Below are 280799 nucleotides of genomic sequence, written 5' to 3'. Positions count from 1 at the left end.
AAGGAGAGCAGGAGGAGGGGCAGATACATTTCGCCCGTGAAGAGGGAGCGCCGCGGAGCGTGGGGCTCCTGCAGCGGGCGTGCAGCATGGGAGCGTTGGCAGAGCGAAAGGGCGGAGGAAGAGAGGAGGTGGCAGTGATTGGGACTGAGAGTGAAAGGGGGGGTGATCCTATCGAGGGTGATCCTATAGAGAGTGGATGGAAAGGAAGAGAGCAGCGGCGTGCCAGTGAACCGGGGCGTTGGAAGGCGGGGGAGGCAACTGGTTTAAGCCTGTCCCGGCTGCCTTTGCCCCCGCTGACGCTGAAGAGTGAACGGGCAGAAGGTGAGCGGTTGGAGCGGCTGGTGTGGCAGGAGCGGCTAGGAAAAACAGCGGCGGCGATGGAGAAGGAGACGGAGCGCAGAGCGGTGTGTGAGAAGGCGATGGAGGAACCAGCGGAGGCGTGGATGGTGAAAGAAGCAGCTGGATCTAAGGAGAGAGGAGAGCAGCCAGCACGGACTGGGAAAACAGGGGGAAAGGGGGTGACAGGGAAGCATCTCTCGGACACTGATTTTCTGGCTTCCAGGGGAGGAGCAGAAGTGTCGAGGGGGGGGCTTTGGCCCCCATTGGAGCAGCGAGGGAGAGGTCTAAAACCCCCCTCTCCCCAGCGTTTGTCCCGGAGGAGACAGCAAGGACTGGGAAAACAGGGGGAAAGGGGGTGACAGGGAAGCATCTCTCGGACACTGATTTTCTGGCTTCCAGGGGAGGAGCAGAAGTGTCGAAGGGGGGGGGGCTTTGGCCACCATTGGAGCAGCGAGGGAGAGGTCTAACCCCCCCCTCCCCCCAGCGTTTGTCCCGCAGGAGACAGCAAGGACTGGGAAAACAGGGGGGAAAGGGGTGATTGGGATTTTGCGAGGGCAGGCAAGAGGAGCAGAAGAGCAAGCACAGGATTTGGTTTTGCCTGCCCCAAAAGCCCCGCCCCTGGCCATGGGCAGGGGTGCGATGGAAGGGGAAGGGGCACTCCAGAGGGGTGTGCGAAAGGAGGGAGATTCCTCCCCGTTGGCGGGGCAACCTGTAAGCAAGCGGCTGTGCCGTGCGCAGGAGCAGGCAGAGGGAGCAGGGTGGGGTGGAGGGGGCTCGGCTCAGCTCGGCTCAGCTCAGCCCAGCCCAGCCCAGCAGGAACAGTCCGGCCAAGGGTTTGGTTTAGGTCCGCCTCTTGTTTCTCTTCAGGCTACAGAGATTCCAGACATGGAGATGCTGGAATGGGAGGGGATAAGAGTTGGAGAAGGGGGAAAGGAGGGAGGGAATGGATTGGTAGAGGATTTGGGTACGGACTCAGAGATGCCCTTTGAGTGGACGGAGACCTCAGACAAGGGGGGCCAGTTGCCCCAGGCAGTTCAGGGGAATGTATCATCGGATATGTCAGCTATGGAGACAACAGAGACTGATACAGATGTGATCCCGGATACGGCAGTAGAGCCGAGGAGGGTGGGGCTAGAGGGGCCAGTGCGGGCGTTTGAAGTAGGTGCAAAAATAACAAGAGCAGCTGCAGCATCTCTGGGGGGGGGGAAACAGGGGGGAGGGGGCAGAGGATAGTCCCCTTGATTTGTCTAAGTCCTCCTTTGACCCAGTTGCTGGTAGCGTGATGGAGATGGAGGAAGAAGGAACCGCAGGGGGAGGTAATCCTGAACAGGGCGCTTCTTTTGCGCAAGGGGTGGGTCAAAGAGGGGAAACTTCACTTCCAACTCCATCGCCAACCCCAATAGAACCTGGTTTAGGTTTTACTCCCGAGTCTGACTTGGCTGAGGGTCTGCAGGTTGATCTGTATCCGATGGTGGTGTCAGAGTCTCAGGGGATGCAGGTCGGTCAGGGCCCCTTCTCGCAAGGAGGGCAGGAGCCTTCTTCTTCTCTTTCTTCTTCTTTTGCGGGGGCCGTGGTCGCTTCCCCTCTAGTGTTTCGTTCATCGGAGGAAAGGGAGATTGTGGAGGTGTGCCTTTGGGCAGAGCAGGAGACGCTCCTGTCGCTACAAGAGGAACAGCAAGAGGGAGGAGAAGGGGAGGTGGCAGGGGAACACAGCGGCACCCCAAGGAGAGGAGAGAGGGGTGGGGAAAGCACCCCGGAGCGGGCCCAGCATACAGAAGGAGCAAAGGGGGCGACTGCCAGTGCCACCCCCAGTAGAGAGGCTCGAATAAGGCGTGAATGGGAACGGCTGAGGGAGGAGTCATTGGATAGAGGATTGGAGTTGCTGGTGCCGGACAGTGGGGACTTGAGTGACCTCGATCTGGTCCGCTTCTGGGCCTTTTTACTGGTACACCTCCACCTGCCAGAAGTGGAGGTGACCCAAGCTCTTGCAAAGAGAGGTAAGGATGCCTTCATGATGCTCCTGGAGAGGGAGGGGGAGCGTTTGCGGGACTTCCTGCTGGGGGAAGTGGTTCTCCAGGGGAATTGGGAAGATACCGGGCAGGTTGGAGAGGAGGAGGCAGCGGCTGGGGGTGACAGTGACAGTGATAGAGACCGAGTAGCATGGAGGGAGGTGGGTGCAGCTCGAGCCATGTCGGTGGCGGTGGCTGAATGTTTGATGCGGGGAAGGAGGGCCAGATCGGCGACGCGGTCTCTGCCTCAGATGCTGCAGGAGCGGGGGCTGATGGCACTCTTGAGTGCAATCAGTCGCTCTTGGGAGGAGGAGGGAAGGCAGGGCATGGCAACGAGGAGACGGCGAGAGCGTACGGCTGTCTTGGACCGGCCACGCCAGCCACAGACGGAGCTGCAGGTGGAGGACTGGAGGCGATGGTGTGAGGAGGCACGTGCCAGATTGCGGGTGCGTTGGGAGAGGCGAAAGGCGGAGACTGAAGAGGGAGAACGGATGGAGCGGGGGCGTTCCAGCGAAGGGGTGAGGACGGAGCCCAGGAGATCTGTGACACCGCAGCAGAGTCAGCGGCGGGACTGGGAAGCCTTGGAGCAGAGGACGCCACCCCCACCTCAGGGGCGGAGAGAGAGGCGCCAGCAGGCACGGCTGGAGCAACAGCAGAGAGAGAGACAACAACAACTCCTGCAGCGACCTCCGCAGCAGGTAGAGAGGGTGGAGGCTTCAGAGGGTGACGCAGTGGTGGTCTTGGTCCCTGTGGCGGCGGCAGCAGCGGCAGCGGCGGAGGAAGTAGCAGCGATAACATCAACAGTGGTAATGACAACAACAACAACAGGGGCCTCACAGGGAGAACGAGAAGGGGTGGCCCAGGGACTGACAGGACTAACAGGTCAGAAGGGTCAGAAAAGGAAGAAGAGTGAACAGAGCGACCAAGGGTCGAGAGGGTCGGATGAGGGAGGAGATGGTGATGGCGGTGGCGGCAGCGGAGGCAGCGGAGGTGATAGTAGCGTGGAAGTCTTGGAAGGTTTGGAAGGGGCCCAGAGTTTGGGACGAGTTGAGATGGAATGGGGGCCGCAGCCTGTGTCCTTAGCGAGGGGAGAGCGACAGGAGCAACAGGAGCAACAGGAAGGAGTGCCGCAAGAGGCGGTGCCGACGACGCCGACGCCGACGACAACAACAACAACAACAGCGGGGGGAGCGGCGGCGGTGGCAGAGGTGGCAAGGACGGAGGATTCTGACCCTCGTGCTCCTTCGGTAAGGCCGAAGGATCAAGGGAACAAAAGGGACAGAGATGGTGAGAAAGAGAAAGAAAGAGTAAGAAAAAGGGGCCAAGGCAGAGAAAGGGGCCAAGACAGAGACAGAGACGGAGAGGACAACAGAAACAGAGACAGAGAACGGAATAAGGAGCGAGTCGAGGTCCCCCGGAGGGAAGGTACGTGGGCAGAGAAAGTGCGGGCAGGAGGCGGTGGCGGAGGAGCAGGAGCAGGAGCAGGCGTTGGGCAAAGAGGGGTGCTGGTGGCAAGGTGAAGAGTGGATGAGGAGCAACAGCGGCGGGAGGATGATGAGTTCCTGCAGGCATTCTATCGGGAGAGTGCACCGCCGGAGGAGGCAGCAGCAGCAGGAGGAGAGCCCGGAGTGGGGGAACCAGAGTTCGATCCTAGGCAACGGTACGTGGTGCGGTTCAGGTACAAAGGCGCAGACCCGTATCGCCTCACCCCAGACTTTATGGTGGGCAAGCTTCTCCTCAGCCATCTGAGGCTTCGCACCAGTGACCTCCTAGCAGTGATTTGCCCACCAGGGCTCGTGGAGACGGATGTCTGCCTACGGTCGGAGCCGGCTTATCAGCGGTTTTGGCTCGCCATGCGAGCGGCAGCGCGGCGAACCACGGACGGGGAGACCAATATGCTGGCAGAGTTCGATGTCGTGCCGCTCTTCCGGGGGGAGACGCGGGTCATTACTGTGGCTCTACGGACCACAGCTGTCCCACCAGAGGATGTCGACTTTTGGCTGGCGAAGTTCTGTAGGGTCCTCTATCCATCCAGAAAGGTGTACAACGAGTGGGGCATCTGGACAGGGGAGTATAAGGCGGTGGTGGCCCTGAATCGAGATCAGCGGGGCGGGATTCTCCACCTGCCCAAATACTTTTTCGTGGGAGCTGACAGAGGCACTACTCGTTACAGCGGACAGCCCGGGGCCTGTTATTCATGTGGGTCGTACCAACATTTCAGGGCCCATTGTCATACGGAGCTCTGCGCGGCCTGTGGAGGACGTGGACACATCTCGGTGCGGTGTAAGGTGGGCCTCTGTTGCAACCTGTGTGGCAAGAAAGGCCATGTGTATCTCTTGTGCCCGGAAGCATTTTATAATCGATGCTACGGTGAAGTCTATGCCAGACTGAAAGGTCTGCATCCGCATCTTTGGAGGCAGCAGACTTGTCCGACAGGCGAGGATAGATGGAGCAGTGGTGCACAGAGGGCGACAACACCGATGACACCGACAGCGGCGGCCACGCAGCAGCAGCAGCAGCAGCGGCAGCAGCGGCAGCAGCGGCAGCAGTGGCAGCAGCGGGATCACCAGGAGATGGTGAATGGAGCGGGGGGGTGGCAGCTTGTGGAGAAGAGGCATAAGGGAAAGGTGACACCCGTGAATCGGCGCCTTGGTGAAGGCATGAGTGAAGAGGCGGCGGCGGCGGTGGAAACTGGGGCTCCTGAGAGTATGGTGGTAAGAGAGGCCTGGGGCTGTCATGCCGTGGGGTCGTTTCCTGGACAAAAAGAGGGGATGGGACCCCAGTCAGGAGAAGGGGGAAAACACATGGAGGAGGAGGAGAAGAAGAAGAAGAAGAAGAGGCGGAAGAGCAGGCATCTCCAACAGGAGGAGGAGGTGGAGGGACAAGAGATGGTGCATTGGAGCACGGCTGAAGGTGAGAGTGAGGCTCCGGGAAGTAAAGGCGCCTTTTCGCGTGGATGTTGGGAGTGGAGCCTGCAGGGAAACCGCTTCCAAGTGTTGGCAGAGAGGCGCGAAGAAAAGGACGGGGAGGAAGGAGAGGATGAAGAGTTGGAGCTGGAGCGGAGGTGAGGAAAGGAGCGACGGGAGCAAGTCGAAGAGGGGACGGCCTCTGTGATTACTATCTTGTCGGCGGAGGAGGAGGAGGAGGAGAAGGAGAAAGAGGACATGGACATAGACAAGGGGCAAGGAGACTCGAGTGGAGAGAGCCGGAGTAGCAGTAGCAGCCGCAGCCGCAGTAGTAGCAGCAGTAGCAGCGGTAGCAGCAGCAGTGACAGCAGTGACGGCGGCAATAGGAGTCAGCAGCAGAAGGAGAAGAAGAGGAAAAAGAAGAAGAGGAAGAAGGAAAAGAGACAGAGGGTAGCAGAACAGAGGCGGAGAGAGGAGCGGAGGAGGACCTATAGGGTCCAATTGTGCGGCATGGATCCTGAGACTCTCCAGAAAGTGGCCGAGGTGGCGGTTTGGGAAGTGGAAGTTATCCAGCGGAGCCTCGACGAAAGTGTGGTGGGAGCAGAGGATTGGCCCTCCGAGGAGCGACGGCAGAGTTTGCTGAGTAGATTGGCGGAACTGCACTGTGAACTGGCGGACATCACGGCAGAGTTCGAGCGCCGGCGAGTAGAAGAGAAGGAGAAGAAGATGGAGGAGGAAGTGGAGGTGGAGGAAGAAGAACAACAACAACAACAAGACCCAGGTGGGGAAGAACTGGAGTATGGGCCGGAAGTTTGGGACCGGATGATACGAGAGTATGGGCAGCAGTTGAGGGAGACCAGAGCCCGGGCTCGGGCGGAAGAGAGGGCAGGAGAAGCCCTTCCAGCCAAGGGGCCGGACAAAAGTGGGAGTCTCCAGGAGGGGGTGGCAGCAGCGGCGGCGGTGGCAGCAGCAGCAGCAGCAGCAGCAGCAGTGCCGCCGGAGACTGGTTGTAGTGCCACACTTGTCCCTGACTCGTCAGAGGAGGGGCAAGGGGTGGGAAAAACAGTGCCAACGGTTGTTCCATTACCTCCACCGCAAGGGGAAGGGGCCAGCCCGGCGAGGTCGGAGGTTGGTAGCAGTGCAATTGCTGAAACTACAGTGTCGGAGAAGGCAAGGGAGGAGCTGCCGGGTGAAAAGCCGCAGACTGCAGATGCCAAAGTGGTGTAAAGAAGGAAGAAAGACCGGAGGGAATGGATCGCTTATCCACAAATGTATCATCATGGCATTGCATCTGGTAGCGTGGAACTGTGGGGAGGCGGTGGCAGAGGCGAGAAGGCGGGAAGATGCCTACTATCATATAAGTAGGCTAGAAGTGGATTTGATTGTGCTGCAACAGACTGGGGTGCAGACGCCGAGGCAGCGCAGTGCAGCGCAGCGAGATTGGACGTGGGGGCCATCGATGTGGTCAGTAGGTATAGATCACATGGACACCAGGGATGAAGAGGCGACAGGCGTGGCAGTGCTGGTTTCCAGGGCGGCAGAGCACGTGCGCATTAGGAAGGTGTGGGAGGCATGGCCCGGGCGGCTGTTGGTGGTCGATTTCGATCTCGACGAGAGACAGCAGATGACACCGCAGCCACAGCTGCATGTGGGAGCAGCAGCGGAGGTAGCGGAGGAGGAGGAGGTGGCGGCAGCAGCAGCAGCAGCAGCAAGGAGGAGGAGGAGAAAGTGTCGTCTGTGCGCGTTGCTGGCGCCAAGGAGTGGCCCCAGGAGGAGGAGGTTTTGGCGAGTTATGGAAGGCTGCCTGAAGACGTTTCGGCACGTGGTCCTGGCCGGTGATTTTGCGAGAGTACGAGCGGAGGAGGAGGAAGGGCGGCAGCAGCTGTCGGAGGAGGAGAGGGAGCTGCAGGACTTGCTAGAGAGGAGGACAGGATTGGTGGATGTGATGTGGCTGGGTCCGGCTGATATGGCGTACCTGCCCATTCATTGCTGGACAGCTTTCAGCGAACAGTGGCTTCCATGCAGATGGTGCCCGAATGTCGATCCCTTGGACAGAGAAGTGAAGAGAGAAGGGAGAAGGGAGGTGCCGCCGCACACTTTCGCGGTGGATTCGTTAGGAAGGGCGGCCCGTCCGGGCAGAATTTGGACGTCAGCAAGGCATGTCGGAGGGCCGTCGCGGGTCCTGGGAAACCCCTGGTCAGAACACGCAATCGTGGAGGTCGTGGTGGCCTTCCAAGAGGCCAAGCATCGACCGTGGCCTCCGACAACGACACCGGCGGCGACAACAACAACAGCAGCGGCAAGAACAACAGCGACCTCCGCTGCGGCGGTCGCTGCTGCCGCCGACAACAACACCACCACCACCACCACCACCACCACAGGAGGTCAAAGGCGTCGGTGGCGACTTTCAGACAGGGATCTGGTAGCCTACCGGATGTTGCCAGAGGTGGAGAAGGCAGTGGCTTTTGCGCTACGGCGTCGGCCGGAGGCAGAGCGGCAGGAAGGAGCTGGAGGCCTACTCACCTGGTGGGAAGGGACAAAGGGGAGCATTCGTGATGCCTGTACAGCCGCAAGGCGTGTCAATGAGGAGCGGCGGCGGGCGGCCTATCACCGGGCTATTCAGGCAATCTTAGCCGCACGGTGGAGAGCTGCGCAAGGACTGCCGACCACGGTAACAGAGGAGCGGCTACGCCAGTGCCGACAGACAGTGGCGGCTTATCAGTGTCGGCTTATTCAGGCTCGGGAACGGCGACAAGAGTTGCGCTCGTCTGGCCCGCTGCTGCAGCATGGCGAGTGGCAAAGAGACCGTCTGAGGAAAAGGAAGGCACCGGGCGCCGGTGATGGGAAGGGAGATTGAAGGCAGTGGACGGAGGGAGGTCTCCTGGTTGAGGGGCTAAGAACGGAAGAGGACGATGGACCGCCGGCAAAAGACGTGCGGACGGTGCAGAGGATAGTGCGCGCTTTCTTTGGGGACCTTTTGGGCGGGCCCACGACGGCACAGGAGGCGGCAGAGGCAGAGCATCGAGCAGAAACCTACCTGGAGGAGTTGGCGTGCCGAGGATGGCTGAGACCAGCGGCCTTATCCAAGGAGCAAAGAGAGGCATTGGAGGGGCCCATTTGGAGGGAAGAAGTGGAGGCAGCGTTGCGGGTGGGCCGCAGGAGGTCGGCGCCAGGCCCGGATGGGTTCCCGTACGGAATCTACCGTATGTTACGACCGCTCCTGGTGCCCATTCTGACAGATTTGTATAATAACATCTGGAGGGAGCGGCGGGTCAGCCCGGGCTTTTTGGAGGCAAGGGTCACGCTCCTGCCCAAAGACGGAGACAGGACGAGAATCAAGAATTGGAGGCCCATAACAGTGGCAAATGTAGACTACCGGCTCCTGGCCCGGGTGCTGAACGACCGACTGAAGAGCGTGGCCCACCTCCTGGTCGGAGAGGGACAAATGAGCGCGGTGCCGGGGCGGAGCATGCTGCACTCCACTCGGCTGCTCAGGAATAATTTTCACCTGGTCAGTGAGTGGGGGAAGGAGAAGAGCAGGCGTGCTGAGGGGAGTGCTGAGGGGAGCGCTGATAGTGGCAGCAGCAGCAGCAGCAACAAGGAGGAGGAAGACGACGAGGCGACAGTATATTTGCTGCAACTCGATCAGTTGAAAGCTTTTGACCGGGTGGGCCACGCCTATCTGTGGCGAACGATGGAGAAGATGGGCGTGCCACCTCAGCTGCTGGAGACAATTCGGGCTTTGTATCAAGGGGCATCGGTCACGTTGGATGTGGCGGCAGGAACTGGGAACGGCGACACAACGATGGAGATGCCCGTAGGGGGCGGAGTGCGACAGGGCTGCCCACTGAGCCCGCTGCTGTATGTGCTGGCCCTTGAGCCCTGCCTAATTGCCATCAGGAGTGATAGGGAGGTGAGAGGCCTGCGATGCCGACAGCGGCGACAACAACAACAACAACAACAGCAGCAGCAGCAGCAGCAGAAGCTGATGTCCTCAAAGGAAGCGGTGTGCAAAGTCATCGCGCACGCAGATGATGTGAGTCTGTGGCTCCGGGGAGAGGCGGATCGGGAGCGGGTGAAGAGCCATCTGCAACGCTACAGTCAGGCCTCAGGCGCCCGCGTCAATCAAGAGAAGAGCCGCCTCTTCCTGTTAGATGGACAGCGGCAGAAAATTGTGCGATGCTCAGCTCAGACGGCGCAGCAGGAGGAGGAGGTGGAGCGTATTCGCATCCTGGGCATTTTTTACGCCCTTGAGGATCTAGCGTGGCGTTTTAACTGGGAGAGATGGGGACAGCGAGTGCAGGACAACCTGAAGACCTGGAAGAACTGGCCTCTGGGACTGGCTCAGAAAGTTCAGTATGCCGTCACCTATTGTGTGGCGGCAGGCAACTTTATTGCAGAAGTCTATCCCCCGCCGAGGGATGTGATGGCCCAGGTGACCAGGGGTCTGTGGCGCTGGATTTTTCGGTCAGCGGCCTTTCCAGTAGATCGTGTGGCTGTGCAGCGGCGGCGCATGGAGGGCGGCCTGGCCCTGATGGATGTAGGAATGTGGTTCTTGGCCAGGTTCCTCCTGAGTAACCTCCTGAGCAATCGCCAGAGTGATCTGACGGATAGCTCACAAACCCAGGAGGGCACAGAGGAAAAGAGCAGAGGTTATCTCACCCATGGCGATGAGTGGGCTGCCACAGCACCCTGGGGGTCAGAGGGCTGGTGGGCCCAGCTGATGCATCAGTTACAGTTGCAGGTGGAGGAGGCCACGGACACAGCCACGGACATGGACACAGCCACAGCTAGAGACACAGCCAGAGACAGAGCAGCGCAGGGAGTGGGAGCCGGAGCCGGAGCTACAATCGGAGCTACAACCGGGCTGGGATCGGAAGACGGAGGAGGAGGAGGGGGAAGGTTGAACACCATTGCCAGCAGCCCTGTCATCAGTAAGCGGCCATATTTGCGGAGGGCGGACAAGAGGTGGCTGCCAGATTTTGTGATTGAGCTGGCGCGAGGGATTCAGCGCTACCGAGTGCCACCAGAGGAGGTCGCGAGGGCATGGTGGAGAGAACAGCAGCGGTTGCAGTCAGTCACCAGCAGTAGCAGGAGAAGGAGGAAGGGGCCAAGCCCGGCGGCGGCTCTCTATTGGCGGCTGTTCTGGGTGTCCAGGGCCAAACCCCATGATGAGGCGAGGCGAACAGAGGCGGAAGGCTTGCGTTCAGCCTATTTGCAGCAACAGGCCTTTCCACTGGAGCCCTTCCGCGATGGGACCATCCCTTATTTCTTGAGGGATCTCCAGTGGGAGGCCTATCAGCAGGTGCTGCCAGTGGCTACGGTACGACGGGAGAGCGGGAAAGACCCGTGGCAGAGACAGAGACAGAGACAGAGACGAAGAGAAAGGTGAGACAGGGAGAAGGTGAAGCAGGAATCGGAAGAGGAATCGGAAGAGAAACAACCCCGAAGACAACCCCGAAGGCAGCAGCAGCAAGATCCGCACCTGCATCCGCACCCGTACCCGCAGCACCTGCCGCAGCAGCAGCAGGAGCAGCAGAGGCCAGAGGGTCTGTGTCGACGGGTGATCTGTGCACGCTGCTTTGCTACAATGCCGCTGCAAGATCGCCCGGAGGAAACGGTGGCCCATGCCGTGAAACTGTGTCCGGCAGCAAGGAGGGAGTGGGCGGGGCTGGCTCGGGCTTTGCAGTGGCCCTACCTGGTGCACCAGGCCTGGGAGACCATTGTATCGGGGTTCGAGCCGCCAGGAGGAGCCGGGCGGCTGAGGAAGGTGGAAGGGGGGAGGCGATTGCGATCTGCTGCAAACAGTTGTAAACCGCCCTGGAGTGTGGTACGCCTGCTTAATCTGTTGATGATACAGGCGCTGATGAATAACAGGGAAGCAGAGGCAAAGACGGGGCGCCCGGTACCCCTTGCGACAACGCTCAGGACCGTGTTAAATGGCTTGGGGCGGGTGCGGGATTGGGAGCAGGACACCATGGCGAGGGGGCGTTGGATGACCCGCTGGCAGTGGTTCCAAGAGGCGAACCCGCCTATCCCGTGAGAGGTTTGGGTATACGTGGGGCCTCGACAGTTGGTATGGGTCCCAGGGGCTCCAACCCAATAGCTCTCCCCTATGGTTTTTCCATTATTATAAGTTTTTCCCATAGGGTTATCTAGGGGTTTCCTAGGGTTGTCTCATTTCATTTCATTCGAACTTCTGGATATATATGTACGGCTGTATCATGTCATCATGGTGTTTGTGTATTTTTAGTGTCTTTTTGGTTTCAATCTTGGGGTGAGTAGTTGATATGTAGAATGGTTTGCACAATAAAAATCTATATCAAATCTATATCAAATCTATATCAAATCTATATCAAATCTATATCAAATCTATATCAAATCAAATCTATATCAAATCTATATCAAATCTATATCAAATCTATATCAAATCTATATCAACCCTAACCCTAACCCGAACCCGAACCCTAACCCGAACCCGAACCCGAACCCGAACCCGAACCCGAACCCGAACCCGAACCCGAACCCTAACCCTAACCCCCTAACCCTAACCCCCTAACCCTAACCCCCTAACCCTAACCCTAACCCTAACCACCCTAACCCTAACCACCCTAACCCCCTAACCCTAACCCCTAACCCTAACCCTAACCCTAACCCTAACCCTAACCCTAACCCCTAACCCTAACCCTAACCCCCTAACCCTAACCCTAACCCCCTAACCCTAACCCCCTAACCCTAACCCCCTAACCCTAACCCTAACCCTAACCCCAACCCCTAACCCTAACCCCTAACCCTAACCCCTAACCCCTAACCCCTAACCCTAACCCCTAACCCCTAACCCCTAACCCCTAATCCCAACCCCTAACCCCAACCCCTAACCCCTAAACCTTACCCTGACCCTGACCCCTGACCCCTGACCCTAACCCTGACCCTGACCCTGACCCTCCCCCTCCCCCTAACCCTAACCTACTGTGATTGGTGGCTGCGTCCACCAGGTTTATATAATGGAGTGAATCTAAAGTTCTATGCGGGATCCTATGAGCGAGAGTGTGAACGAAATATCTGTATTATATCTTTGCACTGTAAAATAAACTACACTTTTCTAAGTAGCAGAGGACTTTCTGATGGTGTTATCCTGGACAGACTGCCAATCCGCTTGGCTTCCGCGTCAGGACTCTGGGCCCAGCTCCAGTGTTTCTGCTACACTGCGCAGGTTACGTGTGGTGGTAGATAAGCAGAGTCCAGGATTTTTCAAGAGCTACTGAAGAAAAGGAAGGCTGTGTGAGTTATGGCTCAATCATATGGCTCATTTATCCCTGTGGATAAGCTCACCTCTGGGAATTACCATGTTTGGTCTGTGAGGCTGGAGCAGTATCTGAAAACGGAGGATTTATGGGACACTGTGGAGAGGCTGCCTACCACAGCAGCCGAGATTGCCAAGGACATAAAAGCCCTTGCCAATATCACCTTGTCGGTGGGAGACGACCAGCTCATATATGTGGCGGGCAAAGAGCATGCAAAGACAGCATGGGATTGTTTACGAACAGTGTATCTCCGGGACTCGGCGGGCACTGTGCTAGCACTAATGAGACAGCTTTATAAGTGCAATAAATCACTGCACACGCCAGCAGCGGCCCACTTGAAAACTCTGGCAGAGTTGTTTAGACAGCTGGAGTTAAGAGGGAAGGATATAGCTGCAGAAGACAGGGTGTATTTGCTCTTGAGTTCTCTGGATGCAAGCTTTGATATTTTAGTAACCTCGCTGGAGACTTTGGCAGCAGGGCAATTAACTTATGAATACGTGACGGGGCGGATTCTTCAGGGCGAGGAACGACGGGAGGAAGGATGTTAGCAGATGACTGCAGCCCAGGAATTCAGAGGAGAGTCAGAGTCGCCGTGGGAGTCAAGTGCCGTGCAGTTCGGTGTAAATCATCCTAGGCAGAGAGCTCATTTACAGTCAACGCCGATGCCAGCAGCCCAGCAGGGAGTAAACCCAGGAAGAGGGGTAGCGTTCTACCCTGCGCAGATGGCTCAGACGCAAGCACGTGAGGGAGACCGGAAGAGTAGGAGCTACAAGCAAGAGGAGGAATGCGTGATGTTTGTCAGGAAGTGTTTTGCCTATGGGTCCGCGCAACACCTGAAACGAAACTGTCCGCAGTTGGCCAGGAGAAAGCAACCTAAGAGACAGTCAGTGAATGGAACTTACACTGCTGTTGTGCTGGCAAAAGCTGGAGGCAAAGAGGACGTTTGGCTCTTGGACAGTGGGGCAAGTAAATGTTTTGTTAAAAAGGCTTCCATGTTGGTTAACCAAAAGCAGTCTGCTAAGTCTAATGTAAGTCTAGCAGATGGGAAACACTTAAAGGTACACTCTGAGGGGGAGGTGTTTTTCCCAGAGTTAAACTACAAGTTTCAAGATGTACTTTGTGTGCCTGAGTTGCAGAATAATTTGCTAAGTGTTTCTGTGCTGGCTAAGGCTGGTTTTAAGGTACAGTTTGAAGGAAACACCTGCCAGATAAGCCAGGGAGGGGTTGTAATGTTAGAAGGGCACTTGCAAAAGGATGTTTATGTGGTACATTGAAGGACAGGAGAAACTTCTATGGTTGTGGAGTCTTTAAATAAAAATCCACATAATGAGTGCATACACCTTCTAAATAGGCGTTTTGGCCACGCCTCCTATTCCATCCTAAAGAAGACCCTGAGTGTGTTAGGGAAGGATGACGAGTCCCAGGAGACATCTGTTCCTCATGGTCTCCGTGCTCCCTGGGCAGCTTCCTTGATGTTCCTGGGTCGGCCGTCGTCTGGTCTTCTTTAGGCTGCTCTGTGGCCGGTGACTTTAAGGTATGTCTTGGCAATACATTGTCATCAGCTATTTTCTCTGTCAGTGTGGGTGGGGAAGGAGGACTGTGTCCCTGGATCTGGTCTCCGTCAGAGTCTGAATCTGTTGTCAGGCAGCCTCTGACACAGTCTCTTAATTTCCATCTCATCTTCCCTCTAGGGGTCGCTTCACTAGTTGCTAGTTCCAGAGATAGTATCCCATGATCTGACCATGGAGTGAGGATTACTGTACATTTTTGGACTTTCAGATCTTTAGGAGCCCATATTCTATCTATCCTGCTGGCCACCAGGGGATGGTAATATGTAAATTTGACTCCTTGCATTTGAGGGTAATTTGTCACATGTGTTTTCCTGTGCCTTACCTGCGCAGATGGCTCAGGCGCAAGCACATGAGGGAGACCGGAAGAGTAGGAGCTACAAGCAAGAGGAGGAATGCGTGATGTTTGTCAGGAAGTGTTTTGCCTGTGGGTCCGCGCAACACCTGAAACAAAAGATCCTTTCCTACTGCAAAACTGGAGACCCATTATGTTGACAAATGTCGACTATAGGCTCTTTGCGAAGATACTGAACAAAAGGCTGAGCGAGCTAGCTCAACATATGATCTTTCCCACTCAAACAAGCGCTGTACCAAAAAGAATGCTTACAGATACGGTATGTCTTTTTCGGCAAGCTTTTGAAGAGATTCGGAAAGTAGGAGATATCAAAGGCTTTATCCAATTAGATGAGAAGAAAGCTTTTGATCGGGTAGACCATTCATTCCTTTGGCAAGTTTTAAAGTAAAAAAGGTTCCAACAGCAATTGTAAGCCTTCTCCAAATGTTGTATAAAGAAGTGAAAGTTTTTCCACAAGTGAATGGTTGAAGGGGAAAGCTGATAGGTCTGAGCCGAGGTCTGAGTCAGGGGTGTCCTTTAAGCCCATTTCTGTATGCGATATCTCTGGACCCTTTGCTTAAAAGAATAGATCAAGATAACAATATAAAAGGAATTAAAGTGCAGTATCCAGGCAAAGGTGATAAGGAAAGACCAACGGAACAATACGTGGTAAAGACCGTAGCCCATGCGGATGATATGTATATTTGGGCTACTGGACAGGAGGAGATAAGACATGTACAGGAACATCTGGAATTTTATAGTAAAATTTCTGGAGCTAAGATCAATACAACCAAAAGCAAACTGTATCAATTAGAGGGTAGGGAAGCAAAAATAACAGTGCAAAATTCGGCAAACAACTATCAGTGTCAAGAGAAAGAAAATACGGAAAATGTCAAAGAAGTTAAAATATTGGGAGTTATTTTTTCACTAGAGCCAGAGGGTTGGAAAGAAAATTGGAGGAAATGGAAAGAAAAGGTTGAACAAAAATTTCAAATGTGGCAAAACTGGAAATTAACCAGGTTCCAAAAAGTAAGGTTTTTTACCATGTATTGCGTCCCTGCAGCGAACTATTTCACTGCAGTGTACCCCCCAATAGACAAAATTATTAAACCTGTCTGTGCTATGGTTTTTAAGTGGGTGTTGGGGACAGAGATATTCCCCTGGGCCAGACTGGTAGCGTATAGATCTTTGGTGGAAGGAGGTCTGGCTTTACCTCACTTGGAATTATGGTTCACAACATGCTTTTTGTACTATAACTGCACATGCTGGTCAAAAGTAGAAAAAGGAACGATCCAAAATCAAGTAAACTTCTATCCATGGTTAAGCTTTGGTTCAGAATGGTACAATACAGAATGGGGTAAGATCTGGTGGAAAGATCAAAAAACAGATTATAAATTTACAACAGCCCTAAAAGGTCACCTCTCTTCATATATGAAGGAAGCAGCGGGATATATTCGTAGCTTAAAATTAAAAGCAGAAAAGTTTAAGAGCTTTTTAAAACATATATTATATTTTAATAAAATATTAAAACAAGGAACCCCATCTCAAGTAAAATCAGGTGCAGCCTTCTATTGGGAAATATTAAAGGAACATGTACTAGATGATTATAACCAGAAAAGAGCACCAACAGAGATGGTGTCGACATATCTGAAAGAACAGCATTTTCCTATTCCTACATCTGAAGACAGGACCATCCCTTATAGTTTATGGGATCTGAGGTGGAGAGCATACCATCAAGTACTGGCGGTAGCTCAGAAACATCCTTGGCTACCAGAAAGCGAAAAATGGTGTAAGAGGCCAAAGTGTGGTAACATTGAGGCACCAAGAATAACAAGAGAACCAAATGTAGAGATGATAGAACATGCAGTCTCTCACTGCTGGGCTGTGAAAAGGGAATGGGCGGCTGTAGCAAGAGCCTTGAAATGGCCATACTTACAAGCTCAAGAGTGGGGAAAAACACAGTTGCACTTACCTGTAACTGTTGTTCATTGAGTGGTCCTCTGTGCAGGCACACATGGGATCTGTGCATGCGCAGGCCAGCCACGGGAAATTTTGACTATCAAGCTTATCTGCCTAGAGATAGGGATGCTCCCCCCTCCCCTCTGTCAACGGCTCTTCCCGCCATTTGGTGACGTGACAAAGGGGGGAGGGAGCGGCCATCCCTCAGTTCTCTGCCGTGGAACCACCACAGAGAGCTGTAGCAGGCCACAGAGGGGAAGGAGGGAGGGATGTGTGCCTGCACAGAGGACCACTCAATGAACAACAGTTACAGGTAAGTGCAACTGTGTTTCACATTGTCGTGGCCTCTGTGCAGTCCCACATGGGAGAATAGCAAGCTAATAAACACAAGGAGGCGGGAGTGAGGCTGCAAAGCTCAAACTTTATTTAAGAGCAGACATGAGAACAGCCTTACCCACTGCTGCTTCCGCAGATGCGTCCACATCCATTGCAGAATGCTTAATGAATGTCGACACCGATGACCAAGTGGCAGCTCTGCAGATGTCCCTCAAATCCACCGAGGAAGAAAAGGCTGCAGAGGATGCCTGGGCCCTGATAGAGTGGGCCGTCACCCGCAGAGGGCATACTTCGGAAGCAAGGTCATAAGCTCGCCTGATGGCCTGTGTCACCCACCTCGAGATGGATTGAAAAGAGGCCGCTTTGCCCTTTTTTGGCCCCACAAAACAGATGAACAGATTGGAATGAATCCTGAAATGTTGGGTGCGGTTTAAATAAATCAATAAAGCCCTTCTAACATCCAAAGTGTGAAGTGTCTCCTCCCCGACAGTAGAAGGGTGTGGGAAAAACTCAGGTAAGGTTACCTCTTAGGATGTGTGAAAGATGGAAACCACTTTGGGAAGGTGTTCTAAAGTAGTGCGTAGCACCACTCAGTCAGCATGGATTTGAAAGAACGGGGGGTCGTGATGGAGAGCTCGCATGTTGCCGACCCTCCTAGCTGAGGTGATGGCTACCAGGAAGGCCACCTTGTACGATAGGTAGTCCAAACCACACGAAGATAGGGTCTCAAAAGGTTCTTTAGTTAACTAAGAACCAAAGACAGACTCCACTGAGGAATCACCTGCTTAACAGGAGGAAAAACATTATTTAAACCCTTCAAGAACCGCTTACATAAGGGATGTGAAAAAAGGGAGTTGCCCTCTAGCCCTTCATGGAAGGCTGAGACGGCTGCCAGGTGTAGTTTAACTGACGAATTGGCTAAACCACTCTCTTTCAGAGAGAGCAAACAGTTGAGAATCTTGGGCAGGGGGCAAACGAAAGGATCTAATTCAGCTGCCAGTGCCCACCTAACAAACCTGCTCCATTTAAGCCTGTAGGCTTTCCTGGTGGAAACCTTGCGGGATGATAAAAGAATCTCCGCCACCCCATGTGAGAAAGATGAAACTACTGAATCAGCCAAGCTGTTAGGTGCAGGGAGGGAACATCGTGGTGCCTCACCTGACCTATTGAAATCAGGTCCGGCACCGTTGGGAGGGGAATGAGTCTGCCCCTGGCCAAGTTCCACAGAATTGGGAACCAGGGTCTCTTTGGCCTGTATGGGGCTATTAGAATGATGGAGGCTCTGTCCGACACAATTTTGCTCACCACTCTGTTGAGCAGTGGAATTGGGGGGAAGGCATACATTAGACTGCCATGCCATCTCAATTGAAAAGCGTCCCCTAGGGACAGAGGATCCAGAGATGCGCGTGAGCAATATCGAGGACACTGGGCACTGCTGCCCGTGGCAAAAAGGTCTAGGGTTGGCATGCCCCACCTGCTGAATATGGGTTGTATGTAGCGGGGATGCAAAGACCACTCGTGAAGGTCTGATGTGTCCCTGCTGAGAGCATCTGCAGTGATGTTGTCTGTGCCAGCTACGTAGATGGCAGAAATAGACACGTAGCAGCATCTGGTAACGAACCATCAGAGCCGAGTGGGAGGCCACTCTTAGACCCAAGGAGCCTGCCGAATAAAAAAGCCTCCCTAGCACATCAAGTTTGAGCCCTTCCTTATCTAGGTTTAGATGAGGATGTGGCAGGAGTTTGGGTGACCCCTAACGATTTAGCCATTGCCCTATCAGCTGCATGCCGAGCTGCATAGAGCTGATGGCAACCCAGTTTATACCCCTCAGCCTGGATGGCTCTACCTATGGGCACCTTATCCTCAGGGAGGAAATCCATCAGGGGCCCCACCTTTTCCCAGAGCAGCATCTGGTAACAAACCATCAGAGCCGAGTGGGAGGCCACTCTTAAACCCAAGGAGCCTGCTGAATAAAAAAGCCTCCCTAGCACTTCAAGTTTGCGCCCCTCCTTATCAAGGGGGGCTGCATGGGGGCCAGGTTTTCCTTTATTAGGGAGGGTCTCCACTATAAGGGAGTTGTTGGGAGGATGTTGATATAAGAAGGAGGAATTCTCATCCTCCACCCTGTACAGATTCTCTACCTTCCTAGGAATGGGAGGATAGGAAGCAGGCTTTGCCCAATTTTTAAGGGCCACTTTCCTGATCCCTTTAACCATAGGGACTTTAACCGGTCGAAAAGGGGAGTCTTGGAGGACATCCATGATCGGGTCGGACTCTTCTTGTTCAACAGGAGCCGCCACAACCCCCAACGCATTGGCCATTCTGGTCAACTGTTTGTTGTAGGAGTGGGTATCCTCAGTAGGGGAAACTGGGTAAGGGTTCCCTACAACATCATCCGGAGACGTGGTCAAAGCAGACTCGGAATCCCTTTCAGAGTCATAAGATTGGTCGTCTGAGGTATAGCGAAGAACTTGCCTTGGGGAGGCGACATTGTGAGGCCGACTTGAAGGCTCCCGTGGAGTTGGGGTGCCTGACCCCGAAGAGTGCTGGTTACGAGATGGCTCCCTGTGACGGGGGTGGTAACAGTGGCCCTGACGGGAGGAAGCAGATTCAGATTCGGAGCAATCAATTACCAGCATGTCCCTACTGTCCAAGACAGGTGAGAGGCTGCGATGAGAGAGACGTTGGTATGATGAGGACCGCTGGCGTCGCTGGGAAACATGAGCCGGCTCATCCATTTCACGGTGCCAAGGCGAGCGTGCTGTGCCCTGGGGATCTCGCTCGAACCGGAGAGGAGCGGTGGCGGGACGGCTCCAAGTCACGGTGCCGATGGAGCGCCTCCGTGCGGCTTCCATGCCCTGTGCGGTGCCGCGGAGAGGGCGGTGTACGGTGGCGAGGAGACGCATGCGCCTGGTGCCGGGTTAGTGTGCGGTGCCGGGGAGAAGGTGGTGTGCAGCGCCGAGGAGAGGAGCGGGCTTGGTGCTGGGAAGACTGGGAGCTCAGCGCCGAGTTGGGGGAATCATCCCCAGTGCGTCGTCTGGGATCCGGAAGTGGTTGGGAGGTGGACCTCTGCGCCGAGCCCGGCGTGCGGCTTCTGCGCCAGCGGCAGGGCAAGTCCGGGGCCGAGCAAGACGTTGTGCGCGAGCCCCTGGAGGCGGACCTTCCGGAGCTGGAGCCCTTGGAGGCGGGACTTCCGGTGCGTGGGCTCCGATGTTGAGCACCCTGCTCCTGGCGCCGAGGCTCAGAGTCGCAGCCACGGCGCGGCTCAGTGCCTTGGGGAGGACCTTGCTCCCAACTCAGGTTGCTGGCGCCAGAAGATTCCCCGCTCCTGGAGGACCTCCGACGACGGGGCAACAAATGAGGATCCGAGGCCCTAGAGGCGATGCGGAGCTGGGAACCAGAGCGGCCGGAGACCACAGAGCGGGGGGGGGGCCTGTGCCGCTGAGCGGTAATGGAACCTCCCGCCAGACGAGATGCCTCAGAAGAAAGAGTTGGGGGGAAGGCGACCTCTTTGAGTGCCCGGATTGCCCCTTTACGTGGCTGTCAGGCCTTGAAGACATATGGGAGCGAGGTGATCCAGAAGAATGGGACTTGATACCCGCAGCCGCGGGTTGCTCGGAGACCGAAGATCTCGCTCTAGCCCTTGAGGTAAGCGTTGGGGAGACGGGGGCGCTAGAAGCCGACGGACCATTCCCCCCCCCCACTGGATTGGGCCACAGAGGGGATTGCGGGGCTTTGTTTGTCATAGAGTGCTCCTTTAAGGCGCCTCGCCCGATCCTTGCGGGCCCTCTTGGTCAAAAGGGAGCAAGCCCGACAAGCGGAGGGTATATGGGATTCCCCGAAACAAAGAACGCACCTGTCATGATCGTCCTGCCATGACATGTTGGTGCCACAGGCTGAGCACTTTTTGAAAGGTGCCATAGTAGAAGCAAAAGAGTAGAAATGCAGTAATGAAGCTCTAATAAGTCCTCTTCCCACGGCGGCAAAAAGAGAACTGGGGGATGGCTGCTCCCTCCCCCCTCTGTCACGTCACCAAATGGCGGGAAGAGCCGTTGACAGAGGGGAGGGGGGAGCGTCCCTATCTCTAGGCAGATAAGCTTGATAGTCAAAATTTCCCGCGGCTGGCCTGCGCATGTGCAGATCCCATGTGGGACTGCACAGAGGCCACGACAATGTACAATAGTATCAGGCTTGGAACCAGAAAGAGGATACGGAAACTCAGGTGAGATATGGAGACCTGTTGAGGAAGATAATGAGGAAAACAATAAGGAAATAAATAGCAGTGACAAAAGGACAGGGGCACAGCTGGTGGAAGGAGGGGAGCTACCGATTAGAGAACAAAAAGGGAAATAAAGGAAGGTACCATGGTCGGTAATAAGACTTATAAACTTATTGTTTATTTCATGTGTGATGTTTAATATAATAAAAGAACAACAGTCAGGAAAGCCCATGGAAATTTCCAAAACAGTGTATTATATTTGGAACAGATTAAAACAGATGAAAAATTGGGGGGGAAAGACAACAAAACCCAAACAGTGGTTAAAGCGTTGGTTCTGGTTTCAGGAGGATAATCCTCCAGTGACCTGAAAGAAAGTATTAAAAAGAACTAAAAATGTATGAAAATGTAAACTTTTCATTTTACATGTCATGTAATCATTTTTGCTAACGGTAAACTATTGTACATAAATGTAAACTTATGTATCATGCCTAAAAATATATTATAGTTAATCGTTAACAGTTTTCTTCAACTGCACTTTTAAATGTTGAAGTGTTTAAATGTTTAAATGTTGAAACTGATTAAATGATATACTATGTAAAAAGATTTTATAAAAAAAATATTTCCCTAAAAAATAATTTTCCTAACCCTAACCCTAATTCTAGCCCTAACCCCTAACCCTAACCCTAAACCCTAACCCTAGAACCGGAGAGGGTCTGCTGCCAGCCGTAACTGAGGGGCCGGCCGCCCACGGGCGGAGGGAGGAGGAAGGTGCCGTGAGGGTGCGGCTCATCAACCTGCTGGTCCTACAGGCCATCTTCTCCAACAGGAAACGGGAGGAGGTCACGTGCCAGGCCGTGCCTTTGGTGGGCACCTTGAGAGCAGTGCTGAACAGCTTGGGCTGCATCCGGGAGTGGGAGAAGGGTCGCTTCCGCCCAGAGTGCTGGCCCACCAGGTGGCAGTGGTTCGTGGAGGTGAACCCCCCCAGCCCCTGAGGGGGTGGCTAGTTGTCCAGCCACCCATACACAATACAGCCAGCTAAAATAAGCACTTAAATAAGCACTTAAAATAAGTAAACGGCACTTAATAAAGATTCTGTAAATTTTCTGTCACCACTCTATCAGTGCTCTCAACAAGTATTCTGGGAGCACTCTGGGAACAGTTGGGACCCAGTAGTGAATGGGTAGTCTGTGAATTGTATATGTCAACTGGCACCTAAAGTGCAATGTGTGTGTAAGATGGTTAAGAACACCATTGGGGCATGTGTGGAGAACTGAGAAGTGCTCTTTTACCTGGAATCTGGTACTGTGACTGTTGGACAGTTCCAGTTTCACTACTAGTCTGTGAGCAGTCTGTAAGGCCTCTGAGACCGCTTCACAATCAGTTTGTAGTAGTAGTTAGTATGTAAACTGCACAGACGTATCATTGCAGCAGTGGGGAGTCATTCTGGGAGCACAATCACTGTCATCTGTTCTCTGTGTAATCTGGGTAATCTCTGTGTATTCTGGGGGTCATTTGGGTGGAATCTGTATGTCACATGTAACATGTATTCAAGATGTAAGTCCATAAGGGCATCTCAGCATGGCATCACATACTGTCATATTACTGTCATATCAGTGTAGAATGGGATACAAATAAAATCTATCAAAATCTATCAAAAACCCGAACCAGAACCCAGACCCGGACCCTGAACCCTGACCCAAACCCTGACCCAGACCCTTAACCCTTAACTCTAACACACTGATCCTGACCCTGACCCTGACCCTGACCCAGACCAAGACCCTGACCCCAACCCCGACCCTCAATCCCAACCCTGACCCTAACCCCAACCCCTGGTGGCCAACCTCCCCTGGAGAAGAATTTCCTGGTTGCCAACCTCCAGTGCTCTCCTGGAGAAGAATTTCCTGGTTGGCACTCTCTAGGGTTCACCTAGAGATGAAGTTCCTGGTTGCCATCCTCCAGGGCTCTCCTCGAGCATTTCCTGGATGCCAACCTCCCCTGGAGAAGAATTTCCTGGTTGCCAACTTCTGCAGAAGAATTTCCTGGTTGCTAACCTCCCCTGGAGAAGTATTTCCTGGTTACCATCTCCCAGGACTCCCCTGGAGAAGATCTTCCTGGTTGTCAACCTTTCCTGGAGATTTTCCTGGTTGCCAACCTCCCCTGGAGAAGAATTTCCAGGTTGCTAACCTCCCCTGGAGAAGAGTTTCCTGGTTGCCAACCTCCCCTAGAGAAGAAATTCCTGGATGCCGACCTCCCCTGGAGAAGATTTTCCTGGTTGCCAACCTCTCCTCAAGAAGAATTTCCAGGTTGCCAACTTCCAGTGCTCCCCTGGAGAAGAATTTCTGGTTGCCACTCTCTACGGGGTCACCTAGAGAAGAATTTCCTGGTTGCCATCCTTCAGGGCTCTCCTCAAGTATTTCCTGAATGCCAACCTCCCCTGGAGAAGAATTTCCTGGTTGCCAACCACTTCTGGAGAAGAATTTCTTGGTGGCCAACTTCCCCTGGAGAAGTATTTCCTGGTTACCAACTCCCAGGACTCGCCTGGAGAAGATCTTCCTGGTTGTCAACCTTCCCTGGAGAATTCCCTTGGAGCCATCCTCCAGGACTCCCCTGGAGAATTTCCGGGTTGCCAACCTCCCCTGGAGAAGAATTTCTGGGTTGCCAACCTTCCCTGGAGAATAATTTCCTGGTTGCCGACCTTCCCTGGAGAAGATTTTACTGGTTGCCAACCTCCCCTGGAGAAGAATTCCTGGTTGCCATCCTCCAGGACTCCCCTGGAGAAGATTTTCCTTCTTACCAAATTCCAGGGCTCCCCTGGAGAAGAGTTTCCTGGTTGCCAACCTCCCCTGGAGAAGAATTCCCTGGTTGCCATCCTCCAGGACTCCCTTGGAGAAGATTTTCCTTCTTACCAAATTCCAGGGCTCCCCTGGAGAAGAGTTTCCTGGTTGCCAACCTACACAGCTCTGCTGGAGGAGAATTTGTTGGTTGCAAACCTCCAGGAAACCCCTGAAGCATTTCCAGGTAGTGAACCTGCAGAGCACCCCTGGAGAAGTATGCCCTGGTTGCCAACCTCCAGGGCTTGCCTGGAGAAGAATTCCCTGGTTGCCAACCTACATGGCTACGCTATAGAATAATTTCTTGGTTGCAAACCTCCAGCGATCCCCTGGAGAAGAATTTCCTGGTTGCCAGTCTCTAGGGCTCACCTAGAGAAAAATTTCCTCATTGACAACCTCCAGGGCTCCCCTCGAGAATAATTTCCCGGATGCCAACCTCCCCTGGAGAAGAATTTCCTGGTAGCAAACCTCCCATCGAGAATAATTTCCTGGTTGCCAGCCTCTAGGGCTTACCTAGAGAAGAATTTCCTGGTTGCCATCCTCCAGGGTCTTGGCAACCTGAAAATTCTTCTCCAGGCTAGCCAAAGGGACTGGCAACCAGGAAACTCTAGTCCAGGGGAGTCCTGGAAGTTGGCAACCAGGAAAGTCCTATCCAGGGGAGCCCTTGAGGTTTGGAACCACAAAATTCTCTTCCAGTGGAGCCATGTAGGTTGGTACCCCAGAGAAGAATTCCCTGGTTGCCAACTTCCAGGGTTACCCTGGAGAATTCCCTGGTTGCGAACCCCCAGGGCTCCACTGGAGAAGATTTCCCTATTTGCCAACCTCCAGCGCCCCTGGGGAAGAATTTCCTGGTTGCCAATGTCCAGGGCTTCGCAGAGAAGAATTCCCTGGTTGCCGACCTCCAGGACTCCCCTGAAGAAGAATTTCCTGTTTGCCAATCTTCAGGGTTCCCCTGGATCAGAATTCACTGGTTGACAACCTCTAGGGCTCCCCTGGAGATGAAATCCCTGGTTGCCAACCTCCAGGAGTTACTTGGAGGAGAATTTCCTGGTTGCCTACCTCTAGGGCCCTGCAGGTTGGCAAACACTTAATTTTTCTATAGGCAAATCTTAGAGACTGGCAACCACCGCATTTTTCTCCAGGCAAGCCCTGGTGGTTGGCAACCAGGAAATTCTTCTCTAGGGGAGCCCTGGAGGCTGGCAACCAGGGGAATTTTCTCCAGGCAATCTCTGAAGGTTGATAACCCTGGAACTTTTTTCCAGGTGAGCCCTGGAGACTGGCAACCCCCATATTTTTCTCCAGGCAAGTACTAGAAGTTGGCAACCACCTTATTTTTCTCCAGGGGATTCCTGGAGCTTGGCAAGTAGGGAAATTTTCTCCAGGCAAGCCCTGGAGTTTGGCAACTTATATTTAACTTATGGTCCACCCATACCCCAAGATCTTGTTCACACACACTGCTACCCAGAAGTGTATTCCCCATCCAGGATGAACACATGAAGCTGCCTTAAACTGAATCAGACCCTTCGTCCATCAAAGTCAGTATTGTCTACTCACACCGGCAGTGGCTCTCCAGGGTCTCAGGCAGAGGTCTTTCACATCACCTACTTGCCTAGTCCCTTTAACTGGAGATGCCGGGGATTGATCCTGGGACCTTCTGCATGCCAAGCAGATGCTCTACCACTCAGCCACAGCCCCTCCCATGCATTTCCCTCCTTTCTGTTACCCAGATGTAGAACTCAGCACTTATCCTTGTTGAATTGCATCCTGTTCACTTTTCCAGTGTGTTCAGATCCCATTTAATTCTCTGTCTTCTGGTGTTTTCACCTCTCTGCCCAATTTGGTGTCATCTACAGATTTAATGAGTAGCCCCTATACACCCTCATCCAGATCATTTATAAAAATATTGAAAATTACCAGGCCCAGAATTGAACCCTGTGGTACCCCACTGGACAGCTCTCTCCATTCAGATAAAATGGTTTGGTTCTGCAACCAGTTTTCTATCTACCTAACCATCCTGAGGCCAGTCCACAGTCCTCTAGTTTACCCATCAGAACATCATGGGAAACCTTCTCAAAAGCCTTACTGAAATCCATGTAAACAACATCAACTGCATTCCTTTGATCCAGTAAGCTGGTCCCTCGATCAAAGAAGGAAACAAGTTTGGTCTGGCAGGACCTGTTGGGGACAAATCCATGCTGGCTTCCCTGGATCACCAAATTCTCCTTCAGATGCTTGCAGATTGATCTCTTTAATATCTGCTACAGTATCTTCCCTGAGATAGGGGTCAAACTGACTGGCCTGTAGTTTCCTGGGTCATCCTCCCTTTTTTGAAAATTGGGATAACGTTCACCCTCCTCCAATCTTATGGCACATCCCCAGCCCTCCAAGAGGTCTGGAAGATGATGGACAAAGGCTCTGCAAGCTCTCTAGAGAGTTCTTTGAATAGTCTCGGGTGCATACCTTCTGGCATGGGGGATTTGTTTTCATCCAGTGCAGCCAGGTGCTTCTCAACTATCTCTCTGTTCATGTCAACCAGCAGCCCGGATGCTGTGGTTTGCCTACTATCATCTCCCTTTTTCAGGGAGAAAACTGAGGCAATGTAGGCACTGAGCCTTTGTGCTTCATCATGTTTCTCCATTTTCACCCAACAGAGGGCCTAGGGCCTTTCCCCCCTTGCGTTTGCGCCTCACATATCTGAATAAGTTTTTTTGTTGTAGCCAGCCTCCCTGGCTAGCATCAGCTCATTTTGAGTTTTGGTCTCTCTGATGGCTGATCTACAGTGCCCAGCAACCCTCAGATACCCTTCTTTAGAAGTATGTCCTTGCCTCCATTTCTTAAACATTTCCTTTTTCTCCCATGGAGTTCACTGGCTTCTTGGATCCTCTACCATGTTTCCTTCTTGTTGAAATAGTGAGGGCTTGAGCTTGCAAGAGCTCTTGTTTTAGGAGAGCCCACCCTCCACTTGCTCTTTTCCCTTCCAGCAGCCTTGCCCATGGAATGATTCTCATCATGCCTCTGAGTTAGTTAAAATTTGCCCTACCAAAATCTAACAGACATGTTTGGCTATGAACTTCTTTGGTCCCCCACAGCAAAAGGAATTCTAGGAGGACATGGTCTCTTCCCCCTAAGGTCCCCACCACCTTCACCTCATCTATCATCTCTTGCCTGTTGGTTAATATTAAGTTGAGTATGGCTGAGCCCCTCATAGCTACCTCCACCATTTGATGAAGGCAGTTGTCAGCCAGGCAGGTGAGGAAATTGCATGACTGTGGTCGCTTCGCAGAGTTTGTCTCCCAGCACACAACAGGGAAGTTGACATCACCATAACTACAAGGTCATGTTGCTTGGAAGCCATGTCAAGCTGCTCAAGGAGGACAGCATCCACCTCCCCACCCTGGTCAGGAGGTCTGTTTCAGACTCCAACCCCAATATTGTTTGTCCTTCCTTCCCTTATCCTCACCCAGATATTTTCCACCCATGTCCTCCAGTGTGTCTTGACAAGGAAACCCTCTCCTCACATACAGTGCCAGTCCGCCTCCCCTACAACCCTTTTGGTTTTTCTTGAACAACTCGTCTCTGCCCCCTTGTGGTGTTACTTCATTCCAGTCATGGCAATCATCCCAAATCTCTGTAATGCCTACTACATCATATCCCTCTGACTGTATTAGAAGCTCAAGCTCTTCCTTCTTATTGCCCAACTTTGGGCATTGGTATATGGACACCTGAAGCCCCGCACTTTTGGCACCTTTAGACCCGGCCCTCCTAGGTGGGCCTCTGCTGTTTGATCTTCATTTAAACCCCTACTTAGGTCGTCTCCTTCCCCTTGCGATGTTAGTTTAAAGCCCTCCTGATTAATATCTCCAGGTTTCTTCCAAAAACATTCTTCCCCGCCTCTGAAAGGTGACTCCCATTGTGTGCTAGTAGGTCATCATCCAGAAAACCTAGCCCATGGTCCCAGAATCCAAATCGCTCCTGCTGGCACCACCAACGCAACCAGTGGTTCACCTCCATTATCTTTTGTTCCTGCCCCATTCCCCTTCCTCTGACAGGAACGTTTGAAGAGAACACCACCTGTGCTCCCATTCCCTTCAGCTTCCTCCCGAGCGCTTCATAGTCAAATTTAATGTTTTCAATGGTGTTCACGGCTGTATCATTGGTTCCCACATGGACCTTGTACAAATTGGTTCACACATGCCCTTGTACAAATCTATGGTGAGACCACACTTGGAATACTGTGTACAGTTCTGGTCACCACACCTAAAAAAGGATATTACAGAGCATGAGAAAGTGCAGAAAAGAGCAACCAAAATGATTAGGGGACTAGAGCAACTGCCCTATGAGGAGAGGTTAAAGCGCTTGGGGCTGTTTAGCTTGGAAAGAAGGTGGCTGAGGGGAGACATGATAGAGGTCTATAAAATTGTGCATGGTTTGGAGAGAGTGGACAGGGAGAAGTTTTTCTCCCTCTCCCATAATACTAGAACGCGGGATCATCTGCTGAAGCTGGAGGGTGAGATAAGTTTTTCTCCCTCTCCCATAATACTAGAACATGGGGTCATCTGCTAAAGCTGAAGGGCGAGAGATTCAAAACAGATAAAAGGAAGTATTTTTTCACACAACGCATAGTTAAATTGTGGAACTCCCTGCCCCAGGATGTGGTGATGGCTGCCAGCTTGGAGGGCTTTAAGTGGGGAGTGGACATTTTAAAAAGAGACCCCCCAAGTTTTGTAAAGATGGGTTCAGTGGGGGCAGAAATATGGGCTCCCCCTTTTCTCTTTCCGTGGCTGCAGGGGGCGCATTTTTGGGGGGACAGCCCCCAAACATTCAGCATAGGTTCAGACCAGCCTTCTTAAGAGACCCCCCAAGTTTTGTAAACATTGGGTCAGGGGATCCCGAGATACGGGCTTTCCCCTTTTCCCTATTGGGATGAATGGATCACCCAATCCTGTATGCATCTCCAGAGTGGCAAATCCAAGGCAAAACCTCCCATGCTTAAATAGAATCATATTGGATTACCCAGTCCTCCCAGCCCCTCCTGATGGAACAGAAGACAGCCACAGTAAGACCCCTTTGGGGGCTTTAATCTATCATTTTTCTCCTGTGTGTGTGTGTGTGTGGGGGAAAGCAGAGTCTGTGTGTGTGTGGAGAGGGAACAGTTTCTGTGGGTGGGGGGGAGCCAAAGGGGGCTTTCGCCCGTTCTGCCTGGGGTGTGTGTGCCCCCTCGAGTCTCTCTCTCCCTGGTTTGAGGTAGGGCTTTAGTTGTGTGTCCTCAGGTTTTCCCTCATTCATAAGATCGGTTAGGTCTATTTTGATGCTTGCTCAAAACTGGTTTTCAAATGGTGACTTAAAGAATGCATTTGCCTGGTCCCGAGTCCAATGCAAAAGGGGAAATTCCACCCCCTCCTGCTCATTATGCATAGCTAGCTGCCTCTGTCCCTTTCCATGGTTTGCAAACTCCCAGGTGTTGCTTTGCATGGTTGCAAACGTGTTGCTTTGCATGGTTGTGTTGCTTTGCAGTTGTGTTGCTTTGCAGTTGTGTTGCTTTGCAAACTTCTTCACACCTGCCCCGCCCTTGCTCCCTGCAGCTCAGCTGTTTGTCGGGGCTGGGAGCTTTGTGCATGGGCGGCAAGCTCTGCTCAGAGATGCACATTAAGGGTGGGGGGACCCCTTTCGGGGCCCATATCTCAGCCCCCCGACCCAATCTTTACAAAACTTGGGGGGTCTTGCAAGAAGGGTCCTTTGAAGCTCCGCTGAAAGTTTGGGGCCTCTACCCCCAAAAATGCCCCCCGGAGCCGCGGAAAGGCAAGGTTGTGTTTTTAATGGCTTTATTCGGCCGAATTTTTTCCCCGAACTTTGAATTCGTGCCAAATTGTATGGACCCGAAGCGGGGGAGTTCAGACTTCAGCATAACCTGAATCCAGATGGGCCGAATCCGAACTATACCAAAAATTTTTTATTTCAACAGCCCTAATGATAACCGCTGTTGGAAATGCAAAGACGCAGATGGAACATATTTTCATATGTGGTGGACATGCAAGAAAGTTAAGAAATTTTAGATACAAATCCATCAAGAAATGCAGAAAGTTTTAAAAATTAGATTTCCGCTGAACCCAGAGACTATGTTACTAGACTTGAACCTGACAATCTGGATAGAAATGCTGGAGAAATTTTCGGTTACATGACAACGGTGGCCAGATTGGTATTAGCATCACTGTGGAAACAGGAAGATGTGCCAGATGTGGAAAGATGGTAACAGAAAATGGATGAATTTGTGGTGATGGCCAAGCTGACCAGTTTGAGGAAAGAGTAGACAAAAACAGAGTTTCACTTACCTGTAACTGTTGTTCATCTGATGGTTCTTCTATGCAGTAACACATTGGGACTGCGCAGGCGCAGGCCAGCCACGGTTAAGATTTGTCAGCTTCTAGCAAAATCTAAGAGAGTGCTCCCCTCCCCTTGGGGTATGCAATCTCCCCGCCCCTCAGTCACATGACCCAAGGAGGAGGGGGCACTCTTCCCTCCAGTTCTCCAACCTGCCACCACAGAACCAATCACCTAGACCAGTGGTTCCCAACCTTTTTTTTGACCAGGGACCACCAGGACTTTTTTGTTTGGTGCAGGGACCCCAAGGTTCAAAATAAAAATTCAGAGAATTTGAAAATAAACTTTAATCATAACTGTTAGTTAAATATTAAACTTAGAATAATATTTGAATTTTTTTTATATAATAGAGAACTTTTAATGGAAAAGATTAATTTATTATGGGTTTATAACTTTGTTTTGCGGACCTTAATTTAGTTCTTGCGGACCCCTGGGGGTCCATGGACCCCCGGTTGGGAACCAGTGACCTAGACAAAGGAACGGTCTCGCAGCGGGGAAGGAGGGAGGGAATGTGTTACTGCATAGAAGAACCATCAGATGAACAACAGTTACAGGTAAGTGAAACTCTGTTTTTCATCTGAATGGCTTCTATTGTCAGACTGCTATCTCGGTTTCTGTATTGCCTCTGTATCTGTGCTGAACTGTCTAGACTCAAGGTCGACCTCACATACCAAAGCCTGGGAGTGCTACCCCTGGGAAAGTGTATTCTGCTTGTGCGTTATTGATGCTTTGTAATCTCCCGCCATTTACTGCCTTATATTATCCTCCAGCAAGTGAGACTCTCATAGCTGCCATACTTTCCTGTTTGCACTGTATTGCCTTTTTGACCAGTAAAAGCCATCTGCTTGGATTCTATATGACTCTGTGGTGATTTCTGGTTCTAAGGGTCAGGAGCTGACATTATGGCAGCTATCACACCTTCTTCATTGTACTACTAGCCAGGCTGGAGCCCGAGGGGGGTTCGCCTGCCACTTGGATGGGAGCTGGGAGGCTCTCCGAGTGACCTACTACCCTGGATTCCTCTCTGGAGGATCCCACCTTGTTACAGGACATAGTCACTGAACTTTTTCGAACTACCCGAGAGGTTTGCCGCTTGAGGGGTTCTCTGGATGTTGACGTCTGAGGATACTAATACTCGTTTAGATCTTCAGGATTTGGATCAATTACTGGACGATGCCCGGTTGGCAACTGAGGACTTACAAGTACTAACTGGACTTTTGGACAACCTTATTTCTCGGGGGACTTTTCCCTCTGTTACCCTGGGAAACGCTGCCATGGCAGGTGCCCCGCAGGAGGGTTTTTCCCTAATACCTGATGCGGCCAGCTGTCAAGCTGAAGCCAAGCGGGTCGCTATTCGCACCGCTCTTCTCCTTGTGGAATGTACAAAGGACACCCCGGTGGCCACCTTGGCTCAATGTTTGACCTCGACATTTGGAGCCGAGGCACCCGCGCTGGCAGTTCGAATACAACCATTGCTCGGCGGGGAATCCGACCCCATACTCACACTCCTGGAAACGGAGCTTTTACCGCGTGTTACGGCAGAGGCTGCCTTGAGACTTGAGAACGCCAAAGTTCTTGCGGATAGGGAAGCCGCTGAAGCAGCTAAGGTGTCAGCCGAGGCTCTGGCCGCAAAGGATAGGGATCGGGCGAAAATGGATACTCGCCCCAAGGACACTGTACAGGGACTGCTAGGTCTCTCTTTTTCCCCGACATTTGTCCCGTCGCGCACGACCCAACGCGCACGCCGCCTTGCTGACCGACGCCGAGACTCCGAAGAGTCTGAGGACGAGGATCTCTATGGAGACAGCTCTCAATGGGCCACGAGTTTCCGAACTGGCAAGCCTCATCTTACCGGGGGCCCAAGCGAGGATGTTCACCTCTTACGAGCCCAGAATCGAGAGCTCACCGGCCGTGTTGATCAACTCCAAGAGCTAATGGAGTGTATGCTTCAGGATAACAGGCAATTACAACAAGCCCTGCTAGCCCAAGTACCGCACGCTCCAATACTGGGTCAGGGGGTGCCCGTCCAACCACCCGCTAATGTACCTGCTCCACTCCTGCCTCCCGGAGCTCCCGTTGTTCATCCACCCGGACCACCCGTGCAACCGGGTCAGCCTGCACCCGGTCCTTGGAAGCAACTCAAATTGAGAACTACGTACGACGGATCTCTTGAGACTCTGCCTTGTTTCTTGCATCAAGTGGACAGCTATATGCGAGAACAAGGGCAACTTTTCCCCACGGAGGACAGCCGGGTGCGCTATGTGGCTTCCCTTCTGACAGGTAAAGCAGCTGACTGGATGGTCCTCCAGTTAATTACCCGCTCCCGCTCTATACGTTCCCTCAACAACTTCATGACTGCTCTGAGAAGGAGGTTTGAAGACCCCTTTCTGGGGGAACGAGCCAAAGCAGAACTCTTACAACTAAGACAGGGCTCTGCTCCAGTTCGAGAATTTGCCGATGAATTTCAACGACTGGGAGTAAAATTGTGGGTTGGCCCGAGGCCACCCTAATTCACCATTTCAGGGAAGCCCTGCACCCTGATATTCTGAACTGGTCATACATGTGGGGTGATCCCGATACCCTTGAAGAGTGGATTCTATTGGCCGAGGAAGTGGAAAGCCGCCGACGCTTTATTTCTCTTGTCCGTCAAAAGCATAAGGACAAAAGCACCCAAAAACCCAAGGCGCCACCGCCCATTGCACGAAATCCTACACGTCCACCCCAAGAACGTGAAGCCCGATTTCAGAGAGGTGCCTGTCTTACTTGCGGAGAAATGGGCCACTTTGCAGCTGTTTGCCCACACCGCCCTGAATTATTTCGTCCCAGCACGATAACCCGAGCCAGAGGTCGTCCACCACGCAGAGGCACCGCGGCCTCCCGCAGCGCAGCGCCGGGAAGACCCACACCCTCTGCACTCCATGCTGGAGACCTAACCTCCCTGCCTACTACGAACGACCCCGCCGGGTCTCGGATTACAAGTGCCCCATTGGGGGACAAGTTTCCCTCCTCGGATGAAGAAAACCCATGGAATTCTCCAGCATTAAACTTGGAATCTCCCCTTGACTTGTCAAAAAACGGCTCCGGTCTGTGGTGAGTGGAGCGTCTCCACAGACCTCGGCAGATCCTCCTGCTAAACCAAATGCTCCCACTAAAATCAAAGTAGACTCCACCGTCTACGTAGATGCAGTTTTACAACACCATAACGGTGGCCCCCAACTACCCGTCAAAGCACTCATTGACTCCGGCTGCTGTCGTACTCTCATAAGCGAAGCCACTTTTGCTGCACTCAAAGCCGAATCTGAGGCTTTACCAGCCCCCGTCCAATTTGCCCAAATGGACGGGAGCCATTTCCAGGGGGGTCCAGTTGATCACCGCACCATAGGGATAGCGATGAGAATTGGCTCCCACTGGGAGCAAATAGACTTCACTATAGCCCCTATCCGATTTGAAGTGGTCTTGGGAATTAACTGGATTAAAGGACATAGTCCCAGTATTGACTGGGAAACAAACACTATCTCCTTCGCTAGTCCCACTTGCGACCAGCATCGGCAACGCTTTGCGCTGTTATATCCGCCCGTCCCAGCATTAACCTCCGATGTCCCAGCACCTCCAACCCTACCCAACGTATACCGGGACTTTGCGGATGTTTTCGACCTTAAAGAATGTGATGCCTTGCCCCCCCACCGGGCCTCGGACTGTGCAATTGAAGTGGTCAAGGATTGCACATTAACCAAAAGTAAGATTTACCCCATGAGCGCTTCCGAGCGCACTGTTCTCCGGGACTTCCTAGACAAAAACCTCGCCAGAGGGTTCATTCGCCCATCGAATGCCCCGAACTCGGCCCCCGCGTTTTTCGTCCGAAAGAAGGAAGGCGACCTTCGCCTTTGCATTGACTTCAGAAAACTCAATGCAATTACCCAAACCAACGCCTATCCTATCCCATTAATATCTGATATTTTGGGAAAGTTACAGGAGGGCCGGGTATTCTCCAAATTGGACTTGGTGGAAGCCTACTACCGAGTCCGTATCCGTGAAGGGGATGAGCACCTCACTGCCTTCTCTAGCTGTTTCGGAATGTATGAATTCCTCGTGATGCCATTCGGATTAAAAGGGGCCCCGGGGGTCTTCATGCAACTTATCAACGAAATCCTTCATGACTTGCTATATCGTGGGGTGGTGGTTTATTTGGATGATATTCTTATTTATTCGAAAAACATGGAAGAGCATGTAGCTCTAGTCCGAGAAGTTCTGCAGCGCCTGCGCGACCACCAACTTTTTGCAAAACTGGCTAAATGCAAGTTTCATCAAAGCAAACTCACGTTTTTAGGATACATAATCTCCCACCAAGGTCTTCGCATGGATCCTGTCAAAGTCCAGTCCGTTCTCGATTGGACTCCCCCCACCAACCGCAAGCAAGTACAACAGTTTCTGGGATTTGCAAACTTCTATCGAGGGTTCATCCCTAACTTCGCCCAAGTGGCTCTACCCATCACTGACCTGCTAAAAACCAAAGGAAAAGCAAACTCGGCTACCTTACCCTCCGCGAAAATCCTGTGGACTGATCAATGCCAAGCCGCTTTTGTGGCCCTCAAACGCCTCTTCACTTCGGAACCTGTGCTACAGCACCCGGACCCAAATCAAATGTTTATCGTGCAAGTCGATGCCTCCGATGTAGCTATGGGAGGGGCTCTCCTCCAGAAAGGTCCGGATGGTCTCCTTCACCCTTGCGCTTACTTTTCGAGGAAATTTGCGCACGCACAATTGAACTGGCCCATTTGGGAGAAAGAAGCAGCGGCCGTTCACCATGCACTAACTCTATGGAGACAATTCTTAGAGGGGTCCAAAGTCCCCTTTGAGGTTTGGACCGATCACAAAAATCTAGCTGCCCTCACAGGGTCCCATAAACTATCGGCAAAACAACAACGTTGGGCGGAATTCTTTGCTCAGTTTCGTTTCGTCCTAAAGCATGTCCCTGGGAAACAAAACGTTCTCGCAGATGCCCTCTCCCGGTTACCTCAATACCCGGCAAAACTCGAGAGGCCAACCAACTCTCTGTTCACCCCTACGCAAAGAGGAGCCCTTCCTGTACTGGCCGTGCAAACTCGATCCCAGCAGCAGCACACCTTACCCAGCACACAAGCTCCGCCAACCCCACCGGCTACCCAGCCACCCCCACAACGGCAACGAACCGGCGATTCCACCCCTCCAACCCCACCGGCTGCCCTGCCGCCTGCAGACTGCGCACCACCGCACGTAAGCGCTACCCCCATAACTATTCCTAAAACCACTATTGCCGGGGGGGAGGTACCCGCCAAAGTTCCCATTTCCGAATCCTTTTTAAATTCCCTTTGGGACCATTGCCTTTTAGAACGCTCCAATCACACCCTGCCTCCTGATGTAATAGAACAAGGAGGTTCTTGGTACAAAGACTCAAAATTATACGTGCCCAAAGCGCTCCGAAAAGACGTTTTACACTTGGCTCATGGAGTAAAAACAGCTGGACACTTTGGGTTTCTGAAGACTCTTCACTTATTGAGCAGACAATTTTGGTGGGGGGGGATGCGTTCCGACATTGACTCTTTCATTCGCAGCTGTCCTGTTTGCGCCACAATGAAACGATCGCAGGGCAAACCCCCGGGGCTACTGCAACCTCTGGAAATACCCAGCAAACCATGGGAAGTGATTGCTATGGACTTTATGACTGATCTCCCTCTCAGTGGGGGAAAAACTGTGTTGTGGGTTGTTACTGATTTATTTTCTAAGCAAATCCATTTAATTCCATGCGCAGGGATCCCCTCTGCTCAAAAGTTGGCCCGCCTTTTCGTGACACATATCTTCCGATTACATTTGTTTCCGCGCAAAATAACCTGTGACCGCGGCAGTGGTTTAGTTTCTAAATTTTGGAAGGCATTCCTCAAGTTGATGGGGGTGGAGCAAGGATTGTCTAGTGCATACCATCCCCAAACAGATGGTCAAACTGAACGTGTTAATGCTGTACTTGAATGTTATTTGCACTGTTATGTCAACTACCACCAAGATAACTGGGTAGAACTGTTACCTTTTGCAGAATATGCCTACAATAATGCTGTGCATCAATCTACAGGTTTTAGCCCATTTTATGCTGTGTATGGACAAGACTTTGGTCCTGTTACTCCAAGAAATGATGTGGAGGGAGAGGGGGACCCCGACATTGCCTCCTGGGCGCACACCCTCCGTACCACTTGGCCCTGGCTCATTAGCAATCTCGACCGAGCCAAGCGCAAGTACAAAGCGCAGGCCGACAAACATCGTTCCCCCGGGGGTGATCTGCGAGTGGGTAACTTGGTCTACCTTTCCACCAAAAATCTACTTGGAGCGGGAAATGCGCTTTGATGAGCTGTGGCCACGGCCATCTTGTGAGCCCGGAGCGATAAATTTTGCTGGCCGAAGGACGACTGAGGCCGGCTTCTTAGAAGTAGCGCTTTGATGAGCTGTGGCCACGGCCATCTTGTGAGCCCGGAGCGATAAATTTGGCTGGCCGAAGGACGACTGAGGCCGGCTTCTTAGAAGTAGATCTTTTGGTCTGGGAACCCACCACAGATTTAGCCTTACCGGTCAGACGGGCAGGCTCGACAGGATTATCTTGCGGGCGGAGGGACTCCTTGTAGAGATGGGAGGTGAGACAAATGGTGCGGTCTCTCAAGGCCTTGGCAGTAAGTTTTCCACAACTTTTACAAGTTGCAGCAACATGGCCTTCCCCCAGACAAAGGATGCATTCCTTGTGAGGGTCGGTCTTCGCTACCTTCGCACCACAAGAGGAGCATTTCTTGAAAGGTGGAGCCTTCTTGGACTCCATTGCTAGAGACGAAGCTAGACACGTTCTCTCTCCGTGGAGGCAGAAAGAGAACTGGAGGGAAGAGTGCCCCCTCCTCCTTGGGTCATGTGACCGAGGGGCAGGGAGATTGCATGCCCCAAGGGGAGGGGAGCACTCTCTTAGATTTTGCTAGAAGCTGACAAATCTTATCCGTGGCTGGCCTGCGCAGTCCCAATGTGGGACTGCATAGAAACCATTCAGATGAACTGATGATTTTCAGCGAAAATGGGAAGGTTATTTAGATTATGTACAACAAAAGGGAAAGATTGCTAAAAGTAAAACTAAGATTACATAAAATTTATTAATTTAAATAGATGGAATTTATTATACAAATCATAAAGATAATGTAGAAGAATTTTGAGATGTAAGATGAAGAGAAAAAAAACTCCCAGAAGGAGTATAAACTGTGTGAATGTATGTGTGATTGTATGTTTGTCTGTTTGTATATATTGAAAATCTTAATAAAAAAATTTTTTTTAAAAGAGGGGTGGACATATTCATGGAGGAGAGGGGTATTCATGGCTATTAGTTAGAATGGATACTAGTCATGCTGCATACTTATTCTCTCTAGTATCAGAGGAGCATGCCTATTATTTTGGGTGCGGTGGAACACAGGCAGGATGGTGCTGCTGCAGTCGTTTTGTTTGTGGCTTCCTAGAGGCACCTGGTTGGCCACTGTGTGAACAGACTGCTGGACTTGATGGGCCTTGGTCTGATCCAGCAGGGCCTTTCTTGTGTTCTTATGAGATTCAAAACAGATAAAAGTATTTTTTCATAAAACACATAGTTAAATTGTGGAACTCCCTGCCCCAGGATGTGGTGATGGCTGCCAACTTGGAAGGCTTTAAGAGGGGAGTGGACTTGTTCATGGAGGAAAGAGGTATTCATGGCTACTAGTTAAAGTGGATACTAGTCTTGATGCATGCCTATTATCTCCGGGATCAGAGGAGCATGCCTATTATATTCGGTGCTGTGGAACACAGGCAGGACAATGCTGCTGCAGTTGTCTTGTTTGTGGGATTCCTAGAGGCACCTGGTTGGCCCCTGTGTGAGCAGACTTCTGGACTTGATGGGCCTTGGTCTGATCCAGCAGGGCTTTTCTTATGTTCTTATGACCGTCACAAATGGGTAATGATCTTTAGGTTTGACCAGTTTGGTATCTGGTCTACAATATCTTTAATTTTCGCCCCTGGCAAGCAGCACAGATTGGCTGGGTGGGGGCAGTTTAGGGGCATGACAGAGAGTTATGGAACCTACAAGTTAATCTGGACAGAGGTGAAAGGGGTTTTCTAGAATGTTGTAATAAAAGGAAAAGGATGCTAAGCTTGTGGGGCTGGAAAATTGTGGGTCAGGTAGCAATTTTCCTCCAGGCCAGATTGGCCAGGGATCCTGGAGGGTTTCCCCATCTTCTGGGCATGGAGTAGAGGTCACTGGGGTGTGGGAGTGTGGAGTTGTGCATTCCTTGCAGGGGGTTGGACTAGATGACCCTGGTGGTCCCTTCCAACTCTGTGATTCTAAGAGCAGTTCTAAGAGCGGTCACCCTCCCATCTTGCCCCGTCTTTCCCGCGCATACCCACCCAACTACCTACCTCACCCCGTCTGCCTTTCTGCCTCTGCTGCCTGTGAATACAGCTCGGCACTGCTTGCAGGCTTCCAAGTGCACGTGCACTAATGCTGCCAAGAAGCCCCTAGCTGCGTTCTCAAGCAACGAAGGGGCAGCAGAGGAAGAAAGGCAGCCTGTCTTTCTGCCTCCGTTGCTCCTGAACGCAGCTTGATGCTGCTTGGAGGAAAACCGCTTCCTGATCCCAAAGTGGCAATTGGCACCACCCTGGGCATGCAAGAAGGGCCAGGAGACTTGCCCCCAGACTTGCAGTAGTCCACCCTTTTTGGTGAGTGTGCAGGTGGGTATGTTTGCTGATGACAAAGGGGGGGTATAAAAAGGGGGAGCTTTTTGCTGCAAACTGGGTGGAGGGGAAGTAGGCAGAAGAATGTAGGGAGGACATTTACAGTGGGGGTTATGTTGTGCTCCATGTGAACCTGATGCTATCCTGGGAGCAGTGGACTACGCCTACAAAAAGAGGAGTTGTATCAGTGCATTTATCTTTGGCATCATACTTCTGCTGAATGTGGCATAATGGTCAAAGAAATCTGTAGCAAAGGCAGGAAAGACATTTTCACTTCAACTGCTTCTACTTAAGAAAGAGTAAACAATGGGAGCAAGTAGTTTCAAATTGGCCTAGGGCACACCAGTGCCTTAACATGGGCCTGAATGTAACAAGTTGAAAGACAATACTAGTCCAGTGCTTCTCAGCATGGCAGCCGTGCATGTCATGGTATCTTACAATTTGTTTCCTGGTGACAATTTTATTCTTCCTCAAAGCCACAAGCCATTCCTGTCAGAGGTGGCCTTTCGATTGCCTTTTGGTTCTTCAATGAATGTCTTCTGAGTCCTTGCCTAGCCATGCTTGGGCTGACCCGTATAAGCGGTCAGGCTCCTGACATGAGTTAGGCCAGTGTTCGCATGTTTACTTTGATGTTCATTAGCTCTGTTCTTCCCACTCCCTGTCCATTCCCCCTCCCTTGCCTTGACCTTGAGTGGCTAATGAGCAGCGCCGTGTTTAGGCTCCTTCCTGCCAAGCACCGTTATCTAGTCATTTCCCAGGCTGTTTGAAACTGCACCTGTGATGTAATCATGCTTTTATGTTATGCCTAGTAGCCTGGCTCCTCATTAGCAGCTTTGAATCTGCAAGTTACCTTAGCTTTGCCTGTTGCTTCTATAATAAAGTTTACCTGCTTCTGACTTGACCATATGAGCGAGTGGCTTTTTGGGAATTGCCCAGGTTGGCTGGAGAACCTGACAATTCCTGGTTTTCCTCCACAACACATTATTGCCATCTGAGGTTATTAAGAATAAATTTTCTAGTCTTGGAGAACTTTCATTACTCTTTCCCGAATGTTCACTACCTTGGGAGCAGGATGATGAGAGGTACCCCCACAATGTTGAAATAAAAGTGCTTTTATTTATTTATTTGTTTATATGTTTATTTGATTGGATATACATGGCCCAATCCGACCAAGTGACATTTTTTTAAAAAAAGGTTTATTTTTATGATTAAGGGGATACAGAAGGGAAAAGAAGGGAAGGGTAAAAACTGTTTGATATACAAAAACAATATAGCAGATTCAATAGAAAAATAAACTTAGTCGAATACAATACCATATAACAAGCATAAATATTAATTAAGTAAAATAAAATATATCTAAATATGTAATTGTAAAAATATAAAAATCAGTCAGATTATCTACCTATTACATAATAAAAGTGTATTATACCGTTTGAAAACCCAGGAGTTACACGACGAATGGTTGGAACATAATGGATAAAACATTGCCTATTACTCATTCTAGTACTATTCAGTATATATCAATCATTTGACTAACTGGAAGTCATGTAAATGTTAAATGATTCTCACTTTTCGTCAAATTGTTCTGTAGGTTTGTTATGATTGGGGTTCAGCATAAAAGTCATTTTGGCCATACTGGCGTAATCTAGCAGTTTTTCTTTCCAGTCTTCTATTTCGGGTATTTGCATTTGCTTCCAGGTTCTTGCCAGAACCACTCTGGCTGTCGTTGTAGCATACTTAAAAACACCATGAAATCTCGAAGGCAAATTTGAGGGGACCATACTGAGCAGGAAATATTTAGGGTCTAGTGTTATCTTCGTTTTTGTTATTGTCTGTAATTCTCGTTGGATCTTTTTCCAGAACGTTTGTAGTTTAGAACAAGTCCACCAAACATGAAAGTAAGAACCATCCGTTTCTTGACATTTCCAACAAGCGCCTTTCTTTCCGGAAGAAGTCATCTGTGAAATCATATTTGGAGTCATGTACCATCTGTAGAATGTTTTATACCAATTTTCTTTCACTTCTTGGCACACAGTATATTTCAATTCAGACGTACAGAGTTTTTCCCATGATTCCATTGTAACCATTTCACCAAAGTTTTGCATCCACTTGATCATATTGATTTTCTTCTGTGTCATATTTCAAGAGGAGTTTGTAGATTTTTCCTAATAAGTGAACATCGTTCTTGGTTATTGTCAATTCGAATTCAGTCAATTCTCGAAATGGGCAAGGATGTAAACAGTCTTTTTGTTGATTGGACCTCAGTTGAAGGTAAGTCAGCCAGTTTAACTTTTGGAATTTTTCTTGAAGTTTAATAAAACTTTTGATTTCTCCTGTAGGCTCTACCATGTTACTGTACGTGAAATGAACAGCCGTTTTCAGTTTAACATTATCATGATAGACTTCGATTGGAGACATTATGGATGGTGGAGAGGAACTGACTCTTCTTTTATACCTTTTCCACACTTTTAGTATCGCCATCTTGATATCACAGTCTTCTGATGATTTATCTGTTTGAGTTGTTGTTGAGGAGTCCCACAAAGCTTTATGGAATCCTTGCCCGAAATCCGCTCGTTCTAAAGTAACGTGTCTACTTTTAGGATGTTTAATCCATTCTGTAATCCAGGTTAAACAGGCAGCGTGATAATATAGATTAAGATAATATAGTTTAAGCTAATCCTCCTTTCTTTTCATCTTGCAAGACTTTAAATCTGATTCTTGGCTTTTTCACATTCCACACGAAACGATTTTGTTTTTGCCAATTTTCTATTATTCTGTCTGATAAATAAATCGGGAGAAACTGAAATAAAAAATTTAATCTTGGAAGCCAAGTGACATTGATGTCATATCTGACCCTCTGAACAAATGAGTTCGACACCCCTGATTTAACTAAACAACTTAATATTTCTAAAGGTCTAGCCCGGTTTAATAATTTTTCTATTTTTTTGAATTTTAATTGCAGTGGCACAGAATTGGGCAGGTGGGAGCAAAAAGTGTGGAGTTTCACCCATCAGGAGGCTCTTAGTCAGGAACTACTGGCTTATCGGGGAATTCACTGATCAGGGGAGCAATGAATCTAATACGGGCCTTGTGATAGAATGAACAGCTAAACAATACATGCTCGGTGGAGGTAGGAGTGCTAGGATATTTGGATGTTGAACTAAACTTTATAACAGTGGTTCTCAACCTATGGGTCACGACCCCCAAGGGGGTCGGACGTGTTTTCTGGGGGGTCGCCGCCACTGTTCTGGCACAGCCCCCATCCCGGCGAGGAACCGGCCGACCGACAGCCGGAAGGAGCCAGGCTGCAGACGCGGCGGCACGCCGCCGCACACCAGCTGTAGCCCCGCCGCCCAGGGCAGGCCCGCCCACCTCTCAGCTGGGTGGCGGGGCTACAGCTGGTGTGCGGTGGTGCGCCGCCGCATCTCTGCAGCCTGGCTCCTTCTGACTGTTGGTCGGCCGGTTCCTCGCCTCTCTCTCTCTCTGGTTCCTCGCCTCGCCTCTCGGTCGGTCGGATGACGCGGCGGGATGTGTGGAAGGCCGAGGAAGCTCCCCTGGCTCGGCCTGTTCAGGTCTTGGAGAAGAGGGCGGTCCCCCTTGAGGCCGCCCGAGGGTCCCCCCCAGCCCTCCCTGTGTGTGTCTGTGCGCTCGAGATCCCCGGACCGCTGGCGAGTGTGTGTGTGTGTGTGTGTGTGTGAGCCTCCCTCCCTCTCTTTCCTTCCTTCTTTTTCCCCCTTCTTTCTTTCCTTCCTCCCTCCTTTTTTCCTTTCCTTTCTTTCTTCTTTCTCCTTTCTTCTTTCTCCTTCCTTTTCTTTTTTCCTTTCCTTCCTTCCCTTTCTTACTTTCTTTCTTTCCTTCCTTCCCTTCTTTCCTTCCTTCCTTTCCCCCCTTCCTTTCTTTCCTTCCTTTCATTCCTTTCATTCTTTCCTTCCTTCCCTTCTCTCCCTCCCCTGCATAGCCTCTGCTAGGTTTGCAAACCTCCAGGTGGGGGCTGGAGACCTGGCAACCCTAGCCTCTTCCAGAAAAAGGTTCCCCACCCCTGCCCTAATGTAATCAGGTAAAACCAGCCCAAAGCATAAAAATGTCACCATGCTTGCCATTCGAGTTTTAATTCCATTTGCCTCTACATATCTCTGCGAGAGTGGATTTTCAACGCTTCTTCATATCAAAACACTCTTCTATACCATCCCTGCCTGCTTCTCTCCTGCTCTGAGCTTGCCTTTTTCTTTCCATACCCTGATCCCTAGGGTTGCCAATTCCAGGTTGATGAATTCTTGCATATTTTGGGGGGTGGAGCCTAGGGAGGGCAGGGTTTGGGGAGGGGAAGGAGCCCAGTGGGGTATAATACCATAGAGTACACTCTCCAGGGGAACTGATTTATGGCATCTGGAAATCAGTTGTAATTCTGGAAGATCTCCCCACCAGGAGGTTGGCAGTGCTACATATTTATTTGCTCAAAGACAAGAAACAGACTAAATGTTGAGGATGACGAGGTTGGCTTTAACAAACACTCAGCCACGAATTTTGAAGCTGGTTACCCAGATGCAAGCACAACCATCACATTAAATATTAATTAATTATTTAATGAAATTAGTTAATTAAATATTATGTTGGAATTATATTCTGAAAAATCTGTTTGTATTGTGTTTTCTTTATCCTATTGAAAATGTCATTTATGGCTTTATTATGCAAATGTCATTTGACTATTATGCAAATGTGGCGGGGGTCGCAGGTTACTTGGCAATTGTAAAAGGGGGTCACGACTTGAAAAAGGTTGGGAACCACTGCTTTATAATATTGAAAACACTGAGCTCTAGAATGGATACTAGTCATGCTGCATACCTATTCTCTCTAGTATCAGAGGAGCATGCCTATTATTTTGGGTGCGGTGGAACACAGGCAGGATGGTGCTGCTGCACTCGTCTTGTTAGTGACTTCCTAGAGGCACCTGGTTGGCCACTGTATGAACAGACTGCTGGACTTGATGGGCCTTGGTCTGATCCAGCAGGGCCTTTCTTAAGTTCTTATGTTCTTAACAACGTATGATCATCAAACATGTAATAATATCCTAATTGTTACCAAAATGATGCACTTGTAAACAACAGTATATTTTTCTAACAGAAAATGGAAATATTTATACTTTTAAATTCCATTAACGTACTAAACTACAATTTTCTATCCTAAGGTATAAAATATGAATTTTATTTGTTACATCAGACATTTTGGCTTACTAGAAAAGTAAATGTTGCGGAAATTTCAACTTTTCTCAATTTTCACTTCTTTCAGAAACAAACAAGCAAAAAAAAAAAATGCACCCCCAGTTTTATCACTGGTTTCAAACTTTTCAGAAATTTCACATCTGTAGTCCAACCTCCCCACCCCCCGTTGGCATCTTCCAAGACGGTTCTGGGCCATCTACACACTACTGAAGCCCTCTGCCAAGCCCCTCAGAAGCCCAGGCACAGCAGAAGAAGAGGCAGGCATGCAGGTGAGGGGTACCCGGGAGGTGCAGGTGGGGAAGGCGCCACTGGGTCTCACCTCGAAACCTGGGCGGGTGAGCAATGCAGCCTCCTTCTCCCATTTGCTTCAGTGGCTGTCAGCAGCAGCATCTGGGTGTGGCAAGAGCTGTTCAACAGCCAGTCAAGGTCCCTCTCCACATCCCACCACCCACGCGCATCACAGGACACCTTTGAACCGTCGCACCTGCCACTTGCCTGCATTCTCACTGGCTCTGCCACGGTTGTGTGCCACAGCTGCAGTTTTTAAAAGCAGTGTCACAGCAATCCTTGCAACAACCCTGCAGCGTAGGTCTCTGCACTCCTCCCACCAGGCCACCCCCAGCTGCTCGCTCAGCTCATGGTGGCCCTTAGCAGTCCTTTCTGGGACACCCCCCCTCCCACTTCCCAGGGAGCACCCGCAAGACCCGTGCAAGAATATGCAAAAGCCTCCCAGGGCCACACGGGCCGGCAGCTGTCCCGCTACTGGCCGCCAGGGGCATTGTGAATGCTGCTGCTTGTATGCTGGAATTCAGCGGCTCTGCTGCCCTGCCTGGCTAGTTTTCATTTATTTAATTGATACCCTGCCTTTCTCCTATTATCTATCCAAAATCTAGCCTAATTTCCACGAATTAGTTCTAGTCTTGCCCTCAGGAGAACAAGAGAACACACTGGTCTATATGACCGCCATCTAGATATGTTAAGACAATAATCACATCTTTCCTTAATCTCTTCTCCAGGCACCACGAGCCTGGCTTTCCTCATAGGGCTTCATGTCCAGACCCCTCACCATCCAGGGAATCAACTCGTTTGTCAATGTTCATCCTAAAATGCATTGCCCAGAACTAGATGCAATACACCAGATGAGGCCTGACCACTGTAGAATAGAGTGGAATTACAACTTCCAGTGACCTGGCGCCAGCTTCCTATGCAGCCACATCAAGATGCTGGCTGATGTGCAGCTTATGACCAACAAAGACACCCAGATCCTGTCCACTTGTACTGCTGCCATGCTATCCCCATCCTATACTTGGTGCCTTCGATTTTCTTCTTAACTAAATGTATCCCTGATGGCTCAATATTCAGCCTCTAAAGATAACTTTTAATCTGATTCCGTCTTCTTTGGCATTAGCATATTTGTTAAGCGTCCAAGTCAGTTAAAAACAACAAATAGCACAAGGCCCAGGACAGCCCTCCAGCACTCCACCCTTGGAGGCCCCTTTGGAGCTTGATGGGAAGCTACTGATTATTATCACTCCCTGGATACAGTGAGCAACTAGCCCACATTTAACCATCTTGTCTGCAAAGGTATCATGTCAAATGCTTGGTTGAAAACAAGGTACACTATGTCCACAGAACTCCCATGGTTACTGAGCTGCTGGAGGGCATCTTGGCCGTCTTCTGGGCATGGAATACGGGTCACTGGGTGTTTGTGGGGGACGTAGTTGTGAAATTCCTGCATTGTGCAGGGGGTTGGACTAGATGACCCTGGTGGTACCTTCCAACTCTATGATTCTATGAAACATATTTTTTCAGCCCCATCTACCACATTGGAGGGTAAATTGAGGAGGGATATGCTCTGTGGCTCACTCACACAAGAGAGACAAGATCAACTTTACCACTCTCACTAGAATTCCCCGGCAAGTCTGCTTCTGTTTCTCAAGAGTTCTGTTGAGTCTCTGAAGACTGCAGCCCAGACGGGATGCCTGGCTTCCACGCCAAACCACACTGGTGCCCACCACTCAAGCAAAAAACAAAACAAAACTCAACACTTGGGAGAGAATCTAATAATGATTTAATTCATGTTGCAGCCAGGAAATTATATTCAAGGGTTGGCACAACAGTATTCCAGGTGGGCCCCTCAGCAGGGGACTCCAGGCACTTGATAGTAACAAAGTCTGTGTGTGGAAGAGGGTCTCATTCCACTGGACAGGGAAAGCTCATAGAAGCAAGCACAAAAAGCTCTTTTCACAGACAACTGAGGAACAGCAGCTACTTCCCGTAAAACTTCTTGTTCAGGAGAAAGATGAGGAGATTAACGTTGACTTTTGCTCTGTCAAACAACTTCATGACGGCCACACCTTCATACTGTAGCTGCAGCAGATCCTGCAAAGAAACAGAGAAATTCTGAATTCTCCACCAAGACTCCAGGAGACTCCCCGCCCTGCTACTTTCAGCCACGGTATGGAAAGAAGAAAGGCAGCCTGTCTTTACCAGTATTCTTTCCCTACCAAGACCAAACTGCAGTCGGGGTGACCTTGCCCAGCAGCTGGTCTGTAGCTGCTTATTCAGGTAAAAAATGCACGGGCCAAGAACAAGAACAGAAGGCGGCCTGTGTAGAAGAGGGGGGAAAGCCTCTTTTCACAGAACTGGCATCAGTCAGAAATTTATTCTGTAGTTTTCTGAGTATCACAGAAGTGAAAGATCATAGTTGACAATGTTCATTTATCTGTAAAAAGTTTTTTATTTTTAATAAAATTTTAATAAAATTTTAATAAAATTATCTTTTATTTATAAATCTGTTAGTTTGACAATTTTTAAAGCTGAACTTGCCAATTTCTTGTGACACATCAGGCTCAGTTCCAGTTGCTAGTTCTTACTTCCCTCTCTCTTTCTCCCTGTTCTTAGACCGAGGTCTTGAACAATAGAACCATAAAACTTAAGACCTATCTCTAAAAACACCTCTTCAATTCTTCTCTGCAGCCTCCAAAAAAATGAGCAACAAAGGAAGTACGCTGAGGGTCAGTGTTGTCCTCTAAGAGGAACTGAACCTTTTGCTCCAAAGTTGCTCAAGAAAAATAGGACAAAAATCCCTTCACATCCAGGGGGACTGTCTGGCCCCCCAATAATTTTGATTAGTTTTTGTGTATCTTCCCAAACCTATCCCCCCCCCCCATGAGTAAGCTCCCCAGAGATGCTGAGCTCACTGCGCCCGTATTCTTGCTCTTAGCACCAAGCCCCTAGCTCAGGGAGTCTGTGTTGCTTTGCTGGGTTACTTTGTTGGGGATGTCCACACCAGAGCCATGTGCTTTGTAACTAACATGTGATAATCAGCTATGTCAGGATTTCCCGGTTTTAATTTGTTGTTGTTGTAAAAACAGGTTTCACTTACCTGCAACAGATGTTCACTGATGTCTCCTGTGCAGGCGCACATTGGGACTTGTGCATGTGTAGGCCTGCCAACCGGAGGTTTTTACTTAGCTCTACCACTACGGGATGCAGTGCGTAGGCTCCAGCCCAAAGGTGCTCCCCCTCCCCTCAGTTCCTACTGAGCTGCTGGCATCTCTCACCCATACTACCGCACGAGGAGAGTTTGCAGCGGGGTAGGAGGGAGGGAACGTGTGCCTGCACAGAAGACCTCAATGAACATCAGTTACAGGTAAGTGAAACCCTGGTTTCATTTTCAGTCTTCTGTGCAGTCCCCCATTGGGATTTTAACAAGCTTCCTACAAGAGTCGAAGCTCTCCTTAGGCACTGAAGATGGAATTCAGAATGGCCTTTCCCATCTGGGTCTCCGTTCTTGCCTGCAGGTCCAAAGCATAATGTTTGATGAAAGTCTCTGCTGAAGACCATGTGGTAGCTCTGCAGATCTCCAGCAAATGAATGCTGCTGAAGATCGAATGGGCCCTCAGAGCCAGCAGACAAGAACACAGCGTGGTGTAGTGGTTTGGAGCTGTGGACTCTGATCTGGAGAACCAGGTTTGATTTCCCACTCCTCCACATGAGCAGCGAAGGCTCATCTGGTGAACCGGGTTAGTTTCCCCACTCCTACACATGAAGCCGGCTGGGTGATCTTGTGCTAGTCACACACTCTCACCCCACCCACCTTCCAGGGTGTCTGCTGTGGGAAGGGGAGGGAAGGTGATTGTAAGCCGGTTTGAGTCTCCCTTAAGTGGTAGAGAAAGTCGGCATATAAAAACCAACTCTTCTTCTTCTTCATAGCCCCTCTTGATGGTGAAGACCAGCCACCTGGACAATGTTTGGGGTGTTGCCTTTTCCCCCTTGTTCGGCCTGAATGGCACACAAACAAAGCTGAATCCTTCCTAAATTCCTTGGATTTTTCTAGATAGAATAATAGGGCCCACCTCACATCGTGCGTGCGCAGAATCCTTTCGCTATCTGATGTTGGTTTTGGGGAAAAGGTTGGCAAAATCAATTCTTGTGCTAAATGGAATGTTGAGGTTATTTTAGGCATAGACTGGATGCTGGGCCTTTCTGGGAAGATCTTCAGGAAAGGAGGGTCCACACTAAGAGCAACTATCTTGCTGATTTGACAGCCACTAAGCAGGAGACCTTCACTGACAGTAGATGAAGTGAGGTTGTGGCCAAGGGCTCAAAGGGCTTTGACCTTAGTTTGGTCAATACCAGAGACAACGACCCTTGCAGGACTATGGGCATCTTAGGCGGATACAAATTAAACAGGCCCTTCAGGAACTGTTCTGAGGGAATACTGTACCCCCTCATGGAAGGCTGAAATGGTGGCCCTATGGACCTTCACAGATTAAAAATCTAAGCCTGTTGCCTTAATGGCTACCAGGTAATCAAATATAGTCACTAGAGAGGCTTTGGGCAGAATCAAACCCTTCTCTTCACACCACCAGGTGAAGCGAGATCACTTAGCTTCATAAGACTGTCTCATGGAAGGTTTGCGGGATTGAAATAGGATGTCCCACACCTCTGAAGAAAACTGGTCATTGTTCAGACCCTCCAGGCCATGAGGCGGAGACGAAGGATGTTGGGGTGAAGGTTGCCCTCCCAGGACAACAAGTCCAGGACCAACAGGAACCTGATGGACTGCCCCTATGACATGTCCATCAGGACTGGGAACCACACTTGTCTGGGCCAAGATGGGCTGACTTGCTCCTGCCACATCTTCCCCAGCTCCTTGGGGATAAGCGGGATGAGAGAAAAGGCGTAACAAAACCTGCCTTTTCACCATATTTGTTGTAAACATCTACTCTGTATGGTCAGTTTCTGTTTTACCTGTTTTATCTGGCATATTAGCCACAAATAAAATTTAATTATTTATTTACCATATTTGAAATGTGTCCCCCAGTGACTCTACTTCCTTCCTGGCCTGGGAGCAGAACACCCTTGCCTTTGTGTGGGCAACCGTGGCAAAGAAGTTAATATCTGGGTAACCCCATAGCTCACTGGTTCCCAACCGGGGGTTCATGGACCCCCAGGGGTCCGCGAGAACTAAATTAAGATCCGCAAAACAAAGTTATAAACCCATAATAAATTAATCTTTTCAATTAAAAGTTTTCTATTATAAAAACATATTCAAATATTATTCTATGTTTAATGTTTAACTAACAGTTATGATTAAAATTTACTTTCAAATTATCGGAATTTTAATTTTGAACCTTGGGGTCCCTGCACCGAACAAAAAAGTCCTAGTGGTCCCTGGTCAAAAAAAGGTTGGGAACCACTGCCATAGCTGGAATATGGGCTCCAAGTATATCTCTGCTATGGACCAATTGAACCTGTCTGCCCTGACATCCCCTGAGATGTGGATGGTTTTTTTGCAACAGTGGTATGCAACAGCCCAATGGATGATGGATGTTGCCTCCTGGCAGAGATGACAGGATCTGGTTCCAACCTGCTTGTTGAGGTAGAACATTGTCGTCACATTGTCCATCTGACCAACATTAAGAGCCCCTGCAGCATATCTGCAAAGTGGCTAAGGGTGTTTTTCACAGCACATAGTTCTAGAACATGGATATGCAGTCTGGTCTCCCTGTCAGACCATATACCCTGCACCTCTCTCCCAAGGCAATGTGCTCCTCACCCCACCAGGGAAGCATCTGTAGTGAGAACAACATCAAACTCTGGCACCCCAAAGGATGCCAAACCTCTTTTCTGGAGCCTACATAAGACAGGAACCAGATCTGCAGGGAGTGGCAGAATGGCAGCAGTAAATGCTATCAGGCTTAACAACCTCTGAATCGCTCCTGCTGTTTGAAAATGGCATTGTAGGAACATCCGCATCACGGCTCTAATGGCTGCAATCCTCTCTGGTAGCAGAAACCCTTTCACTTGAGCTGCATCTACTACAGCTCCAATAAACTGAGCCTTCTTGTCCGGTACTAATTTGGATTTTTCCCAATTAATTACTAGACCTAACTTCTGACAGGTCCTCACTGTCATATCAAGGTGTTTATACAGCTGTCCTTCCGAGTCAGTCAATCATTCAGATACAGATAAACAGTGGACCCCTGCAACCTACGGTTGGTGACAACCAGGGCAATGCACTTAGTGAATACCCTGGGTGCCCAGAAAGCTCAAATGGGAGTATCGAGTATTGGTATACAACTGAAGGCTTCTTGGCCATCTTCTGGGCATGGAGGAGTAGGGGTCACAGGGGTGTGGGGGGGAGTAGTTGTGACTTTCCTCCATTGTGCAGGGGGTTGGATGGCCCTGGTGGTCCCTTCCAACTCTATGAGTCTATGAACCATAATGAAAGCATAAATGCCTTTTATGGTCTGTGTAAATGGCTACATGAAAATAATCACCTTCAAGGTCAAGAAGTGCAAACCAAGATGAATTTTTTTATAACTGTAATACTGTAACTAATAAAACCACGCAGAATTTTTTAACCAAAAGAACGATTTAACCTCCTGAGGTCTAGGATGGGCCTCTTGACACCATCTTTTCATTAACTAAAAAGAAATGGGAATAAAACCCTACAGGGTCATCTCGGTCCTGCACTTACTCAACAGCTCCCTTCATTAATAAGGTGTCAACTTCCTTAGACAACTCAGGAATGTGATTGTTAACAGCCAACATGACTGGCATTCACCTTAGCTTGGAGCTTAACTCCTGCCTGTATCCCTCTGAGACAACAGACAGAACCCAATTATCAGTTGTGATTTTATTCCAGGCCTCACTGAACTGCAAAACCTGTCACAAAAAAGGACCCCTGAAGCGTTCTGAGATAGAAGGATGGTCTTTAGGAAGACCGATGTCCCTCCTTGGGTGAGGGCCCTTGATGATTCTGCCATGGTCTAGAGGAACTTCTCCTCTGGGCAAACGACTGGTGTGGCAAAGGTTGTCCTGCATGTTACTGTTAAATGATGCAGACCTCTGGTTGCCATTGCTGATGGTAGAACACCCGGTGTTTGTAAGTGGTAGAAGTAGATGGAGTGATGCGCAACAACTTGGCAATTTGCTTATTTTTCTTTACTTGTGTCAGGAAGTCATCAGTGCCCTGAGAGAACAGCGTTGTGCCCTCAAAAGGAAAGTCCTCTATTTATTGTGGCAAGGCCATAGACCTGAGCCATGCATGTCTGCAAATCACCACAGATGTAGCGATGACCCTCGACTCTATGCTTTCCAGCATTTGTCTGTTGTTTAGATAGATGGATGGCCTCTGTTTGTAAAAACTTGGCCAGCTGTTTTCTCTCAACTGGGAGTTGTTCAAGGAAGGGCGACATTTTCTCCCAAAGGAACAATGGGTAGCTGTCCATTTTGGCCTGGTAACTGGAGACTCGTAATCCCATTGTGGCAGATGAGTATTCTTTACATCCCAGGTTGTCTAGCTTCCTACCTTCTGTGTCTGTCAGAGCCAAATGCTATGTGGGGAGTGGAGTTCCTCCGTGATGAGGGACAACAGTGGTGGATAAGTGCCACGGTGCCAAATTCGGTCGGATCCTGTAGAAGCCCTCTACACGCCTGGACAATGCTGGAACCAAAGCCATTTTCCCCCAAATGTCCTGAACTCCTTCCATGAGACCTTGCAGGAGGAGTAGGAGTAGGAGTGGCATCCTAGGATTTTGTCCTTTGGACTGAGTTCATCTGTGGACACCTTGATGTCCAAGGAACATGCCCTCTGAACATCTGCTCTCCATACATCTCTTGAAGGTACATTGGAGATGACAGACCTTTGCACTTGGGCTTGGATCCAAGGCCTCTGACTTTGCTGGAATCTTCTCAGGTGTGCTGGCCCACCAGGGCGGGGTGCTGCTGCAGCAGTGCGGTGCTATGAAGAGACCTGCAGCGGGCGGGGCAACAGGCTGGGGTTTCTGAAGCCGAGGCTTCTACAGCTGGCAGCTGTACTAATTGGGAATGGGTGTAGTAGACACAGTCCAGTAACAGTCCGAAGTTTAGTCAGGGTGAAAGGCAATCTGTCAGAGCACGAGGCAGAGGCGAGGTCCAGCTGGTCCAAGGTCAGGCAGGGAGTCCAGAAGCATTCAAGGTTGAGAAACATTTCGAGTTGATACACAGTCAGCCAGAGTGGAGCGTAGCAGGTTCGCAATGCGCTGCTTCCAAGGCTTCTGCTGCCTCCCCCAGCTGTCTGGGGGAGGCAGCTTCTGTAAAGAATCACTATCTCCATTGCTGTCCCGGTTCCTTCTTTGATGCTCCAGCCTGGCTGAATGCCAGCGTTGTTCTGCCAGGACCCAGCCCATTTTCCTCCGACGAGTCCCAGGAGACATCTGTTCCTCACTGTCTCCCGGCTCCCTTGGCAGCTTCCTCATTGTTCCCGGGTTGGCCAGTGTCTGGTTTTCCTTAGGCTGCTCTTTAGCGAGTGACTTTAAAGTTGGTCTTGGCAATACATCACCATCAGCTGTTTTCTCTGCCAGTGCGGGTGGGAAAGGAGGACTCTGCCTCTGGTCTTCGTCAGATTCTGAATCTGTTGTCAGGCAGCCTCTGACATCGGGCTCCTCACCTTTGGATTCGAAGAGCGGCGAGAGAGGACCTCTAGAAGCTGTACCCAGTGGAATTAGACAATGGTGGGGTCTGCTTTGGGACAATGGAAATGAAGGCTGGCCATAATAATCTCCTCATTGGGCATGATAGGCATGTCCCCAGGCTGATGACATAGCAGACAATGGTCGTGCTGTTGTTGGGTGGGAATGGATGTTGAACTTGGACCGAAGCGGCAGAGTCAGATTTGTAGTCCAGAATTAAAGCTGTTTCACCTTCAAAGATCGCCTCCCCTCCAGCAAATGGATGCTGAGGGGAGGCTAGACGTGGAGACAGAGATCTGGGAGGAGGCACTGCTCTCTCCATGGGTTCAACAACTGGAGCTGACACTGACTGTAGTGGTTGACTTTTCGCATCTGACTTGCACTTCTCCTTCTTCCTTCTCCTTTGATTTTGGTCTCTTTAGTGGAGGTTTGGAGGAGCAGCGTGGCAGCGATGACAACTTAGCCGACCGCTTCTTCGGTTCCAACCCTGTGACCAGAGTGCCTCGAACCTGATGTTGGATCTGACTGCTCAGAAGCCCAAAGGGCTTTTCTTCGAAGAGTGGCTTTCCATTTTGATGCTCTATCACTCCTGGCCTTAGGAGTAAACTTTTGGCGCTCTTTACATGTGGCCACATTATGACTCTCACCGAGACACAACAGGCACAATGTGTGTTCATCAGTCTGAGGGAGTTTCACACCACAGTTGGTGCACTTTTTGAACAGACTCTTCTGGGCCATTCCAACCCAACCCAGCATCACCGCATTCACAGGGGTGGACAGGGATCTCTGATAACTTAAGCCTCCAAACCAAAGACAGTAGGCCCTCAGGCTGAAATTCCAACTAAGTTCCAACCAACAAGAACAGAGCAGCGGCAGAAGCTTCTTTCTCTGACAGCAGCGAAGGAACTGAGGGAAGGGGGGACAGCATTGTCAAGACATGTGACCACCTTTGGGCAGGAACAGATGTATGGAGCCGATGAGCTGCGCCCCTAGTGGGTAGAGCTAAGTAAAAACCTCTGCACATGCACAGTCCCAATGGGGGACTGCTCAGAGGACCGAAAATGAACTCCTTGTGTCCCATCTAACCCTCCTTCCTCTTCTCCATAAAGCTTTGTCTTTCTGAGACCAACCCTCTGACTGATACCTTCTGTTTGCTCAGTGGAATCCCAGTTGGGCATCTCAGCATGTGTGTGAGACAAGATAATAAATCATGTATCTGCTCTTGCTCAGCTAGCAAAGTTCCCATCTGTTATATTGGTGGCAATGCACACGTACGCATGCACATGTTTGTAAGTACACACAGTGTGACCTGCTTTAGCTGAGCAAAAGAAGGGGAGGTTTGAACTGCTTCTCTACCTCCATGAGAAACCTGCATACTTCAGGGACTTTCTCCCCAGGCACGAGCCAACAATTTTCCACATTTCCAGTTGATCTAACTGGAATCATGAGGCTTTTCAGCCGTGGGACTGTGCTTGTGGAACAGCTTCCCAGAGCAAGTCAGGAGGGAACCCACTGGGCTGGTTTTCATTGCCACCGCATCATTGGTCATTGTGATGGAGGTTCATCACCTCTTTTTAAAGGAGCTGGTAATGTGGGTGTTGTTGGCCTGGGCTTTTGTCTTTTTGATTGGCTAGAATTGTTTTGTGCTGTGTGCAAATGTTTTGCACATGCTTTTCATAAGCAACATTAAACTTCTTTGAATGGAAATGTGAGATATAAATATATTAAATAAATACCTGATAATGTAGCATGAATGTCTCCATCTGAACACCCATGAACTTTGCTTTTACTTCAAAATCTCCAACTTCTTCTGTGGGACCAATTTCAAATATCACATTTTTGAATCTATATGATTTGGAGAGATGGACAGACATTTGTTATTTAATATGAAAGCTAAAAGCTGCAATGAGATTCCCAGTGAAGAGATATTGGCTTAGCAGTGACAGCAGTCACCGCCTGGCTTTCTGTTTGTAGTCATTGTCAAGGGATTCCAGTCTCTTCGAGGGTTCATCATTCATGGGCTGAAAATGGCCACCCTTTTAAAGTAATTAATTTGTGGACTTTACTGCCACAGGGTATAGTGGTGACATAGTTTTAGTTGGCTTCACAAGGGGATGAGGCAACCTCAGCGGCAACAGCTCAGTGGGCTGCCCTCCATCTTCCAAGGCCACGTGGGGAGAGGAGCCGTGTGGGGAGGGGCTTTGGCCTCCAGGTCCTGGGAGCAGCTGGTTGCCACAGAGAGAAGCAGGAGGCGGGAACAGAGGGCCCACCGGCTGGATCCAGCACCGCTGCTCTGATCCCTGTTACTGGTGCTTCCAGTAGCTATCATATCAGGGTAGGGGGTCTTGCCGGAGATCTGTTTTCCCCACACACACAATATTAAGTATAGCTTTATATTGCCCCTGGCCCCTCTTCACCTCTCCCCATGCAACACCTTCAGTTTCTTCCCCCCTCCTCCTGTATGTACACAAAGTTTACACAGTGAAATTCCCTGACATCCTGGGCACACACAAACCTCCGTTTGAAATAGTTAAGACTTTGAAAAATTACAAGCTAAACTCTCCCCACCCACATTCCCAACATTCTGATGGGTGATGTAAAGTGCCCCTGGAGAAAGGAAACCCTGGACCACCCCAGAGAGCACCCAAAACAAGGAGGCCCGCGAAGTGAGCGAGGGGCACTCACTGGCTGGCTTGCAGATCCTCGATCTCCAGCAGGACCCCCTTTTCATGCAGTCGAGCTGCTGTGTACTTCAGGGAAATCTTCTTACTCTTCTTCCCTTTCATTTCCCGTGGCTTTTTTGAGACCCTGAAGTAGAGAAAGAAGAGCATTTGCAAAGCAAGCTGTGGCAGACCTTGAGGAGGAGTAGCTGGAGAACCAGGGCGGGTGTCCATGCAGTGGGTGGCAGCCACAAGAGCATGCAGCGGCCCTGCTAGGGAGGATGCTCCTCCCCCAGTGGACACCTTTGACACACTTTGGAGGAAGGAAGGATGTTGCTAGCACCTCTTTAGGAACTGGCTCGCCCACTTTTCTGCCACAGAAGAACCTGGAAGGGCGCTTTGGTCTTTCCTCTTCTTATTTTCCAACCTCCCTCTGGAGCAGTGGACCCTGATCTGGAGAACCAGGTTTGATTCCCCACTCCTCCACATGAGCGGGCGGAGGATAATCTGGTGAACTGGATTTATTTCCCCACTCCTACACACAAAGCCAGCTGGGTGACCTTGGGCAAGTTACAGCTCCGTTAGAGCTCTTTCAGCCCCACCCACTTCACAGGGTGTCTGTTGTGGGGAGGGGAAGGGAAGGTGATTGTAAGCTGGTTTGAGTCTCCCTTAAGTGGTAGAGAAAGTCGGCATATAAAAACCAACTGTTCTACTGCTGCTCTCTGTAAACCCCCTGCACTCCAGGGCTTCTGAGAGACAACACCATGATTCACATGGCCACTTACTTTCCCTTGCTGGCCAAGTTATCCAAGCAGGTTTTGATATAGCTCTTGTAATAATCCACTTGCTCCTCATAAAAAACTGCCTTGGAATTAAGGGCACTGTAGGTCTGCTGCAGCTTCACCAATTCAGCTTTTCTTCGTTGGCGATAACGTCGCTGATTCCGGATGTCCTATCAGATGAGACATTTCATAACTCAGCATCAAGTCCAAGAGAGACATTCCCGGTCCCACATGTGGAACTGGGAGAGACCAGGGCAACCACCTCCAAGGTCAGGAGATGGGCCGTGGAGTCCTTTGAACCTCTCAGAGGGCTGGGGAGCACACCTGGGTCAGGGAGATTACCCCCCCTCCCCACACTCCGTCTCTGCACCTGCCTTTGCAACATCATTGATCAGGTCCTGGTATCTGTTCTTGGGGTTCACTGTGCCCAGCTCTGACAACTTCTTCAGCCCCAGCTTGATCTTGTCCTTCTTCTCTTGAAGACTCAGATGACTGTCCTCCATGACAGCTTTCGATTTCTTCATCTTATCAGGAGTTTTGGCATCCCGAATAGCTCGTCTCTGCATCACCCTCTGATGCTCAGATTCCTGTGCAAGATTGTCAGACCACTTTTTCTCTAAGCCTCATCAAAGCCATTCCCAAACCCTCCACCCACTACGGCCTGTTTGAGCTCTGCCCTGCTGGTCTTAGAACACCATTAAGAGAAGAATGAAACAGGAGTCCAGCAGCACCTTAAAAGATTGAGAACAGATTTATTCCAGCATAAGCTTTCCTGACCCAGAGCTCACTTCCTTCAATGCAGAGGGAGTGTAAATCCTCCAGACTCTACACCAGGGGTCCCCCAACCTCTTTGAGCCTGTGGGCACCTTTGGAATTCTAACACAGCAGGGTGGGTGCAGCCGCAAAATGGCTGCCACACACTGGCTGCCAGAGGAGGTGGAGCCTGCCATAGAAAGGCTGCTATAGCTTATCTTCGGGCACATAATGAAGATCCTTCTGCTGTGGTGGCATCTGTTGCCAAAGCAATGTTTTTTTATAAAATCTACACAAGCAATCAAAGCTCCAATCGCCAATCAGAAACCTTGCTGGGCCGAAGTCCCAAATGGTCCCGCCCACTTTCTAAAAACACTCGGTGGGTGCCAGGAAAGGTGCTGATATGGCATCCAAGGGGCACCATGTTGGGGACCCCTGCTCTACACAGTGGAGGGACAGAGGTGTTACAAAGAGAGACCAGTTCAAAACATGATGCAGTCCCAAGAGTGATAATTCAGCATGAGTGTGAGACTCTCCCAGCTGTTGTTAGATAATAAAAATGTAAAAACTACTGCAGATATAATAGGAAGTTATAGAGGTGTGGCTGAAGTAATTAACACCTGTTAAGAAGTAAGATATGCAAGGTGTTAGGATCTATGGTAAGAATCCCTGTTAAGATCTGGTTGAGAGTGTTAAACGGCTTGATGGATGTTAATTCAGGAAGTTGCTGCGGCATTCTCCCCTTTGTAGTAATGACTTTAAGGTGACAGTTCTGTTTCATATGGAGCAGCTCTTTGGAGAGGCACAAGCCACTGAAGACAAACTTTTACCTAGGGACAAGATGCCTGGAAGATTTAAATCTTCAGTCATATTTATTAACGGCTCAACTAGGTTCGAGTCCAGGAGCACCTCAGAGACCAACAAGATTTTCGGGATATAAGATTTCAAGAGTCAAAACTCCTTTTATCAGAAAGCTTATCCTCTTGAAAGTTTTTACCCTGAAAATCTTGTTGGCCTCTAAGGTGCTCCTGGACTCAAATCTAGCTGTTCTGCTGTGGGCTACACGGCTACCTTTTGAAACCATATTAATGGCTCAAGGCAGCTTTTAAAATCCAAATCTGAATACATGCAAACCATTTCCAGAATGATTTGCTTCCCACAGCATTTGAAGAAGTGAGCTCTAACTCAAGAAAGCTCATGCTGGAATAAAATGTTGTTAGTCTTTAAGATGCCATTGGGAGGAGGAGCCAGAGATGGCACAGCTGGTGTTGTTTGGTCCCATGATTGAGTTGTTTGAGGGTATATATGAGGACAAGGTTGGCATCAGAGGAGCATGCTGAATATATTAGGTGCTGCAGATCACAGGCAGCATAATGCTGCTGCAATTGTCTTGTTTGTGGGGTACCTGGAGGTACCTGGTTGGCCCCTGTGTGAACAGACTGCTGGACTTGATGGGCCTGGGTCTGATCCAGCAGGGCTTTTCTTGTGTTGTTATCATTTGCTTTAGGGACTTGTTCCTGAGTCTGTTTCTCTTTTAGGTGGAGCACTGTTGGTAAGAAGCTGCTTTAGGTGGGCGGGGCTGTTTGTAAACAAGGAGGGGTCTGCCACCCAAGACTTGCCCCTGACTAAAACAAGTTCTTACCAGCACCAGTCTTAACAGCAGGTGGAAGCATTCCACACCCACGCTGATCACTCATTAGACTGGATCACGTTTTCAATCAGCCTGACCATGTAGATCCCACCTGGTGGATTTAAACTCCTATGCATCTGATGCACTGAGCCCTGACTCTCAAAGCAATACCTCCTAAGGCACTACTGGACTCCTGTTTAATTTTGCTGCAGCCGACTAGCCCAGTGATCCACCTGTAACTTCCACAAGAAGAGTGACAGCCAGTGATCACCTTGGCCTAGTCCTCACCTGTGGGCACCTGAATGCCTCAGCCAGAAAAGTGGACAAAATACCTCCCCATACCTGCTCTGCAGAGGCTGCAGTTTCCAGGATCTCCGTCAGTGTTTCTCCTGGCTGGAAACGGATGACATCCACAATTAAACGCTTTGTGCTGGAGGAAAAAGGAAGAAAACCTTTAACTTACCACCCCCTGCACAACTGAGAGTATTGCTATTTCCAACTGAGCGCTGGTAAGAAATTGAGAATACTGGCTATCCTGTCCCACTATTCTGCCTTGCTGAATGCCTCAAAAGGACAGAGCTAGAAGCCACTAACAGACTGCTGTCAGAAGATTCCAAGATCTAACTGCATTAAGGTACCTCCCACAGAGCCATTAGGAGCCAAAAATATTCTGTCTTGATTACAGCAGTTTTTGCTTCTGACTACTACAGTCCCACTGGGAATTTTATCAAAGCCTTTTAAAAAGCCACCACTGTTACACAATATTCCATGATATAACTGGAAGGCCCACAGTACAACCACCAGGCTGAATCGCAGAATCATAGAGTTGGAAGGGACCACCAGGGTCCCCCTGCACAATGCAGGACATTCACAACTACCCCCCAAACCCCCAGTGACCCCTACTCCATGCCCAGAAGATGGCAAAAAAAGAAATCCTCCAGGATCCCTGGCCAATCTGGCCTGGAGGAAAATTGCTTCCTGGCCCCAAAGTGGTGATCAGCACTACGCCGGGCATGCAAGAAAGGGCCACAAGAGTCGAACACTGGAACCGTTCTCTCCCTCCCTCTCATGATCTGCCTAAATTCACAGAATCAGCCTTGCTGTCAGATGGCCATCCAGCCTGTTAAAACCCTCCAAAAAAAGGAGAGCCCACAACCTCCCAAGGAAGCCTGTACCACTGAGGAACTGCTCTAACTGTGAGAAAGTTCTTCCTAATGTTTAGCAGGAAACTCTTTTGATTTAATTTCAACCTGTTGGTTCTGGGCAACAGAAAACAACTCCACACCATCCTCTATAATGACAGCCCTTCAAGTACTTGAAAATGGTTATCATACCACCTCTCAGTTGTCTCCTCTCCAGGCTAAACATACACAGCTCCTTCAACCTTTCCTCATAGGACTTGGTCTCCAGACCCCTCACCATCTTTGTGGCCCTCTTCTGGACACATTCCAATTTGTCTACATCCTTCTTAAATTGTGGTGCTCAAAACTGAACACAATACTCTAGGTGAGGTCTAACCAGAGCAAAGCGCTACCATCACTTCGCATGATCTGGACACTATACTTCTGTTGATATAACCCAAGATTGCCTCACACTGCTGATGCATGTTCAGTGTATGGACTACTAATTTCCCTAGATCCTTTTCGCACCCACTACTGCTAAGACAAGTCTCCCCCATCCTATAATTATACATTTCTACCTAAATGCAGAACTTTACATTTATCTCCACTGAGATTCATTTTATTAGTTTTAGCTCAGTTTTCCAGCCTGTCAAGATCACCCTGTACTCAGGCTCTGTCTTCTACCATATTTGCTACCCCTCCCAATTTAGTATCATCTGCAAATTTAATAAGCATCCCCTCTATTCCTTCATTGAAATCATTTATAAAGATGTTGAACAACACAGGACCCAGGACAGATCCCTGAGGCACTCCACTAGTCACTCCTCTCCAAGTGGATGAGGAACCATTAACAAGCACTCTTTGGGTGTGACCTGTCAACCAATTACAGATCCACCTAACAGTAATAGGATCTAAACCACATTTTACCAACGTCAACAAGAATATTATGTGGAACTTTATCAAAATCCTTACTGAAATCAAGATAAACGGTCCACGGCATTCCCCTTATCCAGCATGGTAGTAACTTTCTCAAAAAAGGAAATGAGGTTATTCTGACATGCTCAAGGACTGACTGTTTGAGGATTTGTTCTAAAACTGTTCTAAGTACAGACATCAAGCTGATAGATCGGTTGTTACATGGATCCTCCTTTTTCCCCTTCTTGAAGATGGGGACCACATTTGCCCGCCTTCTGGCACACCTCACCTGTTCTCCAAGAATTCTCGAAAATAATGGGAAGAGGCTCAGAAATTACATCCATGGGTTCCTTTAGTACCCTTGGATGCAATTCATCTGGCTTTGAGGAATTTGTTTCATTTTAAGAAACTAGGTGTTTGTGTACAACGCAAGGCTGCAACTCCCTTCCAATTGTAGGCTGCAACTCCCTTCCCTCATCTCGTGTTCTGTTCCTTCCATGTTGAGCACGGTTTCCCTCGCAAGAGAAGACTGAGGAAAAGTAGGAATTGAGCAGTTCTGCCCTCTCTTCATCTCCTGCTACAATTTCACTTGCCTGTCCCTGCAATGGGCCTACCATGTCCGTGTTCTTTTTCTTACTCTGAACATAACAAACGAACCCTTTTTTGTTGTGTTTAGCATCTCTTGCTAGCCTAAGCTCATACTGAGCTTTAGCTTTCCCAACACTCTCCCTACAAGCTAAGCAGCTCACAGTGTACCTGGATAGGAGACCTTCCTCTCCCCCACAAAAAAAATCCAGTCTGTGCTGCCTCAGATTCCACAATGGAAGGATAAGAATCCAACAAATATCACAGCATCCATAGACCAAATATGTAAACAAATACTTCCTATTTACTTCCTGCGGAAATTTGTTTCAGAGGCTGACAACAGAACCTGGGGCTCGAGAACCTTCCCTATTTTAAATAGTTGCCTTTCTCCCTCCTGGATACAGCCTTGCATAATGCTCTCCACACCACCCAGGCTGTTAGAGTAAGAAACATTATTAGCAGTATACTCATTGGCAATGCATTAACATTCTATGTTTTAAAACACATTGTACCATTAGGGAACATTGTTAGGGTTGACCTGAGAGCAAAGTAGGGAACTTGGACTGGGTAGATCTGGGCTGATCCTTGAAGCAAGCTGGATGGGCTTGAACAAGTCACTAGCCATTGACCTAGCCTACCTTAGAATCCCGGTGGTGGCCAGGTGCAAATGGCACAACCTTACTTGCTCTGTCTGCCCTGATCTCCCTGGGAGAAATGGCTAAATGCAAGCATGACCAGAAACACAAAAACTGCTAAGCACAAAGAGAAGGTGCCCCTAGCTCTCACTGACTTCAGCAGAATTGTCTTTGCATCCATCTCTGCATTCTCATCTCCAGGAACATCAAATTTATTAGTCAGGGTGAGAGAAACTTCTGTCTTGGCCAGCATCTCCTTGCTTGAGTCACTTGCATTGCCAGGTCCTTCCCCTGGGGGAAAAAAAGCAAAGTGGACAGCTGCAAGAGCGGCTTGCTTTACTCTTTTAGCGCCTTCAGCCAAAGTAGCCTTTCCATGCTGAGTTTTTTGAAAGTCTCTCTTCTGTTAGCCATGAGAGAGACAGAGAAAGTGGCAGGTAAGAGTAGATGACAAGAAAAAAATTGCCTCCTTGATATACAACACCTTTCCTTTCCTGTCCTGCCTTCAAAGCTTATACCTAGAAATGGCCCATTCCTTTACCCCATTCCTTTACCCCATTCCACCATGTTTCTGAAACACCCGCTACATCTCATCATTTCAGCCACCATGAAAGGCTTCCTCCCCACTGCCAAATCAGAGAGACTCACCTATCAGAGATTCCATGGTGGGGACTTCCCCCAGATCATCTAGAAGTTCATGAATGGGGTCATTATGCTCAGGAGCAATTGCATCTTGATGGTCCAGCAGCAACTGGTTTGAAGGTAACAGATATAAGAATGAGCTCATTTTTCATCTGGTCTTATATTGGCCATAGGCCAGAGCCCAGATGGAAGGTACAGATTTGGCCAATGAGATGTGAAGAAGACTTACTGTATGTGTGTTGATGATTTCTCCAATGGAAATATAAATCACTGGCTTTGTGAGAGTGACCAAGTCAGAATACTCATCAACATTAAACTTATCTTGCAGTTCTGGGACCTCACAAGCGGCCTGGAAAAAGCGCCTGCAGAAAGATAAAAAGAGCTAGACTGTCAGACTCTGGTGTGTGTTGCTAACATCCCATAAGCATACGCATCCAGGCATCTTAGAAGCTGGCTGCCACAGTGGCAAGGAAGGCTAATAATGAAGAATCAGGGTGAGAATACATGGTTAAATAATACACTGCAGAAACTAAGGTAAACAAGGCAAGTAGAATCCGAGATAAGACTTCCCAGGGATAGGAAGACACAACATGGGTGCAGCTATGGTAACAGGATGGGCAAATCGTACACATGAGAATCAGTAACATGTGACCCAGGACCTTGATGCCAAGCCAAAACCTGGCCTGCTCTGGTCAAGAGTCACCTAGGAGCAGTGCCAGGCTAACGCTGAGAGCCAAGGCCTGACACAGACCAATCCTGAGAATACTGCAACAGGCATGATCAAGCTAATGACTCTTTTTCTGTTCTGGCTTGAAGAGGCAAAGGGGTTTTCCCAGGTGTAATGTTCTGAAAAAACACAATCCCCTCCCCTCCTGACAGCCATTCGGTGCCATCAACCAGTACCAAGGACCCCTGGAAGGTGTGATGGCTCCCCTCCCAAGAACATCATGGCAAAGGTAACAGTTACCTGGCAAGAGAATGAACTGGGTTTCCCCACCTCCCTAGAATCATAGAAAAACATTCCTGAAAGGGACCACCAGGGTCATCTAGTCCAACCCCCTGAACAATGCAGGAAATTCACAACTACCTTCCCCCCACACCCCCACTCCATGCCCAGAAGATGGCCAAAACCCGCCAGGATCCCTGGCCAATCTGGCCTGGAAGGAAAACAGCCTCCTGACCCCACAGCAGTGATCGGCATTACTCTGTCAAGATAGCAAGTCACTGCATTATCAGGAACTGTGAGGTCAGGAACACATTGCACTGTGGGAAACTGGATTGAGCTGGATAGAGCAGGTGTTGCTCATGAGCTGATGCAAGAAGGTGAAATGGGTGCAATGACTAAGCAAATGAGTCAGCTGCGTGCTGATTGGTTCCTGTAAACCTGAAGTGTATAAATGTACTGAGAAATGTAACCAACAGTGCGGGAGATAGTTGGTGGAGTATCGAGAGTGTGTGAGTTGATTTTTATGCACTGTAAATAAACAATCACTGGCTTTTTGTAGCTTGGCTGTTTCTGGATTCTATACTAAGGACTCTATAACTAATCCGCCAAGCTCCTCGTGACAGGGTTATGGGCCCAGCCCACTACACTACACGAGAGTAGGTAGTGGTGGCATTACGGAGTCAGAGGATCCAGAAGGCTACAGAGCAGTGAGAGTGTCTGAGTGAAGATACGGCTCAGACTGGAATTCCGGTGGAAAAGGTGACTGCTGAGAACTGCCACGTCTGGTCAGTTTGAATGGAGCAGTATTTAAAGCGTGAGTCCCTGTGGGGTGCTGTGGAGGGGGCCCCTGCTGCTGAAGATGATGAAGAGGAGGAAGCCCCAGTTAGTGCAGCAGATAGGGACCGAGACCGGAAGGCGCTGGCAAATATCATTCTGACAGTAGATGATAGCCAGCTAACGTATGTGGCTGGGAAAGATAACGCCAAAAAAGCGTGGGCGGCTTTGCGGGGCGTGCACCTACGCACTTCGGCCAGGACTGTCCTTGTGTTAACAAGGAGGCTATACAAGTGCCATAAATCGTCCCTGACGCCAGCCGGAGAGCACCTCGGGACTCTAACAGATTTGTTTAGACAGTTGGAGCTGAGGGAAAAACAATACTCTCCTGAAGACCACGTGTATGTAATGCTCAAGTCTTTACACGAGAGTTTCCATGTACTCATCATGTCACTGGAGTGCATGGACGAAGCACTACTCACGCCAGAGTATGTGACCGGACGGATCCTTGAAGATGAGGCAAGACGTGAGAAATGCCGAGGGCAGATGACCTCAGCCGTGCAGCAAACACAACCGGTGATTAGAGCAGCTCATCAATCATCGCGGATGACATCAGCCCAGCCGGGAGTTCACCCGGGAGGAGCCCTGCAGATGACGTCAGCCCAGGCGGGAGTTCACCCGGGAGGATTTCGGGAGACTATGCAGATGACGTCAGCCCTGGGGAATTGGCAACCCAGAGAAGCAAGTTTCTTCCCTACGCAGAAAGTGCTGAAGCAAGCGCGTGGAGCTGGGGGCCGTGGGCGTGAAGATTACAAGCAGGAACCGGAGGAGCACGTGTGCTTTGTGAAGAAATGCTACAGCTGTGGCTCAACGCGGCATCTTCAAAGAGACTGTCCGCAAAGGAGAAGAAAACAAAATAAAAAGGACAGCACAAGGCCGTTTACTATGTCTACAGCTGTTGTTCTGGCAGAAGCAGGTAAGGACTCTGATTTATGGCTGCTCGACAGCGGAGCAAGTGAGGTATTCACTAATGAGGCTATTAACTTGAGCAATAAAAGAGTCAGCCAGAACACATGTGAGCCTAGCTGATGGGAAGAAGTTGGCTGTAAAGTGTGAGGGGGATTTGTTTTTTCCTACCTTAAATTACACTTTTAAAAACGTATTGTGCTTACCTTCCTTAGAAAATAATCTGCTCAGTGTATCAGCCCTGGCAAAAGCAGGTTTCACTGTAATGTTTAAAGACAAAGCATGCAGTGTAAGTCGAGAAGGAGCTTTGCTGTTAACAGGGAACCTGTTAACAGCAAAGCTCCTTCTCGACTTACACTGCATGCTTTGTCTTTAAACATTACAGGGAACCTGTTAACAGGGAACCTGAAGCAGAATGTATATGTGGTTAGCAGAGAGACCCTACAAGCCAAGAATGTAGAGGTGGGGAATGTAAATCCCCATGATGAATGTGTTCATTTATTACATCGCAGGCTGGGTCATGCCAATCTTCACATCATAAAGAAGACCCTAGAGTGATGGGTGATGGTGTGAAATTAAATAAGTGCAGTAAGTTTTTGGACTGCACAGTCTGTAAATCTGCAAAGAGTAAAAGGTGCCCCATAGCCAAAGCAAGCCAAAGAGTGACCCAAAGACCCCTACAAGCCATTCAAAGCGACAGAGGTGGCGAGTTTCAGTCTCAGGCCCTGATCCAATGGCTGGAAAGTAAGGGGACAGAGCACCGCTTAGCTAACCCGTGTGCCACAAGAAAATGGGATTGCTGAAAGAAGAGGAGGGTCCTTACAGTCTATGAATGCAAGCATTGTTCGAGGATACTAACCTGAAGCCTACATACTGGGCAGAGGCAATTAAAGTAGCTTGCTATTTAATTAATAGACTGTGGCCTTAATGATATTCCCTACAGGGTACTTTATGGGAAGAATCCTTCTTTAAAACACCTGAAAATATTTGGAACAAAGGCGTGGGTCAATATTCCACTTAAGCATAGAAGGAAAGGTGGCAAAAAGTCCAAGCAAATGCTGTTTCTAGGGTACCAGAGGGCAGCTAAATCCTACAGATTTGCAAATGACCAAAACAAAATAGCCTTTAGTAGGTCAGCAAGCTTTGCAGAAGCTCAGAATTGGCAAAGGCTGCATGGAGCAGAAAAGGAAAATGAAACTGTTACCTTACCAATTAGTGAACAGCCGGAAGTGAAGACAGTGTTTCCCCGCAAAGGTCTCCAAGAAGAGAAGCTAGCATGCTTGAAACTTCAGAAGGAGGGAAGTCAAGTGGAACACCTGTTAGGAGTTCAGAGAGAGCTACCAAGGGCATTGCACCTGAGAGATTTGGGTATGATACTTGTGGTCGGATTTGCAATGTGACAGTTTGTGAACCTGAAAGCTATGAACAAATGTTAACCTTAAGTGAAAAGGATAAACAGGAATGGTTACAAGCTATGGGAGTAGAAATGAAAGTGCTGAAAGAGCACAAGGTATTTACTCCCACCAATCTACCAGACGGGCAGCAAGTAATAGGCTGCAGATGGGTTTATAAAATCAAAAGGCTTACAGATGGAACTTTACAACGCAAGGCCAGACTAGTGCGCAAGGGTTTTGAACAAAGAAAATTTCTGCATTATGATGAGACCTTTTCTCCCACGGTCAGGTGTGAATCGGTGAAGTCAAGTCTGGCAGTAGCAAGTTTGAAAGGTTTGGTAGTATACCACTATGATATTCAAACTGCCTACCTAAATGCTCCCTTGAAAGAACAAATCTATATGACTCAGGTACCGGGTTTTGAACTAAATAAAGGAAAGACAGTTCTAAAGCTAAACAAGGCTATGTATGGGCTTCATCAGTCAGCCAAAGAATGGAAAAATTGCCTTGATAATGCAGTAAAGCAGGCTTTAAGCAATGTGTGTCTGATTCATATTTGTACACAAGGTGCGAGGATCATAAAGTCATTTACCTTCTGATTTATGTTGATGACCTGATGGTGATGATAAGCAATAAATATGAACAGGAGCAGTTCCAGAAGGAGTTGGGTGAACGGTTTAAACTCAAGTGTTTGGGGGAGATGACTAATTACCTAGGGGTGGAGATAAGGAGAGACACTGATGGAACGTTCTCCCTATCACAACGAAACAAAATTCAGCTATTGTTAGAAAAGTATAATATGCTGGAAGCAAATGTTGTGGAATCCCCTATGACAACAGGATATGCAAAAGATGAAGCAGAAAGCAAAGATTGTGATAAAACATTGTACCAATCTTTGATTGGAAGTTTATTGTATCTGGCATAATGGACTAGACCTAAAATATATCAGTCTGTACACTGTTTGAGTAAACACAATGTTGATCCCAAAGACAGGGACTGGAAAGCGGCAGAGAGTGCTGAGGTATTTAAAGGGTACCATAAACAAAAGACTGTATTTAAAGGCCAATAGTGGAAAGTTGGAAGCATATGCAGATGCTTCCTGGGCCGATGAGAAACACGCCAGGTCTACAACAGGGTATGTAATCTATTTAGACAAGGCACCAATACACTGGAAGTCACAGAAGCAATCGTTTGTGGCTACTAGCACCTGTGAAGCGGTGTACAGTGCGATTAGTGAATGCAGTACTCAGATTGAATGGTTTGTGTATCTGCTAAAGGCATTAGGTGTAAGTGTGCCACTGCCTGCAGTGATATACACAGATAATGAGGCAGCTAAACAATTAGCCAATGAACAGAGTTTTAGGAACAAGAGTAAACATATCAGGATATGATATGAAAACGTATCTGATGCTGTGGAGAAAAACCTGATATGTATGAAAAAATGTTCAGGTGTGGAAAATGTGGCAGATCTATTCACCAAAACAACAGACTGTCAGAGGTTTGTAAAATTGACAGACCTGATATGCATGGCTTGAGAAGGAGTGTCAAGATAGCAAGTCACTGCATATCAGGAACTGTGAGGTCAGGAACACATTGCACTGTGGGAAACTGGATTGAGCTGGATAGAGCAGGTGTTGCTCATGAGCTGATGCAAGAAGGTGAAATGGGTGCAATGTCTAAGCAAATGAGTCAGCTGTGTTCTGATTGGTTCTTGTAAACCTGAAGTGTATAAATGTACTGAGAAATGTAACCAACAGCGCAGGAGATAGTTGGTGGAGTACCGAGAGTGCGTGAGTTGGTTTTTATGCACTGTAAATAAACAATCACTGGCTTTTTGTAGCTTGGCTGTTTCTGGATTCTATACTAAGGACTCTATAACTAATCCGCCAAGCTCCTCGCGACAGCAACCCTTCCTGCCCTCCCTCTCATGATCTGCCTAAGTTCACAAAATCAGCATTGCTGTCAGATGGCCATCTAGCCTCCAAGGGAGAGCCCACCACGTCCCCAGGAAGCCTGTTCCACTGAGGAACAGTTCTAACTGTGAGAAAGTTTTTTCTAATGTTTAGCCATAAACTTTTTTGATTTAATTTAAACCCGTTGGTTCTGCTCCGACCTTCTGGGGCAACAGAAAACAACTCAGCACCATCGTCTATATGACAGCTCTTCAAATACTTGAAGATGGTTATCATATCACCTCTGTCGTCTCCTCTCCAGGCTAAACATACCCAACTCTTTCAACCTTTCCTCATAGGACTTGGTCTCCAGACCCCTCACCATCTTTGTGGCCCTCCTCTGGACATGTTCCAGAGGAGTCCCAAAACTGAACACAGTACTCAGTGAGGTCTAACCAGAGCAGAGTAAAGCGCTACCATCACTTTGCATGATCTGGATACTATACTTTTGTTGATACAGCCCAAAATCACATTTGCCTTTTTAGCTACCGCGTCACACTGCTGACTCATGTTCAGTGTATGGACTACTAATTTCCCTAGGTCCTTTTTGCACATACTACTGTCAAGATAAGTCTCCCTATCCTATAATTACGCATTTGATTTTTTCCACCTAAATGCCGAATTTTACATTTATCTCCACTGAAATTCATTTTATTAGTTTTAGCTCAGTTTTCCAGCTTGTCAAGAACACCATGTATCCTGGCTCTGTCTTCGACCATATTTGCTACCCCTCCCAATTTAGTATCATCTACAAATGTAATAAGGTAGAATTCCCTACCTGAACTTCTGATAGGACTGGGAGAGATACTCATTGATGATGCTAAGGTGTGCGTTGTCCCCCAGGAACATCTTATTGGATGCCGCGTGCTGCAACATCTTTGCAATGGAGCCAAGATTGCGCCGCTGGTCTGTCGTCAGCTGTCCTCCAGCTGACAGATCAATGATGTCAAAAGCATCAGGAGCCACAATGGCTGGGTTCATGTAGCGATAGTACAGAAGATTGCCAACAATCTGGGGAAGACAAACGGCACCAAGAGGACTGCAGCAGGCTCCTTGGGACTGAATAAGATTCATTCCCCAAGTTTCCCAATCCCACTTCTCCAACCTGTTCATTCAGTTAGAAAGACAGATATGGAACATGGTCTTTAAAATCAGGACAAAGTTGTGAATATTTATGGCAGGAAATCAGATGTTTCTCCTCACTTTTTAATGCAATTAGGTGCCTGGGAAATCTTTTACCCAACCCCCAATAATGCAGGAAAAGCAAGAGAAGCAGAAACTGGCACAGCACGAAGATTTCAGGTTTAGCAGCTATGTTATCCAGGTGCTCTTCAGCGCCCCACCCCGCCCCCCTGGGACTGTTGCATGTTCACCAATTAATGAGATGCAGGGAAGAAACATTAATCACTTCTACTTTGGTTCTCTCCTTCTCTTGCCCAGAGATATGAAAAGCTGGCATCTGCCACCACCAACCTCCTCTGGAATAAAGCTAAGAGCAAAGAATAACACTTGGGCTTGGGGACAGGGCTGATTGTTCCAGCTGCTGCATGACTGGGAGGAGGAGAGATGCCAGGAGACCCAGAGTAAGCTCGCTGTGGGGGGCTGCCTGACTTCATCGGCTGCTTGCAAAGGCATAGACAAAACAGCCCAGTGCCCCTACATGTCTGAGTCTGCTACTCTGAGCATTGGAAGCAGCTCCATGGGGAGGCCAAAGGAATGCTTTTGCTTCCCACCTAATGTATGATTGAAAAAATTTAATTCACCTGCAGAGAAAGCATAGATTCGATGCCTCAGTGTGGGAAAGCACAGAACTAGAAGAGAGAAGAAAAGGGTATTTTTAGGAGGAGGAACAGGTTTCTATCTTTAAAGAGAAACTGCCAGGTATCACCACACATACTGTTCTTACCATACTCATTGATGAACACAAGGCAGATTCACTGAACAGGTCCCATGCTATTCCAACTTGGTTTTAAACACAGTTGTATCCAAGGACAGTGTGCCACTGGCCAAGTGCCCGACACCTGTTCTACAGTCAGCCATGCTGCTTCAAAAGGGGCAGTGCCATTATGTTTCACCTGACACTCTCTCTTGAAGAAAAGAAGAGCCGGCACAGGCTGCTGCCACCAAAACAAAAAGCGTGATCGTTGGCGGCAGCCTTTTAGAGAATGAAGGAAGCCCAGCAGAGAGAGACGGATGCGACAGACGCAGCAAGCCCCCATCCTCAGAGCAGCCCCCAACACTCCCCCCTTCATAGAGCCTCAGGACTTGCCAGGCCGGAGGAAAGCCAATGCCCCCCCCAAGTTCCTCACCTTCAGCAACTCATCCTCACTGGCATCAGGGAATTTCTCATGCAAGGAATCTTTCAAGACTTTGGCAATGAAACGCATACCATAACTGCAGAAGGGACAAGACAGGGAGAAAGCATGAAGGAAGGGGAAAGGCCGCCCTTTTCACCAGCCTCAGCTTTGAGAGCAGCTGAAGGAACTCACGGGATTTTCTCCAAGGAGCTGATGATGGCCAGCAGGAACTTGTCTGTCACTGTTCGCATGTTCTTGATGGAGGCATCCAGACGCGTCTTCACCTCTTCATGAGCCAACGCTTGTTCTGGTGTAACATCATAAGGCAGCTTACTGTTAGAAAAGACACAGGCAGATGAGTCCCAGAGGATCCAGAGAGGATTAATGCTGGGCCTTTCTACTGCCTGCCCGCTGAGAGGTTTTCCAAAGCCAAAACAAAGGGGGGCTGCTCTCTCCTTTACAGAGGTGCAGCTGGCAAAAACAGAAAGGCCACACGCTTCAGAAGCTCTTTGCTCTTCCTGGGGGGGGGGGAGAGATAGCCCCCTGGGAGTGGCAAGAAAAGGCAGGAGCATCAAGAAACAGGAGGGCAGCGGCACCAGGCTGCAGTGCCAAATATTAATGAACAGAGTGAAAGTGCCACACTGCTTTCCCCTGAAATAGCTACGCTGAAGTCCGGGCAACAACAACAACAACAAAAGAGCAGGAAAAGCTCCTGAGCAGCAACTGGCAAAGTAACTGGGAATATAAACCCAGTTTTGTTTAGTGTCACCTGAGGATAGCCTGTTTGGGGCCTTTGTCCTCACAGCCACAGCAGGTGGTCTGATTTATCTGCAACTCACCCATGTGGTCTTCATTAAAACGTGTACTAATACCTATGCAGAAACAGCAAAAAACCCCTATAGAAAGTCAGCAAATATATGTAAAGACTGTAAGTCTGTATAGAAAGGCAATGTCTGCTTGTCAGTTGGCAGGGGTTGAAATCCCAGTTCCACTATTTTGGCAAAAGGCTTAGAAAATGACCTCGAAACATAGCTTTTTACCACTTAAGTTTTCTTTCTCTAAGCAAAAAAGGGCCTTTGGGGTATTTAAAACCCCCAGAAAAATCTGATTTTTCCTTTGGGGTGGGGTTTTGAGCCAGTCAATGGAACATATTAGGGATGCTAGGGTTTAAAAATGCCCTACGGGTGTTCCACCAGAAAACACTGCCCCAGGGAACAGATGGTGCGGCACAGAGGTTATGAGATTGGAGAATTCAAAATGTGTAAAATTTCCGACTGATAAAGCTAATAATTGATGAATTAGTGGACAACTGAACAACCTGCAGTGGACTTTAGATTATATACACTAGAGTTCCTGTCCAATTCAGAACAGGTAAAGTAATACTTTTGCCCTGACCTGGATTGCCCAGACTAGCCTGGTCTTATCAGATCTCAGAAGCTAAGCATGGTCAGCCCTGGTTAATACTTGGGTAGAAGACCACCAAAGACCAGGATAGCCACTCAGAGGCAAGCAATGGCAAACCATCTCTGCTCATCTTTGCCTTGAATACCTTGTGAGGGGTCAACATAAATAAGCTGTGACATGACAGCATTTTCCACCACCACTGGACTTTAGGTTAAACCAATGAGATGGCCTGAGATGCAGCACAACAGTTAGTCAGTCACAGCAGGTGTGTGAAGATTCAGCAGCAACTGGTGGAGACAATATTAAGACCTGAAGAAGCCATTATATGGCAGGGGAGCTGAGAGGAAGAGAAGATGGAGAGGATCAGCTGAAGAAGAGGAAAGTCTTTCAGGTGCAGTACCCTGAGGTCCTGGTTCTAGCATATTGGACACAAGAAGTTGCCTTATACTGAATCAGACTACCAGTCCATCAAAGTCAGCATTATCTACTCAGACTGGTAGCAGCTCTCCAGTGTTTCAGGCAGAGGACTTTCACATCACTTACTGCCTGGTGCTTTTAACTGGAGATGCCATGGATTGAACCTAGGCCCTTTTGCATGACAAGCAGATGCTCTACCACCGAGCCACAGCCCTTCCCCAACATCTTCAGTAAACTCATGGTGAAATCACTTCATTTGAATGTGTGCCAGTATCTTCCAGTACAGAACTACCCAAAGATGGAAGGATTCGGGGGGGGGAGGAGTTTTGAGAGTACTTAACGGGTTAGAGGTTACAGAAAGGGCAAATGGCTACTTGAGTTCTTTTAGGGCAGAGATCTAACACAGGGATTGCCACTAAAGCAAATAAGACCTGCATAAAGTAACATCCAATTCAATGTTCATATCACCCTTTTATATATTCAATTTTTTCATATTTTCATTTTGCTTCTTGTAATCCCTTTGTGTCAATGTCAATCTATCCTACATCTAGTATTTATCCCAACTACCAGGCAAGAAGTATAAAAAAAGAAAATAGTGGCAGTGGAAACCAAGAAATACAGAGCAGGGGTGTGGTTAAGGGGTAGAACAAGTAAAACTAAAAGTTTAAAAATAAACTTCATTTCCCCCCATACCTAAATGAACTTTTCTAAAAAAGGAAGGCGCATTTGGTTCTTGTAGGTTATCCAGGCTGTGTGACCGTGGTCTTGGTATTTTCTTTCCTGACTTTTCACCAGCAGCTGTGGCAGGCATCTTCAGAGGAGTAACACTGAAGGACAGTGTCTCTCAGTGTCAAGTGTGTAGGAAGAGTCAGAAAGGGGTTGGGTTTGAGCTGAATCATTGTCCTGCAAAAAGTATCAAAGGTAATGTGCTAATCATTGTCCTGTAAGTATCAAGATAATGTGGTAATGAGGGTGTGGGATGTTAATATGGAACCATTGTATCCTGAAGTGATCTGTTAATGTGTGAAATCCAAAGCTAATCCGCATGGCTATTGTGGACTGTAGTCTTTGTTAGTCTGCAGGTTTTCAGGACAGGAAGCCAAGCCTTATTCATTCTTAAACTCTCTTCTTTTCTGTTAAAGCTGTGCTGATGTTTATGAATTTCAATGGCTTCTCTGTGCAATCTGACAAAATAGTTGGTAGAATTGTCCAGTCTTTCAGTGTCTTGGAATAAGACCCTGTGTCCTGTTTGTGTCAGTCCATGTCCAGCCACTGCTGATTTCTCAGGTTGGCCAAGTCTGCAGTATCTTTCATGTTCTTTTATCCTTGTTTGTATGCTGCGTTTTGTGGTCCCGATGTAAACTTGTCCACAACTGCAAGGTATACGATATACTCCTGCAGAGGTGAGGGGGTCTCTTTTGTCTTTTGCTGATCGTAGCATCTGTTGTATTTTCTTGGTGGGTTTAAACACTGTTTGTAGGTTATGTTTTTTCAAACGTTTCTCCATCCTATCAGTGACTCCTTTAATAAATGGCAAGAATACCTTTCCATGGGAGACTGTTTTTCCTGAGTTTTCTGAGTTTTGTTTGGTTTAATGGCCCTTCTGATTTCATTTCTGGAATAGCCGTTTGCTAGCAGTGCGTGATTTAGATGATTAATTTCTTCCTTGAGAAACTGTGGTTCACAGATCTGTCTTGCATCGTCCCTTAATGTTTTGATTATTCCTCTTTTCTGTCGGTGGTGGTGGTTGGAGTTTTTGTGTAAGTAGCGATCTGTGTGAGTTGGTTTCTGGTAGACCTTGTGACCTAACTGAACATGGACTGACACAAACAGGACACAGGGTCTTATTCCAAGACACTGAAAGACTGGACAATTTTGTCAGATTGCACAGAGAAGCCATTGAAATTCATAAACATCAGCACAACTTTAACAGAAAAGAAGAGAGTTTAAGACTGAATAAGGCTTGGCTTCCTGTCCTGAAAACCTGCAGACCAACAAAGACTACAGTCCACAATAGCCATGCGGATTAGCTTTGGATTTCACACATTAACAGATCACTTCAGGATACAATGGTTCCATATTAACATCCCACACCCTCATTACCACATTATCTTGATACTTACAGGACAATGATTAGCACATTACCTTTGATACTTTTTGCAGGACAATGATTCAGCTCAAACCCAACCCCTTTCTGACTATATATTACTCTTCCTACACACTTGACACTGAGAGACACTGTCCTTCAGTGTTACTCCTCTGAAGATGCCTGCCACAGCTGCTGACGAAACGTCAGGAAAGAAAACACCAAGACCACGGTCACACAGCCCGGATAACCTACAAGAACCAATGAACTCTGACCGTGAAAGCTTTCGGCAATATTTTGAAGGCGCATTTCTTCCGAACGGCCCTCCTTGCTGTCCACACAGCTCACAGTTCTTGGTGGTCCAGCCTGGCTTCCTTTACAAACCTTCAAGTAACCTTAAACAACTGGGACCTTTTGGAAGGAACAGCCTCCTTACCTGGCCTCTCCAGTCTGTGTCTCCATCTGGTTGACCCACGATTTGTATATGTCCACTGGATCCGTTTTGATATTGAGTGCTTTGTCCTCCATTATCTCCTTCACGACAGGTGCCAAGATCTGTCTCAAGGCGTTCTGCCCACGAGCACCACGGTTGAAACTCACCACCATCTTTATAACTGTGGGGTTGCCAGTCACAATCTCATGTAGCTGATCCACTTTTGATCTGGAAGAGATGAAAAGCAGCCTTACGAATCAGACCAAGATCTTTACAGCTCACTATTCTTTCTCCCAACAGTGTCTAGTCAGATCTGCACAGAATTCACAAAAAAGCCATGCCAGAGCCCCAGTCCTTGTTACTCCCCAGAACTTTACACTTAGTTATATTGCTTCTGAAAACAGAAGCTCCTTGTGTACCCACACTATGGTCTTCCCCTTGAACCCACATAATTATTTAAAGTTTTCTAAGACACCACCGAACACCACCATGTTGTGAATAATGAATTCCTCAAGTTTGTGTTGCAGAAGGCATTTTTTTGCCTGCTAATCAATTTGATTGGATGATCCAGAGTTCAAGTTTTCTGAGTATTTGTCTATTTGTAAATTATTTAAACTCTTTAATCCCACCTCAAATAGTCCCTAATCTCAGCTTTCAGCCCCAAGTACACAGCACTCGAGCTCTTGATTATGCTAATGGCTCTGGCCAAAGCAGGCCAATAGTTTACCTTCCCACACCTTGCTGGAATGCCATACCTCAGCTGACAGAGGAAAAAAGCCAAACTGCTAAAATGTATTCTTCTCGTTGATATGGCAGGAAAACCTGGATGACCTGGAAGGGGGGCGGATTCTCCCAAGGGTACATTATAAATTCTCAGGAAACCAAGAAGAAGTTCTCTTGCTGTGACTGTGTCATATGGTGTTGCTCTTTGGACAGGCACAAGCCACAAAGGACTAATCTAGGGACTACATGTTGTCCACTAGCATGGGACAATAGAGAAATCCTAATGCTGAGAAAAACAGAGTTTCACTTACCTGTAACTGTTGTTCATCTGATGGAACTTCTATGCAGTAACACATTGGGACTGCGCAGGCACAGGCCAGCCACGGATAAGATTTGTTAGCTTCTAGCAAATTCTAAACAGAGTTCTCCCCCTCCCCTTGGGGCATGCAATCTCCCCGCCCCTCGGTCACATGTCCCAAGGGGGAGGGAGCACTCTTCCCTCCAGTTCTCCAACCGGCCGCCACGGAACCATAACTAGGACTAGCCTAACGGTCCCACAGCGGGGAAGGAGGGAGGGAATGTGTTACTGCATAGAAGTTCCATCAGATGAACAACAGTTACAGGTAAGTGAAACTCTGTTTTTCATCTGAATGGCTTCTATGCAGTCCCACATTGGGAGAGTAGCGAGCTCGCTTACCAGGATGGTGGGTGTGGGACAATCACCGGAATAAGGAGTACAGCACGGCACGTCCCACAGCTGCCTCTCTCGCTGAATCCACATCCACAGCATAGTGTTTCATGAACGTCGAGGGAGTGGACCAGGTGGCAGTTCTGCAGATGTCCGGGAGATCTATCTTTGAGGAGAAGGCTGTAGAAGCCCCATATGCCCTAGTAGAACGTGCTTTAATCATGGGAGGACATTCCTGACGAGCAAGTTCATAAGATAGTTTGATGGTAGAGGTGATCCACCTTGAAAGAGTTTGAGGGGAGGCACGATGACCTACCCTATGTCCTCCAAAGCAAACAAAGAGGTTGTCATCTTTGCGAAAAACTTGAGATCTTTTGATGTAGAAGAGAAGGGCTCTTCTAACATCTAGGGAATGCAAAGCTCTTTCCGCCTCCGAGGAGGGATGGGGGAAGAAAACAGGGAGGACAATGTCCTAGGCAAGGTGAAAGGCTGAGACTACCTTGGGCAAAAATGAAATCTGTGGTCTGAGTACTACTCTATCTGAATGAAACTCAGTGTATGGGGGTGATTGAGATAGTGCTGATAGGTCACTCACCCTTTTTGCTGACGTGATTGCCACTAAAAAGGCAGCTTTAAAAGACAGCAATGACAAATGGCACGTAGCCATTGGTTCAAAAGGAGGCCTCATGAGCTGTGATAGAACCAAGGAGAGGCTCCACTGAGGTACCAGAGGAGTAACCGGGGGGGGTACAAGTTAGTGAGACCTTTCAAAAAAAATTTGGAAAGGGGATGGGGAAAAACTGAGAAGGAGTCAATATTAGGGTGAAAAGCCGAAATTGCGGCTAAATAAACTTTAATAGAATAATTTGATAAACCACCATCCTTAAGTGACAGCAGAAACTCAAACACAACCGACAGAGGGCAGGAAATTGGTGAGACATTTCTAGCCTCAGCCCACAGTGAAAAAACGACCCCATTTCGCATCGTAAGAATGTCTAGTGGACCCTTTCAAGGCATGAAGTAAAACCTTGGCTACTCTGTCAGACCAGTGACCCTGGGTTGTACTCTCCAAGCTGCCAGTTGTAGGTCTGGAGGGGAGTGAGAGGGATCCTTCGGGAGAAGGATGTAATTCCTTTGCGCAAGCGACATTAGCACTGCGAACCACGACCTCCTGGGCCAGAATGGAGCAATCACAATAGCATCTGTGTTGTCTACACTCAGTTTGGCTATGGTCTTGTGGAGGAGAGGGAATGGGGGAAAGAGATAAAAGAGAGCTCCTTCCCAAGTCATCTGAAAGGCATCCCCCAGAGAGCCCGGTCCGGCTCCCATCCTTGAGCAAAACTTGCGACAAACAGTGTTGAGGTGGGTCGCAAAAAGATTCACTTGAGGATGTCCCCATAGATGGAAAATCCGATGGAGACAGGTGTCGGATAAGGTGAGCTCGTGTCTCTCGTTGGGAAGTCGACTCAGCGAGTCCGCTAGAGTATTGGTCACCCCTGCAATGTGAATTGCTACTAGGGTAGCCCGGTGAGCTATGGCCCATTCCCAGATCTCACTGGCTTCCCTGGAGAGCGAAACGGACCCTGTGCCGCCCTGTTTGTTTACATAATACTGGGCAGTGGAGCTGTCCGTAGCAATCTGGATGTGATATCCGTCCAGGTGCCCTGTGAACGAGAACAGAGCGAGACGGATGGCACGAAGCTCTAAAAGATTTATATGCAGCCGGGATTCTGGATATGACCATGTACCCCTTGACGTAAGATTATCACAATGGGCCCCCCACCCTGAGAGGGAGGCATCCGAAAAGAGGTGTTTGTCAGGGGGAAGGACGAAGGAACGGAATTCCTGAAAGATATTGGCATCGTCTAACCACCATTGCAGGGAGGCAATGACATATCTGGGGACAGACAATTGCTTATATTGGGAGTCCACATTTACTCTGAACGCCCTTAGAAACCAATTTTGAATTGGGCGCATGCGGAGTCTTGCAAACTCCACTACAGCCGTGGTGGAGGCCATAGGGCCTAACAGCTGTTGGACATGATAGGCTGTTTGGAGGCGCCTTCTCGTGAACCTGGACATTATTTTCTGAATGGCAACGCCTCTGTCCACCGGAAGGAATGCCTTAGCTTGGACTGCGTCCAAGCATGCCCCTATGAAGGTCTGAACTTGCGACGGATCCAACCTGGATTTGTTGAAATTAACCACAAGCCCTAAAGTATTAAGGACTGTGAGAATCAGGTCAACTTGAGTAGCCAATTGGGATTGGGAGGTACCCACCAGTAGCCAGTCATCTAGATAAGGGAATATTACACATCCCTTGAGTGCCAGATGAGCTATTACCACGGCAAGGCACTTTGTGAATGTTCTGGGGGCCGTGTACAATCCGAAGGGCAACATATTGTATTGGTAGTATCTACCCCTTCATGAATGGCAATGTGAAAGTAGGCATCGCGGAGGTCTAGAACCGCGAACCACATGTGTCTATTCAAGAGAGGAAGGACCTCTGGAATTGATAGCATTCAAAAATTTTTAGTCTTAATATACTTATTAAGGTCTTGAAGGTCTAAGATGGGGCGTTTACCACCTCCCTTCTTATCTATGAGGAAAAAACCAAGAGTAGAACCCACTTCTACCCTCATCAAGTGGAACCTCTGAAATAGCCCCTTTGGAGAGGAGGCAATCAATTTCTTGTAGCAGTAGGGTAGGAGTTGGCAATCGAGAACAACCTAAAGGTCTATATGGAGGCAGGTTAATAAGTCGATGAAATATCCAATGTTTATTATTTTTAACACCCAGGTATCTGAGGTGATGGAAAACCAAACATGAAAAAACTGCGATAACCGATCCCGGAAATCAACAGGTACGTCTAGTCACACCTGTTTGTTTTTTGAAAACTGCCCTGGGGACCCCCTAGGGCCTTTCCGTACTCTGGGTCTGCCCTGAAATTTCCTGTCATTCTGGGGACGGGGAAAAGGGCGGAAAGAGGGTTGTGAAAATTGCCCTTGAAAACGGTATGGGCGGGGTGTTTGGGCCGATTGCCGGCCAAAGTACCGTCTTTTGAAGTCAGGTGCCTGAGGGGCTATTCCTAGGGACTTAGCATTGGTCTTATTCTTTTTTAGACGATCCAGAAAAGTGTCTGTCTGGTCGCTAAATAGAGAAGTCCCTTCAAATGGAAGGTCTTCGATACGCACTTTAGTGTCATGAGGGAGTGCAGACTGTTGTAGCCACGCATGTCTACGAAGGACTATAGAGGAAGCAATTAATTTGCTGGTAGCGTCAGCTACATGGCGTGCTGCCGTCAACTGTTGCTTTGCTAAGGACATACCCTCAGTTTGTATGGCTACCACCAAGGGACGTTGATCCTCAGGTATCATGAGGATTGACGGGGACATACGATCCCAAAGGCAGTATTGGTATCTCGCCATGATGGCGAGGAAGTTAGAGATGCGGATATTCACCGCACTGGAGGAATACAATTTCCTGGCTAGAATGTCAAGTTTACGCCCCTCCTTATCTTGTGGAGAGGAGTGTATACCCGACCTATATTTCCCTGGAAGTGCTTCTACAATAACTGAATTCGGGGAAGGGTGTTGGAAAAGGAATTCCTCTCCTTCCTTAAGTATTTTGTACATGTTCTCCACCTTTTTGGAGGAGGAGACTGAGGCAGGTCTTGCCCAGTTAGCATGAAGCACTTCCAATATACTTTTGATAATGGGGAAGGCTAAGGGGCCCAGATCTGGATTGTGAAGAATATCCATTATATCATCAATTGGACCCAAGTCCTCAGGTTTACATTCAATCTTAAGGGCCTTAGCCATGTGGATTAGCTGCTCCGCGTATAATCGAGTGTCCCCCGTGGGGGAACCCGGTTTAGAGTCTCCCACAGTGTCCTCTGGCGAGAGGGCCGAAGCACGAGACTCCTCATCCTCATCAGGAGAGTATGACTCATCATATTCAGATGGATCAATGTCCCTTGTTACAGAAGGAGAAAGTGCTTGCCTTAGTCAACTAGTGACTTCTTTGGCGTGCCGACGTAGGCGGGTGCTCCGCAATGGTGAGAGGGAGCGAGTCCGTCGACGGCGGTGATCCGTCGAAGAGCCAGAATACACAGGAGTGGGGTATCGGTGTCAAGAAACCACTCTGCTGCGACGAGAGGGAGACCGGCTCCTAGAGGAATAGTGGCACCTCTGCCCCGCTGGGCTGGAGTGGAGAGGACGACGACAATCTCGGCTCCAACAGCTGTCTCGGCTCCGACGGCCGTCTCGACTCCGACGGCTCAAGCGACTCCGACGGCCCGACCGGCTCCGACTGCCCGACTGGCTCCGACGTGTGCGTCGTCTCGAAGATGACCTACTCCGACGAGCCAGACCACGCTGTCTCGAAGTCAAGCGGTGCCGATCGCCTCTGGACGAAGACGAGGTTGGAGATCGACGGCGAGAGGGCAATCGAAGTCGAGGTCGTTGGCCGGGCTCTAGATGCGAAGAGCCTTTAGGAGACTCCAACTGCATCTGGTCTGCAGAACGTTGGGAGTCCTGCTGAATGCCCACCGGAACAGCTGGTTGCTCGGTACCGAGCTTAGGGGCTGCAAGATCTGCCCGAGGCGCTGACTCAGCAGGCCGTGGGGACTTTTGCAGCACCTGAGGGACGTCTTTATACAGATGCAGGAGGTGCTGCTTAAACCCGTCAGGGTCATCCTGACTACTGCTCGGCCGCACCGTCACAGTAGCCAGGGAGTGATGAGGAGAGTCCTCTAAGGAAATGGGCTGATTAGCCACTTCGGCGAGTCTCGCCGCTGCGGATCGACATCTAGGAGAGGTCGATGGTGATCGGTGTTGAGAAGATGCCACTGCGGATCGACGTCGAGGTCGATGGTGATTGGTGTCGAGAAGACGCTGCTGCGGATCGACGTTGAGGAGAAGTCGACGGTGATCGATGTCGAGAAGACTTGGGAGATCTTGACGGCGACCGGTGTCAAGGTGATTTTGGGCGGGAATTTTGCCGCGAAGAACCCCGGCCGTGGCCATCTTGGGACGACGGGGCAACGAACTTCGTCGGGCGGCCATCTTGGGATGCCGGGGCAATGCACTTTGCCGGGCTAAGTATCACCGACGAAGGCTTTTTGGAGGGACCCCCCCGCTTGGATTTCTTTGACGGGGGACCCTGATCTGAATGAGTCTTACCCGCAGAAGTACTATGTTCAGCCGATTGACCTCTTGGTCGAAGAGATTCCTTGTAGAGATGAGACAGCAGACGAGTAGATCTCATCCTCAAGGCATTCTGAGTTAACTTAGAGCAGCTCTTGCAGGCTGAGCGAATATGACCCTCTCCCAAGCAAAGGAGACACTCAGAGTGAGTATCATTCTTTGCCATTTTGGAGCCGCAAGAGGTGCAGTTCTTGAATAATGGAATTTTCTTGGATTCCATGGCTAGAGCACTAGCTAACACGTTCTCTCTCCGTGGCGGCAGAAAGAGAACCGGAGGGAAGAGTGCCCCCTCCCCCTTGGGACATGTGACTGAGGGGCGGGAGATTACATGCCCCAAGGGGAGGGGGAGCGCTCTCTTTAGAATTTGCTAGAAGCTAACAAATCTTATCCGTGGCTGGCCTGTGCCTGCGCAGTCCCAATGTGTTACTGCATAGAAGCCATTCAGATGAACTAAGATAATGATGAACTTTAAACTACTGCAGCTTCCAGTAATACTAGCCTGCCCTACTTGAACATTGTTTAGGGTAAGTAGGAAAGGGGGAACTGCGTGCTTTCTCCTTTTATTTGCACCCTTGCTCAGCCTGAATGCTAGAACAGACCATGTGTTTAATTTGTATTCATTTATTAAACTTATATTTTGAATGCTCTGAGCCTCGTCTCTGGAAACATACCATGTCTACTCAGTTTTGCAGTCTGAAGTGCAGTAATGAGGAGGGGAAGTGGGGAAACTTGTTATCCCTGGAGTGTGAAAGCTCAACACTGCAATAGATCATCCCCGTGCTGGCTTGTAAGTGTGAAGTGGGAGGCATAGCAACTAGGTGGAGCCTCTAAATCTCAATCCAGGTACAGAGTGCTAGACATGCAACTCCCTTTAGCAGGAGATACTCTCAAAGTTTCTGCTGGCAGCAGTTGTTACCCATTTGTTTTTGGCACCCCTGGGGAGTGTCAGCGAGGGCACCCAGTTGGGCCCGGATAAGCAAGCTCCGTGTTCTTCCCCCCCTCCCGGTCTTGTGGGAAAGTCTCTTCAGTTTGGGAGGAAGGAGTGAAGGCCGGAGGGACTAACACTTCCACTTCAAAACCTTCCTATTGTAAATCAACTATCTCAAGGTGTCAATTCGGCCAGAAACCTGGCACCTCTAGAAGCTTGAAAGAACCCTGATGTTTTGCATTTCAAAGATTACGTGTAATCAATTCTAGTGTGTCCCCCCTATAAAGATAGCCTGTATTTTCCCCATCTGTATTCTGACCTTAAGTTTGTATAGAACTACTGACCCGTTTGCTTTCTTAATAAAACTTTTAAAACTCTCTGCAACGTCTGGAGTAAAGCTTACTATTGCTGAAATGCAACGAGGTACTGAAGTCTGACAGGGAGTCAGGGGGAGGGGTGCTGCCTCCCAGAAGAGATTTGGGATGGCCATGGGCCTTTCCAACCTCCTGGGGACCAACCCAAAGGTACAAAAGGGGCCTGCAAGCCCATTCTGTCTCACACACACAATGATGTTTCCTGCTTTATTTTTTAAAATCCAAATAACCTTCGACATGAATTTTCCAATTTTTCACGGCCAGTGCATACTGAGTTGATATTTCATTGAGGACTGCATCCTCTATGATTGCAAGGTATCACATCTCTTCCCTGTCTAGTCACAACCAGTTCATTGATAGAATCCATGAGAGTGTATATGAAAGGATTTTTGTCCCAGTGTGTAGCATTTAATCTCATGTGACATTTGTTGTCAGTTGGCAAGTCTTAGTAACTGGAAAATAGCAAATGCCACAACCATTTTTAAAAAGGGTTCCAGAGGGGATCCAGGAAATTACAGGCTAGTTAGCCTAAAATCTGTTCCATGTTTAATAATAGTATAAACTATTACTAAAAAGAGAATTATTAAGGAATTATCAAGGAATAAAAGCCTGCTGAGGGAGAATCAGCCTGGCTCTAGCAAAGGGAGGTGCTCCCTCACCAAGCTTTGGAAGTTCTTTGAGCAGATTAATAAGCTTGTGGGTAATGGTGATTTGGTAAACATTATATACTTGGACTTCCAAAAGGCTTCTGACAAGGTACATTACCAAGGACTCCTGAGTAAACGTAGCAATCATGGGACAAGAGGATGGTTCCTTTTATGGATTAAAAATGTGTTAAAAGCAGGAAGCAAAAGAGTAGGACTATGTGGACAGCTCTCATAATGAAGTGAGCGGTGGGGGTCCCACAAGGATTATTATTGGGACCAGCATGATTTAATTTGCGGATACACAACTTAGAATTGGGGTTGTAGTAGAAAGCTTACTGAAAATGTCAGCTCAGTGAGCAGGCAGAGGTGAAAAAGGAAAACTCCATGCTGGGAACATAACTGAAAATAAAACAGCCAATATTGTAATGCTTTGGAGTGGCTTCATTAAAGAACACTGTGTGCAGTTCCCATCACAGTATCTCAGAAAGGATATTGCAGTGGTGGAAAAGTACACAGAAGGGCAACCAAGATGATTAGGGGGTAGGAGTGCCTTTCCTATGAGAAAAGACTAACTTTTCAGTCTAGAAAAAAGATGGCTAAGGAAGAACATGATAGAGGTTTATTAAATTATGCATGAGGTGGGAAAGCAGATAAAGTCATTTTTTCTCCCTGCCAGTGGACATAAGGACAGCCCTGAATGTAGATGGCTTTAAAAGGGGGTCAGCCAGATTCATGGAGGAGGAGGAGTCCACCTGTGGCTACGGACCATGGTGAGTTTGGAAAGCTCCAGATACAAAGACAGCAAACCGGTGAATATGAGTGCTAGGAAGCAGCATCGGGGGAAGGCCAATTTGGCCTCTTTGGCATTTCCATTTTGACTCTGGTACGTCATGTCACAAGATACCTTGAAGCAGCTGTTCTCGCTTTGCTTGAAGGTTCTGCAATCCCGTGAGATCTCATTTTATTTTGTGATTCGTTACTGAGTAAAGTCTATCATAACACTGAAAATTCTAGGATGAATATGTACATTGCTTGAAATAAGGACTATATGACCTAGAAAAGGGTTAGTAGTTATCCCTACAGATTTAATGGAAAGGGGGTCTACTTTTCTCTAGTGTTTCATCTTACAGCAGAATGTCAAGGTCAGAGCATTCAAAACCTATGTCCTCTCTTCCCTGGCTTTTGTCTCTTTAGACACCACAATAGAATATAGCCAGGCATCTTAACGAGATTACCATAGCAACATTTCTGGAATTGCAATCAGCAACATGCTTGGCTGTGTCCATTTGTTTTTTGGATGGCTTCCAATTGGAGAACTGCTGACAGCTGGTTTTTCTACCCCCCTCCCCCAGATTGGACCTAGGGGAGAGTCTTCCCCATAATAAACCTGGCTGCTTACCTGTAACTGTTCTTCGAGTGCTCATCTGTGAATTCACACTGATGAGCAACATTTTTGAAATTTCTAGAGCTAGCTTTCAGGCACAAAAGCTTCCCAGAAATGCAGCTTCAGGCTGCGCATGCCTAAAAGGGGAGGAGTCACGCCTTTCCACTTAGTGAAGAGGCTGAGGGGAGATGACTGATGATTAATTCACAGTAGCATGTAAAATACACGTAGATGCAAAATACAAGTTCTCAAAATCACATACTTGATTTCCTCCTGCAGAGCAGTCTTAAAGAGGCGCAGTAGCAGGTATTCTTCTCTTTGATTGGATGCATAGTTGTACAGAGTGAAGATCACTGAGTCCATAAATTTTGTGGACTTGTTCTGGGGCATTTGGAAAATCAACTTAGCCAGATAAGTTGGGTTAGTCTGCCGCAAAATAGGAAGGAAGACAAACTCATTAATAGGTAAGAAATGCCATCTGGGGACAATATTAACCATGCTCCATTATGTGTTCCTGATTGTAATTTTAACATTGTGTATGACAATTGTGATGACGTCATTTCATCTATAGTGCTTTTCTTATAATATAATATTGCAGATCCCCTGATGAAATCAACATGTGAAATGTGTAGGCGTTCCCATTTTACCAATACATTTCCTACTTTTCAATTGAACTGTTTGTTGGCTTTTTTGCTCTTCTTTTCCTTGGCTACTAAGCCCAGCCACAGTTCGTGGAGCCTTGGAGAGGGAGGGGATGGGGATAAAAAGAGTCGCCTTTTTCCTTACCTGCAGCAGGTAGAAAAGATGCTGGTAGGCCTCCAGCCGCTCTCTCTTCTCTTTGCTCAGAGCCTTCAAGCCTCCTCTTTGCTTGTTCAGCATCATCATATCCGAGAGCTGCTCCTTGTTCTTTTTAGTAAGCTTCTTGCTGTGAGACACAACATCCTGCAAAAGAGAAATGGGAGGGGAGCGGAGAAAACCACGGTCTTGCTAGGTCATCCCTCCCATTGACACCTAAATGGTCTTGTCATGTCCTCTGCTGGAAACAGCTTCCTGGTTGTCCCTGTCCCCCAAACCATCCAGCTGTGCTCAACCAGGGCCTTTTCAGCCTTGACCCCAGCCTTGTGGAACGCTCTGTCTAGTGAGACCCGTGCCTATGGGACTTGGCCCAGTTCCACAGGGCTTGTAAGACGGAGATGTTCCACCAGGAATATGGGATGAGGGTGCCGATGGCAAAATAGATCAGCTGGCCTCCCTTCTTCCCCTTCCTTCCTTCCCATCTTTCTCTCCTTGTTCCTCCCTTCCTTTCCCTGCCTTTCCCCTTCCCTCATTTCTTCCCCCCCACCTTTCCCTCATTTTTCTTTTCTTTCTGTCTCTATCCTCTGGGGAACCTGGGAGTTTCGTCTCCAGATGCACCTTAGACCACCCTCAACCACTGAGAAGATTTTCCCTTTATTTATTAAGTTAAATTGGAAATAATGGTTTTAAATTATATGTTTTAATCTGATATTTATATTGTAATGTATTGTAATTTATTACTTTTCAAAGTTGCCCTGAGGCCGGCTTGGCCAGGAAAGGGCAGAATATAACTGAAATAAAATTAAATAAAAGGGTGAAAGGGTGACACTAATAAAATGGTATTCAAAACATCTATGCAGATTTGGAAATTAATCAAATGATCTGTCTGCCTGGATTTTCAGAGGCACATTTTGTTCTTCTTCTCTTTACTGGCTGAGCATAAGGGGAAAATCAAGGTTCTTCTCAAAGAACCTTCTCAGAGAACAATGATCTTTAGAGCTTGGCTCATCTTAGAGGAGTGGCTTCGTTACATGGCCTGCTGGTTACTAAGTATGTGACACAACCTCCACACGTCGAGACAGGTCACTTGTGCTTGCCTAGTGCTGTAAGTATGGTCATATTTGCCCACATGTGAGACAGAGCCCCAGAGAAGCATATCCCTGTTCAGGACGCTGAGCCATCGTCCATCACTGGATCACTGGCTGGATCTGGCAGGGCAATTCTTGACTTACGAACTCCTTTCTACCAATGAATTCTGCTGTGTCTACGAGAGCCAAAGCTTGCTCTCCTCCTGGCCAGCCTCCAATACCGAGTATACGGTACCTGCAGCGTGATTTTGTTTTTCACTAGCAACCCAATTTTGATGTCCATGAGGTTGAGATCATTCTCCAGTTGCTGATTGGACCTGATCAAGGTCACAACCTCCTCTCGCAGCTTCATCAAATCGAGCTCCTCTTGGAAATCTTGATCACTTTGATCCAACAAGTGGACAAACTTCCGGACTACGGCCATCGGCGGGTCTTCAGCACTAACTGTGAAAAGGGGGCCTGTTTTAGTGGCAGATACACTTTGCACCACAATATTCGCTCAGAAGCTGGAAAAGCATATTGGATGTACCCAACAACTTGAACAATAACTGGAACAGTGACTAACAAAAATAGTCCCTTAAAATTTGCAAGGAAGAAAAGATGAAATGCAAGTCTTGGATGTGACTGAACACCCTCCAAAATAAACCTTGAACCTGGTCGGGCAGGATACCCTCCATCTGTTGAAGAGAACAATCTCATCATAAGAAGTTCAATGTTCTCTGCCCTTCCAAAGAAGAAGAATGTCCTTGAACGGGAAGTCCATGACAGTGTTTATCACTTGGTGAGTAACCTCACTGAGTCTCCAGAGGCAAGGATGACTAATTTGTAATGGCAAATAAATACCTGGAGGCTGCTCTACATAAGGGGATGCTAAAAGTGCCTTGGTATTAAGAGCTATGGAGAGGACTACAGTACACTACTCAAAAGAGTAGTAGGCTCGGAAAGGATAAGTAGGCTCTGCCAGTAAAGTAGTAGGCTCAGAAAGTAGGCTTACTCCATCTATACAGTGTTGCTCTACCGAGACTTTCTCAAAATGGATGGGAAAAATTAAATAATAGTGGTGTCAGGTGTACAAAACCCCTAGCATACCTGATGACCCAATGGACACCCAAAGCCATGCCAGTCCTCTTTGTGATCCTCTGGGTGTGGGAAGAGCTATATCCAGAATCCAGTGAAATTAATCTCTTTATGTACGTATATCCTGCAATTTGACCCATGAAAACCTGAAAACTAAAATCTCTCCCCACCCCTGGCCCATGCTATTATTTCCCAGTATGGGCAGTTTCCTGGATGGATGAGTCTCTCTCATGGAAGTGACTAAGACCAGAAACAAGACACTCCAGAACAGCATCATAAACAAAAATCAAAAGTATAAGCTTGAAAGGAACTTGGCCAAATCTGTTATCTCTTTGCTGAGGTTCCAGATACACAGAATCAGAGTTGGAAGGGGTCATACAGGCCATTTAGTCCAACCCCCTGCTTAACTCAGGATCAGCTTAGAGCATCCCTGACAAGTGTTTGTCCAGCCTCTGCTTAAAGACTGCCTGTGAGGGGGAGCTCACCTCCTCCCTAGGTAGCTGATTCCACTGTCGAACAACTCTTACTATAAAAATAAATAAATCCTAATATCCAGCAGGTACCTTTCCGCCCACAATTTAAACCCATTGTTGCGACTTCTATCCTCTGCTGCAAACAGGAACAGCTCCCTGTCCTCCTCTAAGTGACAGCACTTCAAATATTTAAAGAGAGCAATCTTTCCCCCCCTCGATCTTTCCCCCCCTTCTCCAGACTGAACATTCCCAACTCCTCAGGCTTTCCTCATAGGGTTTGGTCTCCAGGCCCCTGATATGATTGGAGGCTTCCCACAAAAAACACTTTATACAAGGAGGAACACGAATAGATCCTGGCTGACTTCTTCAGGCCCACAGGAAGAACCGCAGCTTTCATTTGGATGGTGTTCGGCCTGAGCTCTTGCTCCAGGCCAGAATACAGAAACACTTGAACTATCTTGGTATCTGCTGATGATGCTGAAATTCCGTTCCTTTTTGAGAATGCCTCTCGGATGGCTTTATATATGAGATTCACAGAATCACTTCTACAAGTTAGAAGAGCGTCCATCATGCCCATTGAGAACTTTCCTGCTATTCCACTAAGTCTACATATGGAAACACTACCGTCTTCCATCAATTATTGTGGAAGTTGAGTTTTGTTTCTCTTCCAGAATCATCTTTTGGATCACATTCTTGATTGGCTTATACTAGTCAGGGGGTCAGTGGTCCAGTTTCCTATCAAGTTAGTGTCCTGAGACAGACACTGAGGCACCCGCCTCGGGCCTTTCTCTCCCCCCGCCACCATTCCATGACAGGCCGGGAGAAGACCACCCTGGCAGCCTGCTTACTGTGCTGGCCGAAGACAGCCCACAGGAGGTTGGCTGAGGAGGCACAACGCAGGAGCGGCCAGTTCTCGGGCTGCCGGGAGGGTGCCGGCCAGCTGGCAGACACACACGGCACCTGGCTGCGGCATGGGGAAGCAGCCGAGGAGAGGCCACGCCGTGGGACACCCTGACCCCACGAGAGGGAAGAGCGCAGGTGGGGCTAGCTCAGCCGCCGGAAGAACTGGGAGGCCTGGTGAAGCAAGACCCGCCTCTGCATGAGGACGAAGGGACACAACGGTGGGCAGGGCCGACGAGAGGGCCTCCAGCGAAGGGTTGGTCTGCAGCCCTATATAACCTCAGACAGGGCGTGGCTTAGGGGGTGGGCTGGGAAAGGGGGTGGAGCAACCCCTATATTAAGAGCCAGAAAGGCTGAGGCCAGGGAGGAAGGTAGCCAGCCTGTCCAAGCTAGAGGGAGGGACGGACCCAAGGCTGCAGGGGTGCAAGGAGAGTGCTGCCTAACTCTTCTTTCCCCCATTCAGAGGCCGCCTGTGCACAGATCTAAAGGGGGTGAGTCACTCCTTTTCCTCAGGGCCACTCGAGACTCTCACGGGGACAGGGCCTGGGGGTATGACAGCCGCCCAGCAGATCACTATGGGAGTAGGTCCTACTTCTGCGGGGCGGGCACTCACAGTCAGCTTATAACCATCTGGCACCAATTTTTCAAGCATGGCCCAATAATAACATTAAGACCAGTAATGGGACAGGGACGATCTTGCTGCATCTCCTACCTGCTGCTTTGTTATTTATGCAGAATTGAAGAAATTTTAACCTGCCTGCCTTCATGTCTGTAAGCGTATATTTAGAAGTTTGAGTGGTTACTTTTACTGGTGTGTTATACTGCGTGTGTAAGAGTCCAAACCCAGTTTCGGTCAAACTACCATCAGAAGATTTTTCCAAGACCCCTTGTTTGGGGACAGGGGAATCAAATCACGTGTGTAAGAGTCCAAACCCAGTTTCGGTCAAACTATCATCAGAAGGAGATTTATTCCAAGACCCCTTGTTTGGGGACAGGGAATCAAATCACCCTTGCAAGGATGTGGTGAGTTAGAAACCCCCATCTTTGACAATGACATCGTCCTGTGTAATTAGATAAAAAGCACCCTGGTCTTCTGTGATGGTTTTGTACCAATCGGTTGCTGAACAGTAATTTGGTGTTGGAAGCAAAAATGTCATACTCAAAAATTCAGCTTAGAACCTCTTGGTTATTTTCCATGAAAGGGAACTTTGACTTTTCTTTAGACCTCTAACATTTCTCCTGTCCTCATCTCGTTTACAAGCTGGGCATTTAAAGACATCATGTCTTTATACTGTGGCTCTGCTCTCTCTTTGGAAAATGCAGAGGATACGGAGGCCAACAAGCCTCCCCTTGCTGGATGAAGCTGGGAAGGAGCAGGGAGAAGGAACACTGGCCTCGTGCTACCAAGGAAATGGAGCTCTGAATCCCCATTGCTTTGGAGCAGGCAGGCAGGACTGGAACTGGAAAGATCACGAGAGAGAGGGCAGGAAGGGGTTTGTCAGTGTTTGGCTCTCATGGCCCTTTTTTATATGCCCAGGGTAATGCCGATCCCCAGCTTGCTGGGGGTAAAGGGAAGATGACTGGGGAAGGCACCGGCAAACCACCCCATAAATAAAGTCTGCCTAGTAAACATCGGGATGTGATGCCACCCCATGGGTCAGGAATGACCTGGTGCTTGCACAGGGGACCTTTACCCTACCTTAATGCCGATCACCACTGTGGGGTCAAGAAGCAATTTGCCTCCAGGCCAGATTGGCCAGGGATCCTGGTGGTTTTTTGCCATCTTCTGGGTATGGAGCAGGGGTTACTGGGTGTGTGTGCGTGCGGGGGGGAAGTAGTAGTGAATTTCCTGCATTGTGCAGGGGGTTAGACTAGATGACCCTGGAGGTCCCTTCCAACTCTATGATTCTATGGGAAGGGCCTCTTCCCAGATGAGGAACCAAACAGATAATTAATGCAGCACTGCCAGCTGAAGGGTAGGAGAAGCCAGCCACACAAGCCCACCTTCCAGCCACTGAATGCGAAAGAAGGTATCAGGAAGGAAAGTATCCCCTTGCTCGTTTATGACAGGAGGAGACAACTAATCATAGGTTCTAGTCAGCTAGAAGCCTCAGCTGGGTAGCTGTGTTAGTCGTTGATAGAAGGACAAAAATTCAGTGGCATCTTTAAAGACCAACAGCATTTCCCACGGTGTAAAGCTCTCGGGCCATCAGAGACATAAGTAAGGCATAAACCACACCAGCCTCATTCCCAACCAGCACAGAATGAACCAGGGGCGGCGGCGGCCTCTAGCGCAGTGCTACTTGCCAAGCCACGCACACACCCAAGTCCTGAAAAAGACTTCTTGCAACCTTTGCCACCCAATCTGCTGGAGTGCTGCACTAGTCAGGGTGATGCATTGTTCAAAGATTGCAAACACTTTCCCTTGAGCCTGCATTGCGCCAGCTGCCATGCACAGCAAGCCACAGCACCCCTGAGCAACGTTAAGAATGCCCCCATAGTACTCACTTAAGGTTTTGTAGTCATCACGAGCTTTATTGGCACGGATGAAGGCCTGGATTTTCACGATGTCATTGATCTAGGCAGAAGAGAAAAGCCCTTATCATACTATCCCACTGCAAACATAAAACAGTGCTGTAGTATAAAAGTAAAGAGGATCTTACATGGTCTTGGAAGTACTGCAGTCGATTTCTGTACTGCTTTCGTGCCTGATGCATCCTGGTCATTGCTTGGATCTGGAAGGAAACACAAGGGTCCTCAGTGCAGCTAGAAAGAGAATGAGCCACAACCCAAGCAGTAATGGAAAAATCTGGCCCACAAATATATGTGTTCAATGCACTTAAAAACTCAGCAGAGGTTGACAGGAAAGCACTGCAGAATTTTTGGAAGCTACAAAGAAGTCTTGCAGAGGAAAACCCACATACTGTTCTCAGACCCTACAGAAGCTGGTGGGTAGCTTGCCAGGAAGCATGAAAGGAGTACCTTTGCCTAGACTCTTGAAGAACCGCTCAGTGGTAACCAGACCAGGCAATCAGAGAGGAAGAAAATTGTGCCGGTGGAACTGAAGAGGGAGCTCCTTCCTCAACATGAACCACGGAGACACAAACGAGAGAACTCTGGGACCTTCTTGAGAACAAGCGGGAAAGGGCAGGGCATGCACGCAGAACTACTGCTGCCCTTCCTTGTCCTCAGGTGTAGGAGGATGGGCATCCGAGCAGAGCCCTGCTGTTCAGCCAGCAGCCCCACCAACGGGACCGGAGGGCGGAAGTACAAGCGCGGTGGGGTTCCCCCTTCCCCGGAACACTGCAAGAAGTTCCCCCCTTCTCATCAGACTGCAGGCTCTCAGCTGGGGGGGGGGTCAGCATTAGGATCCCTCCTTCTGTGGAACATTCTTCTACTGTACGTAATCTTCGGTTACTTTTCAAAAAGGAGTTTAAATACATCAATAAACAGAATTTCTGAAAATATTAGAAGGGCAGGAAAACTTAGCAAGCACCCTGAGGCATCTGTTGATGAAAGCGAGATTCAAAACAGATAAAAGGAAATATTTTTTCACACAACGCATAGTTAAATTGTGGAACTCCCTGCCCCAGGATGTGGTGATGGCTGCCGGCTTGGAGGGCTTTAAGAGGGGAGTGGACATATTCATGGAGGAGAGGGGTATTCATGGTTATTAGTTAGAATGGATACTAGTCATGCTGCATACCTATTCTCTCTAGTATCAGAGGAGCATGCCTATTATTTTGGGTGCAGTGGAACACAGGCAGGATGGTGCTGCTGCAGTCGTCTTGTTTGTGGCTTCCTAAAGGCACCTGGTTGGCCACTGTGTGAACAGACTGCTGGACTTGATGGGCCTTAGTCTGATTCAGCAGGGCCTTTCTTATGTTCTTATGAAAGGCGTTTGCCTACTGGGCACATGGCTGGGGAGGCATGGTGAGGCTGTTTCTGGGCAGCATTCAACTGAGCCCTGGCTGCCAAACGAGGGAGATAAGCGCCAGAGCCATCTATAAAACCATCCAGAACTAGAGCACAAAGAAGTTTTCTGCAGTGCCCAGAGAACAACACCAAATTCCTCCAGAAAATGGACTGCTGGTTTCAACAGCACAGGTGAAGGGGAAAAAAAACTGGCACCCTTGAATAAGCCTTAAATTTCCCCAGGGACATGCTGAGGTGCCATTTCAGATACTCTGACAAAAGGAAGAACACATTCAAGAGAGCTCCCTTGTCCTTTGTGGAATGCAATTCCAAGGGTTCACGAGCAAGTCCAGAAAAGCACTGTACTCCCTTCCCCCACCAATCAAGGAATACACCACTGGCCACTGCTGGATCCCCATTAGGAAGCACCTGTGTGTCCTGCCCCCCCCCCCGGTGATTCTAGGCAGTGTGTGAGAGGGAGAGCTTGAAGGGATGAGCTCTTGTGGCCCTTTCTGATATACCCAGAGTAACGCCACTTTGGGATCAGACCGGCCTAGGGATCCTGAAGGTTTTTTGCCTTCCTCTGGGCATAGAGCAGGGGCCACTGGCACAGTGGGGGGAAGGTAGCTGTGAATTTCCTCCATTGTGCAGGGGGTCGGACTAGATGACCCTTGGGGATCCTTCCAGCTCTATGTTTCTATGAGCCTATTACAGCAAAGTCTATCCAAACCCAAATGAGGCCAATCACTGAGCTTGCCTTGAGGGTGGAACTTTACTCCCCCCTTCCCAGTCTCTTGACATGCACCACATCTTGAGCCATCCTCTGTTAAATCCCTTCCAAAAACTGCAGACAAGCAAGAAGAAGAAGAGTTGGTTTTTATATGCCGACTTTCTCTAACACTTAAGGGAGAATCAAACCAGCTTACAATCGCCTTCCCTTCCCCTCCCCACAACAGACACTCTGTGAGGTAGGTGGGGCTCAGAGTGCGCTAAGAGAACTGTGTCTAGCGCAAGGTCACCCAGCTGGCTTCATGTGTAGGAGTGGGGAAACCAGCCTGGTTCATCAGATTAGAGTCTGCCGTCTTGCTTGGCGACTAAGAGCCAGGATGAATCTGAGAGGCCATCAGGGTATGACCTCCAGCGGGACGAATCTTCATGGATGCCACACAGAAATCACAGAGTTGGAAGGGGCCACACAGGCCATCTGCTCAATGCACAATCAGCCTAGGGGCATCCTTGACAAGTGTTTGTCCAGCTGCTGCTTGAAGACTGTCAGAGAGGGGGTTTCTTCTTGATTTCTTCTTCCTGAAACTGCAATAGAACTCGCAGCTCTTCTCCCTCTGGCCACTATACATCAGGCAAGATAGCGCCACAAACAACATTAGACCTCTTATGGGGACTGGTGGGCAAACAAACAAACAAACCCTCCTCCACCTTCTCACTAAACCCAGACTGCTGGGTCTCCCACAAAGAGGAGTTCTTGATCCTTTCAGTGCTCCTAGTCGTTCTCCTGCGCCGCTACAAACCTCTGGCTGCCAGAGGAACTGCAACAGAAGAAGGGTGGGTTTGTCAAGCATCCCCTGTGGAGTCCCAAAAAGGCTGGGTGGGATGTGCCACTGAAGGAACTGTGGACACAAAATTCCTGTTGCAGTCTTGAAGCTCCTATGGCTGCTTGGCAGGGGAATCCAGTGGGCGGCAAGTGGGTGTTCCAAGATCCATGGAGCTGGAGGGAGTGACAAGTTGTCGAGTGGGAAGCGCTTAGAGGATCTGGTTGTAGTGAAGCCAGCTGTGAACCACCGTGGGACTTGGCTGGTCTAGATTTGCTCTCATTACCACTCTAGGAATCAAACGCTCTCAAAGCTGCCAGGGCACTGTCCACACTGCAACCGAGCCACGCGCTGCTAGGCATTTGGACAGGAAAAAAGGATAGAAAAACTGCCACCTCGAAGCACCACCAAGTTGTGCCACAACTAGACAATTGGAGAGGCCACCCAATGCCACATGCGATCCTCCCTCTGAGAAGAAGACTGATACCAAAGAGCACGCCACCCTGCATCCCTACAAGGAGAAACAGGAGTTCAGAAGGAAGATGAATACTGCAGTGGAGATGGCAGAACATGATCCAGGAGGGTGCCTTTCAGTAGGAGGAAACGATGCAGCCATGAACCTGCATGCTAAAGGAACACAGGGAGGCATCCCCACTCACTTCATGGACAGAGTTACCTTCACTACTTCATCCTTGTGTGCTTGGAGGTACTTCAAGCGATCCTGGTATATCTTCCGCTGCTTGTAGCCACGCCAGTGAGCCTGAAGTCAAACAGAGAGCAGGTTGGAGTGTGACTTTATGACTGTGTACGGCGCACAACCCTGTTTAACACCACGCCACCTCGCAGGCTGCACTCTAGGTCTCCCTTCCCCAAATTGTGGGTTTTTTTGTGCCCAAACAATCTGCAGGCTGGTGATTGCCTTGTAGGAGAAGGGAGAGGAATGCATACTTAGCAGGGCAAACTGAATCCGCCACAGGAATCCAGGCAATTTCAGAATGCCTCGGACCCAGAACGAAAGTAGAATGGCCAAGCAGTTGTTCCTTAGCCAGTTGGGGGCAAATGTGACCTTTATGGGCATATGAGCGGGCCCCCAAGCCTACACAGCAAGGGGAGCTTTTCCAGTAATGTTCAGCTACACATATGCCCAGTGTTGTGCACTTTTCCTTGCCCTTCCTTCTGCAAACAGTTCTCCTTTGACTGGCTTCTCAGCCAACTGAGACCCAAGTCCAACTCTTTGGAAGAATTGTGGGATACCAACAGAGTGCTTCCATACCTGGATACACGTTATGGCAGGAGCCTGCTTCTTCAAGAAGTGCATCCTGGCATCAAGTTCCTTGCGAACGAGGAAGCCACGGCAGCAGGCCTGCAGCTTGGTGATCAGGTTTTCATTGGCCAGCCAGAGCTGTTCCCGGTTGTATGCAGCTGTGACTGCTGAGATAGAGCTCTGGATTTTGGTTGTCAAAAGGACACCGGGAGAAAAACACAAGTTCCACGTCAAACTGAAATGCAAATTCTTTCACAAAACAAGATGGATCAGTCCTTGAAGCCTAAGGCTGGCAGCAGCTGCAAGTCAGAAGCTTTCCAGTTTTATTTCATTGCGAAGATTTGTTTCATTCAGTAAGCACTCAAAGCAATGTTCTAAGCTCCAAAGATATGCCAGGTGACTGCAAAACAAAACTCTCCTAGGCGGAAGTAGTCACAGTGGAAACTGGGAATACCAAGATGCCCAAACAGGCTGAACTCAAACAGTGCCAGTAAACACAACCCACTCCTTTTTTCTAAGCCAAGCCACATTAGAAGATGAGCTTGGTCCTCGTGTGCTGAGGGCACAACGGTGCACCTACCTGGATGTCCTCCCGGGAGAGCTGAGTGTTATTCTGCACAAATCCCTCGGGTTCCTCCCAACTTCCTTCTTTGGTTTGCAGGTTATGGTAATAATGGTAGCCTCCCTTCACCCAGTGCTTCACACACTCACTGTTGTTGTTCCCTGAAAGAAGCGGAATGCGATCCTGATGCTGGAGCTAGCCCACCCAGGGCAGTTCGCTACCATCACTTGCACACTGCCTAGACCAGCCTATGCCCAGAAGCAGCAAGACTCCCCCCGCCCCAAGCAACAAAATCTCTGGCTAGCTAAACCAGCTTTGTTTTCCTTTTTGGTCTCAGTCCCTCCTCCTCACCTGCCACCAATTTTGCCCGTCTGAGTCCCGCCAGTTCCTGCTGGTATGTTTCCGCACATTCTGGAGTCACTCCGTACAATCCAACATCAGCTGAACGCAGGGAGCTGAGGGTCTTTCCCGTATCACCCTCATCCACTGCTTCATTAATCGCCAGAATTCCTAAGGAAACTTGGATGAAAGGCAAGAGAAGCCCTTGTTACATGGACAAGCTGACCGGAACAGGAGAAAAAGAAACCCTGGGGGTTTTCTGGAGACAGCTCTGCGAGCAACCATTTAAAAACACAAAATCAAAAGCATTACAAATCTGGAAAAACCTCAATTTGAAACAGAAATAGAACAAGTTAAAACGGGTGTGGTTAGATGGCTGCAAAATTTTGAGGAAGAACCATCTCTTCAACAATGGGGAACCTTATGGACGGAAGATATAAACATTACAGTCAGACAAACATTAAGAGAAAACTGGTATAAGATGTTTTATCGGTAGTATATAACTCCAAAGGATATTGAGGAGATGGACTATTTAGAATTTGGGAATCTGTTCGAAGGAGACTAAGCCCCCCAAGTATCATCATTAATGTCCCCTTAGAGGCATATTATGACAAATATGTGAGAAAAAACAATGACTGTATAACTTATGGAGATATGATAACCTCGCAAGGAGAGATCACCTCTAGGCAGGACTAAAAGACTGAGCTCCAGTGGGCTAGTGTCCCGCTAGGGGCGACAGCAAATCAATTTTGGTCCTGCCTCCCCGGATAGGGCGTGGACAATAACCCACAGCTCCAAGATGCCCTTGCCTCAGAGGAGAAATATATAATGGTTGATACACTTCCAACAGATTTCAAGACTCAAGAAAGACATCCAGATGGCAGGAGGAGAAAAAAGGAAATTGGCTGAATTTGAAATGATAATAAAACAAAATTTCAACTATTAGGAAGAATCTATAAATTGTTACTTCAATACTGCAGCATACTGGAAAGCAGAAGAGTGTCCAGGCCGGGAGAACGGAGAAAGAAAACTAGCTGAATATGCAGTAATGGGAAAACGAACTATGTGAATAAAAGACCACATATGATTCCTAAAAAATGGGGAGCCGAGGAGGAGGTTGCTGAAATTATACATATTGGTTATTTATAATCCTCTTGACATTGTATTGAAAAGGTGTTAAAAGGGAGAAAACATTTAACTATATTATGGTTAGATGAAAATAATATATGAACTCAATTTTTAATATTTGGCAAGTATTTTTAGAAATTTATAACAGTAATCCCCAGGGCAAGTTTTTTTAATCTATTATATTTCATAATTCATTTTATAACAGTGTTCAATAATCTTATCATGTTTTATCAAGTATTGTATAGGGTATCTTATTATTTATGCTAAGATTATTATTTATGCTTAGATTATTATGATAATCACCATTTGATGCTCAGTATTATGCCACTATTTACTGCTCATAACTGCTATCATAATTTATTGTTTATTATAAAATTATTATATGTATACCTTTTCTTTGTCTTTTGATGTAATTGTTGTGGTATGGTTTCTAATTTTTCTTTTCTGTTTATTTTTATAAGTATAAAAATAAAATCTTTAAAAAACAACAACAAATAAATCTGGAAAAAACTTACAACCAAATTATGTCTTTGACCTTTCCCACAGTATTTAGATCACTTATCAGCTCTCTTTAAAAGTATAGTGTTTTGGGGACATTTCAGTATGCCATCATAGCGTACTGATTTGTGATAAACACAACGTTCCAGAAGAGGAGAATGGTAACTTCATCACAGTGAACAAGATAACGAAGTCCTTGATACTCTGGACGTACCCAGGCAAGAATTACAGGGAAGACATATCTGCGTCTCAGCAGCGGCCCAGCATTGTGATACCCTCAGCCAGAAACAGAAATGGACAAACAGAAACAGCCACCCAAGCAGCTGAAATCTGCAAAAGAGACTTACACAGTTGTGCTTCCTCTGTATCCCTGTTTGACTGATGAATCCCACCCTGAATTTCATCCAACCAAAGGACGGCAGTTTCATCCTGTGTTTCCTGAAGGCAAAACAAAGAAATGTTAACTTTCACCACTGAAAGTGATACAGAAGAAATAATTCACACAGAGGGATAGCAAGAGACCCATCTCATTTCTAGGTAGCCATTACTTTCAGGCATACAGAAGTGAGGGAAATACTGTTATGGCCAGCAGGTACTGCAGGATTAATGTCTTTCCTAAATCAACTCACCTACAGAGATGCAGAGAACAAAAAAGGTGCCCAGCTGATCCAGCTGGATCAGGCCAATCAGTTGTCCTGCAGGATCAACGGACAGGGCACATGAGGCTGAGGCCTCCAAGTGACTCTTCCTCTTAGCACAGGCATTCAGAGGTGCGGAGGTTTTCTTTGGTCATCATGGCCAAATCATCTGAGTCTAATTCCTTTAAAAGCCATTTATGGCCATTACTACGCTCACTGGCAGAGAACTGCACAATTTCATTACTTATTGAGTGAAATACTACTTTCTTTTGTCTGTCTTGAATTTACTGCTCATCAATTTCACTGGGTGCCCCAAGTTCTAGTATTATGGGAGAGTGAGAAAAAAGCCCTCTCTGTCCCATTTCTCCGCCCCCATGCATAATTTTATGAACCTCTATCATGTTCCCGAGCTGTCTTTTCTCTAAACTGAAAAGCCCCAGCCTCTTTAGCTGTTCCTCAGAGGAAAGGTGATAATCATTGTGGTTTGCCTCTACTGCGTTTTTTCCAGCTGGGCACTATCCTCTTTGAGATATGACAGCCAGAACTGCACACAGTACCCAAATGAGGCCACACCATAGATCTATCTAGAATAGAATCATAGTTGGAAGGGGCCATACAGGCCACCTGGTCCAACACCCTGCTGCTTAATGCAGGATCAGCTTAGAGCATCCCTGACAAGTGTTTGTCCAGACTCTGCTTAAAGACTGCCAGTGAGGGGGAGCTTACCACTTGCCTAGGTAGCCAATTCCACTGTTGAACAACTCTTACTGTAAAAAAAATAAATCCTAATATCATTTGGTACCTTTCCGCCCGCAATTTAAACCCATTATTGCAAGTCCTATCTTCTGCTGCCAACACGAACAGCTCCCTGCCCTGCTCTAAGTGACAGCCCTTCAAATACTTAAAGAGAGCAATCATGTGCGCCCTCACCCTCCTCTTCTCCAGATGAAACATTCCCAACTCCCTGATCATCCTCATCACTCTCCTCTCCACCCGCTCGATTCTGTTCACATCCAAATCTAGGGACATAACAATATTAGTTTTATTTTCAGTTCCTTTCCTGATAATCCACAGCACCGGAGTTTGTCCTTTTCCCCAGTGCCGCACACCGAGTTGACGTTTTCATCAAGCTATCCACTACAATCACTAAGATCTCTTTCCCTCCCAATTTCTGCAAGTTCAGACCGCGACATATATTTAAAGTTAGGGGGGTTTGTTTTGTTTTGTTTAGTTCTGGAATAAGTGAAGTCATCTGCACTCCTTTCAGGAAAGCCCCCCCCCCAAATGAAAGCAAGTGGTCCCAGCTACCTTCTCTGTCCCGCCTGAGATGCTATTGGGGGGAATGCCTGGAACTGTCTGGCTTACAGACCAGCGGACGGAATCCCAGCTGCTGCCTCGACTGTAATGTAACTTCTGTGGTCCCATTTACAGCAACTGCCAACCTCCCGACCCCACTCCAGAAACTGCACTGCCCCCCAGTCAATGCAGCAAGGGCTGGCCTGGAATCCACTGCCCATGCCACCTTGCAGCACATGAGCCTGAAAAAAGGCCAGCAGGCCTCAGTGTGAGAGATCCCCCTCTCTGAGTTTGCTTCTCCAAATCGGTTGCTCAGACGTTGATACAGAAACAATAGATTTATTGAAGCCTTCAGGAGATGAGACAGGCACAGGTAGAAAGTTGCAAGTGAGGGGCTATACGGGTTTACAGAATATATTGACTCCAGGGCACTGGGGCACTGGGGTTCACACTTATTGTTATGGGAAGTTACAAGCTTGGCATAATACAAAACATCAGACGGATTCCAGGAAGTCTGGTGCGGCTATCACACTTCCAAGGCCGCACCGGCCTGAGGGAGTACTGGCAGGAAGAACAGCGGGGGGGAAGATACATGGGCCATCAGGCCCGGCGCCTGAGACCAGAAGGTGTGAACTGCTTTTACGAGTTCACTGATAACACCGCAGGTGATGGAAAGCAGAGACACAAAGACAGAGACCCTCACATTCTGCCCCCCTTAAGGCCCCCCTCCGAGAGGACGAGGCTTATCGGGATAAGCGAGGTGGAATTCTCGGACCAAGCGAGGAGCTGCCATGTGGGGTGCGGCCACCCATTCGTCATGAGCGGAGCCAAGGTTTTTCCAGCGAACAAAGTAAAACAGTTTCCCTTTCTTCCATTTGGAATCTAAAACCTTGGATATTTCCAAATGGGTATCCCCTCCTACTACGGTAGGAATCTCATGAGCGGGAGGGGGGTGGAACTGGGGAGCTGCTACATAAGGTTTGAGGAGGCTTATATGGAAGACTGGATGAACTCCCTTGAGAGTCTTAGGGAGACTCAGTTCCACGGTAACCTCGTTGATTACTCTGGTAATGGGGAAAGGTCCTACATAACGGTCGCTCAGTTTTTTGCAGGGGCGAAGAGAGCGGAGGTTTTTGGTGGACAGATAGACTTGCTCCCCCACCTTGAGGTCCCATCCCGGAGACCGGTGTTTGTCTGCTTGTTCCTTGTACTTGCTTTTTGCCCTTTCCAGATTTTTGAGCAACCATGGCCAGGTGGATTTAACTACCTGAATCCACTCCTGAAGATCAGGGGTAGACTGGAGTTCTGGCGAGACGGGGGCAGAACCGAAAGGGCCAAAATCCGTCCCGTATATAACTTGGAAGGGACTAAAGCCGGTAGAGGAATGAGGCGCATTGTTGTACGCATATTCGGCAAATGGCAGCAGGTCGACCCAGTCGTCCTGGTGGAAAGTTACATAGCAACGCAAATAACATTCTACTACCGCATTTACTCGTTCCGTTTGACCATCCGTTTGGGGGTGATAGGCGGAAGAAAGGCCCTGTTCCTCCACTCCCATTAACTTTAGGAAAGCCCGCCAGAATTTGGCAACAAACTGGACCCCCCGGTCGGAGAGGACCTTCCTCGGGATCGAGTGTAGCCTGAGGACGTGCGTGATGAACAGTTTAGCTAAGCCCTGGGCTGAAGGAAGACCTGCACATGGAACGAAATGAACCTGTTTGGAAAAGAGGTCTGTGATAACCCAGAGAACCGTTTTCCCCCGACTTGGAGGTAGGTCGGTGATAAAATCCATGGCGATGACTTCCCAGGGACGGGAGGGGTTCTCAAGCGGTTTGAGAAGCCCCGGGGGTTTTCCCATCCGTTTCTTGGCTGTGGCGCAGGTGGGGCAGCTGCGCACATACAACTCTACATCAGATCTCATACCGGGCCACCAGAATTGCCTTCGAACCAGGTGAAGCGTTTTTACGAAACCAAAATGACCCGCTAGCCTGGCCCCATGTACAAGTCCCAATACTTCTTTGCGAAGGGAAGATGGGACATATAGTTTCCCCCCTTGCACCCACCAAGTGTTGGTTCGTTCCAAGCCAGTGGGGAGGAGATGGTGCTCCTCCTCCTGTAAGGAGGCGTCTCGGAGTCGCTGTTGGAATGCTTCCGGGATACCTTTGAGCGTAGGGGGGGTCTCCGGTTGGCGGGCTTGGGATCGGGTGGTGACGGCCAAGCCAGGGACTTCCCCTCGCTGTTCGGGAGTGAACAGGGAGTCGACGGGGCGATCGAAATCGTTGCGATACTGGGGAAGTCGTGACAAAGCATCGGCTAGGGCATTTTCTTTGCCAGGGACATGTTTGAGGGTGAACCGGAATTTTGCAAAAAATTGGGCCCACCGAATTTGTTTGGCATTGAGTTTTCTAGCTCCCTTGAGAGCCTCAAGATTCTTGTGATCTGTGCACACTTCGAACGGCAGCTCGGCCCCCTCCAAGAAGTGTCTCCATATGGTAAGGGCATGTTTGACCGCTGCTGCCTCCTTCTCCCAAATGGCCCAGTTGATTTCGGACTGGGAAAACTTCTTGGAGAAGTAGGCGCATGGCCTCAACCGTCCCCCCTCATCCCTCTGCAATAGGGCCCCGCCCATGGCTACATCCGAGGCATCCACCTGCACCACGAAGGGCTTGGTGCAATCCGGGTGAGCCAAAACGGGTTCGGATGAAAAAAGTAGCTTTAAACGTTCAAAAGCTTGCTGGCACTGGGGAGACCATTGCAGACGGGCTGAGGGGAGTGCGGCGCTAGCCCCCCTGTCCTTGGTACGCAACAGGGCAGTGAGGGGAAGCGCAACTTGGGCAAAGTTGGGAATGAAATTCCGGTAAAAGTTGGCAAACCCCAAAAACTGTTGAAGTTGGCGGCGGGTAGTGGGGGTTTCCCAGTCCCGCACCGCCTGGACCTTGGCGGGGTCCATTTCCAACCCTTGGTGGGAAATCACATACCCCAGAAATGTAATAGAGGGTTGGTGGAATTCACACTTGGACACCTTAGCATACAGTTTGTGCTCCCGCAGCCGCTGGAGCACTTCTCGCACTAGGCGCACATGTTCTTCCATGGTCTCAGAGTAAATAAGAATGTCATCGAGAAATACCACCACCCCCCGAAACAGTAAATCATGCAAAACTTCATTAATTAATTGCATAAAGACACTCGGAGCCCCCGAAAGTCCGAACGGCATGACCAGGTACTCAAACATCCCAAAACAACTGGAAAAGGCCGTTTTGGGTTCGTCTCCTTCTTTGATGCGAATGCGGTGGTAGGCTTCTACCAAGTCCAGTTTGGTGAAGATTCGGCCCTCCTTTAATTGTGCTAGAAGGTCAGGAATAAGAGGGAGGGGGTAAGCATTAGACTGGGTGACTGCGTTCAGTCTGCGAAAGTCAATACACAGTCTTAAATCTCCCGTCTTTTTCTTTACAAAGAAAGCTGGGGCTGAATAAGGAGCCTTGGAGGGGCGTATGAAACCCCTCGCCAGATTGACATCCAGATAGTCTCGCAATACAGTCTTTTCACTAGGGCTCATGGGGTAAACCTTTCCCTTAGACAGTTTGCCTTCCCCTACAATCTCGATGGCACAGTCCGTTTCTCTGTGGGGAGGCAGTTCGTCGCACTCTCTAACATCGAAAACATCAGTAAACTGCGAGTACTCAGAGGGTAATTGAGGAGAGACTGGGGCGGGGGACCCTACCAGTGCGGCGGCTGGAGTTCTGAGTACCCGTTCCTTGTCATGCAACCCACAGGGGTTTTCGGGGAAGGAAAGCACCCGTTTAACCCAATCAATGGAGGGATTGTGTCCCCTTAACCAGTTCATCCCTAACACCACAGGGGTTACAATAGGGGCGATGGTGAAATACAACCGTTCCCAATGTTCCCCCACGGACATAATCACGGCTGCAGTTCTGTGGGTCACAGGGCCCCGTTTAAAGTCACTCCCGTCCATTTGGGAAAAACGGAGGGGTCCCGGAAGCCGCTTGCGCCGGACACCCAACTTCTTGGCAGTTTCCTCATTTATCATGGTGCGGGCACACCCCGAGTCGACCAACGCGGGGACCTCTAACGGGGGACCCCCTTTGGGTAGGGACAGATGAACACGCACAAATACATTGTCCTCTTGGGCGCTTACCATCGGTGGAGCTCCTTGCACAACGATAGGGACGGTCTGCTGCGGAGCCCCCTCTACAGCAGACCGACGGCGTTTTTTGCCGGCTGTTCCCACTCTTCCTCCTCGCTGGAAGAGGGGGACGGGGTGGTGGCTTCCGGGGAGCCGTCCGAATCAAAGACGGTATTTGTAATCCGGGACCCCGATGGGACCGTAGAGTCGGATGCCCCATCCTGGGGGCGCGCGTGGAGAGCGGAGGGTGCGCCGGAGCGCCGGCTCAGTGGTCCACTTCTGCGGCGAGGCTGGCTGTCGGCGGCCGGTTTCGTCGGCTCGGCCTGGGTTTGGCGGGGGGGGGTCGGGCGGCCTGAGCGAGAGGGGCATTGCGATGCAAAGTGACCCTTTCCCCCGCAGATCAGGCAGACGCCGGCCTCGAACCGCTTGCGGCGTTCCGCGGCCGAGAGACCCCCGCCACCCCCTTGCCGGAGTTCCCGGCCACGGTCACCTCGGGGCCTGGGGTCTCGCCCAAGCCGTTGCTTGGACAAGTTCAGGAGTTGTTTGCGATTCTCGATGTCAGCAGCATGGCGAACCCATCCTTCCACATCCGGGGGGTTCCCTTGCATGAAGGCCCAATGTTGGAGGTCTGGGTTGAGACCCTCCCTGAAACATTGTACCAAGGTAGCTTCACTCCAGTCCAGAATGCGGCTAGCCAGTGACTGGAACTCACTTGCATACTGCGCCACCGACTTAGTCCCTTGGCGCAGTTGCATCAGGGAGGCTTTAGCCCGCTCACCCAGAGTCGGGTCCTCAAAACGGTTTCGGAGTGCTACCATGAACTCGTCCAGGGTTCGCAGCACCGGCGAGCGGAGTTCATACTGCAACACCATCCAGGCAGCCGCCTCCCCTTGCAGTAAGGAAGCCACGTACTGCACCCGGGACTCCTCAGAAACGAAGGTTCGGCCTTGTTCCCGCATAAAAATGTCTACTTGGACCATAAAAAAGGTCAACTGGTCTCCCGACCCGTCATACGTGACTTTCAGGTCCCGACGGGCCGGGGGGGCAGGGGTTGCGGGCGGAACTACCGGCGCCCCGTCTGGGGGAGCACCGGCTGGAGGTTGCAACTTCAGCGCATCTAGGGTCGTGGCCATCTCACCCATTACGCGTTGCATGGTCTCCATCTGCTCCTGCATAGCCCGGCGGTCTTCCTGCCACTGCTTTCGTTCTTCCTCCATGAGGGCCTCTTTGCGGGCCGGGTCCCCTTCGAGTCCCGTGCTGGGGAAGGCCAACCGGCGATCCTTCGCCGCAGTCCGCGAGAGCGACCAGCCCTTGGGAGAGTCCAGCCAATAAGTAAGCCCCCGGGGACGTTCGTCCCGATCTTGGTCGGGGGCGCGACCCTTCGGTTTCTTTGGCTTGGCTCCCTCCTCCTTCGGGTCCGGCTTCTCCGGCTCGTCCGGTTCCTTGGGGGCATCGGGGTTAGGGGTGGTGTCCTCGTCGGCTGACATTCTGTCCAAAGCGGTACAGCTGCAGTCCGAGAGGCAAGGACTTGCAACTTAATGTGAGAGATCCCCCTCTCTGAGTTTGCTTCTCCAAATCGGTTGCTCAGACGTTGATACAGAAACAATAGATTTATTGAAGCCTTCAGGAGATGAGACAGGCACAGGTAGAAAGTTGCAAGTGAGGGGCTATACGGGTTTACAGAATATATTGACTCCAGGGCACTGGGGCACTGGGGTTCACACTTATTGTTATGGGAAGTTACAAGCTTGGCATAATACAAAACATCAGACGGATTCCAGGAAGTCTGGTGCGGCTATCACACTTCCAAGGCCGCACCGGCCTGAGGGAGTACTGGCAGGAAGAACAGCGGGGGGGAAGATACATGGGCCATCAGGCCCGGCGCCTGAGACCAGAAGGTGTGAACTGTGAACAGTTTCTGTCTTGTCAAGACAAGCAGCCCTCGGTAGCAGGCAAGCTGGGAAAGATGAAGCAGCTTTGAGACCGGCCCACAGGCAGCAAGCCTGCCAAACGCCGCTGTTGTCGTCCACGGGCATGCAAAGACTGTCACCCGTTCTAAACAGGCAAATTGGGCTGCATCTCTTGCTTTGCAAGGTGCATGGGATCCGGGTCTGTATCTCCATGATGCCCCTGGACCAAGAGATTCCTATGAGGCATACAGATCTGAACCCCTCTCACCACCTCCCTGCTCGTCCTGGCACGTCTGCTGGCTTGTTTGAAGACCCTGTGCTCAAATGCAGGCTACCCCCTCTAGGCCTGAGCTGAGGCTTTTAAACAATCTACAACGATCCTTGGCTGCAGTCTGAGCTTCAGCCACTTCTGAAATGCAGCTGAGGAGAGCTGAGCAGCAAATGCCTAAAAAAGGGAATCCCACCCCAGCAGCTGTTCCCTGCCCAGCCTGGAACTTCAAGGTCTCAGTCAAAGAGTTTGTTATTTCATCTTGACTCAGCAGACTGGAATTTGCCATCCCAAGGGAGCTGCACTTCTCCAAGCCCGCCCCCCACACTCACAAGGGTTCCCACCCGTCTCCGCCAGTCCAATTTCCATAACCCCACCCAGGGCTACACAATTGTGACCTCCAGCCTCAGTTCCATTTTGTTTTAAACCAAATCACTTTTGCTAAATGACACTCTTGTCAAATTTTCCCCATGCACAGCAGTGATGAAAATGGAACAAGACTGCCTTTGTACAAACTGAAGTGGCTGGAGAGCTATGCTGGGACGAGAGAGTCCCACCCACTGAAAACTGGACTTTGGCCCACGCCCCCAAGAACAACTCCCGGACAATTTGAGCAACCAATTGGCACCTGAAATCCCCCCCCAACACCCCCAGGCCAGGCATGTGGCCCAAGATAGGCTTCATGAACAGGAAGACTCAGGATGAACAGCAGCTTTAGTAAGTTAACATTCAGTTCCCCCAGCCAGTACCCACAGTGGATCCAGCTTATGGTCAGATGGCAACCACTGCTTTAATTCTGGGGAAACCAAGCAGTTGTGGGGGTGGCCATGCAAAGAAACGCCCTCCACCCTAGAATTCAACTATTGGTTTCCACTGTATCCTTGTCACAGGAGCCCTTCTGCAAATCTGTAGCTGGCAGAGAGGATAAGTCTCAGCAATGATGTATCCACCCTCAAGCACAGAGCCCTCAAGCTCTTATTCATTCAGACAGTGGGGTGGGGGGTTGGACCACACAAAGGGCTGGCCATCTCACACCTTGCTCGAATATCACACCTTAAAGGACAGAGTCACGACAGCCAAAAGACCCCATCACCACATCATTAAGCAACAGTTCCGACAGCCTCTCCGAGTCCGGTTGCAGGACCTGGGGCCCTTCAAACTTGGGATCCCATCTGCCCATCTCTGCAGGCTGTGAAGTGGAGGCTGGCCACTCCCTGGCCATACAGGAAGTGAGAGGCTGCTGCCATAAGGCCTGCTCTTCTGGGTTCAACGGTGTCAGAACCAGACAGGGGAAATAACAGGGATTCAGCACGAAGAGAGCCCTAAAGTCCGTGATATGCGCTGCAGTCCCTAGCAGTATGGTCCATAGAGACAGCCCTGTATTGGGACAGACGTGCTGGTTCCTCATGAACAGGGCTGAGGTGGGCAACAGGCTTTCAGCACCGAGGACAGCTGTAAAAAAAAAGTCTTCCCCTGGGTCTGTCGATTAGGGAGCAGGAGTCATGAGCAGGGCAAGATCATCATCCTTCTTGTCCATTTTCCCCTCTGATAACAAAGGTATTAAAAGTCAGATCCCGCCTATCTCGGAGACAAGGCTGGGGGGGGGGGGTCCTCTGGAACTGTGTTTAGCTTTTTGACAGGCAGTTTCACTGACTCAAGGGGAGAATCGTTTAGGGACTTTTGATACCAATGACGGGGTTGGCTCCAAGCTCAGAACTGATGAAACTGCGGACTCTTGGAACACGCTCTCCATCCTTGCTGAGGGCGTGGCAACCAGTGTCCAGGTGGGTTGATCAGATCCCACCAGCATTTTTTCCCCTCAGGGCTGCTGTCCAATGGGACACCCTATCATCTCTGGTCTTGGTTATAAATTGTTTGTGAACAGGGTACCTAGAAGCATGTCAGCACCTAGGCATAATAGACACACAGAATCGTCACCTTTTTGAGTCATCCTGCCTCCCCCCCAATTTCACACATTCCTTGAAGAGTGCTTTTTGGGGCATGACTGACAGCAAAAAACTGGGATTTTTCTAAAACCTCTGGATGCTCAAAGTTAGAGGACAGCACACGTCACTCTTGCACAGGAAAGACGAAACCGCACCACCTGTCCATTTGGTGGCAAAGATGAAGCTGAGGATGAGCCCTCCCCCTTTATGCTGGAAGGCTGGGGGGGGGGAGGGGAAACCCGAGGGAGGCCAGGGAGCATCTCCTGCTGGAGCTCTGCGGCTGGCCTGCACATGCACAGATCCCACGTGGGCTCGACCAGCCACCGTGAAGATGCACATTTTACCCCTTTCTCCACGGGAGGGGGGTTTAAATATAGAAAACAAGCAAGCAGTTTACCCTCCAAGGGCTATGGTGTCAAAGCAGGCCTCTCCTCCCTAAATTTCCCTTTTCCCTTTCCCTATTCCTCCTAGGATACCTGTGTCAAAAACTCTGGTAGCTCCAGCAACTGAAAGTTCTGCCCACAGCTTGGGATTGGGCCATGAAACCCAACAGAAAGACAAGCCCAACTAGACGTTCAGCCAATGGGGTGGGGGCTGACATGTATTTTCAAATAAACCATAACAGAGGCTCCCAAAACCAAATGGACCTTATTCTTGACCATCAGTAGTGAAGCAGAGGACAGAACCCCAGTTCCTACCCAAAAAAAAGTATTCTTAGTTGTAGTAGCTAGTGGTTATAAGTTATGCTTTTTATTTGGTCTTTTGCCTGCAGATTTGAACTAAGCCTTTCCGGCTCCCAAATTAGATCTATTCTTATATGCAAACCCCTTTACTTAGTGTTTCTGTTTTCAAATTAAATTGTTGATTTTGACTTTGAAAGATTTGCTACTTTGCCAAGTCTTGCACCTGAAGAGCAGCCTAGAAGCAGTCGTGGCATCCTAGGCAAAGGGCACATCATGAAGGCGAACCGTGCTTCCCTGGAGGGCCTCTTGCTCCTTCTGCCACTGGTTTCCCAACTGAGAAGGGCCATCGAGCTTGCCAGACCTGACAAAAGGGACCCCACTTCCAGGCACTGCAGCCTCTTTCCACTCCTGTCCAGGTTGATCACGATGGCTGCAGCCACCCAACTCACCTGTGCCTTCTCCCGCTTGGTGCGAAGCAGCACATCTTGGTAGTGTTGTGCGACTGTGGGGGTTACCCCCTCCAGTTTTGCTGCAGGGATCTGCAGTGCTTGCAGAGTTTTTTTAGCATCTCCCTCATCCAAAGCCTCATTGATAAGTCCAATGGCTAAAATCCCTGGAACAAACAAGACAAAGACACTCATATGGTTACCAAACAAAGAAGAGATCCAGCTTTCCCAAAAGCAGAGCTGCAGGAACTGAAGGGCTCCTGGTCCCTCTGAAGAAGGGTGCTGCACCTGCCACAGCATCTCCTCCTTGGCTTGCGCAGTGGCAGCAACAAAGATCGAGGCTGCTGGCCGCTCAGACATGCTATTCAGTCAGAAAAAGGAGAGAGCTGGGAAGCGCATCTTGCCACAGAGCTGGGCAGAGGCTGGATCTGCTCCCGAGGCAGCTGGAATGCACAGTACATTAATTTACACGAATCCTGCTCGTGAAGCAAGTGGCAGGAGGGAGTGTAACCCATCATAAGGTTACCTTCCTTTGCTGATAGAGAATTTATGCTATGGCCGTGCTATGGCCTTTAAGTTGTCAGAGGCTCCCGTTTGGATTTGTTGCAACAGACTATAACAGACTTGAGGACTCTACAAGAAAAATGAGCCCTTCTGGAAAATTCTGGAAGAAAGGAATTCTCATCAGGGATCACCCAAGTTACTGAGACATGAAGGTTCCTGAACTAAGCCAAAGACTGGCAAAGGCAGGATCCAGCTGGGACCTTCCATTCTTCACTGGAGAGTGCCCAGTTGCACCCCCAATGATGAGGAAAGCAGGACTGCCTACAAGTCCCTGTGGGAAGAAGACAGCCAGAGCCAGGCCAGAGCCCACTGCCTGCAGTGCCACACAGACGCCACTGGTGCTCCACAGGGCACCTGCGGGCCACCTGGGAACCAGCCAGCCCAGAGTCTGGGGCAACACATAAAATTCAGGACCTCTCAAGAATGGCTCTATAACCCAGTCTGAACCCAAACTCATGGTTACCCACAGAAGGGAAACTAATCAGCTGCCTTCAAGGTTTCAGAGCTTGTCAAGGGACAGCACCATGAGTGGCAGCTGGCTAGAACTGCCACTGGCTGGCCAGATAATCAGGCCTCTTCATTTAGGCAGCTCGTGCTTTACTATCTTGCTATCCATCCTCCAAATGACCCTGTGATAAAGACAGCTACTGAATCAGAGTTGGAAGGGACCACCAGGGTCATCTAGTCCATCCCTGTGCACAATGCAGGAAATTCACAACTACCTTCCCCCCACACCCCCAGTGACCCCCACTCCATGCCCAGAAGATGGCCAAGATACCTCCCTCTCATCATCTGCCTAAGGTCATAGAATCAGCATTGCTGACAGATGGCCATCTAGCCTCTGCTTCAAAACCTCCAGGGAAAGAGCACTTACCACCTCCTGAGGAACCACTCTGTCTCTGCTTTACAGATAGGAATTCAGGCTCACTTCCACAAGATGTTCACAGGCCTTCCAAGATCCCAATTTATCCGTCACAGATATCTCTGCCCAACCCACCAGCTGAGAGCTTCACTGCCTCCCACGTGACAAGGGTCATCCCACAACCGAGCTTCAAGCTGGGAAAGAAAGTCCCAGATCCCCGGACTCCTTTGCCAACTACGATGTCCACTTACTCTCATGTTCTTCATGCACCACAATGTTCACACGATCAACACATGACTGGATGTCATTCCATGTGATGAACTGGGTCCCTTCCTCTCGCACCTGAGCTTTCAGCTTCAGGAGGTCATCAAGATATCTGCCCGTCCAAGAGACAAGAAAAGTACGTCAGAGCTTCCAGAAACAGCACAAGGCAAACTTCCCACCAAGGGCAAAAGAGGAAGAGAACAGCCACACTCGCCAGGACCACACGGACACACGCAGCACTGAAAGGGGGGCAGTGTTCCTGAGAACAGAGATAGTTTGCTCTAGCCCAGCTGGGCTTGAGAGTCTCTCTGGACACACATCCGGTGACCTCATGCAGACAGCTTAGGACGGAAGGCCCAGGGCACCCTAGCCCCATGGCTGGCAAGCCTGACGGGTGCTCCCTCCTCTAGCCCCTTCCCCCACCCCCACCCCTGCTGCTGCTTCTCTAGGGCTCAAGCCCTACAACAAGAACTGACCTCTGTGAATTTTCATCCTCCACGTTTGTCAGGCCAGTCACAGGGCTGCTCAGCTGCTTCCACACCAGGCTCACGTCCCCTGAATCCAGGGCTCGGTTGAGGAGGGCCACAGAAGAGAGCATCTCCACGGCAACGGACAGCTCTGGGTGTGTCAGGTTACCCTGCACAAGCGAGAATCATGTAAGAGCTGGACAACCAGGGTCATCTAGTCCAACCCACTTGAACAACGCAGGAAATTCACACCTCCCCCCCACACACACACCCAGTGACCAGAAGATGCCCAAGATGCCCCTCCCTCTCATCATCTGCCCAAGGTCACAGAATCAGCATTGCTGACAGATGGCCATCTAGCCTCTGCTTCAAAACCTCCAGGGAAGGAGCGCTTACCACCTCCCGAGGAAGCCTGTTCCACCGAGGAACCGCTCTGTTAGAAAATTTTCCCTAATGTCTAGACGGAAACTCTTTTGATTTAATTTCAACCCATTGGTTCTGGTCTGACCTTCTGGGGCAACAGAAAACAACTCGGCACCATCCTCTATATGACAGCCCTTCAAGTACTTGAAGATGGTTATCATATCCCCTCTCAGTCTGCTCCTCTATATGACAGCCCTTCAAACACTTCAAGATTTGTATCATATCACCTCTCAGTCCTCCTCCTCAGGATAAACATACCCAGCACCTTCAACCTTTCCTCATAGGACTTGGTCTCCAGACCCCTCACCATCTTTGCTGCCCTCCTCCGGACATGTTCCAGCTTGTCTACATTCTTCTTTAATTGCAGTGGCCAAAACTGAACACAGTACTCTAGGTGAGGTCTAACCAGAGCAGAGTAAAGCGATACCATCACTTCGTGTGATCTGGACACTATACTTCTGTTGATGCAGCCCAAGATTGCATTTGCCTTTTCAGCTACCGCATCACACTGCTGACTCATGTTCAGTGTTTGGTCTACTAAGACCCCAAGATCCTTTTCCCACACGCTACTGCTCAGACAAGTCTCCCCCATCCTATAATTATGCATTTGATTTTCCTACCTAAATGCAGAACTTTACATTTATCTCTGTTGAATTGCATTTTATTGGTTTTAGCCCAATTCTCTTGCCTGTCAAGATCATCCTGTATCCTGGCTCTGTCTTCTACCGTATTTGCTACCCCTCCCCATGGGTGAGTTGCAAATAAATCAGCTCCATCCTTCAGAGTCCTGCTTGAGGCAGCTTGCAACCACATCACCATGTTAAAAACAAGCCATTAGTTGTACATTACTGGAAGTCAGCAGCATAAAAACGAGCCATTTAAGATCTGGTAAGATAAACCTCCTAATTAAAAACTTGGGTAAAAAGATGTGTTTCGACCTGGCACCTAAAATAAAGTAAAGCAGGTGCCAGTCAAGTACCACGGGGAACGGGGTTCCAAAGGCAAGATGCCAACACAGAAAAAGCCTTGTCTCTATGTGGTATAGAGGTTAGCCATTTGGAGAATTTTACTGTTACATTTTTATTAGAAGATAAAGATGCTTTTAGCTCTTATTCAGTGGCAAAGTTCTGTTATGTAGCCAGTAAGATATGGAGGTCCTCAGTAGGGTTTTAAAATTGTAATTTTGTACTGATACTTGCAGGTCAAATGACTGTAAATAAACTGAACTGAACTGACATTAACAGCACATTTCTGAAAGGAATGCCTGCGCCAGTAAACGAGCAGGAGGCTCCGACGGTGGCCGGGCCCAGTGCTGCCGCGGCAGTGGCCAGGGACCAGCGGCAGGGCCTGCACGCCGGCGCTGGGGCCACTAACACCGGCATGTGCCTTCTGGCCACCGGTGCTGTGGGCCCTTGCGCCAGCGGAGGCCTTCGTCAGCCTCCTAAGGGCTTTGGTGAGTGCTGCTGGAGCATTTGAGGAATGGGCTGTAAAAAACACAGTACTCAGAAAACAGTGGGAGAACATTTAATCTTCCAGGACATTTCACTGCTGACCTAAGAGTGGCAGTTCTGCTACAGGAAGCTTCAAAGGATGATAACAACAAGAGACTTCCAAACTTGAATTCATTGACAAGTTCAGGACAATGGACCCCTCAGGGATGAACAGGGATACAGGATTGTACAGATACTGATTTTTTGTATTTCCCACCTCTATACATATCGCTTTGCCCTAATCAAGCTGACTATGTTTTGCATTGTATCTCTGCAACCTGACATCAGGTAACTCCCCCCACCACCACCTTCAGACTTGGATATAAGGGCTGATGGATCTTTATTCGTATTTGTATCTGACAAAGTGAACTTTGACTCACAAAAGCTTATTACCCTGGAAAGTTTTGTTGGTATAAAAGATGCTACCGGACTCAAATCACAGGAAAGACAACATCTAAAATATTTCCACAAGGGAGGAAAAGGAAAGACTCCTTCTATTCCTGAGCTGCTTCTTCAATTAACATTACAAAAGAGGAATCTGTCCTAACTCTGCCATTTCCCCAAAAACGACCCAAGAAATTTTTGCTACCAAGGCAGGAAATCTAAATGGTGCACAACCTCCACACAGAAAAATGACAGCTTATTTCTTTTATTTGCCATCCTTTAATGGCACATAAAATCTCCCATTAGACACTGCTGCCTCCCTCTGCACACCCACAGCACCGTCTGTTCTCTTCCATGATCTAAGGATCTGAATGCCAGCGGCTGTCTCCTGTACGCCGCATCTGTGAGCCTCCCAGAGTTGGTAAAGAATATGAGAGGAACACTGTGGCGCCATTGTTGGGGAGAGACAGGCCCAAATACCCAGCACTGCTAGGTAGAAATAAGCACACGCAGAGGGGAAAAGTTCTTACCCAGAGTTCCCAAAGCACACATCAAACACAGTTCAGTGCTGATTTCTCTACATTTGCTACGCCCCAGTTAAGTCACAGCAATGCAGAAACGTGGAAAAGCCAACAGAAGAGGGGTGTGTGGGGGTGTGTGCACACTTGATAAGGGCCTCCCTCCCATGCCATGCAGACAGTGCCACAGCCAATCCAAATCCATGTGCGCTTTGACACCATGCCTTTCTCGCACTTGCTGTCCACAAAACACACTGAGGGGTACGCCTGGAGGCTCCCGGGACCCACCGTGGGGCTCTGCTGCTGCAGGGTGGCCAGCTCTTTCTGGTACAGCCCAGCAGCAAAAGGGTAGACCGGGGGCAGCTGGGCCTCTGGATTCATCAGCTCCACCGCCGTCTTCTCCGCAATGCCATTCTGGATGGCCACATTGATTCGCCCAACAGCTGCCAACCCTGGGAACAAGAGGGACGCAGAAAAGAAGTCCCATGGGAGAAGACTCTTTCCCCATAGGCAGGTCTAAGGATCTGACTGTTGAAGGATTTTCTTCCTTCCATCACATTTTTATCCTGCCTTTAAGGTGGCATTTCATTCCTCCAATGATTCTTCATAACAACCCTGTGAGGTAGGTTAGGCTGAAATGCTGACTGTCTCAGGGTCATCCAATGAGTTTCACAGCTGAGTGAAGATCTGAACCGAGTTTCCTAGGTCCAACCTTCCAGCCCTTCTAGGCCACTGGCTTAAAGGAAAGCTGCCTCCGGGGGTGGGGGTGGGGCTGGAGAGAGGAAGCGGCCAGCTGGGGCAGAACTTCATCCCACCAGCCCTGCTCCCTTTCCCTCCACTGTAGATTAGTTTGTTGATGCCAGGTAGATTTATTGTACTGATGGCCTGTAGCTTTCTCATATTGTCAGCTACTCTGAGTCCACACTCAATGGGAAAAAGAAGGGGGGAAATCCAAGTAAACAGACACCAGCAGCTCTTTTGGGCTCCCCCAAAGCTGCTGATGCAGCAGGAGCAGAGACCAGGCCTATTTGTTTTCCCTACTTTAAAATGGACACAAACAGAACATCGGTTCATCATTTTGGGAAAGGGAAGCCACACAGGCAGCCACTAACCCATGGAGGCCCTTCTCAGGCTCCCAGCCAGGAAGAGGAGTTGAGCTCAGCCTGAGGTGCAGAAGTGATACCAGGGTGTTTGGGCATGGAGAGCACACAGTTGATTCCCCACCCCACACACACACACACTCTTGGGCCCAGGAAAAGACTTACTGTGCTGGTACTGCTGGGCCACACTGTTTGCAACGTCCACCCCAGCTTGCAAGTCCTCCTTCTGCAGGGGACCACCCACACCGACCTGAGGCAGAGAGAGAAAGATGGCCGTGGTTTTGTTTGCTTCCTGCCTTTCTCCCCAGCGAGCACCAAAACCACTCACATCTCTCTCCGCTCCTCCAAGCCTGTGAGGCTGAGTGCATACGACTGGCTCAAGGTCACTCAGCAAAGCTTCCATGGCAGAGTGGGGATTCGAACCTGGGTCTGCCAGATACTGGCCTGACACTCTGACCACTACACCATGCTCTCTCAACATGACCAGGATCAGCACCACTCCTTGGATATAAACGCCCTACAGGCTTCTTACGAACAGCAGCAGCAGTTTCAGCTGGGCTGTACCATGCTGACTGCACATGTGGCAACAACACTGCCACAAATCCGGGCAAAAAGACCAACTTCAGCATTTGGAGGCAGAGACGGAGGGAAAATTGCACTGGCTACTTTGCTTAGCAGTCGAAGCTGAGAACACTGGTGTGAACCATACCTGCCTCTTAAGTCACTGTCACACACTCTGCACTGCCTGCCCCACTGGACATTCCCAGCTGTGCAACAGCAAGGCAGTTTTGCAGAGCAAAGGAGCAAGAGCTGCTTGTGTACAGGGGGGGCTGTGCAGGGCACCCCAGAAACCCCATACCTCTTGCTTCTGTTGCTTGTCACTCAGGAGCTGCTTCAAATACCAGTCGCGGTTTTCAGGCCGCAGTCCCCGGAGCCCAAGGGCTGCTGCAGAGAGCGCTTCATACAAAGTTGCTGCATCTTCTTGCTCCAGAGCCAGATCAATCTTGGATAAGGCTGAGGATGCTAGAGAGAGAAGGGAAGAATGTGGTTGCCCTTGCCCTACAGAGCCTCCCTGTCTCCCCCATCACTGAGATGGAGTATTTCAGAGGAAGGCATGCAAGGCTTATGACTCTATGGCGCTTAGTCAGAAGTCAGGGGCAGGATCATAGTCTTTGCGCAGACTTCTGTGGCTCATTACCAGCCAAATCTCTCTCTCTCTGATTCAGCCCAACACCCCTGAAGTAAACAGAGCACAAGATGTGGGGACAGAGGTAGGCAAATGGGCAAGTGAGGGAGAAAATATCCCACTTGCTGGATAAAAAGGCAGCCGAGAAAGGAGGCGGCACACTGTCTCCCAAACTTACTGTTGACTTTGTTGACGTTGCCCTGGATCTCTGCTTGAGTCAGCAGCTCTTCGTACACATCCCGTTCTCTTTCCACATCTTCAGGGGCAATCTGAAGGCAAAATGCATTGCTTAAAAGCACACACACACACTGAAGGCAAAGCCTTCCACCACTGAGGGCTGTGAGCTCAAGCTGCAGGCTAAACCGCCAGTGACCACCATGGCCATCTCTTGCTCGGCCACCCAGCAACAGAATCATCCCAACGAAAAGGACACCTCTGTGGGGATCAGCAGCACAAGACACCGGAGAAGCGAGGGCACCTCCTAGGGAAGACCAGCTTGCCCGCTGGGACTCTAACCTCCCTTTTGAAGGGGCCCCCAGAACCCTGCAAAGGGTTAACTACCCACGGATTGAAAAACTGTGCCTGAAAGTGATACATTCTACAAAACTGAGGAATGGGTCGCTCCTCACATCCCAGTATTTTTACGCAATTTAAACTTCTGGCACATCACGCTGGCACCACAGAAATAATGGTGTCAGTAAGGCGGAGCTGTATGTCAGAACCAAAAGCAGCACAGACATCAGCTGTACTGCATATGGGTGCTGAACTGGCATGGCAACCCACACCCAATGCATGCCCTCCAGGTCTTCCCTCCCAATTCAGCAGAAAGATCAGACAGTGACAACCTTACTGCACCAGAGATGGGACTGAGGGCCCAACCACCACAATCCGGATTAAGACAGGGGGCCTTCCTCAAGAAGAAGGGCAGAACTCGTACCCGGTTCCGAGCACTCTCTGTCTTGGCTCGCTTTGCCTGGTACAGTGTGTCCTGATACACTGGGGCCAGGGGCGCTTCCAGATTCACCAACATGGCATTGGGGTTCTTCATCGCTGCAAAGGTTTCAGGAGGGATCTGACGGTCTACGGCATCGTTAATGGCAATCACCGCTGCATGCACTGGAAGAAACAAAGGCCACAGCTTCCATCAGCTACAGCCTGGAAAGCCCTGAGAAAGGGCCAACTGCCAGAGCACACACACAGTCCAGGCCTGCTCCAGCCCCCCAGGCACAGATGTCACCCACGCAAGTCCCTCTGTCTGAGTGGGAGAAGGGTGACTTCAGCACTCACACAGTGTGTGTGTGTGTGTAGGGAGTTTTACTGACAGCCCTGCTGTGCAAGACTTTGTAAGGGCCAGACGAGAGGCTGGCTGCAATTTTTACACACAGGCATACCGCTCTTGACATTTAATTAAAAACAGGCTGTTTGCTGTCTGACTTGACAGATCCAAACAATCAACCCAGCAGAAAAAATGAAACTCATTTCCTTACATGCTGCTTCATCCACAGAGAGCTCGTTGGCCAGAATCCCACCAATTTTTCCAAAGGCAGGCATCTGAATTCCATACTTCTCCAACTCACTCCTCATGTTACTGATCTCCTCCTCTGAAACACAATGGGAAAACTCAGAAAACCAATATGTGAAACAGGCAACCAATATGGAAAATAAGGGGTGTGGCTGGAATGGTGTATGTTCCTAAGTTGTCCAGTAGTGAGGCCTATTCCTGAAGTGCCATTCCTCAAAAGCACTTGTTCTTTGGCAGGTAGCAAAGACAGAAGTTGACCTGTCCAGAAAACTTGGAGCAGCCTCAGCAGGCCTCCCACCTCCAAAGCAAAGAGAATTGAAGAAACACTTTCCCTCTCACCTGTGAAGTCCACTTTGCCATAGAGGTCTTGAATCTGTGGAGCCAGTCCCAACTTGAACAGGTACAGACTGAGAAAGGACAGGGCAACTGTCAGACAAATTTAGAGCCTTCCAAACAAGGCAAAAAAATCACCTCCTTATGTAACTCACCCAAGTTGAAAACTGTCACCTTTCCCCATCTTCTGAAGTGGCTACAGCCCTATTTCCTTCAGTTAAGACCCAAGCAGATAACCTTTCATGGACTAAAGTCCACGTCATCAGATTAATGCATCCTTCAGTAGATGCACACAAGAGGGATAAATTGTGTGGTTCAGAGGTCATGAAATGCAAGAGGCCATCAATGGCATCTCTATTCAATAGTTAAATGTGTACAAGATAACTAGAGTAACCTCTCACAAAAGTTGTCTTCCTAAGAGCCAGTATGGTGTACTGGTTAAGAGTGGTGGTTTGGAGCAGTGCACTGATCTGGTGAATAGGGTTTGATTCCCCACTCTTCCACATAAGCGGCGGAGGCTAATCTGGTAAACTGGATTTATTTCCCCACTCCTACACACGAAGACAGCTGGGTGACCTTGGGCAAGTCACAGCTCTGTTAGAGCTCTCTCAGCCCCACCTACCTCACAGGGTGTCTGTTGTGGTGAGGGGAAGGGAAGGTGATTGTAAGACGGTTTGAGTCTCCCTTAAGTGGTAGAGAAAGTCGGCATATAAAAACCAACTCTTTTTCTTCTTCTAATTATGATAAGCTAATTTAACATCAATACTGGGTGAGAAATGGGTCATTTCAGTTTTAACCTCTGCTTTACTAAAGCGAATAATGAATTGTAATTAAAAAATTTCCTTGAAGATGCTTTGAAGATAATGGTAACTTTCAAGTCAGTAGCAGTGTGTCCTAGTAGACTGAAAGATTTCTGCAGGTTGTCAGTTTCAACGGCAAATTTGTTTTCCCCTGTTCTTTTGCACACATCTTATAGCAGAAACTGAAAAATCACTGTATAAATTGTGTTGGGGATGAGCATCTGCAATATACAGATATGTCTGCGTATATATTTATAATTTGCTGACTGAGGTTTCATTTCATTTATTTTATCAAAGTGAGCTGTGGCTAACAAAAGCTTATGCTGTAATCAATTAGTCTTTAAGGTGCCACAAGACTCCTTTTTGAAATGAACAGGGTGAGAAACACTGTGTTCATTTTCGAACAGGAAATAAAACTGAACCTGTAAGGAAGTCAGAAGAGTGGATAATAAACAGCAAAGGGAGAGCAGGATGCTTCTGTCTGCCCAGACCAGTAGCACAAATGCTTGTGCATCTTTGCACAAAATTAACAGTATGATGATTGTCTTGGAAAATAAGTTGTGACTTGTGAGTTCTGCATCATAAGAAACACACAAGCCCTGTAAAGTGTCTCTTGTATGTCAAAGTTTCTTTGAGGCTGAATATACCATCTGCTTGTCTTGCTGACTCATGCTTTGCCTGGGGGAGGTCTTAAGTTCAGTCCCTGGCATCTCCACTCAAAGACTCTCTGTTAGGAGATGCTGGAAAGACTAATCTTTGCCCAAGACCTTTGAGAGGTGGAGCCAGTCAAAGAAGACAACACTAAGCTAGATGAACCAATGCACAAGGCAGCTTCATACACACCTGAGTGCATGGATGCAGTAGATGCAGCGTGGCATGTTCTTCCTGTCATAGATGTCTGTCGTTTCTGGGTAAAAGATCTGAATCAGAAAAAGCACAACAATTATTCACTGGACCTTGGCAGGGCAAATTAACTGTTCTTACAGTGCACACTTTCCTTCCAGAGTGGGAATTCAGGCATTCATAGTACACCAAGAGAGTCAAAAGGCAAAAGGAAAGGAAAGCCTATGCCAAGAAGCTGGAGAGAAGTGCCTGGCATGGGAATTTGCACAGTGTGTGGGAAGTCCAAGGGCCCTGACTGGTTATTTCTCAAAGAACCGTTTAACTGTACCTGTCAGTGAAGTAGAGGAACGTCCTTCTAGAAAGAACCCTCCACAGTTCCAAAGGACTTGTTTAGCACAAACCCCTTGGCCCTTAACTAGTAAGGAAGACATGGATGCATATACGTTTATATAAAAAGCTTTTTAAAGATCTGAGAATAAAAAACATCTTCTGGGCATGGAGTAGGGGTCACTGGAGGTGTGTGGGGGGGAGGTAGTTGTGAATTTCCTGCATTGTGCAGGGGGGTTGGATTAGATGACCTTGGGTCCATTCTATGATTCTATTATCTTCAGAATGCTGTGACAAATAACTCTAAAGAAGAAGAAAACTCTCTAGTGGGGATTATCTAATCTTATCTCCCCCCACCTCCCATGCAAGAAACCATTCTTGTTCACCCATCAAGCAAAAGTTACCTTGGGAAGGCCAATTTCAGCCATTGCGTTCAGCCACTGAATCACATTATCTGTATGCCGGAAATGGAGACCTGTGGCCTGAAATGGAGAAGAAAGAGGGGGAATGTAAGGGCACATGAAGAGGCAGACTGCAGGCTAGGCTGCAGAGCTGAAGGAGGCAGCAGCACAGGGCATGACAGCTGGGAACTGCCTCCATCCAGAAACCCCCCAGGGAATCGGGGAGGGGAGCTTCATCAGAGGATTTATACCAAAGTCAGAGAGAAGGTGTCAGACTGCAATAAAGCAGTCCAACAGTGTGATCCCTTAGAAAGCACTCTGTAGCCTCCTAATTTAGAAAGTCTTTCTCCGATCCACTAGTACGTATCACCATCAAATATAACGATATTATGATGTTTAACAACGATACTGACAATAGGTTATTCAGGAAGAAGGATGGGTATAAACGTGAAGTAAATAACTTTGAATACAGCTAGGAATGAGCCCCTTGCCTATCCGGCTGGCCTGTCTTGCTCTGCAGCCACAGCCTATTTGCACCACAAGAATCTTCCCTCTCAGAGCAAGAGATGCTCACTTTATATCGGGTCTGTTCCCGGTCATAGATCTTCTTGAGAGACACCACTTTGGGGGAGAAAAAGTTCCCCAGTTTGGCCAGGTAGACTCCATTCCTCAGTCCCTCCTCCAACTCGGTTGTGGGAGGAAGTTCTTCGTTAAGGCATGCCTCCATCCACCTGAAAGAAGAGAGGAAGAAGATGGGACAAGCTCACATTCTGCATCTCATCAGGAGTCAAGCTCAACACTTCTGGGTCTGGCCTACCTCTCCTCAGGCACCTGTAAGCTCTTGGGAAGAGAAATTTTATTTGCCCCATCCCCAGCCCTGTCAGGAAACATCTATTGCTGCAGGTTCTTTGCATAGATGTATATACTATGGTCTGTGCCCAGAACCTGACAGCCAGACACTCTTTCAAATTCATTCAATATTTACTCAAATGCAAGACCAGGGTTTGTTCATGTATGCCAATAAAGAAAGAGGCGGTCATCTTACACTGGCGTACAAGTTACAGTTATGTCCAGAAATATTTGTGTGTGTGCGTGTGCATGTGTGTGTGTGTGTGTGTGTGTGTGTGTGTGTGACACCCCCCTCCATGGGATGTGCATGTGGGTGATCCTCCATAGGGGAGCACCCTATGGTCATCTTCCTGCCAAGTAAGGAAAGGCTGCAGCTGACACATCAACTGACTTTAGCCAAAGACACATCATGCCACAGAACCGTGACTCCCAACATGATGCCCATGAACACCATCAACGTGTTTCCTGGCATCCACTTTCTTCTTCCCCGAAGCCAAAGGCCGACATCGGCTATCCTCCACCTCACTGCAGGAGGTGCTGCAGAAGACTCCAGGTCTGTAGGGAACACCCATTTGGAAATGCCTTTCCACACCACCGTGGCTTAGAACCTCCCAGCTTTTTGTAAGCACCTCCCACGGCTGCCATTTTGTGATGACGCCCATTACCCTTTGCCGAAATTCCAAAGAGTACTGACAAGCTCAATAAGGCTGAGGGCTTATTCAGAGGGATCTGTTGGAAGATGCCACAAGTCTGGTCAACCTTTATCACATGCTCCATCCTGATTGCCAGTCCGCAAGAGAAGCACAAGATCTCCAAGTTCTAGATTTAATTAAGACTTTTGTGAAGACAGAAGTACAGAGAGCTGGATATATTGAACTAGCACTTCGGGCTTATCAAGAAAATTTGCCTCAGTCTGAAGCTTCATAAAATGATTCCCTTGATCCATTTCATTTTGTGTGATATCTGAAGCCTCTAAAATGTACATAGAACTTAAATAAAATATTGTCACAATATTCCTAAAAAAAATAAAAAATAAATAAGGCTGAGGGCTGCTACCATAAAGAATCTCTGTCTGCAAGTACTGGCCTAACAGTACTCCAAAAAACAAGCTAACGTCTTGTGCAGTGAAACCCCATCCAGAACAGACTGCCTTCACAGACCCTGGACTGAGATCCACCTCTGAAGACCAACTCTCACCGGACTTAGCTGAAAGGGAGAAATGGAGCTGGGTGGATCTGCAAGCACCTGTGTGACTTCCCCAGTGGCTCCATGTTAAAAAGCAAGGCAGACAGAACAGGACCACGCAGGCCCCCAGAGCACAGCAGTCATGGGGCTGAGATGCTGACTCCTGGCAACCAGGGGGCACTCTGTGAGGAGGCTTTGGTGAGAGCCACAGACCATGTGTCACGTGGGCACCAGTGTGCCTATCCCCTGCGCAGCTCAGCACTAGCTGTATAGCATGGCCATACCCACGGCACCTCCCTTCAGCTGCCATCCTGAAGCAGCCCAACACCCACTGCCCATCAGGAGGCAGCAGACAGACAAGTCCCCGGGAGGAGGGGGGCTGCCCACGCTGCTCTTCCAGCGCAAAAACAGATTTCATGATTAAACCAATGATGTTGAATGCAAATGCAGTAAAAACACATTAAGGATGAAAAATTTGGAATTCCGGTAAGGATTGCTGACCGAGGTGAAGTGCCTCACTGGACTTCCCAGTGAAGGACCAAATTTACGTCTAAAAAGGGGCATTTACTGACCCCTGCCTGCTCCTAAAAAGAGGAGCTGGATGCAGGAATTCTTCTGCTTGCCAGTGAAGAGCGGTTTGACTCCTGAGGTCTCCGAGAGTGCTTTTTTAAGACTCCCGGAGTCTCAGATGCTGTCCCGAGTTGGCTAAGAGAATCTAGATCGCCGCAGACACTTATTTCGGAGTTAGACCTCGCTCTTCCTTACCCAACACCATCAAAACAACTAATTAAGGAAACAAAAGCCTCACCCTCCGAAAATCAGCGTGAGTAATAAGGATCTCTTTGTTTACATTGGAAAATAAGCAAGTAAAAGCTTCTTTTAGAACGACTACTGCTTCCTGACCTCCCGACTGGGAAAATGATTCTATAAGACTGTATGTAAACTTTGAGTTAGATTGGCAGGACGTTCTTAAAAGCTATGGGGAGATAGACTAAACAAACGGAACTGAAAATGGACATACCTGGTACCCAATAGCAAAGCCGATCTCCTTGAGAGAGAAGGAGGAAGTTCCCACCTCTAGCAATGGCCCCAAAAAGTTGATACTAGCTGCGTGGCAAGGTAAAGAGAGAGGGATTCCAGGAACGGCAGGCAGAGATCACAGGCTGCAATGTGATGCCGAAGGACCGGAAGTACGTCAGAAGGTGCAACTGGTAAAATGATCTGATTCACCATAGAGATGACGACAGAAGGTCCGTGGCACTTCCTACTTCCTGCCTAGAAGCCGACCTAGAGCGACCCAAAATTCTATGGTATCTTAAAACTTTCAAACTTGTTTTTGAAATAATTTGGGGGCAGAATTCAATATTAAACACTGCGATATTGATGGGACAATATATTAAAAGGTACTCTCTCAAGAAATAAACTGCTGGGAGCAGGTCGAAAAATTTAGGCTTTTTTGCCAGAATATATGTCGTTTACACGACCACGTTCAAGCTCATTCCATACTCCTGTAACCACTAAATCTACAGAGACTATGGCGGAGAAACAAGATAAGAAAATGCAAGAACGTTTGGCCAAACAAACTGATACCTTTACTAAACAGATGGAACTAATGTCAAAGCAGAAAATGGAGCATGTCTCCAGACAGCAGGAGAAACAAATGACCCAACTAACAGAAATGTTAGCTGAGATTGTCAAAGAGGTTAAAGAGACTAAAACCCAGGTTACCTCATTACAAGCGGATATGAAGACTATGGATGCCTCGGTTAAGAAGATAGCGGAAGATCATAAAGAAGTCAAGAAGAAAGTGGACACACATGAAAAACAGCTGGAAGTGCTACAGATGCAGGAGGAATCCACGAAAGACCAATTTGTTTTAATGGATTTGAAAGCCAGAGAATTTAATTTACGCCTACGAAATTTATTGGAAGATCGAGGTAATACGAGAGAATCTCTAATCACAACCTTGGCTGAATTGTTCAACATTGCAGAACAAGATTTAGACCTTGCCATCAGGAGGATTTACAGGATTCCTTTACCACCTAATATAAGAAGAGCAAAAGCAAGAGGTGTCATGATATCCTTCTATGACATGAGGATGAAAGATGTAATAATGCAACAGCACTACCAAGATCCTAAAGTAACAGATGGCAATGTTCTGATACTCTTGAAGGATATTCCTAGACACCTGATGGCGAAGAGAGCCCAGTTTAAGGATTTTGCAACATCCCTGAGAAAAAGTGGAGTTAAATATAGGTGGCTGCTACCACAAGGACTGACTGCCTACAAAGATGTTAAATATACAATCACCACAAAAGAAGATGTTGGAAAATTCCTGAGAAAATACAAGAAAGACCTGGTTGGCTACACACCAGGTCAGAAAGAGGAATCAAGCCAAGAAGAAGATGAGGATGCAGATAAAGGAGCAGTGGGTGGAGTTTAAGACTGTATAAATAAAATTCTGATGGCTAAAATCATATCGTGGAATGTTAACGGTCTAAGTGAGAAAGTGAAAAGAGGGCGGATTTTTAAATTTTTACAAAAACAAAAATATTCACTAATATGTTTACAAGAGACTCATATTTCGAAAAAAGACAAAAAATATTTGGAGAGGAAGATCCTGGGTCAATCTTTTATTTCCTCGGCTAAAACCAAAACCAAAGGACTCGTCATATATGCCCATGCAAATTTTGTTCCAGAATTGGTTTATAAAGATGAAGATGGTAGGATATTGTTGGTAAGAGCAAAAATAGCTGGACAGAAAATACTGATAGTAGGGATATATGCTCCAAATGAAGAAAAAGCTCAGTTTTATACGCAATTATACGATATTTTGTTGCAGTATGCAGATCACCAACTACTATTATTGGGAGATTTTAATGGAATCATCAACCCAACATTAGACAAGAAATCAACAGCAAAAGATGAAAGAGAAGGTTGTTTACCTAAAAATTTTTATCAGTTTACTGAGGAATTTCATATACAAGACATATGGAGAACTATAAATACAACAGCAAAAGAATATACTTTTTATTCCGCTAGGCACAACTTCATTCCAGAATTGACATGATAGGGGCCAGCAAGTCTGTTTTTACTCAACTGAGAAAGGTACACATACTTCCGAGAACATTTTCAGATCATAACCCGGTGGCCTTTGAGTGGTTTACCAAACAAGCATTCAGATGGAGACTTAATGACAGGCTATTGAGAGATGAAAAGACAAGGAAGGAAACACAGGACATTGTTGAGGATTATTTTCAGATAAATGTCAATGGAGAAACTAGCTTAAATGTGGTCTGGGATGCTTTTAAGGCAGTGTTAAGAGGCTACATGATTCAGAAGAATACTGCATGGAAGAAAAAACAATTGCAACAAATGAATGACATACTTTGGGAATTACAAAATTTAGAACAGAAATTAATTTCGGAAACTCAAGAAGATCAGAGGAGACAAATTGAGACAAAAATTAAACCAACTAAACACCAGTTAAATTTGTTGACCATGGAAGAAATGAATAAAAATATGAAAATTGCTAAGCAGAGATACTTTGAACATGCAAATCGACCTGGAAATTTTTTGGCTACTAAGATAAGAGACTCCATGCAGAAAAAGGTAATAAATAAAATACAAACTTCAAAAGGACCGGCTTATACAACAACAGCAATATTAAAAGAGTTTGAACTTTTTTATACAAAATTATATTAAAAAGACAATATTGCAGGGAAAAAGATGGATAATTTTTTAAGAACTACAAAGGTAAATAGACTTTCTGTGGAACAGCAGAAGTTTTTGGATGCCCCAATTACAATGGTTGAAATTGAAGAAGCAATAATGAAACAAAAAACTGATAAAACACCATGCCCAGATGGAATCACAGCTTTATTTTACAGGACATTTAAGGAGAATTTTAAAAGCTCTCTTTTACAGGTATGTAATTCAATTTTAGATACAGGAATAGCCCCAGAGACTTGGTCACATGCTTATATATCACTGATCCATAAGACTGGTAGAGACATGGAAAAGGTGACCAATTATAGACCAATCTCGCTTTTAAATGTGGATTACAAAATTTATGGATTTGTACCAGGTCGACAAATAAAAGACAATTTAAGGATTTTATTGGATGCGGTGGAATATTATGAGTATAACAATCAACATAAGGCAGCTTTTGTTTTCCTGGATGCAGAGAAAGCTTTTGATATGGTTTCCTGGGATTATATGAAAAAAGTTTTGGAAATAATGAACTTTGGAACAAGGGTCCGTACAGGTATTGATGCGATATATACTACACAAAAAGCCAAAATACTAGTAAATGAATTAATGTCAGACAATTGTGTAATACAAAAAGGAACCAGACAAGGATGTCCATTATCTCCTTTGTTGTTTATTTTGACCTTGGAAACCTTGTGTTGTAAGATTCGTGAAACAGAAGCAATCCAGGGTTTAAAAGTTAACAAAGTTCAAATTAAGAGCCTTTGCAGATGACTTATTGTTTGTGCTGTCTGACCCAAATCAATCCACTCCTTATTTACTGGAATTATTGAAAGATTATGGGGAAATCTCTGGTTTTAAGATTAACAAAGACTCATGTTTTATTCAAAAATCTTTCTAAAGAAGAACAAACAGATTTTTTTATCACCACTGGTTGGGAAAAAACGAACAAAGTGAAATACTTGGGTATTTGGATTACAAATAAAAATAAAGATCTTTTGGAGAATAATTGGGACTCTGTTAAAAGAGACATGGTAATTTGGTCCAATAAAAACATTTCATTACTGGGCCACATATCAGTAGTACAAATGAACATTTTGCGAAGACAACTTTTTTTACTTCAGAACTTGCCAATTGTGGAGCATGCCAAGTACTTCGATGCCTGGAGAAAAGATTTGCTTAATTTTATATGGCAAGGGAAAAAGCCTAGAATTGCCTACAAATACTTGGTTGACACTAAAGAAAGAGGAGGATTTGCTTTACCAAACTTTAAACTGTACGCGGAAGCAGCAGTATTAGTTTGGCTAAAAGATTGGATATATTTGAAAAATAATAGATTGTTGGACTTAGAAGGCTTTAATAATAGATATGGATGGTACGGTTATCTATGGTATGATAAACTGAAAATACATAAGCTCTTTCAGCATCATACTGTTAGATCCTCATTAATAAAAACTTGGCTAAAATATAAACATCTTTTGGAACCTAGAACACCATTATGGATCTCTACACAAGAGATGCTGACACTGAAACCTTTGAGACGAGCACAATTTCTTACTTATCAAGATTTATTGGTATGGAAGGACAATAAATGTGCCTTAAAGGAATACAGTGAAATGAAGGAACAGATTACCTGGCTTCAATATTATCAATTACAATCTGTATTTATACAAGATATGAGGCTAGGTTTTACAAAAGACAAATCACTTTTTCAACTAATGTTGTTAGATAACAATGAACATTTAATATCTCAGATTTATAAGATATTATTGACTTTGTACACTGAACAAAACCTTGTTAAACCAACAATGATAACTTGGGCACAAACTCTGGGTCATGATATTACATATGTACAAATGGGAAAGACTTTGGTCAAAGGATATGAAATACATATATTCACAATCTTTAAGAGAGAATATATATAAAATGATGTACAGATGGTATCTAACACCAAAGAAACTAGCCAAAATGTATGGAAATATGTCACCGAACTGTTGAAAATGTCAAAAAGAAGTGGGTTCCTTTCATCATGTTTGGTGGCTATGCGAGAAGGCTAAGAATTATTGGGATATGATCTACAATGAACTAAGGCTGATATTACAACAAAATATCCCTAAATCAACAGAAATGATGCTGTTGAGTATAATACCAGATACCATAGTGACCCAGAGACCTTTTTTGATGTATGCCACCATTGCCGCCAGAATGATATATGCTAGGAGATGGAAAATGACGGATATACCAAACAAATCGGAGTGGTTTGAAAAAATGATGGAATTAGAAGAGATGGCAAAACGTACGGCATTGATAAATCAAAAGGATGACAATGAATTTGCAAAAGAATGGGAGGCATGGACTAATTATTGCAGAAATGAACTTAAATGTGATATTAAGAAATATATTTTGATCTAATTCAGTGTGGATATATTCGACCTGGATGTTTTGGTTACAATTGAATTAGACATATAACACAAAGAGAGAAACAATGCTAAATAAAGGGTTAGAGGAGGGGAGAGGGGAAGTTAATGAACTATACTTTTTGATATGTGAACTGGAATGTATAATGATTTGGAAAAAATAAAAAAAATATTTAAAAAAAAGATGAAAAATTTGCATTCACGTACCCAACAGCCCAAAATTTGCTTACCTCAACAACATTACCTATGAAAAAGGAACCAGATGCTACGTACCCCAAAATCACCTTGGGATCATCCCAAATCATACAGAGCTGCCAGAACAAAGGCAGGTGCCCACCACTGTACCTGCCTGGCCCAAAGCTTTATTTGAGCCCATGAGCATCCCCATTCTGAAAAAGCCAACACATCATCTAGGACAAGAGGATTCAGTCTCTCTAGAATATTAGCCTTCCTGACCAGGATATTTATACGAAACCATATTCAAGCCAGTGGATAAGAATGGAGTCGTCAGCTGTGTCAAAGACTGCTGAAAGATTTCACACTATCATCAGGAAAGACAGTTCCCTGTCCAATTTTAAACAACCATCCACCAGTGCGACTAGAGTTGTCTCGCTACCAGGCTCGGAGCCAGAGTGGAATCGGTCAAGGGCAGAGGCATCATCCAGGAAGCCCCAAAGCTGCTCTGCCACCACCTGCTCTATCACCTTCCCATGAAAAGGTAAAGTGGAGACTGGCCAGTAATTGGCCACCTCATTCCTAGCCGATGAAGGCTTTTTGAGCAGCTGTCTAGCAACTGCCTCCTTCAGAGGTCTAGGGAGGAATCAGGGAGGAATTGAGAATGTTCACTAGTGGCTCTAATACCTTTTCCTGGCAAGATTTGAAAAGCCAGGATGGGCACATATTGGGCATATAACAAAATGTTCTTACAGCAGTAAAATAAGTTTAAGTTTGTTAAGTAAACAGGGTTTTTCCTGGGGGGAAAATCAGGCATGTTCCAAAGGCCTAATTGCTCTCTTAAGTCATTGGATGAGGGGCTAACAATTTTGGTCAAGTCCCTCTCCAACATCAGGCCCTAGAATTGTCTTCTATACTAGTCCAGAGAGTCCACTGACCCCAACCCCCAGCCCCCCCCCAAAAAAAAGGTTCAGTGAATGGGAGGAAGGCGCAGGAAATTCATGCTCCACAAAGTTTCCAGATGGCTGGATACAAACTAAAACAGTAAGAGGAACCAGTAAGGAAATCCCAGCGTCCGGATTCATGTTGGATAGGCACTCTTGCGTAGGTGTGGTCGTGCTCCAGGGTGCTACCACTAGCTGGAGGCTTCCTCCTCTCCTGTCTGCATCATATTGCCTGGCTTTACATGCCATGAGAGCTCTTTTTTCTCAGGCCTGCCTCTACTACACATACTTGCAAACATCTCTGAAGAAATAATGCCATCAACTAGTTATAATTTTTTGCTTCCATCTAGCCACCAAACCAGCCATGGAGACACAGCAGCAGCCATGTTCAAACCATACCTGTCAGGCAGTGTGCAAGAGTTAAGGGGGGGTAGGGGTGTGTGCAATTGCCCTGCCCAGACAAGGAATCTGGGCTCCAGCAGGCAATCCAGAAATGTAAGTTATTTTTCAAGGGCTGAGTAACCTCTCTCAGGAACTGGAGCCAAATCACAACCTCTAAGAGTTCCTGCCTCTTTCTGGTACACCCACTGCAAGAAAATTTCCAGTTGTGGCTCACTCAGGCTGGCAAATTGGCCAAACTGAAAGAATGATATCATCTCAGACCGCACCCAAAGCCACTGCACAGGCTTCACCCAGCTAGAACCAAGGAAGGCACAGGCAGGATGCTGAAATCCCCCACAGCCGTGCTCCCTCAGGACACCGCAGACAACCGGACTCTAGAAAAAGGGGGCATGGATCAGGCAAAGCAAGCATCCAGGGCTCCTGACCACATCGATGCTAACACTAACTGATTTTAATATTATGCTAGATACTAGAGATATAAAGAACAGAAGTAAACTGCTTAACTAATGATTTATATGTGGGTGCATGTGCCGTCAAGTCACAGCTGACTTATGGCGACCTCGTAGTGTTTTCAAGGCAAGAGACACTCGGATGCGGTTTGCCATTGCCTGCCTCCAAGTGGGCTGAGAGAGTTCTGAGAGAACTGTGACTGGCCCAAGGTCACCCAGCAAGCTTCAGGTGGAGGAGTGGGGAATCGAACCCAGTTCTCCAGATTAGAGTCCTCTGCTCTTAACCACTATATGCTGGCTTTCTAATGATCTATATATTCATTTACTTAGTGCCATGGAAAGCTTGCTAAGAGAGACTGGGCCCAACACAGACATTTTCAGTGTAATCTACTTCACAGGGATGTTCTGAGGATATATATGAAGCTCTATGAAAAGATGAAGCCAGTCAGCCTTAGAATTTAGCCTCATTTTAATGCATACATTAATCTGAATTCATTTATTAGTCCCAGCCAGTGCAAAATCTTGATCTCACTGGAACCACTGGTGATTTGATGTTGAGGGTATAATCCTTCACACAGTTCCCTAGGGGGACGCCCAGTGGAAAGCAACCATAGTCACCTATGAAAACACACGTCTTACCTTCCACAACAACCTTAAGAAAGAAAGAAAGAAAGAAAGAAAGAAAGAAAGAAAGAAAGAAAGAAAGAAGAAAGAAAGAAAGAAAGAAAGAAAGAAAGAAAGAAAGAAAGAAAGAAAGAAAGAAAGAAAGAAAGAAAAGCAGACAGTGGCAGTGGGAACCCTCTGTCGTGGGGAAGGGGGAAGAAGGATGGTGCCAACAGAGCAAGAGTTCTATCAGTGAGTGCAGAGCAGGGAGCAAAGAGTCACCAGGCCTGGGAGGACAACACAGTCACAGGGACCCCAACATCAGGAACTGGGACACTCCCACCAAAAGAAGGTCGGAGGGCAGCAGAAAACATGGGAAGGAGGTGTCCGGGAGAGCACAGATCACCCTCTGGGCCTCTTGATTGGGGGGGGGGGATAAATTGTGCTGCCATTTTCTCCCCCAGACCAACATGCAAAAAGGAAGAGAGTCTGAAGAAAGCTGAAGAAAAACAATCCATCAGCATGTTGGGCTCCTGGTCAATACCTCAAAAATACTGTCTGGGAAGGGAGGAACAAAAAAATCCATGTTGCCCGCTCTTGCAAAGCAGATACGAAAGAGTCCTTGGCAAGGTTCCTGCAAGCATGTCCAACAAACCAAAGCCCCCTCCTATCAATTCAAGGCAACATATAAATAATAGTAATTCAAGTAATTCACACAGAGCCACCCAAGTGAGCTGCTTCAAAAGAAAACCAGCTCGGCACAACAGGGGCGAAATGGGAGTGGAACGCTTCACTTGCAGGGCAAGGAGTAAGGAAACCTGTCTGACTTGTTTTGTGAGATCTGTTACGTTCTCATTTCCTACAACAGTAACATAATTAAAACAAAGGACAGCTCATCCCTCCACAGTACAGAGAAGTCCCTGGTAAATCCAAAATCCTCCACTCCAAAGCAGTGAGTTAAGTGACGGCGCCCAGCTTGGAGGCAGCAGCTTGTCTTCCCGGATTGCACTCTACGACTGTCTGTGTAGCAGCCCAATCCCCACACTTGCTACGCCCAGAGAGCCAGAAATAGAAAGTGAGAACCAGGGAGAGGCAGGCTGAGGAGCGGATGGAATGAAGGACAACCAGACAGATACTGATAGTGCCCTTCAGGAAACCCTTCCCCAGCAGGCCAACAACTCACCCTCCAAGGGAGGAACCCCACCCCTCGCACTCGCCTCGCTGATGTTGGGATATGCGGGATGGTCCTTCAATGGCTGCTCTTGTTCCTCCAAGACTGGGGACAGAGAGTGGCGCTCGGGGAGAGAATGGCACCACAACACCCCCTTTGGTGTGTAGGGTCCCCCAGGGGGCAATTCTCTCCCCAATGTTGTTTAACATCTATATGCAACCCCCTCTCCCAGCTTGTCCAAAGTTCCAGGCTGGATTGTCATTAGTATGCTGATGACACCCAGCTTTATCTGCTGATGGTTGGCCGACTGGACACAGTCTCCGATACTTTGGCCAGGTGTCTAGAGAGGCCGTGGTGGGATGGTTAAAACAAAGCCGGCTGAAACTTAAGCCATCAACGACGGGAGGTCCTGTGGCCGGGCCGGGAGGGGCAGGGGCACCTGCTGCCGACTCCTGACAGGGTGCAAATAACACCTGTGCCCACTGTCAAGAGTCTTGGTGTGATACTGGGTGCCTCCTTGACAATGGAGGCACAAGTCACAAACGTAGCCAAGGCAGCGTTTTTCCATCTGGGCCATGCTAAACAGCTGGCGCCCTATCTGTGCCGTCATGACCTAGCCACAGTGATCCATGCAACGGTCACCTCCAGGTTAGACTACTGTAACTCGCTCTACACAGGGCTGCCCTCAGGCCTGCTCCAGAAGCATCAACTGGTCCAGAATGCAGCAGTGAGGGTCCTTACTGGGACCCCTTGGAAAGCACATATCCAAATGGCACTCCGTCAGCCGCACTGGCTCCAGATTGAGTACCAGATCAGGTTCTGTAGTAAACAGAAGTGTATTATTGGCCCAGAAACACTTTCATAGAGTCACAACAGATGGGACTGCCAGCATGTTTGGATATTCAGCTAAACTTTGGAACATTGAAAACACTGAACAATAGTTATGTATTACCATTAAACTTACTACTGGATATTAATTGTTGCCAAAATTATTTACATTTCAAAACCCTCCAAAATATTGCTTTTGCCTAGTATAGAAGGTTTTTTCCCCCAGTGCTCTCCAAAATTCCCCAATTTTTCCACTGGTAAAATAAAGCAAGTCTTTATACCTTTTCATGCTGTACATTTGGAATGAGTGAAATGCTTTTAATTTTAACACAAGGTTTTTCTCACACAAAAAGAGAAAATATTTTATAAGTCATCTTTTGAGTGTAAAAAGCCTTGCCTTAAGAAGCATTTTACTCATTCTAAAAGAGAAAATATTTCATAAGAATTTTTTTCCAGTGTTCTACCAAATGTCCCAATTTTTTCACCAGAAAACCTGAAAAACCTCAGAGGAAAAAACGTGTGTGTGGGGGGGTCCATTTAAAATCTTCCCTGGTGGTCGTGGTAGGGAGTACGGAGACTTGCAACTGCATTCTTTAAGTTAAAAAAAAAAAGAGTGAAAAATTATGCATAACCGCGCATAGACAGTGTGGGTCTAGATCTAGGCTCAAATCTTCCAACCTGCCATGGGTGACCCTGGGCCAGTCGCTGTTATCTTAGTCTAATCTAACTCATGGGGCTGGTTTTGAGAGTAAATGGGTAAAGGAGAACCCCGCGCACCAGGGCTCAACAAACCCTAGGCTCCAGGTCACAATGGCTCCTAGAAATGTCATTGGCACACTTAGTATTTTCAACAATGGTTTTATTATGAAGTTTCTATTATGATGACAGCCAGGTTATCCTCATATTTATTTACCTACCACAACACTTTTGTCATATTATAGCTTGAATAAAATGACAAGGAAATGTGAAGTGCTAAGTAGCTGATTTTATAGTAGCGATAATTAGAAAATACAGTCATTGAAATACAAAACTCTGATGGCTAAAAATGAGTCCTGTCCCTACATTTTTGGGCTGATTCCCGGCGGGGGGGGGGGGGAGAGAGAAGAAAAAGAAAATCTGCCATATCCTGATTTACATTGTCCTGAACTCCTTAAAAAGAAGGGTCGAATAAAAATACACTAGATAGTCTGGTCCCAAGAGTAAGTGAATGAAAATATTTCTGTGCAAAGCATAACATTGAAGATTAACCTTCAACCATCCCTATTTCTGTACTTCCCCATCTTCCCCCATTCACAACAGACACCCATAGTCTGTGCCAGCATACTTTGCACACTGCATTTTTTGCGAAGCAGCACACCGCTCTGCCCCCCCCCTTAGCCCAACACTCATGCAGTACTTTCTCCTGCTTCCCCCCCACCCCCATGTGGGCAGTGTCATGTGAACTGGGAACACGGAAACAATATCCGCAACCTGCAAATTCTGGAGCTTCTGATAACACAGACAATTACAAACCAAGTCTGGTTTTTCAAGTTCTACACGGCAGCTGTCCTTCCAGTTGATGTTATATGTGAAGGTCCCAGGGAGCCAAGCAAGTTTCAGGCTGTGGGGGGCCAAGGCTGATCTCACACTGACAATTCACATGTCACACATGACCATCTCACCCAAGGACACACATGTAATGTGGTACACTTTATCATAAACAGCACGTAGCAGGAAAGATGCGTTAGCACATAACATCCTGTCACTTTAGGATTTCACCTAGAGCACAATCCTGACACAAGGGCATGTTGAAACGCATAAAACCCAGGGAAGTTAGAAATAGTACCGCCTGACAGGACAGTTCCCACAGCAAACCTAAAATGTTCCCAACGACCTAAAACAAGCTCTCATTGTGGACAAACTGAGTTCAAGACTGAAAGAGGCCAATTAACAGTACAAGTCTTGCAGTGCAATTGGGGGGGGGGCACAAAGGCCAGCGGGAAAGGTGTGACACCGGTGCCGGCATAAGTAGGCCTGACACTGGCATAAGGGCCAGTAATGCCAGCGTGGAGCTGCAGCACAGCAGCGCTGCGTATCCACACCAGGACAGTGTGCTGCTGTTATTTCAGGCTCAGTACCCTGCACTGGTGTCAAAGGGGGCATTGGCAGGGACGGGGACAGGCAGTACCCTGAGCAGTTTGGGCACTGGAACGCCCCCTCTCCTGGGTGCAAACTTGTGATGGGAAAATCAGTGGTACAGGTCACAGGGCGCCATTTCAGGAGGTTCTTAGGTGCCCCCCTTTTGGCGCAAGCCCACCCAAACACTTCAAACCCCCCCCCGGGTGCTGACTAAGTGGCTGGCCAATGGACAGGCTCTCCTCTGCCGGCCAAGCCCCCTCCCCAGGACCAATGGCAGGCCCACAGGACAGTTAAAAATCTTCGGCGGGATAGCCCTGACCCCATAAGGTAAAGCACACGGCACAGGACACCATCTGACAGTTACCTGCCATCAGGACTTAGAGCGAACGGCATGGTACCGAAGGTGGTGGGAACAGCGCAGATAAGAGCACATGGAACTTTGTGGCTTGCACAAAGCACAAAGTCTGACCTGGGAGAGCAAAATCCCCGCACTCTGTGGCTGAGCCTTCGCACTTAAGAATTCTCACAGGCAGAGCAGCAGATCAGCCAGGAGGTGATGGGGCAGCAAAGCAACCACAGGTGAGGCGGGAGGTGTGCTCAGATTGCCCCACTGCTCCATACCCATGCCGGGGCAGGCAGCGCTTGCAGACCTATGGAGCTATGTCGGCGCTGCCATCAGGCAGAGGCTACAGATGCCGCCACGAGCTGCCACCTGCCTCCCCTCACATGGTGGTTTGATGTCTGGGGGGCCGCCGCAGCCCAGCAATAAAAGGGTGGCTGAACCCAGACAGGAGCAGTCCCCACCAAAGGCCAGGGAGCGGGGGACATGGTGATGGAAAGCGGCCTGTGCAATCACTGATACCTGTTACTATTCACAGGGCCGTGATCCTCGCTATGGCTAGAGCAGAGGGCATCACTAATGGGAGGCTCTCGAGGAGGGCCGCAGTTCGATGTGCAGGATGGGCAGAGCACCACAGAGACAACGAGGAGATGTGAAGCCAACGAAGAGATGGTGAAGCCGGAGGGGGCGTGGGCCATGGCACCAGGGCCATGGGCCCCATCCCCCAAGGGCTGGTGACTGGAGCCGCTGGAGACCCTAGAGGGACCCCCAGGGCAACCGCCAGGAAGAACAAGCTGTTCTGGCGAGGTGCCCCAAAACACTTTCCCTCCACAGTTGTTCACGGTAGCAATTTCAGCAGCCGTTGTTTTGCATCCGGACGTATACCTGGAGCTGTAATCCACACCTCCCCAACAGCGCAGCCAGTCTGCCTGTGCCCCAGTGTGCTAATGACACTCAGCTCTGTACCTCTTTGTCAAAACCACACAGCGCTGCTCCAGCAATCCTGAGCCAGGGGCTGGTTGATGTGGCTAAATGGCTATGGTTGAATAAGTAGAAACTGAATTGTGACAAAATGAAGGAGCACTAATTTTCCATGACTTCAAAATATCCAGAAATTTTATACCTGTACAAGTTTTGTCATGCTTCTGCTGCAGAAAAGACTCAGCAGAAAGGGATTCCTGGCTCTCAAGAGGCCCCCATCTTCAAGTGGGAAAGAAATAAAAGGACATCTTGTCATCCATCATCCCAAATAAGTCTGGCCACCATTGTTGGCCCCTTATCTGTCCCAGCAATCCAGTAGGCCAAACGGCAAGTGGGACCAAAGCTAACAGGGAATAGCAAGGCACTGCTCTACCAAGATGAACCAAAGTTTCCAGGGCTCTGGAAGCCATCCTGGTGACCTGCGTAAAGCTTTGGATTGTTTTGCATTCCTCTGACATCGAGGTGGAAAACCTGGACCAATAGGGAGTAAAGGAGCCTTCCTCGCATCCTTAATGAAGCACTCCAAGCATACATCCGGGAATGATAGCACAACACTGTACTCCAATCAGCAATCAGAGTCCATTCATAGAACACTGACCAGTCTTTTAGCATATCTAGATTCACCCTCCAGCGTCATTAACCTGCTGAGTAGGTTAAACCAGGACATCTCTTGCCCACTCCTCCCTTCCTGGGAAGATCTCCCAAACATCTTCACACATCAGAAAATCTATACTACCGTATTTATCAGTAGATAGATAATTTATTTGCGGCACTTAGCCAGTCAAACCATGATAAAATGGAAAGCATGGACTAATAGATTCTTACAATCAACGAATTACAGTCCGAGTCTTAAAACATTTTAAGAAAAGAATTACAGCTGGGACACATTAATTGCGCTGTTCTAAGGTGACGAATTTTCATTGCTGCTAAACAAAATTTCGCAACCTGAAGAGTGGTTGAAGGATTACCACTTGCAGGAGCATCTCAAACCTTTCACCTGCCCTGTCAGGTCTCAATCTCGATAAGAGGGGCTCAATAAACTTCGAACAGGGTAATGTATAGAAATTGCAGTTCAGGAGGGCATGCTCAACAGTTTCTAAGTCCCCTGATTTGCAGGGGCAGAATCTCTCTTCCCATGGTGTCTTCTTATATTTCCCCTCAAGAAAAGCAGATGGTAAGGCTGCACATCTGGCCAGGGTAAAGGCCCTTCTATAATTATTTATCTCTAAATAGTGGAGATAGGCTGCTGGTGCTAGGATGTATTTAGTATGGAGGGGTGCAGTGAATAGAGGCGCCCTTGCTAGATCTGTTTGTCTCTCGATGTCTTTGATCCTTTGGATATAATTAACTTAGCTTGTTCCCACCCTAACTGAAGTAAAGCTAGGGGTGTAAAACCCAACTTGTTTAATTTGACATCTATGGCTATCACTCATCTGGATCTAAAGGAGTCACATAGGATCAGTTGGAGAAGACCATTAGGGTTGAAGTTAATTTTCAGCCAGAGAGAGATTGAGGACAGGACAATCCTTGCCTCCACTTTCATCATGCCAGTTTCTAAACGTATCAGAGCATTTGGAACACATCTTGGCAATTGCAGGGCAGCTCTAAGGAACTTAGATTGTACACGTTCAATGGGAGTAAGACTAGAGGATGAAGAGCCGAGTTGTGTTCCATACAGAATTTGTGCTAGGGTTTTCGCCTGATAAAGTTTGAGTGCTGCTGGAATGTAATGTGCCCCTTTGGTCTGGAGGAAATTATCAAAAGGGGTTAACTTTCCCCCAAATTGGCTCCATGAGTATTATGGGCCAACTTGGATCCAGATGCCTGGATTGTCGTTCCGAGATATTTATATTGGGTGACCTGTTCCAGCCTGTGGCCATTAATGCTCCACCTCCTATATTTAGGATGTCTACCAAAGGCCATGACTTTTGTTTTATCGTAGTTGATCATCAGGCGTTCTTTCTCGCAAAACGTTGCCACTCTCATAAGCGCCCTCCTGAGACCAACTGGGGTTCTTGAAAGAATTACAGCATCGGTGTAGAGTAGTATATGAATATGCCTGTCCGCCAGTTTAGGAGGATGCAAATCTGGTGCTTTCAATGTGTTAACTAGATTATTTATATAGCAGGCAAAAAGCTGGGGGGCGAGAAAACAGCCCTGACTAACACCTCTATAGGTGTTTATGGGGGCAGTAAGATGTCCTCCTCTATTACACCTGACTCTCAGTGCTGTATATTCATGCAGGACTCTCAGCAACATCAGGAGCCTTTTGTCTATGTTTGTGGCTTTAAGCTTGTCCCAAAGTAAAGGTCTGGAGATCGAATTGAATGCTGCCCTGAAATCAATGAATGCCGCATATAAGGAGGAATTTCCCTTATTAGAGTATTTCTCTGCAAGATGTTGAAGGACAAGGAAGTGCTCTATTGTAGCTCTCCCTTCCCTAAAGCCTGCCTGTTGTATTTATCAGTATTTAATCAGGCAAACCAAGGTATTCTTCTCAGTTGCCATTACTTCATCTTCTTTCATACTTTAATATCTCAACTACTAAGGAGTAATTAAGCCTCTCACCCCTGGAAAAACCCGTTGTGTTGCCAGTTAGCATACTGCCCCGGGACTCTATTCTGGTATAAGACACCCACCCCTTATGTCCGTAAGGCTCGTTCCTTCTGAGAGACGCTGGTTGTTTCTCTGCTGCTCAGGACTGCTATCATTTGGACATCGTATTCTTCTGACTGGTAATTACCACCTCAACCCCTCGCATCCTTGTGTCCACCCCCCTCTTCTCTTTTATTCCTTAGGCTCTTGAGTGTATCTGTCAAGCCTGTATCTCAGTTGATGTTTACTTTCGCTTTCCCGCCGACCAGACTCAAGGACTGTTATGCCTACTGAACACTGTTTGAAGCTCTGGGAACACAGCTTTGTTTTTGATATGTAATCTCTCGCCTTTTCAGTGCTTATTTTCCAAACAGGTACATTTGGTTCCGTGTGCGGGTATTCCCTCCGCCCCCAAGTTGGCCCGCCTCTTCGTGTAACATGTTTTCCGTTTGCATTCGTTCCCGCGCAAGATAATCTGCGACCGTGGAAGTAGTTTCGTGGCTAAATTCTGGAAGGCGTTCCTTAAGTTGGTGGGGGTGGAGCAAGGGTTGTCAAGTGCTTACCATCCCCAGACGGATGGACAAACTGAATGTGTCAATGCTGTATTAGAATGTTATTTACGTTGTTATGTCAATTACCACCAGGATGACTGGGTAGAACTATTGCCTTTTGCAGAATATGCGTACAATAATGCTGTCCATCAATCTACAGGGTTCAGCCCTTTTTATGCTGTGTATGGTCAGAACTTCAGTCCTATTACCCCTACGGAGGTTCCAGAGGGGGAAGGGGATCCCGATGTAGCCTCTTGGGCACATGCCCTCCGCACCACGTGGCCCTGGCTAGTGAGCAACCTAGATAGAGCCAAACGCAAATATGTGCAGGCAGATAAGCATCGGTCCCCCAGCAAGGAATTCCAGGTTGGTGAATTAGTGTATCTTTCCACAAAAAACCTGCGATCCACTCGACCGTGCCACAAACTTAGTGCCAAGTACATTGGACCCTATCCCATTGCCCGAATCGTCAACCCTGTCACTGTGGAACTGACTCTCCCCAAAACCCTGAGACGTATCCACCCTGTCTTCCATGTCAGCCTCCTTAAACCTCATGTCGCCTCCTCGGAATGGCACCCAGAACCGCCTCCCGAGCAGCCCGTGATGGTGGGGGGGGGAGGAGCATTTTGAAGTATCAAAGATCCTAGATTCACGTATACGGCATGGATCCCTGCAGTACTTAATTCGCTGGAAACACTTCCCCCCTGCCTACGATGAGTGGGTGCGTGCACAGGATGTCTCCGCCCCGCACTTAGTGACTGCCTTCCACACCGCCTACCCGGATAGACCGTCCCCCTTGCAAGGTGGGAGGGGGCCTTAAGGGGGGCAGGATGTCAGGCCTGTATCTCAGTTGATGTTTACTTTCGCTTTCCCGCCGACCAGACTCAAGGACTGTTATGCCTACTGAACACTGTTTGAAGCTCTGGGAACACAGCTTTGTTTTTGATATGTAATCTCTCGCCTTTTCAGTGCTTTTATATTACCAAGTTCAAGCCAGCCAGCCTCATAGCTGTCACCCTTTTCTTCATGCTCTGTTAACCTATTTTGACCAAGTAAAACCAGCTTCTTTGGATCTGACTGTCTCTGATGTGGTTTTTGGTTCAAGTGGGCCAAGGGCTGACAGTATCGGGTTTGTGATTTTATTGCCTTATGTGTGTACACTTAAAACTATTTTCAATAAAATCCCTTAAAATTATAACAACACTTCCTTATTTAAGGGTATTTCCGCTGGTGTGCTCATCCTCGTAAACATTGGTATAAAAATCTCGTATTCCTCCATCTCGCTACGCTCGTCTGCAAAAGCTAATTCCCCCAACTCTGGAAGGAATAACACCATGCCACAAGCAGGGACCAGCTATAACCAAAAGAAGTCTACAAAGCAAACCATTTCAGAAGATTCAAGCAAAGCCACATGCTAAGGAGGAAAGAAGGACATAAAAGCTCCCCAGCCCATCTCATTCAAGGGAAAACTTTAAAGTGGCAGTCAATGAGATAAAACCAGTCACCCTTGAAAGATGCCATGATTGGACATAACTCCATGCTAGTAAATAGCCTGTATCTATCTTTTAAAGAAAAAATCAGAAGTCATTACAAGGCAAGATAAATTACTTTTGTAGTCATACGCCAAGGAATCTATACTTTTTCTCCTTAATTGACATTGTTTCTAGATTTCCTGGGTGCAGAAAGATCTCACACTTTTGCATTCCACCAAGTCCAAGCAAGCAGAGAGAGGGAGGAGGAAAGAGGACTCTACTGGATCAATTTCATCGTGATCCCCTTTAAAGAACTGCAACAGCCCTTGGGGGGCACAGCTGGAGGCAGTACCCTATTGCCATGGAGAGGAAATGACATAAAACCTTCCTCTTCCTTTACTGCTCAATAGAACAAGGTGGCTCTCTTAAGCAAGCAATCTGTTGGGAAAGAGTTAGTTCCTCTTTCTACAGATGGCTGGGTGTTCCCTTCAGCTCACAAACGGCTCACAAATCGCACGAAGTGGCCTGGCTCATCACCCATGTGTGCACCTGGACATGCACAGCAAGCCCCAGGAGGACAGTTAGAAGGCTGCCCTGACAGGGACGGTGGGGGAGGGGCTGTGCATGTGCCCAGATGTGCAACCGGAAGTACCACTGCTGTGGACTGATTCAATGCTCAGGAAAGCCGTCTGAAATAGGCGATACTAAGAGGCACCAAGCACAGCATTTCTGCCACCACCTTCCCAAGACTATGAGGAATGAGAGGTTCTGGTCATGCAACACTCCTGGATGCCAGAAACCTTTGAGGTAACCGACTATCTGGAGCCCTCCACGAGAGAAGAGAGCAGAGCCATTTCCAAAGCTTCCTCACTTCCAGCAGCCTTTCCCACCTCGTCTGCCCAAGCCCTTGCTTCCAAGCAGAGGGTACCACAGTTCACAGGGAAAGGGTGCAGGAGCTGGGCCTTCCAATCCCAGCTCCATCACGGAACCTCTACAGGTGACCTTCAGCAGCAGCCCCTCACTGGCTCAGCCTAACCGACAAAGTAGGGCTCTCTGCAGGGTGAACAGAAAAACACAACTGAACTATTAAACAAATCACAAGGCTTTTTTCCTTTATAGATTTAATACATTTGATCTGGAAAGAAACTGGGGCTCTCGGCAAGCAATCACCCCTGCTGTTTGGGGAGCAGTTCTGGATATTTCAAATGCAAATTACTGTCTGCACCACCCCTTGCAGAGAACACACTGAACTGCTACAGACGTGCATTTACTGAAGAGGAGGCTGAGCCTGGACATGCAGTCTCTTCGATGGTGTACCTGGTATGATCCTCTCCAGATGTGTTGCTCAGCCCCTGCCAGCTCCAAAACATAGGATTCTCCCTCAGGAAGAACATGCCTAGGCATCTGCTGGAATTCCTCAGTTGGCAAGTCACTTAGAAAACATACAACAGGGGTGGGGAGCGGAAGGCGCCTCTTCCCTTCCAGTATATCTAATACATTACGCAGAACTGGGAAAAAACAATTAAAGGCAAGCATCACATCTTAGATGCCACCCCTGGAAAGAAAGCCAGCAACCTGGATAAGAGGACAAGTCCTCTTATGGATTGAGAGCTGGCTGAAAAATAGGAAGCAGAGAGTAGGAATCAATGGTCAGTTCTCCCAATGGCGGGATGTGAGCAGTGGGGTGCCTCAGGGATCTGTGTTGGGACCAGTGCTTTTCAACCTGTTCATCAATGACCTGGAGTTGGGGTTAAACAGTAAAGTAGCCAAGTTTGCAGGACACCAAATTATTTTAGGTGGTTAAAATAAAATCGGACTGTGAAGAGCTCCAGAAGGATCTCTGCATACTGGAAGAATGGGCATTAAAATGGCAATTGAGATTCAATGTGAATAAGTGTAAAGTGATGCATATTGGGACAAAAAAATCTCAACTTCACATATACACTGATGGGATCTGTGTTGGCAGCAACAGACCAAGAAAGGGATCTTGGGGTGGTAGTGGATAGCTCAATGAAGATGTCAACCCAGTGTGCAGCTGCTGTAAAAAAGGCAAATTCCATGCTGGCCATAATTAGACGAGGAATAGAGAATAAAACTGCTGATATCATACTGCCCTTGTACAAATCTATGGTGAGACCACACTTGGAATACTGTGTACAGTTCTGGTCACCACACCTAAAAAAGGATATTGCAGAGCTTGAGAAGGTGCAGAAAAGAGCAACCAAAATGATTAGGGAACTGGAGCAACTGTCCTATGAGGAGCGGTTAAGACGCTTAGGGCTGTTTAGCTTGAAAAGAAGGTGGATGAGGGGAGACATAATAGAGGTCTATAAAATTATGCATGGTTTGGAGAGAGTGGACAGGGAGAAGTTTTTCTCCCTCTTCCATAATACTAGAACACGGGGTCATCTGCTAAAGCTGGAGGGTGAAAGATTCAAAACAGATAAAAGTATTTTTTCACACAACGCATAGTTAAATTGTGGAACTCCCTGCCCCAGGATGTGGTGATGGCTGCCAGCTTGGAGGGCTTTAAGAGGGGAGTGGACATATTCATGGAGGAGAGGGGTATTCATGGCTGTTAGTTAGAATGGATACTAGTCATGCTGCTTGCCTAGTCTCTCTAGTATCAGAGGAGCATGCCTATTATTTTGGGTGCGGTGGAACACAGGCAGGATGGTGCTGCTGCATTCGTCTTGTTAGTGGCTTCCTAGAGGCACCTGGTTGACCACTGTGTGAACAGACTGCTGGACTTGATGGGCTTTAGTCTGATCCAGCAGGGCCTTTCTTATGTTCTTAACCTAGATTCCAGGACTGTTTCTCTCAACAGTTGCAGGGATTTGCCTAGCCCTGCCAGCGGGAAGGCCCAAACCTCTGAGCTAAACACGTCAGAACAAAAGGATAGCACAAAGCAGCAGTCAGAGGCTCCTGGAGGACAGCAGCAGAGAAAGGATGGCCAGGAGACACTGACGTCCAATGGAAAAGGTGTGTGAGGGGCTTGAACTAAAACCAAGGCAGGTAAGGAGGCAAAGGAGAAGGGGGGGGAGGGGGAAGATGAACATTAAAGTACCGTGGCCTGGAAGAGAGCCCATTACATACAATTATGTGCACAGTCTGTAAAAGACTATGAGAGAAAAGCTGAAGAAACAGGTCGACAAGAAGGTGCCATGAAATGCAGAGGCCCCCAGGACACCTCGCAGCACAGAGTACTTGGCCACCACCTCACTCTTATCCACGTAAAGCAAGCAGAAGCTACCTGTATCTTATATAGAACTCCAGAGTAGATGTGAGAAATACCCCCTGCCCAACCAAAACATCTAACCCCACCTCTCAGGGAGCATCCAGAGCTGCAGGGATGGTCAATTATTACTGATCAGTGGACAGTGGCCACAGTCACTCCAAACTAATACCCCCACTGCCTTCAAGTATCCAGTCCATTCTCTTCAGATGTTACAGCAAACACAACTGAGTAGACATTGTGGTGAGACAGACCGATGGCTAACATGGGACGGAGAATTCCAGGCAACTGGCAGAAGCGCATCTCGGGTCAGAGTAGGAGTGCGATGCTCACACAGATGGCTAATTGCACAGCAGTGCATCTTTTCCACAGTAGCCTTTAAGTGAAAAAATAAAACTGAGAAGACCGGGCGCAAACCTCCACTCTGCCATGCAGCTGGCTGGGTGACCCTTCTTGCAACTTAACCTACCTCAGAAGATTGTTGTGTAGCAGCTCCACACTGAACTCCTTGAAGAAGGGGTAGGATAAATATGTTATAATATTTGACCTCACTATGGTCACCACCTACAGCAGTATGTACCAGAACTAATCAGCAAGCCCAATGGAACTGGTTCACTGTCATATTTTATTGGTTTTAATAGTGTATGATTTACTGAAATGATATGTATTGGTGTATATTTGACTATTGATGGTTAGCCGCTCTGAGCCTGGCCTTAGCCGGGAAAGAGTGGGTTATAAATCTAATAAAATAAAATAATAACAATGTTTAGCAATTCTCAGCTCCTAGCTGGTCCTGCCAATGGTGCCAAGACACGGCATTCAAGGCAGAAGCCAGACTGTGGCAAGTCCCAGCCAACACCCCACGGGGCCATTTGCCTCTGGGCCTCCTGTACCAAGGCAGGCTCACAGCACCAACACGACCTTCCGATAAGCACAATAACAAAGTGTGGGGAAAGCATCTGTTCCAAAAGCAAGTTCCTCTAAGCAACTCTGCTCTCAAGACAACGGGTTTTGTTGTATTCAGTACATCTTAACCCTAACGATCTCAGGGTGGCACCGACGGTCCTCTCCCCTCCTCCGTGCTCCCCTCACAACAGAGCGCCAGGCCCAAGTCCTGCCCCAATGCAGAAACCAAGACTCTGGGCTCTGCACCTTGGTCTAAAAGAGAGAAACGAGAGCCTGCCAGAACAAGTGAGTCATTTCCCCCTCTCACGTCTGGGTCAAGGTTTCCTGTCACATTAGGAGCCAACCCAGAGCTTGCAACCAACCAAGCTACACACAGGAAGAAGGGTGAACAAACGAAAGCCCTGTGCTGTTTAGGAAGCGCAGGGCAGGAATTAACAGCCTGACTTGCACATGGGAGTGGAGGAGACCCCTCCACCGCTACCCAGCAGCCTCGTTCTGAGCCAAGCCAGCTTCTAGATATCCCAGTTCAGGCTCCGTTGACAGCAGTGCTTCTCCAACCTCCACTGGCCAGGACTTGCCCACCACAGCAGGGGTGAATTTCCACTTCAGATGCATTTTTTGTGGGGGGGGGGAGTGAATACATAAATAGCCTCTACAACTCCCCCCCCCCCTAATACAAAACATCCTCAATGTACGGCAACTTACACTTTTCCTTCTATTTAAAAAAAAGAAGCACATGAGATACAAAACAATTGCAGAAATCCACTGATTTTGACACTGGGGTGCTTTTTTTTTTTTTTTTACCCCAGCTGTCATTATGCACTGGAGTAAAAACAGTCACACAGGAAAGTGTTGTAAGCATTCTGAAGAGATTTAGGCTCTTCATCTATTAATAGAAAAATTACATGATGAAATGCCACAGGTAAGGTTCATTTGAATGTAAATTTTGACGAGCAAATTCTGACTTTAATTTGCAGTTCCAGAAGAAAAGACACACGTTTTGCACTGAGAAGTCACAGGCAAAAGAGATTTTGCAGGAGGAGGAAAACAAAGAGTCTCTTCATGAAGAGTAAGGGTTTAGGGTTTTTGCACTTTTCCAAACATTTCACCTTATCAGTCTCTTTGCTACTTGGTTTGCTATAGAAAGGGACACGCTGGTTGCCGGGGATGTCCAGGAAAATGAGCAGCCTCCCAGCAGTCCCCCTAGCCAGATCACACCCTTCCTGTGCTGGCTTGCAAGGGCCACCGCAGCACTGAAGTTAAGCGTTTCAACTGCTTGTAGGCTGGCGTAGCCAACCTGCTTGCAGTGGAGAGCATTTATCTCTCTCCAATGAGAGTGAAGTTCTTGGGATAGAAAATTAGCCCAGATGCAAACAAATGTTAGCAGTTAATAATCTTTGAGAAATTTCCTTTAAAATGTGTGGGTTTTTTTGTTAGTTTTCTAGTATGTTAAGTTCAAGACATTCAAATGGAAAATAAAAATTATAGCTTCATTGTGAGAGATCCCCCTCTCTGAGTTTGCTTCTCCAAATCAGTTGCTCAGACGTTGATACAGAAACAATAGATTTATTGAAGCCTTCAGGAGATGAGACAGGCACAGGTAGAAAGTTGCAAGTGAGGGGCTATACGGGTTTACAGAATATATTGACTCCAGGGCACTGGGGCACTGGGGTTCACACTTATTGTTATGGGAAGTTACAAGCTTGGCATAATACAAAACATCAGACGGATCCCAGGAAGTCTGGTGCGGCTATCACACTTCCAAGGCCGCACCGGCCGGAGGGAGTACTGGCAGGAAAACAGCGGGGGGGAAGATACATGGGCCATCAGGCCTGGCGCCTGAGACCAGAAGGTGTGAACTGCTTTTACGAGTTCACTGATAATGCCGCAGGTGATGGAAAGCAGAGACACAAAGACAGAGACCCTCACATTCTGCCCCCCTTAAGGCCCCCCTCCGGGAGGACGAGGCTTATCGGGATAAGCGAGGTGGAATTCTCGGACCAAGCGAGGAGCTGCCATGTGGGGTGCGGCCACCCATTCGTCATGAGCGGAGCCAAGGTTTTTCCAGCGAACAAAGTAAAACAGTTTCCCTTTCTTCCATTTGGAATCTAAAACCTTGGATATTTCCAAATGGGTATCCCCTCCTACTACGGTAGGAATCTCATGAGCGGGAGGGGGGTGGAACTGGGGAGCTGCTACATAAGGTTTGAGGAGGCTTATATGGAAGACTGGATGAACCCCCTTGAGTGTCTTAGGGAGACTCAGTTCCACGGTAACCTCGTTGATTACTCTGGTAATGGGGAAAGGTCCTACATAACGGTCGCTCAGTTTTTTGCAGGGGCGAAGAGAGCGGAGATTTTTGGTGGACAAATAGACTTGCTCCCCCACCTTGAGTTCCCATCCCGGAGACCGGTGTTTGTCCGCTTGTTCCTTGTACTTGCTTTTTGCCCTTTCCAGATTTTTGAGCAACCATGGCCAGGTGGATTTAACCACCTGAATCCACTCCTGAAGATCAGGGGTAGACTGGAGCTCTGGCGAGACGGGGGCAGAACCGAAAGGGCCAAAATCCGTCCCGTATATAACTTGGAAGGGACTAAAGCCGGTAGAGGAATGAGGCGCATTGTTGTACGCATATTCGGCAAATGGCAGCAGGTCAACCCAGTCATCCTGGTGGAAATTTACATAGCAGCGCAAATAACATTCTACTACCGCATTTACTCGTTCTGTTTGACCATCCGTTTGGGGGTGATAGGCGGAAGAAAGGCCCTGTTCCTCCACTCCCATTAACTTTAGGAAAGCCCGCCAGAATTTGGCAACAAACTGGACCCCCCGGTCGGAGAGGACCTTCCTCGGGATCGAGTGTAGCCTGAGGACGTGCGTGATGAACAGTTTAGCTAAGCCCTGGGCTGAAGGAAGACCTGCACATGGAACGAAATGAACCTGTTTGGAAAAGAGGTCTGTGATAACCCAGAGAACCGTTTTCCCCCGACTTGGAGGTAGGTCGGTGATAAAATCCATGGCGATGACTTCCCAGGGACGGGAGGGGTTCTCAAGCGGTTTGAGAAGCCCCGGGGGTTTTCCCATCCGTTTCTTGGCTGTGGCGCAGGTGGGGCAGCTGCGCACATACAACTCCACATCAGATCTCATACCGGGCCACCAGAATTGCCTTCGAACCAGGTGAAGCGTTTTTACGAAACCAAAATGACCCGCTAGCCTGGCCCCATGTACAAGTCCCAATACTTCTTTGCGAAGGGAAGATGGGACATATAGTTTCCCCCCTTGCACCCACCAAGTGTTGGTTCGTTCCAAGCCAGGGGGGAGGAGATTGTGCTCCTCCTCCTGCAAGGAGGCGTCTCGGAGTCGCTGCTGGAACACTTCCGGGATACCTTTGAGCGTAGGGGGGGTCTCCGGTTGGCGGGCTTGGGATCGGGTGGTGACGGCCAAGCCAGGGACTTCCCCTCGCTGTTCGGGAGTGAACAGAGAGTCGACGGGGCGATCGAAATCGTTGCGATACTGGGGAAGTCGTGACAAAGCATCAGCTAGGGCATTTTCTTTGCCAGGGACATGTTTGAGGGTGAACCGGAATTTTGCAAAAAATTGGGCCCACCGAATTTGTTTGGCATTGAGTTTTCTAGCTCCCTTGAGAGCCTCAAGATTCTTGTGATCTGTGCACACTTCGAACGGCAGCTCGGCCCCCTCCAAGAAGTGTCTCCATATGGTAAGGGCATGTTTGACCGCTGCTGCCTCCTTCTCCCAAATGGCCCAGTTGATTTCGGACTGGGAAAACTTCTTGGAGAAGTAGGCGCATGGCCTCAACCGTCCCCCCTCATCCCTCTGCAATAGGGCCCCGCCCATTGCTACATCCGAGGCATCCACCTGCACCACGAAGGGCTTGGTGCAATCCGGGTGAGCCAAAACGGGTTCGGATGAAAAAAGTAGCTTTAAACGTTCAAAAGCTTGCTGGCACTGGGGAGACCATTGCAGACGGGCTGAGGGGAGTGCGGCGCTAGCCCCCCTGTCCTTGGTACGCAACAGGGCAGTGAGGGGAAGCGCAACTTGGGCAAAGTTGGGAATGAAATTCCGGTAAAAGTTGGCAAACCCCAAAAATTGTTGAAGTTGGCGGCGGGTAGTGGGGGTTTCCCAGTCCCGCACCGCCTGGACCTTGGCGGGGTCCATTTCCAACCCTTGGTGGGAAATCACATACCCCAGAAATGTAATAGAAGGTTGGTGGAATTCACACTTGGACACCTTAGCATACAGTTTGTGCTCCCGCAGCCGCTGGAGCACTTCTCGCACTAGGCGCACATGTTCTTCCATGGTCTCAGAGTAAATAAGAATGTCATCGAGAAATACCACCACCCCCCGAAACAGTAAATCATGCAAAACTTCATTAATTAATTGCATAAAGACACTCGGAGCCCCCGAAAGTCCGAACGGCATGACCAGGTACTCAAACATCCCAAAACAACTGGAAAAGGCCGTTTTGGGTTCGTCTCCTTCTTTGATGCGAATGCGGTGGTAGGCTTCTACCAAGTCCAGTTTGGTGAAGATTCGGCCCTCCTTTAATTGTGCTAGAAGGTCAGGAATAAGAGGGAGGGGGTAAGCATTAGACTGGGTGACTGCGTTCAGTCTGCGAAAGTCAATACACAGTCTTAAATCTCCCGTCTTTTTCTTTACAAAGAAAGCTGGGGCTGAATAAGGAGCCTTGGAGGGGCGTATGAAACCCCTCGCCAGATTGACATCCAGATAGTCCCGCAATACAGTCTTTTCACTGGGGCTCATGGGGTAAACCTTTCCCTTAGACAGTTTGCCTTCCCCTACGATCTCGATGGCACAGTCCGTTTCTCTGTGGGGAGGCAGTTCGTCGCACTCTCTAACATCGAAAACATCAGTAAACTGCGAGTACTCAGAGGGTAATTGAGGAGAGACTGGGGCGGGGGACCCTACCAGTGCGGCGGCTGGAGTTCTGAGTACCCGTTCCTTGTCATGCAACCCACAGGGGTTTTCGGGGAAAGAAAGCACCCGTTTAACCCAATCAATGGAGGGATTGTGTCCCCGTAACCAGTTCATCCCTAACACTACAGGGGTTACAATAGGGGCGATGGTGAAATACAACCGTTCCCAATGTTCCCCCACGGACATAATCACGGCTGCAGTTCTGTGGGTCACAGGGCCCCGTTTAAAGTCACTCCCGTCCATTTGGGAAAAACGGAGGGGTCCCGGAAGCCGCTTGCGCCGGACACCCAACTTCTTGGCAGTTTCCTCATTTATCATGGTGCGGGCACACCCCGAGTCGACCAACGCGGGGACCTCTAACGGGGGACCCCCTTTGGGTAGGGACAGATGAACACGCACAAATACATTGTCCTCTTGGGCGCTTACCATCGGTGGAGCTCCTTGCACAACGATAGGGACGGTCTGCTGCGGAGCCCCCTCTACAGCAGACCGACGGCGTTTTTTGCCGGCTGTTCCCACTCTTCCTCCTCGCTGGAAGAGGGGGACGGGGTGGTGGCTTCCGGGGAGCCGTCCGAATCAAAGACGGTATTTGTAATCCGGGACCCCGATGGGACCGTAGAGTCGGATGCCCCATCCTGGGGGCGCGCGTGGAGAGCGGAGGGTGCGCCGGAGCGCCGGCTCAGTGGTCCACTTCTGCGGCGAGGCTGGCTGTCGGCGGCCGGTTTCGTCGGCTCGGCCTGGGTTTGGCGGGGGGGGGTCGGACGGCCTGAGCGAGAGGGGCATTGCGATGCAAAGTGACCCTTTCCCCCGCAGATCAGGCAGACGCCGGCCTCGAACCGCTTGCGGCGTTCCGCGGCCGAGAGACCCCCGCCACCCCCTTGCCGGAGTTCCCGGCCACGGTCACCTCGGGGCCTGGGGTCTCGCCCAAGCCGTTGCTTGGACAAGTTCAGGAGTTGCTTGCGATTCTCGATGTCAGCAGCATGGCGAACCCAACCTTCCACATCCGGGGGGTTCCCTTGCATGAAGGCCCAATGTTGGAGGTCTGGGTTGAGACCCTCCCTGAAACATTGTACCAAGGTAGCTTCACTCCAGTCCAGAATTCGGCTAGCCAGTGACTGGAACTCACTTGCATACTGCGCCACCGACTTAGTCCCTTGGCGCAGTTGCATCAGGGAGGCTTTAGCCCGCTCACCCAGAGTCGGGTCCTCAAAACGGTTTCGGAGTGCTACCATGAACTCGTCCAGGGTTCGCAGCACCGGCGAGCGGAGTTCATACTGCAGCACCATCCAGGCAGCCGCCTCCCCTTGCAGTAAGGAAGCCACGTACTGCACCCGGGACTCCTCAGAAACGAAGGTTCGGCCTTGTTCCCGCATAAAAATGTCTACTTGGACCATAAAAAAGGTCAATTGGTCTCCCGACCCGTCATACGTGACTTTCAGGTCCCGACGGGCCGGGGGGGCAGGGGTTGCGGGCGGACCTACCGGCGCCCCGTCTGGGGGAGCACCAGCTGGAGGTTGCAACTTCAGCGCATCTAGGGCCGTGGCCATCTCACCCATTACGCGTTGCATGGTCTCCATCTGCTCCTGCATAGCCCGGCGGTCTTCCTGCCACTGCTTTCGTTCTTCCTCCAGGAGGGCCTCTTTGCGGGCCGGGTCCCCTTCGAGTCCCGTGCTGGGGAAGGCCAACCGGCGATCCTTCGCCGCAGTCCGCGAGAGCGACCAGCCCTTGGGAGAGTCCAGCCAATAAGTAAGCCCCCGGGGACGTTCGTCCCGATCTTGGTCGGGGGCGCGACCCTTCGGTTTCTTTGGCTTGGCTCCCTCCTCCTTCGGGTCCGGCTTCTCCGGCTCGTCCGGAGCCTTGGGGGCATCGGGGATAGGAGTGGTGTCCTCGTCGGCTGACATTCTGTCCAAAGCGGTACAGCTGCAGTCCGAGAGGCAAGGACTTGCAACTTAATGTGAGAGATCCCCCTCTCTGAGTTTGCTTCTCCAAATCAGTTGCTCAGACGTTGATACAGAAACAATAGATTTATTGAAGCCTTCAGGAGATGAGACAGGCACAGGTAGAAAGTTGCAAGTGAGGGGCTATACGGGTTTACAGAATATATTGACTCCAGGGCACTGGGGCACTGGGGTTCACACTTATTGTTATGGGAAGTTACAAGCTTGGCATAATACAAAACATCAGACGGATCCCAGGAAGTCTGGTGCGGCTATCACACTTCCAAGGCCGCACCGGCCGGAGGGAGTACTGGCAGGAAAACAGCGGGGGGGAAGATACATGGGCCATCAGGCCTGGCGCCTGAGACCAGAAGGTGTGAACTGCTTTTACGAGTTCACTGATAATGCCGCAGGTGATGGAAAGCAGAGACACAAAGACAGAGACCCTCACATTCATACAGCTACAACACTGATGTTATTCAATATGTAAAACAGGAGGACCAAATCTACTCCAAAGGAACATCCACTTTGGGTGAAAGAGTGTTTTTAGGCTCTGGGTGTTTGGGTATTGTAAAAGTTTCTTTCCGCTACCACAGGCTGCTTTTGGGGAGGGGGGCGTTTTTCTACCTCACCCCCAATACATGGGATTTTGACTTGAGGCATGCATCTACAATGCAGCAGGCTTGTGTTTCTTCCATGGACTTGCCAACATGGGCAGCAGGCTCCTCCCTCCCTCATGGACCTGTGGCAGCCCCAAGGTAACTCCGGGCTCCTGCTCTGCACAGGCGTGCAGGGAGCTCCCTTCCCCCTCCCAACAGAGATGATGATGGGCACCTCGTCTCCTACAGGAGGCCATTTTCAGCCAAAAGAGCTGCCAGCCAGTTCACAACCAAACACACCTTAAAACAGGTCAAGTATAGCAATAAATTCAAAACTGAACAGCAAAGTATAGCCAACAACACAATTAAAACAGAGAATACAGAATACAGAAAGTAGCAATGAAAACATGATGTTACTTCAAAAGGGCACAAAACAAGGCAAGTTTTCATGCACCATGAAAAGAAGAGGTTCGAAACCCACATTTTAAACACTTGATTGAGTGAGAAATTTTGCATTGTAAAGGCCCTGGCCTGAATAGAGGGCTGGAAGTCCTCAAGGGCTTTTCCTCCGGAATTTGTCTCTGATTCTGTAGGAACGACAGGCAGGAGGAATTTGCTCATGCCTGCCAAGAGCTTTGGACTGTGCAACAAGATAACGGCACCCGCTTTACCACGTTCGTACAAACCACGCTGTGCTTTTTGTAGCTATATGTATCGCATTAGGCAAATTTAACAGAATCTAAGAAATGTCCACTCCATCTCTAACTGCTCAGTGCTATCAGGGCTGGGCACTCACTTACTTCACTTATACCCTACTTTTCTCCCCACTACTGACCAAAAACGGTTTACACTGTTCTCTTTCCACCTTATAGAGAGCCAGCGTGGTGTAGTGGTTAAGAGCAGTGGATGAGTGGTGAACCAGGTTGGTTTCCCCACTCCTACACATGAAGCCAGCTGGGTGACCTTGGGCTAGTCACAGCTCTCTTAGAGCTCTCTCAGTCCCACCTACCTCACAGGGTGTCTGTTGTGGGGAAGGGAAGGGAAGGGAAGGGGATTGTAAGCTGGTTGTTTCTTCCTTAAGTGGCAGAGAAAGTCGGCATATAAAAAACCAACTCTTCTTCTTCTATCCTCACAACAACCCTGTGACGTAGGCTCCACTGACAGAGAGTGACCGGCCCAGGGCCACCCAGTGACCTTCCATGCCAGACTGGGGATTCGAATCTGGGCCTCCCAAATCCTAATCTGATACTCGCAAATCCTAATCTGATACTACACTGGCACACATGTTGGAGCACATGTGCAGGCCATCGTCCCACAAGATCAGAGAACCTCCCAAAACACACTATAGTGCTAGTCAAGTCATTCACCGTTTACTTCATTGGGTATTTATACCCTGCTTTTCAACTTAAACCATGATTCTCCCCTGCTCCGTTTTAACCTTACAACCACCCTCAAAGGCAGGTCAAGCTGAAAGCAACTATGGCCCCGAGATCAGCAAGGGGAACTTCCACAGCAGAGCAGGGGGATTAAACAAAGGGGGCCCCCACCACAGAGCATCTGGACAAAGGAGGCAAAAATGTTTCATAGAATCATAAGAGTTGGAAGGGACCACCAGGGTCATCTAGTCCAACCCCCTCCACAATGCAGGAAATTCACAACTACCTCCCCCTCCACACACCCCTACTCCATGCACAGAAAATGACCAAGATGCCCTCCCTCTCATCATCTGCTGAAGGTCATCGAATCAGCATTGCTGACAGATGGCCATCTAACCTCTTCTTAAAAACCTCCAGGGAAGGAGAGCTCATCACCTCCTGAGGAAGCCTGTTTCACCGAGGAACCGCTCTAACTGTTAGAAAATTCTTCCTAATGTCTAGACGGAAACTCTTTTGATTTAATTTCAACCCGCTGGTTCTGGTCCAACCTTCTGGGGCAACAGAAAACAACTCGGCACCATCCTCTATATGACAGCCCTTCAAGTATTTCTTTTTCATTTTTGAAATGGAAAAAATGGGTTATTTGGGGGCAGCACTGAAAAAACCTCTTTTGGAATAAGAGGCTGTGCTAAAATGCCCCTTATTACCCCTGAATTTGCACACTCTGACATGAGCATCAGAGTTCTCATAATTGCGCTTTCAACCTATACAAGCCCAGAGACTTTTCTCTGATGTTTACCGGCAGCTTTTACTGACTACTAATGTTTTATTACTATTTCTGAATGAAATTTATGTGGTGTTTTACTGTTCCTCTCTTTATATATATATATATATATATATATATATATATATATATATATATATATATATATATATATATATATATATATATATATATTATTGTTTTTCAGAAATTACTATAAATCTCATTTGACAATACATCCTATATATCAATCTTTGAATCAATAAAAAATTAAACAGTTATTAGGTGTATGTCTTCCATCTTAAATACAATTAGTTATAATTGATTTTCCCACCGACTTCCTCCCTCCCTACATTAATCTGGTCTCCTTTGTATTAATATTTTCTAATCCTAATAGGTTATTATTTTAATGTTATATTTCCCCCTTATTTAATACATTTCAACAAGTAATATTAATATATTAGGAGAAAAAAGAAGAAATTATTAAATAAACAGACAGAACACATTGACATAATTTTTTCCAGTCACTCATCTTTGTCAAATTATAATGGATTAGATCTTAAGAAACTTTATTTACCCCAAAATGAAAAAGTAGTTTAATATTGTTATTCCTCTACCCCCCCTTTCCCATATTAAGAGTCAAATTGGTATTCTTCTGGCTTTCCTAGCCCTTCTTTTTGAACTTTTTCTTCTGTCTGGAGTTTCTGTTGCCATCTGTATGTTTTCTTTAAGTGGCCTCTTGTCTGTAACAATCTTCACCCATTGCTCCTTGGGCTGTTGATTCTTCTTTTTGTATTCCTGTAGTAGGGTCTGCCAGTTCATTATTTCTTGTCAAAAAGTTTTTGATATCTTCCAAGGAGTTGACAGCCTGTTTAACCTGTCTGTAGGTGAAGGTAAGTCCTTGTGGTAGTAACCAGCTGTCCCTTGTTTCTTAATATCTCAGTAAAGTCTTTATAGATGTTTCTCTTTGCAATCAAGTGACGAGGGATGTCTTTGAGAATTATTAACGGTGTATCATCTACACTTAGATGGTTCTCCAAGTGTATTTTCATAATGATGTTTTTCATCCTGATGTCAAAGAAGATCAAGATCTCTCTGGCTGTTGTTTTCTGTACTCGAGCTGACAAGGGGATTCTGTATATTTTATTTATTGCGTGGTTTAATTCTTGTTCATTTAAATGAAATATATCAGCAAGTGATTTTATGATGGTCTCTCTGGTGTCCCCAAGTCTTTCAGGCAAATTACGTATACGCAGTTTGGATTCTCTCAGTTTCAGATCCAAAACAGCTAGTTGGTCCTTCACTCGCTCTTCCTGAAGTCGTATTGCTTCAATTTGTTGTGCTTGAGATTTCATGTCCATTTTAACTTCTTTCAACTCTCCAGTGATGTTTTTAACTGTGAGTTCCATCTTGTTCAGGCCATTTTTCATTACTGTAATTTGATCTTTGATTTCCTTGATCTCGTTTATTATACCATCAAATTTTTGAGTGATAATTAAAGTCATTTGTATAGCTGACTGTTCTTGCTGTATAGAAACCTGTTCAAACTTCTTTAATAATTCTGTTTGCATGGCCAACATTTCTTGTATCTTTTGATGATTACTTTCCATGATTGTCTGTGGCTTTTGTATTTTCCAGACTAGTAAGTTGAATATAAGCAGGCAGCTCCGTGCAAAAAAGCTACTGTTAAAAGGCTCTGGCTCGGCTTTAAAACTTATTCCAGGAAGTGTACAAGGAGTTGTAAGGCAGTGGACTTTCCATCGCTCCCACTCTACGATTAAAGAGAGTAGGATTTATTTTGCTGCTACACTGAGTGGGGCACATCCGGCCCAACAGCCCGCTATGATTTCCTGTCTTCCTAGAAAGACCACTTCCTGAATGAAAATGTGGCTGGAGGACTCTCCTAAGGTAAAGGAATGGAGAATCGAAAGTAAAGGATTTCTCCTCCCCCCTTCTACGCCGCAGCCACCGATTGGTAGCTATTTATGCCACTCAGTTCTTTCCGATTGTTTTGTTTGCCTGCTAGCTCAGTTTATAGTCTAATTAAGTAGCCTTTTTAGTCGGAAGGTCATTTAAAATCCTGGGCGAAGGGGTAGAGTCTTTAGCCGATTTTGAGAAATTCCAGTCGTTCAAAATTGGATTAGTAGACAAAGGGAGTTCATGTAACTTACTCGGATGTTGGAAGTCGGGGTTCTCTGTTGTTAGATTGTTCAATGTTCAGTTAAAGATAGAGGAGATCGGAGCCTATTTCCATGAGACGTTCGTGGCGATGGAATTCCTCCTCAGCCGGCAGGACTTCATCCGACCCTCCTCCGCAACAAGTTGCTCTTGTGGGAGGGGGGTGGGAGTCAAACTGCTCTTCTTCGGCAGCAGGGGGTTGCCTGCTTTCCGATCCACCATTTAGGATTGGAATCGGGGCTTTTAAAGGGGGCCCCAGCTCAGAACGCCTCTTGGTTCTCTCGAGAGATCTCGGGGGACATGGCGCTCGGATCAGCTCACTACTGGAAGTTCTTGTTTTACTGTTCCTCTCAGTGGATGCTTCCGTTTATGCCTTTAATTCGTTGATGCAAGTTACCCCAAGCATTTCAAAACGAGGCGGTGACTTACAAACATTCTAGAGCAACCATCTCCCTGCATCCCAGAAGCATCCTACGGTTATGACCCAGCTTTCACACTACCTTTGGGACAGAAAAATCTCCAACCACCAGGCTTTTCCCTCTGAACACAACATTGTGCTCCTCCATCGAACCAACTGTTCTCCCAAAGCCTATTGAAGATTTATGCTCCACTCTCCAAAATATGAAAACAGTGTTCTTAAAAAAAAATAAAAAAATATGATCACTTCATTTCAGGCAAGGTAGAGAAGCAGCCTATGAAATCAATTCACAGAGAACTGGGTAAATTGGCATAATCTCAGACTTGACGTCTGACAAGAAAACAGCTTATCTAGCCTGTCAACGTGGAAGAAAGGAAGCCCTGCTTTCCAATGCACCAGTCAACGTAGGTGCAAGTTTGACTGCATCACATTCACACACATCCTCCTCTCTCCACAAAGGCCAGGAGTGCATTTGCTCTCCCACCTGTTACAACAGCCCAACGCTTGTTACGTCCCACCTATGCTTCTGGGCTGAACGACAGAGGCTGTCACCCGTTTCATGCAGTCTTACCTCTTGGCTTCCTCCAGGTGGCACAGATATTCATAGGCCACATTCTGATGCCTCCGCTCATCCATTTCTTCGGCCGTCATCCTCTCATTATCCAGGACAGCTGTAAGAAGACACAGGAAGCAAAGCTTTAGTGGTCACAACCCCCAAAACAAACAAGTTGAGCATGTGCTCCCTTAAGGACAGGGGTATCCAACATGGTGCCTGCAGGTGCCAAGGTGCCCACCAACACCTTTCCTGATGCCTGCCAAGTGTTTTTAGAAAATGGCTGGGTCCAGGTGGAGCTTTTGCCCAGCAGGACTTCTGATTGGCCACTGAAAATCAGGTTGGCTGTGTAATTAAAATTAAGCTGTTTTAGTGGCTGCTGCCACCAGGGTTGGTTTTATTCTCTCTCACTCCTCTTTCCTAGTGTATTGTTAAAATATCCCACTTCAGCCCTGCACTTGGGCTTTCTCTGTATGTGTGGATCTACAGCGGCACCCATTTTGTAGCTGAGCCCACAACCACGTGTCAGAATTCCAAAGGTGTCCACAGGCTCAAAAAGGTTGCAGATTCCTGCTCTAGGAGGAAAGCCTTTCTGTGTCTACGACAGGAAGACCCAGAGAAAGCCCAGTTTTCCCTCTTCCCACCCCCATTTTTCCTATAAAAAAACTTGGACATTTTGAGGCACGTTGAAAAAAATCTTCCTATTTTCTCTTTTTGAGTAAGTGAAATGCTTTTTAAAGACAATACTTTACTTATGCAAAGTTTGTAGTATTAGGATCTTTTAAAAAGTCTGGCAATTGCGCTGGATAACAAGAATTCCTGCATATAATACACACATGATTTTTTCAAGGTTCAGTTTTTTTAGATCAATTATATCAGGTATATAATAGGAAAGACCTTCCCTTGACTGAAACCCTGGAAAGTCACTGTTATTCCAAAGAGAATGCTAAGCCAGGTGGACAAAAGCCTAGATGGACTCAGCATAGGGCAGCTCTCTTTATGTTCAGGCAGCTCACACAAGACTAAACCTGCCACCCACAGACCGGGATGAAGGTATGGTCTCCCAGCTTCCTGTACTTGCTATCTGCCTGTGGCTCCTAACATGGTACCCAGCTATGTGTTTGCTGGCACCCCTTGCCTTTCTGGCAAAGCATTCCAAGCAAAGAGCCAACACGCATGCATACTAATTGGATCTGAGAACACAGGGCTCAAATCTCCCTCCCACCTACAGGGTTGTTGCGAGGATAAAATGGAAAAGGAAGAACTACAGATGCCATCAGGAGCTCCTTGGAGAAAGAGCAGGATAAAAAGAGTCTAGATAGACAGATATTAGCTTGCTACTAAGGAAAGTCTTTATACAACCCAAGAGTAAATCTAAACCTTCAGACATAACAATCTATAAGCCTTTTACACTACAGACTACAGTGACAAGGGGGGGCAATTGTGTCCTTCACCAGAAGCAGCAGCGACACTGAACGGACAGAGCAGAATTTCCCCACTGGACCGAACACGAGGGCACAATCTGGTCAGACTTCCACTGTTCGTGCTCTCTTCTTTGGAAGCCCAAGGGACTTAAAACTGCTCAACTTTAGTTGCACATTGTGCCCTCCACCTGTCTGACTGACAGCCACAGATATTCACACTTTGCTGTTACAGGGACCAGCAATCTATGACTGCAGAGCCAAGTGCAGCATCGCATGGAAAACTAAAAAACAAATCCTTAAGTTAAGGGATACTGGAGGGGTTGGGGGTGCTGGCACAACCAGTATGAGAAGGGAATAGCAGGCAAGGATTTTTATGGGACTAAAGGTCTTCCAGCGATGCTTTACAAAAAAAAGGAAACGGTGGGCGTGAACAGTTGCCAATAATCCCCAAATGCCAACCATGCGCAGATGTATGCCGGTGCACTAAAACCATTCTGTAGGGTGCTCCTGTAAACATGACTTATAAAGTTAGACCTTGTGTGCGCCACTTCCTAATAGAGAATTCACAACAACCAGTGTTTGTAAAAGGTCTCAGGCCTCTGTGCTGAAGAATCGTCTGGCCAGTTCTATCTGAAGGCGGCCCTCCTCCACATTACAGTCCTGTGAAAAATGTACAGTTTCCATGTTCGTTACTATGGCAACCCACAGTCTTACAAAATGACCTAATGAGTTGTGTGTTTAGTAGAAGAATCATGGGCTCCATTTTGCTGTGTGGACTTCAACATAGACAGTTGTAGTAAAATCAGATTTCATTTTAAACCAGGTTGTTTTCAAGAGAGACACAGCATCACTGACATTTTTTAAAAGTCCGTTACTATCCACCTTGCCAGAGGGGATAGCAGAACTCACAGAGGGAACGAAGCCCAAGGGGCAGCAAGGGGCCTCTCGAAAGAATGGCCTGGCAGCCGTGGCAAAGCCCTCAGCTACTGTCACTTCACCTGTATCTGCAGCTCACACTGCAAAATGAAGTGAGCCAAGGCAGACAGGTGCGCCTGCAGGCAGCGTGCCGTCCCCCTTATCAGCAATACACAGAAGGAGGGAGGCAGTCGGGCAAGCAGCCGTGGACCTGTCCAAATAACCTCTTGCCCTTTCTCAAGTGCTACAATGGAGTCCAGGAATCAAAAACAGGTTTCAGGCACGAGTCCTGGCTCATATATATGGCAACAGTATGACTTCAGCTCATTATTTATTAATATTTAGGTGAGGAATCTTGCTTTAGAGGTAGAGCCTTCTACTTGGCATGCAGAAGGTCCCCTGTTCAATCCCTGGCATCTCCAGTTAAAAGGCTCAGGGAATGGGCAATGTGATATACCTCTGCCTGAGACCCTGGGGAGCCTCTGCCAATCTGACTAGACAATACTGACCTTGATGGTCTGATTCAGTATAATCCATGTATCTTGAGGACCTAACCCATGCCTACCTTCTTACCTCAGGGAAGCCTAGGCCTATCCCTGCTTCCTTCCTGCCTTGAAACTCCCAGGTCAGGATTTCCCAGGTCAGGATTTCAACCTGAAGACTGCTGGACCCCAATTTTCCACCCCTGTATTTGCCAACAAGCCTCTGAAAGATTCCCTTTTCTTCACCAGCTGCCTTGAATATATCAAAAAGCCAGTCCGAAGACAAGTGAAATGGCACGTTTCAGTTTCATAGAACAGGCCCGGGGAAATGACCACTGGGGTTAGCTGCGAAAATGGCCGTCAGCAGTGAAAATCTTTTTCCTTTTTTACAACCATCTGCTTTGCTTGCTTTTCAAGGACACACCCTTGAGGTACTACAGCCTCTGGGGTCAGTTGAAAAGTTCAAGGTGAACCCAGACAGCCTTTGGCCCACCAATCTTCCTAGAAAATAGGCAACATAGTGGAGTGGGGCCAAATCCACATGCCCCACCTGTGTCTCCTGGGGACACTTCTACTAGAAGTCCCAAGCTGGGAAGTTTCCCCTGAATTATCAGTTTCTGATATGGAATAACTAATAATGTCCAGGTGTCTCCTACTCAGCTCTCTCCATGGATTCCATCCCATCTTTGTGGCATCTCGCTTTCCTGGTCTGATGCTCAGGCAGGCAACTGCTGATTGAGAGCCACACCAGGCTTGAGGGTGGACACCTAGGGCTCCATCACAACATTCCTGGGAGGCAGAAGACAATACTGTCCCCAACTCGGAAGTAGAAGACGGTGAAGTGCCACTCTAGGGGCAGCAGAAAAGCAGCAGCATACATCATGCAAGGGGAATGGTGCATCTTAGGTATGATTCACCCGTGCAGACGAATGAGGTGCTAAAATGACTGTACCATTTCCTGGCACAAGGATTCTAACTCTAAATAGGCCTTCATTAAAAAAAAAAATCTCTACAAATTAAAAAGTATGACAGCAGGGAGGCTGGTTCTCTGCTTTCACTACTACCTTCCTATTTGCAAGGGAGCATTCCAAAATCTGATTCTTTGTCAGCACACGCTGAAGTGGTGTGAGTCCATTGTAGCCCTCTAGGTCGCTCCCATCTCATCCTCAAACTTGTGTGAACCAAGCTTCACAGGAACATGGAAGAGAACCTGCCTTGACGGATTAGACCAAAAGTCTACGTAGCCCAAATTCATGTTCCCAATATCAGCCAGCGTTTAATACGCAGAAATATCCTGCCTGAGAACTCGGGAGATCTCGTTTTGCTATCAGGGGTAACAGCCATTCATAACAGTCTCCACCATTAATAGAAGGGGTTTGTGTGTGTGTGTGTGTGTGTGGGGGGGGAATCCTGCTAACTGCAGACCACTGAGTTGTCTTCCGGTCTCCTTCTCCTCTGCAGGCATGAAGGCAAGAGCAAAAGGGCAAGAAACAAAAAGCACTTGGCCTGTGGCGACTGTGGGAGCCGCCCCACACAGGACTCTGCTTGGTGCTTTCTGTCTTTATTTGTTTAAACTGTTTTGTGGTTGTTTTCTTAATTTTATTTAGGTGGCTTTGCAAGCTGATTTGGGAGGAGAATTTGGGGTAACGCTTTGAACCAACACTCACTCCACATCACCGCTCCTTGCACCTTCATCCTGAAGCACCTTCATCCTGAAGCATCCAAGCCCCCTACAATCTGCACGTACTGCAGCTGCAGGCGAAATACCAGCACCTGTAGGGTGCTCCCCTCCCCCCCCCCGCTCCAGTGAGAAAGCAGCAGAGTAGGAAAAAGGTGAAAGAGCCCCCCCCCTCCTCCGAAGGCGGAAGAAAACACGGGGGGGGGGCTGGCCCCCTCTCACTCTTGGTTTACTCGGGATGGACCCCTCCCCCCCCCCCCGCATCCAGGGAGCGGCTTCCTCGGGCAGCATCGAAACTCACCGGCTGGATCAGCCGCGCGCCCGTGGCCGCCGCCCTCCCCCTCCTCCGCGGGGGCGGGGCGGGGGGGGAAAGAGGGGAGACTGGGCGGTTCCCATTGGGCGAGGGCGCGGGGGGGGGAAGGGCTGCCGCGCTCCTCCTTGTCCCACCCCCGTCTTCGCAACAACCCCGCGGAGTGGGCTGCCCTGAGCCGGAAGGACGGGCCCGCCCGTAGGCGTCAGCCGGCAGCAGGCGGCGCCGCCGCGCCCGCCTCCCCCCCCCCACCCCACCCCACGCGCGGCCTTCCAGAGGCCTCTGGCGGGGTGGGGAGGTCAGGGCTTCCCGCGCCCCCCCCGCCCCGCCGGCCGGCCGGCCGGGACGCCTCAGGCGCCCCCTCTCCTCACGCAGATGCGGCGGGCGGGCGGGCGGGCGGGCAGAGCCTGGAGACTCCAGGGCGCCTCCCCCCACCCACCCACCCACCCACCCTTTGCCGCGGCCGAGCGCGCGCGAGCGACCCCCCCTCCCCCTCCCCCTCCCCCTCCCCCTCCCCTCCCCTCCCGCGACTCACAGCCGTAGTGGGGCCGGGCCGGGCCCGCGCCGTCCATCTCCTCCATGGCTGACAGGGCGAGGCGGCGGCGGCCGGGCAGAGCGGGCAGGCGGCGAGAGGACGGAGCAGCCGCACCGACGAGGCCAGGCAAGGGCGCGGCGGGGCGGGGCCGGGAGGGGGCGGGGCCAACCCCTCCCTCCCTCCCTCCCTCCCTCTGAGGGAGACGGGGCGGGGCTCTCTGGCGTTGCGCCTCCTGCGCTCCGGGGCCGGGATCGGCAGCCGGCCCAGCCAGTCAGCGCGCGGGAACGGCGCCCCCTTGAGGCGGCGGCGGGCATAGTGCGCATGCTCGCTGCAGGGAGCGGCCCGGCGCGAAGGAGGAGGAGGAGTGGAGGCGGTGGCGGCGGCGGAGCCCCCCCCCCCGTCCGTCATGATCCACGAGCTGTTGCTGGCGCTGCGCGGCTACACCGGCGGCCTCTTCGGCGGCGGCGGCGGCCTGCAGGTGGTGGCGGCGGCGGCGCCCTGAGGGCGGGGGGGGGGTCTCCCGGCCCCCCGGCCCCGCCCTGACGGCCCCCCTTTCTCCCCCTCCCCCCTCCCCCCGGCAGGTGTGCCCGGAGCTGCCCTTCCTGCACCCGGGCGAGGGCGGCCTGCTGTCCCGCGCCTGCCGCCTGGGCGCCGCCTACGTGCGCTTCAGCGACTTCATCGAGCAGTCCGCCGAGCACGCCCAGCCGCCCCCGCCCCCGGCCCCCCTCCTCGCCCAGCAGCACCTGCAGCAGGTGGGTCGGGGGGGGGCCCCGGGCAGCCCGCGAGAAACGCGCGTCCTTTGCTTCGGAAGGGACGCGGGTAGGACCGCTTCAGGGCGGCCAGCTTGGCCAGGCGCGCGCCGCACCCCCCCCCCCGCAGGCTCGGCTGGGCCAGGCCAACGAGCCCCCCCCCCCCCCACCACCACCACCACCACTATGGCCCAGGCCGGGCGCCTCCTCAGGAGAGCCGCTCTGTGCTCCCAGGCCCGGTTCCCCGCTGGAGACTCCCGGGGGAGGGGGGGGAGGGGGGCCCCCCGGCCCTGGGCGTGGCAGCCTCTCCGCCTTGGGGCAGGAGGGAGGGAGGGAGGGAGGGGCGCCGGCCCGGGGGGGGGAGCGGCCTTCGCCGGCGCGGCCCGCGTGCGAAGCGAGGGCTGGACGTGTTGGGCCTCGTGGGCCTGCTGCCGCAGCAGGGGCCTCTCGGGGGTCCTCGTGAGGCTTGAAGGAGCCCCTTCCCCGCTCTGCTTGCAGGACTCCCACCTGGCGCCACAAGGGATCTACCTGCGCGCCTTCTGCACCGGCCTCGACGCCGTCCTGCAGCCCTACCGGCAAGCCCTGCTGGACTTGGAGCAAGAGGTGGGAAGGGGCGAAGAAGCTTGCTTGCTGCCAGGGGACAGGCGCTGCTGGCAAACTCTGGGGCCACGACCCATGAGCACGTGTAGGGCAGGGGGGGCCCACTCTTGGGTTGGTCTCAGCCCCACGTCTGGGTTCCTGCCTACCGTTGAGGGGGACACCCAACTCCTGCCTCTTTCCCGCACGAGGGTGCCACGTTGAGTGGCCGTTGGCAGTGAGGCTAGTCTCGCTACCGTGAGGGCCAGCGGCCTAAGGATGAAGTGGCTGGCCGGCCGGCTTGGGGAAGGAAGGAAGGAAGGAAGGCAGGCCCTTGGTGCTGAGCTGTGTCCGCCAAGCCCTTCGTTGCTACAGGGGTGGGGAGAGGAGGCTCAGCACTGTTTGAGGGGATCTGCAGGCTACGGAGAACAAAGCAGACCCCAATCTACCAAGCTAGTGACTGTCCCTTCAAATGTTCACAATAATTAATAAGCAACTCTAAAATCTTTTCTGGAATTGACATCAGACTTGTTTGTGGGCTTCCTAGAGGCACCTGGTTGGCCACTGTGACTGCTGGACTTGATGGGCCTTGGTCTGATCCAGCAGGGCCTTTCTGATGTTCTGATGTTAACCAGCCGGTAATTTCCTGGATCGTCTTTCCCCCCCTTTCTTAGAAATAACCCTAACCCTTTCTTAGAAATAGGTATAACGTTAGCCTTTTCCCAGTCCCCCACATCTCCCCTGTTCTCCAGTGCAATATCCGCAAGTTGGGATAGCGTTTACTGACAATTGTATGTCATATGTAGACTCCAGCGGATTTCTTGCCTTCAGGCTGGTTGGTATGATGACCAGAGCTCGTTTGCACTTAAACAGAAAGACAGTTATGTCTTGGCACCAGGTTGGCTGCTTTGCACATTGGGCCACATGGCCCATGAGCACACAATGCCACAGGAAAGGTCTTTGCTACTCTTCTAGTTAATGATAACACCTCGGGACATGCTCATCATAAGGAATTAATGGGATAGTACAGCACGCCAGTCATTCCTGGGTTTTTTGAAATAAGGTTTTACTTACTCAATGCATAGTTAATAAAGATATAGATGATAGAGTTCAGTGTTCTCATTGCTACAAATCTACCTTGATACCCTTTTTCCCCTTGTTCTTGGCAGTTCTTGGCTGATCCTCACCTGACTATTTCACATGTGAACTATTCCTTGGACCAGGTATGTTCTGCCTGCTTGCAAATCCATTCTGTTGCGGGTTCCAGACTTCCCCTGGGAGACAGATAACTTCACACTTGCACTGCCGGGGTGCATTGAAGAGGTGGTGATAACTGACAGCCTTGAATGAATCCTGGAGGAATGAATCCAGATAGACAAGCATGCCTCTGCTCTTCTTGGGGCAAACGCCAAAACCTCTTGATCTGACATCCTACAGGCTGTAGGGATTGGTGGAGCTCCAGCAGTTGCTTCTTTCCCTGTCTAGTGGTCCCCACTCCCCACTTCCATTGTAACTAGCCATTCTTCTTCTGACTTTGCAGTTCCAGCTCCTTTTTCCTTCGTTGATGGTTGTGGTGGAACAGATCAAGACTCAGAAGGTACCACCAAATGGAGACAGCCTCTTTCCATCTTTTGCTTTCATGTGAAGGCAGCACAATGTATCCTCACTAGTTCAGGCTGCCTGTTCTCACAGATGCCTGCTCTGCTTCCTGAGGTAGCACAAATCCTGCTGATAACTGAGACGGCGCTTGTCCTTCTCAGCTCATTAGAGTCAGGAACAGGAAATGGAAAAAAATATAAGAGCTGCTTAGATCTATGTTAGGAGTTTAAGACAAGCTCCCCTGCATCCAGGTTGTGGGGGGGGGGGGAAGGAGGGGAGGAGGTCTGAGGGTCTCCTGAAGTCCACCCAGCAGTGTTGGACCATGCAGAACCCCAGATTTGTACCTGGAGAAGAAACATTTATGGAGAGCCAGTGTGGTATAGTAGTTACCGCACAAGGTGCCTGTTGTGTGTGTCGGGGGGAAGGGAAGGCCATTGTAAGCCGCTTTGAGATTCCTTAAGGTAGAGAAAAGCAGGGTATAAAAACCAGCTTTTCTTCTCTGTTTCGTGTGCAGATTCATGGCTGTCAGATCCTGGAGATCATTCACCAATACAGCCGTGGCGGCTTGCCACCTGTGCGAAGCGCCCTAGAACAGTAAGAGGCTTCTGCTGAGGTTGGACTGAGCAGAGGCCGGAGAGGAATGCCAGATACCTTGTCCCAGGGATCTCTCCTTCAGCAAATCCATCTCTTGCAAGTGCTGCTGCTGCCCGTCACTCTGTTGGTTCATCCTGGAGCTCGGGGAGGTCCCCCACCCTGCCCCTCTTCCTTCGTTCAGCATGGCTGCAGCACTTGAGTTATGTGGGAATGCGTGGCTGCCCAGTGTGGAGATGCAGCCTAGGTGGTATTTGCATCTCCTGCAACCCCCCTCCTTGCTGTCTCTGTTCCAGGGTCCTGGCCATGTGCCATGCCGTCCTGTACAAACAGCTCTCAGCCTGGATGCTGCACGGGCTACTCCTGGACCAGCATGAGGAGTTCTTCATCAAGCAGGGTCCTTCTTCAGGGAGTGTCCCTTCTCAACCTGACGAGGAGGAGGAGGATCTGGGCATTGGAGGGCTGACAGGGAAACAACTACGAGAGTTGCAGGATATGGTGAGATGTGGTAGACATCCTGTCAGGCCGTGACATCTGCTTGGGGATCTTGCTGCTTTTCCCCTTTGTATGGGGGTCCTCTTTTCCCTCCCTATGTTGCAGACAGGGAGGCAGTGGTTCAGGGGGTTCTTACCACACTTGGCTGTTTTATCACATTTTTGCTCTCTCCCAGCACCAGTTCGATGGGCCAAGGTGCCAACCAGGACCTTTGACAAAAGTGGTTTGACTTGCGTTTGTTGTCTGTTCCATTCTTGTGTCTCTTTCTCTCTACGCCCTGCATCTCGACCAACCCATGTTGTGGCAGCGGCTGATTGAAGAAGAAAACATGCTGGCCCCTTCTCCAAAGCAGTTCTCTCTGCGGATAGAAATGCTGCCTTCCTACATTCCCGTGCGTGTTGCTGAGAAAATTCTCTTTGTGGGAGAGTCTGTACAGATGTTTGAGAGTCAGAATGTGAGCCTGACAAAAAAAGGTAGGGAACTTCGGCTCCTTCAGCTCACTGAGTCTGGTGCCAGAATGCTTGGTTTCCTTGTGGGCTTCCTTGCAAAGTGGTATTTACAAGCCCAGTTGTGTGAGTCCTTCCCACAACCCTGCACTTTGACAGCACAATGGAGCTGGAGTGTAATATCCCATTGGTTGTGGGCCCTTCAATGTCAGCGGGAAGCAGCAGAGTAAAGATCAGGGACTTTGGCAGAGTTGAGTGTTCTCCAGACTCCAGGACATCACAAGAGGCCCCCTTTCATCTCTGCCTTCTTCTCAGTGTATATTCACCACCCCAAGGAGATGTCATGGTAAACTTCAATCACCTGGATATCTGTCAGAAGTCCAACTCTGCTAAAAACGAAAGGTCCAATAAATTCCTGACTTGTCTTGCTGATGACTTCATTTTCCAGAAAGTGGAGAGGGAAACAAGGGGGTCTGCTCTCTTGGACTTGATACTCACCAACAGGGAAGAACTGGTTGGTGAGGTTAAAGAAGTGGGCTCCCTGGGTAGTAGTGACCATGTAATCTTGGAATTTACAATCTTGGGGAAAGGAAAAGCTGCATGAGTCAGACATACAGGTTGGACTTTAGGAAAGCAAATTTAAACTGATGCTGGGTAGAATCCCATGGTCAGAAATACTTATGGAGAAGGGAGCTCAAGAGGGGTGGGAGTTTCTTAAAAATGAAACACTGAAGGCACAATCACAAGCCATTCTTATGAGAAGGAAAAATGGGAGGAGCCTAAAGAGGCCAGGGTGGCTCCATAAACAGCTTTTTAAAGAGTTGAGAAATAAAAAAGATTCTTTTAGGAAATTGAAGGAGGGCCTTATAACCAAGGATGAATATAAACAAATAACAAGTGCTTGTAGGGATAGAGTTAGAAAAGCTAAAGCTCAGTATGAGCTTAGGCTAGCAAGAGATGCTAAACACAAAAAAGGGTTCTTTTTATGTTCAGAGTAAGAAAAAGAGCAAGGACATGGTAGGCCCATTGCACGAACAGGAAAGTGAAATTGTCACAGGTGATGAAGAGAGGGCAGGACTGCTCAATTCCTACATTTCCTCAGTCTTCTCTTGCGAGGGAAACGGTGCTCAACATGTCAAAAACATATGAAGGAAGGGAGTTGCAGCTTAGGATTGGCATTGGGGTAGTGCACAAACACCTAGTTTCTTTGTTAAATGAAACTAAGTCCTCAGAGCCAGATGAATTGCATCCACGGGTACTCAAAGAACTCGCAGATGTAATTTCTGAGCCTCTGTCCATTATTTTTGAGAATTATTGGAGAACAGGTGAGGTGCCAGAAGACTGGAGGTGATGGGCAAATGTGGTCCCCATCTTTAAGAAGGGGGAAAAGGAGAATCCGGGTAACTACTGACACATCACTTTGATGTCATATCTGGAAAAGTTTTAGAACAAATCATCAGTCAGTCCTTGAGCATCTAGAAAGGATGGCTGTGATTACTAAGAGGTAGCACGGGTTTCTCAAGAACAAGTCATGTCAGACTAACCTCATTTCCTTTTCTGAGAAATTTACTACCATGCTGGATCAGGGGAATGCTGTGAACATAGTTTATCTTGATTTCAGTAAGGACTTTGATGAGGTTCCACATAATATTCTTGTTGACAAGTTGGTAAAATGTGGTTTAGATCCTATTACTGTTAGGTGGATCTGAAACTGGTTGACGGATTGCACTCAGAGCGCTTGTTAATGGTTCCTCATCTTGGAGTGACTAGTGGAGTGCCTCTGGGATGTCCTGGGCCTGTGCTGTTCAACATCTTTATAAATGAATTGGATGAAGGAGTAGAGGAAATGCTTATTAAATTTGCAGATGATACTAAATTGGGAGGGGTAGCAAATACGGTAGAAGACAGAGCCAGGATGCAGGATGATCTTGACAGGCTGGAAAACTGGGCTAAAACTAACAAAATGAATTTAACTGAAGATAAATGTAAAGTTCTGGAGTTAAGCGGGGTTTGATACTTAAAACCTCTCAGCTGTCTGTTTTTGCAATCACGAATGCCTCAGATTGTTCTCACAGAACTTTTCCCTCTTTGGTCCACCTCAGAGGGGTATTCTTCACGGAGATTTGCTGCTGTTTCGACGCTGATTTGCGTCGGAGTCAAATTTTGGTTATTCACTGCAGATCCGTATTTTCCCCCACTGAGCAAAATGAGCCGCGTTAAAAGAGAGGCAATCCAAACCACTTTTGAGACGATCTTTCCTGTGGAGTTGTGTTTTGTTTCTCGGATGCCCATGAAAAAATGTTTGCTTCGCTCCCCGGGATGTCTCCTTTCTCCTCCCCCAAGAACGGTGATTGGCTGGTGGAGTTTCGCACTCGGACAAGAATACCGCCCCTTTTGCTGCCTGCCTGCCTAGAATCCTGGCGCTTCTCTCCCTCTGTCCCTGCACGCCTTCCCCGCCCCTCGCCCGGGATGGGCCTTGGAGCTGGGCCCACACCTCCAAGCCCAGAGGGACGTCGGACGGACGGCTCCAGGGGGAGACCTGCGGGGCCACGCCATGTGCTCCTCACGTTCTGGGGGTATAGGTGGTGGCAGCTCAGTCTAGGGCAGCTGGACCCGTGGGGGGGATGTTCAAGGGGAGGGGCTGTTGGCTCCTCTGCCCGAGAGGGGAGGAGGGATTTTTGAGAAATCGGATGGGAAAAATGTGCATCCTGAGAGCGGAAAACCCAAGGCAAAACTCCCTCCCATCACTCTTCTGAAGAGGGGCGGCCAGCCTGCTCTTACCTCCCTCCTCTCTCTCGATGCACTGTGGCCGGATCATGGCCAGAGCGCAATCCAGGGGGCTTCTTTCCTCTCCCCCCCCCCCCCGCCATGCACACTGGCTGGATCGGGGCTGGCGCGCAAGCTAGGAGCCCTCCTGTCTCATGATGCAATGTGGCCGGATCATGGCCGGCGCGCAATCCAGGGGCCTTCTTTTCTCCCCCCCCCCCCCCGCCATGCACACTGGCTGGATCGGGGCTGGCGCGCAATCCAGGGGCCTTCTTTCCTCTCCCCTCCCCCCGCTATTCCCACTTTCAGCTAAACACTTCTCTGGGCACATGGATTCCCTGCCCCCCCCCAATCCTATCATTAAAGGGCAATGGGTTCCACACCTATAGAAAATAGAGGGAAGCTTTGAGGAAAGGGCTGCCTTGCCCCCCCCCCCCAATTTGGAATCTTACTGTTCCAAAAGCAGAACAGGGCGAGGGTGGAAGAAAAATGGAGGAGACCAGAGGGACTGGTGCTTGTTTTTTGCACTGGGGCTGGTGAACCGCACGAGGTAATCTGCTGGGCGGAGCTGGGGCGGAGCTGGGGGCAGGCATAAACAATGAGACTGTTGGAAGGGGAGGCCTCCTGCAAAAGGGACAGACCAAACCATTGTCAAATACAGCGTACTTTGTTCCCATGAAAAACCAAAACTACAGATAATTGACGGGGATAAATCGCGGCCATGAAAAAAATATTTAAATCGTTGTTTTTTTTAGTCCATGGCAAAACCGAAGCAAAATCTACCGTGAAAAATGCCCCAGAGTTTCCTGCTCCATCTTTGAGGGCCTCCCACTACTACAATTAAGGTTTTTAGAAGGAAATGCAGGGTTCCAGCTAAGACCCACCAGCCCCTTTGACTATTTCTGATATTTTGCATGTTCTGCTGTTCTTAGTGTAACAATCAGTAGGGCTGGCCTTGTGTCCACCAGAAGGCACTGGTGGGTGAGCTAGACTAATGTGTTAAGTATGGGCCTCTCTTCTGTCTCTCGGACATGAAGGACATGAGAACCAATGGGGTGTGGTGGTTAAAGTGTCAGACTAGGATCTGGGAGACCCAGGTTCGAATCTCTCTGCCATGGGATGTTGCTGGATGACCTTGGGCCAGTCACACACTCTCAGCCTCAACCCTGGCAAGTATTGGGATGGGAGACCTCCAAGGAATACCAGGGGCATGATGTAGAGGCAGGCAATGGCAGACCACCTCCGAATGCCTCTCGCCTTGAAAACACCACCAGGGGTTGCCATAAGTTGGCTGTGGCTTGATGGCAAAAACAAAAATGTCTCCCTTCTTTCCCATGGGCACAAAGGACAGCTGCTGACCAGACTGCCCTTTTCTTGTGCCTCAGGGTCCATCTTGAAGAACCAGGAGGACACCTTTGCTGCAGAATTGCATCGCCTCAAACAGCAGCCCATCTTCAACCTGGTGGACTTTGAGTCTGTGGTTGACTGGATCCGGAGCACTGTGGCTGAGGTCAGCATAATATAAGAAGAGCCCTGCTGGCTCAGACTATTGGTCCATCTAGTCCTGCACATTGTGTTTCAGACCAGGTAGTAGGTGGTTGTGAAAGACCCTGGAGAGTGGCTGCCAGTCAGAATAGACAATACTGGGTTTAGATCACGATGATATCTGAAGAAATGAGCTGCGACTCACGAAAGCTCCTACCCTGCTAGAAATTTTCATAGTCTTTAAGGTGCTACTAGACTCTTTGCTCTTTTCTAATACTGACCATGATAGTCTAGTGGACTGACTCAGTGTACAGCAGCTCCATATGGGTATGTTTGTCTCCTGGGGAGAAGAGGTGGCTCTGCCTCTCAGCTGTTGGGGATTCTTGGCTCAGGATATTGATAGACTGTCCTCTCTTACTTCTCAGCACTTATGGAAGCTGATGGTAGAAGAATCAGACCTCATAGGGCAGTTGAAGGTAAATTCCGATTTCCTCCTGAACTTTTGAAATCTCCTCCTTCTTCAGGAGGCTGGAGAGTTGGGCTCCTGGGGACAGAGAGTGACTCAGTTGGAGACCTTGATGCCTTCGATGTTACTTGCTTTCCTTTCAGATTATTAAAGATTTTTATCTCTTGGGCAGAGGAGAGCTATTTCAGGCTTTCATTGACACCGCACAGCATATGCTGAAGACGCCTCCCAGTGCAGTGACCGAGCACGGCAAGTGTCAGGAAATTCTTCTCGGGGAGGGGAAGGCTTCGGGGGGGCTGGCAGTTAGTGCTGCGGGGTGCCTCCATTCAGCCATGGACGGCCTGGTACTTGTCTTGGTTTCTCATGGAATGTAGAGGCCAACCCTCTTCTTTCCAAGGGGAGCCGGCCTCCTACAAGTCTCACCTCGGAGAGGTGCTTCTGATGTGACGTGCCACGAAAGAGGGCAGGGAGAGCCGGCCGTGGCATTTCTGCCTGCTGATCAGGCCATTCGTGCCTTTGCCTCACAGATGTCAATGTGGCTTTCCAGCAGTCAGCCCACAAAGTATTATTGGATGACGACAACCTCCTTCCTCTCCTTCATCTGACTATCCACTACCATGGAAAGGAGCACCGAGGTGGGTTTGGTGTCACAAGTTGCGTTGTGTTGGGCAGTGCAGATGTGTGAGTCCCCCTGGCCTCCTCTGCCGAAGGACCTGTCAACGCCAACTGTGCAGCAGGGCTAGAGTTCAAACCCCAGCCCCCAATCTTGTTGGACGGAGAGGGGCAAAGCAGCCCTTCCTGTGCCTTAGACCCCCAATTATAAACTGCTCCACAGGTGGTTGTGCTGCAGAACGAGAGGGATTCTGCACAGTCCTGTTAGTTGTTCTCCAGTAAAGGCAGGAGGAAATTCTGTATCCGTTCGGTCCAGCATCCTGTTTTCAGACAGCAGCCAACAGTTGCCACGGAGGGCCAGTCAACCAGGCCAAGTTTCCCCTGCTGTTGCCTCCCAGCCCTGGTGTGCAGAGGTTTGCTGCCTCTGGATATGGAGGTTCCCCCGACTCACTAGAACTGGGGGACGTGCCCCTCCTCCTCCATGAATGTCTGACCCTCTTTTCAAACCATCTGTGCTCGTGGCCATCCTTCTGTCCACTGGCAGTGAGAGGAAATAACACCGCTTAATTACTTTGAGTTGTTTTTTTTTTTTTAAAAAGCCCACTCCCCATTGTGTGCCCTGAACCTGTTGCTCATAAACTTTATTTGTTTGTTTGTTTATTATATTTGTATCCCGCCCCCTATCCCAGCCAAAGCTTTGTTGGGTGTCCACAAGTTCTGGTATGGGAGAGAGAAAATGTTCTCTCTATCTGTTTTCTCTACCCCAGATACAATTTTATAAACTTCTGTCATGTCCCCCAGTAGTCTTTAAAAAAAAAAAAGCCTCTTGTCATAGGTGCTACCCCTAGATCATCCTTTCCCCCATCTTCTGCACTTTTCTCAGCTCTGCAATAGCTCTTTTGAGATACAGCAAGCAGAACTCTACACAACATGCCGGATAAGGCCCCACCACAGGTCTGTACCAGGGGCACCACAGTACTGGCCACCTTATTTTCAGTCCCTTTCCTAATAATCCTGAACGTGCTGCCAAGGCATGAAGCTGACCTTTTCATGGAGCTGTCTGCCACAACAGCCAGATGTTTCTCTCAAACTCATGGCTAGCTGAGACCCCATCAGCATGTATTTAAAGTTAGGATTTCCGGTGCGGATCATCTTGCACTTAGCACCATAGCGCTTCATTTGCCACATTGGTGCCCACTGACCATGTATGTTGTAGATTGTTCCTGTTCTAGAAAGTAAGAGACTCTCCTTCATGGAGGAGTCCTCTTTCGTAAGCTGTCTCTCCCTTCCTTCTGAAGGAGGGGACAGTCCCAAAGGATATAGAATACCCTCCTGTCTCTCCTGAAAATAAGAATTAGTGGTAAGAAAATTGCCAATTTTTCCTTACATCCATTCTGCCAGCTGCCCTGGGCTGATCTTTGTTAACCTAACTGCCTCCTGCCTCCAGTGCAAGTTGTTTTCATGGGCTTCCATTTCAGATGTTGCTCAAGCTCGTGAAACCCCTTCTCGAGAATTATCCCCCCATGAATCTCCCACATCTGGCTGGGCTGCACTAGGACTCCACTACAAGGTGCAGTGGCCTCTACATATCCTCTTCACGCCCGCTGTGCTGGAGAAGTGAGTGCTGGGCTTCCCCTTGGCGGCCATAGTACTTAGTGGTTGGTGATAGCATTGGTTTGGGAGAAAAGCTTTGGGTGGTGTATCTTTCCAAGTCTGGGACTCCCCCCCCCACACACACACACATGGTGTGCTCCTGGAAGAGGAGAGGCTCCCCCTGATCGGAATGGGGTCCGTGTTTTCGGTCAGGGCTCCTTGCCCAGGGCGTGGCCCAGCCAGGATCTGCACTCTTCTCCAGATACAACGTGGTGTTCAAGTACCTGCTGAGCGTGCGGCGAGTCCAGGCTGAGCTGCAGCATTGCTGGGCTCTGCAGATGCAGGGCAAGGGCCTGGAATCCAGCCGGACAGGCGCGGTCAAGTGGCAGATGCGGCATCACATGACTTTCCTTGTGGACAATCTGCAGTATTACTTGCAGGTGAGGGTGCTAGGTAGTTCCACCTTCCTTTGGGAGGACTGGCAGGTGGGAAACAGGCTTTTGTCTCCAGTGCTCCATGGCTCTTTCTTTGGTTCTTTGGAGACCTTTTAAAGATCTGATTCAGAACTGCTGCTGCTCCTGTTCCTTTGGGCGGATTCTCCTTTTTCCCTCCAAGATGCCCGTGGCCCTGGCAAAGGTGGCAGTGTGTTTTCTGGCTTTCTTGCTCCCAGGTGGATGTCCTCGAGTCTCAGTTTGCACAGCTCCTGCACCAGATCAATTCCACCCGTGACTTTGAGAGCATACGGCTGGCACACGACCACTTCCTGAGCAACCTCCTGGCCCAGTCCTTCATCTTGCTGAAACCAGTGAGTGCCTCTTAGTCCCACAAGGCTCACACAGCTGTAGTGTTTGAGCCAACAGACCTGCAAGAGTTGGTAGAACCAGCATTACACGTGGACACGCGCTGGGTGTGAAGGAGGCGCTGCCACACAAGAGGCACATGGCAATTATGCATTTTGAGTTTTTCTCTAGTACCTCCCTAGTCATAAGCATAAATGTGCAAATCACTAAAACTATTGATTGAAAATTCCCCTAGTTCACTTAGCATTGCAAAGGCAGGTTTTCCAGGACACTGTGAATGTGTTTGGCGGGGCGGGGGTAGTAGTTCTTGCTGGCTATTCAGTGGCGGTGGCAGCTTGGTCAGCATGGGTGGAGAGGCTGCCGTGGTCTTTTCCCAAAGCACCACACCAGAAGCACGTGGGATGGTCCTGGAATTTACTCCAGATTTGGCTTGCTGCTTGGCTAGCTCCTCATGAACATCAAAGTAGTTCCCTTGGCCAAGGCTTTATGGAGATGTATTAAACTAAATTAAGTTTATGAATTAAGTTTAGTGTGAGATGTGAAATCCCAGAGCGAGCTGAGGCTGCTGTGAGGCCAGGAGACCCTTGAATGACCCTTACACACACGTGTGCTTTCTTCCTCTGCAGGCTTTCCACTGTCTGAATGAAATCCTGGATCTCTGCCATAGCTTCTGCTCATTGGTTAGTCAGAACCTAGGGCCACTGGATGAGCGGGGGACCACCCAGCTGAGCATCCTGGCCAAGGTACAGCCATTCCTCTTCGTGCTGTAGTGTCTGGTGTTTGCAGGTGGTGGGAGACTATGACATTCCTAGAGGTGGCTCTTTGGTGACTGCAGGTGCTTCTGTGGATATGAACAGGCAGTCTGTGACATGACCCCTTTGCTTTTTGCCTGTGATTGTAATGGAATCTTGCCTGTTTCTGGCGGCAGGATATTCAAAACAGTAGCGCTGTTATCCCTTTCATGTGGGGATGGGTTACTCCTGCTACAAACTAAATGATGGTGGGGGGGGGGGGTCAAAGGGAAGCCTGAGCATGAAGTTCCCTGCCGAGCATCCTTGTATGACAGAGGCAGTGGCTTCCAACTGGGTTCCTGAGGAAACATTCCAGGACTTTTTGACCTTGTCTAGGGTGGTACCCCCATTCCTGAGGGAGGGAGAGGGGTGGAATAATCACCACCACTTCTTTTTGATGCCCAGTCACATTTCTCCTAACATCCCACAAGCAAGGACCTTCCTTTTTCAAATGAGGCTGCACCATAGATCTACACAGGGGCGTTGTTGTTGTTGGCTGATGGCAGATCTAGGAAAAGTGCAGACGAGGGCAGCCAAGTGGAGAATTCACTGCCAGTGGTCACAGTGATGGCTACTTGCATAGGTGGCTTTAAACAATTCCTAGAGAACCATTTCATCATTTGTTACTAGCCAGGGTGACTAAAGGAAACTTCGGATGGCCGGTGCTAGGAGCCAGCACCCATGCCTTGGCTTCAGTGCCGTTGGCTGCTGTATGAACCACTACACCAGGTGGACTGGTGGTGTGATACAGCAGAGCTGTTCTTATTGGAGGGGAGCATGTGGAAACGGGAGAAATGGTTTGTGTGTTTGCCTCGCAGGGTTTCAGCAGCCAGTCTTCACTTCTGTTCAAGATTCTCTCCAGTGTTCACAACCACCAGATAAACTCAGACTTGGCTCAGTTACTGTTACGCTTGGATTACAACAAGTATTACACGCAGGCTGGAGGCACCTTGGGCAGGTACAACTGGGCAAAGCAACTGTTTGGGGACTGCTTCTTACATGTGGCAGGCAACAGTGCACAAAAGGGTGCAGGGCAAGGGATACGGGCCCCCTCCTTCCCTTCCCTGCAAAGTGTCGCTGGCCTCTGTTCCCCAAAATGCTCCTTGGAAGCGTCACCACAGGTCCCTGGCAGCCATGAGTCACCTCACAGCTCGAGAGTCCCGCTGGGCCTGCCCTCACATGGCCCCACCTAAAATAGCTCATCAAAAGAACTCCCATTCCCTCTTGGCACATACTTGCCCACTGGAGGTCTTGGCCTTTGAGCCTAGGGCTGGCCAGCTAAGCTTCAGGGAAAACCCCCCCCCCCACAAAAAAAAAGCCTTGTCTTGAGGCAGAAGCACTGGTGCCATGAGGCAGTTCAACAAGTATGTAACAGTGAAATCACTTGCTCTTCATGAGTGTGGCCTTCCTCAGCTCCCCTTCTCCCTGGCCTTGGAGACTGCACATGGGGGGACGGGGGTGGGCTAAAGTGTTTTTGCAACTGTGCCTAATCCTGCCTCTTCCTTCACAGCGTGGGGCTGGACTGAACTCGTCTCAACAGGAGCCAGGGTTCATCTCTTCCTAAGAGTGCAAGGATGCAGGAGCACCAGCAGAGCCACGGCGGGGGGCAGCCACCAAGCACTGCACCGCAACCCCTTCTTCAACAACTGGGGAAGTTAACAAGCATCAATAAAGAGTGCTGGTACAGCTTTCCTTGTATGGGAGTTTCTTTGGGAGGGGAGGGCGCTTGTGCACTCCTAGCAGTTGACACAGCTGCCTGTGGAACTGGCCAGAAGCGGTTTTCTCTGCGTACCTCCATCAGAAGTCAGGCTGCATTGAACCAGAGTTACTTTTCTTTTTTTATAAGCTGCACAAAGGGGAGTTATCTGGTGTGAGCGCTTGAGAAAGGTAAAGAAGCAGGCTCCTCACCCCCGCACCTTCCCAGCCAGCCTCTGTCCATGCTGGTCCGCCTGGAGCGCTGGTGGCTTCAGGAAGCATTCCTCTGCCTGGTTTCTTAGCACTGCTGTGGGAATCTCCCCCCCCCCCAGCAACCTTATCCTCCGAGCCTAAAAAAGCTCACTTCATTCATTCTCCCTCTCTGCCTTACAAAAGCCTGAGTTGTGGTCTTATTTGTACCTCCCCACCTCTTCTTTGACTAATAGCCAGCACAGGAGAGGGGGGATGACAAGGGCCAGGCCCCAAGCGTGGAAGAGGCTGAAGTCAGCGTGATATTGTGTGGCGGACTTGTGCAGAGCAGCAGTGGGATGCTGACTTTTGGGGCGGCTGTACAATTTGACAGAAATATGTACACTCAGGGCCTAGAACACCGGCCACTCTAACTCATCCACAGCCAACCAAAGAAAACAGAACCTGTATGAATTAGTGAGCCTGAGTTGATTTGGAAGAAACTTCTTCAGGGGACCCCTTTGGAGACAGCAAAATAAGAGAGTTCCATTAACACAACAACAAAAAAATTGAGCATTTATTTTCATAAAAGGCCAGCAGTTAACTATAGCGCATCATGCATGGGTCAACTGATAAGACACAAGAAGCCCGCACACAGTCTTCGCCAAGAAGAAAGGCCATTTCAAGAGGGGCCAGGCCCCAGCCGATACTGTGGGTGCTGGAAGCCAACCGTTTCCCCCGCGACCAGGCTTTGCATGATCCACTCTTGGCTGACCACAGGCAGCTGTAAGGCTTCTGCACATTTCAAGATGGCTGCTGGGCAGGAACTGTCGGTCACCACCACGTCAAAGACACCCAAACCAACATCTGTAGAAAAAGGAGGACAGAACTGCCTAGAGGTGGCAAAATCCCTGGGTTCTCCCCGCCTGGCATCTTTTGCCTGCAGCAGCCAGCCCCATGCCCAGATGCAGAACGCGAAGAGGACAAGCTGCTTCCGTGGCATCAGCCCCGTGCCTGGCCCTCAGTTGCCTCCAAAGTGGGGGGGGGGGGAATCTCTCTTCCTTACACCAGCCAACAGCTCTGCAGCCTTAGGGCATTTTAAATCACCAGCAGCCCAACAGCTGCTATCACAGGGGAAGGGCCAGAACTGGATTAGGAGGCAGGTCTTCCCCCCACCCAAGCCAGTCTTTGCCCTGTCTCTGCAGGAAGGTTGAGATGCCTTTTCTTGTCCTTCTTTGTATATCATTTGAAAATGAAGAATGGAAGCTCCCGTTCAGCCTCTGTTGCATACAGACAGACTGGATGGAGATGCCCCTTCCGGGAGACCTCAGCTGCAGCCTGCCTTATCTTCACCTGCAGTCAGAGCCAAGGAGGCAGCTGCAAGTTGGGCAACTTGGGCACACCTTGGTGGCACCATGCTGCCCAGCTCAGGATACCAACACTGTGTGATGAGCTTGCAGATAACAGAACCAGTTCCTGACCAGAGTTGGGGGTGTATTAATTTAGATCCTACTTTTCTTCCCATCCCCTAAAAAACTAACATTGCTTTTCTCTTCTCCAATTTATCTTCAAAAGTCCTGTGAGGTAGGCTAGGCAAAGGTGTCACCCAACAAGCTTCCACAGCAGAGCAAGGATTTGAACAGTTTGAGACCTGCTCATCTTGGCAAAGGCAAGGAGCCTAAGCAAGAAACAGCCAGGGCTGGGCTGGCCCATCTGAACTCTTAAGCAGCCCAAGGCCCATCTGTATTCTGAAGAGCAGCAGTCACATTAGTTGCAAACAGCCCAGGTGGTCTCCTTCAGAGGTTGAGCCTGCAGTGGCTGAAACGTGTGGACAGAGCATTCCTCTGTTTCCGTGGGTTCTGGAGACCTGCAGAAAGCGAGTCCTCCTCAGCTGCAGGGGGTCGTCTCCACAGAGACTGCCCTTTGGAGCCCTGGTCCAGCCTGGCACAAGCATCACCAGGCCTTCCTGAGAGGAGGAGCCTCCTAACACCTTACTGTAGGGTCTGCCAAGGCTTTCACAGTATTGTATACCTTCTTCTGACACACACCCCTCCAACCTCTGTCCTACAGAGAGTCAGAGGTTATGCCCAGAGCAGGTAAACCCCACAGGGCTATGCCAGTGCTTCAAAGATCATTTCTTTGCACTGTAGGCCTCTCCAGGCACAATGAGGCATCAGAATGGAAGTCTGAAAATTATAGTTGTAATTGTTATATAGATTTATAGTTTCCAGCTCAACCTTTGAGGCTCTCTGTACTTTTCTGGTTGAGGTCCACCCCCACCCCTTTGTTGATTAATTCTACTATGCTGGACCTGGAGTCCTGCTCAGCCAACCTGTCCGAGGAGGGAGGCCTCTACATTTTATGCTCCTTGAACTAATGGAGAAGTCGGCTCTCTGGCAGCCTGAAATGGATCCAGAGGTTTTTGCTGAATGAAACATGCCATGTTTCCCCAGAATGTGGTCATGAGAGTCCTGATGGACTAGTTGGGGGACCTAGAACTAGGTTAGACCAGAGGTCCCCAACCTTTCTGAGAATACAGGCACTTTTGGAATTCTTAACATGGCATGGTGGGCGCAGCAACAAAATGGCTGCCACAGGAGGCAGATCCAGTCACAAAATGGCTGCTGCAGCTTAACGTCAGTGATCCTTGTGTTGTGGTGGCAGCTGCCACCAAAGAAACATTTTAAAAAATCTGCACAGTCAATCAGAAGACTTGCTGGGCAGAAGCCCTACCTCAGTATCTCACCCTGTCTATGAAAGTCAATATCTGCACTGCAATTCCTTTTTTATCTTAATAACTGAGAATATGGTAAGTTTCTTTTTAAATTTTATTGATGGAAACTGCTAAATAGTTATTAGCATCTGTGGGCTTTCTATAGACATCTGTCTGCAAGATAGCACCAATTCTTCAGTTTCAGATCTCTGTAACAGTTTATACTGATGTTTTCTATAAGCAGCCTGTATTCCAGGCCCTGTGTTTACAAACAAACTTATTGTGTTCACCAAACAATAAATATAATTATTTTGTTATAGATTTTAGTTTCCAGCTCAACCTTTGAGGCTCCCAGCATAGTAGAACATGAGTGAGTAGGCAGTGCAGCAAAATTTGGAAACCCAGCCTTCTACCTAGTCACCTCTGCATCAGGCTTTCCAACCTCCAGCTGGGGCCTGGAGTTGGTGTGGAATTACAGCTGGTCTCCAGATGGCTCCCTCTTAGATGAAGAGCAATCATTGCCTCAGCCTTCCATCTTTTTACAAGGATCAAGTCATTCTGTGGCCTGATTCCTCTCTCGTCCCTGAAGTCAAAGGAGCCTTCCCTCTTGCCAAGCCCAGTGCATCCAAGGTCAGGGAGCTGGATTCACCAACAACCCCCACCCCCGGGCACAAGGATTACAGTTCTTCCACCAGCAGCCAGCCCCTTCTGGACCCAGGCCTATGTGGAGTCATAACCTGTCAGTGGGCTACAACACGAAAGCAGCAATCGCCACCCAGGAGCGCTACTCAAAGGAGAGGCCAGGCAGTTTCAAGCCCCTTGCCGCTCTCGACAGCAGCCCACTGACCCACGTGGCCACCCCTCCATACAGGTCCTGCCATCCCACAAGTCAGCTTTCCTGGAGTCAGAAGGATCTGCTGGAGGGAAGGTGAGAAAGATTCCCGACTGCCGGCATCTTCCCACTGATCCAACTGGCATGGTTCAGACTTTCAGAGCCCTTTATTGCTGGGCAGAGTGGCAGCTCTGCTCCCCCCCCCCCCGCGCCTTTCATTTGTGCAACCACCAGGGCATCCAAGGACCTCTCTTGCTGGATGGCTGTATGTGCGCACACTGCAAGGAGCCGGGAAGAGGTTTGTTGCCTCTGAGGTGGGTTTTCTTTTGAGGGGTGGGGCAGGGAACTGCCACAGGCTGTGAGTCCTTGCCTGTAAGAGGCACGGGCTCCTCCACTCCAGGAAGAGGACCTCGTGAGGTATTCCGTCAGCAAATGAGGAGGGCTGCCAGCTACTTGGCTTTTGCCTGCTTTCAGGCACCACAAGTTCAACTGGGGGCAGCCTCTGGCACAAATTTATTTATTCAAACACTTATAGCCTGCCTTTCCTCTTGGTTCAAGGCAGCTTACAATAATAAATTTTAAATTCCCAGCTAAAACCAAAGATAAAATAGCAAACTCCTCCCCCTCCCCCCTTAAAAGATGACTCCCCAATTCAAACCCTCTGCAATGCTCTGGCACACAAGCAGGCCCTTCCAACAGTGCCTCCTGAAGTTCTCCAAGAAGGGCCCCCCTCTCACCTCTGCAGGGCGCCCCTTCCTCAGAGCAGGAGCCATGAGGTCAGACAGGGCACCCCAAGGGGCGAGAGCCAACGGACAGCTGCCTGATGACCACAGTTGGCACACAGGGACACGTGGAAGGAGGCGGTCCCTCAAATAAGTCTGTCACAGGTCTTGAAGGCCTTTAAAGGTCATAACCAGCATTTTGAACTGAACTCAGAAACAGGCTGGCAGCCAATGAAGCTATTTCAAAACAGGCAACAGATGTTCCTGGCTGCCACATTCTGGGCCAGTCGTCGTTTCCAGGTTGTCTTCAAGTGCAACCCCACCTGCTTGGAAGCCACTCCCACCTCTTGCTATCCACCAAGGGCTCCCTCCCTCCCAGCACTGCTCTGTCACATCCCTGATGTGGGCCACGGAAATACAACCCGTAGGGGGAAATGGAGAATTTGCTTCCCAGGTAAATCTTCCATCTACTTGTCTACCACATCCTTCCCAAAGGTCAGAAGCGCAGTCTGTCACTCAGCTTGTTTTCCTTAGTAGTGTTTTGGGTTTTCTGTTTGTTTTCTCTGGAGAAAGTCAAGGCAGTGCTTGTGGGCCTCCCCCTCCTCATTTTATCCCAGTGAGGCTGAGGGCGACTGGGAGCGTGGACTTTTGAACTTGGGTCTTCTCTGTCCTTGTCTAAGCACTGCCCCGTACTGGCTCTCTAGTCTGCCTGCCAGTGAAAGGAGAGGCGTTCCCAGCAGTGGCAAAGACTGGGGTAAGCCAGGAGTAGCAGAATTCACCAGACAGGCCAATTCTCCAAGGAAGGAAAGGGCTGATGGGTCAAAAGGACCCAGGAGACCAGCAAAATCCACCCACAGCCCCAGCCTGAGAAGCCCCACTGCTGGCTGTCTGGCTGCCCCCCCTACCTTCACTCCACGTGTTGGACTGATGTTTCTTAATGTAAGCTGCTCCCCCAGTCATGAGAACTTCAGCCCAAAGTTCCAGGAAGTCCCGCTGATCATTCGATACAAGAAGCACCTTCAGTTTATGGAACAGGCCCTCTCGGGGGTGCCTAGAAAAAATGGGGGCTCTGCTGCTGTTAAGTAGTTTGGGGCACCACCCTATACCACCCTGTTCCATCACACCTTCCCTCCTCCTCTTCCACAAGAGAAATGCCTTTGCTCTCTGAAGTCCAAGCCTACATCCTGCTTCGTAGCAAGAAGCCCAGTTCTTTGTCTTGTAGCCTCAACCAGTACACTTACCACTCCAGCAGTCTCTGCTCCAGCAGACTATAGCCAGCTGGCAACAGGTAATTACGGTAGTTCTGAAGCTGGTTGGCATGGCAACTGTCATGAACCCAGAGGTGAGAAACACATGGGATTCCTCGTGCAAGGCACAGAAAGTACTTCCGGGTGCGGCAGTGCTGATCAGCGATCAGGAGACACTGATGGGCTGCGCGGCACTGCAGAGACACACAGAGAGAGAGAGAGAAGGGAGTGACAGGCGGGCTTCAAGCAAAGACTCCCCAGCCTCAAAAAGGGATACACGCCCGCCGTTGTAAGTCAACAACAGAGCAGCACACGTCAACCTTTTTACAAAGTTTTCCCAAAGTGGTCATACAACCATACTATCCAAGGCCCTTTTTCCAGCTGCAAAGCAGTGCTACTAGTGAAAGGCCAGAGCGTCAACAAGGAGTGGAGAACTGAGCCTGGGACTGAAGGAGGGTCAGGCAGTGCTGAAGAGCCCTGAGCCCAAGAAACCCTTCCAAGATTCACACACATACACCCCAACCCAGAAGCTTCTACGTAGAGTGGCTTATCCACATTTGACTGGCACACCACACAAACAAGGAACAGATCCGCACTCCTCTACAAAATGATTGCTGGGGTTCATGAAAGTTTGTGTTATGCAAGACACCAGAAACTACACAGAAAGAGTTCAAGAACTACATTTTCTACACTGTAGCTCCTACTTCACTTGAAATGTGAAGCGTTTTGAGACCTTGTGCGAGAACACGGTGGAGTTCTCCACGCACCTATGAAAGTCCAAAATGGTGGCCATATGGCCCTTGATGGACTCAAAACCCTGACAATTTAAGGCTTAACAGATAATCAAAATAACCGCTAAGGGGGCCCCTGTAGGAGTGTACCCCTTCTCTTCACACCATTTCGTGAAATGAGTCCATTTCATGTATGACTTCCTCGTAGATGGCTTATGAGATTGGAACAGGATGTTCTGCACCTCTGACAAAAATCTCTCCTGGACTAGATTCTCCACGCCATGAGGCAGAGACAAGGAATATTGGGATGCAACCTGCCCTCCCATGTTAGAAGGTTGGATACCAGCAGGAGGCTGACATAACGGCTCTGCGACATATCCATTAGGACCAAGAACCAGACCTGTCTGGGCCAAAATGGAGAAATCAGGATGCCCTGAACCTGACCCCGTTGCATCTTCCCTAGGACTCTGGGTATGAGGGGAATTGGAGGGAAGGGGTAGCAGAACCTCCTTGCCCACGGGATCTGGAAAGCGTCTCCAGGGGAGCCCCCACTTCCCTGCTTGGGAGCAAAACAATTCTGCTTTTGCATCCACAGCTGTTGCAAACAGGTCGATCTCTGGATTCCCCCACAATTTGAACACGGGGTATAAATATATATCTGTTTTGGACCATTCATGTGCCAGAGGGAAAGACCTGCTGAGGGAGTCTGCCCTGGTGTTCAATTCCTCAGAGAGATGTATGGCGAGGATCAAGCACTGGCGCTCAATCGCCCAGTGTAAAATAGTCATTGACTCCTGGCAGAGGCGCCAGGACCCGGTTCCTGTTTGCTTAGGTAGAACATTGTTGCTACACTGTCCATCTGGACCAGCACTGAACGTCCCCAAAGCATGTCTGTGAAGTGGCTAAGGGTATTTCTCACAGCGCATAGCTCAAAGACATTAATGTGTAGCTTGGTCTCCCTGTCAGACCATCTGCCCTAACACTTCCTCACCTAAGCAGTGTCCTTCCAAGCTCACCAAGGAAGCGTCCACGGTTAGGGTGACACCATACTCCTGGCACCCCAAAGGGGATGCCGTCCCACAGGTTTTTCACCAAAGACAACCACTGCAGCATCTTTAAGAGGGGCCTGCAATTTGTACTGATTTATTCAGAATAAATCCAACGCGTTGGGCCAAAATACTAGCCCCAATTTTCTCCGAAATAAACTATTCAGGGCAAAATTCCCTCCATCTGGAAGCACTCCGTTATAGTTCCAATCTATAAGAAATGATCCAGCAAATTATCGCCTGTTAGCCTTCCATGGGAAAATTATACTCCTCATATCTATATCTCAAATTGGAGGATTGGATTGCCACTAATAACATCTTAGGATATGAGCAAATTGGTTTTAGGAAGGCTTTTGCTCCTCAGGATCACTGCCTAATCTTAGCTCATTTGTCAGAAAAATATTCTCCAGAAAAATATGGCAAACTATAAGCTGTATTATGGATTTGTAATGAACATTTGATACCATACCCAGAAATAGGCTGTGGGGAAAACTCAAACTCACTTCTACTGATAGAAGATTACTCTGGCTAATTAAAAACCTATATACCTCTTGTGTGGTCCAAGTACGCTGTGGCGAAAAGGGAGAACTCTCAGAGAGTTTCTATTTGAATAGAGGAATGAAACAGGGTTGCCTTCTGGCCCCCTTACTTTTTAACTTATATTTAAACGACCTTTCTATCAACCTCTCCTCAGCAGATTACCCTCCCCCTTATCTATCTTCAAAAGCTTTAAATCTGCTCTTATATGTGGATGATGCGGAACTTTTGTTCCGCACCCAGGTGGGTTTGAAAACATTATTATCCCATTGGTTCTTGTAGGTTATCCGGGCTGTGTAACCGTGGTCTTGGTATTTTTTTTTCCTGACGTTTCGCCAGCAGCTGTGGCAGGCATCTTCAGAGGAGTAACACTGAAGGACAGTGTCTCTCAGTGTCAAGTGTGTAGGAAGAGTAATATATAGTCAGAAAGGGGTTAGGTTTGAGCTGAATCATTGTCCTGCAAAAAGAATCAAAGGTAATGTGCTAATCATTGTCCTGTAAGTATCAAGATAATGTGGTAATGAGGGTGTGGGATGTTAATATGGAACCATTGTATCCTGAAGTGATCTGTTAATGTGTGAAATCCAAAGCTAATCCGCATGGCTATTGTGGACTGTAGTCTTTGTTAGTCTGCAGGTTTTCAGGACAGGAAGCCAAGCCTTATTCATTCTTAAACTCTCTTCTTTTCTGTTAAAGTTGTGCTGATGTTTATGAATTTCAATGGCTTCTGTATGCAATCTGACAAAATAGTTGGTAGAATTGTCCAGTCTTTCAGTGTCTTGGAATAAGACCCTGTGTCCTGTTTGGGTCAGTCCATGTTCAGCCACTGCTGATTTCTCAGGTTGGCCAAGTCTGCAGTATCTTTCATGTTCTTTTATCCTTGTTTGTATGCTGCGATTTGTTGCCCTGATGTAAACTTGTCCACAGCTGCAAGGTATACGATATACTCCTGCAGAGGTGAGGGGGTCTCTGGCGAAACGTCTCTGGCGAAACGTCAGGAAAGAAAATACCAAGACCACGGTTACACAGCCCGGATAACTTACAAGAACCAATGAACTCTGACCGTGAAAGCCTTCGACAATATTATTATCCCAATTTTCAACCTATTGCAAAACTGAAGGACTTAAAATTAACTATTCAAAATATAAAGTTCTGATATTTTCCAAGACCAAGAGACATATTCCTGTTATTTGGAAAATCGATAACATCAACTTTTAGCAAGTCTTTAGTTTTTCATACTTGGTTGAGACTTTTAATTCTAACTTAATTTGGAAACCTTACATTATCTACATAACAAGGAAAATTAAACCTTCGGTGGCAGCAATGGAATGCTTTCTGTTTTATAAAGGTGGCAAATATAACCACCAAAGGTGGCAAACTGGGGGGTTATATGCATTCAATATGAACATCATCCCACAGCTATTATATAGAAGTTCAGTCTGGATTCTAGACATCAAGGAGAATATTGATCTCCTATTGTGTCCATTTCTGCGGCGTATTTACAGGAGCTCCAAGATGTGTAGCTGGAGTTAGCCTAAGGTTAGAGTTAGTTGAAGGTTCTATTGAATCAAAAGCATGGCTGAAAGCCTTTAAACATCACCTAAAAATTATACTCGCATCGGTGAAGGACGGCCTTATCTATGAACTAAAACAAGATCAGCACCTGTTGGATGCAGGAAATTGACAAAAAAATACAACTTTTTGGTTTGTCTAAGGATACCCTACTAAATACGGGGAAAAGGAAATCTATACTAACTATTAAGAGATGCATAAAAGAATTAGACCACTATAGCTCCACAATGCGTGCCCAGAGAGTATGTTCAGCTCAGTTCTTTGGCATTCCTCTCCCTTTGCTAACTCCACTATACTTTTACAGCCTGACAGACCCTTCCTTCCAGAGCCTTTATGCTTGCCTGATTAAAAGCTGCACCCTCAGCAGTATTAAATGGAAGATATAGAAATCTACCGTATTCTGACACTTTGCTCATGCAATACAAAGAAAATTGACACATTATCTCACAAGAGGATGGAATGCCCCTTCTTTAAACACCGCCGAGATCAATGGATTACCCCCATATTGGGGAGAATTCCTGCCACCATAGCAAGAGACAAAACAGTCCCCTTTTTGCTGATGGAGAATGTGGCGGAATGGGCCTGCTCAGATTCTCAGGCCCTATTCCACTCCTGCCCTCTCCCAGGGATTCTCAACCTCTCCTGGAGGGGGTTTCCTTTTTCTCCTTTCGGGTAACAGCTGCCACCACCTGACCATTGTAGGACTTGCCCACTGGGGTGGGGGTCAGGATCCCCCCCCAGCGTCCCTCTCAAACCCTGAAGCCTGGCCTCAGTGTCTCCCGCTTACCCCAATTCTGGGCACCATGGGGACAAGATCCTGCCTGGGGTGGCCACTGGAGAAACAGCTGCTTGCCAACTGCCAGCCTTCTTCCCTCCTAGGGCCCCCCTGTTTTCCAATAGCGTGTTCCAAGCTGGTGGAGGACTATGTGGTACAGAGAACTATGGTCAGCATTCAAAGTTTAAAAGTATTTATTAAAAGTAAAACATTTCCAAGGATACTGCTAGCACAGCAACAGATTGAGCAAGGGATTCAAAACAACTGGGAAAAACGCAATTCCTCTGTCCCTCTCTCTATGCATGCCCTATCAGATGTTGAAATATAGGACAGGCTCTTAAGCTTAGGGTACTGTAAATCTCCATCTAGATTCCATTACCTAGAAGTCTTCATCAGCATTCTTGGGCCAGCACATTGTCAAAAATGGCTGCCTCCTCCAGGCCTCAGATGAGCTCTGTCTTCCCTGAGTGTCTCAGCCAAAAAAGAGCTCTCTGCTCCCTCTCAGCAGTTTTAATCCTTTTCTGTCTCCACCCCTGGGTCAAAGAAGTTTTTTCCTGGAACCTCCAGAAACTTCCTTCCTGGAGCCCCTTCTAGCATTTTAAAACCTCCAAGTCCCATTTCTTCACAGAGAGAGACCCAAACATAACACTGGCCGTGGCCAAATATCTCTCCATCGTATTTTCCTCTAAGAAATAACTGCTCGGGACCTATGGGTCATAGGAGCAAAGGAGGAAAGAAAAGGATCTGACTTCGGATCTAAGGGGCAATTCCTCGGGTTCTTCTCCCTCCGATTCAAGGAGCAGAGACGGAGGCCCTCTGGAGACTGTTGCCAAAGGTGCCAGGGAGCAGCTGTGTCCACCACACAGCAGTGCTGGAAACAGTGGGGTGACTGTAACATTCTCCCTATTGTGCTCGATGTGCTGGGGGGGGGGGACATGTGGCCGGGCAAGTGGCAAGGGAGCCAATGATCGGAGGGGTGGGGCTGGCACCAACGCAGCTAAGTCGGTCCCGAAGTCTAGCATCAAAGCCTTTTCTCCGCCGAGGGCAGCCTCTCCCTCCAAAAACAGGTGACAGGGCAAAACAAGGTGTGGAGAAGACGCTCTGGGATGGGGCAATGCTCTCTCCATGAGTTCGACAGGCAAGGTCGTTGTCAGTTTCAACACCTGTGACCATTTTGCATCCGACCTGCATTTCTCCTTAGGTCTCAACCTCTTCAGCAGAGGCTCCAAATAGCAACGCGGTGGTGGAGAAGAAGCTTTCACTGACCACTTCCTCGCTTTCAAGCCATGTGGTGGCTGCTCAGATAAGACTGAGACTGGTGATGGTTTTGGGGGTGCCCTTCAGGCCCAACAAGAGATGGGGCAGGTTGGAAGCCGGGAGGGACTCTTCCCATAAAGCTGCCTTAGGTTTGGAGGCTCTGTCACTCCTTGCGCCTTAGGCATGAATTTGTGGCACGCCTTGCACGTGGACACACTGTGCCCCTCTCCGAGACCGAACAGGCATAGGGCATGTTCACCAGTCTGCGGGAGTTTAGCACCATACTCGGTGCATTTCTTAAATAGACTCTTCTCAGCCATCCAGTCCAAATCCCTGCACCACCACACTTATGGGGGTGGATGGGGAGAATAACAACAACAATTCGATGAAAAAGGAATAAAAAACAAAGACTTTCCTGAAAAAACGACGCAAAGACAAGAGGTAGCTGCTGAGACATCTTGCTCCGATAGTAGCAAAGAAGGAACTGAGGGGAGTAGGGGTCACTGGGTGTGTTTGTGTGGGGGAGGTAGTTGTGGGTTTCCTGCATTGTGCAGGGGGTTGGACTAGATGACCCTGGTGGTCCCTTCCAACTCTATGATTCTATGGGAAGGGGCACAGCAGCATCGGTACATGTTTCGGCAGGAACTGACATAATGGAGCTGACGCACTGCACCCCCTAGTGGTAGAGCTGTAGAAAAACATCCAATGAGGGATGCAATATGATGCAGAAGTGTAGCCTTGAGAAGAGCTTTTGGAACAGTGAGTGGGGTGCAGCTCATTATGTTGCTGCTTCAAAAACGGGGTGAGTTGAGGCGGCTCAGTCAGAGCAGGGCTTGGTGGCTGAATGAATGGTGGAGGCTGGCAAGGTCCCTTTACTGACCTGGCAGATCTTGTTCAGAAGCCCCCCCCCCCTCATCCAGTGCTCTTAATACAGCCTCTCTTCTCTCCCACTTCTGCCCTTCAGAGCCTGTGGCCAGTGAAAGGAAGAATGAATCAGTTGCTGGTGCTGTAGCCAGGTAATTGGTAATTTGTTGCTATGAAGAAATTTGAGAGCAACAAGATAGTCTGGTTTGGTGAGTAAGGCAGGACTGAATTACGCCTTCTCTTCCCCGCCATATAATATGGACCCAGGTGGTGTCCCCCACTGACATCTGCGATGCCGGGGTTTAGACGCTCACCCTGCCCTGAGCTCGCAGGGGCCAGTCATTTTCTCTAATCCCAACTGACCTCACAAGGTCATTGTGAAGATAAAATGCATGCATGCCACCCTGATGAGCCCCTTAGAAGAGCAGGGTGAAAATGGACTGGATAGAGTTACTGTTCTATTTTTTATTGATTAAAATGTTTACACCCCACCTTTTCTTTTGGCTCAAGAAGATGGCTTACAAAGAGCCCTTAAAATAGTACAAATTAAAACCAAATAGAACAGCCCCCCTCCTCTGGGATCTCCCATGGCACAAATTGGGGAGCCATGATGTGAAAGGACCAGGCTGTGGCCAGCACCCAGCGGGCCAACCTCGTTGGAGGGGCAGCTGGCCAGCAGGTGGGGCAGACCCAGTTGGCCCACGGGAGGGAGTGTGTGGTAGGAGACGTTCTTTCAGATAAGGGTGCCCCAGGCTGAAAGGGGCTTTCTTTATTAGGTCATAACGAGCACCTTGAGAAATGCTGATTGTATGACCTTAGGCACATCATGGGAGGGAGGGGCATCTTGGCCATCTTCTGGGCATGGAGTGTAGGGGTCACTTGGGGTGTGGGGGGGGAGGCAGTTGTGAATTTCCTGCATTGTGCAGGGGGTTGGACTAGATGACCCTGGTGGTCCCTTCCAACTCTATGATTCTATGGGAAGGGGCACAGCAGCATCGGTACATGTTTCGGCAGGAACTGACATAATGGAGCTGACGCACTGCACCCCCTAGTGGTAGAGCTGTAGAAAAACATCCAATGAGGGGCCGGCACATGCGCAATCACAATGGGGGACCCGCACAGAAGACCGAAAATGAAAAACTATACAAACTGCTTCATCTTCCTTTTTAATATCTTTTGGTAATAAACCTAGTAAACAAGTTTCTGGTTTCTTCTTTATCTTACTCTGTATCAGATTCCCCGTTTCCGTAATTACCCTTTTTCAAAAACATTTAATTTTTCCACCTCTCCACCAGGCATGATAGAAGGTACCTTTCTTCTCTTTACATCTCCAACATTTATCTGAAATTTTATTATCCATCTTTGCCACTAATACAGGAGTAGTGTATCTTCTATAAAACATTTTATACATATTTTCTTTTATGCTACTGGCTATTGTAAATTTATATTCTTTCGTCCAGGGTCTTTCCCACTCTTCCATTTCTATATCCATATTTTCCATATTTTCCCACTCTTCCATATTCTATATCCAGATCTCTTGCCCATAATATCATTACTGTTTTAACTCTTTCCTCTTCTGAATTATATTCTAATATTAGTTGGTACAACTTAGAAATTTGTCCTTTGTTTCCCGTATCTAATATCTTTTCTAGCTTTGTTTTTTTATCTGCGAATCCTAGTATTTGATCTTTTTTGAAGACATTGTTTAGTTGATAATATTTGAACCAGTTCGTTATTCCACACTCTTCCTTATTTTTTAGTTTCCATTGTTCTTTATCTTTTTGTATATATTCCCTATATGTCTTGCTATCTTGATCCATGTTTAGTTTTCTTCTTGTAATCACTTCTAAAGGGCAGAGCCAGCCCGGTGTTTTAGATTCAAAACCTCTTCTATATCTTTTACACACTTGTAGTAGACTAGCTCTTATAATATGATGATTAAAGGTAAAGGTCCCCTGTGCAAGCACTGGGTCATTCCTGACCCATGGGGTGACGTCACATCCCGACGTTTCCTAGGCAGACTTTGTTTATGGGGTGGTTTGTCAGTGCCTTCCCCAGTCATCTTCCCTTTACCCCCAGCAAGCTGGGTCCTCATTTCACCGACCTCGGAAGGATGGAAGGCTGAGTCAACCTTCAGCCGGCTACCTGAAACCGACTTCCGTCGGGATCGAACTCAGGTCGCGAGCAGAGCTTTTGATGATTATGATGATTAGTCTTTGTTTATTTTATCTTTGTCATACCATAAGTATGCGTGCCACCCATAGTTTAATAATAGTTTTAAATTCCATAAATATGCCAACTAGTACAATTGTATATGCTAATTAAACTATAAATGATGCTCTTTATGTTCTCAAATCAGCAAAAGTAGTTTAAGTTTAATAGGAAAGTAAATATTGCCTATATTTCTATCCCCCCCCCCCCATTTCCATTTTCTTCTCATGGTTTCAACATTTCTGGAAACTTTTACATCTCTTTACACCAGAAGTCCCCAACCTTCTTGAGCCTGTGGGCAGATTTCAAATTCTGACACGACGTGGTGGGCACAGCAACAAAATGGCGGCTGCAAAATGGGCTGCCACAGGAGGTGGATCCAGCCACAAAATCATTGCCACAGCTTAACTTCAGTAACACCATGCAGATGCTTGTGCTGCTTTGGCAGCAGCTGCCACCACAGCATTTTAAAAAATCTGCACAGCTAATCAAATCTCCAACAATAAACCAAAAGCCTTACTGGGCAAAAGCCCCCCCTGCAGGCTCCAGAAAAGGTGCCCGTGGGCACCACGGTCCTCACAGGTACCCCATTGGAGGGACCCCCCTGCTTTACGCTTTGCACCTCTGCCGGTGAACAGCCTGCACCACACGGCAAGCGGCAAGGCACATGCCACCACCAGGCCGGAAGGGCCCACAACCTCCACTCGGACCCCCTGATAGAAGCCCTGGAGAGGGGGGAACATCTCACCCCACCCCACCCGCCCGCACACAGAGCCCGGCATTCTGACCTGGCTTTCATTGAAATCCTCCAGAATGAAACCACCTCCCATTTGCAGCTGTAACTCAATGTAGTGTTTGTTGAAAGGAGCCGTCTCCGAGAATTCTGGAAGAAAGTAGGAAGCTGAAGTGCTCTGTCGACACAAGGAATTTCTCCAAACGGACCTGCTGCTTTCTGTGCGGTGCCTCCCCTAACCTCCTTGCCTCCGAAAGAGGGAAAACAAACCATCGCATCAAGGCCAGGAAAGCGCCCACAGTCTGGAATACTTCGCTGACCTCTGGACCAGCGCCAGAGCTTTGTGCAGCCACTGCTCTGGTGCAGATGAAACCAGACCTTCTCCCGCAATGGCTCCTGAGCCAGTACCCAGCACTAGCAGAGCACGCTGCCCCACAGAGACCAGACAGGAGGGCACACGCCCCCTTTGGGAGATTTCATGTCAACAGTTTAAATTTAAAGCCAACAGTGGCTTCCCTTCTCAGGCCACACTGGCTAACGAAATTACATGTTTATTATTCATTTGCTTTATTTATACCCCACCTTTTCCCCCAATGGGAACCCAAAGCAACTTGCATCATTCTCCTCTCCTCCGTTTTATCCTCACAAGAATGACCCTGCTGTGTTAGGCAGAGAGTGTGCAACTAACTCAAGGTCACCCAGCGAGTTTCCCTACTAGAGGGGGTTTGAACCTGGGACTCCCAGATCCCAGCCCAGCACCCGAAGCCCACCACACCACGCCGGGTTCCTGCCAGTCCATCATGGCCATTTCCATATTCGCTGTCATCTAAGCAATCTCACCTCTGAATCGGCAACCCAAAGATAATTCGCTTGGAATTCAGCCCCGCCACCTGTTGATTCCTCACCCTCACTGGCCTTGGAGTGGCCAGGTTGTAACCTTGCAGTGGTGGAACTCCCTTGTCAGGGTCTGAACTCCAGATCGAGCAGCCTCCTTTGCCTGCCCCTGCTGTCTCTGGGTGGGCTTCCCCCCAGGCCCATTTTCACCTGGGCTCCTCTCTACAACACCATTTCACCACCCTCCTTCCTCATTTTCCTCAGGCCCCTACCTTTTGGGGCCCCACCTGCAGAGTTCCCCCAGCTCCCCGCTCTTGACCGGCTTTCCCGGTGCTCTCTGCTACCAACACCTGCCTCCAAACCCACCGCCCAGAAGAGCCCTTTCTGGCCTCAGTCACGGCCAGCTTCCTCCCCCTGCGGCTCCTCTTTCTCAGGGCCTGGCAGCTTTCCGCTCAGCTCCCCATCCCAGGCTCTGCTCCAAAACCCTGCTAAACTTTTCCTTCTCCTGCAGACCCCTCTGCGCCCTGAGCAACCCCAGCAACTCAAGCCGGCGTCCTCTTCATGCACAACACACCTACTGAGTCAGATGGGACCGCAGGCCTCACACACGCACAACGCCTGCGAGCTCAAGGTTCTCACCTTCCTCCTCTTCACTGCTCGCTGCAGACTTTTGGCAGCTGGAGGGTTTATCACTGGGATTTGCCATTGTGAGGAGAAACGCGTACCCCAGAAAGAGGGTCTTGTTGTGGGGCAGAGGCCCCCATCGCTGATCAAAGGCCAAGAGGTCTCCAGAGTCTTTATTGCTGGGCAGACCAGTCACCTCCCCTGTGAAGAAAGTGCCCCACAACTGCAGTCATACCCTGTGTTGGGGAGGAAGGGGGCACGCCACTCGCTCACATGGGCAGCCCAAAGCTCACAAGGAAGCTTGCAACAGTACCCTGGACAAGAGACTGGAGATCGCCATGACCTCCCAGCACCACTTGCGGGCAGAGGACAGCTGCAAAGGGGGGCCAAGGGCAGGCTCAGCGAAAGCCATGCCTGAGGCCAACAAAAGAGACCCAGGAGACCCCAGAAACTCACCGGATGTGGTGGCAGCTGACCGCCGCCCTCGCTTGGCCGGGGACCTCTCTTCTTCAGAGGCCATCAGCTTCCTCTTGCCGGACAGCAGCCTGTGAGCTGGCTGAGGACTCTCGGGGCCCTTGCGCGTTGGCGTCGTGCTGCCCGAGGAGCTGGCAGGGCCCAGGTTGTGGCGTCTCCTCCGTTTCCCCTCCACCAGGTTATCTAGGGCCACAAGGTCAGATGGATCAGCTGCCTCCGTCCAGAGTCACAGGAACAACATGGGTCCCCAGCGCAACCTGTTCTCCACAGGGTGGGTGAAGGAAACCCAGGCCCATCCCTGGCAAGCCTCTCTTTCCAGCTGCCCTTGCCTGGCCAAGGACTCACGATGCAGGGTTGGCAGCAAAGGCCCTCGCCAGAGACTCCCTTCTGGGCAATGCAGTCCTCTGAGACGGCCACTGCTCTGGAGCAGCCCAGGCCTAGCAGCTGGGCCGGCAATCCACACTCCCAGCTAGAGATAGCCAGCAGGAATCCAGGGCGAGCAGAGCCACAGGGCTACCATCCCCATGCTTACCTAGGCTGATGTCTGCTGCCTTGGTCAGGGGTGTGCTGGGCTCATAGGGGCCAAGTCCAAACTGCTCCCGGAGCCTGTTCCCTTGCTCCAATGAGAGAATGACAGCTGTCCGTTTATACCACTTCCGCTGCCCATCTTTCTCCACGCAGTACAGGAGCTGCCCAGCCTCCTGACGGTGTCCCTTCACTACTCCTGCAGCAAAAGCAACGGACATGCCACTGACTGGGGCCCCTCCCGCCTCTGACCCTCCAGCCACCCCTTCCACCACCACCACCACAGAGGACATCACAGTCCTCTCTTGGACCTTGGTTACCTGCGCTGAAGTACTCGTCTTCCGAGAGGGCAGTCACCTCCGTCTCCAGCGGGAGGGGGTCACACAACAGGATATCTCTGCCCATAACATCGCACTCGTAGCCGTCATCAAAGAGCAGCTTGTACTTGGCGCCTCCCACATCCTGTGTGATGGTCCCAGAATAGAAGTAGCCATTCGAGGACCACTTGGCCACAACCCGGAGGCCCACAAAGCTGTTCCCAGAGGAGGAGAGCCCAGCAGCGTCAGGGGTGGCCAGCCCTTCTTGCAAGGGGATCTCAGGGGAGTCGCTGCGGCGCAGAGAGGCATCCGCCGACTCCTGCCCCTCCACGGGGCAACCCGTGATGTGAGAGTTCAGCTTCTCTTTCAGCAAGGCTGTTGTTGAGAGATCTTCCACAGCCGGCAGACCACTCCTGCAGAGCCAAGGAGATCAATGTTGCTCCAGCCTCCAAAAGAGAAGGCTGGCAGGTCCCCAGCGCCTCTGCCCTTCTTCTCTCTCCCCCTCCACCCATCCGCTTACACGGTCACCACCTGATAACAAACCTCGTTCCAGCTGATCGTGAGGTGGGCCGGCCACGCCTCCCTCGCCCACGGGGTGAAAGAGGCACTCTCCCAACCTGCTGATGGCTGAGGCCGGGCTCTTCCTCCTCACATGGTGCCCCATCATCAGGCTGGAGTGGAGAATGGCCACCCCCTTTCTTAGGGCTAGCAAAAGAAAAGCAGCAGAGGGGAGCTTAGCAGAGCTACTGCTCTTCTCCCCTCTGACTTTTACAGGTCCTCAAGTCCATCTAACTCTAGACACAAACCCAAACATTAGGAAGATTGAACTACAAAGAAAAGACAGAGGCAAACACTGACATGGCCTGTTTGGATATCATCCCTGCACAAGGCCATGCCACGGAAGCTGCAGCAGCCACGTTTCATTCTACATTTGACATGACCTGACTAAATGGCCAAACACTTCCTTTAATTAACGTCGCATTTGAGATTAGAAAGCCTGCCCCTTTAGGTGCCACACCTGTGCTTTGCCTCTGGTTGGTCTTGTGGGTAACAGTAAAGGTTCTGGATTCTGTAATTGTACAGACTGGTTGGCAGCCGTTCACTTGATTCTGAGCCCTCTACTATGCAAACACCGTGACGCATTGTGTGTCACATTTTTACTGGCTTTTAAAATCTACCATTTAACTGGCCCCTATAAAACATGTTTAGCTTACGAAAAGCAAGATACACATTTTTAAACAAAACAAAAATACAAAATAAGTCCAAGTAACCAATTCTGAGTCATATATACCTCTTGTGTTAGTTAAATAATTCAGCCTCCCCTGACTTAAATGCCAAAATACAATCAAAAAAAGCCCAATGATCTCTCCTGCAAGTTATCTAGGAACAACCTAAGAAAGTAAGGCAGATACTTGTGACAAAACCCAGCCAAAGCCAGGGCTCCACCATCTTTCTTTGCCCACCCAGAAGCCCCACACGCACCTCAGCTTCTTGACCCCAGGGAAGATCAAGCCTCCGGATTCTGCCCCTCTGCATGCTCCCCCTTTGAAGAGCCCTGCTCCACGCCCAGAGCTTGCAGCACTAGGCATAACTGACAAGCTGCTGCTTCCTCCACTGGACGAGCGTTGGAGGCCTGAGGCCTTGGAGGAAAAGGAGCTGATGTCTCCGAGGTCTCCAGAAGTGAATGAAGAGCCCCCTGTCCGGGAGGGAGAGGCATCCACGTCACACTCCTGGCACTCCACCGTGGGCTCTTCAGTCTCCTGGAAGGAAAGAAGGGTTGAATCCAAGGAAGAGGTGGGCCAGGACACTAGGGGGAGAGAAGGCCAAGGGGCAAAGAGCGCACTTCCACACACACATTGCCGCATCTAGATGGAACTATTCGGCATGCTCAGGGTAAATACAGCACAGAGAGCACCCACTGCAATTTTTGTGCAATCAAGTGACTGGGCAACAGAGTTTGGAAGTGCACTTTCCCTAGATGCACTACTCTAGTGGAAGCTGCCACTGGTTCCCCCCCTTCTCAAGCTGGGTTTTTTTTTTTTAATTAATATAGTCACAAAACTTTGGCAGATCACATCAATTTCATTTGGAAAGGCTAGTCTTCTGTTAATTTCTGGAAAAAAGGAGGCTTGGGAAAGAGGAAACCAAAGGGAAGCATCACCTATCTGCTACCTGAACCAGCTTCCTTCTCAGGACTGTAAATCCATTCAACGTTTGGAGGAGTGGGGGAGAAGGGTGCACATAATAACCCCCCCCCCATCCACCTGTCCTGGGACACCACCTTCCCCCACAGAAGCAGCAATGAATTGGGTTCCCATGCCGACTCTCTAACTTACTAACATGGGACAATCTTCAAAAAAAATTAGAGGTGAAACAGGTTTTTCTCATGGACATTTTCTAAACCGACAAACTCTAACTGGCACAGAACAATTAAAGATGATAGGACTCCAACTGGCACAGAACAATTAAAGATGATAGGACTGTAGTCTATTGCCATATCTACAGTCTGTATCATCTTGCTTTTACTGCACTCTCTTCTACCTCTGTAAACCACGTTCTACATTACTGTATGTCATGCTTTAGACAGTTTTTTGGTGTTTGTTTTCTAATTCCGCAATCCTAGTACTACTGCATTTTTTTTGCTATCGGATTTTTTTTCTATATTCTGTCTTGTGTCTCAGTGACAAACAAGGGCTATAAGTGAAGTAAACAAATAAACAGGGGGGTTTAAACCATAATTTGAATGTGCTGAATCCAAATATTTAGTTTATCATAAAGCTGAGTTCGCACCTGAATACCTAGAAACTCTGAATGCAAGTGGCTGGATTCAATCAGAAGTTAAAAGTTTAAAATAACATTCTAATTTCTAACAGGCAAGAGGAAATCTGAGTAGCACCTTGGTTCCTTTCTTTGTCTTAAGGCACTATTGTATGTGGAGAGGAAGAAATGACACATCTGTATTTTTCTTGAATGACCTCTTCCATAGAACCGAGAGTTCTGATTTCCAAATATTTAAGTGGAGGTCAAAAGGAAAAGAGGAGAATTCATGGCTAGGTATAGAAGCAGGGTTGCAAACAGGACAAAAAAGGCAACCTCAAATAAAAGCTAACCTCCAGATCTGAACCAGACTCTATTTACATTCTCCTGTGTTTTTCAAGATGCAGTGAGCCATTTCAAGGGCTCCATAGTTAAAAGGCAGTTAAAATCCAGTTAAAGGGGGGAATGTAAATATAACATATAAGGGAGCATGCATTTTAGAGAGGTTAGAGCATGGGACTAAGATCTGGGAGACTCCAGTTCAAATCCCCGCTCTGCCATGGTGACCTCTGCTGGGTGACCTTCGGCCAGTCGGTCTCCCTCAGCCTAACCTACCTCACAGGATTGTTTTTGTGAGGACAAAATGAAGAAGGGGAAACTGTTGTAAACCACTGCGGGTACAAGTAAACACAGCAGAACTCTGAAGTGTTCCAGTGTGGACAGAAAACGGACTTTTATCTGAAAACACTGCTAAGAAGGGAAGGAGGAGACCCTGCGGCTTCTACCACAAGGCTGTACCGAACGTGAGCCCAGCCAGTGTTTGTGGACTGCTGCAGAACCACAAACATCGTGGGTTTGAGCTCTGGAGGCAGTTTGTGGTCATTTTTTCCAGTACTCCTGCTTTGTGTGTGTGTGTGTGTGTGTGTGTGTGTGTGTGTGTGTGTGTGTGTGTGTGTGTGTGTGTGTGAGAGAGAGAGAGAGAGAGAGAGAGAGAGAGAGAGAGAGAGAGAGAGAGAGAGAGAGAGAGAGAGAGAGAGAGAGAGAGACACAAAATCATAGAGTTGGAAGGGACCACCAGGGTCATCTAGTCCAACCCCCTGCACAATGCAGGAAATTCACAACTACCTCCCCCACACACACACCCAGTGACCCCTACTCCATGCCCAGAAGATGGCCAAGATGCCTTCCCTTTCATCATCTGCCTAAGGTTACAGAATCAGCATTGCTGACGATAGCCATCTAACCTCTTCTTTAAAACCTCCAGGGAAGGAGTGCTTACCACCTCCCAAGGAAGCCTGTTCCACTGAGGAACCGCTCTAGCTGTTAGAAAATTCTTCCTAATGTCTACACAGAAACTCTTTTGATTTAATTTCAACCCGTTGGTTCTGGTTTGACCTTCTGGTGCAACAGAAAACAACTCGGCACCATTATGGGGCACCATGACAGCCCTTCAAGTACTTGAAGATGGTTATCATATCCCCTCTCAGTCTTCTCTTCAGGCTAAACATACCCAGCTCCTTCAACCTTTCCTTATAGGACTTGGTCTCCAGACCCCTCACCATCTTTGTTGGCCACCTCTGGACAAGTTCCAGCTTGTCTGCGTCTTTCTTAAACTGCGGTGCCCAAAACTGAACACAGTACTCTATGTGAGGTCTAACCAGAGCAAAGCGATACCAGCACTTCACGTGATCTGGACACTATAGTTCTGTTGATAGTGACTTGCATTTGGAGGCTTTCAGAAGGAGGGAGAAAATGGGACAAAAGCCCACCTCTTCTTCCACAAGGCAGCAGGTATTAATTAAACAGCAACTGTGTCAGAACCACTCACCAAAAAATCTCAGATGTGGCACAGCTGCTTTCCACACAGGACAATTCCCCACCATGAACACAGAAGCATTCATAGTGGCAATGGGGTGTCTACACCAGTCAATTCTCCATTCTTCCCTCCATACCCCCCTCATGCCCACCATTCCCCCCCCCCCAAGCACTGGAAGGATTTTATTTTAATCAGTAGTACTTATATCACTAAAACACTAAACCAAATGCAGGTTTTTTTTAAGCTGGCAAAAAGCTTGATTAGGGAGGAAGGGTGAGGCCCAACAGGATTGGGATGGAGAATTACACCAGATGTGAGCAGAGTTCAGAAATCCATACCTTCCTGCGGGTGAACCTTCTAGAGATCTGAGCAAAGCAGAGTCCAGAAACATCAAAGAAAACAGTGGGAAACTGGGGAAGGAGACAAGGCGGAGGACGTTCTGTGGCTGCTCCAAACAGCCCCACTCCCATTGTCAACATGTCACAAACTCTGATGGCGGGGGTAGCCTGCCTCAGGCATCGTACCTCGACCACTTTGCGTTCTACTTCCACCCCGTCCTTGTAGTAGACGTCCGTGATCACCCGTGTGATGACCGTATGCACTTCACGGATTGTTCGGATGTGGCGCCGCAAGACTTTGCCAGGAGGCAAGGGGGGGAAATCCAATTCTTCACTCTAACAAGGAAAAAAATGCCCAGACCAGTCAGAAGTTTCTCCTCGTCCCAGCGGGACCCACATTTGAACTGAAAATGTATTCTCTAATCACTGCTCAATATTGCAACACATAGGATTTTCAACTGAGGAAATTCTGCATTCACAATGGGAAACTCCTTTACCTGATGATCCATCTTCCTATCTGTCCCAGTGGTCCAGACTGAGGGGTCCATGCCATGGGGTGGTTCCAGTGGGAAGGTTCTTCTACAGAAACACAGGCTGGGGGTACAGACACCTCCCTCCTTAGAACCCATAGCTACCTCAGCCATATGAATGAGCTATGCTCAGTTAGAAAAATGAACCACCCTTCAAGTATCGCAAATCTTGATGAAAAGGCTCTGTCTACTGGGCAGGTCAGGCAAACATGCAGAATCCTCCAGGTGCTGACTGCAAATAATCTGTTCTAGCTTTGGATTGATTTCTCCTCCCCTTTGCTCTGCAAGCAGAACTCTGATAACTAGGATGTTGGCCATGGATGCAGGAGGAGGGCCGTGTAGTGATGCTTCAAGGCTCAAAGGGCCTCAAAGACTATCTACGTATGTGCCTTGGTCCCAGGGGAGGGTTCTCAGGGATGCTCTGCACATGAATAGCCTGATGGGCTGAAAAGGGACCGTGACCCAATGACAGGTCTAGCATGCAGCCCCCTTCTGAGCATTTGGCCAGAGCCCCAGATTCCAGACCAATTTAAGCTACTACAAAGTGGACTGTGAAGCAGGGGCCTGGGCACCACAGAGAAGGCCTTTCAGATGATGAATATATGTTACTGGGGGGTTCCTCCAAGAGGCTACAATGGAGTTGATGACCAGACCTGAGCAACATCAGGATCTGCTGATAAATCTCCAGCCAGAGTCACAGCCAGACTGAGGCTGAGCAGAGGGCATGGAAACTGCCAGCTGAACTCGGTCCAAAACCATGGCCTGCAAGACCAACCAGAAGCTCACGGGAGGACCCCTGTTTTCCTGCCTGTTTTACCCCAGGATTCTTGCTAGAAGAGATGTAGATGTGCGCACACAGAGCTGATCCAGTCAGGGCATACATGCCAACTGTCATTTACAAGGGACAAACCAGCAGAGAACAGGGGGCCTTTGTGGTAGATGTAAAGAAAGAAAGTCAACAATCATTTGGGTTGCCCCCAAAAATCTGGGATTAAAGGCCATTCTGCCGGGGCTAAGTCTTGGCAAGTGACCCAGTCCACTCTGGAGTTGAGGGGGCCAGTGGTATGAAGTGATGTGAGGAATGCCTAAAAGGATCAATGGCTTCCTGGTGGAGGAGAAGCGGAAGAGGAAGAAGAGTTGGTTTTTATATGCCGACTTTATGTACCACTTAAGGGAGATTCAAACAAGTTTACAATCTCCTTCCCTTCCCCTCCCCACAACAGACACCCTGTGAGGTAGGTGGGGCTGAGAGAGCTCTTAATAGAACTATGACTGGCCCAAGGTCACCCAGCTGGCTTCATGTGTAGGAGCGGGGAAACAAATCCAGTTCACTAGATTAGCCTCCGCCGCTCATGTGGAGGAGTGGGGAATCAAACCCGGTTCTCAGATTAGACTCCACCGCTCCAAACCACCACTCTTAACCACTACACTACGCTGGCATTGTGTACCACTGCTGTTGTTCTACCGTCTGTCCCTACTAGAATGTGTTTTCTGGACAGGCATGAGCTGAAGACTATGAAAAGGTGCACCACAGTTCCAGCCAGCAGAACCTGAGAGGCATCTGTCTTCCCTGTGCCATGCAATCTAACAAGCAGGCTTCCCAGCCAGACAAGCTGTTGTCTGTGGTGAGGACAATGAATTGGTTGATTGAGAGGAATTCTCCTTAACAAGTTGGGGAAGGAAAGCCTGACCAGTGGTGGTGTTGATACTTGAATATGGTGTTGATTGGTGCTCTCACCCTGGAAGAATCATAGAATCATAGAGTTGGAAGGGACCACCAGGGTCATCTAGTCTAACCCCCTGCACAATGCAGGAAACTCACAACTATGCCCCGCCCCACACCCTCAGTGACCATAAGATGGCCAAGATGCCAACTCTTGGAGAAGCCACTGCAGTGGCCTGTAGTCTTGCTCAGGGGATGACTTCTGTGGTTGCGGTCATGAGGCCTTATTAATGCATCAGGGTTGTAAGATCCACCAAGATTTCCGGGATGGTTGTCTTCATAACTGCTTGCTGGGAGAAATATTCTGGCCAGATCTGCATCATATAGAACTAGACCAGAGAACCATGGCCTACATGGCCATTGAGAAGCAACTAGAATGACTTCTGTTTGATTAGATCTGATTTTCCCAGGGACTCTGGTAAGGTTAGAGCATCTATCCCTTCCAAGGAAAAACAGGAGTAAAACTTTGTGATTTGCCAGGGAGGTAACGAGGTTTAGAACAGGGGAGCCATCCCATCTCTGGATTGATCTGAGGAGGCTGGGACTGAGCACACATCCTGCTAGTTTGTCTTGAGGCTGAGACGGTCCACCTTGGAACAGGCGATGCCCCTGACATATGCAGGCATGATAAAAGGGTAGATTGGACTCCATCCAGGGTAGGACTGCAACTGCCACCTTTTAAGGTGCCAGGAGAGGGTACCCCTGGCAGCCGGTGTCTGCTGTGATGGCCCTGTGGCCTCTCCTGAATAGTACATGCCCATTCAACAGGACAGAGGTCAAGGGGCGCCACTCAGTGACTGACAGTTGACGCTGGATGACCACTTGCTGAGCGTCCACTACCCCTGTGCCACTCCACTCTCCCCACCCAGTCAGGGTTGGTATCCAAGGTCAGGAGAGATGGCAGGGTGGCAAGCCAAGGGAAGGTGGGCTGGGAAAGGGTAGCCACCAGCAGAAGGAGAACCTGACTGAGGCACCACCACCACCGCCTGAAGGGGGAGTTAATCTGACCGTGGAGTGAAGGTCTCTTTCTCTGCATCACTGTGGGAGACTTCCATGGGCACAGGGTGTGGCTAGCCAGGACCAGACCGCACCCCTGGGCATGCAGCTGCCTGGCTGAAACTATAACCATCAATCATTGATCAAATGCCTCTCAGATGCCCAACAGAACACACAAGTCCCTGAAAAGGGTGCAAACAATGAAAAACCTTGGGATACTGTCTGCAGAACCCAGTTGGTCAGATATGGATGGAACCCACTTGTGGCTGAAGTGTTCCAGAACCTGGGAGGCAGTTATCAAACTCGAACCTGACCCTGTGCATGTTTATTTGGAGACCCCTTGAGAAGGCTGGCCGCTTGGACACTGATCAGACCAGAATAGACTAGTAGTTCTCACATTTTTGCTTAAACTGAGATACTGGCAGACCATGCTCTGTAGATGGATGCAGGCCAGAATTGGGGAATGCCCAATGCCTCCCGATTCAGGAGGCTTGAAGACAATTTTTTGTCCTGCTACCAGAAGTGGCTGAGAGAAGCAATTCTCCACGGAAAGAGAATTATGTAGAACGGCTTCAGAAGGTGGGGCTTTTAGATTTATGAAAAATTTAATTATGCAAGGGGCGCAATTACGAATGACTCAGTGACTTTATATGGTAATCTCCTGAAATATTAGATTTCAAGACCACCCAACTGAAGCCCCTGGCAGTAGGCTCCAAAAAGGAAGAACCCGTACTGCTCATTCACGTCTATAATTCACCATCATGCTTTCATCATGGCTTTTAAAGAAGGATGAGATACATCTGTAATACAAATAAGCCACATGAGAGCCCCCATTCTCAGAGACAGAACCTCTCCAATTACTAAATCCACATCAGGCTTCCGAATGTCCCACCTGGCTGCTTCCAGCAGCGATCAAAGCGGTTACTGGTTCTTCCCTTTGTCCACTGCAGTCCCTATCAAGGCCTCTCCCAGCCACAGCTGGGAGAGATTTTTCTCACTCTGCCAGCTGTGGATAAGGCTGTCCTCCCCCAGGAGGTGCCTCAGCCACGCAAAAAAAACAAAAAAAACAGTGGTTGCACTTACCTGTAACTTGTTCATTGAGTGGTCTTCAGTGCAGGCATGCATGGGAACTGTTCTTGTTCAGGCCAGCTGTGGAGAACTGACTAGAAAGCTTTCAGAATCTTCAGAGAGCCTGGAGCGCTCCCCCTCCCCTCCGTCCCAGGCCGAGAGCAAGACGGCTCTCCACCCCACGGTCATGTGGTGGAGGGGGGAGGAGTGCTCCTCCTCAGTTCTCCCTTCACTGCCATGGAAGTGCACAATAGTCACTAAACAGTCGCCCACAGCGAGGAAAGGGGGAAGGGATGTGTGCCTGCACAGAAGACCACTTGATGAACAACAGTTACAGGTAAGTGCAACACTGTTTTCATCTTCGTGGCTTCTGTGTAGTCCCGCATGGGAGAACAGCAAGCTGTCAGGATCAGGCGTCCGTCCCTAGCATCTCTTAAGCAAACTCATCCAGGCAGGTAGCTCTGAAGCAGTAATACTTTATTAGGAGCAAAAAGACAGATTAAAGGACTGACTGCCTACAGGCAGGTGAGGCTGGTAATGGGGAAACATAGGCAGGTTATATGTTTAAAAGCACTACAGGCTGTGAAGGTAAACATGGCTAAGCAACCCTGAGATAAGCGATTCCCAGGAAGGAAGACTAAACATCAGAGCACAGCTGTGGAAAACAGGATGAGCGAAACTGTACACAGCGTTTACAGGCATGAGAACTAAGGACTTGACGTGTAGCCAGAAACTGGCCTACTCATGTCAAGAGCCTTTACTCCAGCTACCAGCAAAGGCCTGACTTTCTGCTCCCCCTAAGGCCCCCCTCCCTCCCAGCAACCGGGCGAGGTTTCCGGGGGTAAGCATAGTGAAATTGGCAAACCCTAGAAACTGCTGTAATTGTTTGCGTGTTGCCGGCGGCTCCCACTCCAACACCACCCTCACTTTCTCAGGATCCATGGCCAGACCCTTGTGCGAAATCATGTATCCCAAAAAGGTCAATTTATCTTGATGAAACTCACATTTGGACAATTTTGCAAACAATTCATTGTCCCGGAGGCGTCTCAGTACCTCTTTGACTAATTTCACATGCTCCTCGTAAGTTTTTGAATAAATCAAAATGTCATCTAAATACACAATCACCCCTTTAAAAAGTAAGTCACGTAACACCTCGTTAATCATTTGCATAAAGACACTAGGAGCCCCCTGAAGACCAAAGGGCATGACCAGGTATTCAAACATTCCAAAGCAACTAGAGAAAGCCATTTTCCACTTGCCCCGTTCCGTATTCTAATGCGATAATACGCTTTCGACTAGGTCCAATTTGGTAAAGATGTGACCTTCCTTCAGTTGGCTGAGCAGATCTGGAATCAATGGAAGGGGGTAGGCATTAGTCTGGGTGACTGCATTGAGTCTGCGAAAATCAATACATAAGCGAAGATCTCCCGTTTTCTTACGCACAAAAAAGGAGGGAGCGGAGCAAGGCACTGACGAGGGTCAAATGAACCCATGGGCTATATTTTTATCCAAAAATTCCTGCAACACTGATTTCTTCTTTGGACTCATGGGGTAAACCTTCCCCCTCGGTAGTTTGCCCTCTCCCACCAGCTCAATGGCACAGTCTGTCTTACGGTGGGGAGGTAGAACACACTCTTTTTCATTAAACACACCTGCAAACTGGGTGTACTTTCCAGGTAGTTGGGGGGGGGGGTATAGGATCCTGATTCCTTGAAGCCATGGCAACACACCCCGGGACGGCCACCTCTCTCCGGTGGCGGTCATACTGCGGCTGAGCGAAAGCAATAGTCTGGGCTACCCAATCTAAGGTGGGATCCAATCTATGGTCCCTGTAACCAATTTGCTCCAAGTACCACCGGGTACTGGATGCTTGGACGATGGTGAAATGGATCTGTTCCCAATGAGCCCCTACTCCCAACACCACTCTGCCCATCTGGCGGCTAACCCCCCCCCCCCCCAAGTCACTGCCATCCATTTGAGTGAAGTGGATGGCTTGGGGCAAGCTCACTGCTTTTACTTTTAAAGCGTTAAAAGTCTCTTCACTGATCAAAGTTTGTGCACACCCGAGTCGACTAAAGCCACCACTGCAACTTGCCCCCCACCCCGCTTAGGACTTTGTAAAAACGTCTAAAAACAAAGTCTCTCCCATATCGCTCACCATCACTGGAGCTCCCTGCTCTTTGTCGGAAGAGATCTGCTGTGGAGCTCCAGTTACAGCAGACCTGGGACGTTTTTTGGCTGGTGATTCCAAGCCTCTTCCCCCTCCGAGGCTGATGAGCTGTCCTGGCTCGGCACTGGCACATTTGTAATCCGCGATCCCGTTGGATCGAGTTGTGTAGTACACTGTGCCTCTCGGCTAGTCGGTTCAAGGTTGAGAGCGGAGGGACCTCGTCTTCTGGGAGCCGCACTCTTACGACGATCCTTGCCTCCTGCCCGTGCCGCCTCCTCTTTGGCCAGGCGCGGAGTGGCCAGGGAACCTTTGGGCCGGGAAGGGCAAGCGGCAGTGAAATGTCCCATGCCGCCACAAACCAGGCATGCCCCACTCTGAAAACGCCTCGCTCTCTCCGCTGTCGGGGCGGCCGTCCTCCCTGGCAGTCTGAAGCCCCTCTTGGGACTGCCCGCTCCGGCCGCAAGTCTTGTGCTTTGCGTTGTTTTGACAAGGTCAGTAATTGCTGGCGGTTTTCCACTTCCACCACCAGCTGAATCCACCCCTCATGATCAAGGGGGTCCCCTTGCATGAAAGCCCAATGGAGGATCTCTGAGTTCAGTCCTTCACGGAAATACTGCACACACGTGGCCTCACTCCAGTCCACAACTTTGCTTGCTAGCAGCTGGAACTCACTCGCATATTGCATTACTGATCTGGCACACTGGCGAAGCTGTGGCACAGCCGTCTTGGCCCGCTCGCTCTGGTGCGGATCCTCAAAGTGCTATTTGAGCGCAAACAAAGTCATTTAGGGTCCACAGCGCCCGTGAGCGGAGGTCGTACTGCTGGACCATCCAGCCCGCCACCTCTCCTTCCAGCAGCGAAGCTACGTATCACACTCGGCTCTCCTCTGAAGGGAAGGTGGCCCCCTGCTCTCGCATGAAACCATCCACTTGGATCAAAAAGTAGGGATGTTTCTCCCCAGAGCCATCAAAGGAGGTTTGTGACTCTCTCCGGGGAGCAGGTCGTAGAGGCTGGAGAGCCGGCTGACCCGGAGGAGCCAGCTGACCCAGCTTGCGGCGCTTGTGGGGCTTGCGGCTGCTGGGGGGCAGCGGGGCTTGCGGCTGCTGGGGCGACAACGGCACTGGTAGCGCAGGCAGCGCCCAGCGCATTTCATCCACCTCTTGCCAAAGTCCCTCCAATAAGCCCCGCAGCGTAGTTACCTGCTCGACCAGTTCATGATTTTGATGCCAGAGGCGTAGGTAATCCTCGTCCCGTTTTAGCCACTTTTGCTCCTGGAGCTGAAAGTCCTCGTCCCTTTCTCGCTACTTCCGTGTCTGGCGCAATCCCATGCCCCACAGAGGTGGTTCCTCGGAAACCCCCGTTGCTCCCATCCGAAAGCCGACTGTAAAATCCCAGTCCTCCTCCGGCAAGACAGAGCCCGCTCCCCGCCGGGTATTAACGTGTGGAGGCACCCACGGACACTCCATCCAGAGCCACGAACGAAGGTCCGGAAGTCCGGGCACTGCGCCGTCCGTGCCCCGAGGCCGCGGTTGTCCCAACGGCAACTTGGGGGCCTCCTCTGGCTTCTCCGGTTGCTTAGGTTCGGCGTCTAGTACCTTGGGGTCTACCAGCTCTTGGTCAGGAATCAGTGGAGTCGTGGTATCGGGCACTTTGGTGTCCGGAACTTCAACCATGGTGTTGAGGAAAACATGGCACCGCAGCCCAAAAACTGATTATCAGCCTAATGTCAGGATCAGGCGTCCGTCCCTAACATCCCTTAAGCAAACTCATCCAGGCAGGTAGCTCTGAAGCAGTAATTTTTTATTAGGAGCAAAAAGACAGATTAAAGGACTGGCTGCCTACAGGCAGGTGAGGCTGGTAATGGGGAAACATAGGCAGGTTACATGTTTAAAAGCACTACAGGCTGTGAAGGTAAACATGGCTAAGCAACCCCAAGATAAGCGATTCCCAGGAAGACTAAACATCAAAGCACAGCTGTGAAAAAAGGGACGAGTGAAACTGTACACAGAGTTTACAGGCATGAGAACCAAGGACTTGACGTGTAGCCAGAAACTGGCCTACTCATGTCAAGAGCCTTTACTCCTGCTACTAGCAAAGGCCTGACACAAGCTCACCTACCATGGAGGTGGGTGTGCGCTTGTTACTAAATTAAAAGACACCTCTCCAAAACAGCTACTTCTTCCAGGAATCCACATCTACAGGGCAATGTCAGAGGAATGTGGAAGGAAGGACCAGGATGCTGCTTTACAGAAGTCTTGGGAGACCTGTCGTGGCAAGGAAAGCAGCGAAAGAGGCATGAGCCCTGTTGCAAGGGGCCTCCACAAGGAGTGGACAGTTTAGTTCAGTATTACTATAAGCACAAAGTCTTGGAGCATCCACACACCCGAAGAAGCTACTGCTTCAGACTTCTATGCACCATAAACCAAGATTTTAGATTTATTATTACTTAGACCAGAAATAACATTTTTGCAGTTACACTGCCTTATCCAAACTGGCAGTATAAAACAATACATTTTGGTTAAACACTATACAAACTATTACTCTCTTTAAAATGGTTAAAAACTGGTCTACAATATAAATTTAAACAATCGATCCCATCTACAACTTTTTTATTTCTATTTAGATTTCCGAAAATTAAATACTATTCTACAAAACTTGGCCACCAACTTTGTTACCTGAGAACATTCCTCCTTAAGGATGTTCTCTAACAGATTCAGAATAACCTGTAGTTATGCCCCGTTTGTCCCTGTATGAGAGGTCTGTGGGAGGTCAAACACGCTCCCTGTGAGTTGGGGAAATCTAATAATATTATTCTGCACATTCATTTTAAATTTTTGAAGTTTGCATAGTATCTAGGTGTGTGTGTCCCCCCCCCCCAATTGTATCAGATTCTTTAATATTGGAATCAAAGCAAGTTGCCTAAGAAAATCAATCCATTACTAGGCTCTCTTAGTTCAGTTTCTGGGTGTAACTTGTCCCCATTCAGGTGGTATAAAATTTTCAGGCATTGCATTTTCAGGGATCCCAAAGACACGTCCATCTGGAGAGTCAGGAGGACATATCCCAATTCTACTGGCAATTACAATTTGTACTTACAGAGTAGGCAAAGGGAGGTGTGAATTGGCACATGAGTGATGGGCTTAGTTACACTTAGTTTCCAGGTCTTCCCTGATTCTTGTCAAGCAGACTAACTCTAGAAGTCCCTGTTAAAACTTAATTCTGAGTCATGTAGGGGTCCAAAACCGCAACAGCAGGGAAAGAGGACTGTAGTCTTATACACACACAAACACAAACACCACACCAGTTTCCTGACCTGAGATGGACCTGGAGAGCCACTATTTATCCCATTGGGGGAAACTTACATTTACTGGTAGGCTACTTTCCTTCCTTGTTTTGCACATGGGTGGGTAGACTCATGCCCTTCCCAGCAACTGCAAACCAATTAAATATAGTAAATACATCATAGCAACCTCAGATACCCATATTTTACAATGAGAGTAGTTCAGCAGTAAGATTTTATAATGAGAGTAGTTCAGCGAATCAACTGCCTAAGGAGGTGGTGAGCTTCCCCTCTCTGGCAGTCTTCAAGCAGCAGCTGGAGGAACACTTGTCAGGGATGCTCTCAATACCAACTAACATCACACGCCTCACCGAAGAGAAGCAGTTCCAGCCATCACATTGGGGGTGAGCTAATTAAATGTTTGACCAATTATAGCAGGCTAATTTTTAAGTTGATAATTTTGTATGGCCCGCGAATGATGTTATAAATATCCAAATGGCCCTTGGCAGAAAAAAGGTTCCCCACCCCTGCTGTAAGAGGAATACAGCATCCTCCTTTTTACTTTATATAGATTTTCCACCTTCTAGGTAAAAGAGTGGCTATAAAAAGAAGTAAGCCAAATGTATACCATATCGGTTTCGTATAACATACCTTTCGTTGGATCTGTCTTCAGATCGAAGGGAGAGTATCAAATCTTCCAAGCCTATGCCATCAAGGTTAACTGCTCTGAATAGAGCTGAAGGACCCCGTGGGTGAGACAGGCAGGATCTCTGATGGGATCCATCAAATGGGCTGCACATGAGATGAAGTGGCCCATGAGCCCTCCCTCCTTGACATCGGGGGGGGGGGCGTATCAGTCGACTTCAGGGTCGGTGGGAAGATGTTTGTCACAGAGGGGATGCACCCATGGAGGTGTCTGCATTCCAGAGGAAGTAACTCAAAAGAGGAGCAAAGATGGCTCTGGGGACATAAGGGGAGGAAACGGAACATGGCTGAGAAGTCTTCCCCACATGTTCGACAATGTTTCAGCCCAAGCCTGACACCTGCTTACCCCCCAGTGATGACGATGCCTGATGTCGAGGGAAGGGAGGGCTGCAACACTGAGCCTCTTCCCCAGGTTCGAACGGATGCCACCTCAGCAGCAATATCGACAGTCAGCATGGAGGCAAACTTGAACCAGCTAGTCTTGGCACAGAGGAGGAATCGGCGTATTACGTCGACGAGAGCCAAGTGGTTGTCGTGCTGGTGCGCTGGAGGTGAGCCAACATGGAGGAGGTTTTTCACCCAGAGGAGGGGTAGATGTTCCCATCTCCTTGAATCGCTCTACTTCGACACCTCCTCCCTGCACACAATGGGGGACTGATCCCCTACTGCTGTAGACTAGCAGTCCTTCCTCAGAGCCTGTTGACTTCGAGGTCTCATCCATGCACGTCACGTTACTAGTGCAACAGTAAAACAGCTGTCTATGCAGCCTTTCAACTTTGAGGTCTCATCCATGCACGTCATGGGGGACTAAGCCCCTAGTGCAACCATAAAATGGCTTTTCTCGGAGCCCCTCAACTTCAAGGTCTCATCCGTGCATGTCATGGGGGACAGAGCCCCTAGTACAACAGTAAAATGGCTTTCTTGTAGCCTGTCGATTTTTCGCAGCCTTTCAACTTCGAGACCTCTTCCATGCACATCATGGGGGAAGCTGAGCCCCTAGCGCATTGGTAAAGCCAGATTTCCTCACAGACATTCAAAATGGAGACTACAAGCCACGGTGCCGAGGTAACATCAGAGTAGGCTACAAGGCTGTTCGTCTTTTTGACAGGGGTCTCCAAAGTGAACACCATCTCCTTATGAAGAAACACCAGCTGCTGTTAGTGATTTATCTCACAACATAGCCTGAATGACTTATTAAGAATGAGAGGGTGACAAGATGAAACACGTATATGAAACAGAACAAACCATTAATTTGTGGCCTACTCATTCTGCATTTGGCAGAATTGTTAAATAAAGCCATATTGGCAAAACAGAAATCAAATGTTGAAGAGAAAACGTTTCTGAGGTAGAACACACAAATCTTTCAAACAGAACAACAATCATTATTTTGTGCCACACTATTTCTGCATTTGGCACATTTGTTAAATAAAGCCATATTGGCAAAAAAGAAATCAAATCCTAAAGCAAAACCTTTTCTGAGGTAAAAGAAAAGACACTCTGAAACAAAGATAGTGTCCTCTCTCCACAGCAGCAAAGAGAGAGCTGAGGGAGGAGAACTCTTCCCCTCCAAGTGACCGTTGGGTGGGAAGCCAGCTCACTCTCGGCCTGGGACGGAGAAGAGGTTGAGTGCTCCAGGCACTCTGAAGCTTCTCAAAGCTTTCTAGTGAGTTCTCCGCGGCTGGCCTGCACAAGCGCAGTTCCCATGCGGGACTGCACAGAAGCCATGAAAATGAACCTGTTGGCTTCACTGTGGTCCTCATCCAGCCCAGCATCCTGCTCCCTCTCACCTGGTTGTCTGGGGGTCGTAGCTCCTTCTCGAGATCGCTGGTGGACTTCAACCCAGCCATACTGGTTCCCACTTCCACCTGACCGCAAGATGCAGTCTGTGTAGCTGTTGATACAAAGGCTGATGGATCACAGAGAAATGCAGCTGCTGCAGTCTGGACACCTTTGCTGCTTTTGCCAAATGGAAGTACTTGGTCTTCTTCATTTCCTCCTGTAGGGAGTGCTGAACCGGGCATCTTCCAGGCTCTGCTTCCTTCCTCCTCCCGAGCTCCTGCAGCGGCCACCTGCATGACTTCTCCCTCAGCCACACGGCTCACTGGCTGCTTAACACCTGGTTTCAAGTCCAAGACCTGCCCACCACTCAGGGGCTCCAGAGTCTGTTGGCTTTGACATTTTCTGGGTTGCTCCTCCTCTTCCTGAGAACTTGGAAAATTGAACAGCTCACCCCTGGAAGCCCATCATAAGAACATAAGAGCACACCAGAGGATCAGACCAAGGCTTCATCTAGTCCAGCATCAGATTTCTAACAGGAGCAAGCTAGAGGCTTCCAAGAAGCCCACAAGCTGGCTGGCTACCAAGGCTAGAAGCTATCTACAGATTTGGCCTCCATTTGCCAATCCCCTGGAAGCAATGACACACACACATGCGCAACACCTCCACATGCATAAACACCCCTCCTCTCCTGTCAGATCCCCAACAATGGCAGCTGTTGCTAGGGCTGCCCCTCGCCCTAGGACAGAAGAAACAAGAAAAATCTTGGCACCCTTTGTGGGCAGCAGCACCTGATCCTGCATCAAGAGCTCAGAGCTCCCGCTGTACTGCGCTGCACTTCTGCCCCAGGGCAACTCCACATCTCTAACCAGTCCCATCCCCAGGCCAATCTGTCCAATGGGCAACACTGAATAGATTTCAGATTACTTGCTTTCCTCCTTTAGAAGTTCTTCTAATGTCTGGAATTCAAAGAGTATCCCTCACATTTTAGTAAACTCACACTTGCATTCAGCAGAGTAGCAGAAACCCAATGGATAGCCCCCACTCAAATTCTTCCCTTAGACCAAATGTCCCAACACAAAATTCATTTCACCTCCCAAAAGGATTCATTTCCCATGCTATTTTGAACTTATTACTAATTTTCTTTCAATTTTGTTTGACTTGATGACACTTTCTTGTACTACCAGCTCAGAATTACACATGTTGGGATTTTCTATTCTTCCCATCACACACAAATGATTAGAGTGTGCCAAGTGCTCTCTTCCTACTTTACACAAAAGCATTCCCTCACAGTCATTGTTCTGTCAAAACAAGAGTCTTAAAACCGATACAGCCAGCCCTCAAATTGACCTGAACAGTTTGAGATGTTTCTGCAAACTCCCACACATGTGCTCAGGTTCTCTGAATACCACCATGCATTGCACAAGGTGCTGAAATAAACTCCCAGCATGTTGTTCAGCCACTTCAAACAGCCCCTCAGACAAAGGGGCCTTGCTAGAACTGCCTTTTGGAAACTGACCCTGGGGACAGCAGGCCCACTAAGCTAGCTGTTTGGAGGGGCAGACTCCAAGGTAAGACAGGTACCAACTCAGGAAAAAAACATCCTTCCAAGTGGCTCTACCTCCTCCTAGCAACATACAGCACAACCTACAGGTGGAACAAGCGCCAGGAAAAGCCGGTAAAGTGGAGGAGGCACCCAGAAAGCAGGATTCAGGGGCTCAGCAAAGAACATTTTGCAGGACTGCTAGACACTACAAGGCTCTTTCTTATTGAGACACAACTAGATGTAACCCTAAGGAGGTCTTCAGCACACTTGCCTGATCAGTGAACAAGGTAATTCTGGTCCTTGAATCCTGTCCTCTTGTTGGGCTTCACAGATCCGAGTGAACAGAGACGGTGTCTTCTTGGAACTATGAACAGACATGATACAGCAACTTAGAAAGAAGTATTCCCATCAAGAAGACACTAATACACACGGACGAAGCTGCTCACAAGTCAATGACAGGAGCTCCCCCAGAACACCAGCAGCTTGCATTTCTTCTGAGGACCCAGCTGACCTCAGGAGCTAAACCAGGAGAAAGGAGTCCTTTAAGCAAACCCCCTGACTCCATAACATATCAGAGCTCTGAGCCTCAGGGAGATCACAAGAGGGAGGGCAGGAAGGGTTGCGTCTCGTGGCCCTTTCTTACACGCCCAAGGTAATGCTGATTGCCACTTTGGGATCAGGAAGCAATTTTCCAGATTGGCCAGGGATCCTGGAGGTTTTTTGCCGGAGGGGGGGGAGAGCTGTGAATTTCCCACTTTGTGAGGGGGATTGGTGTAGATGACCCTTGGGGTCCCTTCCAGCTCTATGTTTCTATGTTTCATGGAACAGCTGCTGATGTTTTCTCTTTTTTAGACTCAATCTAGCTATGCTGACCCTTGCTTTTGTAACCTCACTGCTGGATTACTGTAACATGCTCTGTGTTGAGCAGTCCTTGAAGGCCAGCTGATGATGGGCACATAATCCCCATATTGAAACAGTATCTTTAGCAGCCAGTTTACTTCCAAATTCAACTCACAGAATCATAAAGTTGGAAGGGAGCGCCAGGGTCATCTAGTCCAACCCCCTGCACAATGCAGGAAATTCACAACTGCCTCCCCCCCCCCACACCCCAAGTGACCCCTACACTCCATGCCCAGAAGATGGCCAAGATGCCCCTCCCTCCCATGATGTGCCTAAGGTCATACAATCAGCATTTCTCAAGGTGCTCGTTATGACCTAATAAAGAAAGCCCCTTTCAGCCTGGGGCACCCTTATCTGAAAGAACGTCTCCTACCACACACTCCCTCCCGTGGGCCAACTGGGTCTGCCCCACCTGCTGGCCAGCTGCCCCTCCAACGAGGTTGGCCCGCTGGGTGCTGGCCACAGCCTGGTCCTTTCACATCATGGCTCCCCAATTTGTGCCATGGGAGATCCCAGAGGAGGGGGGCTGTTCTATTTGGTTTTAATTTGTACTATTTTAAGGGCTCTTTGTAAGCCATCTTCTTGAGCCAAAAGAAAAGGTGGGGTGTAAACATTTTAATCAATAAAAAATAGAACAGTAACTCTATCCAGTCCATTTTCACCCTGCTCTTCTAAGGGGCTCATCAGGGTGGCATGCATGCATTTTATCTTCACAATGACCTTGTGAGGTCAGTTGGGATTAGAGAAAATGACTGGCCCCTGCGAGCTCAGGGCAGGGTGAGCGTCTAAACCCCGGCATCGCAGATGTCAGTGGGGGACACCACCTGGGTCCATATTATATGGCGGGGAAGAGAAGGCGTAATTCAGTCCTGCCTTACTCACCAAACCAGACTATCTTGTTGCTCTCAAATTTCTTCATAGCAACAAATTACCAATTACCTGGCTACAGCACCAGCAACTGATTCATTCTTCCTTTCACTGGCCACAGGCTCTGAAGGGCAGAAGTGGGAGAGAAGAGAGGCTGTATTAAGAGCACTGGATGAGGGGGGGGGGCTTCTGAACAAGATCTGCCAGGTCAGTAAAGGGACTTTGCCAGCCCCCACCATTCATTCAGCCACCAAGCCCTGCTCTGACTGAGCCGCCTCAACTCACCCCGTTTTTGAAGCAGCAACATAATGAGCTGCACCCCACTCACTGTTCCAAAAGCTCTTCTCAAGGCTACACTTCTGCATCATATTGCCCCCCAGCCAGGTGTTATGGAAGGGTCCTGGAAGCACCCCTGAAGACCAGGGGAGGCTCCAAGGCAAGGGAAAGGCTGGGGGCCTCTAGAAGAAGGCAAGCAGGAAGAGAGACGGTGAGGAAGCCCCTTCCTTGCCTGACCGCCCCTGCTTTGTGTCTCTTACTCTCCAGGCTGAAGGGGAGAGACTCACTCTCCTCGGTGACCGGGGTTGTGAGGTTCATGCGCAACGAGAGCTTCCCTCCATCTTTACAGGCAGCCGCAGGATCCCCTTTGTGGCTTCCCTCCATCTCAGCCGAAGCAACAGTGCTCTCCATTGTGACATCACTGGCACCCTCAGCTGTGACATCACTGGTTGCTATGGTGCTGTCCGGGCAGTTTCCAATCACTGAAACAAGAACAAGATGGCAGCCTTGCTACCTCTGTCCCATTTTCTTCCACAAAGCCTAGATTCAAGGATGGCCATGCTCTCCTTTACCACACTCCAAAGCGCATGCGTTAACATTTGGCCAGTCCTCCAACGTCCAAGAGACTCCCAACCCCACATACTGTCACAGCGCAAGGGGGGTTGAGAATCAGCACACTGATCGAAACACTCTTGCCACTGGTGAATTTGAGGGTAGCATCTCCCACGTGCTTCACAGGCAGGGCTATACACATTCTTGCAACTGGAGGCAGCTCCCTAGAAGTTGGAAACTTAAACTTAACTAGGCTTAGATCGCCACTATATACAGAAAAAGGCAGGGACGACAGACCCAAGGAAAGGCTGCTGCTTGCCTTATTCCATGCTGAATTCCCAACAGTCTCTGACAAACAATTTCTGGGTGGTTAAGGATTCCATCCAATCCAACAGTGAGAAGAAATCCTCATGGTAAATCTAGTGTTTACCATTTGCGGAGGAAAATATTCTTGTGAAGGATGTTGAAGAACTGAATCTTCCCAGCTGGGAATTGCCTAAGACACTATTGGAGGAACATGTTGCAAAAATACTGCTTCTGCAGAGGGGGTTATGACCAGTTTGCAGTAGCTTCCAAAAAGAGGCTACAGATGCCCAGGTTGCACCTGGACAGATGTCCCCTAAATGAGCTCATGGAGAAATCAACAGACTCCTCATGGGGCTGGGAGATGCTGACACTCATAAGCCAGAAAATACAGGCTTTGATCTATCTTGTAATTATTCGTTACAATACTTCTGTTCCATTGGTCGATGGGTGAAATGAAACAACTAAGTGGAGAAGGCTGTGGCATAGCACAGGTGAATTTTTAACACTCCACACACATTTAACTTGTGCCAATTTACACTAGATGAAAGTTGGCAGAATGGACTGGGTGCTCCTACTACAGGAAAAGTTCAAGTTTACGGATAATACCAAATTGTTTTCAGGATGGTGAAAACCAAAGCAGATTCTGAGGGGCTCTAGGAGGAGGCCTCTAAAGGGGAAACACCATGGCCAATCAAGTTCAGGCAAGTGGGCAACACCATGGCCAATGAAGTTCAGCGCAGGCAAGCATGACTGCAGCAACAAATCCTAACCTTAAATATAAGATGATGGGGTTGCAATTGGCTGAGACTGAGGGGGGAGGGCGGAACTTGGGACTGTAGTGGACAGCTCAAAGGGTGAAAAAGGCAAACTCCATGCTGGGGATTATCAGGAAAGAAAGCAAAAATAAAATGTCCAATACTGTAATACTCCTGCACAAAGCTGTGGTGCAGCCTCGTTTGGAACACCGTATGCAGTTCTGGCAACCTTTCCTCAAAAGATATTGCAGAGCTAAATCAGCCCCTTGCAGGCTGACGTGGTGGGCACCACACGTCCAGTGTTCTCAGCCATTTTGTTTAGGATCTGTAAATGAGATCACCCAAAATGCTGACAGTGCTCTGCTACAGTTTACTTTGAATAATCATCCTGCTTTGTCGGTCTCTGTCCTTTTGCTGAAGGACACTGAAGAGCCTGGCCGCCCTGTCAAATCCTGGTCTCCTGATGCAGAAACAGCTGACCATGACAGCAAAAAACGCTTTCTTTCCACTTCATTTAACCAGTAAGCTGGCTGCCTATTTGCAGATGCCTGAGTTGGCCACACAGATCCAATGCTTCAATAACCTCCAGCCTGACGGCTGTAGCTCAGCCACTTTTAGCAACCTATTTGGTGCAAGCTCTTCAGCAGAATGTTGACTTAGAAAATATTGGCTCAACATGTTTAATGTTTTCTGCTTTCTATTTTTTATTTTTCGACACCGAGACTGCACTATGAAAGCAGGATGTCAGATATATTTATCATTGATCTGTTTTAAGCCTGCAATGCCATCTCGTAGACGTTTCAAAAGTTGCATTTGTGGAATATAAATAACTATTCTGAAATTGCCATTTGTAAGCCTGCACTACCACCAACCGGGAGAAGTAAAAAAAATGTTTTTTAAGTGCCATTTTCTTTATGTACACATTAAGAATACTCCTTTCTTTTTGTTTCAAAATTTTTAGAAAATAACCAAATAGTTAAATAATTTAAGAAGAGTTGGTTTTTATATGCCGACTATCTACCACTTAAGGGAGACTCAAACCTGTTTACAATCACCTTCTCCTCCCCACAACAGACACCCTGTAAGGTAGGTGGGGCTGAGAGACCACAGCTCTTAACCACGACACCATGCTGGCTCTCGCAACTTCTAAGCCATTTAATTGATTGATAATAAATATATTTTTATTAATACATTAATGAATATTAATGGTGGAGTGGTTAAGAGCGGTGGTTTGGAGTGGTGGAGTCTGATCTGGAGAACCAGGTTTGATTCCCCACTCCTCCACATGAGCGGCGGAGGCTAATCTGGTGAACTGGATTTGTTTCCCCACTCCTACACACGAAGCCAGCTGGGTGACCTTGGGCAAGTCACAGCTCTGTTACAGCTCTCTCAGCTCCGCCTACCTCACAGGGTGTCTGTTGTGGGGTGAGGAAGGGAAGGTGATTGTAAGCTAGTTTGAGTCTCCCTTAAGTGGTAGAGAAAGTCGGCATATAAAAACCAACTCTTCTTCTACTTCTAAAATTATTAAAAATTTAACAAAACCCCTGCAGGTTTTTTATTCATTATTATATATATAATGTCATTTTATATATATATTTTTTTATATATATATATATATATATATATATATATATATATATATATATATATATATATAAATGTCATTATATATATATATATATATATATATATATATATATATATATATATATATAATGTCATTTTATATATATATACACACACACACACACACACACACACACACACACACACACACACACAGCATATTTGTGTAGTTGTAATAGCTTTACCGTATCACATAAAAGTTAATCTAACATTCCTTCTTTTTTCTCACATACAAATTATACAGGATAAGATTTTTAAGAGAATTGTTTAACACTGCTTTAAAATTTGAATAGTTATACAAGATTTTGAAGTGAAGTGGTTAATATTACCTTAAAATCTGAATTGTTATATTTAATAATTTCCTTGTAATTTAATGAAAAATAACAAGAATTAATTGTATAGTAAGTGTTGTTAAGAGGTATATGGATTGAGAGCTGGCTGAAAAATAGGAAGTAGAGAGTAGGAATCAATGGTCAGTTCTCACAATGGAGGGATGTAAGGAGTGGGGTCCCTCAGAGATCTGTGTTGGGACCGGTGCTTTTCAACCTGTTCATCAATGACCTGGAGTTGAGGGGGGAACAGTGAGATGGCCAAGTTTGCAGATAAATACCAAATTATTTAGGGTGGTTAAAACAAAATCGGACAGTGAAGAGCTCCAAAAGGATCTCTCCAAACTGGAGGAGTGGACATCAAAATGGCAATCTCTTCAAACTGGAGGAATGTGTCTTAAAATGGCAAATGGGATTCAATGTGAGCAAGTGTAAAGTGATGCAGACAGGATGTGCCCATCATGGTGTACCGGTCAATGCAGGATGGCGTTCTGCCTGAGTGGGACTGGGCCTGCCCCAGGAGACCTGGCACCCCTGGTTTCTCTGGGTTTAAACAGCCTGGCGTTCTTATAGTCACCCTTTTTGGTTCTGGTGGGGCCACTGGTTCTGTCTGGCTAGGGCTGGCGGATTAAAAAAGGAAGCAGGCCTTAAAGGCAAGCGAGAGGAAGAGAACAGAAGTCTGGAGAGATCCTTGCTGCAAAACGGGAAGGGCCTGGGGGTCCACCCCCAGTTGCAAGAAGAACTTGCACAGCCTTTGCCTGCAGAGCACATGGGAAGCATGCTGCTCACAAAAACGTCCTCCTCCACTGATGCAGCATAAACAGGTATGGCCCAACCTGCCCTGTTCTGCAACCATAGTAAGGTCAGACCCAAACACTCCTTCAGCAGCAGAGAATCATCTTTATGTGATCCGGCACCTACATGCAAAGAAGCAAAATGCCTGAATCAGGCCTTAAAGATTCTGTTCCAGCTCTCCTGCCTGCATCCTCGGATCTTTCCTCCTCCTCCTCTGCTTCCTGCGTATGAGGAGTCTCCTCTCCCCCACCCCAGCCTTTACCAGCAAAGAAGACAGGGACAAAGTCACGTGAAGAAGAGCAAAGCTTGCCACCAGACACACTCCCACCTTCAGCCACCCATGGAGAAGACACGCAGCCCTTCGCAATCAGCTCTCCTGAAGTCTTACTTTCCAGCAACACTTGCAGGGGCAGTGGGGGGTGCCCTCCCCGGGCCATGTCTGCCACTCACCAATAGGAGTGCTGTGTCGCCTGGGGCCCTTTTTAAGCTGGTCAGTGAGCGGTGGGGTGATGCCCGTCAGGGATGCGCCCTCCTTCAGCAAAGTGAAGCGGAACGGAGTTTCTGTGAGACAGAGAAAGTGGCTGAGATTGCTTCCTGCTGCTTTTCGCTGCACTGGACAAAGCCAGGCATCCTCCTTGCCAAAAACAGCAGCCATCTGCAGGGGGTGAATAGAGCAGGTGATGTCTTCTGCACATCACAAAACAGCAGCTAAAGAGTAATAGTCAAGAACCCAGCCTTGAGAAAGGCGGCATGGCAGACAAGGCGCAGCACAAGAAGCCGGTCAAGTCCTGTGCCAATGCCCCCATCCCTTGCTCCAAGAAACTGACAATCTAAAATCTGAGACAAAAAAAATGACAAGGAGATGGAAGAGAAGACAGAGGAAGGGCAACACTGGGGAAGAATGTGTGTCCATTCCAATGACATGCATAGGAGCTGAGGTCCCAGTTTTTCCTGGACTGCGTCTCTTCAGGAAAACATCCTCACAGGCACAAAGTCATTTTGCACCCTGTCTGAAAGAAGACAAGGGAGAAGCAATTCTGCACCTTATTCAGGGAGGATTTGTACATACCTACGACGGCAATGACAGAACAAATGAAAAATCCTGTTTTGCAACAAGGAGTGCTATAGGCAAACCTGACAATGAAACATTGGATTTCTTCTCATCAGTGGAGCGGAGGACATCCTTGCAATGATTGGTTCTCCTATTCACTCCATAGTAATGGCTATATTAATTAGCTGTAAACAGCTATAACGGTCCACACAAAATGCCTAAACAAGAACACAATCCGTGCCCTAATAAAAGGTATTAAACTGATCTTGTTCCAATACAGGTTGAGTATCCCTTATCTGGACATCTGATATCCAGACTGACCCGCCCCCCTCACCCCTTTCTGGGCTTCCCAGGGCTGGAGCAAACCCACAAGCCCAGCCAGCAATCTTCCCCCTCTTTCATTCTCTTTTGCTTTCTCTCTCCTTACTTTCTTTCTCCTTCTTTCTTACTCGCTTTATCCCTTTCTCTCTCTTCCCCTCCTTTTTTTCTCTCTCCCTCCTATGTTTCACTCTTTCTCCCTGTTTTTCTGGACTGGGGGAGGGCTGCAGGCTCACCAGTCAAGGCAGCCACCACCACCTCCCCCAGTTTAGATCTGGGCTGGCAAGCCTGCAGCAAGCTTGTCAGGCAAAGCAGCCACCCCACCCCCACCCTAGATCTTGGCTGGCAAGTCCACTGCGGGATCACCTGACAAGGTAGCCACCCACCCACCCCGAGTTTAATTTTTTTTTAAAAAAGTAATTGCTTAAAATACAAACATTCTTAAAACAATAACAATAAGACTGTTAAATAAAAGAAAATACTGTAAGAATGTTATTGTTGTAAGCTTGTTTGTGTTTTAAGTAAAAAACCCAATATCATTAGTTGACTTTGCCTGTCTATTATAAAGTTTGTATCTCCAGTATTTGGCACTACACTTTATGATATTTATTTACTTATTTACACATGGCCCAGCCCGACCAAGTGACATTTATGTTATATCCAGCCCTCCTAACAAATGAGTTTGACACCCCTGGTGTAGATGGTTTCCCAGGTCTTGCATAGACTAAGGAAGACCAAGATGAACACCAAGATGATGAAGGAGTTGGTTTTTATATGCCGACTTTCTCTACCACTTAAGGAAGAATCAAACCAACTTACAATCACCTTCCTTCCCCCCCCCTCACAACAGACACCCTGTGAGGTAGGTGAGGCTGAGAGTTCTGACAGAGCTGTGACTAGCCCCCTGTCACCCAGCTGGCTTCATGTGTAGGAGGAGTGGGGAATCAAACCCAGTTCTCCAGATTAGAGTCCACCACTCCTATCCACTGCTCTTAACCACTACACCATGCTGGAGGAGGAGGACTGGGCCAGGGATTTGGATCTCATCACCTTACCATCTCCATCTCCCTTGTCTAAGTCTCCTCTAGAAACTCTACGTCAGAATCAGAAAGCTGAATAATCAGGTTGCGCCCCCACCCCCCGCCACCATACACACACAACTGAGGAGGAACAACCTGTCTAAAGCCTTTCAGGTTGCAAGCTTGGAAGATCCAGAGGCCACTTGTTCCTCACATTGCCCAGAGGGCCAGGTGACACCCCTCTGGATGGACACTTTGCAGAAGCACCCCCAAGCCTGGGCCTTTTTCTTCCCTCCTTTTGAGCTCTCGTTTGAGGGGGGCCCCCTTTGAGTGGATGTGAGGAGAAGCAGAGAGAACTCTGTCAACAGTTACTCTTTTTCCTTCATTAGAATAAGGTCCCCTCAATGACATGGAGTGCCTGTTGGATCTAGAAGCAAACGTCAGAATGCTGGAAAACCTTGCTGAGGGTGGGGGAGGGGGGGAAAGTACATCTCCAGACGGCTCCTGGTTGCATGCAAGTGTGTTTGGAAATGTGCATGGAGCATCCTAGGGTGACGATCCAGGAGCGTTTTGGAGATCTATATTGGTCATGTGGTTCTCTGAGACCACTGTGCCCCTCGCTCAGTTCACTGTGCAGAGAGTTATTTCTGGCATTAGTGGACCCACGGGACCAAGGCCCAATTGGGGGTGTGGGGGTGGAAAGAGAAGGATCCACTTTTATTCTGAACCTTTTTAGAAGCTCTTTGAAAGAATGCTACTATTGTTCCTGATATTAGTGTAAGAGAGAAGAAAGTATACCCAAGCAATCTGGAGAAGGGTGAACGTGTTCCACCAACCCAACTGCCCCACCTCACCTGAGATCTTTCCCTGTTACATCACCCAAAAGCCACTCTACATTATCCCCAGAGGACCTGAGTAGCAACTCACATGTCCCCCAAGTCAGCCATGGATTCCCACACCTGCGGACAATTGTCCAGCAAATTTTGTATGGCCTCTGTGTTCCTCTGCAACTTCACTTTGGACTCCGTCCTAGCTACCACAGACTGTATCATTGGGGTTTCTATACCCACATCCTTACTCAAACTCTGCAGGTACTCTTTTCCTACTGAAGACTTGTGGGGGGGAGGTAGTAGTGAATTTCCTGCATTGTGCAGAGGGTTGGACTAGATGGCCCTGGTGGTCCCTTCCAACTCTATGATTCATCAGAAAGGAGAAGAATCGCTTTTCAGAAAGATCAGAGCTGGATGGGGGGGCCCAACCCCTTCATCGTCTGTCAGGGAGGCTGGGGCTCTGAACTGGTGCTGAGAAAGTCACTCCTGTACACACACACCACTTTCTTCCTGGCGTGACCTTCCTTCCCACCTTAACTGATCAATCCAGAGAGGGGCAGGAAGGATGTAAATCACCTTCCAGCCAAGGAAAATAACTCCTTAGGCACTCTCTAAATCACAGTGTATTTACTTCACTTCTAGTCCACCTTTTCTCACTGAAACTCACCGCACCAGAATGGACAGGCGCAGCTGGTGCTCCTCCCACCCACAGGGACAAAATCACTCTGTCTGCATGACCCAGCCTGCTGGACTGAATGGGAAAAGCAACCTGACCCAGCCTGCTGGACTGAATGGGAAAAGCAACCCTTCTCCACCAATGGGAGGATACATGGTTTCCAGCTGTTTTAGAAAGAAACTTCTAATGCACATGCTTGAAGCCAAGGAGATTCTGCAAGGATGGGGCAGGAGATGAAGCTCTCTCAAGCCCTGTCTGTTGTACCGAACACATTGCATTTCTGCAAACAGACATACTTCAAACATTTGCTTTGCTTCTAAGATTTAACTTTTCAAACACTGTAACAGATGACAACAAGCTACCAAAACGAAGAAATAACAGAGTAAACCCTTGCTGGAGAGACAGTCAAACAGCCAGTACACTGACGGTTGGTCCCCAGTTCCCCACCCAGCAGTAGACAATATGTTTATTTGCCTTTCTGAAGTGGCATCTAAGATACCAAAATGGGCATAGAAAAGCTAACGCAATCTCTTTATCTGAACCCCAAAAAGGGAGCGACTGGGAAGAAACCAGCTGCCCAATTCATTTCCTTCTATTTTTCTGCAACTGTTGCATAGTACGGCGCTCTTTCAATCAGATGTAAACAGGTCCACACCTCCCCACGCACACTGACAATATGGAGCAATGGCACAAGAGGTTCTGGCTGACACCCTCTCCTGGTCCTGCCCCCTCCCTTGGTCACCGCATGTTCATCCCTGCTTAAGCACAGTCCCCACTCCTGAGCCACTTACCAGCAGGTAGGCCAGCCGGAACGTTAGATGCTTTTTCTTGCAGCTGCTTCTCTTCCGCCAGTTCACTTGACTCCTCCTCCTGGCTCTCCGCATGTCTGTCTGAATTCACTGGACAGGCCCTCTGCTGCAGAGTCGCTGTCGATACCTCCTCCCCTTTCCCAGGCAGTGGCAGGCTTCTCTCAGGAGTCAGCTGGCCCTCCAGCATGGCAACAGGCTCCACGTCAGCTTTGCTCTCCGGCAGGCCACCTTGCCTGGCTCTCATCACCTCCTGCAGAAGGCCCTTGCCCTCTTCACCTCGTGCCGCCTCCTCCGCACAGCATTCCTCGCTACTTCTGCCTGCAGAGATTTCAGCAGGCAGAGACAAGACTGGGGGAACACCCACCCTCTCCGGGCTCCTCTTACTGTCCGTGCCAGGATGGGGCTGGGAATCGCACCACTTCAGCATCCCAGCACCTGCCTGCAGGAACACGTTCTGCCCTTCTTGAGTAGCCTCAGCTTCCTCCAAGGAGTCTTTTTTTAAGCCTTCCATGTTTTGAGTCCCCTGGGGCAGATTTTGAGAGGACTGTCTGGCTGAAGCTGCAGCAGATTCCGTTTGTCTCGCTGCCTGGTCTTCCTGGCAAAGGGACGGTTCTTGAGAAAGCAACAAGTGGAAGGAAGATCCTTCATCACTCGATAATTTTGTTTCTCTCTGCTCCTCATTGGGCATCTCTGGAATAGCTTCATATTCCAAAGACCCTTTCCCCAAGAGGCGCCCTTGACAAGGCTGATTTCCAGGACTGGTCCCAGCCCCATCGCCAGCCCCAACTGGGACAGTGAAGGAGCTACTCTTTGTCTGGGCATGCCAGGCTTGGCCGTTCTTGCTAAGCCCCTGCTGCATGCTGCTACTAAGCTCCACTGGAACATCACCTGCAACCAAACCCTTCTCCTCCACCTGAAGAGCTCTGCCCTTGGCCTTAGCGACTTGGCTGTGTTCACTAGCAGAGAGCACCAACGTACAAGCTTTCAAGCGGTCCTCTGTTGAAGATACTGCAGTCGCTTTCTCCAGGGCTTCAGAGATATCTCCTGTCTCTGCTTGTGTCTCCGGCCCATCCTGCCAGCTTGGAGTTGGGAGGAAGGTGTCCTAAAAAAATGAAGGAAGTTGAGAGTACAACAGCTCTACAGCAGACACTTGGCAAGATTCCTCCAGTCACACAGGCTCTCTTCTAAGAGGACCACAAGCCACAGCCTGACTTCCTTGCTCCCTCTCCCAAGACACAAAACCCAACCAAGCAGGATGCAGTGGAAAGGCACCCGCAGGGCCCTCAGCCGGCCAGCACCAGGAGAACTGCCACGAGAGCAGAGCTTCCTACCCCTACGAAAAGGACGTGACCACACTTTTAGAGCAACCTCCCAACCACCGTATGACAGTGTAAGCAACAAATTATGCACTCCTGGCCTTTGGCTGGAGAGCCCACTGTTGAGAATCAAAGAACAGGAAATTTACCCAAATGTACTCACAGCCAGGTGAACACTGAGTTGGTTTGCTTCAATTCCCCCTACCCATCAAAGTCCTTCTGTGACATTCAGAAAAGAGGACTGACACATTACAGAACCACCAATTTGCATACCTCAGGTGGTGATGCCGACTCTGCTGCTTACTGCATGCCTCCCAAAACAATCCCCAGTACAGTTTGGTCATGCTGCTGAGGAGCACCATCTACTCACATGGGAAAACTCTGGCTGTGACGGTATAGGAATCAATCCCGCAGAAACAGAAGGGACGCTGTGGGTGACAGGAGTGGAGGCCTGAGGAAGCCCTGCAGCCTTTGCATCCAATGACTCCTTTTGCTCCTTTCCTGTTGTAAGAGAAGAGGGGGGAAGACCGAAAAGCTACCCTCTTGGGCAACCAAGAGGAGAAAGACGTTCTTGCTGCTGGAGCAGAGAGGCCCACTGCTGAGGGAGGGAAAGGAGTGGTGCCGCCTGGACCTCTTGTCAACGCACTCCCCAGGTCAGTGCTCTCTAGAAGATGACTGGGGGTGTCCTCCCCCAACCTAGAAGTCAAAGGGCACCCACATGGCTGAGCCACAGGCTGCAAAGGCCCCTCAAAGAAAAGGATGACGTACCATCTGTCGACTGTTCCGTTGGGCTTCTTGGGACAATGAGAGGGATGAACTGCGAACTGTCAGGAGAAGGTACAGCAACACCAGAAGCGCCACTGGGAGGGGGGAAAGCACACAGCTGTGCCAGTGTTTTCTGGCCCCCACAAGCCCAAGTTCAAGCTAACACAACTACATCCTGCCTAGAGCTGAAGGCAAGGCCCAGCTCACACGACTCAGCCACATCTGGGACTACTAAAATCAAAGAGGTTGTGTGCACAGGAGGAGAAAAGGGGAAGCTGTGAAGGAAGCAATCAGCCTGAGAAAGTGAGTATTTTAAAAGGCAAACACAATTAAAGGGCAGCTCAGTACACAGACCGCCAGCTGTACAACTGACTCTATTACTAAATGAAAGAAGCAGGGCCATCAGGGACAGCCAGTCAGCTGAAAACTAAATACTCTGAAGTGAACAGGTAGCAAAAGCAAGCAAAATGAACTTGTAGCTTACGTGAAAAGAGGACCCTGGCCAGAGAGGTGAAGGACATGCAGAGAATCAACAGGAGTAAGTGTTAGAGAACCGGCATCTTCTACCTTGGACACGCTACTGCCACCAGTTGAAGCTATTTAAAAGAGAAACCAATAAAAAATTAAGAGAATCCTTATGCATATTCACAGAGCAACACATGAACATATGATAATAGCTCCAGATGGGCTGCTATGTTTGTCTCTAGCAGAAGAATAAAACAATTAGTCCAGCAGCACCTTAGACTGAAGCTTTTGTGAGTCAGAGACCCCACCGGGCTGCCCACTGACCCTCAGACGGTCGGCGGATGGAAGCAGGCCCAGCGGACGGGGGGAGGGGGAGGTTACCACGAAAGTGACGTCGCGCTGGGGACGCTCATAAAATATACCCATGGCAGTTACTTATACCTAACCAATATACTTCAAGTACCTGATGAAGAGGGTCTCTGAACTGCACCAGTGAGTACAGGAATCAAACCTGTCATTCTCTAAGGTTCCACAAGACTCATGTTACAGGAACGTATGAAGTTGCCTCAGAACGAGTTAGACCACTGGTCCTTCTATAGTTTAGTCCTATCTAATGGCAGTAGCTGTCCAACATGCAATCTGTGTTGCTCAACACAGGTTAAAAATCATTTGATGAAGGAATAGAGGGGATGCTTATTACATTTGCAGATGACACTAAATTGGGAGGGGTAGCAAATACAGTAGAAGACAGAGCCAGGATAGAAGGATGGTCTTGACTGGCTGGAGAATTAGGCTAAAACTAATAAAATGTACTTCAACAGAGATAAATGTAAAGTTCCGCATTTATGTAGGAAACATCAAATGCATAATTATAGGATGAGGAAGACTTGTCTTAGCAGTAGTGTGTGCAAAAAAAGGTATTTAAGGGTCTTAGTAGACCATACACTGAACATGAGTCGGTAGTATAATGCGGTACCTAAAAAGGCAAATGTGATTTTGGGCTGTATCAACAGAAGTATAGTGACCAGATCACGTGAAGTGATGGTATCGCTTTACTCTGCTCTAGTTGGACCTCACCTAGAGTACTGTGTTCAGTTTTGGGCACTGCCATTTAAGAAGGATTTAGACAAGCTGGAACATGTCCAGAGGAGAGCCACAAAAATGGTGAGGGGTCTGGAGACCAAGACCTATGAGGAAAAGTTGAAGGAGCTCAGTGTGTTTAGCATGGAGATGACTGAGAGGTGATATAATAACCATCTTCAAGTACTTGAAGGGCTGTCGTATAGAGGATGGGGCCGAGTTGTTTTCTGTTGCCCCAGAACCAACGGGTTGAAATTAAATCAAAAGAGTTTCCGTCTAGACATTAGGAAGAACTTTCTAACAGAGCTGTTCCTCAGTGGAACAGACTTCCTCAGGAGGTGGTGGGCTCTCCTTTGGAGGTTTTTAAGCAGAAGCTAGATGGCCATCTGTCAGCAATGCTGATTCTGTGAACTTTAGCAGATCATGAGAGGGAGGGCGGGAAGGGTTGCATCAGTGCTTGGCTCCCGTGGCCCTTTTTTACATGCCCAGGGTAATGCCAATCACCATGCTGCATGATGTGAAGTACCTTTTGGACGTCTTATAGTAACCTGATTTATACTTACCCTGTGTGGGATATGAAAAAGATTGTGTATGACTATATACTCTTTGGAAGCAATTTTCTGAAGGACTGAAGGAGGATTCTACATTATTGTGAATTTGAAACGGCCGTATCCTATTGAAGATTGTGGCTTCTCATTGATCTTGAATATTGAACTTGAACTCATATTACTTACTTAATACTCTGCTGAGACCTTTGAAAGACTTTTTGCCCTTTGATTGTATATTTTGTACATACTGTGTGTTGGTTATAGTGTGGTTACTTGTGTTTGTACATTGTATGTATATAGGTATCTCAGTAGCTTATATAAATTGCACCTTGTTTGTAAATGTTTTTCGCTCCTATACTATCTTCTGGCATAGAGCAGGGGGTCACCGGGGGGGGGGTAGTTGTGAATTTCCTGCATTGTGCAGGGGGATGGACTAGATGACCCTGGAGGTCCCTTCCAATTCTGTGGTTCTATGAATATCCGCAATTCAAGATGCTTAAGGACTGTCCATCAAACTTCCTACGCGAAAGGCATGTGCCTTCCCACTGAACCACAGCCACCCTCCAAGAGGTTCTGTTTCACTGATTTGGGACTGTGAGCCACCCAAGATAAGCTCCTAGCCCATGCAAGACTCGCCAGCATGCCACATTCCATCCCTCTTATCTGAGAATGAATGTGCATATTTTGTTTTAAACACACCAGACTGCTGAAGATCACCTACACTTCTTAGCATGGACATATAAAAATGGCTATTTAAATATACGCCCACATGGGCCACAGCTCTGTAGCACAGCACCTGCCCGAGTCCCCAGGTTCAAACCCTGGCTTCTCCCAGTAAAAGCATCTCAGGCAGCCGGTAAGGAGAAAGACCCTCCCATGTTGCTGGAGACCCTGGACAGCCACTGCCAGTCGCAGTAGACAATACTCAGCACAAAGATGTAGGGTAGAATATTTTCCAGGGCTCCCTTTTTTTGCAGAAAATCTTCCATTTGTAAAAAGAGCTGCATAAAATTAACAATCAGGATGCCTCTGCAAGTACAGTACCAGGTCAGCACAGCAGCTCTAAAGTTGTAGCCTGGCTAACGGTTAGGATGTTGGACCAAGTTCTGGGAGACCCAGGTTCAAATCTCCTCTGCCAGGGAAGTGTGCTGGGTGGCTTTGGGCCAGTCACACACTCTTAGCCTAACCTACCACACAGGGTTCTCATGAAGAGAAAATGAAGGAGAAAAGAATGAGGTAAACTGCTCTGGGTCCCCCACTGGGGAGAAAGGTGAAGGATAAATGAAATGTGTTTTAATGCCTTGTATTTAAACATTGTGTTTTTTAAATTGTAAGCCACCTCAAGCAGGACTTTGAAGAAGCAACATCGAAATATTCTAAAATAAGCATAATTAAAATTAGTATTTTTCAGGTGATCATCTTTAAGAATTGTGTGAAAGAATATGTGTAGGTTTTATTGATTTGTAAACCTGGTGGAGGGGAGAGAACCAGTGGGATACAGCCAACCCTGGTTACATCCCTGTATAGAAATGACAAGGAAGGGCATATTGGACGGGGTGTTGCTATGTATATCAAGGAAGGCATAGTGTCTAATAAGCTAGAGACCATAAAAAGGGCAGACTTGTCCACAGAATCCTTATGGGTGATGATTCCGGGCCCCAAAGGAGATTTAGTACTGGGGAAGTTCTATCGGCCCCCTGACCCAATGGCTAAGGATGATCTTGAGATGGAGAATGAAATTAGGGAAGCATGTAAAGGTACTGAAGTAGTAATAATGGGAGACTTCAACTTCCCTCATATTGATTGGATAAATGTATGCTCCAGTCAAGCCAAAGAGATAAAATTTTTAGACATCCTAAATGACTGTGCCCTCAAACAGTTGGTCATAGACCCAACCAGAGGGGAGGCAATCCTGGATTTAATACTCTGTGGTGCTGCCAGTGATTTAGTGCAGGATGTGGATGTAGTTGAGTTGGCAATAGTGATCACAATGGCATCAAATTTAAGTGGGAAAGTGACTGGGAAATCTCACACAATTACCTTTGACTTTAAAAGAGGGAACTTCTCCAAAATGAGAAAACTGGTAAAGAGGAAGTTGAAAAGAACAGTTAGGAGGGTTAAATCTCTTGAAAAGGCGTGGGGGTTACTCAAGTCCACATTACTAGAGGCTCAGGTAGCTTGTATACCGCAGGTCAGGAAAGGTAGTAATAAGTCCAAGAGGTCACCACCATGGCTAACAGGTAAGGTGAAGGAAGCAATTAGAGAAAAAAAGTCTTCCTTCAGAGACTGGACGGTTTGCCCAAACGAGGCGAACAGAAGCAAACACAAACTTGCACAAAGGAAATGCAAGCAGATAATTAGAGATGCAAAAAAAGATTTTGAGGGGCATATTGCTAAACACATCAAAACAAACAATGAGAAATTCTTTAAGTATATTAGGAGTAGGAAACCAGCTAGGGAAGCGGTTGGACCATTGGATGACAATGGGAGTAAAGGAACTCTAAGGGAGGATAAAGCGATTGCTGAAAAACTAAATGAATTCTTCTCATCTGTCTTCACTGTTGAAGATACAGGGCAGATTCCTTCTCCCGAACAGAGATTTTGGAGAGGGGAAAATGAGGAACTGAGGCATATAGTGGTAACAAGGCAGGAAGTCCTAGAACGTCTAGACAAACTGCAAACTAACAAGTCACAGGGACCAGACGGTATTCATCCTAGAGTTCTTCAAGAACTCAAATGGAAAATTGTTGAACTTCTAACAAAGATATGTAATATGTCCCTTCGATCAGCCTCTGTACCAGAGGACTGGAGAATGGCCAATGTAACACCCATTTATAAAAAAGGTTCCGGGGGGACCCAGGAAATTACAGGCCAGTTAGCTTAACATCTGTTCCGGGTAAATTGGTGGAAAGCATTATTAAAGATAGAATTGTCAAGCATATAGAAGGGCAGGGTCTTCTGGGCAAAACCCAACATGGCTTCTGTAAGGGTAGGTCCTGTCTCACTAACCTATTAGACTTGAAAGTGTCAATAAGCATGTGGACAGGAATGAGCCTGTGGATATTGTGTATTTGGATTTCCAAAAAGTTTTGACAAAGTCCCCCACCAAAGACTGCTACGCAAACTTCATAGTCACGGGATAAGAGGACAAGTCCTCTTATGGATTGAGAGCTGGCTGAAAAATAGGAAGCAGAGAGTAGGAATCAATGGTCAGTTCTCCCAATGGCGGGATGTGAGCAGTGGGGTGCCTCAGGGATCTGTGTTGGGACCAGTGCTTTTCGACCTGTTCATCAATGACCTGGAGTTGGGGTTAAACAGTGAAGTAGCCAAGTTTGCAGATGACACCAAATTATTTCAGGTGGTTAAAACAAAATCGGACTGTGAAGAGCTCCAGAAGGATCTCTGCATACTGGAAGAATGGGCATTAAAATAGCAAATGAGATTCAATGTAAGTGTAAAGTGATGCATATTGGGACAAAAAATCCCAACTTCACATATACACTGATGGGATCTGTGCTGGCAGTGACATACCAAGAAAGGGATCTTGGGGTGGTAGTGGATAGCTCAATGAAGATGTCAACCCAATATGCGGCTGCTGTAAAAAAGGCAAATTCCATGCTGGCTATAATTAGGTGAGGAATAGAGAATAAAACTGCTGATATCATACTGCCCTTGTCCAAATCTATGGTGAGACCACACCATACTGTGTACAGTTGGAATACTGTGTACAGTTCTGGTCACCATACCTAAAAAAGGATATTATAGAGCTTGAGAAGGTGCAGAAAAGAGCAACCAAAAGGATTAGGGGACTAGAGCAACTGTCCTATGGGGAGCGGTTAAGACGCTTAGGGCTGTTTAGCTTGGAAAGAAGGCGGCTGAGGGGAGACATGATAGAGGTCTATAAAATTATGCATGGTTTGGAGAGAGTGGACAGGGAGAAGTTTTTCTCCCTCTCCCATAATACTAGAACGCGGGATCATCTGCTGAAGCTGGAGGGTGAGAGATTCAAAACAGATAAAAGGAAGTATTTTTTCACACAACGCATAGTTAAATTGTGGAACTCCCTGCCCCAAGATGTGGTGATGGCTGCCAGCTTGGAGGGCTTTAAGAGGGGAGTGGACATATTCATGGAGGAGAGGGGTATTCATGGCTGTTAGTTAGAATGAATATTAGTCATGCTGCATACCTATTCTCTCTAGTATCAGAGGAGCATGCCTATTATTTTGGATGCGGTGGAACACAGGCAGGATGGTGCTGCTGCACTCGTCTTGTTAGTGGCTTCCTAGAGGCACCTGGTTGGCTACTGTGTGAACAGACTGCTGGACTTGATGGGCCTTGGTCTGATCCAGCAGGGCCTTTCTTATGTTCTTAAATGGACAGGGAGAAGACTAAAAACACAAATATATATAATAATCCAACTAAAAAGTGATGAATTCACATGACTGTTTTTGATTTGAGGTTCACAACCAAAACCAAAATTCTTATTCTTATCTCTCACCTTACATAGCAGAAGGGGATCCACCAATCACCAACCTTCTGCAGAATTAACAAGTAACACAAGTGGTGCTACAGAAAGGGACTGTGGCAGAGAGAAATTCTGCTGAGTGTCTCCTGCACAGTTTTCAGGGTGTAAGAAACCTAGTCTGTCTTTCAGTGCCTTCAGTTTTCTCCTTATATTTATTGCATCCTATATATTAGATATGAGAAGGGCCAGAAAAAAATGTGGGGGGGGGAGGTCCTCAAGTATTACTCCAATGGAGCGCTGAAAAACATTTCTATTTTTTTCTTTGAATTGAGTGAAAAGCTTTAACATGTTTTATTCACTCAAAATGTATCACACACAAAGATGAGAACTTTTTAAAAAAATCTTCCAGAAATATTCTGTTGCGTGCTAAAATAAAACTTCTATGAAATAGTTTTTGTCTTCTGAAATGAGCAAAATATGTTTTAGTGCTGAGTATATAAGGCATTTACATATTTATGGATTTAAAATGAATAATCAAAATAATTTTATATGCTAAGCTATAAAATATGCATTTTATGTTTTAAAGCAACATAGTAGCTTTTGGGCATCCTGTGCACAACCAACAGGAGCCCTGTGACATCTTAAAGATAAAAAAGAGTTTAACTCGGCATAGGTTTTCATGGGCTAGAAGCTGCTTTAAAAGGTGCCACAAGCCTCCTGCTTCTGTTTGCTGCAACAGGGTCAGCATAGCAACCCCTCTGGAATCTGCAAAACCAGAACATCCCAAAAGTGCAGAAACTGGGTCACTACAGCAGGGCCAGCATTAAGAGTGTTGCGCAGCTGTCTTTGAAACCTATTCCGGAAATTAGAAAGATTAACAGGTCTGACCCCCCACTACCACAACCACTACGTACAGATTTGCAAACAGATAGTTTCAAGGGTGTTAAGCATCTCCCCAGGTGCCTACAGAAGCAGGGCTGCAGCAAGCAATGAGGCTTCCATGAGCAACACAGAGCAGGGGAGAGAGGCACTGCAGAAGCATACAGTCAATTTTCACCTGTCATTCTAGTCTGATCAAACATATCCTCCTGAGTAGACAAGATCTCAACACCAGATGAACCCCAAAGCAAGGGCTCCTTTGCTTGTGGCTTTCCTTCATGTTGACTGCATGCAGATATTGGGCAACAGGTGGTCTCTTTAAAGAGCTGCAGAATTCTGGGGGTGCTACTGGACATGACCTGTGAGCTGGGAACATCAGTACAATTAATATTCATCTTGGTGCAGCATAACTACCACCTGACAACAGCCTTTATGGCACTTGGCCAGCAGGCAAAGAGAGATTTATTTATGAAGAAATGTGTATGCCTCCCCTGTACAGACGGCTCCACAGGACAAAGCAAAGCAGCTATGTCCCTCTCTGTCCAAAATGCAGAGATGCGCACATGGCCAGGCTCTCTGCAGGCAAATCAATCAAGCACCACAGAGGAGGGGTGAAAGATTTACCTTTCAATGCAATCACTCCCAAACCCTGTTATTTCACCAGGTGCTGCTGTATTATGATCTGCAAATGAGACAGAAAAAGCAGCCATAGTTGTGCACTACCTTGGCCAGTCTGGCCGAAGATGCCACAAGATGCACAACGCTGGTAACAAATCTCTGGCACTGTTTCCTGAGAATGACAAAACCCAACTTCAGTGTGGCCTGGCACAGCCTCCACAACCAGACCCCAGAGTTTTATACACTCTCCCAAAAGGGTGAAAGCTGCAGCACTCTCTAAAGATGAGGAACCTGCGTGATTCCGCACTCAGTCACAGGTTTTAGAATGAACAGCACACTATAGCTTTGGCTGCGGCAGAGGGACTCTCTTCACTGGTGTCTATCAGGCCTTTCTCTCTTTGTAGAGCATTCCCCACTACAGCAGAACCTCAGCCTCTCAAGCAATAAAACTGGGCAAAAATTTAGAAGCATTTTCTAATTAGCATTTCAAATCAACGCTGGCATAGCTAGCAGCATATATCATGTCATCAGTCATCAAGTGCTCGTGACTTTACCTTGACTATAGGCCAAACAACATTACTTAACTATGGCTTTACTTGTAGGGGTAAGAACAGTATTTCCCCCAAAATTAAATTCAGCTGTCCAACTGGAGGGGAAATTGCAATCCCACCCCGCAACAGAAGTTCCTACTGAAGTAACAGCCTCGGGATCCTGTCAATTGTTTTGACATTACATATATACAGAAACAGAAAAACAAGACATGCTTTCTAAACAGATCCAAACAAATGCAGCAACAGAAGGCCAGCAAGCATCTTTTAACATTGTAGGCCATCTGTTTAAGAAGAAACCGGGACTGGAAAACCTCTTCAGATTGTGTGGCTTTTTTTGCACAAGGAGCTGCTGCCTTTTCTAAATAACTGAGCAGGATCCAGATGACATTTTCCCACTCAGAGAAGAAGTTGCATTTCGTTACATTACCTCCAAATGCAAACCACATCCAAACCCAGGGCTCCACACTGTGGCACCCACCGGGTTTTTCAGAAAATGTCCTGGGGCCAGGGCCGCTGTAAGCCAGGCCACACTATTTGTCATCCATATGCCAATGAAAGGGATCTCCACGGCTGCAAAAGCAACCACAGCCCCTGGACGACCGGGAAGACGGGTAAGTACCAGGCCTTCACCTTAGCATGTGGCTCCACTACCTCCACTTCAGACCGGACTGCTCCAGACTGGAATGACCAGCCCCTGGGACAAGCAGAAGACCTGACTGCCTGTCATAGTGAGCTTTGCTCTAGTCCGAGAGCCCAGGGAGCCGGACTGTTGCGTGAGGGGGAGATGCAACAGGTGCAGAAGCCCCACCCCCTCCTTCTCCAGTCCTCCCAGTGGCTGGTCCATGCTTCCAACCAAAGTACAGATAATACTAACCTTGACAGACCAGTGGTCGGACTCTGAATAGGGCAGCTTTGCATGTTCAGCAGGGTTGCCGTGTGGTTCTTTTTCAAAGCAAGGCGAGAGGTTTGGCTTCACCTCCTGTGGCAGCCGTTTTGGCACCAAAGGCGCCCGCAAGCTCAGAAAGCTTTGGGACTCCTGCCCTAAACATACAACCCCCAACGTGTACCACACTCACGTACCACCTTTGGAGTCCTCCTCCTCTTCTTCCAAAGCCATGTCTGTGGACCGCGCCTGCCCCTTGTCCACACCGCCTGCTGTCCCAGTGCTCTCTAGCTCCTGGCTTTGGGAGAGTTCCAGGGCACCAAAGCCCAGCTGCGATGTGCCAGAATCTAACAGCCATAAAGAAAAACATCCACATGTCTGCAGACTTCAGAAACAGTCACAGCCAATCCCCAGACAGCGGCCTGCTCACAATCTTCCCAGGTGGGCCAAAGGGAGATGAGAATCCCTGCTTGAAGAAGCACGGCTTATTGTTAGTTGTTTTACATACTTCATTTATACCCCCCTTTTCTCTCCAGTGGGGACCCAAAGTGGCTTACATCATTCCCCTCTTCTCCATTTTTTCTCTCACAATAACTCTGTGAGGTAGGTTGGTCTGAGAGCGTGTGACTGGCCCAAGATCAGCAAGCTTCCATGGCAAAAGTGGGGATTTGAACCTGGGCTTTCCAGGTCTTGGTCTTGCTCTCTAACTGCTACAGCAGAAATGCAGCATTTAAAAAATGGAAAGCTAGACTAAACTTAGAAGCAGTTTCTATTGCATACTTCAAACTGACACCCACCCCACCCGGCAGGGGTGGCAATTCCCATTCCATCACCAATAACAACTTCCAATGCACAGGAGATTAAAATACTCTGAACAGGAAAACATTGGGGGCAAAGAAGTCCAACATGAAGACTGAAATATCAGTCCACAGCACATTCCAGTAAAACAGCACTTCAAAGGACCAGGGAAGAGGACTAGAAGGAAGGGGCGACTTTACTCTGGGTCTTAAGAAGGCCTTCCTTGCTCCCTGCCGCTCACGTGGCCATGAACTCCTTCGAGCACAGGAAGCCAACAAAAGGGCTTGTGGAGAGCAGCCAACTCACCTTCCACGCACAGACGGTGGGGAGCACACGCAGGGGCATCTGCCACCACTGCCTCATCCCTAGAAAGACACACAGACCACAGGAATAGGCATCAGACAAAGAAACCAGCATGCCCCCGTTGCACCAAGAGCCCCACAAACCGCTAGTGTCAGCAGAGAGCTGCACTGGGCCCTTGGGACAAGGAAGGGCCCAGGTGGGTCAGGTCCCAGAACAAAGCACATGAACACATGAAGCTGCCTTCTACTGAATCAGACCCTCCTGGGTCCTCAAAGTCAGTGTTGTCTACTCAGACCGGCAGCGGCTCTCCAGGGTCTCAGGCAGAGGTCTGTCACATCACCTACTTGCCTGGTGCCTTTAACTGGAGATGAGGCTGGGGATTGAAGCTGGGACCTTCTGCATGCCAAGCAGAGGCTCTCCCCATTGAGCCACGGCCCCTCCCCATAAATGCGAACAACCGTTATTCAAGCAAGGCTACTGGCGAATCAGAGCTCACTTCTTCAGCTACAAGGGGCAGAAGGAGCAGCCTGGCCCTCCTTTGCACGCAAAACGACAGAAGGGGAGGCGCAAAGCAGCGGGAGCTGAGCCGAGAGAGAGGCCAAGCGTGGTCACGAGTGAGTGGGGGGCCCCGCTCTCCGGGTGCCGCCTTGACCCACCGGGGGGGGGTCCTTTGACGGTTGGCGGGAGAGGCCAGAGGGGGCGGCCGCTCTCGCTCTCCTGCAACGAACCCGCACGAGGAGCGCGGAGGAGCCGCGTCAACAAACACTCGAGGCGGGGGGGCGGGGGGGGGCGTGCTGCTCAGCAGAGTCTCTCCGGGCTCCCGGGCGGTCAGGCGCGGGCGAGAGAGAGCGCGAGACACCCACCCCACCCACCCCCCAGGAGAGGACAGGAGAGGAGAGGGGGAGGCGGCGCCCCGCCCGCCCGCCCGCCCGCCCGCCCGCCCGCCGGCCGCCTCAGGCCAGGCGGGGCGCAGGAGGCCGGCACGCGCGAGGGAGGTAGGCCCGGCCCAGAGCGGCGGCGCCTGCCCGCCCAGCCTTATCACGCGGCGGCGCAGCGGCCCCGGGCCCACCGGCTACCTGTCGCTCCTCCTCCTCCGCGGCGGCGGCAGGGGCTCCAGGACTTGGGAGCCCCCCTCCTCCTCCTCCTCCTCCGCCGCCCCGGCCCCCCCTGGCGGCCCCGGGCCTCCGGCGGAGGGCTGGCGGGCGCGCCCGGGCCTTCCTCCCTCCTCCTCCTCCTGGGCGCAGGGCGGCGGCGGCGGCGGCAGGGCGAGGCCTGATGTCGCCGGGGCGCCTCCGGCGGCTGAGCCGGGCTGGGAGTCGCCCACCAGCAGGCAGGGCGGCGGCGGCGGCTCTTCGCGCCGCGGGAGATCCGGGCCCGGCGAGGGGACGCGGCCCAGCGCCATCGGCCAACCGCGCCAGGCGCTGAGGGAGGCCGGCGAGGAAGGCAGAGCGCGCATGCGCGCCCGAGGGGAGGGGGAGGGGGAGGGGACGGGCCCGACCCCCGACGCGCGCTGCTCCCGGCCGCCTCCATTGGGCGCGGCGGCCCACCTCGCCCCCCCCCCACGCGCGCTGGGCTGCGCGGTTGCCAGGGCGACGCGCAGGGCGCAGAGGAGCACCGGCGGGGGCAGGGGGAGAGGGAAAGGGCGGGAGCCGCGGCCCGGCGAGAAGACGCCACCCCAGAAAAGGCCCTGCTGCGCCAGGGAAGGGGCGGCTCCCCCCCCCCCCGACCTCTGCGGCGGACTGTCGAGACTTCTGGGTGTTCTCGGAGCCTTCCCTGCCCATCAAAGAAGACGGCCCGGCGGTGGCATCGGCAGCCGGAGCACGGCTGGGGGGGGGGGGGGGACGACGACCATCAGTGTCATCCACCCGCCCCAGAACGAATGACAGCCTAGCCTATTCGAAACGCTGGGAGAGGCTGTACAGCCCATGGAAGATAAGGGGAGCCTCAATTGCCAATAGGGTCGCCACGAGGCACTTAACACACACACACAAATGGGCCATTGGGCTTCTTTGAAATGTGGAATGGATTTTCCAGTAAGGTCACTAAACCCAGATGCCCTGTGACTCCGGGCCTGGAGGGACAGCCCCTAAAGTGCCACGGCAGACCCTGTGTTCTGGGACTGGAATGACAGAATCACTCATGCTGCCATCACTTTCAACGTAATCACTGCCTCTGATTCCAATCATACAATTCAATCTTTTTAATGTCAGGATCGCTGTCTAGAAAGGAGTGTCAGGAGGATCAAGGACGATTTAGGGTTCCATTAATTGGGTGTTTCTATGGACTTTGGGAGCAAGGTCTTTAGTTGTGTTGTTGTTGAGATACAATGGGTTGGTGCATTTTGATTGATACAGTTGTTACTGTTTAAAGTATATTCTAAAAATTCATCAGAGCGTTTCTCTTGTTTTATACCAGTAGTGAGAAACATGCATTGAACTGACCCATGACCCACATAGAAAATTAGAAAAGACCCATAGAAGCAGAAGGTGGAGCGTGATCAACTGTCTTTTGAACGTTCAACGAAACAGCAGAATTGGGCCCCTTAGCCTGGAAAGCCACAACTAAAACTGCAGGTGTAGCCGTGGCATGTCCTGCCCCGCAGATTCCACCCCTGGGCCTGTCTTTGCAGTCCCGGAGCACCCCTGCGGGTCCCAGGGCCCGCAGGGGTGCTCCAGTCCCAGAAGGGTGCCGCTGGGCTGGGGAGCCCTTGCTGGGAAACCCACGCCGCCTTTCCTTTGGCAGCGGGCTTCGCGGCGTGCGTGGCGCATTTCAACGCAGCCCCGTCATGCAAGGGGACGGGTGGTCGCGGCTCCCGTTACCCCGCCCCCCCCCCGCATCGTTTCCGATGGGCGACCTCGTCGTCCGTTTTCGTGCTCCCGCCGGCCGGTGGGCGGGGCGTGCTCTGGGGGAGCCAATGGGCGCGCAGCGGCCCTCCTCTGAAGAGGCGGGCGCCGGCCGGCTGGCGCGGCTTCCGCAGGGGGGGCGGTTGCCATGGAGACGCAGGAGGCGGGCCCGCCCGCCCGCCGGCCGGCCGAGCTGCCGCAGCGCCCCGCGGGGGGGGGCGGCGGCGCCGCTGCTGCTGCTGCTGGCGCTGGCGGTGGTCGGGCCGGTCGCTCGGAGGCGGAGCGGGCGGCGCTGCGGAGGGGCCTGGAGCGCGGTAAGGCCCAGCGGGGGCCCAGCGGGCCGGGGAGGGTCAGGGGCGGCGGGGGGGGAGGGGGCAGGCCGGACTGCTGAGGAGGAGGCCGGTGCGCGGTGCCGCCGCCGCCGCCCGGAGGGCCCCCGCGTGCTTCGATGCCCGGCGGCGGGCCCCGGCTCCCAGCCTTGCTCAGGCGGGTTTGTCGAAGCGACGTCCTGCCTCCCCTCCTCCCGAGGGCTCCTGGCCCGGGCGAGAGAAAAGGGGGGGGGCCTGCAAAGACAGCGGGCGGGCGGGGGGGGGGCGGTTGCCCGGTGGGTGCCCGGGGCGCGCAGGCCCTTGGAGAGCTGGCTGCCGGTGCCCGGCGATACAGGCGGGGGGTGGAGGGGTGGTCTCTCGCTCTTTCTCTCCGAGAAGGGGGGGTGGGGTGCCCCCCTCGCCGGGGGCGATGCTCGGGGCTCGGGGCAGGGCCGTCTTCACAGCATTATGGGCCCCCGGGCACGCCCGTGTGCTTGGGGGCCCCTACGCCAACCACTCACAGGAATAAAAAGTAAAGGGTCGATCCTATTAAACATATATTTATTTTATTGGCACTTCAACAAAACTGGTGTTCAAACATTAAAAACACGCTGTACAGCAGCAACTAATCAACATGATAAACATTTGAACAATACACAAGGCTTGAAAAACACAATAATACTCAGTAGCACCTTAAAGGCTAACAAAAATATTTTCTGGTAGGGTATGAGCTTTCGTGAGCCACAGCTCACTTCTTCAGATACAGGTACTACTTTAAGGTGCTACTGGACTCTTGCCCTTTTCTACTACTGCAGACAGACTAACACGGCTACCCACTGTGAACAGTAATACTCAGTAAACCACACAGATTAGAGTATGAAATTACTACAAACTTATTATTATAACAAGCATTTGCAGCATTTCTTTTCAGAGAATTGTTTTATTATTGGCTTGAAGTCAGTGGTCTTCAGGATGTCATTTTCCATGCACATGAGTGAAAGCCAGTTCAAACGATGCTACCCCATTGTGCTACGAACCAGATTTTTTATAAGTTTCAGTCTTGAAAAACTACGTTCTCCTGTACAGTTGGTCCCCATCATGCACATGAGCACTCTGAATGCAATTTCAACATTCAGGAATACAGATTTAAAATTGTCCGAAATTATTTTTCTGTACAGTGCAGGGAGAGTCTCACAATTTTCATCAAGAGAGCCATGTAGTGCTTGAAATGCTCACATTCATTTAAAAGGTCTTTGTGATACATATTAGCCAGATGTTCACACTTTTTCTTTAGTGCATCAGAAGCAATGGTTTTCAATTCACTGAAGGAAGAAAACAGATTTCCAATCTGTGAATAAGCCTGTGCACGTTTTGTCAGTTCAAAGATTTAGAGTGTCCAGAATAGGGAGGAAAGTTTCCACCCTGAACTTTTTGGTTTTACTGAGTACCTCTTCTGATCCATCATATCTACTAAGACGCACACTTCGTTTTCGTTCCCGTTTTTTCCCATCACTGTAATCTGTATCTGGAAACATACTCCTGGCTTTGAATTCATATTCACCAAATTTGTCTCTAGTTTCCAGAAGATAGGTTTTCATAGACTCAAAAAGATTCGTGGCAACAAGGATGTTCACATCCTTTGATTGCAGGACCTTGCTTGTTTTGTTCATTCTTTCTAGCGTGTCATTCCAAAGAATTGTGAGAAAAATTGTTTCCAGGTTTTCCATTTTTTTGCTCAATCTTTCTGCCTCTCGCCTTGTATTCACTTGCTGTTCATTGTCAGCTGATAGAGAATCCAGTGCATGTTTTATTTTCTCGAAACACCCATACAGAGCATGAACAGCATCAAAATGTGCTTGACCCATCGTGTGTCAGACAGACGCTTGACCACAAAATCTTTTCCTACAGATGATGTCAATACATTCAAGCGATGAGTAGAACCAGCAAAAAATGAATACAGATGCTGAACAAAGTCAAAGAATTTTACAGTCTGTAGCAACACTCTGCTGCTTTTACTCCCACCAAGTTCAGGCTGTGTCCAGCACAGGGGACATAGATGGCAAACTCATTGATTTGGTGAATCCGTGTTTGCAATCCAGTATATTGTCCAGACATATTTGGGGCATTGTCGTATGACTGACCACGGCAGTTTGATAGTGGAATGTTGTTAAGAAAATTCATTAAGAAAATCCACAACAGTGTCTGTTAGATCCTTTGCTCCGTGAGAAAAGATGGGGATGAACATCAAGAAACGTTCCACAGGCTCACAGCCTTTAATGTATCAGACAGTAAATGTCAGTTGATCTCTGTGTGAGATGTCTGGAGTGGAATCTACACTTATTGAATAATACTTTGACTCTTTTACTTCTTCAAGAATAGTACAAAGAACCTTTTGTCCCATTAATTCAATAAATTCCTCACAAATATTGTCGAAAATATTGTTGAAGGCTTTCACGGTCAGAGTTCATTGGTTCTCGTACGTTATCCGGGCTGTATAACCGTGGTCTTGGTATTTTGTTTCCTGACATTTCGCCAGCAGCCGTGGCCGGCATCTTCAGAGGAGTAACACTGAAGGACAGTGTCTCTCAGTGTCAAGCGTGTAGAAAGAGTAATATATAGTCAGAAAGGGGTTAGGTTTGAGCTGAATCATTGTCCTGCAAAAAGTAACAAAGGTAATGTGCTAACCATTGTCCTGTAAGTATCAAGATAATGTACTAATGAGGGTGTGGTATGTTAATATGGAACCATTGTATCTTGAAGTGATCTGTTAATGTGTGAAATCCACAGCTAATCTGCATGGCTATTGTTGACTGTAGTCTTTGTTAGTCTGGAGGTTTCCTCACAAATATTTGCAGATAAATATGACGGATTCCCTTTTCAAGGATTTCCATACATTTTGAGATGTTCTTCCAAGAAAGGGTCAAAATCACTCAGCAGCTCTAGTATACCTAAATAGTTGCCATTTTTTGCTGACCCAATAATCTGATTTTCTCTATGAAATGGCAAACCTCTGCAGGCAAGAAAGCGAATTACAGAAACCACATGTGTCAACACTTTATGCCAATATTCCTGCTCTGAGCGATGTTGCTCAAGTAATAAAGAATCTACACTTCCAGTTTCTTTATGCCTTATCAAATATGCTGTCATGCACTTTCGATATTCTTCTCCATTTTCATGTTCTACAATAACATTGCTGTGCTTCCAGTCATTGAACCCCGATGTAGCAAAGGGAGATTCTTTCTTGGACAATAGGCGACATAGAAAGCAGTACAAACGACCTTGGGATGGTGAATAGAGTAGCCATTCACGTTTTACACACTCGCCATTCCACAGTTCACGTTTGAACACATGGTTTGATAAATACCTTGCCTTCATATTCTCTACTCCAGCTGTTTTATACACTCTGCGTGAGTTTGAAAGGTTGCTGTCATGATTCTGACATGATGAGGGCCCACTACGAATCCAGTAATCTATTGTGTTAGTGTCATTAATGTTCCAAAGCCCCGGATCTGTGTCTTGGATTGCAAACTGCTTTACTGTTACAGATTTGGGTATTTCCTCTTGCAAAATGTCACCAGCAGCAGCAACAGGCAATGATGGTATGTCTGCTGAAACTGGATGATTGGTAGCAGGAATGAATGTAGATGTGGATGCTATATCTGAAGGAATGGTATGAGTGGCTGTCTTTGCACCTGTGTTGAGCCACAATGTTAATTTTGGAAGTTTTCTGATTTTCTCCTTCTCCTCTGCAGCTTTCTTCCTCTTCTGTGTTCCACTCAAAACGTTACGTTTCATTTCTGCTGAAAGGGTTATTCACCAGGAAATATATATCTTAAATACTAGCGGTACCCGGCCACACGTTTCTCTGGCCCAGTCTGGTGAAATGGAAAAGAGAGAAAAGAGAAAGCGCAAGTTTCTAATATGTTTAATTTCACAATGCTTGTGGGTATACAATATTTTTTGTTGTTCCATTGTCTGTGCAGATATAAAGATTTTCTAGTTTGCCGACTCTAGAACACGCAACATATAATTGTCCATGTGAGAATCAATCCGTGTCTAGATCTAAACCACATAATTCTAAAAATTGGCCCTGAGCTTTGTTGATGGTGATTGCAAATGCCAATCGAATTGGGAATTGCAATCTCTTAAATTGAAATGGCATATCCGTTGGAATCATAGGAATGCAAGGAATGAGGATATCTTCACCTTTGAAAGGCCCAGTCAAGACTGTTACTTCTACGACGTTGCCCATGAATTTTTTTAGTGCAAGCCGCGTGCCGTTGCAAAGCTTTGGCTGGTTGATATCTTGCAACATGATAATTGGCACGCCGATTTTCAATTGCAGTACGTGCGGTGGCATCCCTGGCAGATCGAGTGAATTCAAAAATTCTGTTGGATAATTAACCGCTTCATCTGCTTCCACAATAGTGTTGACGGACTTGTATGTGACTGGCTCGCTTTGAATGTGACACTGAATAATATTGTTAAGTTCGTAGACGTCTTTGTTGTTGGTCGCAAGAATAGCTCATTCACTCAGCCAATCGTGATTCTTATAATTGGTTTGAATAGTGGGAAATACTTTTTCAACCAATTCTTCTTTTGACGTCACTAAATTGCAGAAGTTATGAGGCAATGAAATTCGTCCTGAGGTCAGATCAACCGGTACCTTTCCGTTCCCAATTTCCAGCAGTTGATATGAGAATATCTCAGCTGATTGATCATTTTGCAGCTGGACACGCATATTTGTAGTTAATGTTAACGTCTTTACGTGTTGCCACAAAGTACAGTATTTCAGGCAAGCATTTATTTCGTCCGCTGGTGTCGATCGAGGAATTACAGGTAATGTTTGCCTGAAATCTCCTGCAAGCAATATTAATGCGTTCCCAAATGGTCTGATGTTTTCACGCAAATCTTGCAATGATCGATCCAGAGCCTCGAGCGATTTCTTGTGCGCCATTGTGCATTCATCCCAAACAATATGTTTGCATTTCTGCAATACTTTTCCCATGCCGGATGCTTTGGAAATGTTGCACGTGGGAGTTTCAATGAATTTCATGTTCAATGGCAATTTCAAAGCAGAATGAGCAGTTCTTCCACCTGGTAGCAATGTCGCAGCTATTCCGGACAACGCAAGAGCTAAGGCTATGTCATTTTGGGATCGAATTGCTGCCAGAATCAGTCTAATTAGGAACGTTTTACCAGTTCCTCCTGGTGCATCTAAGAAGATAGCGTGTGTTGCTTTGACGTCCAACAGATGGCGCTGTCTTTCAAAAACATGTTTTTACCTGTCACAGGTGTGACATCTATATAATGTAGGTATATAAAAACACGCACGTATTCGAATGCAACGTTGTGTCAAACTTTCAAAGCAATCGGTGAAGAACTTTAGGAGATTTAAGATTTTGAACAAACGAACATTTACAGTTTTATTTATATAATAATAATATATTAATAAATAATAGAATATAGATAGAGATAGATTAGTATTTCGTCCCACACCTGTCCGATGTAGGGTTATATTATATAAGTGTGCTTGCAACAAGACCTAAATATTTAAACATTCTGCTTCCATAATGAATGTGTCATTCCTTTAATTGTACAAACAGTCTTTATTCTTAATACAAACTCTCTACTGTGTGCTGATTCACAAAACTGCTGGACAAGACCTAGATCTAGCTTACTGGCATAGTTAGGGTGTCTGGCACTGATCTAGCCTCATCTATGTATAGGTCTACCAGACTACATTCAACAATTTTCTCAACTTGCACAATTAAAAAGCTTATCTATTCATATATTCACAAACTATCAATATCTGGTTATTAGTACTGCATCATAAATTCATAATCTTAAATAACCACTACATGATTACCGTACAAGTGTTCAATGTTGTGATTGAATCTCAGGTTCAATCACTAATAATCTATGCATAGCCCTATACCTGGGTTCGTATACAATGTATAAATATATTCAATAATCATGTCATTGCTATTAATAGTACTACAGTAGGTCTAATGTTAGTAATATCAACTAAGTTTAAGTGACGTAACATATACACTAAATTACGTTATACAGCACGAGATCCATACACATAGGCCTACATGCAAGGGCACTGTGGCAGAGGTGACTGCAATACTCTAACCCAGGGTTACTAAATCAGAGACAAATCGCAATGTCCATTTGTAACACAATAACATGGCAGCAAATATTATTTTATAGTTTAGTATAGTCTAGATTACTGTGTAGTAGTATTTATTTATGGCAAGTCACTTAACATACACAGATTAGCATAGGGCCCCTGTGCTCGTGGGGCCCCTGGGCAAGTGCCCATCAGGCCCATGCGTTAAGATGGCCCTGGGAAGCTGTTCCTGTAGAAGTGCCTCCCCCCCCCCCCCGGTGCTCTCATGTACCCCCTTTTGTTGTGGGCGGCGGGGGGGGGGGCTCGCGTTAGTATTTCTGGCCCGCATAACTCGGCTAATCCTCTAGTTTGCGGGGGGGGGGGGAGTCGTGCCAGACGCGGGGTGAGGGAATGGAAACAGCGAACTCTTGTAGAAAACCCCGTTCTGCCACAGAGCTTCTAGCCTTTAAGGCGCCTCCTTCTCGCGTCTGATGCTGCGGGCTGACATAGCCGCCGCTCAATAAAAATGGCCCCGGCCCCAAAAGAGCCTGCCAGAGGACTCAAGGCATGAGATGGCCCTTGTGGGAAGGGAGGGGCACACATACTACACACCCGCCGTGTACTGCAGGTCGGAACTGTCCCCCCTCAGTTGGGCCAAGGAGAATGGTTGCTTGTGTCCTCTTTCGGGGGGGGGGCACAAGCCCCCTGCTGCTGTCGTCTCTGCTGGGAAGGGTCCTCTTCTGTGCAGCCCAGAGGGTGTTGGTGGGTGCTGCAAGTGCAAACGACACCGCAGCAGCCAGGATCAGCCTTCCCAAAGAATGCCAGTCAGTGTTGTGTCATCAATACTGCAGCATGGCTGCCGGGCCTCCCCTTTCCAGTCGGTCCTGTGCAGGCCATTTCTTTCTCCGTGGCTGTAATGGGAACAAGCGCAAGCAAGGCAGGAGAGCTCAGAGGGAGGAGGAGGCTGGCTGGCTGGATAGCTGCCAAGGCACAGAGCAGCTTCTGCAGTGCAGCTGGCCTTCCCGGTGCTTCCCTGCTGCACTGGGTGCCGGAGTTCGTCTAAGAGTAATGTGCCTCTCTACCAAGAGCCTCGTTTCTTTTAGATGGAGGCATTTCGTGGCCCTTCCATGCCAGTTTTATTCTTACAATCCTGCTCTTGTGGCTGATGGGCAAGAAGTCGGTTTAGGCTCTCTTTCTAGCTAGCATCCTCATGGGAATGTATAAAGACAACCTTGAACCCTTGCCTGTGGCTTATCTTGGTAGGTTATTCTCAGTGCTGCATGCTCATTGCATGTGAGTGAATGAATGAATGAATGAAGCATTCTCTTTGTGGCTGATTCATATACTGGTGGTCTTGAGAAATCACCTTTTGTTTGTGTGTTTGGCTGGGCCATTTTGTTTTCTTCCTTTGCAGGATAGGTGGCAAGAGGTTGCCTTTCCATGGATTGTAACTTCCTCGATGAACTTCAGTTTGCAGCCCCAAGATGCATTTTCCTCAGTAAGGCGGTAATTAATAGACTTGGGGCATGGAGCAGCTCAGCCTTGAGTTCAGGCTGGCTCCATGCGAGGTCTTTTACTCTTGTTCTGGCAGCAAAGAACAGGGACCCAGGCCCATTCCTGCCATGCTCATTACATGGCATTGGATAGACAACTGCTTCTTAGGGCCAAACAACACATTACATTCAGCATGTGATCCTCACAGGGATGTGCAGCCAGACACCAGCTGCGAGTTTCCTGTGGAAACTTAATTCTAAAGCACTGTGTGGGCCTGATTTGGCTCAGAACCACCGGGGGGATGGGTTCTGGCCTTCCTCCATACACACTGTTTTCCGAGCCCAAAATGGCCCCAGGGGGCATTACTTACCCTATGGTGGGAATGCATCTGCAAGGAAAATAGGATGCGAGGGGAAGGCTTGGAGCCCCTCTTGCTCCTGCGCCACAGTCCGGGTCCATATTGGGCCCTGAGGTGCTTTAGATTGAGTTCCTACAGGGAACTTGCAGCTGCTGCATAACTGCCAGTCCCCGTGGTGCTCATGTGTTAAAATGTGTATTTGGGCCTCAGTTGAGGGACTTCGATCCCAAGACTAGTGATGACGACATGGAAGGGCCCTCTTAGCTACATAGCTGGGATCTCAGATTCCTTTGCAGTGTCTCTACTGTTTGTATATTGTAGTTATTTATTTACAGAATTTATAGGCCACCTTTCTTCTAAAGGAGGATTTGATGACTCACAACATCAGTGTTACAGCAGAAAGTTTCTGTTTTGAACTCAATAGTAACAATTTCCCCATATTTTGGACCCTAAAACAATTCCTTACCAGGATGTTGCATTTTGTATCAGCAGTACCTTTCATTTAATACCACGTAACCCATTTGTGGTGTAATTTAACAAGACAAAACTTGTTATTCAACTGGATCAATAAGTGCCATTTTTGTTTTTTAAGTAATCCACCCTTCCAAGAGTGCAAGTTGCCCGACATCCGCAGTTGTCATCTGCACCATCTAATGAGCATATTGACACGGCTCCTTCATTTGTATCGCAAATGTTACCACAGGACATTTTCCTAACAGCTGCTGACTGGCATATTCCAGCTCTTTATTCCTGTCTCAGCATTTCCCTTCCGGATCTGTTCCCCAGTCGTTGTCTTCCATTGCCTTGCTTGATCCATGGGATGTCCCACCATTAGCTTTTCCACCCCTGTGGTGGCTGCTCTGGCACGGGCTGTTTCAGAGGTGCTGACACTGTTCAGGTGTCTCCTGGAACTCACAGGGGCACGGCTACCCGATAATGCCGGAGATGGCTGCTTGTTGACTTTCAGAAAAACCATCTTGTGTTTACCTTCTTCGTTGGTCAGTTTTATTCTTACAATCAACCAATGAAGAAAGGATCGTGTTTACATGCAGTGGGCCCAGAGGGCTTGTCTCCACTGTGATTTCCTGATGGGGGCTCAGGCTATTGAAACAGCTCTGCCAAACTCTCACTTGGGTTTACTCAAGAGAAACAATTACTGTGAGGGCGGGTGCTTGGCGTGCTTATGCATATTTATTTTTATTCTGGTTCTCATCCACATTTTTCATTGAGACTCGAAGCATCAAGACAATGCAACATATCTTATAATACATAGTGAACAACGTAATTACATTGTTTATGTATTATATTTTGCACATTCATTGTGCAGCTTCATTGCACAAATTAAAAACAATGAAATAGCGACGGTATGATGCATCACATAAACTGGGTTTCACAGTTTGATCCAAAACCTGGGTTTTACTACTGGAGAATGACCTTCAAACAGTGTAACACGTACAGGAAGTAATGCAGTAGAAGGGGAAGAAAAGAAGGCTGCCAAAAGTGTCACAGGCAGAAAACCTGCTTGCCCTAACTCACCTAGTGCCCGGAGTCCTTCCCATGACACCTAGCCCCACTCTATTAATGGGCAGTCTTTCCTCAAGCGCCACAGGTGAAGTAAGGTCCACACATAGGTCCTTCATGAGTAGCAGAACTTCTTGCCTCTGCCACCTCCTGGGTTTTGGTTTTTTTTTAGGTGTGTGTGTGCATGTTTTTCTGCTGCCAGCTCCTTTGCAGGATTGGTAGAGGAGTGTGGAGCAGGCAGCTGGTCCTGCTTCTCTGCCATCAATTTCTTGGTCATCCAACAGGTTCCCTTCATGACTCAAGGGGCTTACCCAGTCATGATCCAGGATCTGGTTGTGATAGGAGTAATCTGTGACACCTGTTCCAAGACTTTCTCCACCAACCTGATCTCACCAGCGTGGTATAGTGATTAAGAGCGGTGGTTTGGAGCAGTGGACTCTGATCTGGAGAACCAGGTTTGATTCCCCACTCCTCCACATGAGCGGCGGACGCTGATCTGGTGAACTGGATTTGTTTCCCTGCTCCTCCACATGAAGCCAGCTGGGTGACCTTGGGCTAGTCACACTCTCTCAGCCCCACCTGCCTCACAGGGTATCTGTTGTGGGGATGGGAAGGTGATTGTAAGCCAGTTTGAGTCTCCCTTAAGTGGTAGAGAAAGTCGGCATATAAAAACCAACTCTCCTTCTTCTTCACCACCCATCATGGTTTCCAGCCTTGTTAATGCTGTTTCCTTTCATTCACTCCCTATCTCAACAGATAGTCCACCTTGAAGAAGATCAGAGCTCTGATCTGTTGGTCTCCACTTGCCTGCTCCATTACTAGAGGGATAGATGGTTAGCCACCAGTTCCTTGCATAATTCCAACACCATCCCATATTATAACATCTTGGTCTTTAAAGTGCTGCCAGACTCCGAGCAGGAGTGGGTTCTAGTCCATGAAAATGTATACTGGAATACAATCTTGTTCATTTTTAAGTTGTCTGGAGGTGTCTTGTTTATTAATGTAACCGGCTAACTTGGCTCCCCCTCTGGAATGAGCATTTGTTCCGTGGTTAGGTGGTGCTTTTCCTTGGGCCAGTGCATGGAGGGAGTCTTCATGTCTGCCCACGGGTCTCACCAGCTTCTAGTCCCACTCCTTCTGGAGTGGTCAGGTGTGTCTGCTGCTTTGCTGGTGGAGCCATGCCTCCAAAACACGCCAGCATCTCTTGTGCACCGACTGTGGACTCTGCTGAATCAGCTGGCCTCGCTGCTGCCCTTTGCAATCCTGGGTTCATTTTCAGCCCTTCAGTGCAGCCCCACATATTGGGGGGGGGGGGCACTGCTTCAGAGCAGGCCTGCCTTCTCCAGACTTTTTTCCTTGCCTCACAGCAACAGCAGGGGGTGCCCACCCCTCACTCTCATTGGATGATCTTCCCGCCCAAACCGTCCTAGATACAGCGGGGGAGGCGCCTCCTCCCTCAGTTCCTTTCCTGCCGCCTTAGCGGGTGCATGTAGTTCAACAGCCGCCGTGTAGTACTTTATGAGATCATGAGTTGTTAAGCTTGTTCACCAGTTTTAAGACTCTACCAGTTCTCTTGATGGACTGGTCTCAGCCACTCAAGTAGCTCTCGCTGAGCTGGCCATCTGTCCCACTTTGTGCCTCATGGCTTCCAAGGCTTTATTTAAGAAATGTGTTCAGTGCAGCATGAAAATGATGCTGTGACGGATAAGGGGTTAATCTGCAGCAAGAGCTGACACCAAGAGTGGGCGGAGCCAGAGAGCTGACACTCTGAGCTCTGAGAGACAGAAAGCATTCGAAGCTTGGGACCCAGCCTGGATAGGAGGCTGTGATAGATTGGAAGCTTGGGAACCAGCCTGAGAGGAGGCTGTGAAAGGAGTCCGAAGATTAGAACCAGCCAGAGAAGGCTGTGATAGATTCTGAGCTTGGTAGCGAGTCTGAGCGGAAGCCAGACTGTACTCTGTGAACCTGAGGGGTTCTGTTAAAGCCAAAGTTATTGACACACACAACCTTTAGTAGTGACAGGAGTGAGAATTGGGTTAGAGAGGGCCCATTCTCAGGTCACAAAGGGGAATTAGTCTCTGAGGTAGCGCTATTCCGGTAGCAGGGAGGTGTGGAGGATTACAGCCACTAAGGTGGGGTAGTCAGAACTAGGCTGGGGCCAGATGCACTCAGGCAAACATCTTGAGTGCCTTTTATGCCTAGTGGAAGCTCATAATGTGCAGGCCCCCAAGGCCCACTCCCACAGGGCCTTTTAGACTCAAGGCCGCTTTATGGGAAAATGCCCTAAAAACTGTTGAGGTGTGCATGGGCTCACTGCAGTGCCCTTCCCCCATCAGGTCATCGGCAGCTGCCACCCTGATCAAACTCACCAAGACGGCCTCTGTAAGTTCCATACCATCTGGCTCTCCTGTGGGCCATTCCAGGCCGGCTCTACCAGTTCCAGCAACAACTTTGGGTTCGTCGGATCCATCCAAGAGTTTATCTACTTCCAGCCCGGCCGGGAGGAACCCTGGAATCTTCCTTTTGAAAGGATGATGGGAGACACAGGGGTTTTGGAGGAGCCTCCGGTGTGGGGCACGGATCTCCACCAAATGCAGGACTGGCGGGACAGGGAAGCGGGCTTCCAACGCCAAATGCAGCGAGGGCGAGAGAGTGACGAGGAGTACCAACATCTTCAACACCAGAATTAGGAGCTTGTGGAACAGATTGCTACCTTGCGGGGCTTGTTAGAGGAACTTTGGCAGGAGGTGGGCGAGATCCGTCGAGCACAGGTTGCTCAACCGGTGCCGCCGCAGCATCAGCCACAAGCTCCGCAAGCACCCACTCCTCCGGGTCAACCTGCCCCCCAACCTCAGCTACCAGCTCCGTGGAGGGAGCTGTGAGCCTTGTTTGACGGCTCAGGGGAGAAGCTCCCCTACTTTTTGCTACAAGTGGACGGTTTCATGAGGGAACAGGGGGCCACTTTTACTTCAGAGGAGAGTCAAGTGCGATACGTGGCCTCGCTACTGGAAGGGGAAGCAGCAAGCTGGATGGTCCAGCAGTTCGACCTTCGTTCCCATGCGCTGTGGACCCTGGATGACTTTATGGTAGCGCTCAGACGGCGTTTTGAGGATCCCTACCAGAGCAAGCGGGCCAAGACAGCGCTCTTACAGCTTCACCAGGGATCCAGGACAGTGATGCAATATGTGGGCAAATTTCAGTTGCTGGCAAGCAAAGTTGTGGACTGGAGTGCATCCACGCGTGTGCAGTACTTCCGAGAAGGACTGAACCCAGAGATTCTCCACTGGGCTTTCATGCAAGGAGACCCTCCTGATCTGGAGGGGTGGATTTCACTGGCAGTAGAAGTGGAAAACCCCCAGCAATTACTAAACCTGTCAAAACAATGCAAAATGCGGGACCCAGGGCCGCGGACGGAGCGAGCAACCCCGAGAGGGGCCTCCAGACTGCCAGGGAAGGCGGCCGCCCCGACGGGAGAGAGAGCGAGGCGTTTTCAGAGCGGGGCATGCTTGGTTTGTGGCGGAATGGGACATTTCGCTGCCGCTTGCCCTTCCCGCCCCGAGGGGCCGCCGACCACTCCGCACTCGACCAAGGAAAAAGCAGCGCAGCCCGGAGGCAAAGAGCGTCGGAAGAGTGCTGCTCCCGGAAGACCAGGACCCTCCACTCTCAACCTCGCACTGACTTGCCGGGAGGAACAGCGTACTTCACAACTCGATCCAACAGGGTCACGGATGACAAATGTACCGGAGCCGAGCCAAGACAGCTTGTCAACCTCGGAGGAGGAAGCTTGGAGTCGCCAGTCAAAAAACGTCCCAGATCTGCTGTAACAGGGACTCCGCAGCAGACCTCTTCTGACCGAGAGCAGGGAGCTCCAGTGATGGTGAGAGATATGGGAGAGACCCTATTTTTAGACGTTATTCTCCAAAGTTATAAGGGGGGCCCCTCAAGTTTCAGTAGAGGCTTTAGTTGACTCGGGGTGCGCCCAAACTTTGATCAGTGAGGAGACTTTTAAAGCTTTAAAAGTGAAAGTGGTGAACTTGCATCAAGCCATCCACTTCACTCAAATGGATGGCAGTGACTTTAGGGGGGGCGTTAATCAGTGCACAGGCCGAGTAGCATTGGGAGTTGGGACTCATTGGGAGCAGATCCATTTTACTATAGTGCCAAACATCCAGTACCCGGTGGTGCTTGGAGCAAATTGGCTGCAAGGACACAGTCCCACAATAGACTGGGCGGCCCGGACTATTGCCTTCACCCAGCCACAGTGCTACCGACACCGGAGAGAGGTCGCCGTGCGGGGGGGTGCTGCCATGGGGGGGTATAAGGTCCCAACTACCTGTAGAATACACCCAGTTTGCAGATGTGTTTAATGAAAAGGAGTGCGATGTTCTACCCCCCCTCCCCCCACCGCAAAACGGACTGTGCCATTGAGCTGGTGGGAGAGGGCAGGCTACCCAAGGGGAAAATTTATCGCATGAGCCCGAAAGAAAAGGCTGTGTTGCGGGAGTTTTTGGACAAAAATATAGCTCGTGGCTTCATCCGACCCTCATCAGCACCTTGCTCTGCCCCCTCCTTCGCCTGTGTATTGATTTTGCAGACTCAGTGCAGTCACCCAGCCTACTCCATTCCATTGATTCCAGATCTGCTCAGCCAACTGAAGGAAGGTCACATTTTTACCAAATTGGATCTGGTTGAAGCTTATTACCACGTTCGAATACGGGAAGGCGACGAGTGGAAGACAGCCTTCTCTAGTTGTTTTGGAATGTTCGAATACCTGGTTATGCCCTTCGGGTTAAGTGGGGCTCCTAATGTCTTCATTCAGATGATTAACGAGGTGCTGCATGATTTACTATTCAAAGGAGTGATAGTTTATTTAGATGACATTTTGATTTACTCAAAGACTTATGAGGAGCATGTGAAGTTAGTCAAGAAGGTCTTGAAACGCCTCAGAGACAATAAATTGTTTGCAAAGTTGTCCAAATGTGAGCTTCACCAAGATAAACTGAAATTCTTGGGGTACTTGGTTTCGCCAAAGGGTCTAGCCATGGATCCTGAGAAAGTACGGGCCGTGTTGGAGTGAGAGCCGCCAGCTACTTGCAAACAGTTGCAGCAGTTCTTAGGTTTCGCTCATTTTTACAGAGGGTTCCTCAACAATTTTGCGCAGGTGGCACTGCCCATAACGGACTTATTAAAGACCAAGGGGAAGGGGAGTTCGGCACTCTTGCCTTCCTCCCGACTGGATTGGACGCCAGACTGCCAGCATGCTTTTGATACTCTGAAAAAAATGTTCACTTCAGAGCCCATACTTAAGCACCCTGACTGTGAGAAACCATTTGTTGTTCAAGTAGATGCTTCTGATGTAGCTATGGGGGGGTCTGTTACAAGAGGGGGAAGCAGGGCAGTTTCAACCCTGTGCGTACTTTTCCAAGAAATTCTCACCGTCTGAAATGAACTGGCCCTTTTGGGAGAAAGAGGCGGCCACAGTCAAACATGCTCTCACAGTGTGGAGGCATTTTTTAGAGGGGGCCGAGATTCCGTTTGAGGTATGGACAGATCATAAAAACTTAGAGGCTTTAAAAGGAACGTGCAAGCTCACAGCAAAGCAGGTGCGTTGGGCAGAGTTCTTCTCTATGTTCCGTTTTGTGTTAAAGCATGTGCCCGGCAAGCAGAATCAGCTGGCCGATGCACTGTCTTGCCTCCCCCAGTATCAGAGTAAGATAGATCGTCCCACAGACACGCTGTTTACTCTCGAGCAGTGGGGAGATTTGCCTGGCCTGGCCGTCCTCACCTGCTCCCAGACACAACAGTCCCCTCCCTTGGAGGAACTACCTCTTTCAAAGCTGCCCTAACTCAAGCCTGCCAGACAGAGGGAGCCACAAATAAGCTGCCTGAAAAAATGACTCAGCAGGGGGGATTTTGGTTCAAAGAGAATAAGTTGTACGTTCCTGCTTCTGTTCGGAGGGAGGTTATGGATCGGGGCCATAGCTCCAAGGTGGCAGGGCATTTTGGTTTCGTCAGAACCCTGCATCTGTTGTGCAGACAGTTCTGGTGGCCGGGGATGAGAACGTACTTAGATTCCTTTATTTGCAGTTGTTCTACTTGTGCTACAGCCAAAAGGGTGGTGGGGAAACCGCCCGGACTGTTGAAGCCTTTAGAGACACCTTCGGCTCCCTAGGAAGTCATTGCCATGGATTTTGTCACAGATCTTCCCCCCAGCCGAGGGAAGATGGTACTATGGGTGGTTACAGACCTTTTTTCAAAGCAAGTGCAATCTGGTTCCTTGCATAGGACTTCCTATGGCTCAAAAACTGGCTCAATTGTTTGTGTCACGTCTTCAAATATCACTCTTTTCCGCGCAAGGTGATCTCGGATCAAGGCCCACAATACGTGGCAAAGTTTTGGAAAGCTTTTCTGAAATTGGTGGGGGTGGAACAGGGATTGTCTAGTGCCTACCACCCCCAGACCAATGGTCAGACCAAACGGGTCAACTCTGTACTGGAATGTTATTTACATTGCTATGTAAATTATCACCAGGATGCTTGGGTGGATTTTTTGCCTTTTGCAGAGTATGCTTATAACAATGCCTCCCATCAGTCCATAGGTTTCAGGCCATTGCAGGTGATATATGGTAAAGACTTCGGACCCTTCGGTTATGTGGATCTTACAGGGGAGGGGCGGACACGGAGGTGGCTGACAGGGTGAATGTAATACAAGACACATGGCCTTGGTTACAAAATTAGAACGAGCCAAGCCAAATACAAAGCACAAGCTGATATACACCGGTCTCCGGGGTGGGACATTAAGGTGGGGGACCAGGTATATTTGTCCACGAAGAACCTTAGCTTCTTAAGCCCATGTAAGAAACTCAGAAGTATGTGGGACCCTTCCCAGTCGCACAACTCATTAATGAAGTCACCGTGGAACTCAGCCTTCCGAAATCCCTGCGGGGCATTCATCCAGTGTTTCATGTCAGTTTGCTAAAGAGGCACGTGCCTGCACCAGAGTGGCACCCCAGTCCTACTCCCGAGCTCCCGGTGTTGGTGGGAGGGGAGGAACATTTCGAAGTGTCCAAGATCCTGGATTCCCGGGTCCATGGTAAAGTGCTCTACTATCTGACTCATTGGAAGCACTTGGGTCCTGGGCATGATGAGTGGGTGGCCGAACACCATGTAACCGCCCCCGTCTAGTTCACCAGTTTCATGATGCTTACCCTCTGATACCTCGCCCGATTGCTGGACGGGGGGGGGGGCGCTTAGGGGGAGCAGAATGTCAGGCCTTTGCTCTGTAGTGGTAAAGGCTCTTGACATGAGTAGGCCAGTCTCTGGCTACATGTCAAGGTTTTGCTTCTCATGCCTGTAAACTATGTGTACAGTTTTGCTCGTCCTGTTGTTCCCCAGCTGCACCGATGTTTTGTCTTCGCTTCCTGGGAATCACTTATCTCAGGGTTGCTTAGCTTTGTTTACTTTTGCTCCTAATAAAGTATTACTGCTTCAGAGCTACCAGCCTGGATGAGTTTGCTTTCGGGATGCTAGGGACAGACGCCTGATCCTGACACTTTCCTCCTGCATCGAGTCTGAGCACTATGAGGAGGACCCCGGGGCGTCCGCCTACAGTTCTGAGCATACATCAGAGACATCCCCAGATGAAAAGGTCATTAGGAGCCGTCATCTCCAACTGAGAGTTTGCGTTTACTGATCAGAATGGCGAGGGCCTTAGATATTGACATTACAATGTCTGATAATAGGCTCAAAGATAAATTTTTAAGCAGGCTCTATTCAGACACTCCTGGCCTTCCCCATTCTCGAAGGCCTACAGGATATTGCAGGCCCTATATTAAAGAAACCTTCATCTATTCCAGCCACCACCAGAAAGATAGAAGGACTCTATAGGGTGAAGCCTGATTCCTGCAGCTACCTTTCCATACACCCAACGCCTTCTTTGATTGTCACTGAAGAGCTTCAGTCTAAACAATGCCCTGGCCAGCATGCTAAACCAGTTGACAAGGAGAGCAGGCGTCTTGACGCCACTGGATGGAAATTCTGTTCTTCATTAGCCCTCAATTTTAGGATAGCGAACTATCAAACAATTATGGGGGGATACCAGCTGTTCCTATGGGAGAAGCTCTCCATCTCGAGAATCTCCCTGAGGATACGAAATCTGCCAGATTACACACCCGCCCTTTGGTTTGTTATTTGACCCCATACCCCACTCCCCGTTCCATCATTTTTCCATTCTAGACCAGTGCTGTGATCCCTGGGATGGTAGTTGAGTGAGGATAACTTGTCCTTTGGTTATTGGTCCCCTGACTACATCTTGTCTACAGATGCTTCCCTACAAGGCTGGGGTGCTCACTGTGGGTCACTATCAGTACAGGGGTTAGGGGAGAATTATCATACTTCGTTACACATTAATGTTCTCGAGCTTATGGCTGTTACGTTTTCCCTTACCTCTTTCACAGATGTGTTTCAGGGAGCCAGGGTAAGGCCCAATCCGACAACATGAACACAGTCTATTATCTCAATAAGCAGGGTGGAACCTGCTCTATGTTGCTGTGCAAGGAGGCCATCGAAACGTGGAAGTTAGAATTGAACAAAGTCTCCCTCAGATCAATTCATGTGCCAGGGTCCACAAATATTCTTGCAGACAACCTAAGCAGACAGTACAAAATGAACCATGAGTGGTCTATTGAACAAAAGTACCTTCTTCCCATTTTCAGCCAGTGGGGCTTCCCTCACATAGACCTGTTCGCTACATGCAACAGCACCAAGACCCCAAGGTGTTGTTCTCTTGTGGGGAACGACAGTTTTACCCTGGGAGATGTGTACCAAATCTCATGGTCAGGCCAGCTGTTCTACGCCTTTCCACCATTCCCTCTGATACCCAGGGTCTTAGGCAAAATAGTTGTGGTCAGAACTCCGTGTATCCTGGTAGCGCCTTGTTGGCCTTAACAAATTTGGTTCCAGAGTTGCTGCGTCTGGCAGGTCCACATTACATCCCCCTCCCCATGGCATCAGACCTTCTGAAATAGGGGGATCTGTCACACCACGATGTACCCCGCCTACATCTGACAGCCTGGTTCATAGATCAGGAGGCCTAGAGTTTTCCAGGGAGGTTTAGGAAGTCCTTACACAGGCCAGGAAACCTTCAATGCGTTCCTCTTATTCTAGGAAATGGAACCTGTTTGTAGAGTGGGCAAGGGAAAAGAGTTGCTCTCCATTCACCTGCCCTTTGCCCATGGTTTTTGAATACCTAATCACTCTGGCAAGAAGAAGTCTTGCAATATCCTCTGTTGAAGTTCATTTAGCCGCTAAAGGTGCCTATCACGATCAGGTTGAAGGTAGCACTGTTTTTTCACATGCATTATCTAGGCAGTTCATGAAGAGGTTGCTGAATATTTTTCCACCAGTACCTCTTTTGGTCCCCCAGTGGTCCCTATTAGTGTTAGATAGACTTATGTCATCCCCTTTTGAGCCTTTCAGAAATTGCCCCTTGGCTCTTTTGTCATGCAAAGTTGCATTCCTCGTGGTCATTACCTCCACCAGGGTGGGCAGTGAATTGATGGCTTGTAAATGTCAGACTCTGATGTCCATCCGTAGCTTCCCACAAACAGACACACTCAGACAGGTGATGATCCTAAGCAGAGCTAATTTAATGGGAGAAAAAGGACAGAGTTCCAGAAGTTGGCTGCAGCTCATGCAAGTAAGGGCAGCAATAGAGGCAAGGTGGGTTTGCTTACAATAAAAAAGGATTCAAAGCGAAAGCAACTTTACTCTGGGAACCTGCTGGTTCCTATGGCTACGTCCAGATAACAGTTCACAAGGCTTCCCAGTCTCACGATTTGAAAGTCAAAACCACAGTACCACAAACAGGATTCAGTATGAGATCACAGCCTTGAACAGCCTTGACCAGCCGCCAGCAACTGGCCTTGAGAGGAGGCCCGCAGCAGGTGTGCAGCGGTGGAAGCTCCATGGGCTCACACTGGCTACTCTGAAGCAGTAAGGCCTGACATTTCTAAGCCCCCCCCCCACGTTCTCAAGTGGGAGAGGTTTAGAGGGATAGGTGGCGTGAAACTGACGGGCCAGTCGGGGGGCTGCTACGTGGTGTTCGGCCACCCACTCGTCATGGCCAGGACCCAAATGTTTCCAACGTACTAGGTAATAGAGTTTTCCTTTGCGGACCTGGGAATCGAGTAATTTAGACACCTTGAAATGCTCCTCCCCCTCCACCAGCACAGGAGGTTCAGTTGCACTAATGCATTGCTGCCCTAATGTCAGACTCTGATGTCCATCCCTAGTTTCCCACAAACAGACACGCTCAGACAGGTGATGATCCTAGGCAGAGCTAATTTAATGGGAGAAAAAGGACAGAGTTTCAGAAGTTGGCTGCAGCTCACACAAGTAAGGGCAGCAATGCAGGCAAGGTGGATTTGCTTACAGTAAAAAGGATTCAAGGCGAAGGCAACTTTACTCCGGGAACCTGCTGGTTCCTATGGCTACAACCAGATAACAGTTCACACGGCTTCCCAGTCTCTCACGGCTTCAAAGTCAAAACACAGTATCACAAACAGGATTAAGTATAAGATCACAGCCTTGAACAGCCTTGCCCAGCCACCAGCAACCGGCACTGAGAGGAGGCCCGCCGCAGGTGTGCAGCAGTGAAAGCTCCACTGGCTCACACCAGCTACTCTAAAGCAGTAAGACCTGACAGTAGATACCCCGTTCTTGCAGATTTTTCCTGAAAGAGTGTTACACCCTTGTTTTTAGTTTCTTCCTAAGGTTGTTTCTAAGTTTCATTTAGCCCAACATATGGCATTACCGGTTCTCCTCCCTCATCCATCTACAGAAGCTGAGAGAACCCTGCATATGTTAGATGTGAGAAGGGCCCTTCTATATTATTTGGACAGGCAAAGGAGTTCAGGTTGGAAAAATATTTATCTATTTGCTACGCTGGCCAAAGAAGGGCAAAGCTGCATCTGTTCAAACCATCTCCAGGTGGGGTGTTGTTGTTGCCGTTTGTTCAGCATATTGTGCTGCAGGGAGGCCACATCCATTGGTGATAAAGGCTCATTTGACTCGGGCCCAGGGATCATCTGCAACTTTTCATCAAAAGGACCCATTGATTGACATCTGTCGAATGGCGACCTGGTCTGAAGGTGAAACATTCATAAAGCATTACACGATGGACCTGCAGGCGAGAAAGGAGGCTGATGTGGGGAAGGCAGTGTTACAATCATTGTTCCAGTAAGATTGCCTTCCCCCCCTTCCAAGCATGAGTAGCTTACTAAAATCCCATATGTGGAGCCGGGTTATTGTTCCACCTGAGTGGTCAAGTCTTCTGTCTTCTGAAATGCTGCTCTGATATCCCTGATCCTCTCTGAATCATCGCAGGGCAAACATGCAAAGGTAGATTTTGTCTTTTCCACTCTGGTGCTGTGAATTCACACTCGGATGTTCTCCCTCAACAGGCATCCACTCATGGGACATTGATCTCCATCCCTGTGACCTGAATCAGCAGCTGAGACTCTTTGTGACATGCCATCTTGCACACTTCTCATCAGAGGTCAAAGGTCAGTGTCCCTTTTAGCTTCTTAAAACAATTTTGTGGTTCTAGCCTGAAGTTTGGGAAAGTGGAAAGCACAGCCTTATATTCTCCAGAGACTACCTAGAAGGAAGATAAAAATTTCAGGGCCACATTTATATGTTATTAATGTATTTATTTACAGAGCCTCAAAGTGGTACAGAGTGGTAAGCTGCAGTACTGCAGTCCAAGCTGTGCTCACGACCTGAGTTCGATCCCAACAGAAGTTGGTTTCAGGTAGCCGGCTCAAGGTTGACTCAGCCTTCCATCCTTCCGAGGTTGGTAAAATGAGGACCCAGCTTGCTGGGGGTAAAGGGAAGATGACTGGGGAAGGCACTGGCAAACCACCCCGTAAACAAAGTCTGCCTAGTAAACGTCGGGATGTGACATCACCCCATGGGTCAGGAATGACCCGGTGCTTGCACAGGGGACCTTTACCTTTAATATATTTATTTAGGATATTAATTATCTGCCTTACCATGTAGATGTCTAAGGCAGCTTACAATTCACTTTGACCCAAGTGGCTGGGGATTTCATGGTCAGCATGACAACAATGGGGTGTCCAGAACAACTTGGGCGTCTCAGAACATGTGCTGGGTCATCAGCTTGACCTGGATTTCTCGGCAAGTGCAAAAAGGTTTACTATCATGGGATATTTCTATCTGTCTCTTTTTATAGCACAACCAAAACTTCTGGTGGGGTTGGGGACCTGTTAGGATTGTCTGCCCCCAAAGGCTAGCGGGATCCAGATGGATTCCTGGTGGCCATCTGCGCAGAGTGGGCGGAACCACATCTTCTTCTTGGTTGCTTGACTGTCACAGCAACCACTTTATGTTCTCCAAGATAAGCTCAACAAAAATGTCTCATATTTGTGATCTCAGACTACCACGTGCTTATCGTTTGTGCAAGTGGGAAATTGCCATCTACTGAAAGACGTGACTGGTGCCTTTTTATTTCGGAGAAGGGAACCATGTTGCAAATGCCAGCACTCTCAAAACTTAACCCGACAGATTCTCCATAATAGTCATCTCTGTGAAAAAGAGTTCTTGCCACAGACCAAGGGCTAAACGATGCTGTTGAGGCCGTCACAGTCTTGGCCATTGGACTCTACATCTATGGACCTGGCGGTTAGGGAAACTAAGAAGACAGTCACTCATCAAATGAATGATCCTCTGCAGAAAACGAAGTGTCGTCTTCCTTCTGAGGTCCCCTCTTCTGAAAAGGAGAAACAGAAATTTGTAGGAAATCACACAGTCCTTCAGCTGTTAGTTTCACCCAGCTGCTATTTGTTCATTTCAAAAACACCAAGGCTAGTGGGGAAGTCCTAGGTGGCATTTTGGAGTATTTGGGGACATAAGATACTTCGGAATCTATGCCAGTGCTTCGACGCCCTTCCCCAGTTTGAACCACCCTTTCATGGCTGTCTGATAACGACTCCTTATGTTTGGCACTCGTAAACTTCCTTTATTTTTCCTCTTATATAGTATTTTTGGCAGCAGTTGGGGGACTGGGGGATTTTCAAGTCAAATAAACTTTGTAATTTATTGATAATATCAGTACTGACTAGATGGGCAATATAGGAAAAGAATTCTGAGTAAAATGTTCATTTGATGGTGGATACTCTTATCGTACCACAACATAAGAGCCAGCAGAGTATAGTGATTCAAGGGTTAGACTAAGATTTGAGTTAAAGTGCATCACGGGTAAACCGAAGGGGCCTTTAGGAGAATCCCTTTTCTTCTCTTTTGCTGTCAAGTCACATCTGACTTAAGCAACCCTTGGTGGGGTTTTCAAGGCAAGAGACGTTCAGAGGTGGTTCGCCATTGCCTGCCTCTGTGTAGAGACCCTGGTATTCCTTGGAGGTCTCCCATACAAATACTTGCTAGGCTCGACCCTGCTTAGCTTCTGAGATCTGACGAGATCAGGCTAGCTTGGGCTATCCAGGGCAGGGGAATCATAGACAAATAAAAAACAAAGGGGCATAAGCAATCTCCTGCCTTGAATATCAGGCCAGGCCTAATATCCCTAGTGTACTATTGGGTTTGGCTTTCTCAGGCCAAAGAGATCAGGGAAAAGCAGGAGGATTGATCACCTGGGCTAAACCAACCCCACCTCTCAAGCTTCCAGAGGGGGCCGGTGTGGTGTAGTGGTTAGGCTAGGATGTGTGGTGTAGTGGTTAGGGTAGGATATGGGCGCCCCAGATTTGAATAATGTCTCTGCTATAGCTCACTGGGTGATCATGAGGACGTTTTTCATAGGAGTGTTATGGGGGAGGGGAGAATGGAAGAAGGGAGTAAGATCTAGTGAGCCACTTTGGTTCCCCATTGGGGTGAAAAGTGGAGTATAAATATGTAGATATGACTTATTTGTGGTTTCTTTGTATCATACTGATGGGTTTTGAACCTGTGCAGAAGACACTTCTAGAGTGGGGCTTGCTGGCCCAGCATGCTTTTGGTGGGGCTTGCAGTCTCCTGACGTAAGTGTGGGGGCAGAGGCTTTGCCCCTGGACATTAACACTGACACCTTTATCATCTTTATCAGAACAGAAATCTCCGTCATTCTTCCACTCTGAACTATCTGCCAGCACCAAGAAGGAATTTTGAGTTTTAGAGTTACTTCTATCTAGGGACCTGCACCTCCAAAAAAAAAAAAAAAAAAAAATTGGCCTTTTTGGGATCTGGATATCAGGGAGCCAAAAAATATTGGTATTCTCTGTTACCTGGGTTCCAAATATCAGTTTGCTATTCGGATCCAGGTTTGGGTGGGATTGGATATTATTTGGCTCCGTTATTCCCTATGGGGAATCTTTCCAGGGCTGTTTGTTGAGCAAATGGCACCAACATTGCTGTGGAGCAGCTGGTGCCCATTAAATAACCCCAGAGTTTCAAGTGAATTGGACCAAGAGGTCCAAGTCTACCAGATCCTGAACAAGGTGCTCCCAGCCGTCCTACATTTTTTTCCTGTGCGTTCACCAGGGCAAAGAATAGCCAAAGACAAAAGAGCAAGCAAAGCAACCCCTGTCCAAAAGCAGACAGAACCAACAAACCCAAAGAACCAGTGCAGAATCCCAGAAGAAGTGTGGGACAACGTGGTAAGCCTAACACAACAAATGTACAACCCATTTTGGACCTTAGACAGCCATCACTTCATCCCCTCTCACAAGTTTGGGATGGTCACACACTTCCATTGTCCCCCTTCTGACGCAAGGAGCACTGTTTGCTGCCTTATACCTCACGGATGAGTGTTTCTACGTGACAATCAGGCCCTTAGCATTGTTGCTTCCTCAAGTTCATAGTGACCAGCAGTTGCAGATTATAGCTCTTCAGCCTCCTCGCCACCCCAGGGATTTTTACCAAATGTGTGGCAGTGGTTGCTGCTTACCTGAGACACTATGGCATAACAGTCTTCCCTACATGATGCTCTCCCCCCCACATGCCATTCCACCCTTCTGAAGCACCTACGAGCCACTCTCCACCTCTTAGCCTGCATGACAGCAGGGCTGCGAGTCAACAGAGAGAAGTCACACCTCAACCTCTCGCAATGGGGTTGAGCAATCCATGATGCATCCAAAGCATGGGCCCGTGTCCCTAGAGACAGGCAGGGCACTGTTATCCGTTTGGTCAGTGACTTCCAACAGTGGCCCACGTATCCGCCTTCTCTATCCAAAGGCTCCTGCAGACCACGGCTGCAACTGTTTCAATGGTCCGGTTTGCATGACTGAGGATGACCCCTTCGACAATGGTTTCTTTGCTGCACCCCCTCAGGCATTCCCAGCACAAGCTGCTGATACTTCCAATGGACTTATGCCAGGCCCCGACTAGGTAGTCCTACCTCTGTCACTTGCATCGGGTAACGGCTGTTCCCACTGCCTCAGTCATCCCTCAGTCTGACCACCAACACCTTTCTTTGGGGGTGGGGGGCTCACTGCTAAGGAAGGCACACCCGTCTCCCCTGGCTACACAAGGAAAGGACTTAACGTAACGATTACCTGGAGCTCCCGGCAGTTCTCAAGGCCCTCTTTGTCTTCCTCTCTCTCTTGAAGGGATGGGTGAATCTGGTGGTTGCCGACAATACCACCACAGTGTGCCACATAAACTGGCAGGCACTGTGTCCACTGGCCTAAACCACACCTGTCACCTGTGGGAACATCACATCTGGTACCGCATCTTCCCCATTGCTAAGAATATACCTGTCAAGCAGACCAGTCCTGCCACTGCAAGGCCAGTTCCTCGTTTGGTTAGAGGTGGTCCAAAGTTTCCCAAAACAACCCACTGCATTCAGGCGTCTCTCCTGAACTCAGTGAATTATGCTGCCACCAGCCCTCAGACAAGAGGTTAGCTTTTCAGGCAAGAGTTGAGGGCAACTCTTTCCCAGCTAGTTCCAAATTAAAGCGCAACGCTCTCCCTGCAAGGTAGGAGGCCCTGCCAGGGGAAGATTACACTCACAAAACAGTTTGCACCTGGTAGGTGGTCAGGAAACAGAAGGCACTTCAGATTCAGCCTTGAGATCCACAAAAGTTACAAGACACGCCAATTTGTAGGCATAAGATTTATTTAAAGATTGTGCTCGTTACAGAAAAAAAATATTCGTGAAGCATTTAGCACAAAACAAGAAAGCTTCGTATTTCTAACTACACAGTTCAGTATTAAGGCTCAAACAGTTTGGCATGGCATTTAGGTTCAAAAGTTACCAGATATTCAGAGTTCCAAGCATCTGTTGATTTCAGCATGCAGAGTTTCAGTCAGTCAAAAGGGTCCCCCTAGGGCAAAAGAATCACAAAGGGTGATGAAGTCAGGACGCATGTTTTCTGTTGGAAAATGGTTCATATTTATCCTCTCAATCTCAAAAGCCAATGGCCAGTTAGCCTATGAGAGAGCGAGGAGGCCAATAAACTCAAAATTAATTGTCATGTCATCTCTTTCCTCTTTGTTGTAACCAAGTGTCAAGGGGCAAGTTGCATTCTGCAGAGATGCAAGACCTGGACACTTGTAGAGATAAGGATGAGCTGGCAGATTTGTAACCAAGGATACTGATAGCCCTTAACGACCTTCCATTAAGGGAGTATGGGAGTGTACTGGCCGCAGCTGGAATTGCCAGGCCACGACCTTCAAACTCATTCTCCAAACCGAAAGTGACCTCTCAAGCTGTAAATTGTGAGAGGCCTGTTTGTGCTGTATCAGACCTCAGAGTTTAATATCAGAATGCAGTAGGCCAAGAAGCCTGAACCATAGAATTGCAACCAAAAGAAAAGTAGAGATACATTTTTGTTACAATACCTGGATCCATCTTGGGACATGAATTGTCTATCGGTACCACCATCATCAGGGACATCTTCACCCACATATATCTTTGCAACTGGTGCCAGCAAAAACAAGCCCATGTTTCTGCTCTTGGGGAGGATATGAGCCCCCCTGTCCCAGGGAGATGCCCTTCCTCCTGTCATGGTTCTATATGTTTTCCCTCCTCTTCCACTTGTCCCCAGTGTGCCAGCGTGGCGTAGTGGTTAAAGAGCAGTGGACTTTAATCTGGAGAACCGGGTTTGATTCCCCACTCCTCCACATGAGCGGCAGACGCTAATTTGATGAACCGGGTTGGTTTCCCCACTCCTACACGTGAAACCAGCTGAGTGACCTTGGGCTAGTCACAGTTCTCTTTGAGCTGTTTCAGACTCACTTACCTCACAAAGTCTGTTGTGGGGAGGGGAAGGGAAGGAGATTGTAAGCAGGCTTGATTCTCCTTAAAAACGTAGAGAAAATCAGCATATAAAAACCAACTCTTCTTCTTTTGGCAAGGATGGAGGGGGAAAACTCCAGCACCATTCAGCTCTTGAGGGTGTACAATTAACACCTGTGCCTGCTGTCAGGAGACTGGGTTTCACTCTTGAAGCCTCCGTAATTGATAGAGACTCAGGCCACGGCTGTGGCCAAGATAGCATTTTTCCATCTCTGCTGGGCCTGGCAGTTTGGTGCCCTACCTCTCCCGCCCTGACCTTGCCACAGTGATCCAGGTGAGGGTCACCTCCAGGCTGGATTACTGTAAACCGCTCTACATAGGACTGCCCTCGAGATTGATCCGGAAACTCCAGCTGGTACAGAATGCCGCAGTGAGGGTCCTAACGGGGACCCCGCTTAGGGTGCACATTCAGCCAGTGCTCCATCAACTGCACTGGCTTCAGGTGGAGTACCGGATCAGGATCAAGATGCTGGTTTTAACCTTTAAAGGCTTACATGGTCTGGGACCATCGTATCTACGGGACCGTCTCTCCTGGTATGCCCCACAGAGAACTTTACGCTCTGCTAACGACAAAGGTTGACTCAGCCTTCCATCCTTCCGAGGTCAGTAAAATGAGTACCCAGCTTGCTGGGGGTAAAGGGAAGATGACTGGGGGAGGCACTGGCAAACCACCCCGCAAACAAAAGTCTGCCTAGTAAACGTTGGGATGTGACGTCACCCCATGGGTCAGGAATGACCCAGTGCTTGCACAGGGGACCTTTAGCTTTTTAATGAACTGACTGGTGGTCCCCAGCCCAAACAGTGTCTGGCTGTCCTCAGCTAGAGCCAGGGCTTTTTCCGCTCTGGCCGTGGCCTAGTGGAACTCCCTTACCACTGAGGCAAGGGGGCCCTGCAGGACTTTAAAGATTTCTGCTGGGCCTGTAAGGTGGAGAATTTTTGCCAGACCTATAGTTGAGAGCAGCAATGGTTTATCACCAGAGCTGGCTTCCCTACCCCCACTCCCCTTCCCTCCACGTTGTTATCAACTATATTGGGGATCCTGACTGCTCGCTCCAGGCCAATATGGCCCTATGTTTTTTTATGATGAGCACCACTTGTGTTTTAATTAATTATCTGGAATTGATTTTAGGCATTTTAAAGTGTGTTATGTGGTTTTATTGTGTTATTACTGATGATGTGAGCTGCCCTGAGCCCCGCTTTGGCTGGGGATTGAGGGCTGGATATAAATTGAAAAATAAACAAAATCCTCATCTCTCCCTTCTGGCCATGTCAGCCATGGTTTACACAGAGTCTCAGGATGGCTCAGGGCAATTACATCCGTCTTCTGAATGTTTCCAGCTTTGCCTCTCAGCAGGTGGGAATTGGTTCTACCGCCAGGCACCTGGTGGCCTGGAGGCTCCACCCATGGAGCTCTTCTCACAAAAGCCCTGAGGGACAATCGTCTTCGGTGCCCAGGAAACCTTCCACTAGAAAGTCATATGACTGTAAGCAGAAGTCCTTTCCACCTGTGTTGCAAACCAGGGGATGAACCCACCCTACCTGTCGCCCTGGAATTCTCCAGTTATGCTCCTCAGGCCTGGCACACTTGTCAGCTGTTCATCAATGGCAAAATTGTATTTTCTCACCCACCCTCTAGTCCAAAGGTCCTCAACCTTTTTGAGTTTGTGGACACCTTTGGAATTTTGATACCAGGTTGTTGACGCAACCACAAAATGGCTGCCAGGAGGCGGAGCCTGCCACACAGAAGAAGTCCAAGTGCTGGGGAGAAGAGTGATTTTAAGGATATATGGGGAAAGAGGAGTAAGAGAATAAAACCAGCATTCTGGTGGCAGCTGCCACTGAAGCATTATTTTAATCTGCCCAGCCAATCGGATGTCCAGTGGCCAGTCAGATGTCCTGCTGGGCAAGTGCCTCACCTGGCCCCGCCCTCTTTCAAAACACATTTGGTGGGCCCCAGGGCACCCATAGGCACCACGTTGGGTACCCCTGCTCTAGTCAAGTAGAGGTCAAGTCAGAATATAACCTCCAGTTCACCCACCTGCACCACAGTTGGATCTACAACTATTGCTCTTCTAACTGGTTGCAAAAATATTTGAACGGATGGCCACTTGTGCCTGAAGACTCTTATCCTTTAAAACAGCCTTCTTAGTGACTCTGCTCAGCAAGACGGGCTTCTGAACGGGCACCTCTCAGGGCTGGTGCCCCTTTTCTCAATTTCCAGAGGAAAGAAGGTTACATTACACCCTGACATCTCTTTCCTGCCAAAGGTTGTCTCTACTTTTCATCTGAATTAGGATATCATTCTGCCTACTTTCTTTCCTACTCCTACTGATGCAGAAGACTGTACATTTGCTTGAGTTGAGGAGGGCGCTGGGCTTGTACATCAGCTTCTGCCTTCAGATCACATGTATCAGATTCATATCCTCTGCTGGCAGCCACAAGGGGCGACTGTGTCCTCACAGCAGCTCAGTCAATGGACTTTGCGGGCCGTCAAGTTGTGCTACCAGCTGGCATGTAACCATCACTGCTACTGTCTAAAGCACGTGGTCAGATCCGTGGTGGTGTCACAAGCTTTCACCAGGAAAGACTACTTCCTGAGCACTGCCAAGTGGCTACTTGGGCAGAGCCAATCACTTTTTTGGAGCATTATGGACTCGGCATAAGACCACGCAGGGAAGTCCCTTTGACTGAGCTGTTCTCTAGTCCATCTTCTCCAAAGCAGCCCCTGCACCCACCTCCAGGTAGGCCAGCTTGCCAGACTGCACCCATCAATTGCATGCACAAAAAAATCATTGAATCATAAAGTTGGAAGGGACCACCAGGGTCATCTAGTCCAGCCCCCTGCACAATGCAGGAAATTCACAACTACCTCCCACACACACACACACACACACACAGTGACACTAGACACTGATTTCATTTGGATTTAATTTCAACCCGTTGGTTCTGGTCCGACCTGGGGCAACAGAAAACAACTCGGCACCATCCTCTATATGACAGCCCTTCAAGTACTTGAAGATGGTTTATCATAGCACCTCTGTCTTCTCCTCTCCAGGCTAAACATACCCAGCTCCTTCAACCTTTCCTCATAGGACTTGGTCTTCAGACCCCTCACCATCTTTGCAGCCCTCCTCTGGACACATTCCAGCTTGTCTACATCCTTTTTAAATTGTGGTGCCCAAAACTGAGCACAGTACTGTGGGTGAGGTCTAAATCACAAAGGAGTAAAGACAGTTTGAAGCGGGTCAGTGCCTTTCGAGTGACTAAGCTCTTAGAATTGACTCCTTCCTGAGAAGTGGTATGTTATCTTATTCAGCTAGTCACCAAGCAGGACTCAACTACTTTACTCACTTAAAAAAGCAAGTCTTTTTATTGATGTACTTCCAGTAAATATGTGTATATGCAAGTTACAAAGTCTTAATGTTCAGTAACAATGTATGGTTACAATGTATACTGTAAAGCAAGCAAGTTCTACATACTATTCAGTTTTAAAATCCAACACTTAAAATATAACAGTCAAGTCTGATTTAGTTCAAAGTATCTAATTCACACTCTAGAATAATATATTTGTAAAGCCATACATACCAATAGCCTCTTCTTGAGACCCTCTGAGAGAAGTCTGAAGTACTAGCCTTTCTGTGCCTGTATTTATACTGTTTCAGTCACCTTATGGATGTGAAACCGTTTCTCAAGGTATGTGAAACAGTTTCTCAATGTAAGTGAAACTGTCCTTCAATCAAGAAACGGTTTTACTGCACATGCTCAGTAGCCTTGTATTCCATTACCTTATTTGGACTTCCTTTTTCAGGAGATTATTTTGCTAACTATAAACAATCAGTTTTAAGCTTTATCATCACTCTACATATTCAATGTTAGTATCATTCTCATCTACAGAAAAATACATTTAATTTGAACCCATTCATTAAGTTCTAGGATCTAGCATTCATGTTTAAATCATAAAATACAATTATAGTTTACATTACAACATTATCAGTATCACATGAGTAGATAGAGAGCAGTCTGCATGTGAAGTCATTGGAATCTGACATTCGGTTTCTGCTTTTCAATGGTTATATAGGACATGAGAAACCGTTTCTTATTCCAGCAGTTATATAGGACATGGGAAACCGTTTCTCATTCCAGCAGTCATATAAGTCATGAGAAACCGTTTCTCCTTTGGGAAGGTCTTTGGTAATAATAGAATAGAATGTTGCTGGAAAATTACTGAAGCCTCTGATAGAGTAATAGAAGCCTCTTGTAAATAATATTCTGCTTCCTTTTAAAAGGAAATTAAACCTCTTTATGTATCTTTTGCAGTTTGTATGTGTAGTTGTGTTATATTCTGAATAATTCTGCATATGTACATTAATACCATGTTCATGTGCTCCAATATGTCAAAGCCTGTAGCAAGTTGCTTACCCGTAACTGTTGTTCTTCTTCCAGTAGCCGTCTGTGCATCTATATGACCCGCCCTCCTTCCCCACTGCAGGTGGTGTGAGTGGAAGAGGCGTGGCTGCATCCCTTCAGGCACCCCCAATGCACCGAGGGGGAGGGGATTTTCACATCTTTTTGTTGCTCTAGAAACATCTGAGGTCAGTTTCTGCACAGGTAGAAGACTCATCCATGTGAATGCATCGATGACCACTGAAAAGAAAGTCACTGGCATGCAGCCTGTCTTTCATGCGTCATTCTTGATTTCAATTGTGTTTTTTCATGATTAAATGCAATCATGGAGTCTGGTTCTGCTTGAGCCTGGACTTTAGGATATGTCATGGGGCCTCAGGTCAAGAGGGCCTCTGATTGAAGAGAGGGGAAACAAGGCTGTAGAATCCCTCCTCTGCCATGGAAGCTCAGCTGGGTGACCCTGGGCCAGTCACACATGTTCAGCCTAACCTACCAAACTGGGTTGTTGTGAGGACATCAATGAGGAAAGGAGAATGATATACGCTACTTCAGGTCCCAATTGGGGTGACATGTGGGGTAGAAATAAAGGAAATGAATAAAGGAAGGGACCCATTCCTTGCACTGCGGATTCTCCTTCAGGGAGGGGTGATGGTGGAGAGCTCTCGATGGTGGGAGATTTCATCCGTAAGAATTTAGATTGGTCCATGCTGGGCACTTGGATGGCATGGGGACTTGACTGGACAGTGCAAAGGTTTCCGATGTTATGTCATGTTGAGATAGACTAGCAGGTAATGCAGGAGAGGGGCTGGTGGTCATGGGATACATCAGCACCAGTGAAGTTGGTCCAGGAAGGAAAATGCAGGTACAAAAAAAAATTGTTCAGGGCATTCTTGTAGAATGAGCAAAGCTGCAATGTAATGGATCCGCTCGGGAAATGACTTTGGTTGCAGATGGGAGTTTTTCTCACGCTTATTGTCTTGATGCCTTGAACAAATATGTTTGCACGTGTTGTTGTGGCTCTCCTACCCCACCCCACCCCCACATATTGAATTGTTGAGCGCTTAGAGGACTGAGCACAGTTTCTGGAAAGGGAAGTCTGCTTCACTGACCTTTTCAGAGGTGTGGTTTTTTATGTGTGTGTGTGTGGGGGGGGGTAACAAAAGTGTGGGTGGGAGGATCCAGTAGACATAATGCAGCTGAAATGGCCAAAAGCTTTTGATGAAGCCCCTCACTGAAGGCTTCTGAATCAGCAATCATGGGATCAGAGGACGGGTCTTCCTCCTCCTCCTCCTCCAGTGGACTCAAAAACAGTGCCATAGCAGGAAGCCACAATGGGATAAATGGGCAGTTCTTGCAATGGAGGGGGGGTTTTGACCCCAGGGGGTCCCATAAGGACAGGTACATTTTAATGTGGCAATAGCTGACCTGGACTTGGGAGTGAGAGGTGTGGTGGTTTCATTTGCAGATGATGCCAGGTTGTGCGGGATGGTCAAAAGCCAAGCGGCCGAGAAAGAGATCTTGGGATCAGGGTGAAGGTGTGGCGAGGCAAGCGGGGTGCTGTGAGAAGGGGTGGCGGAGAGAGGGCCAAGTCTGGCCAGGGGGAGCTGACAGAGGCCGCGTCGCTCTGGCGCGCCCCCCCCCCATCCCCTCCTGGCCCATGGTGTCCCAGCCTGGCTGGCTGGCTGGCGCCGCCTTCTGCCTGGAGCCCCACCGCAGGAGGAGGAGGAGGAGGAAGGGGGGGCGCGCGCGACTAAAACAGCTGCGTCGGGTGGGGCGGTGGGCTTCTCCCTGGGCCCAGGCGGCGCCCCCCCGCCCCACCCCCGCGGAGATTGCAGCCGAGCATCGCAGGCCTCGGGCTGTCAGCTGGCCACAGGGCCCGGGGGGGGGCGGGCCGGCTCTCCCACTCGTGGCTCCGGGGGGAGGGCTGCGCGCGTGGAGACCAGCCCCCCCTCCTGGGACAGCCGTGGGCCTCGGCGGCCGTGGGGGAGGGCGAGAGGCGCCCCGGCCGGCGGCTCCGGCGGCGGAGGGGTTAAGTGGGGCGGGGCGGGCGGCTCCTCCCCCTCGCCCCCCTCCCCCTCCCCCCCGCTGGCTCCGCGCTGACAGCCGCCGCCCGTCCTGCCCCGCGCAGCATCCTCGGCGCCCGCAACCACGGCTGGCGGCGCGCCGGGACCGGCCAGGACCGCACGGTAGGTGCCGCCGCCGCCGCCGCCCCCCACCCCCGAGAAGCCGCCCCCTGCGCCCACGCCCTTGGCCGGGCGGGGCGGGGGGGGCTGCCGAGATGCCCCGGCCGGCCGGCGCTCCGGGATGGCCCCGCGCGGGGGGGGGGAGGGCGGCGGGCCGGGCCAGGGAGGGGGGCGTCCTTGGCCCGGGGGGGGGAAGGGAGGAGGAGGGGGCGGCGGCGGCGCGCTCTGGCCGCGCGCCCCCGCGCCACTCACTGCGGCAAACGCTGCGGCTGGTGCAGAAGCACCGGAGGAGGGGGGGTTCGGGGGGGTCTTTGCCGGGCCCTTTTGCCTTGCTGGAGGGGCGGGGGGGGGGCGCCATCCAGGCCAGGCGGGCGAGGGGGGGGGGCTCCAGGGCGCCCCGCGGGCGGCCCCTGGCTTCGGAGGATGGCGCGGAAGGGGGGGGCGCGTGGCCATTACGCCGCGAGGGCAGTCGAGCCCCCCCCTCCCCGTTGCAGGTGGGAGCCGTCGGCCCCCCCAGGGAGAAGATGGCCAGCGGCAGCGTGGCCTCGGGGGGATGAGGTCTGGCTGGGGCCAGAGAGCACCACTGCCGCCGCCCCCCGCGCTCCCCCTGGCCCACCCGACAGGGCTGTCGTGAGGAATGGAAAGAGGGCTGTCCCTTGCCTTCTGCCCCCGTCTCTTTGGAGGAGGACTGGGCAGGGCAGCGTGAGGGGCCGAGGAGGACCCGCCCCACTCAAGGGGCCGGAGCACACGGGGCCCTCAGCCCAGTCTCCGCTTCATCCGAAGCCACTGCACGGGCCCACCCCTGGGGCGGGCAGGTGGGGCCGCCTCCGGGCCCACGGGTGGGTGCGGGGCTTTTGCCGGCTCCTGGTGCCAACTCCCACGTGGGTTCTGCCTGACTGCTTCCCATTCATTGCCTCCAGCATGGCGGCCCCAGTTGTGCCCCAGGGCTGCTAGGACAGATGCTCGCTTTGTGCTTTGTCCTTTGCTGCTCCTGCGGGGGGGGGGGGCTGGCCCTGGCTCTGGCCCTGGCCCTGGCCCATTCTCCTGAGCTGTTTGCCGCTCAGGGACTGAGCCACTCCGGCTGCGCCCCGAAGCTGGAAGCACCACCGAGTTCCTCTGGCTAAGCCCAGAGGGCAGGCTGAGTCCGAGATGTGGCTCCTCCGCCTTCTGTCCCGAAGCTCTTCGAGGGGCTTAGGTGGTTCAAGGCAGAAGGAGGGAGGAGTGGCCCCGGTTTTGCTCGAGCGAGAAGAGGCGCGATGCTGGTAGTCTCTCAGGCCCTGACTCGGCACCGGGTGTGTGGCCTTGGCAGGGAGTGGGGCCCTGACAACAAGCGCAGCAGCTGCTTTATCGGTGAGTGGCTCATCCCAGTGGCATGACGACGACACATCGCACAGAACACCATATACTGCCCCCACCCCACCCCGCGCTTTATCGACTCAAAGAATTTAGATTTTCTTTCACCCTGAATGCAGCAATAAGTCGGGTATGTTTAGTTTCTAATGCTCCTCAGCAAAGAGGGATTTTTGTTCCTTGTAGCTGTTGCTTTCCAGGGCAAGAACAAAACTGCCCCCCTGCCTGCCAAAGCACAGGTACCGCCTGACAGCAGGTGCGCTGTCTCTCCAACCGCTGACAGGTGAGCTAAAGGGCTTTGGTCAGGTCTGCAGCCGTCGCTGTTTGCAAAGCGGTCCCTTGTCCACCCTGGTGAATAGCGTGCCTGTTAGACACACGGCAGACCGGCAGTCCACAGGGAGCAGAGAGCCAAGGCCAGCGATGCTGCTGCAAGAGGCAGAGATGCTGGGAGCGGTTGGAAGGGGGGACGGGACACCAATATTGCTGACAAGAAGCAAAAGAGAGAGAGGGACTGGCATATGCCCAGAAAAGGTGACATGGTCCAGAAAGGCTTTACCAAGGAAAGGCGGATGGACATGGCACAGAAGGGGGGCGATGGCAGGGCACCTTGAGCTGAATGAAGGCTTGGAGAGAGAGAAGGGGTGGAGGCAGGGGAGAAAGGGCTGAGGCGGGGGAGAAGAGGTGGACACAAGGCCCTGGAAATTCTGGGAGAGGAAGGTTATGGGACAGAGGAAGCAGCTGGCCAAGCTTTGCCCAAGGAAACACAACTCTCTAGTTCAATAGCTTTACTCCCTAACCCAGCCGGCCACCAACAGAGGCCCACCTCCCCCCCTTTTGATATTCTGCTCTCAGCTAGAGGCAGCAGCTCCCACCTGAAAATGTTAAAGCACATGCCAGTAAAAAACTACAGAAACTGCAACTTAAAGCACTATAAAAGTATCATAAAATGAACACAACAAAAAGCATAAAACAGCACATTAAACATTCCACCACAAATTGCCAAATCAGTAGTGGGACAAAAATGGCAGATTAAAATCTATATCATTTATTCACTTCATCTATATCATGTATTTACTTAAATTATATTCTACCTTTCTTCCCAATGGAGACCCAAAACACTCTCTAACCAGGCAAAAACAGACGTGGAAACAGCAGCAGTAAACCCACAGAACAGAAATACAGACAACTGCTTAGCGAAATCTCCCTCTCCTACTCTTGAGGTTTTAAAGCAGAGACTAGATGGCCATCTGTCAGCAATGCTGATTCTGTGAACTTAGGCAGATCACGAGAGGGAGGGCAGGAAGGGTTGCGTCAGTGCTTGGCTCTCATGGCCCTTTCTTACATGCCCAGGCAAATGCTGAGCGCCACTTTGAGGTGAGGAAGCAATTTTCCTCCAGGCCAAACTGCCATCTTCTGGGCATGGAGTAGGGGTCACTGGCGGGTGGGGGAGGAGGTAGTTGTGAATTTCCTGCATTGTGCAGGGGGTTGATGACCCCGGTGGTCCCTTCCAACTCTATGATTCTAAAATGAACAAAAGGCTTTTGGGTAAGAGAAGAGTTTCACTTGATGAACTCAGGGGCTCCCAATCAAGTTGCTAGGTAATAGAATCATAGAATTGGAAAGGACCATCAGGGTCATCTACTCCAACACCCTGCACAATGCAGGAATAGGTTCAGGACAGACAAAAGGAAACACTTCTTTATTCAAACTAGATGGCTTTAAAAGGGGATTCGGCAGATTCATGGCAGAGAGGCCCATCTGTGTCTACTGGCTATCTCGAGTAAAGGGAATCTCCTGATCAGAGCACACCTCTGAATAGTGGTGCCAGGTGACAGCATCAGGGGAAGGCGTGGCCTCTATGCCCTATTGGTTGGTAAGGCAATGGGCACTGTGAAACTGCTGTGTGAAACAGGATGCTGGACCAGATGGACCACCAGTCTGATCCAGCAGGGCTTTCTTATATGCTCTTATGTTCTACAATTCAGGTGCCACCTGCCTCTGGTTGCATCCATGGCAGCGCAAAGGGCCTGCAGCCCATTTTTTGTCCATCGGTAGGCATCATACTGTGAGGGGATACCTTGGTGGGCCATAAACGAATGTAAATCAGTTGGTTTTCCTTCCCTTACAGGGCTTACAGACACAAAGCGTAGTGTGGATTGGGGCAACAGCTGCCTCACCAGGAAATCCTAGGGCTGGAGCTGGGCACAGACCAGGCTTTGCTTTTTTAAAAAGGCCCTGGGCACAAGGATCCTCAGAGGTCTTCTGTTCATCTCCTCATGGTCCAAGACTAGTCAGGCTACTAATAGACGTCAGATGGAGCCTCCCCTCCATCTGCTGAGGTTGCTGCCTACAGCCTCTGGCATATTCTAGTCAGTGACCCAGCCAGCCACAGATTTCTGCTTTAGGCCTCTTCTTCAGAGTTGGTTGGGAAGCAAAAGATCTGATGATACTGGTGGAGGAAGAAAGCTTCCATGGAGAAAAAGAAACCTAAAAATATAAGGAGAGTCCTGCAGGATCAAACAAACAGTCCATCTACACCAGTATCCTGTTTCCCACAGTAGCCAGTCATTCCCCATTAACTCTGCTCGGATGCGTTCTTCAGGAAGATTGCCTTTGAATCTCTAGACTAGAGGAACAACAAGT

The 280799-nt window shown here is 48.9% G+C and overlaps 3 protein-coding genes across 3 annotated transcripts; 1 reads left to right on the top strand and 2 right to left on the bottom strand.

Annotated features, from left to right (window-relative positions):
- Positions 1-46385: 46385 nt before the first annotated feature.
- On the bottom strand, positions 46386-164970 carry IQGAP1 (IQ motif containing GTPase activating protein 1). Its single transcript, XM_056865699.1, has 38 exons — positions 164922-164970; positions 159596-159695; positions 122441-122597; positions 121870-121947; positions 121139-121215; positions 119502-119569; positions 119128-119241; positions 118578-118756; positions 117819-117909; positions 117314-117477; positions 116620-116704; positions 115643-115806; positions 112549-112709; positions 112060-112184; positions 110386-110549; positions 99399-99489; positions 97438-97605; positions 97105-97247; positions 96534-96704; positions 95937-96020; positions 92462-92533; positions 92307-92376; positions 87584-87792; positions 86252-86407; positions 85728-85891; positions 75518-75742; positions 71367-71507; positions 71187-71271; positions 69656-69888; positions 63075-63207; positions 62852-62954; positions 62362-62497; positions 59293-59380; positions 56942-57154; positions 56571-56737; positions 55811-55933; positions 54862-54970; positions 46386-46541 (listed from the first exon to the last, which is right to left on the bottom strand). The coding sequence occupies exons 1-38, from the start codon at positions 164965-164967 to the stop codon at positions 46428-46430; spliced, it is 4971 nt and encodes a 1656-aa protein (XP_056721677.1). The 5' UTR covers positions 164968-164970; the 3' UTR covers positions 46386-46427.
- A 1198-nt stretch (positions 164971-166168) lies between these two features.
- Positions 166169-179416, top strand: TUBGCP4 (tubulin gamma complex associated protein 4). The gene is made up of 16 exons (XM_056865773.1): positions 166169-166273; positions 167416-167469; positions 167787-167843; positions 168360-168439; positions 168733-168934; positions 169239-169404; positions 173529-173653; positions 174054-174104; positions 174238-174343; positions 174622-174729; positions 176185-176323; positions 176562-176739; positions 176970-177104; positions 177726-177842; positions 178709-178848; positions 179401-179416. The coding sequence occupies exons 3-16, from the start codon at positions 167811-167813 to the stop codon at positions 179414-179416; spliced, it is 1596 nt and encodes a 531-aa protein (XP_056721751.1). The 5' UTR covers positions 166169-166273; positions 167416-167469; positions 167787-167810.
- Positions 179417-180456: 1040 nt separating this feature from the next.
- On the bottom strand, positions 180457-241675 carry TP53BP1 (tumor protein p53 binding protein 1). The gene is made up of 23 exons (XM_056865772.1): positions 241521-241675; positions 240277-240335; positions 239373-239519; positions 230168-230279; positions 229687-229778; positions 229289-229419; positions 227585-228704; positions 223350-223460; positions 218783-219018; positions 218333-218382; positions 216765-216857; positions 214959-215403; positions 202886-203035; positions 199271-199548; positions 198320-198493; positions 197792-198201; positions 197479-197670; positions 196929-197129; positions 196488-196673; positions 195070-195164; positions 185283-185482; positions 184947-185092; positions 180457-180641 (listed from the first exon to the last, which is right to left on the bottom strand). The coding sequence occupies exons 1-23, from the start codon at positions 241673-241675 to the stop codon at positions 180457-180459; spliced, it is 4968 nt and encodes a 1655-aa protein (XP_056721750.1).
- Positions 241676-280799: the final 39124 nt, after the last annotated feature.

Source organism: Euleptes europaea, chromosome 20 (assembly GCF_029931775.1).
Source record: "Euleptes europaea isolate rEulEur1 chromosome 20, rEulEur1.hap1, whole genome shotgun sequence".
In the NCBI taxonomy this organism is placed as follows: Eukaryota; Metazoa; Chordata; class Lepidosauria; order Squamata; family Sphaerodactylidae; genus Euleptes; species Euleptes europaea.
The sequence above is the reverse complement of the archived record's forward strand: the minus strand, read 5'-3'. Positions and strand labels throughout refer to the sequence as shown.

Excerpts from the sequence above, each read along its gene's own strand:
- IQGAP1 (XM_056865699.1), bottom strand. The coding sequence starts at position 164,967 with ATGGAGGAGATGGACGGCGCGGGCCCGGCCCGGCCCCACTACGGCT. Across the intron at positions 121,948-122,440 it reads GGGAACAGACCCGATATAAA|GCCACAGGTCTCCATTTCCG; the intron begins GTGAGCATCTCT and ends TCTCCATTTCAG. Across the intron at positions 110,550-112,059 it reads GGTGCATGAAGAACATGAGA|GGATTTTAGCCATTGGACTT; the intron begins GTAAGTGGACAT and ends TGTTTGTTCCAG.
- TUBGCP4 (XM_056865773.1), top strand. The coding sequence starts at position 167,811 with ATGGTTGTGGTGGAACAGATCAAGACTCAGAAG. Across the intron at positions 167,844-168,359 it reads AACAGATCAAGACTCAGAAG|ATTCATGGCTGTCAGATCCT; the intron begins GTACCACCAAAT and ends TTTCGTGTGCAG. Across the intron at positions 174,344-174,621 it reads CAGTGCAGTGACCGAGCACG|ATGTCAATGTGGCTTTCCAG; the intron begins GCAAGTGTCAGG and ends TTTGCCTCACAG.
- TP53BP1 (XM_056865772.1), bottom strand. The coding sequence starts at position 241,675 with ATGGCGCTGGGCCGCGTCCCCTCGCCGGGCCCGGATCTCCCGCGGCGC. Across the intron at positions 223,461-227,584 it reads TCCGGCTGGCCTACCTGCTG|AAACTCCGTTCCGCTTCACT; the intron begins GTAAGTGGCTCA and ends TCTGTCTCACAG. Across the intron at positions 203,036-214,958 it reads TACGACCCCCAGACAACCAG|AGTGAAGAATTGGATTTCCC; the intron begins GTGAGAGGGAGC and ends TTTCCTTGTTAG.